The sequence below is a fragment of the Uranotaenia lowii genome, chromosome 3 (genome assembly GCF_029784155.1).
Source record: "Uranotaenia lowii strain MFRU-FL chromosome 3, ASM2978415v1, whole genome shotgun sequence".
NCBI classification, from domain to species: domain Eukaryota; kingdom Metazoa; phylum Arthropoda; class Insecta; order Diptera; family Culicidae; genus Uranotaenia; species Uranotaenia lowii.
In genome coordinates this window covers 362026113-362267132 of record NC_073693.1, presented here as the reverse complement: position 1 = coordinate 362267132, position 241020 = coordinate 362026113, and the positions used below count along the sequence as shown (strand labels likewise).

General features: G+C 34.3%; 7 protein-coding genes, 4 long non-coding RNA genes and 1 other non-coding gene across 13 annotated transcripts; 10 read left to right on the top strand and 2 right to left on the bottom strand.

Moving 5' to 3' along the window:
- Positions 1-3744: 3744 nt before the first annotated feature.
- LOC129757418 (nuclear pore complex protein Nup88-like) lies at positions 3745-13344 on the top strand. The gene is made up of 4 exons (XM_055754635.1): positions 3745-4543; positions 11580-12676; positions 12748-12996; positions 13072-13344. The coding sequence occupies exons 1-4, from the start codon at positions 4235-4237 to the stop codon at positions 13136-13138; spliced, it is 1722 nt and encodes a 573-aa protein (XP_055610610.1). The 5' UTR covers positions 3745-4234; the 3' UTR covers positions 13139-13344.
- A 1977-nt stretch (positions 13345-15321) lies between these two features.
- LOC129755859 (sarcoplasmic calcium-binding protein-like) lies at positions 15322-28780 on the top strand. Its single transcript, XM_055752549.1, has 5 exons — positions 15322-15394; positions 26308-26802; positions 27815-27991; positions 28054-28362; positions 28426-28780. Exons 2-5 carry the CDS (start codon positions 26641-26643, stop codon positions 28654-28656), a joined length of 879 nt encoding a protein of 292 aa, XP_055608524.1. The 5' UTR covers positions 15322-15394; positions 26308-26640; the 3' UTR covers positions 28657-28780.
- A 6452-nt stretch (positions 28781-35232) lies between these two features.
- LOC129750568 (uncharacterized) lies at positions 35233-36281 on the top strand. Its single transcript, XR_008738416.1, has 4 exons — positions 35233-35332; positions 35401-35528; positions 35616-35906; positions 35970-36281. It is a non-coding gene; the product is annotated as an uncharacterized LOC129750568 (long non-coding RNA).
- An 8667-nt stretch (positions 36282-44948) lies between these two features.
- On the bottom strand, positions 44949-45020 carry Trnad-guc (transfer RNA aspartic acid (anticodon GUC)). Its single transcript has one exon. It is a non-coding gene; the product is annotated as a tRNA-Asp (tRNA).
- A 138-nt stretch (positions 45021-45158) lies between these two features.
- Positions 45159-202789, bottom strand: LOC129751117 (calcitonin gene-related peptide type 1 receptor). The gene is made up of 10 exons (XM_055746425.1): positions 202511-202789; positions 166152-166329; positions 145399-145660; positions 145210-145300; positions 120506-120597; positions 97607-97733; positions 76209-76310; positions 65450-65568; positions 45864-46044; positions 45159-45682 (listed from the first exon to the last, which is right to left on the bottom strand). Exons 2-10 carry the CDS (start codon positions 166291-166293, stop codon positions 45413-45415), a joined length of 1386 nt encoding a protein of 461 aa, XP_055602400.1. The 5' UTR covers positions 166294-166329; positions 202511-202789; the 3' UTR covers positions 45159-45412.
- LOC129751120 (uncharacterized) lies at positions 48422-49210 on the top strand. The gene is made up of 3 exons (XR_008738611.1): positions 48422-48780; positions 48839-49042; positions 49111-49210. It is a non-coding gene; the product is annotated as an uncharacterized LOC129751120 (long non-coding RNA).
- LOC129751119 (uncharacterized) lies at positions 170181-170999 on the top strand. The gene is made up of 3 exons (XM_055746428.1): positions 170181-170310; positions 170398-170743; positions 170811-170999. Exons 2-3 carry the CDS (start codon positions 170585-170587, stop codon positions 170967-170969), a joined length of 318 nt encoding a protein of 105 aa, XP_055602403.1. The 5' UTR covers positions 170181-170310; positions 170398-170584; the 3' UTR covers positions 170970-170999.
- LOC129751118 (uncharacterized) lies at positions 171743-173543 on the top strand. Of its 2 annotated transcripts, none has more exons than XM_055746426.1 (4): positions 171743-172055; positions 172528-172644; positions 172915-172994; positions 173057-173543. In XM_055746426.1, exons 2-4 carry the CDS (start codon positions 172621-172623, stop codon positions 173319-173321), a joined length of 369 nt encoding a protein of 122 aa, XP_055602401.1. In that variant the 5' UTR covers positions 171743-172055; positions 172528-172620; the 3' UTR covers positions 173322-173543. The 2 variants fall into 2 exon arrangements, with proteins under 2 accessions (XP_055602401.1, XP_055602402.1); XM_055746427.1 differs by lacking the exon at positions 171743-172055 and adding an exon at positions 172361-172435.
- On the top strand, positions 188737-189280 carry LOC129751122 (uncharacterized). The gene is made up of 3 exons (XR_008738612.1): positions 188737-188877; positions 188940-189076; positions 189144-189280. It is a non-coding gene; the product is annotated as an uncharacterized LOC129751122 (long non-coding RNA).
- A 4100-nt stretch (positions 202790-206889) lies between the features above and the next one.
- Positions 206890-220955, top strand: LOC129753488 (uncharacterized). Its single transcript, XM_055749303.1, has 2 exons — positions 206890-207129; positions 219514-220955. Exons 1-2 carry the CDS (start codon positions 207081-207083, stop codon positions 219927-219929), a joined length of 465 nt encoding a protein of 154 aa, XP_055605278.1. The 5' UTR covers positions 206890-207080; the 3' UTR covers positions 219930-220955.
- A 3088-nt stretch (positions 220956-224043) lies between these two features.
- On the top strand, positions 224044-230874 carry LOC129757022 (uncharacterized). The gene is made up of 5 exons (XM_055754107.1): positions 224044-224363; positions 224432-224521; positions 228960-229028; positions 229102-229191; positions 229266-230874. Exons 2-5 carry the CDS (start codon positions 224441-224443, stop codon positions 229329-229331), a joined length of 306 nt encoding a protein of 101 aa, XP_055610082.1. The 5' UTR covers positions 224044-224363; positions 224432-224440; the 3' UTR covers positions 229332-230874.
- An 8051-nt stretch (positions 230875-238925) lies between these two features.
- Positions 238926-239302, top strand: LOC129751754 (uncharacterized). The gene is made up of 3 exons (XR_008738787.1): positions 238926-238983; positions 239055-239144; positions 239215-239302. It is a non-coding gene; the product is annotated as an uncharacterized LOC129751754 (long non-coding RNA).
- The last annotated feature ends 1718 nt before the right edge of the window (positions 239303-241020 follow it).

Below are 241020 nucleotides of genomic sequence, written 5' to 3'. Positions count from 1 at the left end.
TACTGGAAAGAGGGAGGGGTCTCAAATAATCATTGCAATATTTTTTGTATCCCTTCCCGTGCCAAATTTGGTTCCAATTTCTTGATTAGTTTTCGAGTTATATGAAAAATTGTAAGGTCGCCCCCCTCCCCCTTCCTATCACCCCACTGAGAGGAGGGAGGGGTACCTAATATTCATAGAAATATTTCTCGTACCCAAATACCACCCCATGCCAATTTTGATACCATTTGCTTGATGGGTGCTCGAGTTATGCAAAAAATTGTCTTTTGTTTGGGAGGCCCCTTCCTCCCTTATTGAGAGAAGGAGGGGTCTGAAACCATAATAGGAACCTTCCCCTGCCTCCAAGACCCCCACCTGCCAAGTTTCACGCAAATCGGTTCAGTAGTTTCCGAATCTATAGGGAACAGACAGACAGACAGAAATTCATTTTTATATATATATATATATATGTATATATATATATATATATATATATATATATATATATATATATATATATGTATATATATATATATATATATATATATATATATATATATATATATATATATATATATATATATATATATATATATATATATATATATATATATATATATATATATATATATATATATATATATATATATATATATATATATATATATAATATATATATATATTATATATATATATATATTATATATATATATATATATATATATATATATATATATATATATATATATATATATATATATATATATATATATATATATATATATATATATATATATATATATATATATATATATATATATATATATATATATATATATATATATATATATATATATATATATATATATATATATATATATATATATATATATATATATATATATATATATATATATATATATATATATATATATATATATATATATATATATATATAGATTGCAAAAAAATTTCATGCAATTATTAAAAGCTCTAGCAAGTCTGCCATTTTTAAATACTTTTCAATGGATTCAGATTTTTTATTTTGAAATGGTTATAATTTTTTTCATGAAATTCTTAGCTACTTTTCATGTTCGCAAAAAATGAAGCTTAAGAATTGTCAAAACTAAAATTAAAAACCGACTTCATTTCAAGCTTATTTGAATTTTCTGTATGATTTAATGTGCAAAAATTTCTTTTTCCATACAAATTTCCATACAAAATAGAAATTCGTTGCGCTTACTCAGGAATCAAGCAACTCAGCTCAGATTTAACACGGATGCTTGATGACCCAAAAGTCATGGAAAAAACATAAGGGAGCAAAATGTCATTTTTTGCAGCGGTCTAATGTACATACTTTAGTATGCTAAGGACCTTGCTACGAGCAGACATGTTATAGGATTCAAACGCTGGAATTCGTTTGAAATTGGGTTTTTTTATAAGTTTTGCCGGCCATTAGAAATCATCTGTCTCATTGCCTACGGTATACAGCTTACGAGCTCTGGAACTAGCAAAAAATGTTATTTGAGGTTAGGTTTGAAAGACTCATAACAAGGTGAAACTTTCAGCTTATTGGAGAATTTTTTTTGAAAAATTTCAGCAATTTACACTTAGTTTCGTCGCTTATTCAAAATTGAAAATTGTGAAAATGGATATATTCCAATGCTTGATTTGAACTTTGTGGACAATCTGACAGTGTTTGCATACTTTTGATTCTTTGATTATTCAACGGTTTTGTCAACTATCAATTTGATAATGATGTATTTTAAAGGAAACTGTGCAATTTTTTTTTCTTTTTCTCTTGCATCGCAAACATCTAAAAAATACGTAAATTTTAAATTTTATAGACATAGGTCGGATACAGGGTCGGTACAAACCGGGAAAACTGGGAATAAACGGGAATTGTGTGGTTACAGAATCATAAGTTGTGAAATTTAAAAACTACTCGTTTCTCTCGTCAATTGATTTTGTGTTTAAAACTCAATTTTCACCGGAACCCAGATATCAAAATTGTGTTATTATCATAACTATCCAGTGATAGTATTCAAGAATTAAAACAAGGCAGAAATTGAAAAACTGAATCTACAAATCAGCTTTATGCATGGCACGGTTTTTTATACAGCATAATAACAACAAATTCGACATCTCTTAAAATTTGAGGGAACGATTTTCTGTCAAACAGCTCTGTTTGGGAAAAAAATCATCCGGGAACTGTATTTTAGGTTGATTTTTTAAATTTAATTTTCTCGATACATAGTTTATCATCATGGTCATAATTGATCCAGAGAACTTCAAATTACAGTTTTTAAACCTTGAATATGTTACGAAAACTATGAATGTCTACAAAAATTGCGAATGAACTGATTTTTACCTGATTCGTAAAAAAAAATTAATGAATATTTCAGTTAAAATTTACTTGAAATGCCCTTGAAATAAGACTTTATGTGACCACTGTAAAGCTTTTATTAGAGCCTTTTAATGAAAGTGTTTTAAGACACAAAGCTTAAAATATTTATTCAACATTGCATGGTACCTCCTTTTAAAAATATTTGTGTTTTGAGTAAAATACTTCAAAAAATATCATTGTATTTGAATTTTTTAAAGAGGTTTTGTTTCAACAAACATACAAAATAATTAAATTATTGCATGAGAATTGATTGGTTTTACTCCTTTTTTTCTTTTGTTGGATAATACAAGGTAAGTGAATTCACATTTTTCCGTGGTGCCAAAGGTTTAAGAGCTAATTTCAACTTATTTGAGGGCGTTAAGTCTAAAACTGCTTTTTTTTCTAAAAGTTACAATTTTTAAGATTCAAAGATTAACTTAAAAAAAGGTTAAAATCTTTTTAAAATCTATTATCAAAAAATAGAAAATTTCTATGATACTCGAAAGAAGTGAGAAATCGAAAGTTTTGTACCCATTCCGAAGACTGCGACTTTTGAGAAAACCGGGGTTTTTTTTTAGTTTCTCATTTGTTTCTCTGAAACTCTAATGGTTAGTTAATATCTTAATTCTCGATCAAATGGAGGATAATAACAAGATTTGAAATCTGTTTTTGATTTTCAAGAGGGTTGACGGTTCATTCGTTATCAATGATTGATTTTACTCGAAACTTAATAATTTTTTAATTTAAAAACGCAATATCATCAGAGCTAAAGGTTTTAGATAAAATCTTACAAATACTTCGAATTCAAAACGGCATAATTTTTTAAAATAAATATTCGAAACAAAGGCACTTTGCTAATGCCCTAATAATTTCTAGTTCCGTTCCTTTACAGATTTGAAAACATCTTCATTGAAATCAAATCTACATATTTCTGCATAACAAAGCTATAATAAGTGTAGAAAAAATGTGTCAATGGAAATAACTTGATTCACCTCTAAAGTTTGCAGAACAGCTGAATTCTGAACCAATCTCAGTGTTCAAAGCTTCTTAAAACTGATGTTATTTCGATTCCCAATCCCGATCCCAATATTAGAACATTTCCGCGGTGAAAATCGGGGCAGTCAAAATTCAAAAAAATATAAGAGGTTTTGAACACTAAGACCAGTTCAAAATCCTTCCCATCGATTTCACCATGTTACAAAACCAACTTATGTCGCTTTTTTGAGTTGTTGACGAAATATGATTTTTAATTTTAATTTTCACCTGAGGTGTACCGCGACCACCCCGCACCCTTTTTTCACATTTTTGGTCCTCAACGCCAATTGCTACGTCTAAAAAAAAGTAAACTTATGCTTGATTTATCCGTTAAACAATTCAGAATAAACTGTAGAAGAAAATTTTCTTGATTTTCAATCATTCATGTTTTAACAAGCAAAAAACATAGTGGTACTATTCTTATTTCGCTCACTGTATCAGAACTAAACTTTATTTCTGATTTTTAAATGGAGATAATCACTGTAAAATTAATGAAAATAATTTTCAAAATGTGTCTGCCGGTATTTCAAATATCACTTAGGTAAGAGGTTTTCTTCCCTTAGAGAAAGCCTCGAATGATTCAACAGGACACCAGTCGGCACCGGATTAGAGGATAAGCTCTAATCAGAATCAGCTCAGCCTCCGACTTGATTCAACATCCCACCAAATATTCCTACTCTTATAGTGGGCCTAGCAGCACAAAACCCCGAAACATGATCTCTTAACCACCGTGCCTAACACTTTCTCTTCACTTTTATCGTTTCGCCCAACCAAACAACCAGCGTCTACGATGTGGACTCGCTCCGTCACGTTTGGCGCGTAGGACCTTCGCCGATGCTTATTAGCAACACCAGTGGTGGCGTGGCCGGAAGTGGCCCCAAAACGACAACGACAAAGGCCAACGTCAGCAGCGGAAGCCTAGCGGATGGTGGAGAAAACTCGGTAACGGCAACCCCTTCGTCAGCCAAACTGGTGGTGGACTATCTCGGCAGCCTCGGTGACACGGCCGTTGATTTTGACATTGCACCGCCACGTGTGGTCGCCAATTGTGGCAGTGACGTTCGTGGAAGGACAAGCATCAGCAGCAGCAGCAACAGATACGTGTCCGGCAGCAAAAGATTGGGTGGCACCTCCAATGAACAGGTAAAAGAACTTTTATGCTATACCTATGCTCTACTAGACTAGATAGAGAGACTCGGACCAAGTAAAGGATCTGCGGACAGAAAACGGTGCATTTTATGTTTGCTTAGCTTAGTAGGCGTTTTGTGTGCCGGATTTAGGGCTAGAGACATGGCCAGGCTGCCTGCATTCCATCCATGGCATGCTACTTTCCAATGACCGGCGATTGTTTGGCAAGTGTCACTTTTCTAATGAGTTTTGAAAATCTCCGTATCATCACTTATTCTTTCGAGTTTTCACTTGAAGCATGACGTACTCCTTTTAAATTGCATAATTTAAAGGGTGCTTTCAGAAGTTAAATTTTTAGATTCTGGTTTAAGATTCTGATTTTAGATATCCTACAATCCAAATTCAGTTTTCCTTTTTAACAAGTATTACGGTCTTTATTGGCAAATGTTATGTCCATTTTGTAAGAATATTTCAAGATTTGAACAAACATAGTTAACCTTCCAAAGTCGTTCGGGTCAATATGACCCGAAGCGCACATTCAAATCATCATAACTCTTCGAGAAAAAATCGCAAAAATTTGATTTTAAAAACCTCCCTGGGGAATCACGAAATACACATTTTGTAGTACCAGGCAACTTCCTGTGACAACCGGAAGTGCTCCCTCAAAAAAATCCGTAATTAGGCTGTTCGGGTCTATATGACCCGAGAGTTTGCGCAAGTTCCCCTGGCCGCAAATATTGACCGATTTCGATGAATTTTAATTCATTGTATAGATAATTTATTCTAGTTTCTCAATATTGAAAAATAAAGTCGAAATATTTTACGAAATCACCAGCAGCTGGTTCCGAATGAAAAAAGTCCCGAAAAAGAGCTCTTTTTAGAATGCCTATAACTTGAGACAGGTTCCAAATATTGCGCTGATTTTATAATATTTGGAATTGTCAAGAATAAATCTATCCATGGATGTATAAATTTTTGGTGGTCCAAAGGAAGTTTTGGCCGCTATCCCGGAACTTCCGGTAGAAAAAATTCTTACTTCAAAAAAGTCACCCAATTTTGGCTTTGCATTGCTGTATCTCGGTTACCAATGGATCGATTCTCTAAATTCAAATTTTAGTTTTTTTTCGTAAACTTTATTATTATTTTCGTAGAACATAGTTGGTTCCTCAAAAATCTCAGTTGTTCAGTATATGGTAATGAAACTCACATCTTTTTTGTTATTTTTCAAACTCCCCCTCGTGTCGGTGGGCTTACGCGATTTTGTTAGCGTGATTTCTCGAAAATTTGAACTCAAATTGGTCACTTTTTATATACCTAGAGATTCATTAGAATCTTCTCTTTCGATTGACATACATTTTGTGTGGTGTTTTGAAAATTTGTAGCAACGTTTTTCGAATTTACTGAAAGCTGCCAGATTTCAACCAGTTTGGCCCACATTTTCAGCAGGTTGGTGTACAAATCTCGCACCCCTCACGTAGCCGCGGGAGAAACAAATCCTGTAGCTCTCTTTTTGTCGCTCACCAAATCTACCACCCAACCCTGCAGCAGAAGGAACTGCCGTCTCGCCGCGTGGTTTGTTGATTGATTGTGCTGATGCTGATAACGAAATGAATGCTTTATTGTTATAGGAATTGCTTGAATCTTTTTTGATATAATATTTTAATAGATGGGTAACATTTCTAAAGTTCACGTCCATGATTTCAGATTCAGATTACAGATTTCAGATTGCAGATTTAAGATTTCAGATTCAGATATCAGATTTAAATTTCAAGATTCGATTTCAGATTCAGATTTCAGATTCAGATACAGATCTCAGATTCAGATTTCAGATTTCAGATTCAGATTTCAGATTCAGATTTCAGATTCAGATTTCAGATTCAGATTTCAGATTTAGATTTCAGATTTCAGATTCAGATTTCAGATTCAGATTTCAGATTCAGATTTCAGATTCAGATTTCAGATTCAGATTTCAGATTCAGATTTCAGATTCAGATTTCAGATTCAGATTTCAGATTCAGATTTCAGATTCAGATTTCAGATTCAGATTTCAGATTCAGATTTCAGATTCAGATTTCAGATTCAGATTTCAGATTCAGATTTCAGATTCAGATTTCAGATTCAGATTTCAGATTCAGATTTCAGATTCAGATTTCAGATTTCAGATTCATATTTCGATTTCAGATTTCAGATTCAGAATTCAGATTTCGATTTCGGATTCAGATTCAATTTCAAATTTTAGATTCCAATTTCAGATTCCGATTCAAATTCCGATTTCTGATTAAAGTTTCTGATTAAAATTTCAGAATATTTGTTACTTGAATCATAGATTTTGTGTCTCCTGCAGTAGACACTGCTTGAAATAAAAGAAAAGAATCATGATAACATTCAAAACAAATGTATCACTGAAGAATTCTAAATTCAGAAAATTCAGAAAAGAATCATGATAACATTCAAAACAAATGTATCACTGAAGAATTCTAATGATAAAATATCTGAAAAGATTCAAGAAGCTTATTCCAATTTGGAAAAATAATCTTTCTCTATTTTAAAATTAAAACATTTACTACGCAAAGAGGCATCAGCATCAGCACAATCAATCAACAAACCACGCGGCGAGACGGCAGTTCCTCCTGCTGCTGGCTTGGGTGGTAGATTTGGTGAGCGACAAAAAGAGAGCTACAGGATTTGTTTCTCCCGCGGCTACGTGAGGGGTGCGAGATTTGTACACCAACCTGCTGAAAACGTGGACCAAAGTGGTTGAAATCTGGCAGCTTTCAGTAAATTCGAAAAACGTTGCTACAAATTTTCAAAACACCACACAAAATGTATGTCAATCGAAAGAGGAGATTCTAATGAATCTCTAGGTATATAAAAAGTGACCAATTTGAGTTCAAATTTTCGAGAAATCACGCTAACAAAATGGCGTAAACCCACCGACACGAGGGGGAGTTTGAAAAATGACAGAAAAGATGTGAGTTTCATTACCATATACTGAACAACTGAGATTTTTGAGGAACCAACTATGTTCTACAAAAATAATAATAAAGTTTACGAAAAAAAACTAAAATTTGAATTTAGAGAATCGATCCATTGGTAACCGAGATACAGCAATGCAAAGCCAAAATTGGATGACTTTTTTGAAGTAAGAATTTTTTCTACCGGAAGTTCCGGGATAGCGGCCAAAACTTCCTTTGGACCACCAAAAATTTATACATCCATGGATAGATTTATTCTTGACAATTCCAAATATTATAAAATCAGCGCAATATTTGGAACCTGTCTCAAGTTATAGGCATTCTAAAAAGAGCTCTTTTTCGGGACTTTTTTCATTCGAAATCAGCTATTGGTGATTTCGTAAAATATTTCGACTTTATTTTTCAATATTGAGAAACTAGAATAAATTATCTATACAATGAATTAAAATTCATCGAAATCGGTCAATACTTGCGGCCAGGAGAACGTACGTAAACTGCAGGTCAAATTTATCAAAAATAGATTTTTACGGAAATTTTGCGAACGGCTTTGGAAGGTTAATTAAATCGATTGGGGGTCAATTTTGATTTCCATGATATATTTATGCTTAGGGGCCGTCCATAAATGATGTCACGCGTTAGGGGGGGAGAGGGGGTTTCGATTTTTGTGACAATTTGTGACATGGGGGGAGGGGGGGTCAGTTTGAATGTGACATCACATATTGTTACAAAAAAAAGGCAAAACAATAACAAATAATTTTATCCTAAATTCAATAAGATTATACTACGTAAACTTTATGAGCATAAGAAAGTTTACAAGAACACTTAAATTGTGGCAAAACGTGACGAGGAATGCTTGGCTATTCTCAAAGGCTTATTAAAAGTTGAAACCTTTTTTTCAATTCTTCGAATAAAACTGATGAATTTAAAATTAAGATACATTTTTAATCAAATTTCTAAAGAGTTCAAAATTTTATCCCAGGGGGAGGGGGGGTTGATGAAAACGTGACGTAATACAAAAAGGGGGGGTGACGGAAGTTGTGACAATATGTGACAAGGGGGGGAGAGGGGGTCAATTTTTTTCCAAATTTTGCGTGACATCATTTATGGACGGACCCTTATTGATGTTTGTCATTTGCGGTTCTTTCTTTAATGAATGGATATCAAATTTTTTGCAAGAAAATCTGAAAAAAAATGCAAATTGACAAAAAGTTCTAGGGGCAGCTACCTTTGAAAATTCATCAAAAATTCCGTGTCTGTGACAGTCTAAAAATGCTAAAAAGTGGAAAATTACGTCAACTTTCCAATCCTCATTTCATTTTGACGAAAAGTATGGTTTTTACAACACTTTTTCCATTTTTTTGTTTGTCCTTTGCGGTTCTTTCTTCAATGAATGGAAATAAAATATTTTAAATAAAATCAGGAAAAATTGAAAAATTGACAAAAAGTCAAAAAAATTGCTTTTTGTGAAAATTTATAAAAAAAATCTGTGTTTCGTTTTTTGACAATCTAAAAATTTCTTAAATGTGCCAAATTACGTCAACTTCCCAATCCTCCTTTCAAAATTTATCTGATGTGACTTAAATTTTTTTGACGGTTCATTGATTGAAAAGCACGGTTTTAACCAATTTTTTACCTTATTTGTGGACATGATCTTAAAAAAAATCTTTTCAAAAAATTTCAAATTTCAAAAAAATACATCCTTATATGCAACGTATAGCTTCTAACTTCATCTTTCTTGGACACTAATACATATTTTTAAGAATTCCGTAGCTGATCTACAGTCTTTTTTTCGAAGCATGTTTTTTCGGATTTTTTTGCTTAGACTTTATATAACGGAAAATTGAAGTGTTGTAGGTGAATTATGTCTGAGACACATATTTGAGTTACATTACGAGGTTTTCAAATCGGTTGGGTAATAAGAGAGTATATTAGTTTTAGTCAGGAGTGTCAAATTGACACTTCAAGGAATGTATCGGGTAAAAATTTCGGGGGCGGATGAGAGTTAACAGATTCAAATTTCAAATTCAGTTATCAGAATCATTTTGAAGATTCAGATTTACGCTGTAGATTTAGATTTCAGATTTCATTTTCAAATTTTAGATTAATTTTGGATTCCAAAAAAGACAAAAAAGACAAAAAAGACAAAAAAGACAAAAAAGACAAAAAAGACAAAAAAGACAAAAAAGACAAAAAAGACAAAAAAGACAAAAAAGACAAAAAAGACAAAAAAGACAAAAAAGACAAAAAAGACAAAAAAGACAAAAAAGACAAAAAAGACAAAAAAGACAAAAAAGACAAAAAAGACAAAAAAGACAAAAAAGACAAAAAAGACAAAAAAGACAAAAAAGACAAAAAAGACAAAAAAGACAAAAAAGACAAAAAAGACAAAAAAGACAAAAAAGACAAAAAAGACAAAAAAGACAAAAAAGACAAAAAAGACAAAAAAGACAAAAAAGACAAAAAAGACAAAAAAGACAAAAAAGACAAAAAAGACAAAAAAGACAAAAAAGACAAAAAAGACAAAAAAGACAAAAAAGACAAAAAAGACAAAAAAGACAAAAAAGACAAAAAAGACAAAAAAGACAAAAAAGACAAAAAAGACAAAAAAGACAAAAAAGACAAAAAAGACAAAAAAGACAAAAAAGACAAAAAAGACAAAAAAGACAAAAAAGACAAAAAAGACAAAAAAGACAAAAAAGACAAAAAAGACAAAAAAGACAAAAAAGACAAAAAAGACAAAAAAGACAAAAAAGACAAAAAAGACAAAAAAGACAAAAAAGACAAAAAAGACAAAAAAGACAAAAAAGACAAAAAAGACAAAAAAGACAAAAAAGACAAAAAAGACAAAAAAGACAAAAAAGACAAAAAAGACAAAAAAGACAAAAAAGACAAAAAAGACAAAAAAGACAAAAAAGACAAAAAAGACAAAAAAGACAAAAAAGACAAAAAAGTCAAAAAAGACAAAAAAGACAAAAAAGACAAAAAAGACAAAAAAGACAAAAAAGACAGAAAAGACAGAAAAGACAAAAAAGACAAAAAAGACAGAAAAGACAAAAAAGACAAAAAAGAATAAAATACAAAAAAGACAAAAAAGACAAAAAAGACAAAAAAGAAAAAAATACAAAATTGGCAAAATTGATGAAAATGACAAAAGAGCAAAACAGACCTAATTGACTTAAATAACAAAAACTGACAAATCTAACAAAATTGACATTATTGAAAAAAATCACAAATTTTACTAATTTCATTGAATGGACAAAATAAATAAACTTGAGAAAATGTATAGAAAAGACAGAATAGACTAAAAATACAAAAAAAAAACTAAATTGATAAAATTGACAAAAATGACGTAAATGGCAAAAATGACAAATTGTCAAAATTGACAAAATTGACAAATTAAAAAAAAATGACAAATTTGTCATAAAAGACAAAAAAGACAAAAAAAAAACAAAAAATAAAATCGATAACCTTGACAAAATTGACAAAAATTAACAAAGTTGACAAAAACGACAAAATGGACAAAATTTTTAAAATTGACAAAAATCACAGAAAGACACAAAAGAAAAAATTGACCAAATTTACAAAGTTGAAAGAATTGACAAAACAGATAAAATTAAGAAAATTGACAAAATTTTGAAAATTGACAAAATTTAGAAAATTGACAAAATTTTAATTATTGACAATATAAATAAAATTGACAAAAATTACAGAAAAGACAAAAAAGACTACAAAATAAAAAAGACCAAATTAAAAAAATTGATAAAATAAACAAAATTGAGAAAATTGACAAAAATTACAAATGTAATAGAGCAGACAAGATTAAGAAAATTGACAAAACTGACATAAATGACAAATGTGAAAAAATAAGACAAAAAGAAAAACACCAATTTGACAAAATTGACTAAATTGACAAAATCAACAAGATTGACAATATTAACGAATTTGACCAAATTGACAAAAATCACAAAAAAGACTCAATTGTCAAAAGTTTAGATTTCCGATTCAGATTCAAATTCCCGCTTCAAATTTCAGATTCCGGATCAAATTTCATGTTTTTAATCATTTTTTAATTACAGCAAAAAGTCGAATGGCCCATCGTGATCCTCCGGGGTGACGGAAACGTGTACATTCTATGCGCCGGAATTGATTCGGACAGGCCCAAACTGCAAGGACCACTTTCAATCTTGCCACAAGTGAATGACAACTATGGATTGGATTCCTGTTCCCTGGTCGTTGTTCCGTCGCTTCCCCCCACGATTATCATTGCAGAAAGCAACGGAAAGACCCACCACGCGCTGATGTTGGAGGTTCAAGATCCCGAAGAACGTTCCTTCACGGAACTGGATTCAAGTTTGGTGATTTACCCATGTGAGTGGTACTTGCAAGTGCTGGAAACGGTTGAACTCGAGCTTGGACTGACTGGAGTTGACGAAACACGATCCTACTCCTGTCCTATTCATTTGAAGAAGGATCTTCTGAATGAATCTCGTTATTTTGCCTACCACAATGCGGGTTTACATGCAATAACGCTGGACTTCACCAGACAACTGTCCCAGTTTGTTGAAAGCCTGGAAGATACTACCGATAAGTATCCACTTTTTAACACGCATAGCAATGCTGAGTACGTTGTCTGTACCAAGGCATTCCAAAGTAAGAATTCGAACCCCATTCTAGGGTTTGCCCTTTTACAGTCCCCTTCGGGACATGTGCTTCAGCTGGCCTCCGGTCAGGTTGTGAGCTTAGATCTTATTGCCGATCACAGCATGATTCGCGACATCAAAGTACAAACGTCTGCGAAGTCCTCTAATGGAACAGACTCGCCTTTGAGAAATTTACTAAAAGACTCCTTCCAGGATCGCATCCAATCGATCCTGAAGTCCGGTACAACGCAGCCCATTCTTAAGCTGGACAAATCAACCGAACCTTCCGCCCAAGAGTCGTTCGAACTGCTGACACAAGCCACTCGTATGCTTCGAGAGCATTACTTTGTAAAACATGAAAAAGCCCGTCAGGAGATCGCCCGACGAGTTCATGTACTGAAGCTTCTCAAAGAACAACAGCTCGATGAAATCAGTCAACTTCAGTTGGAGAAACAGGAAATCCGAGAGAAGGCGGAACGTTTGGCCGAGAACTACGAGGATATCTGCGATAAACAGAGCGCGCTCTTTAAAAGGTAACAATTGACTTACATAGTTTAGTAAACAAAAAAAGACTTACTGATTATTATTTCCAATCCACCAACAGAGCTCAAGAAGTGGTTCGCCTTGCCACCCTTCGACTACCGAAGGGATCCTTCTCAGAAAAAACCTACGCCGAGATGATCGACAACATCTCCCGAGCCACCAAGAAGCTGCAGAAGAATGTGGACCTGGCCAAGCAAAAGATCACCACCCAGCAGGTACAGATCGAACAGAAACAAAAGTCGGAAAACGAACGGATCGTTTCGCTGCCCAGCAAACAGGAGGAAATCATCAAACACATCATCAGCGAGATGTGAGTTTTTTTTCTCTTTTTTAACTCTAAGGAATTCTGTCACTATTTTGTAAACCTCTACGTCTTTATTTTCAGGTACGTTCAAATCGAGGGACATGTAAACGACATAAAGAAAGCCAACAACATTCTCAATTTGGCTTGAGAACTATAAAAAGTGTCACACGTGTTTCGAAACACGTGCTCATCATAACTAACGAAAAGAATCATTTTCTCCTTTTACGTCCCATTCAAGACTTTGAAAGCTACCTTTGTTGTCAATATTTGTTAACTGACAATCTAAATATGATGAAAAAAACCTTTCTTTGTCAGTTTTCGAACTTATCACAACTCATATGTCTCAATAAATGTTAATCGAAAATAAAAAATTATTCTCATCTAGTGCCGAACATTATCCATGACTAGTGCTGCCACCTGCATGTGCCAATTTAAAAGATTTGAAAGAAATCTTGCAACCGCAACAGAAAGCTTGGCGTGAAAAATTTCGATGAATTGCATGTGTGAAATATTTCGCCTGCCGTGGGGTTGCATGCAAGCGTTGGGTGCAATATTGAGCTTCGAAGCTTCTCGCAGTTTGCGAAAACCACTTGTTGAGTTTCTTGTTTCATGTTTCCTACTAAATCGTTTGGTTAAATTGTTAAATTACCATGAAATAAATTGAGTATTTTACAGACTTTTAAAGAATATACCCTTCTGAAAGGACTGATTTTGACAGTTCTAATTTTACTATTATTTGTCCCTTCATAACTTTTCTTTTAAATCAGTTGGATTGTTTTTTATTTAAATCCAAACGTATTCGGACTTAATCGATCATTCTTTTAGATCAAATTTTAATTCTGATACTAGTTGTTATTCAAAATTCTAAATTATAAGACAAAGATTAGGGAAATATCCCTACTCCCTACACCAAGAGAATATTAATCTCTTTCAATGGGGTAAAACAGTATTGTCACAGCAGGTAAAATGCAACGAATGGTTCAAGCAGTCGATAATATTTGTAGGCCTACGTTTTCCAACGCACGTAGTTTCCATTCCAAAAACAAAACATCAATTAACGATACGCTATTATGAAATTCTAATTAGCGGAAGAAGTGGAAGGTGAAAATACGGAAGACGACGTTTTCTATCCAAGAGTTGCTTGTGTCTCATTGTCGTGATCGTGTTATCGAAAATTACTAGACCGACTCTCTTGCTCGAATATCCGAAGCAAAAAATGATGGCAATTTAAAAGGCTTGTGTGAAATTTATCGTAAAAATTATAATTCAATTTAAGATTTTGTGGGATCCAAGATTCGATTTGGAATTGCTAAACCATGTCTGGCAACTAAGCCAGAATATTCTTCGATTTCTCATTTTTTTATATATCTCTTCATTTTATACATTTCTCAACCTTCTTGATTTGTTTTATTTTCCGAATTCTTTCAATTGTGTTTAAATTCTAGCTTTTTAATTTTTCTATAGATTTTTCTCTTTCCTTATTTTCATGATTGAATCGCTTTTTTCTTTTTTTTTCAATGTTTTAAAATTCTTGATTATCAAAATTCTCTGATAGTTTACTGTTTTTTTTTAATTCTCTTGATATCTAATTTTTTATTTCGGGAACAAAGAGATGAAATGTGATGAAAAGTTTTCAAAATAAAATTACCCCTTCCTAATTTTTAACATCGTTCACCAAATTCTAATCTTCTATACTTCTATAATCTTTAAATTCTTAAAAATTCTTTCTCAAAAAATATAAAAATTTACTGATATAACCGATATAATAGTTTCATAAAACTTCTATATTCCTATAGAAATTTTCATTTCTTTTTGTTTTTCCTTTCCTGAATTTTATTTATTTTTTTTTATTATTATTTTGATTTCCTTATACTCACTTATTTTGCAAATTTATTTTTTTTAATTTTCTTAATTTTTTTTCAATTTTTGACATGATTTTTTATTTATTTATTTAATTCTTAAGAGTTTTTGAAAATCTGTTTTACCTTTCATTATTATTCCTTTTTATACATCTTTTCGTTTTCATAAACTTTTCAAGTTTTCTAACTTCCTTAATTTTCTAGAATAACAGAAAATTAAGATAATACTTGTGTGGGACGCCAATGGACGTATGAATGTGTAAGCACATTCTCTCAGGGTAGGCATAAGAATCTCCCTCATTAGTATGCGTACGAGCTACAATGCAAGCGTCAGTCAGCATCGGATCGGATCAGCAACCGGTGGGTGATTTCGTGTGGCAAACGAAGTTGCACATTTGGCGACCGAAACAGGACCGTAATTGATTTTTTTTGTTCCTGCACCTGCATTGCTTTCAACTCAAACAAATATCTCTACGGAAATCACCCACCGGAGTGCTAAAGTGAACAAAAGAGAATCAAGTGATTTTGTCGTAAGAAAGTAGTGTGTTAGTGTGAAAATTTAGTGAGCAGTGTTGCCAAATCTACAGTTTGGTGAATTTTTGTGACATTGGAAATACTAAGCCAGAGACCTTGAGTTGAGGATAATAAAAAAAAACTGCTTGTCTGTAGGACCCCAGTGACTTTGGGAAGGTTGCGAGTTGGGAGGACCGCAACAAGGAAAAAACATGCGTGTTGGGAGGACCGCAATATAAAAGAAATTTGCGAGTTGGGAGGACCGCAAATCAGAAAAGGCTGCGTGTTGGGAGGACCGCAGTATGGAAAAGTCTGCGTGTTGGGAGGACCGCACTGTTAATAAAAAGTTTGCGAGTTGGGAGGACCGCAATGAAAATAAGATTATTGCGAGTTGGGAGGACCGCAATGAAAATTAGATAATTGCGAGTTGGGAGGACCGCAATGCAAAATTAGATAATTGCGAGTTGGGAGGACCGCAATAGAGAAAATTGTGCGTGTTGACCCCAATGGAAAAAGTTTATGTTGGGAAGAACGCAAAAAAAAATTAGTTGAGACCAATTCAAATTGAAATCGAAATCGTCGTGATGAGATTAGATCGCATTGTAGGGAACGCAAAAAGATTGCCAACAATGGAAAAAGCTTTTAAAAGGATGCTATTGCTATGCGACTCAGACGCTACATTGTTTTTAACAAATGGAAAATACAGGGAAAATATCATTTGCCGGATTTTAGGCCACAACTAGAAGGACAAAGCCAAAAAGAGACAAATATGACAAAAGATTGGTCTTGCATGGAGTCAAAAATAGAACATCGTGAGAAACTTTGCCAATCAGGAAATGGAAGGTACAGCAAAAATCGGGGAGGTCTATATATTGAACAGTGAATAGTGTTAGGCACAAGGTAGCCTTGGAACACGTTAGAATCAACAGAACTGCAGAAAAGTTACATCGTAGAGTAATATAGAAGTTACATGGAATGGAAAAGTATCAAGAACATATACGTTACACCAAGACAATCAAGATTACTTTTTTGAGAACAACTTGTTTTGAAAAACTTCCTAGAAATGAAATGTGATCCATTTGGTTGAAATTAACGAACTTCAAAAAAAGGATACCCTATAGAAAAAACTGTGATGAAAATGATGGGTAAGGAAAAGATGTAGACTCTTTTAACTGTAGCAAAGATGAAATTGGTGTGACAACTCACTGAAAAAAAAGAAATCAAAATGAGTAAGGTAAAAACGCTTAACGAAATTGAATAGATTGAAAAACTGAAGCAAGTGGATATGGAATATAAATAATGATATGAAATAGTGATTGAAATTGAGAAATAAGTCTAACATGGGCAGCAAAAAAAAAAGCTTTTCGGCAATCAATTGCTGTAGAAAATTTAAAGATAAAAGAAAAATGATTAAACTGCTGTGATGAGGATGAATCTAATGGGGTAAAATGAAGAATTAGTGCAAAAATATAAACGGAACATTGCCTGGAAGTTCAGATTGGAGTATGTGGGATATTGAATAGATCTATGTTTGGTAAACATAAATCCTCCGGTATTTCGAACTTTTTTTTTAAAAAGCTAACAAAGTTTCTAGGAGTGGAATACAACACCGCTTTTGTGGAGATTTTTATGGATTCATTATACGCAAATTGGTTGAATGGGTTCTTATTTAAGTACATTTATACAAATTAGACGAGCATGGTGCAAAAAAAACTGAAGGCATGCATATTTGGGTAATTTTCTCAGACGACTATCTAGTGAAACGTTTGCATTACTGTGTAGGATTGACCATTTCTCTGAACGATTGAAAAGCATTGGTGAACACCTTTACTTCTATTATTCTGAGTTGATTTAAATGGTCGTCAGACTATGAAATACTATTACAGAATTTTTTCCATTTGATTCTTTTGAAGCATAATAAAAAAAAATAATAATAAAAAAACTACAAGCATGACAGAAAAGTAAACAATTATTTAAAAAAGGCATGATTCGTTAAAAAACTAAACAACTGACCATCCTGAGTTGTCACTTCTTATGAGGCGACAAATTGACTGAGAGAAATGAAATGGTTACATCTAACATCTGCTCTGTGAGATTTATAATGTGTAACCGTGAGCAATTTGACGCTCCCTGTATGAGTTGCCTTCTGCAAATACTAAGAAAATATACGTATTTAAAAAAAAATTCTTCAGGTCATTCTTTGGAATTTTTATACTGAGTCCATCATTTTTTTTCTTGGTACAAAATTCATCGCAGACGAAAAATATTATTTCGAATAAAATGGCAGCTCTTCTTTCTGTGGTGGCGCGCAATCAAGAGTGAGCCCATCTTGAATACAAACACCTCTTCAAAATATTTTAATGCCCACCTCGGTGAGCAGAAAGCGAGGCAACTCAAGAGAGAAGAAAAGGTTGGAAAATAATGGCTATACATGGGCGCCGTGCTCGTCGTAGTTCAGAAAACACCGCGCTGAGTGTGTAATGTTCAGGCATGGGCATAATTCGCTTATGCAGGACTATCAGCCACATGCAGGACTATCTTTAATGAGAACAGAATAAAATTGAACAAAACATTTCGATTTTTTTTTTCTTCTTTTTTTCTGAGAAGAAGGGACATGTGTGGGACGCCAATGGACGTATGAATGTGTAAGCACATTCTCTCAGGGTAGGCATAAGAATCTCCCTCATTAGTATGCGTACGAGCTACAATGCAAGCGTCAGTCAGCATCGGATCGGATCAGCAACCGGTGGGTGATTTCGTGTGGCAAACGAAGTTGCACAATACTGATACGAACGTGAAAATTATAATAACATGAAAATCATTAACCCTTCATTTCATGATTTTTTATTTTGCTTTAAAAATAATTTTAATCAGTTGGAAATGATGTGTACATTAAGAAAAAATAAATAAAATAAAATACGATTTTTCACTTTTTCATACATTAATTGTTGCAAATTTGTTACTTTATGAAACCAAGGGTTAAATTACTTTTCATTGGTAATGTTATTTTTAATTTCTTTTGATTTTCTTGGAATTCCGAATTACTGTGACTTTTTCATTTATAACATTGGATCTATTTAAATAAATCTCACAAACCTTTGAATCTATAGAGTTCTTATTTGATTATTTCAATAACTTTCTTTTATTTTGATTTTAAAATTTACTTATTTCATCGATTTTTCTTTCTCAATTCATTTCAAATCTTTTACGATCTAAATTTTGATTTTTTTTTTTGTTTAAGGTTCCATATTTGATTTTTTTTTAATTTTGTAAATTTTGCCTTATTTTTTTCATTGTTATTGATTTTGTTGATTTTCTTAAATTTTCTTGAATTTTAGAGTCGTCATTAGTTTTAAATCATGATTTAATAGATATTGTAGATTTTCCATCGTCTGTTATTTTTCTCAATATTATGATTTTCTTGATTCTTTTGGAAATTGTTTTCTAAGATTTGTTTGATTTCAAAATGCTGAAAAACTTTACTTTACTTGTTTTTTTTTTGTTTTTCTATTTTTTTTAAATTTTAATTAAATTAAAACCTCAATTTCCTTAATTTTCTTTTAAATTTCCTTAATTTAAAATTTTCCTAACTTGTGTCTTGTTTTTTTTATCATTAGTTTGTTTTTATTTTCAATCTCGGAAGTTTGTTTTTGCGTTACTGTTCTTAATTCATTTAATTTAATTTTATCGTTACTGATTTGTTTTTTAAAACTTGGTATTAATTCTTAATTCCTGATTTTTTTCGGAAATGCAATAGATAGCTTGACTCTAGTGATTTTTTTTTTATTTTCTCTTTTAGAAATGGTTTTTTGTTCTCCTTGATTAATAGATTATTAGTAATTAGTCTTTTCGTTTTTTTTTTCAAAGGAATTAGTGTTTTTTTGGAGATTCTTCATGGTTGAAACCATAGAGAATTTCGTAATTGTTTTTCCATTCTCTTGCGAATTTTTTTTATTTTAATGTTTTTTTGTCATTTTTTTTTGTTTTTCAGTTGTTTTTCATTTTGATAGTATTTTTTTTTTATTTTCTAGATTATGTGTTTTTTTTATTTTGTTATTTTGCCGTTTACTGAAATTTCTTGATATGTTTATTTAATTTTTTTTTAAATTTCGTGATTTTCTTTATGTTTTTTTATACTCAAAAATTTTTTTTCGAATTTTCTTTATTGAGTCAATTTTTTTGTTCTGTTTTTTTTCACTAGTGATTTTTTTTTTCAAATTTATCAATTGGTAAATTTGTATTGATTGTTTTGGTTTTCTAGATCTTTTTAGATTTATTTAATATTTTCCATATTTTATCCTTTGGTTTTCCATTATATTAAATTTGGTCAATTTTGTTTACAACCTTGATTTAATATTTTTTTTAATTTTTCGGATGGTTTTTTTTTTGTTTGTTTTCAATTTTCTAGCCTAAAATTACTTATTGATTTTTTTAAATCATCTGATTTTAATCTTTTTACGTCCTTATGATTTTTATTTTCAATTTACGTGATTTTCTAGGATTATGGTTTATTTTCTGGACTTCTTGATTTTAATATTACTTCAAAATAGTTGTTAAATTTGGAATTTTTCAAATAAGTTTATTTTTGTTTCCCAGCTAAAATTTTTGTAGTTACAGTATGCAAAAAAAGTATATCCACCCACCTAACAAATTTACAATTGTAATATTTTTCTGGTGAAATCAAGTTGCTTTCATGAATGTTTCTCCACAATTTATCATTTTATGTATATTTATTATATCGCCATTGAAAATACGGCGTTTATATCTTTTCTCCGGGTTTTATGTGATAAATTATTAAAAAGGGTAAAAAAACGCAAAAAAAAGTTTATCCACCCTCAAGTGAATACTACGATTTAAGTGTGTTTAAAAAAGTTTTAGTGTGTAGCCTGCAGCTTTCTTGAATGTAAACATTGTGTCTAGCTGTCATTTAACGCTCTTGAAGTTTTCGTTTCGTGTTTCGTGTTCAAAATTGGAAGTAATTGGTTGCAAAATGCCCAAAAAAGCAAAATTTCAGATCAGCATCCGAAATTTGATTGTTGAACATCACAAAACCGGCAAAAGCTAACGTAATATTGCCGATATTGTCCAGCTTAATAAAGATACGGTTGCTAGGATTGTTCAGGGGTACAAACAGCGTGGTTCAATCTGACCAGCTAAGCGATCGAAGCGAAGAAGGCAGAGCTGGACCGGGGACTATCAGCTCCGAAAATTGCGAAACAGATTGAAAGCGAATTTTCCATTCAACTGACATCACAATCCGTGCGAAATCGTCTTCATAAGAAAGGTCTTAAGGGCAGAGTAGCGCTTAAGAAGTCATGGTTGTCCGCAGAAAATATCAAAAAAAAGCTTGAAGTGGGCTCTGGACCACATTTCATGGACCAGTGATGACTGGAATAAGGTGATGTGGTCAGATGAATCGAAAGTAATGCTATTTGGGTCTGATGGTATCACAAGAAAATGGCGGCGAACCGGTGAAAGTTTGAAAAAGGAGTATTTGAAAAAGGAGTGTTTTTCAGCCAAATGAGCGTAACTTTGATTTTCATTTGCAGATAGAGTTATGGTTAAATTTACTGGTAATTCTCGGATAATGTTTGCTTTATTCTGATGAAAAAAGCGGAGTTTAGTTTGTTATTTAAGCGATAGAAGTCCCAGAACAGTAAAAGGCTTTAAAAAAAAAAAACAAATTAAAAAAAGAGATATAAAAAAACGGAAAAAAAAAAGAACAAAGAATGAATAAAAGAAAATAAAAAAGAGAAAATATAAAAAAAGTCTTGAACAAAAGTAAAATCCGTATGGTGAGAAAAAAATTTATTTTGGAAATTCTTTATTTGAAACGGCTCATACCTTTAGGCTTTAAGGAGCCAAATTCGTTTTGTTGATAACAATTGTGTGCTTATATTTTTTTTTTTTTTTTGTTTCGATTAGTCGTTTTAACATCTTCATGTCATTCGCGACTTATATCAACGATGCAGTTGGCGGACAGTCATTGAAAAACTTGTCCGGTACAACTGTGTTCGATTTTTACTCTTGGGCTCGAACTCACGGACATCTGCTCGTGAAGCAATTGACTTGCCAACTGAGCTATATCACAAGCCAAGTGTGCTTATATCTAGTTCACTTTTGTGAAGGAAAAAGAGGACAGAAAGGGAAATGTGAAAGTAAAAGAATTATATACGATGATCAAAAGTTTCAAGAATCAATTGAAAAGAGAGAGAAAAGATAATAAAGATGATAAATAACGAAAAGAAAAAATCCGGTGTTGAGATATAAAGAAAAAAAACTTTGAGAAAGAAGGGTAATATATGATGAAAGATATTATACAGAAAAATTCATAAGAGAAAAAGATTACAGATTGTTTGTTTGTTGTTGAATTATAGATACTTTAAACTAAAAGTTCATTAATCTCTTCGATTACAGATTAATGAGAAACAGAGAAGTGAGAAGCGATTACGATAATAAATGAAATACAAGACAGAAAAATTCGACACTAGAATTAAAAAAAAAAGCTAAGAAATAAGGGTTAGTTTCATAAAGTTTTTGCATAGAACAAAAGAGATGAGCGAAGAAGAAAAAGAAAAGAGAAATGTAAAATATGGAAAAGAAAACTGGATAACTGAACATGACCCAAAAACAGAGAGAAAAGAATTAAAAAATATGGAAAAGGAGAAGAAAAATTGGCCGTAATCAAAGGAGAATGAAGGATGAATTAGAAATAGAAATTAGATCAGGAAATTGGACAAGAGATTTAGAAAAAAAATATAAGAGTTAAAAGCAAAAACAAACGTTAAGAAGAAGAACACACAACAAAAACAATAGAGGAAGCATAATAAGAATGAAAGAAACTTGAATAAAATTTAATGGAGAGAAGACCGAAGTGAGATTAAGGAGGAAGGATACAATATAGTTGAGATGTCAGAGCGAATTGATCAAATTAATATAAAAAAAACTGTTTAAGAAAAATGCATGGAGATACAGAGGGAAGGAAAATTTACTGAACAGAAACAAAACGATACGAGCGAAAACATCTGGAAAAGAAAAAAAAACTTTAAAAGTGAAGAAAAGAACGAAAGCTAAATAAATGAAAGAATTTTAACGGAATGGGAATAAGATTTAAAACAGCATTTAACGAAGGGAGATTAAAAAAAAAGCAGGAGATAGATGGAAAAGATAAGCGATATTAGAGAAATGTAACAATAAAAAAAAAACTGGAAAGAACAAAACCATTATATAAGAAAAACTGAGAATGGAAATTAAATAAAAGAAGAGAAAATGAAAGCAAAAGAAAAAAAAAATATTGAATTTGCTAAGAAATGCAATTGTGAATTAGGATTATCTTTATTCAATGCACTGAATTTTTCGTTCATCCGATAAAAGAGTGACATGGAATTCATGTTAATTATCCCGTTGGAGTGTATTGGAACAGTGGTGTGGAATCAAGAATGCCTTTATCACGACGAGCCATGGTACTCTCGGTAAAGTTTGTGGAAGAAGGAGTGAATGGATGTCGGATGAAACTTAGAGGATGGTCGATGATCGGAGAAAGGCGAAAGTCGGAATTGAGCAGGCATGTACCGGGTCAGCCAAAGCAGCCGCCCGCTTACGATATGCGGAGCTGGAAAAGGCAGTTAAACGAGCTTGTAGACGAGACAAGAGAGCCTGGACAAACTCCCTAGCCGAAGAGGGAGAAAGAGCCGCCGCCAATGGAGATATCCGATTACTTTATGACATTTCTCGCCGCCTCAGTGGTGCAAGGACTAATGCAAGAATGCCGCTAAAAGACCGAGCAGGTCAGTTATTGACCGATCGAACAGATCAGCTCAAACGATGGACTGAGCACTTCGAACAACTCTTCCGAGTCACGAATAGCGATGGCCAACAGAATCTGCAGCTCGAAGCGCCAACAGTAAGTCGCATAAATGGCGTCAACTCGGAAGCGCCTTCGCTGGCTGAAATAGAAGCGGCAATCAAAAACATGAAATCCAACAAAGCACCTGGGATCGATTGCATCCCTGCTGAAATGCTGAAAGCCGACCCTGCCCTATCAGCACAAATGTTGCACCGTCTTTTCGCTGACATCTGGGATACTGCAACATTCCCGGCCGACTGGATGCAGGGTATCCTCGTAAAGGTCCCGAAGAAAGGAGACCTGACAGAGTGCGGTAACTGGCGAGGCATAACGTTGATCTGTACAACCCTCAAAGTACTCTGCAAAGTGATTCTGAACAGGATCCAGGAGAAAATAGACGCCACACTCCGACGGCAACAAGCTGGATTCCGATCTCGGCGATCATGTGTGGACCACATCACAACGCTCCGAATCATACTGGAACAAATCAACGAATTCCAGGACTCTCTTCTGCTGGTGTTCGTTGATTTCGAAAAAGCATTTGACCGACTTAACCATGAAAACATCTGGGCGGCTCTAAGGCGACGAGGGGTCCCAGAGAAACTAGTCCATCTCATCGAAGCACAGTATGAGGCATTTTCGTGCAAGGTCTTGCACGACGGTGTCTTGTCCGAACCAATCCCGGTAACTGCTGGAGTGAGACAAGGATGTATTCTATCACCGCTACTTTTTCTAATCGTAATGGATGAGATTCTGATTGGATCGATTGACTGTGCACCGAACCGAGGATTGCCGTGGAATCCTTCAACAATGGAGCAACTGAACGACCTTGACCTGGCTGACGATATTGTTTTGCTCGCCCAAACACAACCAGATATGCAGAGCAAACTCGACGACCTCACCGAAAGTTCCAAGGCAGCAGGTCTCAAAGTCAATGTCGGAAAGACCAAGTCGATGGAGATCAACACAGGAGATCCCTCCTGTTTCCTGGTAGCTGGGCAACAAGTTGAGAAAGTGGAGTGCTTCCAGTATCTTGGTAGCCAGATTACGCCTGATGGTGGTACCAGAAAAGACATCGAAACACGGATCAGAAAGGCCCGATTTGCGTTTGCGAATCTCCGAAACATCTGGCGGTCACGCCAGATCTCTCTACGAACAAAAATCCGAATCTTCAACTCAAACGTCAAATCCGTATTGCTGTACGGGTGCGAAACTTGGTGCACATATGCGGTAACGACGCGAAAACTGCAAGTATTTGTAAACCGCTGCCTGCGGAATATCATCCGCGCTTGGTGGCCTGGCAACTGGATCTCGAATGAGGAACTACATCGCCGGTGTCATCAAAAGGCGCTAGAAATCGAGATTCGGGAACGTAAGTGGAGATGGATTGGGCACACGCTGCGAAGAGATGAAAACGAGATTTGCAGAGAGGCGCTAGATTGGAATCCAGAAGGTCATCGAAGAAGAGGCAGACCCAGAAATTCGTGGCGGCGAAGTCTAGCCGCTGAAATCCGAACTGTCGACGAGAATCTTGACTGGGACCAGGTGAAGACGCTGGCTCCGGATCGTCAACAGTGGAGGTCTTTTACCACGGCCCTATGCACCGGAGGATCGGCGCGGGATCATTAAGTAAGTAAGTAAGTGTATTATTGACAAACTATTAAGAGAGAGTATTTGATAGCGCATCTCATTTGTTTAAACACGATTCGGATAAAAAAGGAGTAGTGATGCAACCAACAAGTAGGGAAATATTTCGATGAATTTTTGAGTACAATTTTTAGCAGTTTTTTCTTCATATTTTTGATAAATATTGTCGAAGAGTAGAGACGGGTAGTAATGTAGTGATTATAGGCTGATATGCGAATTTTAGAATAACTTGTGAATTTGTCTGGAGAACTCTTAATTAGCACATTCCGCTGATTAAGCTTATGTGTATTGTGATGCTTTAATTTATTGATGATGAATAACCTTGAACAGATGTAATGCTGTCAGATGGGTTAACTATATCGAATGGTGATTTAAAAGAGTTTAGCGTGTATGTTGAAAAAAGCTGTGATTCATTTGACGAATTTTTCGGAAATAAGACGCGTATGACCTTGTTATCAAAATTGAAAAAAGGAAATAGTGAGAAGATTACAAGAAGTTTATAAAAAAAAAATACGACACATACCACAATCCGGTAGATGAATGAAATGTCCCCTTGAATGAATTTATGCTGCAACCGCTCCCTTACCAAACATACCTACTTATATGCGCAGTTTGTTATAGAAGAACAAAATACCACGACGCCACCAAATGCCGGTCAGTGAGTTGTGGAAGAAGAACATAACAGAAGAAACGGGCGTCGCGATTCACAACATTCTAATGATGTTTGTGAACTGGGGTTTCGGTTAAAATTGTACGCCGTTTTTTTTTTGGCGCTTGCCAAAATTGTTCAGCAGAACTATAAACCGGATGGTTCTTGGTTTATAGTTTTTTTTTGTTGTGAAGCGATTCGACACTATTATAAAGGCATTAGAATTCGTACAACACAACGAAGCCAAACTTTATTTGCCATTCAAATACAGCTGCTTTTTGCAAAGCTATTTGGACACATGTTGTAAACACATTCCAAACGGGTTGAATCCCTAGAAATGTAGCTATTTTAAAGCCGTTTTAAAACAATTCTTTTCCCTTTCCAAATTCAAATTCTGAATAATGAGTAAGACATTTTGATTCGAAATGGGATTGCATGGTTTAATTCAAGTTTAAGAACCTACGCGTACGCCTGACATTTAGATCTTATCACATCCATTAGGAAAGTTGAAATCAACAAGTGTATAATGGAGAAACCTCAAAAAACAAAAATCTCCCTCAAACGATCGTAGGAATAGAGAAATACAAAAAACATCCGGATGGATAAGCGGCGAAACCGCTTGCTTTTTTTTGTATCGAATCAAAATAAGAACAGCAGCATCGCGACGCGCTATCATGTAAGGGGGGTGGGACAGCGCAGGGATTGGCCGCGTTGAGCTGTATGCGTGTTGCGCAAGAGAACAACATAACACAACGGCATGTTTTCAGTATTCGTCGTCTATCTAAAATCTATCGCCAAACTAGGAACACCAAACCAAACAAGACCCACAAAAAACGCTGCTTCTGCTGTTGGATCCTTGTCTCTCTCTCGCGACGCCGCTGCTGGCTGGGCCAAAAAGTTTCCAACTAAGACGCATTTCCAGTTCGAACGCGAATCGAAACGCATCGAAGGGGAACCCTGGAATTTGTGTGATACGGTTAAAGAACAGTTGGTTATTAATTATTCTAATACCTTAAGACAGCTGAGAAAGTGCTGGAATCGAGAAAACACGTGTTTGGGTGAAAGAAAAACTGAGCAGAAACTGAATTTACTTCGCAAGCTTCGCAAAAACGTCAAACGACTAACGACAATCCAAGATGGCATTTGCTGTGCTGCGAAATTGTGTGCGATTTTCCACACCTTCTTCATCTTCGATGGGCAAACGTTTGCTGGTGGAACGAAACTTGACCTCGCTTGCTACGATCAACTCGGTTCCTCATCAACGACAGGGAGAAACGTCACCATTACACGTGGTAAAAGTAAGTATGGCCCCTCTTGCTTTGATAATTTAGAACACCCAGATCGTTGCCACGATAACAGAAAACCATTTGTTCCAAGGAGAAAGTTCTTCAGATTCAAGTTCTCTTCCTAAGCTGTGAAACCAGTTTTTAATTTTGTTTTTTTTCCCCTTCTAAGTTTCAAACCTCTAATGTTGAAGTTGAACTCAACTCGATCGAGTGTATCAATCTGTGTGTTAGCCATATCCCAAATTAAAAAAAATGAACGATCGACACAATAACAAAGCAGAGAACATGGACAATGAAGATCATAAAAGCAATCTCGACTAGCTGGTTGTTCATAAAGTTGCTCGGTTAGTCAATGGATGCAAAATCATTCGATTAGAATTCGGAGCATTGATTTTCGCTTATTTGGGAAATTCTGCAAGTTTGACATTTAATTTCACAATTCAATTAAAAAATTTCTTTTGATTTATTAATCGACAAATGCAAAATCAAGAACAATGAATCAAGAATCAAGAATCAAGAATCAAGAATCAAGAATCAAGAATCAAGAATCAAGAATCAAGAATCAAGAATCAAGAATCAAGAATCAAGAATCAAGAATCAAGAATCAAGAATCAAGAATCAAGAATCAAGAATCAAGAATCAAGAATCAAGAATCAAGAATCAAGAATCAAGAATCAAGAATCAAGAATCAAGAATCAAGAATCAAGAATCAAGAATCAAGAATCAAGAATCATGAATCAAGAATCAAGAATCAAGAATCAATAATCAATAATCAAGAATCGAGAAGCACAAGTCAAAATATTTAGCAGACTTTTAATCGTCCTTGTAATGTCAGGAAAGATTACAATTTTTCTATTTCTATTTTCCAAAAACGTGCTTTTTCCTTTTTTCAAAGCGTTGTATCTCTGAAACTTGCCAAAATCCTTAATTACACGGAGTATATTAAAGAATTCCGCTGTGAAATCATCAAATCTCCTTTTGACGGTCGTCTTGCAACGTTGAATAACCTATTTCTTCATTCCAGTGCCAGAAAGCATCAATCGCGGCCAACACTCGACCAAGTTTCCTATCAACAAACGTCAGACAATATTCGAAGAAAAGCAATCGCCCGGAACGGGCCTACGAAAGTGACTCGGATTCTGATTCAGATGACGAACGCAGCCCTCGGGTTGAGCGGAAGATCAAGCAACGGCGTGAAAGGGTATAAACTTTGCCGTTATTGTTGTCATTGGTTTAGAATTCATAATTTTGTGTTTGTTTTAGGGAACCAGTGAATTCTGGCGCCGGAAGATGCGCACCCTGCACGGCCTGCTGGACGTCAACAACGACGGAGTGATTTCGTACGACGACTTTCGGCTGTTGACCGAAAAGTTCGGTTCGTTAGGCCATCTGGATGATCGCGCAAAGGACGAATTCAGGGAAATCATGAAAAGCACCTGGACGGAACAGTGGGGAGAAATCACGCCGTACAATTTGATTACGGTGGAGCAGTATCTGGCCGATATGCACCATGTGGTCAACGATAAGGATTTGCGCTGGAAGGTGCACCGATTTTTGCCTTATCTTTACAGGGTATGATTGCAGGATTATTTGCCTTATATTGAACCCTAAATAACATCCATTTATTGTTTTTAGGCCGTCGACAAGGATCATTCGGGGGCGATTTCTCTGAATGAATTCAAACTATTTTTCCGTTGTCTCGGTTTGACCGAGGAAAATGCCGCCGTTTCGTTTGCAGTCATCGATAAGAATGGTGACGGTCAGATTACGCTGGACGAGTTCATCAAACTGGGGCGGGATTTCCTTCTGACCGAAAATGAGGCTAACGCTTCGAGACTGTTCTGGGGCCCGTTGGTTGATCATTGAAATTTTGAATACACAATGACTTTTTTTTTCTCCAAAATCACAGCTAGAGTTAAGCAAAACATAGCAACTTCCATCATTACCTCAAAAACTAATACATTGTGATAAATCGCTTGATGACATTTTAATGAGCAAATAAAAGTTTCTTTATATTTGTAATTTAATTGTAACTACCTACATATTTTTATTCATCACACCACAAGTTTCAATACGAATTTTTGAAGTTGAAAAAAATATTTTAAACAATAAAAATTTCTTATTCTACAGTCGTTCAAAATATTCGGCAAACTCCCAATTCTTGGGACAATCTCGAAACCGAACGCAAACATTCGAGCGATTCTTTGCATAACCCACTAAACACTGACATCGATTGATGGCTTTCATGGCACACAGCTGTCCATAAGTGCCACAAGACTTCCCACATGGTCGTCCGATTCTTCGGAAGGTTTCATTCTTAGGACACTGAGTTACTCTGGCAGCTGGAAAGGAAAATAACTTGTTAAATAATTGGCTGAAAAAAAAAATCAACGGAAACGCCAACGTTGTTTGGTGGTTTCCGGAAGCAGCAAACGGATTCCAACTGTGTAGATCCAGAGCATCTGACCAACGCAAAGGTAAATGCAAACGGAAAGTAGCACACAATTCACAAGTAAACTTTTGGGGAACATATTGTCGCCTAGCCGGACAACGACAACTGATTTTGATTGTGGGTAACCCACAAACCAACAATCAAAATTAGTTGTCGTTCTTCAGCTTGGCGCTAATGTTTTCCCCAAAAGTTGGATTGTAATGTGTAGGCCTCGGCCTTACCTTGACAACATTGGGGGTGGGGGTCGAATGAAATTACGGATAAACTATTAATTCGACATTAATGCGAAAAATCTGCAGCACATGTTGCCATACAACTGTGAACTGACTGACGGATTCAAAAAAAAGTTGCATGCAATGAAATATTTCATGCATACAAGTTCTGAGCAGCAAATGTTTTGGAGTTTGTGCTGCCACCTGGTTTTTCGTTATATTACTACAAACGAACTACCAGAACAAGAAAAGATACTAACAGAATTGAAGATTCAATTTTTAATTTTATCGTAATTCCAAATCTTTTATCTATTTTATATATATGATTATAACAAGTTAACATTTGTAGTAAGCAAAATAGTTTTTTTTTATGTTTTTGTCCGAGGACTTGTTTTTAAAGGTAGCAAGCTTTCATTCTTCCCAATGCTGGAGTACTTTCACAATACTTTTGTAATTCCAGAGAATGATGCTAACACTGTAGGTACATGAATTTATTTTCAAACTTCCAGCTGAATCCAATATCAACAGCACCGTGTTGTGGTAACCTTCCCTTTTCTAACCATTTCCTCCAAATTCCAACTTACCAATCTCACACGATACAACACCATCCCTGCCCTGAATCAATTCAACATTTCGCCGCCAACAAACGTACCAATAGCCTATTGGATAGCGTTGGTGACTTATAAGATGAAGGTTTTGGAATCGATTCTCTATTCCAATTTAGGGAAGAATGGTTGGATGGTTTGTTGGCGGCGAAATGTTGAATTGATTCAGGGCAGGGATGGTGTTGTATCGTGTGAGATTGGTAAGTTGGAATTTGGAGGAAATGATTAGAAAAGGGAAGGTTTACCACACGTGTGACGGATTTTTTCAGTACGAGTCGTTAAAATATATAATGAGGCTTATCGAGTGCTGGAAAAATCGAATTTTGCAACGTGTTTCATTCAACAAGAAGCGCATTTCAACAAATATTTAACAACATGTGGGAGAATATGCCAACGACTAAAAATTTATGATCAAATAGGTTGTGGAATGAACTTTTCGAAAAGTAGTACCGTAAACTGGGGAAACATTGATCACACTTTTATATAATTTTCGAATATTTTAGAAGGGGTTGCTTTTTTGAAACATTTTTTTTAAATTCTTACTGAGGCGAGGAGTATAAAACATGATCATTGGTAGCAGAAGTGAGACAAGGATGTATCTTATCACCGCTACTTTTTCTCATCGTAATGGATGAGATTCTGACTGGATCAAAGTCAATGTCGGAAAGACCAAGTCGATGGAGATCAACACAGGAAATCCCTCCAGTTTCATGGTAGCTGGGCAACAAGTTGAAAAAGTGGAGTGCTTCCAGTATCTTGGTAGCCAGATAACGCCTGATGGTGGTACCAGGAAAGACATCGAAACCCGGATCAGAAAGGCCCGATTTGCGTTTGCGAGTCTCCGAAACATCTGGCGGTAACTTTTTTTTTTTTTTTTTTTATTTGCCAGATCTCTCTACGAACAAAAATCCGAATCTTCAACTCAAACTTCAAATCCGTATTGCTGTACGGGTGCGAAACTTGGTGCACATATGCGGTGACGACGCGAAAACTGCAAGTTTTTGTGAATCGCTGTCTGCAGAACATCATCCGCGCTTAGTGGCCTGACAACTGGATCTCGAATGAGGAACTACATCGCCGGTGTCATCAAAGGGCGCTAGAAATCGAGATTCGGGAACGTAATTGGAGATGGATTGGGCACACGCTGCGGAAAGATGAAAACGAGATTTGCAGAGAGGCGCTTGATTGGAATCCAGAAGGTCATCGAAGAAGAGGCAGACCCAGAAACTCGTGGCGGTTTAAGCCTAGCCGCTGAAATCCGAACTGTCGACGAGAATCTTGACTGGGACCAGGTGAAGACGCTTTTACCACGGCCCTATGCACCGGTGGATCGGCGCGGGATCATTAATAATAATAATAATTGATAGCAGAATATTCAAACGACATTAGTGGCTATAACTAAATGTTTGTGACAAAACCAATTTTCATGTTTCAGTGAAGTTGTGACTATAATACCTCAACATCTTCAAAATTATGGTTTTGAGTTTTAGAGAAGGCTTAAAACATCAATAACAGTATTTTTTTTTTGTTTGGACTCAATTGAATTTTTCAACGCTTTCTTTCAAAAACAAATATACTTAAAAGATGGACAATGTTGCTGCATACATTTAGGGGCAAAAATTATAAATTCTCAATGTTTTTTGGCCTCAAAAAAAAATGAAATTTTACCATCATGCAATTCCCTAAGTCCTTCCACTGTTACCTAATTTGTTCATTTTTTTTTTAATGAAACATAACCATTTGATAGGGTTTTTAGCCATTTGTTCTATACAAGCTTTCCCATAGAAAAAATGTCCGTTTTTTTTTCTAAATATCCATAAAATTATCATATAATGACCATAAAAATAGCTCTCAAACTAAACTTATACAAAGGAAAAAACTTGAACTTTCTCATAAAACAACCCATTTGCTTCTAAATGCTATCATTTTATCAGGAGAGGTGTTGTTTTGGAGTCTTCGAAAAAAACAGATATTTAAAACTTTAAAACTACATTTAAAGTAATATAAAAAAATCTCCAACAATAAACCATATTTGGCCTATATGAAACTTAATTCATAGGTTTTCAAACGTAGAAAACAGTTTTCAGACATTTTAACTTAAGACTTACCCAAGCAACATAAAGTCTCGTTAGAAAGGTTCAACACAGATTAATCATAATAATCAATCTGTTAAAATTTGTTTTATTCAGCCCAAAATTGAAGTTTTTATTGAAACTTTGAATTTCCATAACAGATTTGAACGGCCTTCTATTTGAACGGCCTAATCGTTTAATCAGCAATAACAAAAAAACTCTCCTCTCCTCTCTTACTTTCTTCTCGGAATCCATCTTTATTCATCCCACCACCTCAATTCATCTTACTGAATTGCTTTGTTTTTTACTTTTTTCGATACATGCCGACACACACGCCGGTTCTGCTACACATTGGTTTGATTTGTTTACTCAAGAAATTGAACAACCTAATGAAAAAAATTAATCCTGATTTGAACCGCGACCCTTCGAGATGATAGCCAAAAACGCTGCCACGAGGTCACACCTAAGTATTGCCTTACCAGCAGCCAAAATTCGAAGTGGTATAAGATTTCCTAGAATACCTGCAAGGGCAGCCAGCAGCGAAGACGCATGTTAATTATTACTCAGAAACAATACGAAACGGCATATAAATCAATCATCTGAAACAGATTATTTATCAAAAATAACTTTAAGTACGGACCTTCTGAACTCTTTCGAGTTGAATCTCAAATTTACCCTGTCACACAGAGAAAAAAATCTAAATTCAATGGATTTATTCATAATATCCTATTTTTTTTTTGATAGGTGGTGTATCGGGAAAGTTGTCCATAAACAAGATGAAAATGTGTTTGGTTATTCATAATCATTGCAAATTTGTTTTACAGTGAAAAAAATTGTAAACAAAAATTCCTAAGAAAAAATACATATATCTATTTCAATAAATCGTCCTTGTGGGAGATTTACAAATTGACAAATGTTATCCCTCTTCAGGTTATCTTAAATTTTAAAGAACACGTTACCAATACTACAAAATTTAAATTCGGTTTTATTTTACTAATTATGCCTTTGCTATTGAACAGGGTGGCCAGCGAACCGGGAAAACCGGGAAAATCGTGGAAAAACAGGGAATTGAAAATAACAACGGGAAAACCGTGAAATAACCGGGAATTCGACATCAAAACCGGGAAAAAACCTTATGCAATGCTTATCACTTTTCTATATAAAACCTTCATATAGAAAAGGTTGAATTTAATCAAAAGTAAATTTTTATTAAAAATTTGACAAAGACGTAAATAGTATTTATTTGAGGAAAATACAAAATGGGAAGTGTTTATGCGTGTTTCCATTCTTCAATGTTCACTTTTCCACCAAATGTTGAAAATTAAACCCAGACCCGAGCAGACTTTGATGCCAAAAACTATAGCAAATTGATACTAAAATGAGGTGTGAACAGCAAAATGAGAGCACCATTTGCTGTCGAATTTTAGATGATAGCAAAATAAGGCATAATTAAGGTTTCCAAAATACTGGATTGCTTGCAACCTGAGAACAAAATAAGGTATCAACAGCAAACTGGAAGCAAATTGTGATGTAGCATTTATTTTGAAAGCAAAACAAGGCATCGTTCAGGCACTGTAAATCATATGAAATTTTCGAAAAAAATACATTTGAAATCAAAATTAAAAATGAAAGCAAACTGAGACCAAATTGAGCTTTTGATACCGCAATGATAGCATAGTTGGGTGTTGTTTTCCATCATGGAAAGATTACGTTTGACGCATAAGTACAACCACAAACAAATGCAAAATTGGGCATAATTGAGCTAGTATTTTTTCGGAAGTGAAAACTAAAAAGAGTTTTAACCAAAATGATATTTTTTTTGGTATTTTTATTGAAAAAGTCAACGCACATAAACATGAAATAAACATGACAAAAATGGCTTCTTCAAAAATAAAAAGATACAAAAACTTTAATTATCACGTTATCAAAATGTTGACACAGCTAAAATTTTATAAAAAGTGGTTAACATGTAGAAAACAATATATTTTAAACTGAAGGGTGCATTTCAAGTCAGTACGCATCAGGAAAACTATAACTATCAATTAATATTTTGTAAATGTCATGACGATTTTAATATACTCACTTAATATTCCAGCACCGATTGTAAAACGCAAAATGCAGAAAATAAAAATCTCTACTGTCGGTGATCCGAAGAAAAATCAAATTGTTAACAATGCTTGTTAACGATTTCAAAACTTTTTTTTGTTTCTAGGAAAAGTTATCAAAACGCAAATGCAGTCATGTTCACAATTTCAATTTGTTTCTAAACTTGAAATCAAGAAGAGAATTTTCTAGGTAGTTAAATAACGAGGCATTTTCTAAATTGTTTTTTTTGTGTGAAGCTTGCCTTCGTGAATTAAAAAAAAAAACTTTTTTTGTTTGTAAACGTTATTGGGCATCTATTTGAAAAAAAAAAATCAATTGTTGCATTTGTCGTGCTCACTATCAGAAAAACTCATCTTCATTTATTTTTCACAGCTTATAATTGAAGCACCCAAGTTTATTTTCCAGTAATACCTATTATAGTCACATCCGTCTTTCCTGAAACTCGTTTACTGAATTATCTTTTTTGAGATCATTCTGGAAACAAGTTTCAGGAAAGACAGTTGTGACTATAGGTATTAGTGGAAAATAAACTTGGGTGCTTCAATTGTAAGCTGTGAAAAATAAGTGAAGTGAGTGGTTCTTATAATGAACACGACAGCATTATCCATAACATCAATTTTCGGACGCCCCGTTAGAAATTACTTGATTGGTGGAACTATGCTATTTTTTTGTATGCAAAAACACTTAGTTTAATTGAAACATTCATACTGACAATACAAAAAGATCGCGTTATTCATTACATTAGTGCAGCTTGTCACAAATTATCTCGTGTTATTTTTAATAAGTTCAATTTCAATGAAAACAAATCATTTTAGTCTATTTTTATTTCCACTCCAATCGAAAATGCAATTGCATTATGCCGTAGAGAAGTAGTGGGTATACGGCAGCAGTTACCGAACCATTTTCTGTTTGTTTTTCTTCCGGAATGAACCTGTCGTTTTGTCAAATATTTGTGTTTGTTATCTTTCGTTTTTGGAGGGACGGTTCCGATAACCGATAAATCTCAGAGTGAAAGTGGTGTCGATCTTGAGGGCAACCTTTAGGATTGCGGTCTCGCGACAGCACGAGCTAGCAGATGTTGAAGAACAGGAAATCGTAAGTTTGGTTTATTTAGATTTTAAAATTTTATGTTATTTTTTTTTTCAAATTTCAATGACTGGAAGTGGAAACCAGCACAAAAATACACCTCCCAAGGCTTCGCCGCCAGTTCATCGTGGGCCCAATCGGAGTAGATTCTAGACTATTATGAAGGCACCAATGGTGGTCACTACTATCAGTCGAAACATGTACGGTCGGTATTATCCAAAATGTCCCCATCCTCCTCCTCTGTGAATTAGGCATTTCAGCAGCAACTAATTAGGTTTCCGAACTTTTCCAGGATCGATCCAGGAATTTTCGATTGTCTACGGTCGGACTACCCGTAACACAGGGACGACTGTTTTCTGACTTATAGCACCCGTCAGTCAGTCAGCTGCTGTTTCGTGTGTCGGTGGAGGTGGTTTTGTTATCTGTTCCCGGGCTGTTTCAAATCACCTGCGTGGGAATTTCCAGTAAGAATCAAGTATGTCAACCGGTGATACCTTTCTGTGGTAAAGTGCTCAATACACAGAAGCGTGCGGGCGGAACCACGACCAATCATGAAGATTACGTCGATGCATCTTGTCCGGAGGTAAGAGGAACTTTGAAGTTAATGAATTAGGTTAAATTTGAATCATAACTTTTTGTTTTCTAGGTTTCGGTGGTACGGTGCGAAATAAAAAGAAAAGATTAGATGCAAAGACGGGGCAGGTGATCTGCAAAAAGCGCTTAAGTAATCTGAGGAACCGGAGCTGGTGGGAGTGCCGGTGGTGCTGCTTTGGTTGCCGTTAATAATAGATAGATGATAGAGAAACAGTCAAAATCCTACTGGGGCGGTTTTTATCTCTATAATTCCAACTTTGTGCTGGTTATGATGGAATCCTACACTGGTTTCGCTCTCATCAACGACTCTCAAAGAATTCGTGCCCAACATGCCATTAACCGGGAACCAAGCCCTATGTGTGATGTTTTAGGTAAGTTTTTTTCACCTTATTTAGTTTTCCACGTGAAAAAGAAAATATTTAGAATATGTTTATCTATTTTTTAAACCCGTTACCCGGATGGTGACATTTACCGGATTTTATGGTTTAAATTTTTAGGCAAGAGTTAAATTGACTCATGCTTCGTTGACAAAAGTTCAAAAATTCTATGAGCACTGACTCCTCGCGCTAGGCATTTGAACTCGGGAAATGTTTGTTTTAGATGGTTTCTTCCATAATGTTGTATTTTTAGTATTGTTTGTGAATATCTTAACGCAAATAATAATTTTATCTATAAATAATTTTATCGATATCACAACATTAAATTTTGTAACTCAACACACAGATTTTTTACGCCTTTGTGTAGACAACTAAAATACGTGATTATAGATTCTAACAAATAATATTCTTATGTGATTATCAAACTCTGTTCTTAAAGTAATGCTTTGCTTCCTTAGTATAACTTTAGGCGTTTAGTTAGACGAAAGTGTACCGGAAGAGAATTGTGTTGCGACTTGAAAATAATAACAAGAAATTTTACTTTTTACTGAAAAATTTTAAAATCATAAAAAAAATTTTTTGTTGAATTTTTTAGTAAGCTTTCTTATTTATATTTATTCAAAACAAAAAAATCAATACTCGAGCATACGTTTACGACCAAATTATAGAAAAATTTGCTATCATGCCTTGAGAGTGAAATTTGCTTTACATAGTGTGGTACACAGCAAAAGTGAAAGCAAAGTTTACGTGCTTGATTAGCAACGTGATGCCAAATTTTGCTTAATCTGAGATTTCATGGGTTCACCTTATTTTTCGAAAGATTCGAGAGCATAATAACTTCAAATTTTGCTATCACTAAAAATATGTGATGCCTTATATTGGCATTATTGTGCTCTCCAAGCTCTCGGAAAACGAGGTGTAACTAGGGTCTCAATTTTAGCAAAATTTGGTATCACTTTGCTAACCAAGTATGGAAATTTTTGCTCTCATTTTTGCTGTGTACCACCTTATGTCAAGCAAAATGAGAGCAAATTTAACTCTCAGAGCCTGATAGCAAAATTTGCTATAATTTTGCCATAAAAGTCTGCTCGGGGAATTGTTTGAACTTATAATTTTAGAATCCAAATTTTGGATTCAGAATTGATATAGAAAAATATAATTGAAAATTCATGCTCAGTATGATATTTCAAATTTAGATTCTTTGAGTTCGCTCTCAGTTGCGAAGTAGTTCGGACGTGGTATCAGCTTGCTCTGCATTTCGGAATTGTGAAAACAAAGGCTTCGTCCAGGGATAGTTAACCCGAAAGCAAAACCCGAGCAGACTTTTATGGCAAAATTATAGCAAATTTTGCTATCACGCCCTGAGAGCCTAATGTGCTCTCATTTTGCTTGACATAAGGTGGTACACAGCAAAAATGAGAGCACAAATTTTCATACTTGGTTAGCAAAATGATGCCTAATTTTGCTAAAACTGAGACCTTAAATACACCTCGTTTTTTGAGAGCTTGGAGAGCACAACCATGCCAATATAAGGCATCGAAAAAATTTCATCTACAGCATTATTTGGTATCAATATGCTCTCAAAGTTTATGTAAAACGAGGTATCGTTTAAGCCTCAGAACAAGCAAAATTTGGCAGAACATAACTATTCGAGTATGGAAATTTTGCTCTTATTTTAACTGAGTACCACGTTATGCCAAGCAAAATGAGAGAAAATTTAACACTCGAGGCGTGATAGCCAAATTTTCTTTAGTTTTGCCGTAAAAGTCTGCATGGTTTATGAATAAGCAACTAAGGCAGTAAAAATGTCTATGTATTATGAAATCGCCTTCAGTTATGCAATCGAAAGTAGGTAGGTTCCAATATTCATACCTGCAATTTTTTATCAAAGGGATGTTCATTATACATAAGCGTATTCCGCACATCGTAAACGCCTCAATGTATGCAGTGAAACATGAAACACCACTTAATCTTAGTTTTTGTAGCAATCATTAAAGTGAGAAAATACTAAAGTTTTTTGTTATGTTATTCGAAGATTTTTGTGATACATATCAGCATTAATCAACAAAAAGTTAAAGTTGCAATAAGCTATACTGAAACAAGTTTGTAAGATTTTGGTTATTATTGGACTCCCAATATGTAAATGAAAAATCTTAAGAATATCAGAAATATATTTAAAACTTTGCAATTTAAAAATTGATCTAATACGCTACTGGGAGCTTCTTCAGCCGAACAATGTAAAAATTTAATTTCAGATCCATCTCAGCTTTGAAATGTTGCATGGTGATAATTTCAATACGCTCAATAAATTTCAGATTTCGACAAATCCGAAAATCATTAAAGAAAACGCTGCTCAATTTAAAGTCTTGTACTCACCTTTCAATTTTTTTTTGAAGACATCCAGATTTTACCGTTAGGTAGCATTCAGCTGTTTGGAAGTCATCGGCAAATCGTCCGTCTCGTATTGGATGTTCAGAATTTCAGTCCAGATGTGAATTTTTCTCCGGTGAACCACGCATTGTAACATTTCAAGTAGGCAGCTTGCATACTTGAAGTTGATGGCCAAACGGCGAAGAGAGATTGCTCCATCGGTTCCTGATAATAAGTATGATTTCGGTTGTATTCATTGTGAGAAATACGTGGCCAATTTGTCCGGACATCTGAAGACCCGTCCAATTTGTTTTTTTTTATTTGGCTACAGAAAATCTAGTCCATCCTAAAATAACAGATTTCGTCAACAATGATGTTGATTTGAAAAATTGAACTTACCAGCGAACCATAGGCTGGCAGCAGTTGCCGTCGGTTGTGGACGTTCCGAAATAAATTGGACACTGAGGCGGCTATCAATGAAGATGCGTTTTTAACCAGCAAAATAATTATTAACAGCGCAAAACAAAACATTCGACTGCAAAAAAAAACACTAATGACATTCCACTAGACAACACTTTAACAAAAATTCACTCAACTGCGGGTTGCACACCACACGGTTACAAATTGAACCTCAAAAAATAAATAAGTGAGAAATCAACAAAGTTTTATTTTCGCAGTAAATACTTTTCCTTCTTCTTCTTTCTTTCTTGGAGCCTCTTCTCTAGGTTGTTGAACTAGTGAACAGTAAATACGCTTACGCATCACAAAATATATCAAAAAATCAGAACACATACACGCTTTCGATTTGAAACTCAAAATTTAGTTTGATAAGAAATAAAAACAAAGTTTGTTTAATCAAGTTGAAATTAGTGTTATTTGTACTCTTGCAATAAAAAAGAATCGATTTTTTCTTTGGGGGGGGGGGGGCCTGGGGGGGGGCAGAATTGAACCTATAACCTCGGAAATGAGCTTGCGCTCACTGTGGCTTAATTTCTTTCATATTGAATTTCAGGGCCCTGTGTTAAATGCAAGTTCATTGCTTAGTTCCCTCAAAATAAGAACAGCAGATACAAAACGCTGCAATATTTCGTTGGGTCATGGCATCATACAAAAATGTATGCAGCCTAAAATGTTAGAAATAATCATTCCCAAACAGTTACAACCGGTTCCAAAAGTATATTAGCTCAATTTTATGTTTTGCATTAATAATGAAACATTCTCTCTCGAACACAGCAATTTTGAGTTCGACTACTGATCTTAGTTTTGAGTAGAAACAGTTTGAGTTCATCCGAACTCAATTTTGCATATTGCATATTCAAAATTGAGTTCGGATGAACTCAAACTGTTTCTACTCAAAACTAAGATCAGTAGTCGAACTCAAAATTGCTGTGTTCGAGAGAGAATGTTTCATTATTAATGCAAAACATAAAATTGAGCAGAAAAACTCAAAATTGAGGAACGCCACTGAACTATCATTTCGTTTTGAGCCATTCGTATCTTGTTCTGAGTTTAAAAACGGGTCCGTGTAGTTTCCTAGAATCGGTGCTAGTACCTCCAAATACAAGAAATAAAAATTATCAAAATATTAATCGAACGTGAAAAATTATATTTCTTTAAACATAATTTATTCAAGGTAAGCAAAATAAAAAAAAAAGTTGTATCCTTTTTTTCTTCTATCGTTGAAGCATTTTACGTCGATCGATCATCAAGTGAAAAATCTCCGAATGGAGTGAGGTTAGTTATGGAAATTCTTCGACAAATTATTGTTTCATTGCTGGCATTCAAAAGTTAAATGTTTTCATATAATATTCATTAGAACATTTAGTTCTTGGAAAAATGATGAGTAATATTTAACCTTTCATTCCTGAGTATCTCAAGAACATGTGTGTTAATTTAGTTAATGAATAGATAAGCGGAATGTTAACTTCAGAAGACAAAGCTTAACGAACAGATACGTTTTCAGTTCGATTTAATTTTCAACACCTATTAAAATGCAATCTACCATCATACGAAATTGATTATTAAATCATGCTATCATTTTGATCTCACTTTTCTGCTCTACCGTAATGAAGGAAACCTCTGCTTTCATTTTGGTATCAATGCCTCAATGAAACCTAATTTTGTCCTCAGAAAAATTGCGACATTAAATTATGCTATCATTTTGGCATTGATAGCTCATTTTGGTTAGTGTTTGCTATCGATTCAGGCATCACAATCTGCTCGGGAATGGAACCCAAACGAGAGAAGACCATCAAACTGCGTTTCGGAAATCAGACTCGGAATCCTACCAATAGTGAAGTTTTTGATTTCTTCCGAAAAAAGGAATGGAGTTGTGATCTTCTCGACGCGATGTATCGTGAAGATTTCAGTCTTTATGTGAAATTCCAAACGGAAAGTTTTAAGAAAATGGTGCTGGCGAAGCTTGGTGATAAGTTTATTTTTGAATATGCAGACGGCAGTCAAATTAATGTCACGGTTTCTGAAGCTAGTGGTTTATTGAAGTACATTAGAATTTTTGGACTTCCTCCCGAAGTAGAGGACAAGCAAATCTCGACAGTTTTATCAAAGTATGGAAAAATTGAACAAATGGTGCGCGAACGTTATTCTGTGGACTCAGGGTATCCCATTTTGAGTGGTGTCAGGGGAATTTACATGGAGGTGGAATCAGAAGTTCCTGCTCAACTACAGATAAACCATATCAAGGCAAGAATTTATTACGAAGGTATTCGCAATAAATGTTTCGTGTGTGGGGCCTTAGATCATATCAAGGTCAATTGCCCGAGGAAAAGAAACCTGACCGACAGTTTGCTGTGTAACAGAGATAGAAATTTGCCAGCATCGTGGCAAGCGGTATTAACCATGCAATCGACTCAAACAATACTAAAATATCACTCTCTAAACGGCCGGTGGAATCGACTCCAATTAGTATAGAGGATACACGGAGCATTCAAAGAGCTGCTGACGTTGGAACAGACGAAAAAGTGGGTGCTTCAGAGAACAATGGTGATCTTCGTGTTCTTTCGGGTGTTGAAGATCACATTCCTACAACAGACTGCAATCTGAATATGACGGATATGGACGAACGGATGGAAAATGCGAGCGAAGGGTGGCGTGAGGTGGAGAAAAAGGAAAAGTCGAAAAAAAGCGACAGAAAAGCTTTGAAAGATGGCAGTGACGATACTTCAGGCAGCGAGACGGTGGAACGGAAACATATGATAGTTCCAGCTAGAGGCGAGGATTCTTTACGAGCGCAAGCTAGGTTTACAAGGTTACGCCGAACAAGAAGTGCCTCATGCGAGTCAACTAGAAGAAAGAAATAAAACACTGTTGTGCCGTGAAACTACTCGGTGCACTTATCTTGGATAAGTTCATTAGAGTTTGTTAAGCGCACATTATGGATCGTGGGTTGTTTTCTAGGGTTAATCAGTTTTTATACATAGTTCCATAACGAGTGATTTAAATGAAGATAATTTGAAGAAAATGTAAATTAGGTTTAGTTTTATCTTTAAATAAATAAATAAATAAAAAAAAAAAAAAAAAAAGAATTAAGAAGGTCGAATTTAGTTCTCTGTGTTAAGATTTCATGCATTTAGGAGTTGGACTGAAAATGCAGATGAATTTCAAAAAGATTCTGGTATAAGTTTGAGGTTTCAAGTTTCGGAATCGGACTTAAAATTAAATTTCAAAATGTAAAAATATAACTAAACTTGAGATTCAAAACTCATTATCTGGATTAAACAAACTCATTTTGGAACAGAAATAAAACGAAAAACTAAGAAACTTGTAACCTAAATAAATCCATAGTTTATCAACCAGTACCCCGTACTAAGACTTCAGAAATTATTATTCAAATAACACTCAAAAATCATAAATCCAGATTCAAAATAGAAAAAACAGAATTTCAATACAAAGCTGTTATTTCAGAATTTGTGTTCAACTTGTCAAGTCCGAGTTCAAAAGTATAATACATTTGCAGCACAAATTAAGCTTGTTTGTTTACCTTAATATACTGACTTTTCTGAATTATTTAAAATTTTTAAAATTGTTTTAAATTTGGTTCATTATGGCGATTTTTATAAATTTCATTTTTTTGAGATTTTAGAGATTTATGAACCCCTTTTCAAATGCACCTTTTTAACTTTATAACTTCCCAAGTGAAATCATATAAAAGCTTGAAATTTTACCAGGTTTTGAATTAAAATATAATAAACTTCTACATGATTAATCTATAAAAAGTATCACCTGTATCTTCAAATATTAGTCAAAACATATCATTTTCCAGCCCTTTTGATGCTGCAGCTTTCATTTCAAGACACCATTATGGATTGTTCATTCCTTTGAGAGTTTTGAAGAAAACAATGACAATCAATCTCTGATGTTGCGTCCGATTTTAACAAATCGAACTTGATTTTTCGAAGAATTCATAAATTTTTATTTAATTGATTAATAATTTTCACGAAAAAAAACTAACCTTAAATGTCTCGGAAAATATATTTTCCTCACCATAAATTTAATTGTTTAAGAAACCTTTGAACCCCAAAATTGTTTTATTGACAAAAAGAAGTTCCGGTTCTGATTAGTTGAACAAACTTTGAAATCTCCCATAGAATTTGAGATCTTGAACGTCAACTTAGATTTACAACATGATATCATAAGATTTCAAATAATGCAATGCGGTACTTGAACATTCCAAGATGACGTCCAAAAAATTTAAATTATAAAAATAAAGAATTTTCCGTTAACAAACAGTTGTCAAAATTGGAAAAAGTTTATGATAAAGACTAAGGCGTTTTTCATTTTTGACTTACTTTCACTTACAAATACAAAATGTCTTATTTGTTCGGTCAATAAATCTTGAAAAAGGTATTAAACGGTTTATTCTAAAATCGTGAAAACCAGGAAATCTCACAAGAAAAAACCAGAAAAAAACCAGGAATTTTAAAATTTTCCATTCCCGCTGGCCACCCTGTATTGAAGTTAAGCAAAAAAAAACATATTTTAAATTCTTACGTACCACAATTTCGAGTTTTTGAATAACAACCAAATGTTGTAAAATTATGATGGATATTCGTTGTTTTGAAACATAAATTTTCTTCACGAATAGTTGCAGAAACTTTTAGAGATGTAATTTTGATTTTGATGCTCATGTGGATCGGAAAGTTTTCCTGAGGTCCTCCAAACTCCCCAAAATTAAAGATAGAAGCCGCTCGCAAGTTCACAACGCTAAAAAAAATTGGAGACGTCTTAAAAAACCAATGGTATGAAATAACAAAAAACAATCGGAAAAGGCTGCCCAATATTTGATGGAAAGTACAAATAACACAAAGCAACAAAATTTACATTTTTCTAAGGTGAAATGACTGTAAAGGCTAATTTCCACTAATATTGGAGCGCTGATTCCAATGCAATTAGTTTTTTTTTCTATCAGATCTTGTTTGCGAGCTAAGTCTTAAATATAGGTAAAAATTCACTAAATAAATTTGTGCACTTTTTTGGAAATTGCACCACCTGCAGTGCTCCCAGGTATCAACATCCTCCCCCGCGAAACACAGGTCGAAACAGATGGAGATCCTTTGTTACAACGACGTGGTAAGACGTCCAAAACGGCCTACTTGGACACTGCTTGACGACTAAGGTCGTCTGAATAATCACTTTCCTAACTCGACCATCTGAGCCCAATATGACCTCTAAGACCTTACCTCGAACCCAACCATTTCGTCTACCCTCGTTTACGACTACTACTTAGTCTCCTGTTGCAACCGGTTTAACTTCTTCAAACCATTTCGTACGTTTCGTGATAGTCGGGAGGTATTCTCGGATCTATCGGCGCCAAAATCCATCCAGCTGGTTTTGAATAAGATTCCAGGTTCGGTTCGATGTTCTGCCCAAGTCGATGAAGTTCATCGGCGGTTGTTTGACCCCTGTAGAGCTACCCAAAAGAAAATGGTTTGGTGTCAGCGCTTCATTCTCCTCAGACTCCAGCGGCAAATAAGTAAGCAAGTTAACAATTCCTTCGGCGACAGCGATTAGGGTGTACAAGGCTTCATCGTCGAGCTTTCTCCAATCTTGAATACTGTCCTCGAAAACTGTCTTAACTGATCGTACCATGCGTTCCCAGCAACCCCCCATATGAGGGGTTCCGGGAGGTATGAAGACCCATTTCGTGGAGGTATTGGTAAACGTGGCGGCCATATCTTCGCGAAACTTGTGAATTTGTTGCTCCGCTCCACGGAAGTTAGTTCCGTTGTCGGAATGGATCTCGATAGGAGCTCCTCGTCGTCTGGCTCCCCGACGGGGAATCGAACCCCGGTCTCCAGCGTGACAGGCGGGGATACTGACCACTATACTATCGAGGAATAAAAAAAAATGTCAAAAATGTCAAAAATGACAAAAATGACAAATGAGTTACAGAAATTTCTCACTCAGAAAATATTAGACTCGTATGACTAGTAATGCATTTATTTCTAGAATCTCTGAGACTCAAGTAACTTCGTTTACATTTCCATCTCACATTAGGACCGATACGTATCTTGGAAAACCTTAACGGATCTGTTCGATCCCTCCACACTTCTTATAGTCTATGATTTGATCAACATTCATTAAATATTCCACATTTTTTAAGATCGAACATCGAAATATTAACCACTCTATTCCCTCCCAACGTATTTTAAACTCCTCCCTCGACGACGCACTCCCCGATGACCTCGTGGCTTCCGGTGGTTCTGGTGCCGCGTCGAAAGCCCAGCAGTCATACGACCATGTCGCGGCTTTGCGTAGCCGGTTGACCACCGTTGTAGCTTTCGTGGAACGGATGATGTACCAGCTCCGGGAAGAATCGGCTCAGCTGGCAGCGGATCGCAAAGATCACATCGTGATTGGCGAAGCAGAACAAGCAGGAAACGCAGGCGCCCTGTAGGCTGATCAGGACGGCCGACACCACCTGATAGGGGCGTTCCAGCTCGCAACCCTTATCCGGACGGAACGGGAGCAGGATGTGCTGCAGCCCGAAGAGAGGTATCTGAGAATAGTATGGGAAAAAATGACTTAGAAATTGCAACTTCGTGCTGAGATTCGATCTGCAGGAGTGATTACTTCACATAAAATGCAAAAAATATACTTTTCTGGACATCATATTGAAAGTTGAATATTTTGCAATCGTTGTACTGTCGAATAGGTATACAAAATATTTTCAATCTTACCAGTATAAGCGTCGCCCGGGTGGCCTTCTTCAACCCCAGTGGAGCCGGATTGGGCGAGGTTGAGCTCAGCTTGGTCAGCAGCACCCGGACCACATTGACCAGAAACACCACCGAGGCGACCAACGAGAGGCTCACCGGAACCGTCAGCAACCACATGGCTTGGCTTTCCTCCATCCAGCAGCTGAAATCAAGGTAGGGAAATATTAAATAACAATTTAAAAAAAAAATGTTAAAAATCAGATTAATTGCCCGCTTCACCGGTTTTCCCTTGGTTCGCTTTGTGTTGGACGCTTGAGCTACTTCATTTCAATAATCTGTTTCAGAGTACAACGCTGATGCTGATGGAATGCAATCACCACGCCATCAGGACCAGCCAAGGACGACCGGGAATGATAATGGGTTGAAGAAGCATTTCAGGATCAGGTGCAAAATGAGGGTGTCAGAGCGCAACTAATACCTGTCTGATACCGTTGCTGCCTGGCAAAACCACATCGACCTAGGATGGTTCATTTCAAAGAAAAGAACCACAACTTGTTTCAGACAACATCATATTGTCTTCCGGAAGAAAAGTTCAATAAAAACCTTATAATCCAAATAAAAATACCCAATCCCTGAACCATTCTAATAATGTTGATTCCATGTTTCACCGTAGGTAAGTTGCACTCATTGTCGTAAACGAGTTAACACGATTGTAGTAACCGTTCTTCAGTTCAACACACTTTTTCTCAATTTCACTTTATCCTAAAAACCTTTTTTAAACATTTCCAAATCACTACGAAATCTTTCAAAATTTGATATTACCTTTCGCTTTGAAATTCGAATCTAGAATGACAACCACAACATGCTTATCAACAGATCTCAAATTTAAGTTCACTCTTGGTCACTCAAGAACTCATGACTCGTCTCTCAGTAAACACTCTTAAACTGGCATAATCATATATAGTTTTAACTTGACTCATTTTAGCACTGTTCAAAATAACATAGTAAAGTATTGACATCTGAACCGATAAACCGGAGCATTTTACAAAGACATTATCAAGGACTTATCTAACAGTTGTTCTAATAAAAACTAAGTAAATTGAATGGTCAACCAACATGAATACTAATCATCTGGATATATCTACTACATTCGCTTCCTCCTCCACTCTAATAATGAGCTGAATCATTAATATATTATTTGTTTTTTTTTTTTCACCTTCATGCTGATTTCTCACGATTTGTTATTTTCAAACTTACTTACAAACATTTTTCTTTCTATATAAAAAAAAGTGATTGAATTTTCTAATCTGTTTTCCACATAAATTTCAGTACAAGATGTAAAATAAGTTAAAGTTTACAAAAAATTAAACATTGATAGAGACATACATTTTGATTGCCGTGGCATATTATGTTCTAGCTCTCTTTAGAATAACTTGATAATAGATTTTGCATTATTCTAATAAAACTATTACCATTCAATAAACCACAGGACAGCTTAGCGAATATTTTTATTCATTGAGTGTTCCGCGCACTTTTCGCCTCTTCACTGTGAATGTCGGAGAACCTTGTGTTTCTAAGAACCTTGGCTCCGTTATTTTCAACTACTGTTTTTCTGCCATCACTGCCATCTAAAGTCACTCACTGTTGACAATTTGATTGCTCGTTTTACTTTTACTTTTTTTTTGTGTTATTGTTACGAACTGGCAAGGACGGGAGCGATTGGAGGAGCAATTACGGGAATAGCTTTTCAGGGCACTGTCCGCCAGAAACAAAAAACACTAAGGCCTAGTTGGCAAGCATTTGCAGATGTAAGTCCTTATTAAATGTTTTCGAAACACAAACTTATTGTTTTCTACTTCCACAACACCAGTTAACAGTGCCACTATCAACGAAAGATGACAATCTTCGGTATACACGGGCCCTGCTTGTCTACTTATGGACGCCAGAAACCCGCAAACTCCAGAACTATACATCAACCAAAGTGTGGACGTTCCTTTTCCGTGCCAGTCAATCCCAAGAGGAAGACAAATTTGTTGCAGATCACCCGGTTGACCTGTTACTAGACATGGACAGTGCAGAAGGAATAATATGCAACTCATTAAACCTCGCGTGTGCTCAACAGAAAACCTTGAGAAATTCAAGTAATAATAGAAATAAGTTAAGTCCTTCAACATAGTGTTCCAACTCCGCCCTTCTTAGATACAATAAAACTTGTCAACCAATATAATGACAAATCTTTTGGGAACGTTATATCTTTAAATAATTTAGAGAAACACTAAACAAACACAACGAGTTGCCCTATTTGGTAATGGCTAGTGCAAATTCCTGTAAATGTTCAGATATCGTTAGAGTTAGACTAAGTTCAAGCCGCTAACGAATTGTAAATTAAACGAAAATCAGAATGACAGCCATCACAAATGACATTGCCGAACAAATAAACCTTTCAATCCGAATTTGAAGATCCTTACTTTTAAGGACAATTAATGCTACACGCGAAAAATGAAAAAATAATACTTAGTAACAAGAATATTACTTAACTCCTGGTTATAGAAGCTACACACTAAGATTGCATTTATCCTGCTCGGGACCATGATTCTCTGTATCACAGGAAAGCTGCTCAATTCATACGAAACTCGAGTGGGAACTCACCCGAATCTCGGGACGCTTCATATCTCCTGAAATTCGCGATGAAATGTCTACGAACGCCCAGGAACTCGAACAAGTGTCCTGTATTACGTAGGATCGTATCAGCTGTCAACCGTTTTCTGTCGCGCTTTTTATTTTTCATCCTTTTTCATCTTGTGCTGTTGAGTAAGATACCGCGTGTGTGGTAGAAATATTCAAGCGGTGACGACAAAGTCCAGAAGAAAACTTCAAGGAACGGTCATGTTCGTTTTTGTCAATCTTTCATCATCGAATCCAGAGCATCGAAAGCTCAGTAAGTTTTCTACATATGTATGTTATCCGTATCGAAATAATAATTTTCATTTTCGTAGAAGAAATGCATATGAAGTGCGGCCACAAAAACAGCGGGAGTTGCCGAAGGCTTTTTTGTTCCAGAGGATCCACTGGTGGTGTTCGAAGTCGAACAAAAAGGACATAATTGGCCTTTGCTGCATTCGTTGTTCCAGTACTTTATCAGGTTGCTTGTCCAGAAACCCCAAATGACCTACAAGAACTGAATCAAAAGGCTGAAGGAGGTAATTTTTTAAATAATTCATATGTGCATGAAACTAAATTGACTAACTAAATTGTTTTTATTTTTCAGACAAAATGCTTAAACGAACACCCAGGCTCAATTGATATTACTATTATTATTAATCAATATTACAATTAATCCATTTCTCTTCGAACCATGAATAAAGGTGGAAAGAAGATAATGTTATAATTTGAAAAAAAAATGGTGTTTTTAATTTTCTGCATAACAAATACCTAAGTTCTATGTAAATCTCGTGAGGGAGCATTCTCGAGGCTACAGGAGAATTTTGAAACTTCCTGTAAACCACAGGAGGAAACTGTTTCGTACCTACAGGTGCATTTGACAGTTGTTTTCCTGAGCACTTCTTCTGTCCCGAGATTTTTCCTGTAATTTCAGCTGTTGAAAATACAGGACAATATCGTTCCGACCACAGGAGAAAAGATTAAGTGTGAGAACAAATGATGCAAGTAAAATCGGAAATTACTTTCAGAAAAGCCAGAATGATATTTTTAAATATCGGACAGTGCACTTGTTTTGTAGCTAAGCATTTTTGTTTAAGTTTTTTTTTTTTGGTCTAATAAACCTGTATTATTGGCGCTATGTAACAAAGAGACTGTGTTCCAACACACCATTTTGAAGGTAAACTATGAAACTTAATAATTCAATAAGTTCAAATCTATTACCGTTTTGTTCACATGATATTTTATATAGTGCTATGCATGAAATTTCGTTTATTTTTATTTTTTTTTTTAAAGAAATCAAACTTGTTTAATGAGTTGGTCCTTTGATTCTAAAATATGTAATTTCTGACGAAATGTTGTTTTATTTCCGTAGTATTCCATCTTACGGCATAATTGACGAACACTAAATGAATTGTACTGAATCTATTTCGGGCCATGAAAATTTTAATTCCCTATGTATTTGAGGTAAGGTGTCTTCTTTTTTCTTTTTCAAACGATAGTTCATAAATTTTATAAACGGAAAATCTAAAAAGTTTTGCTAAACTTAGCTTGCTTGCCTACCCACAATTACCTTCAATTATTGAATTCAAAATGCTGTAGCTTTAATTTTAATATAATCGATGTTCCTTTTATATCCTTGGGTGTCTCTATTTCTTTAAAATAAGTTCTTTAAATAGAAAGTTTGACCTGTATTCCAATTTGAATTGAATTGGATTGTTGTAAATTGTCTCTCATTGTTGTGCAACTTTTGGCTTTATTACAATTTAAGGTTTTTTATTTTTTTAAGTCGTACTAGGTACTTTTTTCCACTAAATGAGTTGTACGTGTGCTTTTTTGAGCTTATGTTATTCCATTTTACTTGCAATCGAAGTGACTTTGTCAGTCAAAATCATGGCTTTATCCGAACAATTTTATTAATTAATTTAACACAGTAATATAAAATATTGGGGTTAAATTTTATCGATTTCTATCCGTCGTAAAATTCCCATTCCAAACATTATTCCCATTTTGTGAATGCCGCACAAAGTAAACGACGCTAGGCTTTTTGCAAGCCGTGTTTTGGTCAATTGTTATATTGTTAGCTCTAACACAACATTTTTGGATTTGATCTAAAACAAGCCGAATTTTATCGATCATTATATTCACATTCCAAAAAATAATTATTTATCTCAAAATACCTAAAATGTGTGTCAGTCGCAATCATAACAGTTTGCAACCGATTTTTTTTAATTATGCTCGTTACAGTAACCTTTTCCATTGATTCAAAGTTTAAATTCGTATTTGTAGGAGATAGAGCTATTTTATTTTTTAGGTGAAAATCGTGATGTTTTCAAAGTTTGATAAGTTTACAAAAAAAAACCTGGTCATGTCATCACACTAAAAGGGACTTGAACTCTCAATAGTAATCTTGTTTTGATCGTCATATTCATTACTAAATGTTACCCATATAGTTTGCGACCTCTTGCACATACTTAACGGGATTTGACTTTTATAGTGACCTCACCATCTTGTTTCGATCATCATGTGTATATTCCAGACATTATTTAAGATTCCTAATTTTAACCTCATTTAGTTTGCGACCTCTCGCACAAACTAAACGGGACTTGCCCTCTTGCAAGCCATCTTTTGATGAATCGTTTTATTGTGACCTCTCGAACAACTTAATTGGACTTGACATCTCGCAAGCCATCAAGTTTATCGTCATATTTATATGTCAAACATTTTTCAAAATTTTTTTTAGTTTCCTCTCATTTAGTTTGCGACCTCTCGCACAAACTGAAAGGGACTTGACCTCTCAACAACTTTATTGGACTTGACCTCTCGCAAGCCATCTTGTTTATCGTCATATTTATATTTCAAACATTTTTCAAGATTTCTTAATTTGATCTCATTTAGTTTGCGACCTCTCGCACAAACTAAACGGGACTTGACCTCTCGCAAGCCGTCATTTGATGAATTGTTACATTGTGACCTCTCGCACAACTTTATTTGACTTGACCTCTCGCGAGCCATCTTGTTTATCGTCATATTTATATTTCAAACATTTTTCAAGATTTCCTAATTTCATCTCATTTCGTTTGCGACCTCTCGCACAAACTAAACGGGACTTGACCTCTCGCAAGCCGTCATTTGATGAATTGTTACATTGTGACCTCTCGCACAACTTCATTTGACTTGACCTCTCGCAAGCCATTTTGTTTATCGTCATATTTATATTTTAAACATTTTTCAAGATTTCTTAATTTCATCTCATTTAGTTTGCGACCTCTCGCACAAACTAAACGGGACTTGACCTCTCGCAAGCCGTCTTTTGATGAATTGTTACATTGTGACCTCTCGCACAACATTATTCGACTTGACCTCTCGCAAGCCATGTTTTTTTATCGTCATATTTACATTTCAAACATTTTTCAAGATTTCTTAATTTCATCTCATTTAGTTTGCGACCTCTCGCACAAACTAAACGGGACTTGACCTCTCGCAAGCCATCTTTTGATGAATTGTTACATTGTGACCTCTCGCACAATTTTATTGGACTTGACCTCTCGCAAGCCATCTTGTTTATCGTCATATTTATATTTCAAACATTTTTCAAAATTTCTTAATTTCATCTCATTTAGTTTGCGACCTCTCGCACAAACTAAACGGGACTTGACCTCTCGCAAGCCGTCTTTTGATGAATTGTTACATTGTGACCTCTCGCACAACATTATTCGACTTGACCTCTCGCAAGCCATGTTTTTTATCGTCATATTTACATTTCAAACATTTTTCAAGATTTCTTAATTTCATCTCATTTAGTTTGCGACCTCTCGCACAAACTAAACGGGACTTGACCTCTCGCAAGCCATCTTTTGATGAATTGTTACATTGTGACCTCTCGCACAACTTTATTGGACTCGCAAGCCATCTTGTTTCGATCGTCATATTTATATTCCAAACATTATTAAAGATTGCTTAAATTCATCTCATTTAGTTTGCGACCTCTCGCACAAACTAAACGGGGCTTGGACTCTCGCAAGCCGTCTTTTGATGAATTGTTACATTGTGACCTCTCGCACCATTATCGCACTTGACCTCTCGCAAGCCATTTTGTTTCGATCAGCATATTTATATTCCAAACCATTTTCAAGATTACTAAATTCTGTCTTTCGCAAGCCATTTTTAATATTCATATTCGAATTATTATTCAAGACTTCTTAATTTCATCTCCTTTGCATCAAACGGGACTTGACCTCTCGCAAGCCGTCTTTTGATGAATCGTTTCATTGTGTTCTCTTTTTGACCACAACTTATTTGGACTTGACCTCTTGTTTCGTTCGTGATATTCATATTTCAAACTATATTCAACATTTCTAAATCATATTGTTTAGTCCGCACAAACTAAACGGTTTTTTTTACCCTTTTGTTTACAATCCAAATTTTGTGAATTGATCCCACAATACTTGTGCCAAAACTTTACCAGTTCAAGTGAATATTCTGATTTTTTTTTTATTTGGCTTAAAACAATTATCAAATTTGTTTTGGAAAAAGTTCGATGTTTAATAAATCTTTCAATTTATTAATAATCACAATTGCCTCTTAACAAAACCAGTTAAAATAATCATCCTTTTTTTTTACATCTCCTTAATTTTTTTAATTTTTTTCAATTTTCTATAAGTTTAGATCACCGCAACAAATTTCCTCCAACAACTAGATTTCCAAGTAAATGTTACAACTAAGCACGTAATAGTATTATAAATCAGTTTTCTATACGTCGCATCGCTTATATTCCAATACCATTATTCAAAAAATGATTCATGTCTTGTTTTAAATTCAAACCGCCAGGATAGAATCAGGATTTAGCCCGATTAAATAGTTGTTTATTTGTCAACACGTCGAAGTATTTATGGCAACAAAGTATTCAATGCTCTTGTGGCGGTTCATTTTATTTACTAATATGGAACAATGAAATGACAGTTACGAAGTGTCCGAACTTTAATATTTCATTTTTTTTAAACTGTCATCAGATCACTAAACTTTTATATCAGGTTATTTCAGTTTTAATAGTTTCAATGGATTTATCCATTCAAGACGATGAAAAATCTAGACATATGGCACCACTGCTAGTGAGTTACAGCTTAGATACGATATTCACGATTATTTTTGATACGACGCCATTTTAGAACATTTAAATTCAAATCAATATTATCAAGTATACTCACGATATAGGAGCGTAACTGCGCCATTGTAGTAACCGTTCTTCAGTTCAACACACTTTTTCTCAATTTCACTTTATCCTAAAAACCTTTTTTAAACATTTCCAAATCACTACGAAATCTTTCAAAATTTGATATTACCTTTCGCTTTGAAATTCGAATCTAGAATGACAACCACAACATGCTTATCAACAGATCTCAAATTTAAGTTCACTCTTGGTCACTCAAGAACTCATGACTCGTCTCTCAGTAAACACTCTTAAACTGGCATAATCATATATAGTTTTAACTTGACTCATTTTAGCACTGTTCAAAATAACATAGTAAAGTATTGACATCTGAACCGATAAACCGGAGCATTTTACAAAGACATTATCAAGGACTTATCTAACAGTTGTTCTAATAAAAACTAAGTAAATTGAATGGTCAACCAACATGAATACTAATCATCTGGATATATCTACTACAACGATTATATGTTGGAGTTGGAAGAAGGATTTCCCGTCCGCAGAAGAAGAAGCAGGAAATTCCTGGAAGCCTGGAACGGTCCAAACGAGCCCTCAGGGAGACTGACAGGCAGGAGCTTAAGAAAAATGTCCCCGGTCTGTTCATCCGTCTTCTTCTCAGTCATTAGGTTCAGAGATTTTAAGACGTTTTGGGAAACTGGTTTTCGAATGATTTCCTCTCATAATGGCGAAAACAACAAAAATTAGAAAACAAGCTAAAATTTTTGTAACCTCAAAATAATAAATTCAAAATTGTGAAGCTTCGTCTGTTCAAAATTTAAAAAGGTTCGGATAAAAATTTCATCCAAAATCTATGGTTTTCATAAATGCGGGCGTTAAAATCTTACACAGTCCTGCAATTTTTCACGTTATGCCACCAAGCTAATAAATTATTTAAATTGTATTTGAAACAGTGGATCTGATTTGCTTTCCATTTTAAGTATTGAGATCAATCTTGTATTATATCTGATCTTATCGTGACGTTTTTACAGCATGTTTGTGTCGCTCTTGTGTTTCGTAAATTTTCAGTAGTTTTGGTTTATTTTTTTTCATGACATTTGGTGAAACGTTTTCTGATATTTCTTATGTCACATTTCAATATATGAAACTTTATCATGGACTATTTGAAACCTTTAAGCCATTTTGTGTGACTGTTTGGTGATATATTTTAGGTACTTTCTATGTTTTTCGTGTGAAATTTTTATTACTTGTTTATTGCTGCATTCGAAGGGTTTAACTGATTTTTTATGATCTCTTAAAGTTTTCTGCATATTTTCTTTTTAATGAAAATTATTGTATTTCAAACAATTTTTGAGTTATTTTCTAAAGACCTCAAAATATTCAAATGAAATTTGTAAATTGTTCTGAATTTTGTAAATGCTTTATTATTTCTTTCCGCTAAAATTTCGCATTTTGAAATTTGTATTACTTTTAGGTTTTGAAATTTTCGAAAAAGTTTACAGTTAAATTTTAAACAGTAAACATTTATTCCAAACAAAAAAAAACAAAAATGAAAAAAATGAAAAAAAAAATGACAAAAATGACAAAAATGACAAAAATGACAAAAATGACAAAAATGACAAAAATGACAAAAATGACAAAAATGACAAAAATGACAAAAATGACAAAAATGACAAAAATGACAAAAATGACAAAAATGACAAAAATGACAAAAATGACAAAAATGACAAAAATGACAAAAATGACAAAAATGACAAAAATGACAAAAATGACAAAAATGACAAAAATGACAAAAATGACAAAAATGACAAAAATGACAAAAATGACAAAAATGACAAAAATGACAAAAATGACAAAAATGACAAAAATGACAAAAATGACAAAAATGACAAAAATGACAAAAATGACAAAAATGACAAAAATGACAAAAATGACAAAAATGACAAAAATGACAAAAATGACAAAAATGACAAAAATGACAAAAATGACAAAAATGACAAAAATGACAAAAATGACAAAAATGACAAAAATGACAAAAATGACAAAAATGACAAAAATGACAAAAATGACAAAAATGACAAAAATGACAAAAATGACAAAAATGACAAAAATGACAAAAATGACAAAAATGACAAAAAATGACAAAAAATGACAAAAATGACAAAAATGACAAAAATGACAAAAAAGACAAAAATGACAAAAATGACAAAAATGACAAAAATGACAAAAATGACAAAAATGACAAAAATGACAAAAATGACAAAAATGACAAAAATGACAAAAATGACAAAAATGACAAAAATGACAAAAATGACAAAAATGACAAAAATGACAAAAATGACAAAAATGACAAAAATGACAAAAATGACAAAAATGACAAAAATGACAAAAATGACAAAAATGACAAAAATGACAAAAATGACAAAAATGACAAAAATGACAAAAATGACAAAAATGACAAAAATGACAAAAATGACAAAAATGACAAAAATGACAAAAATGACAAAAATGACAAAAATGACAAAAATGACAAAAATGACAAAAATGACAAAAATGACAAAAATGACAAAAATGACAAAAATGACAAAAATGACAAAAATGACAAAAATGACAAATGTGACAAACATGACACAAATGACAAAAATGACACAAATGACAAAAATGACAAAAATGACAAAAATGACAAAAATGACAAAAATGACAAAAATGACAAAAATGACAAAAATGACAAAAATGACAAAAATGACAAAAATGACAAAAATGACAAAAATGACAAAAATGACAAAAATGACAAAAATGACAAAAATGACAAAAATGACAAAAATGACAAAAATGACAAAAATGACAAAAATGACAAAAATGACAAAAATGACAAAAATGACAAAAATGACAAAAATGACAAAAATGACAAAAATGACAAAAATGACAAAAATGACAAAAATGACAAAAATGACAAAAATGACAAAAATGACAAAATGACAAAAATGACAAAAATGACAAAAATGACAAAAATGACAAAAATGACAAAAATGACAAAAATGACAAAAATGACAAAAATGACAAAAATGACAAAAATGACAAAAATGACAAAAATGACAAAAATGACAAAAATGACAAAAATGACAAAAATGACAAAAATGACAAAAATGACAAAAATGACAAAAATGACAAAAATGACAAAAATGACAAAAATGACAAAAATGACAAAAATGACAAAAATGACAAAAATGACAAAAATGACAAAAATGACAAAAATGACAAAAATGACAAAAATGACAAAAATGACAAAAATGACAAAAATGACAAAAATGACAAAAATGACAAAAATGACAAAAATGACAAAAATGACAAAAATGACAAAAATGACAAAAATGACAAAAATGACAAAAATGACAAAAATGACAAAAATGACAAAAATGACAAGAATGACAAAAATGACAAAAATGACAAAAATGACAAAAACGACAAAAATCTCAAAAACCTCAAAATTGACAAAATTCAAAAATGATTTTTTTTTTTGTCATGAAATTTTCATGACAAAAATCACAAAAACGAAAATTTTGGCAATTTTGGTAAATTTGGTGATTTTGATCAATTTGATCAATTTGATAATTTTGTCATTTTTGTCATTTTTGTCATTTTTGTCATTTTTGTCATTTTTGTCATTTTTGTCATTTTTGTCATTTTTGTCATTTTTGTCATTTTTGTCATTTTTGTCATTTTTGTCATTTTTGTCATTTTTGTCATTTTTGTCATTTTTGTCATTTTTGTCATTTTTGTCATTTTTGTCATTTTTGTCATTTTTGTCATTTTTGTCATTTTTGTCATTTTTGTCATTTTTGTCATTTTTGTCATTTTTGTCATTTTTGTCATTTTTGTCATTTTTGTCATTTTTGTCATTTTTGTCATTTTTGTCATTTTTGTCATTTTTGTCATTTTTGTCATTTTTGTCATTTTTGTCATTTTTGTCATTTTTGTCATTTTTGTCATTTTTGTCATTTTTGTCATTTTTGTCATTTTTGTAATTTTTGTCATTTTTGTCATTTTTGTCATTTTTGTCATTTTTGTCATTTTTGTCATTTTTGTCATTTTTGTCATTTTTGTCATTTTTGTCATTTTTGTCATTTTTGTCATTTTTGTCATTTTTGTCATTTTTGTCATTTTTGTCATTTTTGTCATTTTTGTCATTTTTGTCATTTTTGTCGCTTTTTTCATTTTTGTCATTTTTGTCATTTTTATCATTTTTGTCATTTTTGTCATTTTTATCATTTTTGTCATTTTTATCATTTTTGTCCCTTTTGTAATTTTTGTCATTTTTAACATTTTTGTCATTTTTGTCATTTTTGTCATTTTTTGTCATTTTTTGTCATTTTTGTCATTTTTGTCATTTTTGTCATTTTTGTCATTTTTGTCATTTTTGTCATTTTTGTCATTTTTGTCATTTTTGTCATTTTTGTCATTTTTGTCATTTTTGTCATTTTTGTCATTTTTGTCATTTTTGTCATTTTTGTCATTTTTGTCATTTTTGTCATTTTTGTCATTTTTGTCATTTTTGTCATTTTTGTCATTTTTGTCATTTTTGTCATTTTTGTCATTTTTGTCATTTTTGTCATTTTTGTCATTTTTGTCATTTTTGTCATTTTTGTCATTTTTGTCATTTTTGTCATTTTTGTCATTTTTGTCATTTTTGTCATTTTTGTCATTTTTGTCATTTTTGTCATTTTTGTCATTTTTGTCATTTTTGTCATTTTTGTCATTTTTGTCATTTTTGTCATTTTTGTCATTTTTGTCATTTTTGTCATTTTTGTCATTTTTGTCATTTTTGTCATTTTTGTCATTTTTGTCATTTTTGTCATTTTTGTCATTTTTGTCATTTTTGTCATTTTTGTCATTTTTGTCATTTTTGTCATTTTTGTCATTTTTGTCATTTTTGTCATTTTTGTCATTTTTGTCATTTTTGTCATTTTTGTCATTTTTGTCATTTTTGTCATTTTTGTCATTTTTGTCATTTTTGTCATTTTTGTCATTTTTGTCATTTTTGTCATTTTTGTCATTTTTGTCATTTTTGTCATTTTTGTCATTTTTGTCATTTTTGTCATTTTTGTCATTTTTGTCATTTTTGTCATTTTTGTCATTTTTGTCATTTTTGTCATTTTTGTCATTTTTGTCATTTTTGTCATTTTTGTCATTTTTGTCATTTTTGTCATTTTTGTCATTTTTGTCATTTTTGTCATTTTTGTCATTTTTGTCATTTTTGTCATTTTTGTCATTTTTGTCATTTTTGTCATTTTTGTCATTTTTGTCATTTTTGTCATTTTTGTCATTTTTGTCATTTTTGTCATTTTTGTCATTTTTGTCATTTTTGTCATTTTTGTCATTTTTGTCATTTTTGTCATTTTTGTCATTTTTGTCATTTTTGTCATTTTTGTCATTTTTGTCATTTTTGTCATTTTTGTCATTTTTGTCATTTTTGTCATTTTTGTCATTTTTGTCATTTTTGTCATTTTTGTCATTTTTGTCATTTTTGTCATTTTTGTCATTTTTGTCATTTTTGTCATTTTTGTCATTTTTGTCATTTTTGTCATTTTTGTCATTTTTGTCATTTTTGTCATTTTTGTCATTTTGTCATTTTTGTCATTTTTGTCATTTTTGTCATTTTTATCATTTTTGTCATTTTTGTCATTTTTGTCATTTTTGTCATTTTTGTCATTTTTGTCATTTTTGTCATTTTTGTCATTTTTGTCATTTTTGTCATTTTTGTCATTTTTGTCATTTTTGTCATTTTTGTCATTTTTGTCATTTTTGTCATTTTTGTCATTTTTGTCATTTTTGTCATTTTTGTCATTTTTGTCATTTTTGTCATTTTTGTCATTTTTGTAATTTTTGTAATTTTTGTAATTTTTGTCATTTTTGTAATTTTTGTCATTTTTGTCATTTTTGTCATTTTGGTAATTTTTGTCGCTTTTTTCATTTTTGTCATTTTTGTCATTTTTATCATTTTTGTCATTTTTGTCATTTTTATCATTTTTGTCATTTTTGTCATTTTTGTCATTTTTGTCATTTTTGTCATTTTTGTCATTTTTGTCATTTTTGTCATTTTTGTCATTTTTGACATTTTTGTCATTTTTGTCATTTTTGTCATTTTTGTCATTTTTTGTCATTTTTGTCATTTTTGTCATTTTTTGTCATTTTTGTCATTTTTGTCATTTTTGTCATTTTTGTCATTTTTGTCATTTTTGTCATTTTTGTCATTTTTGTCATTTTTGTCATTTTTGTCATTTTTGTCATTTTTGTCATTTTTGTCATTTTTGTCATTTTTGTCATTTTTGTCATTTTTGTCATTTTTGTCATTTTTGTCATTTTTGTCATTTTTGTCATTTTTGTCATTTTTGTCATTTTTGTCATTTTTGTCATTTTTGTCATTTTTGTCATTTTTGTCATTTTTGTCATTTTTGTCATTTTTGTCATTTTTGTCATTTTTGTCATTTTTGTCATTTTTGTCATTTTTGTCATTTTTGTCATTTTTGTCATTTTTGTCATTTTTGTCATTTTTGTCATTTTTGTCATTTTTGTCATTTTTGTCATTTTTGTCATTTTTGTCATTTTTGTCATTTTTGTCATTTTTGTCATTTTTGTCATTTTTGTCATTTTTGTCATTTTTGTCATTTTTGTCATTTTTGTCATTTTTGTCATTTTTGTCATTTTTGTCATTTTTGTCATTTTTGTCATTTTTGTCATTTTTGTCATTTTTGTCATTTTTGTCATTTTTGTCATTTTTGTCATTTTTGTCATTTTTGTCATTTTTGTCATTTTTGTCATTTTTGTCATTTTTTTCATTTTTGTCATTTTTGTCATTTTTGTAATTTTTGTCAATTTTGTCATTTTTGTCATTTTTGTCATTTTTGTCATTTTTGTCATTTTTGTCATTTTTGTCATTTTTGTCATTTTTGTCATTTTTGTCATTTTTGTCATTTTTGTCATTTTTGTCATTTTTGTCATTTTTGTCATTTTTGTCATTTTTGTCATTTTTGTTATTTTTGTCATTTTTGTCTTTTTTGTAATTTTTGTAATTTTTGTAATTTTTGTAATTTTTGTAATTTTTGTAATTTTTGTAATTTTTGTAATTTTTGTAATTTTTGTAATTTTTGTAATTTTTGTAATTTTTGTAATTTTTGTAATTTTTGTAACTTTTGTAATTTTTGTCATTTTTGTAATTTTTGTAATTTTTGTAATTTTTGTAATTTTTGTAATTTTTGGAATTTTTGTTATTTTTTGGAATTTTTGTTATTTTTTGTCATTTTTGTCATTTTTGTCATTTTTGTCATTTTTGTCATTTTTGTCATTTTTGTCATTTTTGTCATTTTTGTCATTTTTGTCATTTTTGTCATTTTTGTCATTTTTGTCATTTTTGTCATTTTTGTCATTTTTGTCATTTTTGTCATTTTTGTCATTTTTGTCATTTTTGTCATTTTTGTCATTTTTGTCATTTTTGTCATTTTTGTCATTTTTGTCATTTTTGTCATTTTTGTCATTTTTGTCATTTTTGTCATTTTTGTCATTTTTGTCATTTTTGTCATTTTTGTCATTTTGGTCATTTTTGTCATTTTTGTCATTTTTGTCATTTTTGTCATTTTTGTCATTTTTGTCATTTTTGTCATTTTTGTCATTTTTGTCATTTTTGTCATTTTTGTCATTTTTGTCATTTTTGTCATTTTTGTCATTTTTGTCATTTTTGTCATTTTTGTCATTTTTGTCATTTTTGTCATTTTTGTCATTTTTGTCATTTTTGTCATTTTTGTCATTTTTGTCATTTTTGTCATTTTTGTCATTTTTGTCATTTTTGTCATTTTTGTCATTTTTGTCATTTTTGTCATTTTTGTCATTTTTGTCATTTTTGTCATTTCTGTCATTTTTGTCATTTTTGTCATTTTTGTCATTTTTGTCATTTTTGTCATTTTTGTCATTTTTGTCATTTTTGTCATTTTTGTCATTTTTGTCATTTTTGTAATTTTTGTAATTTTTGTAATTTTTGTCATTTTTGTAATTTTTGTCATTTTTGTCATTTTTGTCATTTTTGTCATTTTGGTCATTTTTGTCGCTTTTTTCATTTTTGTCATTTTTGTCATTTTTATCATTTTTGTCATTTTTGTCATTTTTATCATTTTTGTCATTTTTGTCATTTTTGTCATTTTTGTCATTTTTGTCATTTTTGTCATTTTTGTCATTTTTGTCATTTTTGTCATTTTTGACATTTTTGTCATTTTTGTCATTTTTGTCATTTTTGTCATTTTTTGTCATTTTTGTCATTTTTGTCATTTTTTGTCATTTTTGTCATTTTTGTCATTTTTGTCATTTTTGTCATTTTTGTCATTTTTGTCATTTTTGTCATTTTTGTCATTTTTGTCATTTTTGTCATTTTTGTCATTTTTGTCATTTTTGTCATTTTTGTCATTTTTGTCATTTTTGTCATTTTTGTCATTTTTGTCATTTTTGTCATTTTTGTCATTTTTGTCATTTTTGTCATTTTTGTCATTTTTGTCATTTTTGTCATTTTTGTCATTTTTGTCATTTTTGTCATTTTTGTCATTTTTGTCATTTTTGTCATTTTTGTCATTTTTGTCATTTTTGTCATTTTTGTCATTTTTGTCATTTTTGTCATTTTTGTCATTTTTGTCATTTTTGTCATTTTTGTCATTTTTGTCATTTTTGTCATTTTTGTCATTTTTGTCATTTTTGTCATTTTTGTCATTTTTGTCATTTTTGTCATTTTTGTCATTTTTGTCATTTTTGTCATTTTTGTCATTTTTGTCATTTTTGTCATTTTTGTCATTTTTGTCATTTTTGTCATTTTTGTCATTTTTGTCATTTTTGTCATTTTTGTCATTTTTGTCATTTTTGTCATTTTTGTCATTTTTGTCATTTTTGTCATTTTTTTCATTTTTGTCATTTTTGTCATTTTTGTAATTTTTGTCAATTTTGTCATTTTTGTCATTTTTGTCATTTTTGTCATTTTTGTCATTTTTGTCATTTTTGTCATTTTTGTCATTTTTGTCATTTTTGTCATTTTTGTCATTTTTGTCATTTTTGTCATTTTTGTCATTTTTGTCATTTTTGTCATTTTTGTCATTTTTGTTATTTTTGTCATTTTTGTCTTTTTTGTAATTTTTGTAATTTTTGTAATTTTTGTAATTTTTGTAATTTTTGTAATTTTTGTAATTTTTGTAATTTTTGTAATTTTTGTAATTTTTGTAATTTTTGTAATTTTTGTAATTTTTGTAATTTTTGTAACTTTTGTAATTTTTGTCATTTTTGTAATTTTTGTAATTTTTGTAATTTTTGTAATTTTTGTAATTTTTGGAATTTTTGTTATTTTTTGGAATTTTTGTTATTTTTTGTCATTTTTGTCATTTTTGTCATTTTTGTCATTTTTGTCATTTTTGTCATTTTTGTCATTTTTGTCATTTTTGTCATTTTTGTCATTTTTGTCATTTTTGTCATTTTTGTCATTTTTGTCATTTTTGTCATTTTTGTCATTTTTGTCATTTTTGTCATTTTTGTCATTTTTGTCATTTTTGTCATTTTTGTCATTTTTGTCATTTTTGTCATTTTTGTCATTTTTGTCATTTTTGTCATTTTTGTCATTTTTGTCATTTTTGTCATTTTTGTCATTTTTGTCATTTTTGTCATTTTTGTCATTTTTGTCATTTTTGTCATTTTTGTCATTTTTGTCATTTTTGTCATTTTTGTCATTTTGGTCATTTTTGTCATTTTTGTCATTTTTGTCATTTTTGTCATTTTTGTCATTTTTGTCATTTTTGTCATTTTTGTCATTTTTGTCATTTTTGTCATTTTTGTCATTTTTGTCATTTTTGTCATTTTTGTCATTTTTGTCATTTTTGTCATTTTTGTCATTTTTGTCATTTTTGTCATTTTTGTCATTTTTGTCATTTTTGTCATTTTTGTCATTTTTGTCATTTTTGTCATTTTTGTCATTTTTGTCATTTTTGTCATTTTTGTCATTTTTGTCATTTTTGTCATTTCTGTCATTTTTGTCATTTTTGTCATTTTTGTCATTTTTGTCATTTTTGTCATTTTTGTCATTTTTGTCATTTTTGTCATTTTTGTCATTTTTGTCATTTTTGTCATTTTTGTCATTTTTGTCATTTTTGTCATTTTTGTCATTTTTGTCATTTTTGTCATTTTTGTCATTTTTGTCATTTTTGTCGTTTTTGTGATTTGCCTTTTTTTACAAAATCCTTAATTTCTTAGTGTTGATTTTTTCGGCTTTTTTTGTTTCATTTTATATTTATTAATTTTTTTGTTTGTGACATTTTAATTTGTTGCTCATTATTTGCTTCCTAATTTTCGAAATGTTCTCTTATTCTCTTGAATATTTTCATTGTTTACACTTTTCATAAGTTTTGGAAATATTTGTAATATATTTTTCGAATTTTGACAGATTATCTTTTTATTGTATTTTTGTCATTTTTTAGGCACAGGCTGTAAATTTGCAGCAAACCTTTGAAAAATCTTTTTTAAGGAGATGGATCGTAGCAAGCTTATGAAAACACATCAAACCTAGTCAATAATCGATAAATTTTCTTTTATTGATTGATGCATTTAAGATGCAGGGCCTACTCGGTAAGAAGTGATACTTTGGAAACCTAGTTCAATACATCTGCAGCCGAATTCCGGTACTTGAAGAAAATCACGAAAAATCTCTTCTAGAAAAGAAATTCTAAAATTGTCGTTCTCTTCATAAAAATGTCTTTTCTTCTTGGCTGATTCCGAAAAAGTAAAGAGAAAGAAAAAAAAAAAACAAATGTAAGAGAAGAAAAAAGTATAGTTCACCTATTCACCGCTAGACGTCTTTGACGTTTGTTGTCGATGAGACTTTTCAAAATGACTTATTGTTGGCACCGTCTTTCTCCCATGTTAGTTTGTTGCCCGATATTGAGCATGGTAATTTGATAAAAATTATATTTTTAGTACTGAAAACTATTTATAACAGCAATATTAAATATTGCTAGATAAAATACTTCAAATCTTGCTCGCAACCGTGCATGCAAATAAATATAAAAAAAACATATCGTTGAGTGTTGAAGGTATAATTGGACATTTTGAAAATGAAGATAGAAAGTTACGTGTTTGTAAACAATCAAATCTTTCGGAGGGCTCAAAATAGTTACATGTGTACAGTCAAGAGCTGCAATCACTCCGGGGATATTAAATAGCTGGAAGAACTTTTGCTTAATAAGAGCTAGTTCTGCATCTTTTGTTGGAAAAAACGACAAATTTCTCCCAGCATTCTTCAAAATACGATGACATGTCGGTTGTGAAACTACCAGTAGGTTGTCTTGTCCATTATTTTCAAGTTTTAATAGGTATTAACGTTTGATTCAATAAAATCCTCACTGAAAAGAAATGTCTTTTCAAATTTCCGAAGCAAAAATGCCGAAGAAATTAAAAATCTCGTTTTCTATTTCAAACGTCAAAAAATGTCTTCTTTGAATTGACCGGAATGTCAATCTAAGAAAATTTTGCAACGAAAAAAATACGAAGAAATTGAAAATAGTATTTTCTTTTTTTAACGTCAAAAAATGTCTTCTTTAAATTCACCGGAATTGCAAGATAAGAAAATTTTAAAAATGTCTTCAATAATTTCTTTTCTTTCACGACATTTTTTGCCCGGAATTCGGTTTACAATTTCAATTGGCTTAAGGCTAGACACGACACAATGTTGTAAATGGACAGGACAGCAGGAATAAGAAAAAAAACTTACTGCTCCACATCGTTGGTGTAGTTGCTCCGGATCGCTGCATAGGTTGCGACGAACAGAACCGGAAGTATCCAACCGATGGTGACAAACCATCGCATCGCAATGGCATCCTTGATGAAGACCTACGATTGGGAATAACAGAACGATACAAAACGAAAACGGACGAATAAATGTCGGGCATTTGGTAGCAAAGAAACATCAACTATATTGAATGAATGACTGAACGAATGTAAGTGACAAAAGAATTGACAGAATATAAAACCCACCCTCCCCTGTTTATCATTGAACAAAGCAGAAGGATAGACACAATTTATCCTGCAGTTTTTTTTTCTTGATGCATTTTATCTCAAATGCTGCTGAAATAAACTGCCAATCATATTTAAATAAATTGTTCATTTGGGTGATTCCCTTCTTGGGAAAAAAATAATAAACAATGATGTAATAAACCATTATTTCTTCACAATTTCATGTTTTAGACAATAATTGAAATTTCTTGTTCGTGTACATCTTAGCTCATTCCTTCCATCCTTGGTGTTGTTAAAATATCATTCATCGTCATCGCTGTGAGCTCACGGGAGGCAAATTGATTGACAGTCTTCGTACTTCCAGCAGCATATTTTTCTTCTCCACAGTACAGCCCAGCCAAGCCAAGCCATAGGTTTACATGGGAAAATGCTAATTTTATCGTGGTTTTGACGAATCAGGCTCATTTGCCGGAGATCGGTTCGAAGAAATTTTCTCCAGCATTTCAGGGGAATGTTTGAAACGACAACAGAAACTGTTAACTTTAACTGGCTTTCGAAGAATTTTAAGAGAAACGAACACATTTTTTAGAGCAGTGAGCTCTACTTTAAAGAATTTAAAATCGAATTATATTATGAGTTCCAAATTTGTTGACTAGAAACTATCACAAATTCTTTAATCAGTTATCGTCTGTTTTCGAATACTTTAGAGTTTTAATTAAAAAATCATTTTCTGGCAAATTTTACTAAAAGAGGAAAATTTCCATTCGTCTTCGCCATATTCCATTTCAATTTGCTTAGAAATCAGAATATCTTGAAGGTCAAGTTGAATTTAAAGTTTAATACTGCTGTTTAAAAAACTTGTATTTTCCTAATTATATTTTGTTTGATCTTATCCCCCTAATATCGCTTTTTTCCGTATAGCTGATCACAAAACTGAGAACTGGTAATTGTTCAGTCCGAATAAGAATCGGTTGTCAATCAAGGAAGATTTTCTACACAGTTCCACAGCCATCAATCAACCAGTACATCGTCTCTTTCTGTGTATCTTTTTCACAGGGCGAATTTGTCGATATTAGTACCGGAAAATAGCGTTTGTCGTGCGCCCTTCTCAAAAATCGATTCTGTTCTCCAATGGGTTAAGGTTAGGGCAGAGGCCTCTTGCTAAAGTGGTGTTCGTGTAGAACTCTCAATATATCCTAATAGGGCGAATTTTAAATTTTACACAGCGTTTCACATTGATACTCTAGAATCTTTCACACCATCTCGGCCGATTTTAGGCTTTACAATCTGTAAAAACGTTGATAACTTAAGATTAACATTTAACACCCAGTACCGAAATGGGGATCGAACCCATGCCATCAGTGGACTAGCGATTACCGTTATACCACGCTGCCCGCTCGGCCACAGAGATGTACACACATATTTAGGACCACGAAAAAATCAACGTAAGGAAACACCGAAGTTCGGCATTCTATGTTTAAGAATTTACTGAACCAAACTGTATAATAGACCGTTGCAAATTTATAAAATTATATTTTTTATTTTAAAATGGTTATCAATGTATTCACGAATAGCTTCTTCTCAAGTATTTATTAGGCAAAAAAATGAAAAACAGCTTTATTTGAAGCCTATTTGAAATTCCTGGAAGATTTAATATGCAAAAAAATCTTCTTCCATACAATTTTCCATATAAAATTCAAGAATCAAATAATTCATCTCAAATTTTACACTGATGCTTGGTGACTCAAAAGGCAGAAGTAGGCGTTGATAAATTCGTAACGCACGTGTTTTTTTCCTGCCATCGTGAAATTTGTTAAAAATTTTAATTATTTCATGCGAAAATTCAATATAAGCTTCGAAAACATAGCATATTCACAGTTGAAGATAATCTAAAGTTTTGGAAAAATTAACGGCTCCGAAGAAAATGTGATAAAAATGATTCAAATCAGTACTTGGTTATTGTTTGCTATAGTGTGGAGAAGAAGAATTACAAGTAATTGGTAAGTTTTCAAACTTGATCTAAAAACCAGGATTGCGGGAAAATAAAATGTTCCCTCACGGTGTATCTGTTTAAAGTGGTGTAAAGTGCTGTCAATCATTGAGATTTCAATCGGAAAATTCTATCATCATATTATCGGAAGTGGCTTCCATTTGTTGTGCATATTGTGCTGGAAATTGCTGCTGTGATATTGGGGTTCTAAAGTGATGTGCTTCTGTAAAAATAGTTTTTGGGAAACAAAATATAAAGTACGGTTGATGAAAAGTGATTTAATGTTGTGTTTGCCCGCGTTTGTTTATCGGTTGCCAACGGGAGCTCATGGCATGCTGGGATTTTTTTCGGCGATCATTTTTTGTTGCTCTATTTATTCATGTTTTTTGTTCTTTTTAATTTTCAAGAGCGATTAAAGGCGCTTTATCCTTGGCCGACGAATAGAAATAATGGAACACAGAATTCTAAAACAGTAGAGTATATAAAGGATTAAAAAGACTGACTATAAAGGATTGAAATTATTAGTATTTAAATAATACACACTGATTCTATGTCTTGTTTTACGATTTCTGGGTACAAAATAACTCATTTCCAGCCGCTGAAAGAAGGATGATACTCCCACTATCATCAAGAAGCACTTTTTAGCGTGCTTCCAACACATGGCCCTTCGTTTTGTTATTCTTCGGGATTCATACTTAAGTTCTGGCTGTGGAAGTACGATTAGTGATTAGTGATTAGCATGGCCGTAGGAACGGGGGGGGGGGGGGGGTTTGGGGGTTAAACCTCCCCCATGAAGGTCCAAAAATGCCAAGAGAAGTTTTTTGTCTGAACATTATATTTGAAATTTCTTATCATTTTTTTGATGAACAACTTAAATGATTAATGAGTAACATTAGTGTAATAATCTCGACTCCAAAACCACAAAATCTCATTCCAGGACCACAATTCTACATCAGTTTTTCAAAAAATTTCTCACTTGTTGATATGTAGTAATTCAGTCCCAAATATTGAATCCCAATGAAGTTAGACTAAGCTTACCAGATTGTCCGGATTCTGACCAGAATTTCTCACTCAATTTGCAAAATCAAACGAAAATTAAAATTATGTATCTTGCGTCCAAATAATTTGTTTTAAACAAATTTTGCCAAAACAAACATAAACGATTTTTTTGAAAATATGATTCTGAAACGACTGGTGTGTTTCTATTAAACAAAAACAGTTTTCCACGTATTTTTTTTTATTTCAATGGAATAATTCTGTAATTCGCATTCATATTGGCCAGATTTTTGGGACAATTCTGAAACAATATGTCCTCATTTCGCAAGGGTTTGAAATAAAATTGCCTGGATTTTCCCAGACCAGATGCATGCGGAAAAATATTTAGTAAGCTATTGTTCTTGATTTTCAGTTTGCATCATCTTTGTTAAAGAATCCTGCTTCGAACCTTGGTGATGCATTTCAATCTAAAATATGATGAATTTTTAAGATTCGAAACTCATAATTTCGGAATATGAAAAGAAAATATAATAAATTTCAAAACATTTTTTAGATTTGGATCTGAATTTTTTTTTCCTTAATTTTTATGCAAAGTCGAAACATAAGAAAGTTCAGATTTGAAAAATGTGAAACAATTTCATCATTCAAAATGTTGTTTAAATTTACAAGTTCAATTACGAATAAATAATTGAAAAAAAAATCATTGTGAAAACCATAAATTTAGAATCAAATGAAAGATTTCTGGTTAAGAGTTCTGATACAAATTTCGCCTTTTGGTTTCAAATTCTTAGGATTTCTTATCTGGAATTTCGATTAAGGATTTGATTTTGGGTTCAAAATGCAGAATTCAGACTAGGAAATAAATCCCAGGTTTGTACCCAGATTTAGCTCAAATTTAAGTTTTTTATCAATATCAAAATATCAATGTATAAATTACATTAAGTACCTATTCAAACTGGAGGAGATCGCAGTTTCATAACTTTGAATCTTGGTTTAAAAATAATAAAAATTCAATCAAAGTTAGTTAGGAAACACAAACCGGATGAAAATCACACATAAAAAATAAGATGTAGATTCATTTCAAAGAATGTGTATTTTCAAAAATCTAGATTTAAATTTTCACAAGATCACAGGATGATAATTATGAAATATAAAAAAAATTAATGATGATTTTTGAACTTGTTTTTTATTCTTAGGTAAAATTTCAGCTGGTAATTTTATTTAACACAAGCTGACCCGGTGTGCTTTGCTACACCTTTCAAAATCAAATGATATTTTCAGAAATTATAAAAAAATTATTGTTTTTTTTTTGGGATTATTTTAAATTAAATTATGACATTATTAATAAGCAACCACTATAAAATGAGAGCTGCAGCTGGAGTTTCAAAATGCAACACAAAGATTACCATAAATTATATTCTGAATCTTGATCTATAAATTTGTTTTAAAGATCTGATAATTTTCATCTGTTTTCTTAAGATTCGCCCTAAAAAAGAAGGGTCCCAAATTAATCGTTCGCAAACAATCTAACTTATAAAATATGGTTGTTTTTGCTTGATATGCTCTGGATTTATGCAAAAAAACTGATTAGAGAGCCCCTCCCTGTCCTTCTCTTGACCCACTGCTGAATGGAGTTCGTGATCTTTAATAATCATACCCATTTTTTTTTTTTTCGTTCCCAAAAATCCTCTCATATCAAATATAGTTCCATTGGTTGATAAGTTTTTAAGCTTTACAACAAAATTTATATGGAGCCTCCCCCTTTCTTCCCCTCTCAACACTGTAAAGCATAAGGGTCTATAACAATCGTTGAAACATATCTCGTAACCAAGTACCTTTCCATGCCATATTTGTTTCCATTTGTTGGCTTCGTAAGCATTAATTGAGAACATATGCTAACAAAACTGTATTGGGCTAGCCTCCCTCCTCCCATGTACCTTCTCACTGAAAGGAGGATGATATGTCAAATAATCATAGAGTCATACCCAAATGATTTTCCATGTTAAGTTTTGTTCATTTCCCGGATTTCGTAAAATAAAGGTTAAATGTAAGCTTCATTCTTTCCTTCCTATATTCCCAATTCCGTTCTCTCCTTTCAATTGAGGGGTGATAACTTAATATTTATAAAAGTATTTTTCGTACTCAAATACTTTTTGATGCCAAATTTGGTTTCATTTGCTCGATTAATTCTCGAGTTATGCAAAAAAATGGAAACCCCCCTTTCTCCCTTTATATTTTCCGTTAAAAAGATGGAGCTTCAATTTATAATAGAAACATTTCTTGTATCCAAATACACTCACATGTCAAATACGGTTCAATTTGCTCGATCAGCTCTCCAGTTATACTAAAATTGTAAGGGAGACCTTTCCTCCCCCTTTTCATCACCCTCTTTGAAGGATTGAGGGATACGAAATATTCATAGAAGCATTTCTCGAACCCAAATATCGTTCCGTGCCAAATTTGGTTCCATTTGCTGTTGTAGTTCTTGAGTTATGCAATAAAAATGGTATGAAACTTCCCTCCCTCTTTCCTTTCTCCCCGCTGGAAGAAGGAAGGGGTCTTAAACAATCATTAGAACATCTCACGTTCCTAAATACCCGCCCATGCCAAGTTTGGTTCCATTTGTTTAATTACTTTTTTAGTTATGTTAAAAAAATTAAAAGAGGCCCCCCCCCTTTATAACTCCCTACTGGAAACAGAGAGGGGTCTCAAATAATCATTGAAATATTTTTCGTATCCAAATACCCTCCCATGCCAAATTTGGTTCCATTTGTTTTATTAGTTTTTGAACTATGTAAAAAAACATGAAAGAGGCCCCTCTTCTCTTCTACTGGAAAGAGGGAGGGATCTCAAATGATCATATAAATATTTTTTGTATCCAAATACCCTCCCATGCCAAATTTGGTTCCATTTGCTTTATTAGTTTTTGAACTATGTAAAAAAATATGAAAGAGGCCCCTCCCCCTTTCTACTGGAAAGAGGGAGGGGTCTCAAATAATCATTGAAATATTTTTTGTGTCCAAATACCTTCCCATGCCAAATTTGGATCCAATATCTTGATTAGTTTTCGAGTTATATGAAAAATTGTTAGGTAGCCCCCCTCCCCCCTTTCTATCACGCCACTTAAAGGAGGGAGGGGTACCAAATATTCATAGAAATATTCCTCGTTCCCGAATACCACCCCATGCCAAATTGGATACCATTTGCTTGATTGGTTCTCGAGTTATGCAAAAAATTGTCTTTTGTTTGGGAGGCCCCTCCCCCCCTTCATGAGAGAGGGAGGGGTCTCAGACCACAATAGGAACCTTCCCCTGCCTCCAATACCCCCACCATCCAAGTTTCACGTGAATCGGTTCAGTAGGTTCCGAGTCTATAGGGAACAGACAGACAGACAGACAGACAGACAGACAGAAATTCATTTTTATATATATAGACTAGCTGACCCGGTGTGCTTTGCTACACCTTTCAAAATCAAATGATATTTTCAAAAATTATTCAAATTTTTATTGTTTTGTTGGCATTATCTTAAATCAAATTATAACATAATTTTTAAACAACCGCTATAAAATGAGAGCTGCAGCTGGAGTTTCGAATTGCAACAAAAAGATAACTTAAACAAATATTCTAAATCTTGCTCTATAAATTTGTGTTAAAGATCTGATAATTTGAATCTGTCTGGAGGGTCTCCAATTAATCGTACGCAAACAGTCTAACTTGTAAAAAACGGTTGCTTAGATTTTTCTTGATATGTTCTGGATTTATGCTGAAAAACTGATAAGGGAGCCCCTCCCCTGTCCTTACCTTCACCCCTTGCTGAATGGAGGTCGTGATTTTTAATAGTCATACCTATTTTTTTCGTTCCCAAAAATCCTCTTATATCAAATATAGTTCCATTGGTTGATAAGTTTTTAAGCTTTACAACAAAATTTATATGGAGCCTCCTCCTTTATTCCCCTCTCTACACGGTAAAGCGTAATGATCTATAACAATCGTAGAAACATATCTCGTAACCAAATACCTTTCCATGCCATATTTGTTTCCATTTGTTGGCTTCGTTAGCATAAATTGAGAACTTATGCTAACACTATTGTATTGGGCTCACCTCCCTCCTCCTATGTAACTACTCACTGAAAGGAGGATGGTGGGCCAAATAATCATAGATACATACCAAAATGATTTTCCATGTTAAGTTTTGTGCATTTCTCGGATTTTGTAAAAAAAAAGTTAAATGTAAGCCTCCTCTTCCCTTCCTATATTCCCAATTCTATCATCCTATTTCTCGAAAGGAATTGTTTCACACCGAAAAAAGTATTTTTCGTACTCAAATACTTTTTGATGCAAAATTTGGTTTCATTTGCTCGATAAATTCTCGAGCTATGCAAAAAAAAATATATGGAAGCTCCCCTTTCCCTCTTTATATCTTTCCGCTGAAAAAAGGTGGGGCTTCAATTTATGATAGAAACATTTCTCGTATCCAAATACCCTCATATGCCAAATATGGTTCAATTTGCTCAATCAACTCTCCAGTTATGCTGAAAATTGTAAGAGAGACATTTCCTCCCCCTTTTCAACCACCTCTTTGAAAGAGTGAGAGAAAATATTCATAGAAGCATTTCGCGTACCCAAATATCGTTCCATGCCAAATTTGATTCCATTTGCTGTTGTAGTCTTTGAGTTATGCTGTAAAAATTGTATGAAATTCCTCTCCCTCTCAAACAATCATTAAAACATGGCACGTTCCCAAATACCAGCCCATGCCAAATTTGGTTCCATTTGCTTTATTAGTTTTTGAGTTATGTCAAAAAAATATGAAAAAGGCCCCCTCCCCCTTTCTACTGGAAATACGGAGGGGTCTTAAATAATCATTGAAATAGTTTTCGTATCCAAATTCCTTCCCGTGCCAAATTTGGTTCCAATATCTTGATTAGTTTTCGAGTTATATGAAAAATTGTAAGGTAGCCCCCCTCCCCCCTTCCTGTCACCCCACTGAGAGGAGGGAGGGGTACATAATATTCATAGAAATATTCCTCGAACCCAAATACCACCCCATGCCAATTTTGATTCCGTTTGCTTGATTAGTGCTCGAGTTATGCAAAAAATTGTCTAATGTTTGAGAGGCCCCTCCCTCCCTTATTGAGAGAGGGAGGGGTCTCAAACCATAATAGGAACCTTCCCCTGCCTCCAATACCCCCACCCGCCAAGTTTCACGCAAACCGGTTCAGTAGTTTCCGAGTCTATAGGGAACAGACAGACAGAAATTCATTTTTATATATATAGATAGATTATTTACATATATTGCAGATTCTTCAATCTTCGAAATCAATGGTTTTAAATTAAATCTTTATTTCTAATCGAGTTTACAAAAGTAAAAAATAAACCTTATTTTAACAGTTAACCTATTTTTTTACTTTTATTGCTGAATATCTGATACATTCTCACCCATGCTTAAAATTGTTATTCTTGTGGTTCAAAAGAATTGTCTCCCTCATGTAATGAGTAAAAAAGTTTTTTTTTCTTAATGGAGCGTTCAAAATCCTTTTTTTTTCTTTCGATTATGATAGTAGTTCTTACATCATTGCGCTATTCGCGACTTTCCTCAACAATGCAGTTGGCACACCAATCACTTATCTGGAACAACTGTGTACGATGTTTACTCTTTGGCTCAAACTCACTGACATCAGCTCAGAAGGCAACTGATTTACCAACTGAGCTAAATCACAAGTACCTATATTTTTTAAAGCTTCATGAAAAAATGGCATCTCCTAGGACTTATTCTAAAAATTAAATAACTTTTCATGAAAAATAACTTTAACTTGAGTCACTCACAACATATACTATTTTCACGTGTGTATGCAATGTTCAAGCAAAAATGTTATAGGAAAAAAATTGTTATCAAACACCCCCCCCCCCCCCCCCCCCCCCTGGAGGCGATTCTTCCTACGGCCCTGGTGATTAGTGATGCTTGATGACTCAAAAGGCATCGATTTGGTAGTACACCACAGATATCTTTATTTGGCCCGCAACGTGTAAGAGACTCAAAATGCAACCTTTCATGTATGAATTAGAAATTTTTGATCAAGCCAATTTCCTTAATATCAATGTTTTAGTTCTATTTAAAAATATGTGCATTTGTGTGGGTTCTAAAATCTCGATAATGAGTTCAAAGTTCCTTGCATTGCGTGTGTGCAATGACTGAGTGAGAGCCTGCACAGTAGACTGAGTCGATTTGGGGTCATTTTTTAATTTCTCAAACCCTGGGGTCTTAAATGTTTTGTTTTGGTCCAAAACTCATCCATGATTTTTTGTAGAATTTTTAAGTTACGTTTACATGAGTAAATTTGAACTTTTAGGTTTGTATGGGAAAATTGAATATTTTGTACTGAAAAATCAACATCATTTTTGTTTCGTCTGTGGAACCGAACCAGCTGATGAAGAAGTCATGCAATACTTCGCTAGGCACCCTACAGTGATGTCAATTGAATTTATCGTTTATCAATGCGAAAAGATATATCCCCATTCAACACCTAATAACTTTTTTGTCTAATGAAATACGAAGTTACGGTCTTCGACAAAGTTGTTCAGCGTAAAATTTCCTCAGGGAATTTGATAAATTGGCACAAAAACCATCAGCTGGTTCGGTTCCACAGAAGAAACAAAAATGATGTTGATTTTTCAGTACAAAATATTAAATTTTCCCATACAAACCTAAAAGTTCAAATTTACTCATGCAAACGTAACTCGAAAATTCTACAAAAAATCATGGATGAGTTTTGGACCGAAACGAAGCTTTTTAGACCCCAGGGTTTGAGAAATTCAAAAATGACCCCAAATCGACTCAGTCTACTGCACAGCCCACATATTTCCTTCGCAGAAAGGAAAATTCATTTCCATCTATCACCACAATCCATAACCATTCTTGCCGTCGTCGATTGTAGGCGGAAATCTAAACTCGGCTAGTGGCCTCTCCCATCCGGCTTTTGGCTTGGCTCCGTACTTGGGTTTGGTGGCTGGCTGGCACATCTAAATTTCGTTATCAAGAAGTTGCAACAGGTGACAAACGACGACACGGTAGGTTAACCAGCAGAGCTGAGCCTTGCGACGACGACGACGACTTTCCGGTTTTCAATGTCGACCCAAGTAGGTATGTTGGCGGATATCTGTCGTCCGTCAGTTTGTCCGTGTGTATATGTTGTGGTGTGCAGCTGATAAGGAAGTGACCTCTTTTTTTTCATCAAATAACCAAACCACCCACAGTGCTGAAATAATGGTGCAGGGAAAAATTTGCCTGTGTATACATTTTATAGCAAAAAAACCACATCCGGTCAGCTTGGGGATTTTTTCTTCTATAAATTGTATTTAGTTTAACAGTCAGCTGCAATATTTATCGGAAATCCTCAATCGGTGAAATTATATTTCCCGGCAATTAGTTTAAAATTCTTATCGCCTTATCGTTCCTACTTAACATGGGATAGTATCCAAAGCGCAGTAAAGGCAAACGGTATTAGTTAGTCATCACCATAGGAATACTTACAATTACCAGCACCAGATGTAGGTGGAGCCCTTCGCAAAACATCCAGAAATAGTTGACCAGCATCAGGTAATGGAGCAGGATGTGCAATCCAATGCACCAGTCCTGCAAGAAGAAACCGAAGAGCACAAGAACAAGAAGAGAACGTATTGTAAACAGAGTATCGGCTAATTGGAAAGTTTTGCATGCACACAATCAATCGACAACAGCAAAATTGTTTGGAAATGGTTAGGTTGAAGGTATAATACAAGATAGACTAAATGCTGCTTCCTCGATTCGCTCGGAATCGCTTAAGTCGCATCCATCGTTCGATCGATCTGTGTTGATGAGGGTAAGCCCTTGCAAACATTATAATTTCCCTGAGTGGTTAAATGATATTAAGTCTGGCAAGGCTGCTCAGCCTGTTTAGTTAAGGGAATTGCAATGTATTAAGATCGTTGTTTTCTCTTCTTAAATGCTTTTGATGTAACTGTTGTTATATAAGGCCCTCCTACCCCTTTTTTTGTTATTCATGTTGTTCTGTAGGTTTGAATTATTTTGCCAACCAATTCTGCGGGCATTCTTGTCATGTACCAAATTTTTAAATTATACAAATTCCTTAAAAAATGGATCAATTTCTGCTGTCAATAGTATCCCCCTGAGTTAAGGAACTGAAAATTACGTTTCCAGACATTCATACCTGTCGTATTTTGCCTTCAATAAACCGCATAACACAGGTTCTATGTTGTCGACTCACTTTCAGTACGTTCACTCTATTACTCAGGTACACGCTAACTTTTGGCTACCCCTTAAAGGCGTAAAATTGACCCGTTATTGAGAACCTTCGTGATCTGTCAAATAACGGGTCAATATATCGGATCAAAATTACCCTTTATTTTGAAAAGCTTGAGTCCAGCCATTAAGGGTAGTCTTGGAACTTTTTGAGCTTTTGAATTTAATTTGCTCTGGTGAAAATTTACCTCTGCAAGGGGAACTGAACTGGATGAGGAGGATTCGGTAAGTTTTTTTTTCAACGAATTTGTTCTCAATCATTAAATAATAATAAATATAAAAATGTTTTCCAACAGATTGTCCCGGAGCCAGTTCAAGGAAAACTACGGAAACTATGTGGGAGCTGCGGACATGTGGAAGATTAAAAGTCTCTTCCAATCTTTGGCTGGTTGTAAGGTGAGTTCATTTAAAACAATTAAATTAATAGTAAAACCAAATAATATAAAATTCATATGAATTTCAGAATTCGATTCCGTCGTCACGATGAAGGTCCAACTTTGTGTGTCCCCACAAGCAGCCAAATTTGGACAATGAAAAATACGCAAAAGATTTTTTAAAATTTACTTAATTGGAAAATAAATAATTTTATCATCTAATTGTATATTTTGTTTTGATTTTCTCGCACGAAACATGATTGGCTCTGTCACTTGAAACTGCTCACATCCCTCAATCGAGCTCTTTCCAAATAAGGGGTAGTTTTGACCCGCTACAAGCGTTATCATGCTGAGTACCCTTTAAAGGGTAAAGGGACTTAATCCCGAAAAAGGAGTTCTCCCAGTCTTATTGAATAACGGGTCAAAAGTATTCGTTAAGGGGTAGCCAAAAGTTAGCGTGTACCAAGCAAGGTTGCCGAAAAAAATTCTGTGTTTTTAAGAAAAAAAATTCTGACTTTCTGTGATTTTACCCAAAAATTCTGTGATGGTGTTCTGTGATGCTATTTCCTTTGATTTCATTGAAATGTCATGATAAATTTTGTCTTTTTTACATTAAAGTTGAGTAAAATCAATTAAAATTACCAATCTTATCAAACTTTACTGAATGACAAAGTAAAAATCTAAATTTTGTATTGGCCAAAAAAAATATAATTTTGGAAATCCTTTCAAAACTCAAAAATTCTGTGAAATCTGTGAATTTTTTTAAATTCTGTGTTCTGTGACACAGATTCTGTGATGAAAATTTGCTCAAAATTCTGTAATATTATAGATTTTTCTGTGATATCGGCAACCTTGGTACCAAGTTGCCTTACACGCTCATTCAGGATACCACATCCTCCCCTTGCAACGATTGGTTTTGAGCTTAACTATTTGTTTATTCCACGATATTCCGGATGATTTATTATCATAACATTAACTTTTGTGAAAATGGCTTGTCTGATGAATGTCTCCTAATATTAATCAGTATGGTATAACTCGAATCCTTAAACCTATAAACCATCCAAAGTCTCATCTGTGGCATTTCCAATTACTTATTTTTTTACTGATCGAAAACACAAATCTTATTAGCAGCTGAACGGGACATTCCTATACTTCTTGAATCTCTAACATTCATTGAATTACTTAGCGAACTTCAATAATATTTATTATCCTGCAGTCCTCCCTTTGCTAAAAACGAAAACAAGATTCGCTTTGAAGATTTTTCCCTATGATGGGTTTATGTAATCGGTGTCCAACAATCTCATGCATCATTTTAACTAAGCTTTTTCAATTCAATTTAAAGATCATGTATCCTCGAGAAATGATAAACAGATTTAACTATTTTAGTTGTCATGCAAATGTTCAGACCGTTTTACGATATTCTAGTTTTTCATATGTATACATCAGTGTTGATATATGCATAACACTTTAAGTCAAAATTTGAAACAACAACATATTTATAAAACAACTTGATTTCAAAGTCTGTAAAATAAAAAATTGACCTTCGTCTCAAAATCATGATAACTAGCGACTTAATAGAACGGATTCTTCATCTCAAAACCATGAATTTTTTATTTCCTTTTCTCGTACTCGTACTCGAACTTTCTTCATATTTTAGGCCACTCTAAATAAAACATTGCTTGCAGCTTATAGGTCGGAAAAGAAAACACTCTTCGTTTTGTTTTTATTTCAACTGTACCAAGAATTACACAGTTTATAGATTCTGGTAGCCGTAATAACGCGTACCATAATAAATCCTTCTTTAAAGTCTTAACAAAAATTTTCAGATCGGAGCTTATAAATTTTGGTATCGATCAAATTTTGTTTGTTTGAAAATTGAGAACATCGCTCTTGATTATTATTTTTTTAATTCGAACTTTTTGCATAATCACTTTTTGAATTCTTCGAAATGAAACGATTTTTTTAACATGCTCAACTATCTTAGTTTCTATGAAACGATGATTTTTATTTGATGAACCATCACCTTATCTCATCATCAACCATCACCTTTTTTCTCAACATAACTGCTAAATTGTCGTCATACATATTGCAGTTATAATATCTTTTTCTAGATACATTTAAACATGAAAGTATTTTGAAAATATCTGTAAAAAAATAACATTTACAAAAAAAAAAGAATTTTATACAACTTCCGATAGATCATGGTGCTTCCATTTTCATGCATATACATTTATTTCAGTGTCGATTTGTCGGTTGGAGGTGGATTTTGATATTGCCAAACGTTCAACAGAAGTCACTCACGCAATGAAACTGTCTGCATCCAACACCGTCGTAGTATGGAAGGCAAGGTTGCCGGCTTTAATATTTTTCGATCTATTTATTATCAATTTCTTTTGTTTACCTTCACTTTCAGTTTTTTCTCTATAAATTCATTTAATTATTTTGATTATTAATGACTCTTATTGAATCTTCACAGTTCACAATTTACAATACATTTTGTTTTTCATTCATCAATACAGTTTGATTCCATATAGTACGCCATGGGCTTAACTCGACTGTACAGAACTTTCGCCATAAGCTGAATACGACTGAAAGTTATTTTCTTCTTTTTCTGTTCTTTTCAGTACGCCATGGGCTTAACCCGACTGTACTTCTCTTTCGCCATGAGCCTAACTCGACTGAAAGATTTCTTTTTTTATCACGCCATGGGCCTTACCCAGACTGTTAATTGCTTTTGCCTTGAGCTTGACTCGGCTAAAAGACTGTCTTATCCTAGATACGTCATTGGCCGAACCAGACTGTACTGGATTTTTTTTTATCCTCCTGTGTTTCTGTACCGCTTAGCCGTGAAAGAAAATACTATTTCTGGTTGCACTGGCTCTCTCTAAATACTCACCAACACACACAAGAAAAAAAAAATGCTAAGCATTCTTCTTGTAGGAAATTAAATTGCGCTCACCAAAAATTGATATGCATATCACTAAATTTCTTACTTTTTGCCTTCCAGCTAGTTCAAATTAACTGGCTAGGATCGCCAATGTCGTATTTTGCCTTCAATAAACCGCATAACACACAGGTTCTATGTTGTCGACTCACTTTCAGTACGTTCACTCTATTACTCAGGTACCAAGTTGCCTTACACGCTCATTCAGGATACCACAATACCTAGCTGATATACATTTCTTATTTCACATTGATTATTTTAAAGTGATTTATCTCATTGAAAAATAGAGTTATTGCTTTCGTATCTGTGAGAATTAAAAGCAATAAAACATTTCATCAAAATATTTTCCAAACAAATGATTGATAACAGTATGATGAAATTTTATGAATATTTTTTAATTTTCGTTTCGTTTAAAAAAACTTTGATTATGAGACTGTTGTGAGTAAGTAGGTGAGTAAGTAAGTTTACAATATTCTTCTAATAGTTAAGTTTAAAATATTAACTTACATATTTTTAGATTTCATTTTTATTATATAGATTTTTTTACATGGGCTCTAAAACATTTTGACTCTTTTTTAATTGCTTAGAAAACAGAGGCAACAGGAAAGCATGATTGAACCATAAGGTTTTTCACTAGTCAAAAGTGTCTCCTCATCTCACCTCTCCCCCCACTTCTCTAACAATATTATTTGCTAGGATACAGAGGTGGCCTCGGCCTCAAGGCTCAAAATTGTTATTTAATCCCTTTCTACCTTTTCCAACCTATCAATCAACTACAAGGATTTAGCCGGCACAGTTATTGATATTCAAAGAAAAAGTTTTGAGCATTGTTAATGTGTTGCCAATCCCCAGGCTCCCTTCTGAACAAAATTGATTGCCGCGGTCAATCATAGGCTAGCAACCATTGGCGATGTGAGATTGTTGATACTGAGCCATACCAGCCATCATGGGACTCCTTAGGCGTGTCAGGTGCTGCCATCTGCCATTTCGAGGCTTTTTAAGGGTTAAAGCCAGGTCCGCTACACTTTATTCTCGATCGCCAGCACTTCCTTGACTTTAATATTTAAGCGACGAACCTCGACAATCTTGTCTAAAAACTTTTCCATAGTTGCAACTTCCGTCGGGCTGCGAGATGTTCAGTTCCGGTTTTCGTTCCTGTGTGATCTTTCTTCTCCGGACATTTTCTGCTAAATTTTAAACCATTTGATAATGTGTCGTCCAATGCATATATTGAAGCTTGAAAACATTTTTAGCTTTTTCACTGTCACAACACAAAAAAATCGTAAAATTTTGGAACCATCTGTCACACGTCCTTATTCCCAAATCGCTACCTACTTTGATGATTTCGTTTTCGCAAGGTACCTACCTTAGGAGGTTTGGAATGTGAGACCTGAGATCTGAGATAATGGACCTGAGACTTAAGGGGGGGGTAGGGTCTAACACTTTGAAAAAATCGATTTTTTTATTTTTTTATTTTCTTATTGTAAAACATTTCAAGAATGTTGTGTCAAATTTTCAAGTCAATTGAAGCAAAACTGTAGAAATTATGGGCCTTTATCTCCTCCTATCTAGTTCTGCAAGAAAGCAAGAGCAGAAACTTCAAACGCGTTTTTCTCGAAAGCACATTTCTAAAGTCCGTGGACATCGTCATTTGAAAACTACTTATCCGATTCTTTTCAAATTTGGAACATGTTTTCTACATATAAAATACCAGACCTCAACGTTTTTCTTTTTTCTTTTTTTTACTTTGGGGAGATGTTACAGATAAAAAATGGCGGATTTTTTTGTGAAAAATCGTAGTTTTTACTTCAAACAGCCACAAAAATTTCATAAAATATTTTTAAAGTTAAATAAAAACGTTGGGGTCCAGAAAAAGATCTATTAAAAATATTTTGCTCTGATTTTTTTACTTCAGAAGATTCTGTGCTGAGATACAGTGTCCACCGCAAATCCTGTTTTCTAAAAGGCATCCTCGAAAGTGCTCCATCACCGGCTCATTTTTCAATATTTTTCTACGAAAAAATTACTAAATTTTCTTTTAACAATGCTTTGTATAATGCAAAAAATTTGAATACATTTGTTTGAACGATAGCTCTAGAAAAAAATCGTGAAAATGGTGTTTTTTTTATACCCGTTAGACCCTACCCCCCCCCCTTAAGGCATGAGATTTGAGACATAAGACATGAGACTTGACTCGTGAGACCTGAAACCTTAAACATGAAATTTGAGGCATAAAGCATTAGACCAGAGGCTTGAGTCATGAGATTGCAGAACTGAGAAATGAGACATGAAAAATAGGACTTTCGACTCTGGACAAAAGACCTGACACTTGAGACCTGAGACTTGAGACATGAGACCTGAGACCTGAGACCTGAGACATGAGACATGAGACATGAGACATGAGACATGAGACATGAGACATGAGACATGAGACATGAGACATGAGACATGAGACATGAGACATGAGACATGAGACATGAGACATGAGACATGAGACATGAGACATGAGACATGAGACATGAGACATGAGACATGAGACATGAGACATGAGACTTGAGACATGAGACATGAGACATGAGACATGAGACATGAGACATGAGACATGAGACATGAGACATGAGACACGAGACATGAGACATGAGACATGAGACATGAGACATGAGGCATGAGACATGAGACATGAGACCTGAGACATGAGACATGAGACATGAGCCATGAGACATGAGACATGAGACATGAGACATGAGACATGAGACATGAGACATGAGACATGAGACATGAGACATGAGACATGAGACATGAGACATGAGACATGAGACATGAGACATGAGACATGAGACATGAGACATGAGACATGAGACATGAGACATGAGACATGAGACATGAGACATGAGACATGAGACATGAGACATGAGACATGAGACTTCACTTCTCACGTCTTATTTCGTGAGAAGTGAAAAGTGTGACGTAAGAAATGAGACGTGAGAAGTTTGAAATGAGACATGACAAGTGAGCTGTGATAAATAAGACAGGAGAAATGGTTTCTCGAGTGGAAGGTCCATGAAAAACGTACGAAACCGTCCACAACAAACGATATATTCATGAAATGGGTTCTTTACATAAGAAACAATGATCAAAACTAAAATGAAACTTGAACAATATCATTCAATATTCAGGAAAGCTATGTGTTTTATCAATATCGACATCTTTTAAAAACAATGGAATACTCGAAGCTTCTCTAAGAAAAGCTATATTGATTACATTATACTGATTTTTAAAAAGTATTTTTTTTAAATAAACCTATTAAAAGTGCTATCGATTATAAAATCAAAACTACTGAACCAATTTTCATAAATTATACCATTTTTATCATCAGATGGTTCCAATAAATTGAATTTTGATTTTTATGGTCTTCAGAAAACAACTTTAAAGCCAAAAAGTTCTTAAAAATGTTTTGCTTAAGAGTCAACTCATTTTGTTGAAGACATATTCAAAAACTTTAGATTTATATGAATTCAGATAGATTGAGAGTTTATATTTGAAAAAATAAAAGTGCTTGGTTTCAGAGATCACAGCTGGTGATTCGAAAAGTTCATTAATTCGTTTAATGATTGTATAACTATATTTTTATGAGGATCAAGGAATTTTGATGGAAAAAATTACGTTCTTTTCAATTACTTTCATTTCTAATCAAAAGTAATAAATGTATTCTGAAGAGGCTGATAGGGAGATCAATTCTAGTACTGAATCATAGAATTTCAACATATTGAGGGCCAAATCTGAGGTATATCGACTTTTACTTGACGCTTTTTGTTACCCTGAGCACAACTACTGTGTAATGTTAAATTTAATTTTTAAATAATATCATTAGAAATCAGATAAAACGACCCTATAATTAGTTCACGAATTTGAAATCTACACATTCAATCCATTTTATGTTAGAATACAGTTCAGCGAATTTCTGAAATCACTCGTTGTATGTTTTTCGTGGCATTTAGTGTGATAAAATTATCACAAAAAAAAATTCAGTTAGTTTCAATTGGTTTTCGCGTTTTTATAGATTAAATAATTCATCAGCCCAGTTTTATAAATATAAAATCATTATTCAGTAAGAAAAAAGTGAATTTCAAGAAAAAAAATCAAGATATTCCAGTTTTTGTTGTATTTTCATTCATGAAATATGACATCGGAAGCCAAAAACCTGCCAAAATTTAGCTGGCATAGTGAAATTTCATTATTTCATCAAGGATGGTCACGGTTTTTGTTCAAAAACGCCATCTTTACGGCTCAATTTTCAGACACCAAAAAATTATAATTCTTTTTTTCTTCATAAATATGTATATAGTGAACATGTTGAAGATACCATTTTTAAGTTGAATAATAAAAGCACTGGACACGGACTGTTCTAAATAAATGCAACATTTTCTTTTATGAATTACTTTAGATTACTTAGATGAAAACAGATTTTCATTCCAGCTAGATAGGGGAGAATGAGGATACTTGATCCCTGAGGATACTTGATTCTTTAGCTATATCTCGAAATCGAATTGTCTTACATATTTGTAATGTTCTAGAAAAATGTGACAAATAGAATAAAACAAAAATGCTGTTATCTCAGCAAGTTTTAAAAATTTATTTTTTTGAGTTATTGAACTTTGTTTGAAAAATTTATCAAAATGTGATTTGAGGATCTCTTACTATCATTTTAAAATGTTTCCCACATGAATAAATTATGATAAAAATATTGATTTCAATCTGTCAATTGTTAGAGTATAACATGAACTTAGTGATGCCATATTTTAAAAGCAATAGTAAACACACATTTATTTAAGAAAAAGTTTTCCAAAATGTATGTTATGGGTTTAATTGAACCCTAGAGTCCAAACAGTTATTTTTGTCTGAATTGATCGTGATAATTGATTATCATAAAATTACTTCTATTTCTTTAATAACTTATGTTTATCCAATAATAATCTGTTAAAAAGGACTCAAAATACTGTTTAACACTAGAAGGACCGGCAAATTGAATATACCTATTCGGACCGTGACCAGTCAATATGACTGGTAAAGGGGAAATTTTTTCTATCATAATATTTTTAACTTTTTTCTTTTGAAATTATTTTGTTATTTATTTGATATCATTTTTGTTATAAAATGGAAATATTTTTTCACCATGGGTGCACGGAATCACCTCATTTTGGCATAGTTGACGAATGCGTGTATGTCATAAAATGAATATTTCAAAAAATTACCAAAAAATTAAAACACATTATTAATCTAATTATAAAATCATGTTGGACGGCTATTGATATTGACCATGGGTGCACGGTTTCACTTTAATTTTGTTTTAGTACATATTTTCTAGCATCCATCGCTCTGAAGTTTTTCAACACATTGCCTATAAATTATACCTGATATTGTAGGTTTTGAAGCATATTTTTTCTATAAGTAGAGCAATTTACCATGGGTGCACGGATTCACCGCTATTCATCCAAAATCATTTTTTTTGCATGCTAAAGGTAAAGAATAAAGACTTTTAGAGATTCAAATAAAAATTTGTGTTATTTACATGGTTTTGCACTATGAGTGCACGGATTCACCGCGTTTTAATCAAATATTGGACTTTTTGCAAATTTTTAAAAAGCATTTTTTTAAATCTTAACTAAACTAAAGTCGAAACCATGTCTTTCATGTTCAGACATAATGATTTAAATAACGATTTTTATTTAAAGTTCCGTTTTTTCATTCCTGGAAAAGAATTATTTCAATTTTAACTTGAAATAATATATTTATTTATTTTTTATTACAAAACAGGTTTTTGCAATCGTACATTTATCTGATAAGATCTGATCAACATCCAAGAAATTGGAAAACGGTTACCATGGACCGAGTGAGTTTTAGGGATTATATGCATCAAGTTATGTCGTGCGACGGAAAACAGTGAAAATGAAAATAATGAATCAATATTGTCAAATGTACACGTTGATTTGTTTTTCCTTAAAAGCTTTTAAATTGACAAATATTGAATTTAAAATACCTATCATGTCTAAATCAAAAATATTCTGTGTTCTGAAGAAAGTTGAAAACTATTTCACTCTATATAATTTACAACGGTGAATTTGCAGCCATTCCGTGCACCCATTTTCAAATATCCGCATCCGATGTGGTCTATCAGATAGGCTGGCGCGAGTCTGGTCTAGGTATGCCAGGCGTACTGGGTTCGATTCCTTGTATCGGCAAGAAAATTCTTGGGTTCAAACCCCATAAGTTGCCGACAGGTAAGATGTGTTTCCTCTTATAATAAGAATGTTTAATCAGTTGCCAGCTGGCCAGGTATATACACGGGTGCAGGAATACCTGTAAATGAACTTGCATTGGAAATTTGTCGAGCCTAATAATCTAAGAATGCTAGTGAATACAGACTTGGGCAGAAACTGCGGTGAATCCGTGCACCCATGGTGGATAACCAACATATAAGAATATATGTTGAAATATCATTTTAATTATTTAGTTTCATAGCTGACGTCTTCAAATTTGAATAAATAAGTACTCAATTCATAATAATTTTACTCATTCTAGTTTAGTATAAAACATATTTATCACCTAAAACTACTCGATTACTCGAATGAACATGTATTAAATCTAACATAACTTTTACAAATCTTGATGAAATTTCGCCAAATTTTGACAGAAAGTTCGATTATAGTTGAGCAACAAAACAGACCAAAAAAATTGGGAGTCAAGTGCTTGAAGCGCCACACAGCGGCCAATCCGATAACTTTTTCATCAAATCTTCACGACTTCGCATCGAAAATCAATAATTTCCTAACGAATCACACACTTCTGCCCACCATAAATTAACTAGGACTCATTGTCTTGAATGTAGCTTGCAAATGAAACCAAAAGCAAGCGAAAAAATTTTATCTTGTTTGAGTTATAGGGTTGTGAATTTTACCAGTCATTTTGAGTGTCCATGGCGAAATTTTTCTCGCTTACTAAAAGAGCTAGTGAAATAATAAATACACAGTTTTGTAGAGATTCAAAATTCATGAAAAGTCGTATTTTTTGCGAATTTTTAAAGCAAAGTATACAAAAGATATTCAACAAACAAAGTGTCCAACCAGTCATTTTGACTGGTGCGGTCTTTCTAGTGTTAAATCTTGAAACAAAAAAAATGCGCCTTAAACTATGCAATGACACAAGGGTAGTGGAAAAACATTGAGAATTCTCTTTGTCTGATAAATACAAACTGTTGAATAAGAACTAATATTGCAAAAAGTCAACGGACCTTTTATCTTTGAATTTTGCTAGATTTTTGCTCAGGGTCGGGGCACCCTGAATAAAGGATCAAGTCTCTTTAACTTAAAAAATATCACAATTTTTTTCGTCTCACGAAAATGCTTCTAGTTCACCTACGGGTTCATGTATCGTTCTAACTGTTGGAGCATATAAAATTCAAATTACACTATGTCAGAAAACGTGAAAGACGACGAGTTGCAAAATTTTCCTAAAAAAATATGATGCAAATAAGAAAAGGTCGATCCCTAGAGTGCCCCAAATTTGTATGGGAAATATAAAATCTGTGAAATGTTATACGCTGCTGGCTAAAATTGATTCTGGGCCTAGTACAAGATCTCATGCCAAATTTGGACTAGATTGGACCACGGGAAGAGGTCGCTCAACGAGCCTGAAGTTTGTATGGGATTTTGAGACATTTTGTTCGAGAGGAACATGAAAAACCAGTTTTTCGTCAATAACTTTTGTCTCCTTCAACCGATTTCTTTCAAAAACGAGTTTGCTTAAAGCCTAAATTATGACAAATATTTCATTTGAGAATTTTATTTCAATTAAAGTTAAGATAAAAAAGTTATTAAGCTTAAAAAATTGGCTAACTTTTATAAGGGTGATATTCATCACTGTTTTAATGAGGCGACTAAATTTCCGACCAAGACACTCAATGTGAAATGCATGCCGTTTCGTCAAATAAAGACCGATTTGAACCATTGTTGTTGTGCTCGATTGCAAGTTTTGATGTTTTTCTAATGATTGAGTTTGGATGATATTCACTTGATAGTTCGGAAAGAAGTATGGGCTGAAAATATGCTTGACAATTTAAAAGAAAAATTGCATAACCACGGGGGCTTAGGAACATGACTGGACGATTTTTGATACCTGGGCTAACTTTTTTACGGTGGTATTCATTACTGTTAATGAGGCGTCAATATGTTCGATTGCCCCGACTCATTGACAGTGATGAATATCATACTTTATGAAAACCCGTTTTTGAAAGAATCCGGCCAACGGGAACCAAAGTAATTGATGAAAAACAGGTTTTTCATGTTTCTTCCGAGCAAAATGTCTCGAAATCCCATACAAACTTCAAGCTAGTTGAGCGACCCCTTCCCGTGATCCGATCTGGCCCAAATTTGGCATGAGATCTTGTACTAAGACTAGAATCAATTTTAGACTGCAGCGCATAACATTTCACAGTTTTTTAATTTGCATACACATTTGTGGCAGTCTATTGTACATATTTCCGCCTTTGGGCGGGGTTTATGTTTCATCTTTTCTATCTAACTCATGATAATTTTTTTTTTCTCAAAAAATCTATTCAGAATGGTTGTTACTCTCAGACTCAACCGCCAACAATTTTTTTAGATCGAAAAACACATGGACAAACGCTTTATGATGCCAATTTTTCGAAAAGAGGTCCTTTTACATTTTTCTCACGTTTTTATTATATTACCTGTAGCTTTCTTTTTATAGAGAATGAGGGTGAATCTTTTTATTGGCATCACAAATAGTCCAGTCATGTTCCTAAGCCCCCGTGGTTATGCAATTTATTTTAAATTGTCAAGCATTTTTCCGCCCTTACTTCTTTCCGAACTATCAAGTGAATATCATCCAAACTCAATCATTAGAAAAACATCAAAAATTGCAATCGAGCACAACAACAATGGTTCAAATCGGTCTTTATTTGATGAAACGGCATGCATTTCACATTGAGTGTCCTTGTCGGAAATTTAGTCGCCTCATTAAAACAGTGATGAATATCACCCTGATAAAAGTTAGCCAATTTTTGAAGCTTAATAACTTTTTTATCTTAACTTTAATTGAAATAAAATTTTCGAAAGAAATATTTGTCATAATTTAGGCTTTAAGAAAACTCGTTTTTGAAAGAAACCGGTCGAAGGAGACAAAAGTTATTGACGAAAAATTGGTTTTTCATGTTCCTCTCGAACAAAATGTCTCAAAATCCCATACAAACTTCAGGCTCGTTAAGCGACCTCTTCTACTCTTGTACTAGCCCTAGCATCAATTTAAGCCTGCAGCGTATAACTTTTTCAAAAGTCGGGTCATTTGTGGCAGTCTAGTGATCCCCTTTTCTTATTTCCATCATAATTTTTGAGGATCTTTTTAGTATCCCCATTTGATGACAATTTGTTGAGTGGTTATTAAGCTATAAATAATATAGATGTGGGGTTTAACAAACGGTTGGGACAAATAACAACTTAATAATCCAAAATTTAATTTATTTTATTTTATTTGTTAAACAGTTTTTGGTAGCATCTGGCATCGTGATTTCACACGAAAATTTTCTAGAGCTCGTTTTTGGTCTGTAGGTAATTAAGTTCATGCTCAAATTGGAAGATATTTAAAATTCATCCCATGTTAACGCAAAGAAAAACCAAAGCATAAAAAAATTATCTAGTTCAACTACAAAGTTCAAGCCACTACAGTTGGTTTATGCGTTTTCTCTCTTTGTTTGTTGCTATCTGTTGTCTGTTCTTTTTCTGCCTGAATAAACCGGCAGAGGTGAGCTTTTGGAAGTGCTGGCTTGAACAAAACGAGCAATTTGTTCACTTGACACCTTTTGCAAATGCATAGGACCTGAACTATTTGCAAACTAAGAGAGAGCGTTAGGTGGTTACTCATATTTCCCTGGAGAAATTTATGAAACAGTAATAGCAAACGTGAAGGCCTTCCCTGGCACACCGAGCTCGTTCCAAGTCTCTGTCCCACGAGGCGAGAATAAATCTTCAGTGGGAACGGGTCCCACCGGAATGTAACTTAATGGTAGCAGAAAAAGTAACTTTAAGAAAGTGAAAAAATACAAATACCTACTAGAGAATTTTAGAATTTTTGGTTATGAAAGTGTTTTTGCCTGCCGTTGAATATTTAAATTATGTAGGAAAAGAAGGTCTACCTGGGCTAAGATAGAGAGCACAAGTTCAAAGAATAGACCGACAAGAAGCTCAGTCAAGGGAAAACATACTTTTTGTCGGAATAATCATTGAATAATTAATGTTAGCTTTCCTAGCCACCGCACCGTCACACCTTAAAGAAATGGGTGATGAAAATGGTTTGGTCAGGTTTTGTCGTGGTTTGCTCTCTACCAGTTTCACAGGCAATGGAATGCGTTGTGTTGTTTGCTGATAGGACGAATGTTCCGGTACGAAAGGCTTGCGTTTCCAGTCGATTTGACGGAAGCTATCACGTCAGGTTTCTGTCGACAGAAAATCGATGACAGCAACAGTTACGCTTCCCATCGGACATGGACGAGCAATAACGGTGGAGAATGAATCAAATTTGAAGACAATTATCATCCATCAAAAATTTCCAAATGAATGAAGGCGTAAGGGGATTCTTCTACGATAAATCGTGATCTTGAAGTAACAAACGAGAATGAATCTTCGAACCCGTTGAACCTAGTTTGAAAAGGAAATATGTTTTATGTCTTATTCACTAATCTTCTAAGAGCTACTTTACATAGAATAAATTTAAACGTAAAATATATAATATACCTACAAGACAGCCCCAAATTTGTATGGAAAATTTAAAACCTGTAAAATGTTATGCGCTGCAGGCTAAAATTGATTCTAGGCCTAGTAAAAGATCTCATGCCAAATTTGGGCCAGATCGGATCACGGGAAAGGGTCACTCAACGAGCCTGGAGTTTGTATGGGATTTTGAGACATTTTGTTCGGGAGGAACATGAAAATCCAGTTATTCATGAATAACTTTGGTCATCTTCGGCCGATTTCTTTTAAAAACGGTTATTATTAAAGCCTAAACTATGACAAATATTTCATCCCAAGACTGCATTTCTATAAGAGTTAAGGTAAAAAAAATTATTTGGCTTGAAAAATAGACTAACTTTTTTAAGAGTGGTATTCATCAATGTTAATTAGGCGTCATTATGTTCGATCGCCCCGACCCATCACAGTGATGAATACCACCCTTAAAATAGTGAGTCTATTTCAAGGCTTCAACCCTTATAACTTATTTTTGTTAACTCGAATCAAAATACAGTGTTGGGATGAAGTATTTGTCATAGTTTAGGATTTATGAAAAACCGTATTCAAAAGAAATCGGCCGTATTCAACCAAAGCTATTGATGAAAAACTGGTTTTTCATTTCCATCCGAAATTTGTTGTTCGTTGTTTTTTGTTTATGTTTTTTTGTAGTCACGGGCTCGCAAGGCCCGCAGCTAACCCCACCTCTTCCCGTGATCCAATCTGGCCCAAATTTGGCATGAGATCTTGTACTAGGCCTAGCCTGCAGTTCATAACTTTTTCAAGAGTTGGGTCATTTGGGGCACTCTAATACCTACACTGTAAATTTTTGACTCGATTTCCAGCAAAAAAAAACTGCTAGAACGTACAGCAATCCAAATTTTTTGCTGGAAACCAGTAATCGGGTTTCGAATTGCTGGATTTTTCAGCATTCGGTTGTGTTCTTGTCATTTTTGCTTAAAAATCAGCAATCGTTTTTCAAATTGCTGGACCTTCCAGCACTTGATCTAGTATGCTGGGAAATCAGCAATCGAGTTGTCAAATTGGAGTCTGTTTGTTTCCGTACGTTGAAGCAAGGTGAGACTCTATTTTACGAATTTTGGTTAGATTAATATAATTATTTTATTTTCCTCTATATTCTAGCTACCAGATATCCAGATTTTTACAGGTGGCGGATGATCAACACTTGGCACAGAGCTGCCTTTCCAGTGCCGGTGTTGGAATATCGAAAAAAAATATCGTGTTTCTCTGAATAAATATATCCCTTATTGAAAAATGGGAGAAAATAATTGTTTTTATTGCTTATTATATGCAGTATTCAAAATTTAATTTTGGATTGAAAAATAAATTTGATACTAAATACAGCCGGTTGAAAGAAATAGCTGGTTTCCAGCAATCTGGATTGCTGATTTTCCAGCAATTTGAATTGCTGGAAACCAGCATTAACGTTTGCTGTTTTTTCCAGCAATTTTAATTGTTGGAAATTTTGTTGGAAAGTCAGCGGGACAAATACCAGCAAAATTATGCTAATTTCCAGCAAAAAAATTTGCTGTGTACTCATACAGAAAGAAAAGATGCTAAATAAGTAAATATTTAAACTTCATTCTTAGTAAATGAGAATCGCCTTATATATCTATCAATAGGATGAAACACAAGCGTTTTAAAGAGGGATGGCTCATCTCTGTGGATATCTCCTGGACGTTGTTGACGGCATACCACTCCATAATCTTTTTTTCTCGTAATCCTAGCCATCCTAGCATTTCTGTGTATTAATTTTTTGGTTGACGATCGCGATACAAAATGATCAATTTTGAGTAAAAGATGCCTAACGATTTTTCATAATTCAACTACAGGGTGAAAATAAAGTTTCCGCACTTTTTTAAAAATACTCCTAAACGGTTACCCTGCTTACTTTTTAATCAAACCGAACAACCTGAACAACTATACCTAGACATTCTATGGAACCTAGGCAACAACATAAAAAAATACGACCTCAATACATTCCTTTAGTCAGTTGCACATGCCTTCGACTCATCTTGAAGCTAAGCGCCAATGTGATTTAGCGGATAGGCTGGCGTGAGTCTGGTTTCGGTATGCCCGGCGTACTTGGTTCGATTCCCGGCAATAAAACTTTCGGGTTCGGATCCCATAAGTGGCCGATAGGTAAGATGTGTTTCCTCATATAACTGACTATATAATAAGAATGTTCAATCAGTTGCCAGCTGGCCAGGTATATACACGCATGCCGGAATACCTGTAAGTAAACTAGCTCAACTGATTGATTCTTTCTTCCAAAATATACCTACATCAACACACGCAACACATTCACTCCATAAAAGTTCATACAAAGCCATGGGTTCCGGGTATGCGCTGCATTCCCAAACGTGTGCCTGAAAAGTTCGAATTTTGCTGAACAAAGGTTCCAAAGAGAATTGGTACCGAATTTTCTCGAATGCGAGCATAAAAGTTACAAAACATTCCTCAAATAGCCTTTTTGCACACCCCAAGCAACCAGAAGTCCCTTAAAAAGGTTCCATAGAAGCTTAATCATCTCTCGTTGGTGTCTGAAGAGAATGCTAATCAGCCAAAAATTTAAGTTCTTAAAGCTACTTTCAAGTTCTTTTAGGTGGCTGTAGAGAACGCTATTCAGCTTCTAAGAGAATGTCAAGAAACTTCTACGCGCCAAAAAAAATCCGATTGACAGATTGCTCTGATAACCAGATGTCAGATTGCTAGGTTGCCGGTCTATCATGGTCTATCTCATTGGTTTACAAATTACAAAAGCTGCTTACGCCTAGAGAATTGAACCGCTGCTCTCTAGGTTGCAATGAAACTCACCAGCCTCTCGACCAATCCAGCAATAGTTCATTGCCACTTGTAAGCGTCAGGTAACACTTCCTTCGAGGTTTCCGAGATTTGTCGCGAGTAGAAGTAGGTTGAAACTATATCGCAGTGACTGTGACTATGTGCAAAGTTTGTCCCTAAAAAAAGCCTTCATTGCGCCGACAGCGCCACAAGCCTCCGCACACATCAAGCTTCAGCACTCCACAATCAGAGGGCCAACCGTAGTAGCCGAGGCTATTGGTAACCAAGCCGAACGACAGCGACGCCCGACGCAAATACGAGCGCGAAGAGAGCAACGACCTGACTGCTCGGGTCAAGGCCGGTTAAAGGCGGCTTCCTGGTGAATTTTACGGTGACACGGATGGACATTCCATTATGAAGATCCTTCATAATCTCCCGGTAAATGTTCAGGAACGACAAAACTTTTCGTCGTGTTCGTTGGTTGCTGTTCCGGGTCGAAGTGAACTCGCTAAGTGTTTTCAGTCCAACAGTTTTAGTTCATAAGGTGGAACTCAGATTTGATCCCTCGCCGAAGGAAAATAAAAAGGGATCAATTTTGAGTTCGCAGTTCGAACTCCGTTTTGATCCATCGCAAGGAGGAAAAAAGGGTACTTAACTTTAAGTTCATAGAATCGAACTATGTTTTGAACCTCGGTCGTACTTAATTTTGAGTTAAAATAAAGGAGCGTGTAAGTTTTTGCTGCTGGCTGCTGACTGCCCGTGCAGGCATTCTAGGAAAGTTTATTACCTCTTCGAATTTTAGCTGCTGATAAGGCAACATCTATTCGGAGCCTCGTTACAGTGTTTTTGGCTATCATGTCGAAGGGTCGCGGTTCAAATCTGGTATCACTGGACTAATTTTTTTCATAAGATTGTTTGATTGCTTGAGTAAGCTAATAAAACAGATGTTAAGCAGAAGTGGCGTGCATGCCGGCATGTATCGAACATAGTTAAAAACAAATTAATTGAATTGAGGTGAAGAGAGAAATAAAGATGGATGCCGAGAAATCTGCAGAGCCATATGGTCTGGTGGTGACCAAAGTAAGAGAGGAGAAGAGAGTTTTTTTTTGTTTTTGCTGATTAAACGATTACTTGTGAGCTGAACAGAAGGCTGATCAAAACTTTAATAAAACTTCAAAGTTTCAATAAGAACTTAAATTTTGGGCTGAAAAAAACGAATTTCAGCACATTGATTTTGCTGATTAAGCTGTGTTTGACCTTTTTAACGAGACTTTTAGTAGCTCGGGTTGTTCATTTTTCGAACCTAATAATCTAAAGAATGCATTTGAGCACATACTTAGGCAGAAACTGCGGTGAATCCGGGCAGCCATGGTGGATAACCAACATACATACATATATCTCTGGTAACTCATCTTGAAGTTGAGAGTTTTGCCTACAAGATGGATTACATGGGATGTTTTTAAAGGTATAGATCGGTGTTTGACAGGCTAGTACTCTTGTCCCTAAAGTCCCAAAAGCGAAAAAAACTACTTTTTTTCCAGATGAGAATGATTGAAGCTGTAAATCCCAGGGGGATGGCATCCTTATTCTTTGTCATTGAATTTGACAACCATCAAAATTACGAGCCCACAATTTTGTGGGCCCATAACACACCTGACATTTGGCTGTCAAGGAACTGGACTAAATCTAGCGTAACATTTCAAAAGGGCGAAACTGCCAAATGTAAACAAATCGAGTTGACGGTCATTCCGGATGCACGCGGTTGCACTTTACCTATCAAACGCGGTTTTATCTTAAAATTACTTAAAACTTTCAAAAAATTGATAAAATTCAATTGGGCGAAACTTCCTGTTGATGCATTTTCGTTAGAACGTGAAGTTACGCCTATTCAAAATGGAGTGAATTTTTCTATTCGTGTAGAGCCAAAAGGCATAACTGAGTTGACCGTGTGTGACAAAACGGCCTAATTAGTTTTTGCGTGTAGGACGAATGGGCGCAACTTCAAAACCAAAACAAAAACGACCGATCAATTGGGCGAAACTTGCAGGCGTAACTGAAATCGAAAACAATAATAGGGCGAAACTCGAAAATCTCTGAAATAACGTGAAAAAAGTTAAAATTCTTGATAACCATCGAATAATAAGAGAATATAATGCACATTTTTTGATTTTGTTGAACAAAAAGTGGTAGATTTTATAAATAGGATTTGAATAGGTGTTCCGAATTTTCAAACGCGTTTTTCTCGTTTCGAGCTAACTGCTAGTTTCGCCCTTTTTAAATGTTACGCTAGAAATGTCAAATTCTAGAGAGTTAGGCTGATGTCATGCTGAAGCAACTAGCGACGCAACGCAATCACGCGACAAACCAGCTCTCATTTGATCTCCATGGAAAAAGCGCATACCTGTCATACTGGTCGCTTTGTAAAGCGCGACAAATCTGATGCCAGTGTGTTTTGTAGCGCGACTGGTAGGAAATCCAATGGGAATATTGTTTTTTCTCGATTTGAAGCAGTGATTCCGAGTTTTAAGCACAATAGTACGAAGATCTGTCCGAACTTGTGATAATAAACTAAAAAATATCTTAATCGGTGAGAAAATTTTCATGAATTCTTAGTTCCGGCAAAAAAACAAGGAATTTTGTCGGTTCAAATTTCGGCATTCTTGCAATCCGGGTCGTGATTTGATGAGTTTTTGATGGCTCCCGAAAGAAAGGAAACGATTCAAAGCATTATCAGATGTAGAGAAGTGATGATTTGTAGGGAATTTCAAAGCGACAGGTCGCGCCAGCATGACATACCAATGCGATGCAACGCTTTCTTATTGGAACGTTGCGTTGTGTTGCGTTGCTAGTTGCTTCAGTATGACATCAGCCTTATGGTTGATTGTACGAACACAAACACAACAATCATACTGGTTCCTCATTGGATGAAATTTTGACTTTTTGATGCAGTTTAAAAATTTTCTTCGAGGTTTTTTTTCAAAAATGATTCAAACGTGAAAACAATCAGACGTGAAAAATAATAAATTTAAGAAGTTGTGCATGACTTAACTGTGGAAGCAAATCTGAGCAATGCAGTCTTGCGGTTAATTAAAAAATCTCCGGTGACGAGAATTGATTACTTTTATAAGCACGCACTGCCAACGTTTGCATATATACTAGCTCTAGAAATCTTTCTAATGAACACCAATCCAATCAAAAGTTGAATGTCGTTCTCCAGAGGCTCACCACAATCCATCGACTTCGCATGCCTTCCTTCAAGCTCGATAGGCTGCACTGCAACAGTAGAATTGATTAACCGGTTGCACTTCCGTCAGGAAGAACAACAAAGACGCAAAAAACTAAAACAGCTGAGAGCTACTCATGGAAAATCCTTCATTTTGAAGTGAAACTTTAAACGGTATCAGGTATTTTTTTTCCGGTCAATCACTGTGAATATGTTGCTCAAACATGTTGAAAACTGATTTAACTTTTTTTATTGATTGTAACAGTCAATCTAAAAATTAACCTCACGTTTAGAATGTTGCACATATACCTTGACTTGATGGCCTCACAATGTATCATTACAGGTCATTTGAAGCCTAAAATCAACACACAAATTTACCGAAGCTAGTTCGATCCCCGAAACTGACCCAGTGCGACCAGCAAGAGGGGTAATTTGGCCTGGTCCCAACGGAAAAACAACAAAACCACAAACTACAGTAAAGCACTCACCTCGTTTCGGTTGGTCACATCCGGATCTTCGATGACAAGCTTGTACCAACAGAGCCAGCAGATGCAGCTCAGGGCCAGCGAGATGAACAGGTTGATGTGGATGCGGATGCGAGTGCATTTCAGGGTCCTTTTGACATGGGGAAAATTCCACGGTTTCCCCCAGATTGCGGCAACGCAGGAAATTAGCAGCAAACAACGAGAACAGAGATGGAGGGATAAAAAAACAGGCAAGTGTTAAAAAGGCTGCAACAACGCCCCCACAAAACAACAAATATTGGTTCAAGCTATGGCAAATAATTCGCAACGGGCGTGTTGTTGCACATTTCGTGACGAGTATTTGCGTTACTAGAACGGTTCAGTGAGATTTTTTTTCTTCGAAAAAGTGAACTTTTCATGATATATTTTTTGGGTAAAAAAAATACTTGGAATCGCTTCGTAAAATGTTTGCAAAACAAAAAATAATGAATCACTCTCAATAGCCATGGGTGGAAGTATAAATGCAAATGCACTACACGTGAAATTGAGCTCGGAAACTATGTATGGATGTGAAACCGTTTTGTTCCATATCTTTCCTGCAGAATGTAAGCAAACAAACGAACGAACGAGGAAACCAAACACAACAACGTTGCACAAATTTGAAAACTTCGTTTAAGGATGGAGGAAAACCAAGACACATCAGCAGACCTAAAACCCCACACACTCACTACTATTTGTGGTAATTTGAGATCCAAGGATTGAATATAAGTTATTTTAAGAAGCAAACTTTCGAATTAAAGCTTCCTAAATTGCTTAGGAATTCCAACAATATCGACGAATAGAATGCATCCTCTTGAAGGTTTTTATTCCTCTTAAGAGCAACAGTCTCGATGTTATTTCCCAAAACAGTGTTCCCCCACAATGGACGTCTGCTTCGAGAGGCTCAAGTAGTTTTGATGTACCTACGGCTGCGAATGTTTTTATTATGCAAAAGTGTCCTGTCCAGACAACCTTTCTGCATAAATATTATGATGTATGGAGCTTGTAAATGTGTTCATCTTTCGTGTAAAGGGGCAAGAAAAGGATCTCTTTGACGGCATCCAAGAAACATGACATTTTGTTATGTATTCTCATCCCGAGAAGGAATCATTTATTGAGCTTCGTCCATCTCAGATGGTCAGCAACGTTTAAGCTTAAAAATAGTTTAACTTTTTCTGACTTGAATCTGAAGAACAGATCATTGAACATTTAATCGAATATTTTTCGAATACGTTTCCCAGAGTTTTTATAATGATGGTATATTTTTCACTTTTATTTATATTAGCTTAGCTTAGCTAGATCGACTACTCACATCCATCTTGAATCATCGGGCCCGATATGAAAGATGACTGGATGAAGAAATTATAAGTTTTGTACTCTGTACTCTGCGAATCGAGGATGGGTCATTCGGCCGAAAGTCATGAGGCCGAATGCGTTATTTGGCCGACGATTATCCAGCCGAATGCTGTTAGGCCGAAAGGATGTTCGGCCGAATGGTCATTATGCCGAAAGGTCATAAGGCCGAATGGTCATTTGGCCGAATGGTCGTAAGACCGAAATATCGCTAGGCCGAATGGTCGTAAGGCCGAATGTACGTAAAGCAGAATGTACGTAAGGCCGAATAGATGCTAGGCCGAAACGTCGTAAGGCCGAATGGTCGTTGGGCCGAATGGCCATAAGGCTGAATGCTCATCATGAATGGTTGCTAGGTCAATAAGAAATCTTTTACACTTGTCTGCATGCTAGGCCGAATGATCCTTAGACCGAATGGCTGTTAGGCCGAATTGAAATTTTGTTTTTTTTCCCAGGAACGGGTCATCCCAGAAGGGGCTGCCCAACAACACCCAGTCCCTGGTCTAAAGCCACGGGGACTATTGGGTTTGGGCGCTCAAGGCCTCTGTTCCTGGGTCTCAGAGCGTTTGTTAGGCTGGGGGAGTTTTCGGATGGGTGGATTCCTAACAACAAGAGTTACTTTTTGTTTGGTGTTTATGGTGTTTCGAATTCACGATGTCGGAAGTAAAGCACACAGGGCTCGGGCTGGTAGCGGGGCAATCGGCCTACTCGGTCGAACGTTGGAATCGCCACGGGCCGGGCGATGCCTGGATGGGATGGGAGCGGTGCGGGATCACGAACCACACTCACGGCACGGTTGGTCGCTTCGATCTCTGTCCATGGTTATGCAGACCAACCAAGTGCTTATGGCAAAGCGCTTACCTCGATCTTCGGCTGCCTAGGTTCTGTCTCTCTCGGCTGGGATGGGACCAGACTGACCAAGTCCCACCCACACAAGGCTGGTCGTCGTTGGTCTGGTTCGCGCTGCTGGTTGGCGCACACCTCGCACCACCAAATTTATTGAGTCACGCACACAAGAATGGACGCGGCTCAATCGCGTTGGCGGCTGGCACACAAAAGATGATAAATCCCACCAACAAATACGCTGATTGGATTTTCGTTTGGTCGGTGTTGCTTGGGCTGGCAAACCTCGGATTTCGGTTGCGATTCACCACGGTACCACTCACTGCACGGTTTATCGTTTGGACCGTTTTGAATGATCGTCCATACAGTTTGCAGAGCGCTTGCTGGATACGTCCGTTCACTTTCGCCGCCGGAAACCAAGAGGCTTGGTTCAGCGTTTTGACTCGCCAAGTTGATTCGGCGTCTCGACGTTGCGCTGCTGATTTGCGTTCTTCCAGAACGCGTGGTTGTGGTCGTTGCATCAGTACAACGCATGTGCTTTTTCGGTTTCGCCTACTTTTCGCTGACCACCACGTATTTGAATTCAAACCGAACGTTGATCTTTCTAAGCTTAACAATTTCCTACCCTAGCTCCAACCCATCAAAAAAAATTATATTGTAAAACAAAAACAATGTTACCGAGTTGGTAACAGAATGGACGATAGGCTGTATGTTTATAAGGCCGAATGGTCTTTTGGTCAAATGGTTATTAGACTGAATGGTCGTAAAGCCGAATGGACGATAGGCCGAATGGTCGCAAAGACGAATGGTCGAATCCGGCATTGCATCCGTTCGGCCTGATGACCATTCGGCCTGATTACTATTCATCCTAACGACCATTCGGCCTAACTACTGATCGGCCTAACATGCAAGGAAGCGATAATATGTCTTATAGGCTTAGCATAAATTCGGCCCAATGACCATTCAACCTAACAACCATTCGGCCTAGTGGCTATTCGGCCTAACAATCTTTTAGCATCCGTTCGGCCTTACGTCCATTCGCCCTTACGACCATTTGACCCGACGACCATTCGGCCTTACGACCATTCGACCTAGTGACCATTCGGCCTAATGACCATTTGGCCGAACAACCATTCGGCCTAATGAGCATTAAACCTAATGACCATTCAGCCTATCGTCCATTCGGCCTGATGACCATTCGGCCAAACATCCATTCGATTAAAAAACATTTGGCCAAATATACTTCGGCCTAATGTCCCATTCGGCCTATTGTCCTATTCGGCCGAAAATCTGTCGGCCTTTTAACCCATTCGGCCTAGCGACCTTCGGCCTAACATCTTTCGGCCTATCGGCCTTCGGCCGAATGTTCGGGCCCCCATGTCTAAATTTGACAATTGATATAAAATATACCCATAATAATTTGTTTAAAATTTGATAATATAAAATTTTCAGTTACGAAAAAACACGTCTGTCACGTTCAACCAACGCCTACTTATCCTGAAAAAGTTGAAATAAAAAAAATGAATTGAACCATTGTAGAAAACTAGTCCAAATAGAACGATTTATTTATTTTATTTTTCAACAGAAATGTAGAGACTGTTATCACATATAAAAACTATGTTATTGTTTTCAACATGTATGATTAAAAAATTTATGAAACAACTTCCCGCATTTGATCTGAAACATTAAGATTCAACTTGTGCACTGTTTATGATTTAATCATAATACCCAGTACCGTTTATAATTGTATAGAAATTGGAAGCAACGCACTGTCATTTCGACTTTAAACTTCCGTATTTTTATACTCTAGTTATATTTTTTTTTTCAATTTATCTACATAAACTATCACAAATTTGCGTTTTTTAAAGATTGTGTCGAAAATCGGCCTTTTTAGACTTAAGCCATTCAAACTGAAATATCTCAAAAACTATGCAACGCCTTTTATTGAAAATTTGCGGAGTAATTGTGGAAATATAATGCTAACATATCTAAAGTTTTTGTAAAGTTCTATTAAAGGAGTCAAAAGTTACACGAGGTACAATTTTTCAGAGACGAATCTAAAAATACAATTTCTTATAATTTTGGACGAATGTTTCCAAATTAAAATTATATTTTATTTTATGAAGGATTAATCACCGTAATTTGTATTTGTAGATTTAATTTATCGGCCTAGCGGTGAAAAGTGATATCCTTTTTAGTAGGGACATCAAAAGATTATGGAAATTTTTTTTATATAGGTGGATAGAAGGTTAGATGAAATGAAAGATGTTGAAAATGAGTGGGTAGAACTTATTTAGAAGGATATCATCACATATCAAATTTTTGTTCCTCACGGGCCTACTACTATGAAGCGCACTGCAAGTTTTCCCTTGTAGGGCGGACCACGCTTGGCCTACTAATGTGTGGTGGTAGATGCAACTCTATCTGTATCTACCGCTTCATAGTAGTAGGCCCGTGAGGAACAAAAATTTGATATGTGATGATATGCTTCTAAATAAATTCTACTCGCTCATTTTCAACATCTTTCATTTTCGTCTAACCTTCTATCCACCTATATAAAAACTTCATAATCTTTAGATGTCCCTACTAAAAAAAAGGATATCACTTTTCACCGCTCGGCCGATAAATTAAATCTACAAATTATATTTTATATTCAACAACCGTTATATCTGTTCAAGTTAAAAACTCAGAATAATATCGTGAAAATCTGATTTCAAAACACAACTGAGTTATTCAATCCAATCCATTTTTGCTTTGTTATTGCTTTTGTTAGACATTTGTTGACTGATTTGTTGATGGAAAGGATATTGTTCTCAAGAACCGTCCAAAGTTCTTTAGAAATAGTATTTTAGGTTAATGCCTGAAATATTGTACCTCGCGTTAATTTCGATTCCGTCGATAGAACTTCTCAAAATTTTTTGACTTCAACTATCACTATGTAAAATTTAAATGAAAGGCGTAAGTTAGTTTCTGAGATATTTCAGTTTGAATTGCAAAAGTTCAAAAAGCCCGATTTTTGAAGAATTACTGTACCTAAGCCCACACATACTTAAGACAGCTCAAATTTTGTGAAATAAATATCATCAGAGTAAAAAGTTACGGAAGTTCATAGTCGAAGTAATAGTGTGCGTGCTTCCTATTTCTATACAATTATGAACGGTACTGTACATAAATGAATATTGATTACTTTAAAGTTTTGAACATTTGAATAAGGTGTCGTAACCGAAGGTCACACATTTCCGATCTATGGTTTTATAACTTTTATTTTGAATCCAACTTTCACGGAGTGCTTTGAACGACCATAACCTTGTAAGTACAATCTTTTTCAAACTGAGGTCCCAGACCAACGAGAGCTGCTGCAGACCAAATTTTATTGTTTTTCTCTGTTTCGCTCATTTAACAATTGTATATTCTTCTCTCTCTCTCTCTCAATCATTTTATTGATATGTACCTATTGTTCTCTTTTCGTAACTTGTGTATCGATAGTCGATTTACACTGATATTAATTTTCAGATATATTTAATCATTTACATAACATCTATATTTCCCATTTTATACATTTTTTTCATCTTTCTTTACTACATAATGGAAAATTGAAAAGGGATTTATTTTATACACAATTGTTAATGCATAATATTTAGAATTTACAATTCGAATTTATGAAATATCGATGGGTTTAAAACATTCCAAATCATTCTATCAAAATTAAGAAATGTTTTTTTTTGCGTGGCACACATATTTATGCAAAATTTTTCGCATTGAAAACATTGTAGTATTTATGTTCAATTCCCTACACAGAAGTTTTGATTCACTGATTATAGAAAAATCTCGAGAATACTTAGCTGTTACGTTTTTCGAAGACTAAAGAACATGAATGGATGGCTCCGAAGGTTCATCTCCGATCAGTATGATTGGCGGACAGCATTCCAGAAAGAAAGGAAATGGATCAGGTTTTCAGATTTGATGAGCTACAACCTCTTGGAACACGTCGCGAACTTCCAATAACTTCTTCATAATTGATGGATTTCATAAATAAAATAAACTTGTGAAATAAGGGTTTGAGAGCAATTTAATTTTTCTCCGCAGAAATAGAAAACACCTCCGCCATCGCCTGTCAAAGCTTACCGAGTCTGGTGTATTTCTCACAGTTATAGGTACATATTTAATAATCATATTATTTCCAAAAATAGAATATATGGTCGGGATTCGACCAAAGCATCATCTTTTTTTCGAGGCTCTTCTCTCACCAATAGAATTGGATCTGAGAGAACTTTCTTTTCTTTTTTTTTTTTGGAATCACTCATGAAAGTGCATAACGATATTGCGTATAGCTTAGACAAAAAAGGAATTGCTTTACTTTTGATGATAGATTTTGGCAAAAGCGTTTGATCGTGTTTTACAAACTGTATTTATTTAAAAATTGATTTCCAAATATAATTTTTACAGTTCAGCTGTAAAAGTGGTGCAATCTTACTTAAAAAGACAATCTCAATCTGTTTTCTTCAATGGGTGCAACTCTGAGTTTGTATCAATCGAATCGGGTGTTCCTCATGGATCTATCCTAGGGCCATTGTTCTTTTAGCTCTTCATTAACGATCTCCTTTCCGTCTTAGAACATTTCTCTATTCATCATTTTGCAGATGATGTGCAAATTTGTCTTTGCTCTAAACGCAATTCAAATATGAATGATTTCTTTGATAAAATAAATTACGACCTTGCAAAGCTGATTCAATCGTCTTATGCAAACGTTCTCCCAATCAATACATCAAAATCTAAAGCCTTGTTTTTTGGTAAGCAATTATCTACTTCAGTTTACCCGCAACTTATCCATAATAAAAGCGTTATTTAGTTTGTAGATTACGCCGAAAACCTTGGTGTTATTTTTAATAGAGATCTAACCTGGCATCGACATGTTAATGCTAAAGGCGGCAAGATTTCTGGTGCAATAAAAATATTAAACCTAACAACTAAACATTTAGATTCAGCTACGAAATTAAAACTTTTCAAGATTTATGTTTATTCTTTGTTGAACGAAGCCCTCAACTCTTGTGTGTGATTTATCTTCAAAATGTCACGTTATTTTCGAGTTTCCCATCTTCAAAAAGTTCTCATTGGTTGATTACTCGACAAAGTTCTATAAATACTGATCATGCATGGTGATGCATCGAATTCTCAGCACTGGAAAGCCAGATTATTTGAATTCTTTGCTCACTCCGCTAAAAAATTCTCGAACTGGAAACATATTCATCCCTCCGCATAGCTCCTCTTGTTAAATATTGCAGATCTTTTTTTTGTAAGAGGCATTGAAAATATGAATACTCTCCCTACTAATTTAAAACTAATCAACAAGAAATCAGAGTTTAAAAGAAGTTCGCTAGAAGAATATATGGAGTAAAACGACACGATTTATATCAGAATTGCTAAAATGGAACAAATTGAATATTTGGTAAAAAAAAACAAACTAACATTCACCACATTGTAACATTTTAATAGATTTTAACCTTACGTTACATACATAAAACAAAATTATAATTAGAATAATAAATTCAGTTTCTGCTGTTCGTAGCTTCATATCAAAGCAATTTTGGTGAAAATCTTGGCCACCCGTGCTCTAGATGTTAATGTGTTTTTTTTTTATTCTAATTCTAGTTACATAAAATTATGTGATTGAAAAGACGTTTTGATCCAGAATTGAAGAGATTCTTTTGCAACTTTTTTTTAAATTTAAATATCCGGGTAAAACAAGGTGATCTGGCTTGTATGATTTGAATTTACAATGAGTTTTTTTTTAAAAAAGCCTTTAATTTCGAAAAAAAACTAAGATTAATCCAATTTCCAAAGTAAAAGTGAAAGATTAAAATTTTGCGAATCAAATAAGATTTATGCAAACTCGATCCTAGTTAAAGATTTAACTGCCAAACTGTAATATTAATAATGTTGAACAATACGCCAAAACATATGGAATTCTCTGCAGTTTCTATATAAGAAAATACATGCTATTACTTTTCATTAAAAATCAATTCCTGTGGATGGTTTTTTATAAATAAGTTTTACAAAGACAAAACTTTCAAAATGAACTCAAATATTACTTAATTTTTGTCTTTTTCAGCTGGACTGTGCAAACGAACTGACTTTGGTTAAATTTTAAAACCTATCTAATAATCAGAATTATAAGCCTGCGGTCTCTTGCAATACTCCTTTAAGAACTGAATCTGAATTTTGAACAATACATGCTTTTGAATCTAAATTTTGAACTGGAATTCAAAATTCAAATTTTTATGTGTTTCGGAATTTCAATACTTTTTTTCTGAATTGTACATTAAAACGGTTTCTAAATTTAGGAAATTTAGCCAGTATTTGAAATCAGTCTCAGAGCCCTCAACCATGAATCCATAATTATAATTCGGATGTTTTGGATTTCGATTACTATTCATTATTTCAATAATGTATTTCTAATTAGACTGGAAAATCTTCATTTCATATTTTTTTCATTTTTCATATCTGAAATCTGAAAATCTCTGAAATGAGTTAAATCTCATTTAAAATTTAGTATTCAAAAACGAATTACTATCAATAAGTGAGAAAATTTTGAAAAACTGTAGATTAATTCTGAACCCGGGATTGGTTTTCGAGGTTTTGGCATCAGTTCTGAGTCAAGACTGTAACCACCGAAAATACTTGATCCATCATCAAAATATCCCAAGCAACCAAAAGTCTCATTAAAAAGGTCGAACACAGCTTAATCAGCATAATCAATGTGCTGAAGTTCCTTTTATTCAGCCCAAAATTTAAGTTCTTATTGAAACTTTGAAGTTCCATTACAGATTTGAACGGCCTTCTATTCAGCCCATAAGTAAACGTTTAATCAGCGAAAACAAAAAAATAATTTTCCTCTCCTTTGGTCACCACCAGCCCATGTGGAGGTGCTGCCGGTTTCTCGACATCCATCTTTATTCCTCCCATCACCTCCCTCAATACTTAATTGCTTTATTTTTAACTTTGTTCGATACATGCCAGCACGCACGCCAGTTCTGCTGCACAATTATTTGATTCGCTTACCCAAGCAATCACAACCTAATGGAAAAAATTAGTCCTGGTACTAGATTCGAACCCGATCCTCCGAGGTGATAGCCGAACACGCTGCCACGACGCCATGCCTAGATGTTGCCTTACCGGCAGCTAAAATTCGAAGTGGTTATCCCGAGCAGACTTTGATGCCCAAATTGATAGCAAATTGAAAGCATCATATGATGTCAATAGCAAATTGATAGTATCTTTTGCTATTAAATTTTATACGAGAGCAAAATAAGGCATAATTGAGGTCTCATTTATTTTGATTTTACAGCAAGATAAGACCACATTTAAGTATCAAGAGCAAATAGCGAGCAAAATTTGGTATAGACTTTAACTTGAGAGCAAAACTAGGCATCATGGAGGTGTCCTTTTTTTTTCTTATAAAATGCAAACCCGAGACCAAACTTTGAATATGCTTTGAATGTTGCTGTTAAACTAAACCAATGGCAAAGTTAGGCATCATTGGGACATCCCTAATTTTGACCAAATAAAAATTTTAATCAAAATTAAAGCATAACTTTGTAAGAATATATTAATTTACTCCTCATTAAAAACAAAAATTGATAGCAAAAGTAGGCATCGATGAGCTGTCCATATTTGTTTAAATAATGTTAATATGAATCAATTCCCGAGCATACTTGATGCCTGAATCGATAGCAAACAGCAACTAATATGTGCTACCAATGCCAAAACGATAGCATAATGAAGTACCGCATTTTGCCCGTTGGCAAAATTAGGTTTCATTGTAGAAATATGATGCCAAAACGGTATTGAGACAAAAATGAAAGCACTATTAGGTTTTGTTTTCTCCAAGATAAGAAAACGAGGTACCATTAAGGTCTCATTTATTACGATAGAGCAGAAAAGTGGAATCAAAATGTTGCATGATTTGGTATTCGATTTTCTGTGATGAAAAATCAGATGTATATAGGTTTTTAAAATTATATCGAACTGAACTCAAATAGCAAATTTTTTCGTTACCGGCACATTGCGCGCATTCTAAGTGTAAATTTTTTAGTGAGGCCAAGAAGGCCCTCTCCCCACTCGGCACAAAAAACTTGTAAAACAAAAAAAAACTTATTCGAAACTACCACTAAATAAAAAAACGTATTAATGTTAACGTATCTTACGTTATGTTATGTATTTTCCTTTTCGAAGTATACCGAATAAAAATAAAAAAATTAAGTAGGATCCTAATTTTTAATAAATAATGAACTTTAGTAAAATAAGAGTTCTTAACTGAGACTCAAATGAGGAGTTCAAAGTGAAGATTGTTGTCTGAAAATATCGTAACTTAACTCAAGGTATTGCTCGTGTAACTTGGTAAAACATTTATGTACATTGAAACCAAGATTTTCAATATGATGTAGAAAAGTTAAATTTTTTTTTCTGATTTACAATTTACGGCGGTTTACATCGGTTCAAAATTTATGCAGTTGTGTTGAAAAAATAAAATGTAATGATTTTTTGCTTTGGCTTTGTTTTTTTTTTATTGAAATAACGAACAATTTATTTTTAAAACGCTTTGACAAATTTCACTTTTCTTTATTCTTCAATTTAAAATCTTTACATCCCAACTAAAAACTTTAGCCAAGCTTGAACATAATCAATAATTCCAAATATGACCCGATTTACACATAACTTGAACAGTGTGTGTTTGAAAAAAAAAGTATTATATTTTGTTTTTCATCCTTCACATTACTTAGAAAAATAAATATTTCATCGAAATTATTATTTTTTTGTTAGCATTGTCAAGCAATAGCGAGTTATCATTAAAACATTTGAAAAAAAAAACATTAAACGAATGAACCATTAGACATGTATTTGAAGTTACCGATCCAAGTGTAAAGAAAATATTTACTATAGAAGAAGAGGAACGTCGGTCGAAGAAAATTTATTGAAAGTTGCCGTGTTGTTTACATTTTAGTACACGCTCGATTTTGTTTAACCATTTATGGTTCTTAAATAACCATTTTATGGCTTTTGCCTGGAAACCGCCAATATGGTTATTTTTCAACAATTTTTCGAAGAGGAATTTTAACCATTTTAGAAGTTCTAGAGCATTAACCAAAAAACGGTTGAAAAAATTGAAGTTTTTTCATCGCCATTTTGAAATAAGATTCAATGGCGCAAGCCGAAGACATTCCGAGTTTCTTTTTTTCATGCAAGAAGTTTAATAAAATTAATTTGTGCTTGTGAATCGGGAACGCGTAGATATTAAAAGGTAATTAGCTTATCTTAAATTTGGTTCCGTTAAAAATCCCAACCAAACAAAATAAACATTAAATTTCAGTGCACCGAATCCGCTCCGGTTCCAATGGCATCAAGCTCAGATGGAGGAATCACTACCGGAACAAGCTCACCTTCTAATCCCGATCAAAAGGATCGAGATGATCAAAGAATGTTCAGCCTCTGTTGATACAGAAGGAGCTGCTGACTGTTGCTACTATGGATGTGGTTGAAGCCGGTCTGATTGCCTGGGGAACATTACCCACCAGCCGGGCTGGAATTGCGGTCGATATATAGGGTCTGAGCGCCAGCTGCTTCAGCAAAGGAATTGGTAATTCTTTTCTGACGTTTTTTTGTATTTCTTTTAATATACCTATTTGATTTCATTTTAGCCATTCGGAATTCCAACGTTAAAAAGATTCCGGAATTGGAAAAATAAGCTGCGGGCTAGTGTAATTGGTACTTACATTCAGATAGGGCTATGGCCTATAATGATGAACAAATGTTACTAAGAGAATTCTACATCCGTCCAGTTCCGGTACTGCCCCGATTCTTCGTTAGATCCCGTTTCCGGTGACGATCGACTTCATAACAGCTAGCAAGTGATCTCATATATTAGAACATACAGTCAAAATTATGTATTAAAACCATGTTTGCATTAAATCAGAATTTGTATCTGGTGAAAATATATATTCCAGGATCCTTGAATATCGTGTTTTTTAATCTCAGATGCAAGAAAAACAAAAAAACATTTTTGCAGCTTGGTTTCCAAAGTTCAAATTTGCTTAAAAATAACCATTTTTTACTTCTCCGCTCTTTCTGGTTAAGGTTGAAAAATAACCATATTTCTACTTCTCCCCGAAAAGTCATTTTATGGGTTCTCATGGAGAACTCATAAAATGGCATTTCCCGGGAAAAGGTCAAAAATGGTTATTTTTGATTCTTAAATGGTTCAAGAAGTTCTAGCGTGTATTCGCTTAATCGGTTCCAATTTGCAACTTATCGGTTAACTATCAGTGTCCCTTAAGAAGTGAGTATAGTTTATGAGCCTGTTGTTAAGAACAAATTGATCAAAATCAGGTAGGGTAAATGTACCCGAACTTGGCCCCTAAGGCATGGTTGACTATATTTCCCATGATTGTAGTCTTCCTGTAATATGTACCTTCAAAAGTCCTTAGACAAATATGATTGCTTACTAGCCTGAAATGTAGTAAAAATGTATCCTAGCTTTAAAGCGGTGGATAATTTGAGATAAACCTGATCAAACTTTTGATTGAAATGCTCCTTATTGTGGCCCCCGTTCCGAATTGTGGCCCTTTATGAGTTCCTTAAATTAGCCGCCTCTAGAAGAAATTTGCCTCACTAATACAACAACAGCCCCCACGAATTCGTTGATAATATCCTGGAAGGAAGCACAACAATGTTCATTGTTGTTTTCAAAAAGTCGAAAGTACGAAATGTCAACCAATTTTTAGAATTGATATTTGCGTGCAGAATTATAATCTTACGTAAAAAAGTTTCACTTGTTTGTTTCACTTTTTGGTGTGTTTAAAATTTCTATTATCAGAATGACAATCTAGAACAGTGGTTTTCAAAGTGGTCCCTACCGCCCCCTTGGGGGCGTTGAGAGCCTCCAGGGGGGCGGTGAGCTCAATGTTGAAATTTGGGGGGCGTTGGAAGGGCTCAGGGGGGCGGTGAAGTCGTAACTCACATTTTCAGAAATCACAAAAAATGAAATTACGATGCAAAAAATGAAATTACGTTACAAAACTATACATCAGGTTGAAGACCTAAGTATCTATGATTTCACAGAGCTGCAAGCAAATTTATGTTCCAGTATCCCATTAATTATTTTTAAATGTAACTAATATTTATTTTTTTAATTATCCCTGATTATGTTTACGCTCTTCATGTTGATCTTGTGTTTAAGATACTAAAACAAGAATAATTTTAGATGGCAATGCTTGATAATCTTTAAACTGTATTGTCTCAAAAAACCTGCTAAACAGAAAATACCTTCGAAAAAATCTGTATAAAAAGGCGTCATCTGTGGTTTAGTGATAGATTTTTTTTAAAAGAAAATATGTAAGAATTATTTAAGATTAGAGAATTTTTATTTTAAGTTCTTATTTGTTCATATCTGTTTCAATCGATTTAAAAAATCAATTGTGCCATTCGCCATCGATAAACTTTGAATCTGCTCGGTTAACACTCACATTGCCTGGATTTCGTTATTAGAATATAATTGAAGCTTTAACCCAGCTAACATAAAATCGTAATAGAAATGATAATCCAAATCGAATATTAAGACATTTTCAATAACCATCGTAAACAAGCTGGTATTGAGTGATTTTCTATCATTCATTTACGAGAAGCTTTGCCCAAAAAAAGTTGAATCGGATAGCAGTTTAGTCAATTCGTAAATATGTCTCCAAAAAGTTGAGAATACGCTAATTCGACATTTACGATTTGAGTAAACTGATTTACGATAAATGGGCGGTCCTTCCTTCTTTCTCCCTTTGACCGGTTCGTGAACAGAAAATCTCACATATAGAGCTATGGCGCGAATCTTTTCAACTAATGAGTTGGCATAGTGGTAAGATACCGGACAGACATCTCGGAGGCTGGAGTTCAAATCTCGGTCCGGGAAATATTTTTTTTCGTTTTACTCAATTACTTCAAATCGTATATTCTGCATTTTGTGGGGAAATCGAATCGTTAAAATCTTTGTCATTGTAGATATATCGCCTCCACTTTTATAGCTATATGCTATTTTGGTAAGTTTAATACAATCTTTTCATCTGGTATATTCGTTTGATTAATTCTGTTGTTCCTGCGATATACCCTCTTAAATGTTTGCTGGGAAGACCCGTGAATGCTGCATAACTATTAACAGGATTCAAATTCAGATTAAGATCAAGAAGTAATACTATTCTTACGTTATTTTACCTTGTCAGTATTTAATTTGTATTCAAGAATGCAATTTAGTCTTCAACATTAATGCAAATTAATGGTAAATAGAAAATTTTATTTACCAAAATTTAAGAAAGGTATATGATTTGATATCAAAACAAACTAATAAATCAGTTTAAGTAAGTGTCCTGGAATCTTTACATAGAATTAAGTTTTTACTGGAGGTTTGAAGCAATATGAGGCCTTTGGAGCCAAAAGGGTATAAGTGCATAAAAGTTTATTTAAAAAAAAAACACACTTTAAAGTTGTTATATTTGGTCATTTTCCATATAGGGGAGAGTGGGGATACTTGATCCCCTTTTCTTATTTTCACCATATCATTCTGGAAAAATTTAGCAACTCGCCGTCTTTGACATTTTCTGACAGCTTGTAACTTCAAGTTTCTATGCTCCAAAAATTAGAACGATACTTGAACCCGTTGATGAGCTAGAAGCATTTTCGTGGGAGTAAAAAAATTGCGATTTTTCTGAAGTTAGGGGAGACTTGATCCCCTATTGAAGGAGACTTGATTTTTTATTCAGGAAGCCCTAATCCTTGTATAAAAATCAAACAAAACCCCAAGATAGAATGTTAATTGACTATTTTGGTCATGTTTGTTCTCATTTCACAATTTATAGCAGACATAAGAAGAAAATTCTATAACTTTGTTTCAACGCTCATAACATTGCATACTTAAAGGCGCTATTTTTTATAATTAAGAGAAAATTAATTATTTTTGCTCTTTTCTTCAGACAATTGTTTGATAAATATTAGTTTTTGGATAAATATTAGTAATTTCGTAATCAGGAATCATAACGATCAATTCGGAAGAAGAATATGCCGTTTGGAAGGGGGATCAATTGTACCCAACTCTAGGGGATCAATTGTACCCATAATCAACATTTTAGAAAACTTTTTCTGAAAAAAGTTGAGAGTTTTCCATTGCTTTGAAAATATGGCATTATGAAGTTCGTTTTACGCTCGAACGATTGATACATTGGAACAAATATGTTTTTCATGATTTTCCCATGTAAGGAACATTTTAAAGTGATGAAAAAAGATCTTCAAGTTACATTTTGTGAAATTTTTCAAACAAAGTTCAACTACTCAAACAATTATTTTGTTAAAATTTTCTAAACTACAAGCATTGTTATTTTGCTCATTTTGGCACATTTTTCTAGAACATTTGATCTTTGTAAGACATTCCAGTTTCGAGATATAGCTAAGGAATCAAGTATCCCCAGGGATCAAGTATCCTCATTCTCCCCTACTTTTTCAAAAAATTGCATTATTCTTTCGAACAAAATGTAAATGATATTCTCAAAATATGAAGAAATATAGTTTGAAATATAAAAACTCGTTTGACATTATTAAATCAAAATCGACCATTTTTACACTTATAATACCCCCTATTCCTTTGGTTCTGAGGGCCTCACATAAATTTGAATGAGTTTTGAGTTAAACCTTACAACAAAATCAAGCCAAAAGCCAAGCCAAAATGGTTGTTCAACGATCCAGATTTTAATTTTTTTTAAATAGATTTACTGAAAATTGGCCCTGGGGGGCGTTGAGCTCAAAAAATTTGCAAAAGGGGGCGGTGAGTGAAAAAAGTTTGAAAACCACTGATCTAGAACAAATAGGTTCCACAATATTGCATTGGTTAACATAAATTAACCAAGCAAACAAATCGTTTGTTCAATTTTTTAAAATGAAATCATGATGGATCTGTTCCCATTGAAGTTAACATACGATAGTGAATGTTCATGTTTTTTTTTATTCCATTCCCATAAAAGGAGGAGAGACATTTTAAAAACCATTATGACCGAGGCAAGGAGCAAGCTTAAGCTAAAACTCAAGTAAGCGAACGATTCTTTGAATCATACCTACATATTTAAAATGTCGCCCTTAGGAATTTTCTAGCAATCGTTTGAGTACACCCGGATAGCAAAACAAGACAAACTATCGCTCACTCCAGCCAGCCTGATAGAAATAGATTGCATCTCACTCGTTCGTTTGGGGACTATAGCCAATGGAACCGAACAACAAATTTACAAGCTGGGTGAAATTCAAGCTGCATCCCACTCGCACTCATGCAAAATCATCATCCAAACTCGGCAGCGCTTCCTTCGCATATTCCTTTCCTAAGGAAAACAAACGTCGTCACCTCTGCTGATGCACAGTGATCCATAATATAAAACAAACTTGGTCAAAATATTACTTTTGATTCACATGAAATTGAAAACAATAAAATTTAGCTCTTATTAGCATAATTTTTCAACATTGTAATGCAATTACTTTTTTTAATCAACATAATATTTAGAATGTCATAATTTGAACTTTGTAACCATTCCTTTCAAAGCGACACATATACAGCAAATGTTTATCTCCAGCACAAATAAAATGAAATCAAAATACGTTGAACCTTATTTCCAATTGTAGATGTTTTTTTGGGTATGGATAAAGTTACTTCAACGTTGAGATCCAAGATATCGATTCGGATCCGAATCCTGTTGATTTCGTGCTCAGAAGTTGAGAGGAAAAGAAATTTACCAAAAAAAAGGCAGCTAAACTTTTAGTATTATAATTCCAAGTAAGATGCCAAATACGCTTGAGAGATAAATGAATTGATTATAGTCCAAAATACATTTATGGTATTTTTAAGTTATTTCAATCATTCTTTTTACTTTCGACCGGTTTTAAATTTCCAGACCACTGTGCACTAACGGCCGACGATTCGGCTGCCGGCTGCCGGCTACCATCTGCCTGCTGATTTCGTTCTCACACATACATACAAACCTCAATTAGTGGAATTTCATGCCAAGATTAGGCGAAAAAAATGTTTATATTTTCTTCAATTTTAGATCAAATATGTACGTTGTTTGGAGTAGGTTATAATTTTATATTTTTTGCCACGTTTTGCTGTAACCAACGGTATTTTTTAGTGATTTTTCATAGGGAAGTGTGTTTTTAAAATCGATCCGAAGGTGGCAGATGCACTAGCAAGGTAGGTTCATTTCAGATTTTTTCCGAAAATCGTAATTTTACTTCCAGTTCGTCATGTGAAAAAAAATTATTACGCAGTAATTTGGATTCAATTGCGGACAAATGTTATGCAGAATGTAGACAAATGCGATTTTCTTTTATGTTTGATTTATTTTATATTTTTAGGTATATGTTTGACATATAAATTTCCAAAATGCATTTTGGCATGCCAAGATAAGGAGCATGCCAAGTTAAGGCTCACTTTCCCTAATCCTTCAAAACAATCCCATTCTCAAAACTTTCTTCTTCCAACTTATCGTTCTAGATGGGTCTCTATACGCATTGCTTTCCATTGATTATGTTCAGATGGAACTCGGGGCGTAACGAAGACGGGACGATTCTGTACGGTGGACGTGATCACCAGAAGCATTAGTGTGTATGTGCTCCAGTAGCTGTAGCAGCTTCCAACGAATAAGAACGGAGCAATGGTTTGGGCTGCACCCAATGCTGAAGCACAAACCACCAGCGGAAGATGGGTCCACACAGATAAACTTAAAACATCCTCCGTAGTCTCTAGTGAAGACCGTTCTACGGAATCCAACACCTAGAAGATGTCCGAATCTTGTTTGTAGGGGTTATGTAGAAGCTGCGCCATCTAATTGGTACTGGATTCTCGTCGAAGTCGCTGGAAATCATGAGAGTGAACGATATCTTCAAGTTGACTGTCCGACGAAAACTCCCGGCTTATTCAATTCAAAAGCGGTTAACGATTGCGGCTTGGGAGATTACGACGGTCGCCCTGTTCTTGCTTCCGGGAGAAATAACGAATCACACAAGTGACAAGTACATCAATGCATCAACTTTTAATATAATGGTTCATTTCAATAGACACAATCCAGAGTTGAGCAATGTAAGTACAGCTTTTTTTTCTCTTCTATTTTTCGATCCAGAAGTAATATGAAACGTCCTAGTGAGTGGTTGTAAACGTCAACCAAGACTCTTCTCTAGACATATCTCAAGTATCCCGAACAAAGTGAGAGGCCTACTCGCAGCAATCAATATTTTGTACTCGATGGCCTGTTCAGATAATTTTTTTAATTTAAACCATGCATTAACTATTCAATAGTTAAAATTAATTGAAGTAATTTCAATAGTTTAAAAAGATTTCCTCAAAACCGTTAAAACAAACCAACGATGAGTTCATACATTCATCATAAACATAAAATAATGTATAAAAAGGCGATTTTCCTTATGCATTGTCGTTCATACCTCATTGATAAACGCCTTTATGTATGCAAATAAATTGTAATAATGATTTTGGTTAAAATTGATAATTCACAAATAGAAACTTTTTATTTTCATTGAGATGTTCTTATTAAATTTATTCCATTGACAAATTTGAAGTTAAATTTTCAACGGTTAACGGTTTATTGTACTGAGAATTTTTTTTTATTTGACTTTACTACATTAAATTATCAAACATTTAAATAATTCTTATATGGTTTCCCTTCAATTTTTTTACATAATTCGAAAAGTTCGGTTGAAAACTCTGCGTTTCGACTCTGCTTCTTGAATTCAATTTCAATGAAGATATCTGATCTGAGATTGGTTTTCTTTTTTTCATTTTTATTTTTGAAACTGCAAATAAGATCAATATTATTTTAGAAAAAAAGATTTTCATAGTTGCTCTTTTGATTCAATGATTATATACACAAAGACGTTACAGTATAAGACAATGTTTAGGCAATATTCCTTTCATTTTAGTTTGTATAAAAAGGCAATAAATATGAACAACGGAAAATATACGCATATAAATATTGAATTCGGTAACACTTGCATACATTAAGGCGATTTTCATTATAGATCGGTACCTCACGTTCTAACAACTAAGCTCTTAATGTTTTTTGATTAAATTTTTAGAATTCGGGTTATAAAATCTTCAGGCTTCAAATTTTGCTATCATGCTTTGCTAGCAATGTTTGGTATAATATAATTTTGCCCAAATAAAGGTGGTACATTAAAAAAATTTGTTCTCCGTTAAGGCATACACGAGTACCACAATAATGTCAATTTTTGTTCAAAGTAAGCATAATGATGTCTCGTTTGGCATGCATTAAGAAGCAAAATTTGAAAGCCCAAAGATGCCAAATTTTGGCATTAATGGATACCAGAAAGTGCTATCATTATGCCATCACAACTCTTCATAACATTGCAAACTCAAGAACCTATCGTGTTGATTTAAACGCCTGTATGTAGACACACATGCATTTAATAAACTTGGTGGTTTTTGCTTAGATAATCTGTTTCTCACGCGTTGTCTGCACAAAGGCGCATTATTGTTGGCAAATTCTGTTTTTTATACCAAAATTTAAGATTATTATTTATACGTTCAGGCGGTTAGTCAACAAAAGAAATTTTTCTTGTGAATTAACGATACTAACTTGAATTATAATTTTTATTGCTAAACTATGACAACTATCACGCCTGGAAAGTCAAATTTGCTCTTATTTTGCTTGACATAATGTGGTACACAGCAAAAATGAGAGCAAAGGTCTTCATTCTTAGCAAAGTGATATGCATAATTTTGCTTTTTCGATACCTCGTTTTTTTATTCTTTGAGAGCATATTGGTGCCAAATTTTGCTGTCAAAGAAATACTATTGATGCATTGAATAAGCATCATTTTGCTCTCCAAGCTCTCGGAAAATGAGGTGTAGTTAAGGTCTCAGTTTTAGCAAAATTTGGTATCCCTTTGCTAACCAAGTATGAAAATTTGTGCTCTCATTTTTGCTGTGTACCACCTTATGTCAAGCAAAATGAGAGCAAATTTGGCTCTCAGGGCGTGATAGCAAAATTTGCTATAATTTTGCCATAAAAGTCTGCTCGGGATAAGCTTCCTAGAATACCCGCAAGGGCAGCCAGCGGCCAGCAGCAAAGACGCATGTTGATTATTATTAAGAAACATTACGAAACGGCGTATAAATCATCCGTTAAAATAATATCGCGTTTAAAAAAATGGAATTCCATGCTTATAACTTTTAACCATAAAATTATACAAATTCTTGAGTTAATCTTGATATTTAATTAATGAATTGCTTCAAGGGGCTTTCAATGTGTGATAAATGCGTGGTAAGTAAATACAGTTGGACGAAATTTTATATAGTCAAGTATTTACTCTTTTCAAAAACAATCATTTGCGAGTTAGCTTAAAGTTGTTCTGAGTTGAAGTTTCAATATAAATTATACATTTCAACAATTTCCAAGCTCCAAAAAATGATTTATTTATTATATGCCCTTTTGTGATGTTCGTTCACATTACATATTCATGAAATGGCGAACATGTCTCAAAAAAGGCTATTTGAGGAACTTTTTGGAACTTCGAGTCCATAGAAGGCTTCTGGAGACCCAATTTGTAACTTTTATTCTGAATGATCCGATTGACATGTCACAGAAAAGCTATTTGAGAACTTCTTGGAACTTGAAGTTCACAGAAGGCTATTTGAGGAACTTCTTGGAATTTGAAGTCCACAGAAGGCTATTTGAGACCTAATTTGTAACTTTTATACTGTGTGGATGCGGTTGACATGTCACAAAATAGCTATTTGAGGAACTTTTTGGAACTTCAATTCCATAGAAGGCTATTTGAGGAACCTTTTGTAACTTTCATGCTCAAATTCGAGAAAATTCGGTACCAATTCCCTTTGAAACCTTTGTTCAGCGAAATTCGAACTTTGGAGGAACGAGTTTAAGTAGATATGAGACTTTTGGTTGCTTGGGATGATTAAGAATTACAAATTTTGTGTGTAGAATAGTATACTTCGTTTGTTTTTGGTGGACCCTTACGAGGGAGGTTTAACCACCAACCAACCCCACCCCCGTTCCGACGACCATGCTACCGCTTATATCTGAAAGAGGATTAAACTCACTCGAAAACAATTATCACAAACCAGTTGGTGGCTCCAGAGACTCTTACACTGACGAATCATTTCAATACGCTCAATTTATTAGTTTTATTATGGGTTTTAGGTTATGGCTTCAGAGACTTAGTTTATATTTTCTCAGTGATTTTAAACCATTTTGGTTTATTCATCTGTTAATTTTGCACTACGCGACATGGATTGCAGGACTGATGAGCTTGATAAATCTTCGTCTGACTCAACTATTTTGAACTGTCCAATTATCAACAAGTTAAGGGGGGGTAGGGTCTAACGGGTAAAAAAAACACCATTTTCATGATTTTTTTCTAGAGCTATCGTTCAAACAAATGTATTCAAATTTTTTGCATTATACAAAGCATTGTTAAAAGAACATTTAGTAATTTTTTCGTAGAAAAATATTGAAAAATGAGCCGGTGACGGAGCACTTTCGAGGATGCCTTTTAGAAAACAGGATTTGCGGTGGACACTGTATCTCAGCACAGAATCATCTGAAATCAAAAAATCAGAGCAAAATATTTTTAAATAGATTATTCAAATTAAATTTTTTTTTATGAAATTTTTGTAGCTGTTTGAAGTAAAAAAAGCGGATTTTTCACGAAAAAATCCGCCGTTTTTTATCTGTAAAATCTCCCAAAAATAAAAAAAAAAATAAAAACGTTGGGGTCTGGTATTTTATATGTAGAAAATATGTTCCAAATTTGAAAAGAATCGGATAAGTAGTTTTCAAATGATGATGTCCACGGACTTTAAAAATGTGCTTTCGAGAAAAACGCGTTTGAAGTTTCTGCTCTTGCTTTCTTGCAGTATTAGATAGGAGGAGATAAAGGCCTATAATTTCTACAGTTTTGCTTCAATTGACTTGAAAATTTGACACAACATTCTTGAAATGTTTTACAATAAGAATATAAAAAAATAAAAAAAAAACGATTTTTTTAACGACCCTACACCCCCCCCCCCTCCCCTCAATGAATACGAAAGCCAAGAGAGAGTACCTTAGTTTTTAGGGGTTCAAAATCTTGAATCCTCATTCATTCCTTGAACTGAGGGTCTCATGCAAATATCTAGTGTTTTGGAAATGGCTCACGACACTAAAACTCATTGAGAGTTTTTGCCGCATTTGTTATTGCAAAATTGTTGAATTAATATATCTATCTGTTAACCTTTAGTAGGTTTCATAATTCAAAATTTCACCATTCCAATGAAACATCCACTCTCACTGCAGAAAGTGAATTACCTTGACCCTATGTTCAGCCTAGAGAATTTGAAAAGTTTGTAAATAAATTAAATCCTAGAGGCCACATTTTTCGAAGCATGTTTACATTAATAATCCGTAATTTATTAGTTCGGTAGCTTACGTCTACCAAGCAGCAGACACCAGTGTCCTATCCGTTGAGTTACTGGAAAGTGTCTGCCCATCCCATCTCTTAAAACACATCCACCGGAAGTGCGGAAAACAAACCGCTTTACTTAGCTTTTGCTCCCCTACCTTCTTTCTTACGTACCTACATACTTACCTAAAGCTAAAGAAGACAGACAGCGACACGATGAGCGTGATCAATGAAATGGTGTAACCCCCGATGTACAGATCGTTTACCAAACGCCGGAACTGGGATGAAGAGAGAGAAATAAGGCGAATAGGAAGAAAGAAAGCAAAAAGAAAAACGCGTTAGAAGAACATTCAAGAATTAAAACGATTTTACAACGTCCCCCACCTCAATATTTGCAAGTGAAAGAGAGAAAGCAGAAAAAAGTCACCGTTAGATGACATGAAATATAGTATTTGATACCACACCGGGGTGAAATGCCGGTCCGGGTGTCGCTGCGGATTGAGGAGGAAATTCAACCGACAGCAAGCTTCCGGAAGTTAAGATTGGCGGAAGTAATTGCAGCCGACAGTTGATGGATGACCGTGCTATTTTCGGAACAAGCGGTTTGTAATTCTTTGCAATCGCATCAGCAGCAGCGAAAAAAACCGGTAGAATTCAACATATGCTAGCTGGGAGTTGAAAAATTATTTCCAGCGAATTGGGAGAATGAAGTCGTTGTGCGACAGAAAATTGGAATCTGCTGAGCATTGCTTGATTGTTTGAAAAGTTCTCTTCGATATATTTGTCTTAATAAATTGGAAAAGGCAATGTCCATGAGAAAGAATTAGTTTAGGACAGAGATTCCAAACTTTTAAGATAGCGATTTGAACCAATTTTCTTAATGAGGTCAAGCAAGATATCAGAAGACAATAATATAATTAGTTCGATATTTTTGGGGCTTTTTTGTTCTTATTTTCGAAAGTTTGTGAGACATTTTCATATTATTCATAAGCGAATCTTACAAAACTTACAAAATAGGAAGCAAAAAGCTCATAAAGTCTACAGAAGTGATAGAAGTGTTACAAATCATCAAAATTATATAAATTTATGCAACCAGCTTAATTCATGTATAAAAAGTTCTTTTGAAAAATACAATCAGAAAATTGAAAAAGAAATTAAACAAAACCCAAAAGCGTTCTTTGGCTATACTAAAAAGCAGATGAAGAATTCAAACTTCCCTACTCAATTGACACTTGACGGAAGCATTGGAAATAATCCACTGGAAATTTCTAACTTATTTGCAACATTTTTTCAAGAAGTGTACACTTCTTTCACTGAGGCTGACCGAGATAGGGAATACTTTTCAATCATTCCAGATTTAGCGTGTGACATTCAGGTCAATGAAATTGATTACAATAATGTTTCCGAAGGACTTAGAAAACTTGATGCTTCCAAAGGAGCAGGGCCTGATGGACTTCCCCCATGTTTTCTTAAAAACTTGGCGGCCGAATTGACAGAGCCTCTTCTGATTCTTTTTAATATGTCATTAAATTATAGAAAAGTACCCAAATTTTGGAAAAAATCTTTTTTAATTCCGATTTTCAAGTCCGGAAAAAAATCAGATGTACGAAATTATAGAGGAATAGCTATTTTGTCTTGCATCCCAAAACTTTTTGAATCAATAACAAATGACAAAATTTATCAACAAGTAAAAAATATTATAACGAGTAAACAACATGGTTTCTTCAAAGGGCGCTCTACAGCATCAAATCTTCTCGAATTCGTTACATACGTTATCGATTCTATGAGCAAAGGCTTTCATGTTGAGGCTATTTATACCGACTTTAGCAAAGCCTTTGATCGCATTGACATACCCCTTTTAATCTTCAAATTAAAAAAAAATGGCTTTCATCCAAATCTTCTCTCCTGGTTACAATCATATTTAACTGATCGAACACAAATCGTTCGTTTCCAAAACGAATTATCTAAATCTGTAGCTGTGACCTCTGGTGTGCCTCAGGGGTCTCATTTAGGACCTCTCCTTTTCATACTGTTCGTTAACGACATTTCCTTTATTCTAAAACGGATTGAATACCTAATATACGCCGACGATATTAAACTATTTCTGAAAATAAAAACAACCGAAGATGTTGAAACATTTCAAAACGAAATCAATGTTTTCTTTGAATGGTGCAACAAAAGTTTACTTCAATTGAATGTTAAAAAATGCAACTCTATATCATTTAGCAGAAAGCAAAGTTACCCCATCATTGAAACAAAATTAGGCAATCAACCAGTACAAAAATGCAAAATTGTAAGGGATCTTGGCGTCATACTGGATTCAAAACTCACGTTTGTAGAACATCAGAACAATATCATCAATAAAGCAAATTGCATGCTAGGATTTGTAAAACGTTTCAGCAAACACTTTCAAGACCCATACACCATAAAATCACTTTATATATCCTATGTTCGTTCGATACTGGAGTATTGTAGCATCATATGGAATCCTTATTCAAATATTCACGAGCAACGTCTCGAATCAGTTCAAAAACAATTTTTGTTATATGCGCTACGTAAAATAAATTGGACCACTTTTCCTCTGCCATCGTATGAATCTCGTTGTAAGCTTATTGATATAGAACCTCTCAGTAAACGCAGAGAATTTTCCCAAATTGCATTTGTAAATGATGTTGTTACACAAAGAATAGACAGTCCTGAATTACTTTCAAAACTAAATTTTTACGCACCCTCCCGTCCATTAAGAAATAAACATTTGTTCTACATTAAACTTTACGACAAAGACTATGCAAAACATCAACCTATTAATCAAATGATGTACAAATACAATTTACAAAGTGAAATTATAGACGTAGCGATGAACAAAACACAATTAAAAAAGGCATTCAAAAACAACTTCATAGAACAACAAAATAGCTTACATTAGTTTTAAGTAGTTTTAAGTATTGTAGTCTACATAGTTTGACTTAATAAATAAATAAATAAATAAATAAATCAATGCAATTGAAAAAGTCACACAAATGCTATGTGTGTCTTTTTAGTATCACTTCATTGTATTTTTTATGTCTTTTGCGTCATTGTTGTGTCAATTTAGAATAATTTTGTGTGGTTACACTCATATTTGCGTCGTTTTTTGTGTAATTTGACAGTTTTGTGTCATTTTGTGTCAATTTTGTTTGTCATTTTTGTGTCGCTTTTCTTAATTTTGTTTAAATTTTTGTCATTTTTGGGCCATTTTTGTGTCATTCCTGTGTCATTTTGGTGTCTTTTTTGTGCCATTTTTAAATCATTTATGTGTAATTTTTGTGTCATTTTTATGTCATTTTTGTGTCATTTTTGTACCATTTCTGGGCCAGTTTTGTGCCAATTTTTGTGTCATTTTTGTCATTTTTGTGTCATTTTAGTACATTTCTATGTTATTTCTGTGTCATTTTTCATTTTTGTATCATTTTTTTTTTTTTTTTTTTTTGTTTCGATTATAGTCGTTTTATCATTTTTATGGCATTCGCGACTTTATCAACGTTGCAGTTGGCGGATCGTTATTGAAAAACTCATCCGGTACAACTGTGTTCGATGTTTACTCTTGGGCTCGAACTCGCGGACATCGGCTCAGGAGACAACAGACTTGCCAACTGAGCTATATCACAAGCCCTTTTGTATCATTTGAATGTCATTTTTGCGTCTTTTTTGTGTCATTTTCGTGTCATTTTTGTCATTTTTGTGTCATTTTTTGTGAATTTTTGTGTTTTGTATCAATTTTGTAAAATTGTTCATTTTTGTCATTTTTGTCATTTTTGTCATTTTTGTCATTTTTGTCATTTTTGTCATTTTTGTCATTTTTGTCATTTTTGTCATTTTTGTCATTTTTGTCATTTTTGTCATTTTTGTCATTTTTGTCATTTTTGTCATTTTTGTCATTTTTGTCATTTTTGTCATTTTTGTCATTTTTGTCATTTTTGTCATTTTTGTCATTTTTGTCATTTTTGTCATTTTTGTCATTTTTGTCATTTTTGTCATTTTTGTCATTTTTGTCATTTTTGTCATTTTTGTCATTTTTGTCATTTTTGTCATTTTTGTCATTTTTGTCATTTTTGTCATTTTTGTCATTTTTGTCATTTTTGTCATTTTTGTCATTTTTGTCATTTTTGTCATTTTTGTCATTTTTGTCATTTTTGTCATATTTGTCATATTTGTCATTTTTGTCATTTTTGTCATTTTTGTCATTTTTGTCATTTTTGTCATTTTTGTCATTTTTGTCATTTTTGTCATTTTTGTCATTTTTGTCATTTTTGTCATTTTTGTCATTTTTGTCATTTTTGTCATTTTTGTCATTTTTGTCATTTTTGTCATTTTTGTCATTTTTGTCATTTTTGTCATTTTTGTCATTTTTGTCATTTTTGTCATTTTTGTCATTTTTGTCATTTTTGTCATTTTTGTCATTTTTGTCATTTTTGTCATTTTTGTCATTTTTGTCATTTTTGTCATTTTTGTCATTTTTGTCATTTTTGTCATTTTTGTCATTTTTGTCATTTTTGTCATTTTTGTCATTTTTGTCATTTTTGTCATTTTTGTCATTTTTGTCATTTTTGTCATTTTTGTCATTTTTGTCATTTTTGTCATTTTTGTCATTTTTGTCATTTTTGTCATTTTTGTCATTTTTGTCATTTTTGTCATTTTTGTCATTTTTGTCATTTTTGTCATTTTTGTCATTTTTGTCATTTTTGTCATTTTTGTCATTTTTGTCATTTTTGTCATTTTTGTCATTTTTGTCATTTTTGTCATTTTTGTCATTTTTGTCATTTTTGTCATTTTTGTCATTTTTGTCATTTTTGTCATTTTTGTCATTTTTGTCATTTTTGTCATTTTTGTCATTTTTGTCATTTTTGTCATTTTTGTCATTTTTGTCATTTTTGTCATTTTTGTCATTTTTGTCATTTTTGTCATTTTTGTCATTTTTGTCATTTTTGTCATTTTTGTCATTTTTGTCATTTTTGTCATTTTTGTCATTTTTGTCATTTTTGTCATTTTTGTCATTTTTGTCATTTTTGTCATTTTTGTCATTTTTGTCATTTTTGTCATTTTTGTCATTTTTGTCATTTTTGTCATTTTTGTCATTTTTGTCATTTTTGTCATTTTTGTCATTTTTGTCATTTTTGTCATTTTTGTCATTTTTGTCATTTTTGTCATTTTTGTCATTTTTGTCATTTTTGTCATTTTGTCATTTTTGTCATTTTTGTCATTTTTGTCATTTGTGTCATTTTTGTCATTTTTGTCATTTTTGTCATTTTTGTCATTTTTGTCATTTTTGTCATTTTTGTCATTTTTGTCATTTTTGTCATTTTTGTCATTTTTGTCATTTTTGTCATTTTTGTCATTTTTGTCATTTTTGTCATTTTTGTCATTTTTGTCATTTTTGTCATTTTTGTCATTTTTGTCATTTTTGTCATTTTTGTCATTTTTGTCATTTTTGTCATTTTTGTCATTTTTGTCATTTTTGTCATTTTTGTCATTTTTGTCATTTTTGTCATTTTTGTCATTTTTGTCATTTTTGTCATTTTTGTCATTTTTGTCATTTTTGTCATTTTTGTCATTTTTGTCATTTTTGTCATTTTTGTCATTTTTGTCATTTTTGTCATTTTTGTCATTTTTGTCATTTTTGTCATTTTTGTCATTTTTGTCATTTTTGTCATTTTTGTCATTTTTGTCATTTTTGTCATTTTTGTCATTTTTGTCATTTTTGTCATTTTTGTCATTTTTGTCATTTTTGTCATTTTTGTCATTTTTGTCATTTTTGTCATTTTTGTCATTTTTGTCATTTTTGTCATTTTTGTCATTTTTGTCATTTTTGTCATTTTTGTCATTTTTGTCATTTTTGTCATTTTTGTCATTTTTGTCATTTTTGTCATTTTTGTCATTTTTGTCATTTTTGTCATTTTTGTCATTTTTGTCATTTTTGTCATTTTTGTCATTTTTGTCATTTTTGTCATTTTTGTCATTTTTGTCATTTTTGTCATTTTTGTCATTTTTGTCATTTTTGTCATTTTTGTCATTTTTGTCATTTTTGTCATTTTTGTCATTTTTGTCATTTTTGTCATTTTTGTCATTTTTGTCATTTTTGTCATTTTTGTCATTTTTGTCATTTTTGTCATTTTTGTCATTTTTGTCATTTTTGTCATTTTTGTCATTTTTGTCATTTTTGTCATTTTTGTCATTTTTGTCATTTTTGTCATTTTTGTCATTGTCATTTTTGTCATTTTTGTCATTTTGTCATTTTTGTCATTTTTGTCATTTTTGTCATTTTTGTCATTTTTGTCATTTTTGTCTATTTTTGTCATTTTTGTCATTTTTGTCATTTTTGTCATTTTTGTCATTTTTGTCATTTTTGTCATTTTTGTCATTTTTGTCATTTTTGTCATTTTTGTCATTTTTTGTCATTTTTGTCATTTTTGTCATTTTTGTCATTTTTGTCATTTTTGTCATTTTTGTCATTTTTGTCATTTTTGTCATTTTTGTCATTTTTGTCATTTTTGTCATTTTGTCATTTTTGTCATTTTTGTCATTTTTTGTCATTTTTGTCATTTTTGTCATTTTTGTCATTTTTGTCATTTTTGTCATTTTTGTCATTTTTGTCATTTTTGTCATTTTTGTCATTTTTGTCATTTTGTCATTTTTGTCATTTTTGTCATTTTTGTCATTTTTGTCATTTTTGTCATTTTTGTCATTTTTGTCATTTTTGTCATTTTTGTCATTTTTGTCATTTTTGTCATTTTTGTCATTTTTGTCATTTTTGTCATTTTTGTCATTTTTGTCATTTTTGTCATTTTGTCATTTTGTCATTTTGTCATTTTTGTCATTTTTTTCATTTTTGTCATTTTTGTCATTTTTGTCATTTTTGTCATTTTTGTCATTTTTGTCATTTTTGTCATTTTTGTCATTTTTGTCCATTTTTGTCATTTTTGTCATTTTTGTCATTTTTGTCATTTTTGTCATTTTTGTCATTTTTGTCATTTTTGTCATTTTTGTCATTTTTGTCATTTTTGTCATTTTTGTCATTTTTGTCATTTTTGTCATTTTTTGTCATTTTTGTCATTTTTGTCATTTTTGTCATTTTTGTCATTTTGTCATTTTTGTCATTTTTGTCATTTTTGTCATTTTTGTCATTTTTGTCATTTTTGTCATTTTTGTCATTTTTGTCATTTTTGTCATTTTTGTCATTTTTGTCATTTTTGTCATTTTTGTCATTTTTGTCATTTTTGTCATTTTTGTCATTTTTGTCATTTTGTCATTTTTGTCATTTTTGTCATTTTTGTCATTTTTGTCATTTTTGTCATTTTTGTCATTTTTGTCATTTTTGTCATTTTTGTCATTTTTGTCATTTTGTCATTTATATCATTTTTGACAATTTTGGCAGTTTCGACAATTTTGACAATTTTGACAATTGAGACAGTTTTGACAATTTTGACAATTTTGACAATTGGGGACAGTTTTGACAATTTTGACAATTTTGACAATTTTAACAGTTTTGAAAATTTTTACAATTTTGACAATTTTGACAATTTTGACATTTTTTGACAATTTTGACATTTTTTGACAATTTTTGACAATTTTGACAATTTTGACAATTTTGACACTTTTGACAATTTTGACAATTTTGACAATTTTGACAATTTTGACAATTTTGACAATTTTGACAATTTTGACAATTTTGACAATTTTGACAATTTTGACAATTTTGACAATTTTGACAATTTTGACAATTTTGACAATTTTGACAATTTTGACAATTTTGACAATTTTGACAATTTTGACAATTTTGACAATTTTGACAATTTTGACAATTTTGACAATTTTGACAATTTTGACAATTTTGACAATTTTGACAATTTTGACAATTTTTGACAATTTTGACAATTTTGACAATTTTTGACAATTTTGACAATTTTAGACAATTTTGACAATTTTGACAATTTTGACAATTTTGACAATTTTGACAATTTTGACAATTTTGACAATTTTGACAATTTTTGACAATTTTGACAATTTTGACAATTTTGACAATTTTGACAATTTTGACAATTTTGACATTTTGACAATTTTGACAATTTTGACAATTTTGACAATTTTGACAATTTTGACAATTTTGACAATTTTGACAATTTTGACAATTTTTACTTTCTTTTAACCTGCGTAATCGAAAAAAATGTGCTTTTATGCATCCAAATAGTCTGAAATTCACTCTCTTAAAATTGTTTTATGTTCAATAAAAGGTTAATCAAGCTCTTCCTTTTTTGTTTCGATTATCATTCGAATGTGTGACGAAGTTTATCGATCTGAAATAATTCAATAAACCCGGACGAACAACCTGAGAGCTCGTTCTGTATGTTCTCGTTCAATCAATTTAACATAATGTGTCAACTTAATACACCGTTGACGCTGACAAGGTCTTCGCCTCGTGTTTCCCCCCTTTTCCAGGGCAGACGGCTGCATTTCCCATGATAACTATTCACAGGTACGCCACAATCAACTCGCACCAGAGGAACTACGCACATGGCGACCGTTAAACCGAAATTGGTGGGCGGGGAAAAATAGTCACACAACGATGTCACCCGCTGCCAGGCAAGGTCATTTTAGGTGGTTGTTTTTTTTTCTCATTTTTTTAAACAAATTTAATCAAAATTGTTTTAGACTAATTGAATTCAACATTTACTTCAATTAGCATTGTTTGGAAATGACATGTGAATACTTATACTTCAAACAATTATTGCTTTTGCTAAATGTGTGAACATGGGGGTTACACTCAAAACTACTCCCTTCCACTCCATCGAGGATAATTAATTGGTTCATGTTTGCGTGTGTGGTTGATAGACGACCTACTTGTATCAGCTTGCTCAACTTCGCCTTTCTGACACTCACTCGGAAACACCTGTAAATGTGCAACAATTTCAATGATCATTTTGTGTCTGTCTATCGATAAAATCTACATGCCTTTTCTGCTTCTGTCCGACAACATCCTACACAGATCAAGTCATTGTCGTAAGGTTGATTCAAAGTTTTTTCTAGTGGAAATTAAAAACTTTTAATATGGAATACTTATGCTAAAAGTTACGAATGTCCACACTAAAGAATTTAGCTTTCTTGATCACAATTTTTTTTTCAATATTCATATTTTCTTACTGAATTTTTTATTGTTGTGATAGTGTCAACTTTTGAGCCTTCCTAATACAACTTGTTAATCCTGTTGCTGATAGACACTTACAGCCTACCAGCAATTTACCCGACGAGTGTTGGGGTTAGAATCTCATTAATTTTTAATCAGGCATTAGTTATAATCAGAACACCAACACAACGCTGGAGTATTTTCGAACAGCAAAGTTGAGCATTACCAAGGTTTGTCGTCAAATATTTCAGCTTTCCGACTCGAAATGTAAATATTCTCTCTGAAGGAATGCTGAAAATGATTTTTGATTGTAACATTCAATCAGCCAGGGTATGGTAATTGTAGTTCCAAGCATAGCCCAGTCAACTCACCCAGCTGGAAAAAAATGCATTGACAGTCTACCGGTACAACAAGTTAAGCGTTTCTTCATTTACGTTTTGATAGCGACATTTTCAATCGAGTATGGCCTTATGGAAAAATCGAATTTAGGGTGGTTCATCAATTTTCCAACACCAGGTAATTCTTTCCCTCCAGAAAGAACCACCCTAATAATCTTGATCCGGATTCAAGAGCAATTTTCTGGAACTGCTGGTTGGAGTAAAAAGCGCGGAAAATCACCCACCACAAAGAGGGGGTAACTACACGTTTTTTCACACTTGATTTGGCTTGTCGCGCCCCTTTTCTTTAGGAATCATAAATTCTTATTTGTGGAATACATTTTATGTACATTTGTGATAACCTGCCTGTGTGATTGTGGAGGACGAAAAAAAGCGTTCCTGTATTTTGACACAAATTTGGCGTTTCGAATAGGGAAAAGAATGTATGCAAACGCACTTTAATCTGATATAATTTAAGTGTGATCTTTAAAGAAGCAAGTTTAAACCCCTACTTTTTTTTATTCAGGGCTAAAAATAAAAACAATACCAAGAATGCACAAAAAATTAGAAAATGCATTTTCTTACTCTTGGCCATCACACAAACTCAAAACATAATATAAATCAAAATTATTAGAACCATTTTTGTGGAAAGTCATTGATAAATGATTCAAAACTATGTTCCTTATTCAGAACCAAGCTCTGGCAATCTAGATTACAAATTTGAAAACAATATTTACGAAACACCACCAAACGAATGTGATTTAAAATTTCGAATCAAACCGGAATGTTGAGTTTAAAAATGAGTGCATTTAAAAAAAACACATAAAGTTTAACACTAGACTAAAAAAAAAATAATTCGAATCTATATCAGATGAGGTCAGCAAATAACTGAGGTTAAAATTGTTCAGCAAAATTTTAATAACACAAGGCAACAAAATTCAAATTTTTTCGTAGTGCACAGAATTGTTTTGTCTAAGTTTTAGAGATATCTTTTGAAAATAGGTAAAATTAAATTAATTTGTACACTGTTTTGGCAAAACGGTAGAACATTGGAAATTTTATGGCAGCATAAATTGTTAACTCAATGTTAAACTTTTCCGGAGACGGCGAGTAAACATGACTTCTATGAAAAAGTGATTGAAGTTTTTTTTTTTTAAATTTTTCCCAAATCTGCAAAAAACAGAATTTTGACAAAATGGATTTAAACTAAATTGAAGCTTAGATATTTCTTAAAGCATTAGTCAAATTGTGTTACTTACTTACTTACTTAATGATCCCGCGCCGATCCACCGGTGCATAGGGCCGTGGTAAAAGACCTCCACTGTTGACGATCCGGAGCCAGCGTCTTCACCTGGCCCCAGTCAAGATTCTCGTCGACAGTTCGGATTTCAGCGGCTAGGCTTCGCCGCCACGAGTTTCTGGGCCTGCCTCTTCTTCGATGACCTTCTGGATTCCAGTCAAGCGCCTCTCTGCAAATCTCGTTTTCATCTTTTCGCAGCGTGTGCCCAATCCATCTCCACTTACGTTCCCGAATCTCGATTTCTAGCGCCCTTTGATGACACCGGCGATGTAGTTCCTCATTCGAGATCCAGTTGCCAGGCCACCAAGCGCGGATGATGTTCCGCAGGCAGCGGTTTACAAATACTTGCAGTTTTCGCGTCGTCACCGCATATGTGCACCAAGTTTCGCACCCGTACAGCAATACGGATTTGACGTTTGAGTTGAAGATTCGGATTTTTGTTCGTAGAGAGATCTGGCGTGACCGCCAGATGTTTCGGAGACTCGCAAACGCAAATCGGGCCTTTCTGATCCGGGTCAAATTGTGTTGGAGGCTTTAAAAAAGTTGTTAAACGAGTTAAATTTTTTTATATGAAATACACTAGTTATTTTCCTATAAATTAATATTTTTTTTTTCAATTGGAGAATTTATATTTTTGAAAGCATTGCATCTCTGAAACAAGAATATCAAATATGAATCCTTGATTCAATGATGGATAATAAATTGATCTCAAGTCAGCTTTAAGTTTTCATGTAGGTTCATGAGCTTACCAGACGTTTTAATAAATTTTACTCAAAACTAAACAATTTAAAAATTTTCTAATCATCTTAATAAACATTTCTTTTCAAAAATTTAGAAAGATATTTAATCAATTTTGAAATATGAACACTCGATTAAAAAAATCCATTCTGAAGTTAACGGATTTTTTTCAAAATACATATTATTGATAATTAAAGTTAAAATCTATATTGAAAAAAGAAAATCAGCTTGATAATTTTTTGCAGGTTTTAAAGGCAGTCAGTTGAATAATTAGGTTCCGGAAAGGACAAAAGGTAGAAACTATGTTTTACTTATTGAAAATTAGGATTCATACGCTGGAGGAAGATTATGTGTTCTGATCACAAAAATTCAGAATAAAAAAATAAAGTTTTTTTTAACATTTAATAACAATTTTTTAAATATTAAAACGCGGAATCATTTAAAAAAAATTGTAGAATTTAATTGACATCTTAAGAGAACAGTATTTTAGTGAGTGGTTTGGTGGATTTTGGCTTCCTGAACTCCAATCTTTCGTCAGATTTTGTCTATCAACTCCTGTTTTGTGGATATGTAATTTAATTTAAAAATGAATCAGTTTTGATTGATTCTGAATTTGTTAAATTGAGTGAAGTACCGTATACTGGGGGAACATTGATCATTTTTTAAATTCATTTTCGAACATTTTTTAAGAGGTTGTAACACTTAAAAGATTTGAAATACTAACTGAGGTAAGGAGTTTAAAGCATGATCATTCATAGCAGAATATTCAAACGATATTAGTGGCTATTGCTAAATGTTAGTTACAAACAGATTTCATGTTTCGGGGAAACTTTGATCACTATGGTTTTTACGTATCTCAACATTTTCAAAATTATTGTTTTGATGCCATTTAGCACAGAAGGCTAACAACATCAATATCAGGATTCTTTTGTTTAAACTCAATTGGATTTTTCAACGTTTTCTTTCAAATACAGTTATACTCAAAATATGGAGAATGTTGCTGTATACATTTAGGGGCAAAAATTATAAACATTTCTCATTATTTTTTGGCCTTAAAAACAAATTAAATTTTACCTTCACGCAATTTCCTAGGTCCTCCAACTGTTCCCATGTTCTTTTGTTCTTCAAACTTAATCATTTGATAGGGTTTTCAGCCATTTGTTCGATACAGGCATTCTCATAGATAATGTCCGTTTGTTTTGAATATCAAAAAATATCATAGAATTTATGGTCATTCTAACACTAAAGCTATACCTATACAGAGGAATAATGTTAAACTGTCACATAAAACAAACCATTTGCTTCTAATTTCCATCATTTTAGTAATATAAGTAATCTCCAACTACAAACCGAATTAAGTATATTTGAAACTCAATTTATGGATTTCCAGACATAGAAAACAGTTTTCAAATATTCTCCAGACTCCAGACTTAGTTAACCTTCCAAAGCCGTTCGCAAAATTTCCGTACAAATCAATTTCAGATAAATTTGACCTGTCGTTTACGTACGTTCTCCTGGCCGTAAATATTGACCGATTTCGATGTATTTTAATTCATTGTATAGATAATTTATTCTAGTTTTGTAATATCGAAAAAATTAGTCGAAATATTTTACGAGATCACCAGTAGCTGATTCCGAATGAAAAAAGTCCCGAAAAAGAGCTCTTTTTAGAATGCTTATAACTTGTGACAGATTGAAAATATTGCTCTGATTTTATAATATTTGGAATTGTTAAGAATAAATCTATCCATGGATGTAAAAGTTTTTGGTGGTCCAAAGGAAGTTTTGGCCGCTATCCCGGAACTTCCGGTAGAAAAAATTCTTACTTCAAAAAAGTCACCCAATTTTGGCTTTGCATTGCTGTATCTCGCTTACCAATGAAGCGATTCTCTGAATTCAAATTTTAGTTTTTTTTCGTTAACTTTATTATTATTTTCGTAGAACACAGTTGGTTCCTCAAAAAACTCCGTTGTTCAGTATGTTGTAATGAAAATCACATCTTTTTTGTCATTTTTCAAACTCCCCCTCATGTCGGTGGGTTTACGGGATTTTGTTAGCGTGATTTTTCTAAAATTTGAACTCAAATTGGTCACTTTTTATATACCTAAAGATTCATTAGAATCTCCTCTTTCGATGGACATACTTTTTGTGTGGTGTTTTGAAAATTTGTAGCAACGTTTTTCGAATTTACTGAAAGCTGCCAGATTTCAACCAGTTTGGCCAACGTTTTCAGCAGGTTGGTGTACAAATCTCGCACCCCTCAAGTAGCCGCGGGAGAAACAAATCCTCAGTTCGGTTTCAACCGTCGAGCTAGAAAGACGTTTTCAGAGCAACCGTTGTATTAAACTTTTTTTACTCTAGTCTCGCGAGTGAACTATAGTTTTGCTGAGTGGTAGTTCAAAAACGGACTTTAAAAGGTGGTCAGAAAAATGGGAGATGATTCTGGTGGGCAGGGTTCAACACGCAGGAGTGCGTCCAATGAGAAAGAGCAAATAAAACGCAGCTCTTTCGTTCTCGGTTCACGGGCACATTTGATTGCTCGAAATTCTCTCGAGAAATTTGCGACCAAAACGCAGATTGAAAATTTTTGAGCAGAGCGAATTCGCGCGCGCCTATTCGAGAGCGCGAGCGGTTCGGAAACTGCGTTTGCGTTTTTCTGCCGCGTGCGTGTAGGAACACCGAGCATCTACCGAGAGGACACGGCGGCTCACCGGACGGCGCGCGCGGCTCTCTTTAGCACACGGTGTGTTCGCCGTGTTTTCGTTATTAAGGGCCGACGGAATAATCTGTGCGAATAATTAAATCAATAGATATGGTAAAACAGATAGAAACAAGCAATAGCCTTGGGAGGAGGGTTATAACAATCCATGTTAGAAGTTTTAAAATACATACTAGTAATAGTAACTAGCACTAGTAAAATTTCGCAAAATTCGCCAAATCAAACAGCATAACATAAGGATTGTTAAAATGCATGTTAAAAATATTCTAGCCACTAGTAATAGTTACCAGCACTAGTAACTATGAAAAATTTACCATGAAATAGTAAAATTTCGCGAAAAACGCCAAATCAAAAAGCCTTACACAAGGATTGTTAAAATGAAAGTAAAAAATATTCTCGCCACTAGTAATAGTTACCAGCACTAGTAACTATGAAAACTTTACCATGAAATAGTAAAATTTCGCAAAAAACGACAAATCAAAGAGCTTTACACAAGGATTGTTAAAATGAATGTTAAAAATATTCTAGCCGCAAAAAATAGTTACCAGCACTAGTAACTATGAAAAATTTACCATGAAATAGTAAAATTTCGCGAAAAACGCCAAATAAAAGAGCTTTACACAAGGATTATTAAAATGAATGTTAAAAATATTCTAGCCGCAAAAAATAGTTACCAGCACTAGTAACTATGAAAAATTTACCATGAAATAGTAAAATTTCGCGAAAAACGCCAAATAAAAGAGCTTTACACAAGGATTGTTAAAATGAATGTTAAAAATATTCTAGCCGCAAAAAATAGTTAACAGCACTAGTAACTATGAAAAATTTACCATGAAATAGTAAAATTTCGCGAAAAACGCCAAATCAAAAAGCCTTACACAAGGATTGTTAAAATGAATGTTAAAAATATTCTCGCCACTAGTAATAGTTACCAGCACAAGTAACTATGAAAAATTTACCATGCAATAGTAAAATTTCGCGAAAAACGCCAAATAAAAGAGCTTTACACAAGGATTGTTAAAATGAATGTTAAAAATATTCTAGCCGCAACAAATAGTTACCAGCACTAGTAACTATGAAAAATTTACCATGAAATAGTGAAATTTCGCGAAAAACGCCAAATCAAAAAGCCTTACACAAGGATTGTTAAAATGAATGTTAAAAATATTCTCGCCACTAGTAATAGTTACCAGCACTAGTAACTATGAAAAATTTACCATGAAATAGTAAAATTTCGCGAAAAACGCCAAATAAAAGAGCTTTACACAAGGATTGTTAAAATGAATAATAAAAATATTCTAGCCGCAAAAAATAGTTACCAGCACTAGTAACTATGAAAAATTTACCATGCAATATTAAAATTCGCGAAAAACGTCAAATCAAAGAGCTTTACACAAGGATTGTTAAAATGAATGTTGAAAATATTCTTGCCACTAGTAATAGTTACCAGCACTAGTAACTATGAACAATTTACCATGCAATAGTAAAATTTCGTGAAATTCGCCAAATCAAGCAGCCTTAAATAAGAATTGTTAAAACGCATGTTAAAAATAATCTAGCCACTAGTAATAGTTACCAGCACTAGTAACTATGAAAAATTTACCATACAATAGTAAAATATCGCCAAATTCGCCAAATCAAAAAGCTGAACATAAGGATTGTTTAAATGGATGTTAAAAATATTCTAGCCACAGGTAATAGTTACCAGCACTAGTAACTATGAAAAAATACCATGCAAAAGTAAAATTTCGCAAAAAACGCCAAATGAAAGAGCCTTTCACAAGGATTTTTAAAACGAATATTGAATATATGCTAGCCACTAGTAATAGTTACCAGCACTAGTAACTATGAAAAATTCACCATACAATATTAAAATTTCGCGTTTTTTGCGAAATTTTATTTAGCAATTTTTCGTAGTTACTAGTGCTGATAATTTTAACTAGTTGCTAGGATATTCCAACATTCATTTCGACATTCTACGCATAAGGCTCTTTGATTTGGCATTTTTCGCGAAATTTTACTATTTCATGGTAAATTTTTCATAGTTACTAGTGATGGTAACTATTACTAGTTGCGAGAATATTTTTAACATTCATTTTATCAATCCTTGTGTAAACCTCTTTGATTTGGCGTTTTTCGCGAAATTTTACTATTGCATGGTAAATTTTTCATAGTTACTAGTGCTGGTAACTATTACTAGCGGCTAGAATATTTTCAACATTCATTTTAACAATCCTTGTGAAAAGCTCTTCCGTTAGGCATTTTTTTGCGAAATTTTACTATTGCATGGTAAATTTTTCATAGTTACTAGTGCTGGTAACTATTACTAGTGTCTAGAACATTTTTGACATTCATTTTAACAATCCTTGTGTGAAGTTTTTTGATTTGGCGTTTTTCGCGAAATTTTAATATTGCCCGGTAAATTTTTCATAGTTACTAGTGCTGGTAACTATTACTAGTGGCTAGAATATTTTTAACATTCATTTTAACAATCCTTGTGTTAAGCTCTTTGATTTGGCGTTTTTTGCGAAATTTCACTATTGCATGGTAAATTTTTCATAGTTACTAGTGCTGGTAACTATTACTAGCGGCTAGAATATTTTCAACATTCATTTTAACAATCCTTGTGAAAAGCTCTTTCATTAGGCATTTTTTGCGAAATTTTACTATTGCATGGTAAATATTTCATAGTTACTAGTGCTGGTAACTATTACTAGTGTCTAGAACATTTTTAACATTCATTTTAACAATCCTTGTGTTAAGCTCTTTGATTTGGCGTTTTTTGCGAAATTTCACTATTGCATGGTAAATTTTTCATAGTTACTAGTGCTGGTAACTATTACTAGTGGCTAGAACATTTTTAACATTCATTTTAACAATCCTGATTTAAAGCTCTTTGATTTGGCGTTTTTCGCGAAATTTTTATAGTTCATGGTAAATTTTTCATAGTTACTAGTGCTGGTAACTATGACTAGTGGCTAGAATAATTTTAACATTCACTTTAACAATCCTTGCGAAAAGCTCTTTCATTAGGCATTTTTTGCGAAATTTTACTATTGCATGGTAAATTTTTCATAGTTACTAGTGCTGGTAACTATTACTAGCGGCTAGAATATTTTCAACATTCATTTTAACAATCCTTGTGAAAAGCTCTTTCATTAGGCATTTTTTGCGAAATTTTACTGTTGCATGGTATTTTTTCATAGTTACTAGTGCTGGTAACTATGACTAGTGGCTAGAAAAATTTTTAACATTCATTTTAACAATCCTTGTGTAAAGCTCTTTGATTTGGCGTTTTTCGCGAAATTTTACTATTGAATGGTAAATTTTTCATAGTTACTAGTGCTGGTACCTGTTACTAATGGGTAACGTTAACCTCCTTAATTAATTCTTATAACCCTCCGCCAAATCCCATCGCGCTTACATATATTTTAACTATCCTGTTGATAAAATCATACACACAGATTTCTCAATCGGCACTGCAAACAGAAACACGAACGAAACACAAGCCCCTCACTCGAGCCCGTGCGCGCCGCCCGGTGACGAAAAGAGGGCCGCCTCGGACCATTCGGAGAGCCGCCGCGCGCTGCATTGTGAGCCGCTGCGTCCTGTTCTTTGAGCCAAAAGAGAGGCCTCACCCGCCGCTCGATTAGGACGCGCGAGAGCTAGCCGTGCCTGTTTGACTCGGCCGCTCGCGCAGATTTCGGATAGTGCATCTCGTCGACGAGAACGAGGGGAAAAGATTGAGCGAGCGTGTTTTTGTTTCGAGCGAGAGCGCGTCAACGGCCAGAACGCAAACGAAGAAGTGTTTCGCTCGAGAGGAATGGTTTGCGTGTGCCGCGCGCGTCTAAAAGAGTGCGTTTTGTTGAACCCTGCTGGTGGGGGCCCATCCTTCGGGACAGGTTCCCGATTTTGGGCGTTAGTAGACGATACGGACTCTGAGCAATTTTCCAACGTCGCGTGGAAAAGAAAACGTGGAAACAAACGGCCTATAACTCGTGATATAGCAAGCGAACACGTGTTCATGAAGAACCAGAAATTCGACCCAAAAGACAATGGCGGACGATTTCTCATTGTTACCCGAACGGATAAGAACAAGGATATGGCAGAGTTGAATCCTTTCTGGATAAAGAAGTGCATAGACAACATTTCCAATGGCATCCAGATTTCGCGGTTCAAGCAAGGTACTTTGTTGCTGAAAACTATTAACCGACAACAAGCTGAGAAAGTTCTCAAAACAACAGCGTTTTGTGAAGGTGTCAATGTGAAAATAACAGAGCATGAATCGATGAATATTAGCAAAGGAACCATTTTCTGTCCCGACTTAAAGAAAATGAAGGACGAAGAAATTTTAGAGTGGCTGACTGAATCCAAAGTGAAAGAAGTGAAAAGAATACAACGTAAAAACAAAAATGGTGAATTAGAAGAAACTGGGTCATTTATCTTGTCGTTTGATCTAAGTTATCTTTCCCGTTCTATTGACTGTGGATTCTACAACTGTGCAGTTCGAATGTATGTACCAAATCCCATGCGGTGTACAGTGTGTCTACGTTTTGGACACAAAAAAGATAACTGTAAGAGCAACAGGATTTGCGCAACTTGCGCAAATCTTTTCCATGACAAAGCCCTATGCCAACATCCCACCACGTGCGTTAACTGCCGAGGACAGCATAATGCTCTTTCTCGAACATGTCCGATTTACCAAGATGAAGTTGAGATACAGACTATCAGGGTAACTGATCGAGTGTCGATTCGTGAAGCGAGAAACAAGCGACGCCAACAGATTCCCCTCTCAGCACTCACAGCACCGTTCCAACGAAGCTTCGCAGCAGTAGTAAGCAACTCTCCACGACGAGAAGAGAGAACGAACATCGATGAGAGCCAAAGTCGACCGGAAACACCAAAAGAACAACACGTGATTGATCGAGTAACTCAACCGCACAATGGAATAAAAGGTAACTCAACCAACGAAGATGGACGTCAGCATCCGGTAGTATACCATTCTCCCAGAGAGAATGTCCCACCCAGAGCTGGAAATGCTCTGATACCACCCAGTTTCGTAGAGGACGAGAACAAAATGATGAGTGAATCTCCCGAACCAGGACCAAGTCGTTTAGATCAAGGTAGTTCACAGCAAACAAGTAATGATCAGGAAACCGAACGAAGAAAGAACGATGATATGAGCATTAGTGAAAGTTTGATGACTGTTGCTGAAGCTTTAAAAACTTCAATATTAATAAAAGAATTTGAAAATTGATTTTGTAAATTATGAAAACAAAATACTAGGTATCAATTAACTGTTAGAGTACTAAAAGAACAAACAAAAAAAAATTACAAAAAAATAGTTTTTATCAAATTGGCGAAAAAGACTTCATTTTGGATTTAAAAAAAAATCAATAGATTAGTTTAGTGTCTATAGATTTATTTAAATTACTTTACTACTGTAATATGTAATATTTATTTAAAGAATAAAATATGGTGCAGATAGCCTGATTTGAGCTGAGCACCTTAACTCAAAAAAAAAAAAAGAAACAAATCCTTTAGCTCTCTTTTTGTCGCTCACCAAATCTACCACCCAACCCAGCAGCAGGAGGAACTGCCGTCTCGTCGCGTGTTTTTTCTTCGGGTTTTGATGGCTAGGGCAAATTTGCCCAACTCGCCAGCCGCGTTGTTTGTTGATTGATTGTGCTCATGCTGATACCTCTTTGCGTAGTAAATGTTTTGATTTAAAAATAGAAAAAGATGATTTCTCCAAATTGAAATAAACCTCTTGAATCTTTTTAGATATTTTATCATTAGAATTCTTCAGTGATACCCACATTTGTTTTGAATGTTATCATGGTTCTTTTCTTTTATTTCAAGCAGTGTCTACTGCAAGAGAAACAAAATCTATGATTTAAGTAACAAATATTCTGAAATTTTATTCAGAAACTTTAATCAGAAATAAGAATCTGGATCTGAAGTCTGAATCTGAAATCTGAATCTGAAATCTGAATCTGAAATCTGAATCTGAAATCTGAATCTGAAATCTGAATCTGAAATCTGAATCTGAAATCTGAATCTGAAATCTGAATCTGAAATCTGAATCTGAAATCTGAATCTGAAATCTGAATCTGAAATCTGAATCTGAAATCTGAATCTGAAATCTGAATCTGAAATCTGAATCTGAAATCTGAATCTGAAATCGTAATCTGAAATCTGAATATGAATTCTGAAATCTGAAATCTGAATCTGAATCTGAAATCTGGATCTAAAATCTAAAATCTGAAATCTAAAATCTGAAATCTGAAATCTGGAATCTGAAATCTGAAATCTGAAATCTGAATCTGAATCTGGAATCATGGATGTGAACTTTAGAAATGTTGCCCATCCATTAAAATATTTATAATATAAAATATTAAAAAAGATTCAAGCAATACCTACATAATAAAACATTCATTTCGTTATCACCATCAGTACAATCAATCAACAAACCACGCGACGAGACGGCAGTTCCTCCTGCTGCTGGGTTGGGTGGTAGATTTGGTGAGCGACAAAAAGAAAGCTAAAGGATTTGTTTCTCCCGCGGCTACTTGAGGGGTGCGAGATTTGTACACCAACCTGCTGAAAACGTTGGCCAAACTGGTTGAAATCTGGCAGCTTTCAGTAAATTCGAAAAACGTTGCTACAAATTTTCAAAACACCACACAAAAAGTATGTCCATCGAAAGAGGAGATTCTAATGAATCTTTAGGTATATAAAAAGTGACCAATTTGAGTTCAAATTTTAGAAAAATCACGCTAACAAAATCCCGTAAACCCACCGACATGAGGGGGAGTTTGAAAAATGACAAAAAAGATGTGATTTTCATTACAACATACTGAACAACGGAGTTTTTTGAGGAACCAACTGTGTTCTACGAAAATAATAATAAAGTTAACGAAAAAAAACTAAAATTTGAATTCAGAGAATCGCTTCATTGGTAAGCGAGATACAGCAATGCAAAGCCAAAATTGGGTGACTTTTTTGAAGTAAGAATTTTTTCTACCAAAAGTTCCGGGATAGCGGCCAAAACTTCCTTTGGACCACCAAAAACTTTTACATCCATGGATAGATTTATTCTTAACAATTCCAAATATTATAAAATCATAGCAATATTTTCAATCTGTCACAAGTTATAAGCATTCTAAAAAGAGCTTTTTTTCGGGACTTTTTTCATTCGGAATCAGCTACTGGTGATCTCGTGAAATATTTCGACTAATTTTTTTTATATTGAGAAACTAGAATAAATTATCTATACAATGAATTAAAATACATCGAATTCGGTCAATATTTGCAGCCAGGGGAACCTACGCAAACTCTCGGGTCATATAGACCCGAACAGCCTAATTACGGATTTTTTTGAGGGAGCACTTCCGGTGGTCACAGGAAGTTGCCTGGTACTACAGATTGTGTATTTCGTGATTCCCCAGGGAGGTTTTTAAAATTAATTTTTTGCGATTTTTTCTCGAAGAGTTATGATGATTTGAATGTGCGCTTCGGGTCATATTGACCCGAACGACTTTGGAAGGTTAATGTTGATAATCTGCAAAAAATTTATGTTGATCAAAGTTACTCCGGTGATCAAAGTTCCCCCAGTTTACGGTATATATTCAATATAGGAATCATATTTTGATGATAATGATTAATGATCTAACAAAAATAAACTCTCCAGTTTTTCAAAATTCGGAAAGATATTGTTAGAAGTATTCCTGATCGTACTGAAAAAGAGTTTAATTTTATTTAACAAATTTGATGAAGACTGCATTTGATTTTATTTTTGCTTTAAAAAATTATCTTAAATGCAGTTTGGTCTAAAACTTTTATAAAAATTCTTTAGAATTCTCGAGTGATACAGAATGGAACTAACAAACAAAATGAAAACCTCTATCGCTTTTTTTGCAAATAACTTGGGGTCTTAGGGGAAGTTGATAATTGATTAAGAACCTTTATTTTAAAATTTGTTGTAATGATCTAAAGTTTTGTCAATAAAAGAAAAAAAAAAACCCAATTCAGGGCATCCGGAGTAACCGAAAGATGCTCTTAAACTATTTTATTAGGTTTATAACGTTGAAGTTTTTGGACTCAAAAATCTGATTCTGTATTAATGATAAGAGAATAGCGCCTTAAGGTATGCAATGACTATTGGGTTAAAGTTAAAAATTGTGAATTATCTTTTTCTGACACTTATAAATTGTGAATTGAGAACTGATATAGCCCATAATAGTCAATGGAACTTTAATCCTTTGATTTCGATTGCCAGGGTTGGTCCGGATATTTAATACAAAATCCGGGACCCAGTTGCCCGGATTTTGCCAGTATTTATTTACTTTCTATGCCAATTAAAAAAAAACAAAATGTGCAGTGATTTTTTTCAATAATGCGTCGTTTAGGACGTTTTGATCTTTCTGAGCAATTTTTGTAAAATTTATCATGAAAGCTTTTCAATAGTCTAAAATACGATTTAAAATCTACTGATGAGCTTTGATGAAATTTTTTTTCGAATTTTGCTGAGTAATCCCTGGGTGTTGACAAAATCTTTGTGTAATATTTTTTAGTTTAAACTTTTGTAGGATAGATATGAGATAATGGAAAATATAAAATCAAATAATTTATGTTTGAAGAAATGAACGTAATTTAATCACATAGAGTTTCTCAACACGCACTAATAATTGACGGACAAGTGAACAACATGCGGAATCTGAGAAAATCTGGCTACTTTGATTGGAAAAAATGTTCATTGCGTTCATTGTGGCGCGGTAACTTTTACCTTTAAATAGAACGGCACTTGTGCTAATCGGGTCATTCTTAAATCGAATTTTGTGAAGCAAACATCAAGCGGAGTAAACGACCTCGAGAAGACGGCCTTCGGAACAAGGAAAACCCTCAGATTACGGCAACTTTGTTTCCAAATCCCTGCTGAATCTTACATTTTTGCACATGAATCAACTCAAAGACAATACAAATGGTTATAATTTTCATTATTTTTAAAACTATTATACTTTCTTATAAAATGTTAATAGTTCTTTTGGTTTATGTCCTAGTTGAATTTAATCTTGTTCTGTGAAACCTTCCAACCAGGACCGAGGACTTTTTAGCTCTGTGTTATGATTGATAGTGTTTGTCTGCTTGAAGAAAAATAAGCAATACGCAACTCATGGCACGTACGGAGTGCTTTTTCTATAGCTTTTATGATGCATTGCAGTGGAATGCAGTGCACGTGTACATGACAATGAATCAAAAGAATGAAAATTCCAAAACAAAGTATGACCATCGATATGCTTACTGAAGAATCGAAATTTTAGCAAAACAAAATTTTTGTAAACTAATTGTTAAAAGCTCAAGATTTATTTCCGGATACAAATTTACCTATTGATTATATTTAATGGGGCTTTGCTCCTTCCCTGTTTGTTGATCTTTCACCGGGGGGACACAACAATCAAGAAGGTTTGTTTGGTTCCGATTTTCCTTTCTTTAATAGAGTGAGTTCACCGGAAGTTGAACTAACTCACTAGCATCGACTACACAAAAGTTCTACCGTAAGTGAACTATCAACAATTGGATCATTCGCCATTGCAAAAGCTTCGCTGTAAGACTTTCTATTGGCTGCATCGATTGCGGATGGAAACATGTATGAACAAGCTCATAAAACATTCCTTTCAACAATATCGGAAGCATGATGTCGGTTCTGTTTTCGTTAGACGTATATAGATTGTAACAAAATGCTGCCGGGACACAGAAAGTAGGTACCTTCCCACTTATTGATGTTTGCTGCAGTTGCCTGGAAATTTGAGAGGAAATAAGGAAGTGCGGGATGTGTACTTAGTATCAAGCACAATCAGTCAAAATGTCTAAAGATGTATATTTTGAATAGGTGTACTCGTGTACTCACAGGAAAAAGGAACAAATTTGAAATTTCAGGAAGATCGGTTATTGCAAAATCAGAATTTGAGTTTAAATTTAGGGTTCAAAGTTTAGAATGCGTTCTTGCATACGTTCGTTTGCTCAAAGCTGACAAAAATGACAAAAATGACAAAAATGACAAAAATGACAAAAATGACAAAAATGACAAAAATGACAAAAATGACAAAAATGACAAAAATGACAAAAATGACAAAAATGACAAAAATGACAAAAATGACAAAAATGACAAAAATGACAAAAATGACAAAAATGACAAAAATGACAAAAATGACAAAAATGACAAAAATGACAAAAATGACAAAAATGACAAAAGCGATTGAAATGACAAACTAAAACTTATCTGTTATTTTTGATATTTTTATTCCTGGATTTTGTAGCTTTTGTTACTTTGTTATTGTTTGTTAATTTTATTATTTTTTTAATTTCTAATATATTCATTATTGTATATTCCTCTCTATTTCGAAACGAACTCGAAGATATTGGCTAATGTGAATTTACGAATAATTATCCTCCTAAACAGATTAAACTCATTTCCAAGCTATTTTTGGTGATTTAATAAGGTTTTCCACAAACTGCCGAACTTTCTAATTACAATTAATTGCGCAAACCGCGATTACCGAATGAGAGCTAATTCCATTCCAACACCCATAAACATACCTCTAAATCGTCCCAATCGACGCAGGTAGTGTAGTTGGACCAGTGCCGTTCGGATTCCGGATGAACGAACCAGGAACCATTGGGAAGACATCTGTAGGGTACAAAATTACATACATATAATCAAATAACGCGCCAAACCTTAAGTTAGCGTTTGGAATTATCAATTAAAACCGGCAAACAGATGCTTACGTTCGATAAGCCAACCTGCTGGGGTCAAAGCCTACGATAAAATCGGGACAGTAGTTTTCGGCCACCGATCCGGCCGGAGTGGCCGCCCAGCAGGACCATCCATCGAAAACGCGGGGACAGACGAGGGAGCCGCCGGAAGCCGGAGATGCCGCCAGAAGGGGTTCGGTTACTCCGAAAACAGATGATGCCACCACGGGTACCGGCTCGTTTGAATTGCCACCTTCGTCGTTGTTGATGTTGTTATGCGAGTTAGATGTTGGTGCTGAAATGGGAGAGCACTCAGTCAGTGGTCATCGGTGAGTGGCATTCCAGGAAATGGGATATGTCTCCTGAATGCTGAATGTAAATGAGAGATCGACCTGTGCGATTAGAATATTGTATTGAAAATGACCAGCGGAAGCTGGATGCTCGGAACCAATCTATTTCGGATACTTATTGCCAACTGCCGATGCTTCGAACAGAATTTTCGAGGAATATTTCAAAATGGATACTATATAAATTGAATTAAAAGATAACTAAAATAATTCCTGGATAAATACGAAATTATGGAAATTTGTTTAGTATCAAAATCGAAACTTCAAATATTACATCAAAATTTTATAAGTAGACTCAAGCTAAGGAGCTTTGCTTGAATTTCCTGTTTAATTACGATCAAGAAACCAGCTGACCAATTAAAACGGCCTCTGACTTTTCGATTATGCCGCCTCCAATCGAATGACCTTACGTAGTATCTTTTTCCATAACCGCCTCCTGGAGATCACTGTACCAAACGCAATCACATATCGACCACGTTTTGATAGACAGCCGGCACTTCTCGGACATTATCGACGTCAGATCCTGTTGAGGAGCCAACATCGGGTCAGACCACTGTCTGGTGATGGTGAAGATGCGCTCAAAACTCTCCGTAGTGAAGAACATATGAAACCGACGCTTACTGCTAGTTAAATATCGCACGATTGAAGCAACCTGAGGTCGCAGCAGACTACGCGCAATCGCTCGAAACAGCGCTGAAGGGAAAATGGCGTGCTCGACAAAGCCTCTCTCGATGGCTGTTGGGATTCCAACAGTAATCGGGCATGTGGAACGAACTCGACGGACTCAGGTTGTGGACCCAGCCAGCTACATAGTAACGGTTGGTTGCTTAGAACAAGTTCACTGGTGTTGGGAGAAATTTCGACACTTTTAGCACATTTCGAAAACTTGACCATGCGAAAACAATTCAAGATCTGTGGTCTTCAAGAGTTTTTACACCACGTGTTTTATTCTCGCATGCTGTGATGCAAAAATAGAAATATTTCTATCACATACGGCTTGAATAGAAACAGTGATGTAAATAAATACAACGCCCAAAGATCTTGAATACATTTTTGCATGGTAAAATTTTCAAAATGTGCTTCAAGTGTCAAAATTTCTACCACTTTCCTCCAACACGAGTGAACTTGCTCTTAGCAGAATAACAAAATTGTAAAATTTTCTCAAGAAAATGGAAAATTTGAGAAACATAAAGACCGGAAACAGTTCTGTGGCCCTTTCCATACGGGAAATTCTACGAGGTTTGGAGCACTACAGTTCTTGGGCTTTCGCGACCAAGATAATCCTTATTAAGGAACGGATCTGGTGCGCAGTGAAAGCGAGAAACGATGAAGATCCAGCGACGAGGTTTCCGAGCAAGCATTGGCCACGATATGTCTAAGCGTCAACCCAAGTATCTACGGATTGGTCAGAGATGCGAAGACGGCGAAGTAAGCATGGGACAATCTTCGAAGCACGTACGAGGACTATGGTTCAACCAGAAAAATCGGACTTTTTCGAAAGTTAACGGCAATCCGATTAATTGGCGTGGAGCGTGAAGAAGAGATGATATGCATATCGACGCAGGAATATGCTCAAAAGTTTGCTGATGAAGGAACTACCAAAACGCTACGAACCTATGATTCTTGGAGTGGAATCATCTGGCATCAAGCTGACAGCGGACATTATTAAAGCCAAGAATCTTCAAGATGTAAAGGTGTGCGAATCACAGTCTGGCTCAAGTTAAGAAGCATTTTATTCGAACCCCAAAGCGCAGGAGAAGCGCGGTTAGAAATCGTCGATAAAATGTTACCGTTGCAATAAATTTGGCCATTACGCATCCGAATGTAAGCAGCAGGGTGGGAGGGAAGAATCCACGAAACCGGGGCGAGACGAAAATAAAGTGAACATGCAGCATTTTTCGTTGCGTACAATACAGTGGAGCGTGTACCAGACTGGAAGAGTTTCCTGGTGTGGCAAAAGGAGCAGTCAGATTAGACGCCGATTGCGATGGTAAGAAATGTGAAGCAATGTTTTGTATGTTCCAGATTTGGCGAACAACCTTATGTCCGTGAGCAAGATCTGTTCAAACAGGTACCAAGTAGTATTCAATAAAGAGTCATGCAAAGTATTGAGTCCAGAAAAGGAGACACTATCAAGATCACATGAAAATCATAAAAGCTACGAGCATTTTAAAAATAATGCATGCAATTTTGATTTACAAACTTGGTATATTTGAGAAAGTTGTTCAAATTGTTGAGACACACAATTTTGTGGAACATGTCAAATACATATTTCAACTAAGAAAGGAGATATACTACAATATATCCAAAATAATGCCTTTTTTCAGTAACTCATAACCTTAAGTGTTCAGCCGAGTTCGTATAATTTTTTAAATGGGTTTTATTGGTAAAGTTATTGCCTTTCCATTGATATATAAAAAATAAACAAAACATCTATCCAAAACTGAAGTTAAGTTTATATATCAATGGAAAGCCAATAACCTGACCAACAAAACTCACTCAAAAAATTAAACAAACTCGGCCGAACTCTTGAGGTTATAACTCACTGAAGAATGGCATTATTTTGGATACTTTGTAGTATATCTCCTTTCTTAGTTGAAATATGTATATCACATGCTCCACAAAATTGTGTGTCCCAACAATTTGAACAACTTTCTTAAATATATTAAGTTTGAAAATCATATACTAAAAAAGGTATTAAATATTGAAATTTTCTTGAATAACTAGATTCTCTTGCAACTAATTTCAATTGTCCAAAATTTACATAAATCGTTTTCTCACCTAGTTTTGTACGTTCTTGAAAAAATTGTTTACACATATTTATCAGCTGACAACTTTGCAATGTGACATTCCTTCACAAAATTGCATCCTAGATTTTTAGCCGCATCTATACAAGACTGCAAAATATTTTGGTGGAAAAATATATTAAAGACTGGTAGAAGTGATCCAAACCGAATCAAGAAACAGACATATTTTGGACCGATTGAAGACCTTGGCGAAAACTTTTATCATACGATAATACGTTTTCTGCTGTCCTTTTTTAGATAAAACCCGTGTCCATTTTCTAGCCATTTTTTGACCCGCTGCCATTAGAATTATGAACGGATGAACGGTCAAACATTTTGGTTTAGAAATTAAATAAGATTATTCTTTAAGTTATCCAATTTTCTTTATTTTCAGTAATTACATGGCTTTTGTCTGACCTATACACGGTCATAATCATAATTTGATCCAGAGCACTATTGAGTTGACCTTGTCTCGAATTTAACAGTTGCACGATATTCAGTACTTGATGCTGAAAAAGTATGAAAATTTAAAAAAACACTGTTTTTGGCACACATTCATTTTTACTTACAACTTCTTCGGTGTAAATTTAAACCCCTTGTTTAACCTAGAAAAGAAGATTTTTTCAAAAAAAAAAAAATATCACAATTGAATACTTCAATTACCTTGAAATCTCACTCGAAGCGAAGTTCCATGAATTTTTGTTGTTAATTACATAATTAATAAAAATAAAAACTCAAAATTACTCGTATTTTTTTAAAAAGGCTCGTAACTTTCATGGTTTTCATGCGATCTTGATAGTGTCTTAACCTTCCAAAGCCGTTCGCTAAAAATCCGTTTCGGGGAAATTTGAACTGTGGTTTGATTTCGTTCTCCTGGATGCAAATGTTAACCGATTTTGATGATATTATATTCATTGTCTAGGTAATTTATTCTAACTACTCAACATTTCAAAAAAAAGTTGATAAGTATTACCAGATTATCAGAAACTGGTCCAGAAAGTAAAAAGTCCGAAAAATCAATTTTATTTTTAAAACACTCATAACTTTTGACAGCTTTTCTGTATTTAACTGTTTTATTAATGTTTGAAATCGTCAAGAATCCATCTATCCGACAATGTATAGATATGTTGGGATCCAATGAAAGTGCTGACCGCTATGACTAATCTTACGGTAGAAAAAAATCTTACTTAAAAAATACGACATCCAATTTTGGCTTTGCATAGCTGTATTTCATTTCCCAATAAACCGATTTTCAAAACTCAAATTTTAATTTTTTGACGTTGATTTGATCATTATTTTCATAGAACATACTTGGTCTGTCAAAATTACCAGTTCATCAGTATATTGGAATGATGATAAAGATGTTTGAAATGTGCGCTTCGGGTCATATTGACCCGAACGGCTTTGGAGGGTTAAACAAAGTTTCTCATATTAATAAAATCTACAACTTTTGTCAAGACATCAAGGCTCTAAACTAATTATTTAAATTTTTTTTTATTTCCCTCCCAGTTGGGAAAATCATTTTTTTCTTTCAAGAATTTGATAGATCATTAAAAAATATGGAAAGTTGTGAAGACATCAAATGTCTACGTTCACCGTTAGTCCGCAAATAATTTTGATCGCTTTTTAGGTGCATTTACCCCTTTGTGAGCCGGTTAGGTCATTTGTCCGTTGGTAACATGCAGCGTTTAACCGAAATGGCAACATGAATCAATTACAACAGTAGCACCCAAATTAAGTGTTTTCCGTATGTCAAAGGAAAACACTGTCGCAAATCATTCAAATCAGAAGGTGGGGAGCAAACTGCGTATTGAAATTGATTCATACGGATTTGTGTGGCCCCATAGAGACGAAAGACCTACCACGACGGGTCGATTACACGGAAACATATTCCCCAAGTTGTCCGTTACGCTACCGTTAATTCGTTACATGATGGCTACTGCTGCATCAAATGGATGCAGTAACAGCGTTCCTGCAGCGTTCCCATCGACGAGAAAGAGATCTACATGGGGCAACCCGAAGGTTTTGTAGATCAGACTCATCCGAATCAATCCTGTCGACTGAAGAAGGCGTTATACGGCTTGAAGCAGGCAAGTCGTGTATGGAACCAGAAGCTGGATGAGCAACTGCGAAAAGCTGGTCTGAACCGATCTAGATACGACACTTGCGTCTACTTCAAAAAAGTTAATAACCGATTTTGATTGTAGACGTGTATGTGGAGGACTTGTTAATATTTTCGAACAACCAGCAACGAATAGATGTATTGAAGAGGACTGTGGAAAGCTAATTCCAGATGAAAGATTTGGGCCTGGCGATCAAGGTCCTAGGATTCCGAGTCACCAGAACCAAGGACGAGGTGATGCTAGATCAAGAGCATTACATAAATGATCTTCTTAACCGATTTGGTGTTGTTGTTTGTAATACTGCGTCTTCCCCTGCCGATTTCAACCAGAAGCTTACGGAAGAGATGTGCCTACAAAAGCGAAAAAGAGCGGAACGCCATGAGCAACGTACCTTTCCGGGAACTAGTAGGACTTCTTCAGTTTTTGATACAAGGTACTCGACCCGACATCGCCCATGCTTTTATTTAGTCACTTTAGTAGTAAGTAATCCAGGAAAAGCACTTGGACGGCTGCAAAACGTAACCTGAGATACCTGAAGCACACGAAAGAAATGAAACTGACATATTCGAAAAAAGCTGTTCGAAAGTTCCTAGGTTACAGCCATGTAGACTGGGCAAATGATCCTGATTCATGATTCAAGACGTTATATCACCAAATTCGTTTTCCTTCAATCCATGGAACACATGGAGCTGTAGAAAACAAACCACGGTGACGTTGTTAACGCCCGAAGCGGAATACATGGCGGTTTCCACTACTACGCAGGAAGCGATCTGGTGGAAGGGAATGCGGAAAGAGCTGTTGGGAGATACAGACCCGGTGACAATCTACTGCGATAGCGGTACTTTTGTTATCGCAGTAGATTGTCTACCTTGCCGAAAATGAATCGATATACATACATAGTTTGGGAGGAATTGAGCTTTTGGTGATTTCTAAGGGCACATCTCTTCGCCGTCTTCACTCGATGCAGTTCTTTACCAGCGATTCCGCAAATTCTCGGATATCGTGCATTTTGAAACCTGGCGGTCGATAACGTAATTAGATCGGTTGTCCTCTACGGGCACGAGACATGGATATTGCTCAAGGAGGACCTGCGTACACTCGGAGTATTCGAGCGGCGAATGTTAATAACCATCTTTGTTGGTGTGCAGGATAATCGAGTGTAGAGGCATTCGATCTATTATTAAAGAATAGCGTTAATGTATTAGTAAAGCAGAAAAGTGTTCGTCAAACACCGGTACAAAATGGTACTGGTTCGGGTACATATTAGTACTCTAGTAGCAGTGTTCGGCACAATAACGCTAATCCGCTATTCGCTAGTTAGTCCGCTAAGTTTTCGTTAGCGATTTAATTTTGCCACTATGTTTTGATTGGTTTAGCGATTTAAAAAGTTCCGCTATTTTTTGGTTCCGCTAATTGAAGACCGCTAACTCCCATATATTTGTATCAAGCTCTCGAATTATTATTGATAGGATAAACTTGCTTTTATTAATCAAGTTAAGGTGACATTTTACATAACTTTGATTGCTTAGTTGGATTCATTGGAGGATCGCGTACTCGAGTTAGAGAAAAGATGAATTTAGTGTTATTTTTCTCTTTTTAGCAACATTTACAGAAGAAGATAATACCTTTAAACAATACAAAACTATTTTAAACATCTTTTCATCAGCATTTGCTTTCAAGTGGCTGAGATATTTACTTTTCACAATGCAGTTTTTTAGAGATTTGCAGATCACTTCATATAAAAATAAGATGAAATCACCATTGAAGCCTTCGTTTTAAGTTCAAATAGAAATTGTAGAAATGTTTGACGTTTGACAATGCTCCTGCAAGTTTGAAAAAGGAGAAAACAAGTTGAAGATATTTAATGAAGATAGTATAAAATAATGCCAAAAACAACAAAATGGAATGCATTGTACAAAATATTGTTTGCATCAAAATTGCATACTATCTACACAAAACCGATAAATCGAGTAAATTTTTAAAGAAAATTTAAATTAATAAAAAAGATATACCTATAGCTCCCATCTTCCACATTCTGTTCTTTTGCTCTTGTAATGGTTCGAAAATTCGTTTGTTTTTATTTGTAGAATTCAGAGATTTGTTAAAATTTCTATCTTTGATAGTTTTGGTTTTGCTCATATAATATATGAAAATTCGACCAATTTATCTAATTATATACTTGAAATTTTATTTTTTTCCCCTTGGACAGTCGTAAAAATCGAAGGGGGGAAGAGCGTGACTAACGAAGAATTTGATATTTGTTCCGGCCTTAATGATGGTCAGCAGTTAGCGATTAGCGTTTTAAGCTTAAAGCGATAACTTTTTCAACACATTTAGCGTATTTAATTAGCGATCGCTAACTTCCTATGAGTTAGCGATTTAATTAGCGGCGCTAATTTTTCAGTTAGCGATGCCGAACACTGTCTAGTAGTCTTAATGAGATAAAAAAAACGAAGAGATAAGCTTTATAAACAGTTTTTAAGAACTAAATGCGAAAGAAGTTGGCGTAATTATAAAGTTGTAAAAAATGAATACTCGCGAAAAATCAAAGAAACGAAAAACCAACCTATTCAAGAAGAGCTAGAGAGAAACAAAACTAATAGAAAGTTATTATGGAAGTCGATAAAACGATTAATGAATCAAAGTGTAGATAAATCTGACTCAATCTCGTTTGGCGTTCTCAGATGAATGTGAAATTGAAGACAAGTTTAATGACTTCTTTATCGATAGTGTCATGTAAATTCATGACAGTATTCCAGCAAACTCTAATGGCTGCTTGAATCAGATAACTTATAACGGCGGAGATTTTCGTACTTTTGAACCATTAAATAGCCAAGAGTTCTTTGAAGAAGTGAACAGTATGAAACCAACGGCGGGTATTGAAAATGTTTCCCAAAGAATTTTTAAAGATTATTTAACAGTACTAGCGAGTCCGATAGGAGATGCTATAAACACAAATCTTCAAACAGTAATAGTACCTGATACGTGTTCAACTGTAGTTCCAATTGAAAAACACAAAAATTCACGAGAGGAAACGTTATTCCGCCCTATAAATATGTTGGAAATCCAAGAAAAAATTCTAGAATTAGCAGTAAAAAAACAGGTTTTAAACTTTATTGAGTCGCAAGAAATACTTATTGCAGAGCAGTCTGGATTCAGAACAGAATCTGCTGTGTATTTAATACTTCGAAACTGGAAGATCAATATTGAAAATGGTAGCTACATAATTGCTATGATTCTGGATTTTAAGAGAGCATTTGAAACGATTGGTCGGTTATTGCTGATAGATGTACTAGTGAGAGTTGGTATCAATGATACGGTTCTTAACCGGTTTAAAAGTTATTTGGATAACAGAATGCAAAGAACAAAATTTGGTTCATCTTACTCGCGATACAGAGAAAATAAGTTAGGTGTCCCACAAGGAAGTGTCTTGGGTCCATTGTTATTTATACTGTACATCAATGACATGAAACAATGCTTACAGTACGGTCGTCTTAAGATATTTGCGGATGATTCAGTCTCCTACTGGAGTGGAAATGAGCTTGTTATTCAAAAAGCAAATGCTGATTTGAAAAATATTGCAGATTTCCTAAAACAGAGAAAATTGTGTCTGAATCTCAATAAAACCAACAGGATGATCTTTGCAACCGCAAAATCGGAGAGTGTTCAAACTTGATTACATAAAACTACGATTTGAAACAAGGACTAATCCTAAAAAGGATCATACAATAGTGATGAAGATCTGGCGGAACATCAGATAGAAATTTGTACGGTAATGGACATACGCGGGAGTAAGACGAACAAGTCGTACAGCTAAGTAACCAATACATATATTATCCTAAGGACAAACTGTCCCTTCTTCTTCAAAAGATGCGTATGGGGTGGAGGATGGACCAAATTGGGCCTGTGGGACCATCACTAAAAAATAAAATAAAAATAAAATAAAATAAAGGATATCGTTTTAATGCTTTGGTTTTTTAATATTCAAAAACTTGAATCCTTCTTGAATTAAAAGTAGATTCGGTAAGAGAGTAAGCTTATAGCAGCTATCGTCTGGCAATAAATTTGAATTACACGTCCGGATAGCTAACAATATGGTACTTTTTCCGTGTAAACTTCCATTCTAGCATCTGCGAGAGATCAAAAGACCATCTACAGATAATTAAGAAAGATTCTTCTTGCTTAACAATTTCCATTCCGATGGGGTCGTTCGTTTTGCAGTCAGCACAGTACACATTCCAACTGATCCGAATCGAATAACTTAGAATGGAAGGAAAGTGTGACATCATTCATTCCACGCACAGTCATTTGTTTTGACAAAAACAAATCTATTTCAACAGACAAGCATATGACCAGTGTTAAACACCAGCCTAAGTTTAACATTTTAAAAATAAAATAACAAATTGTTTTCGAATGATTGAGCGGTGTGTCGAGTTCATCAAGTAGGAACGTATTTGATAATGTTCACAGAAAGTCGAAAGTAACGACTTTGCCTGCAGGGGGCTGATTGTGATGTTGTATAGCACCCACAAGTGTTGCTCCATCGGGAGAGTGAAAATTCCCGCGTTACACAATTGAAAAAAATTATCAAAATTTTCAAAGGCTGTTTGTAAGAATTAACTTAAAATTGAAAAGCGTATGACTTCAGGCGTTTGACAATATTAAAGGTAAATCATTTGAATGGTGTAAAATATTGTAAACTAAAATTGAGTAATCATCTGACAATTCCAAATTTGTATGAAACAATTTTAAATGTTTTCCTCTGTGCACCTCGCATACGACAAATGAATAAATGAGGATCTATTTAAAGTTTTGCGAGCGAAAAAGTAGGGGAGAACTGTACAAGACGCACCAGTTAAGCATAATCGCTATTTACAGCGATACCCATCATCTATGAACCAAATTGAAAAATCACGACGATTTAGTGATCACATTTACATCTTATCAAAAAGAAATAATATGTTAAAAACACGATTTTGGTAACATTTTTGTGAAAATCTTAAACAGCCAGAAAACAAGTCACGGGGTAGAACGCCAAAACTTGTGGACAGAACGCACCATACCGGATGGGTGGTGAGTATAGTAATTCAAACATCAATTTTTTTTATTACTTATTCATCTTATTTTTGCAAATTAACCATACTTTGGCAAAAAATCATTTATTATTGCTTAATTTAACGAAAATTTTGCTGTTCAAAATTCACTTTTTTATATCCTTATAGGTAAAACGCCTTCAGGTAGGCAACGAAATTCAATTTCTTGACTGATATCGCGGCAAACATGGCGGCAGATAATTTTTTCGAGTCAAATATTGGTGCACCTTTTTAACTCGAACAAGGACGAAATTTGTTATAACTATGCATTCTTATCGTAATTTGGGAGTCAGCAAATAAAAAGAAAGGCATTTTGTTTCGACATTCGGTTTTTCTCAAAAGTTAACAGCATTCAAAATTTGAGCCTAAAACACGTGGTTTTGCAGGCATTCTGCCCCAATTTTGATATAATTAATTTTAGTAAAAATTTGTGGGAAGTTAGTGAAATATGATAAAATACTAATAGTCATTCGAAAGTGAATACGAGTGTTATAACGAAAAGCTGCAGTTGGATCAGATAGCGCAGACTGGTTTACCATAAAACCTTATATGTCAACCATAAAAAGTAACAAGTTTTAGGCAGAGTCTATTAATCCTTCTGTTTCTAAGAATTAAATTCGTTTTTGTGAACTTTTCATCTAAAAAATAATGAAAAAGCTCATTTCCTACAATAAAAATGAAGAAAAACACCATTCGGAGGCAAAGGTTATTGTATTTTTGAGAAAAAATGGCATAAGCCATTTTACCTCGCTGGTGCGTCTTGTACAGTTCTCCCCTACACATTTGAGTCACGTAAGATTACAACAAATGGATGAGGCAAAACTTTTACATGAGCTGCTGTAGCTAATTCGGTGCCATGCATATGCTGGTGAGTAGCGCCAAATTGCGGTGAAAATTCAATTTTCGCTGAGCTAGGAATGGAATTTCCAATTTGTTGCTGAAGCCGTTTTTCTTATTTGAAATACTTTTGACATTAATTCGAGTCAGGTTCCAGCTCTTAGGACAAATGGACTTCATTTCCAGTTCTGAAAATTATCAGGCTAATAAATGGTTCGACGGTTATTTTATTCTAGATGAACTCGCCCAGTCGCAGGGAAAAAAAACACACACACAAGAAGGGAGAAATTTTCTTAGTTAAACTCATATCAGTCAATCCTTTTGCTTGCACATGGTAAATAAAAACGCCTGGAAGTATGTTCCAAACGAAGATACTTGAATCAGATTAAAAACTCGGAGTAAAATAAAATCAATATTTATTTTTGAAATGTTGATGATCAAACTGAATTACGAAATTTAAATTAAGGATTTATTAAATAAAAATCGTTTTAAAGGTGGCTAATCGTTCAAAATATGATAATATTAATTGTCAGATTTATATAAATTTTTGTTTACAAGTTTTTCCCACTGAAATAGTTATTTTTTTCCGTTTCTTAACCCAGTCGACTGTTAAGTTTCTCCCCTGGATGGATGGAAGCAGTTCAAACTTTATCCTTTTCTTTCCGCACATCTCTGGAGGAAAAAGCTACGGAAAAAGATAAACTTTCGAAATTGAATCATCCACATTCCGTTAGTCATACAACCATTACCACCAGACCCCGAGAACATTTTCTTCACAATCATCTCTCGACGAATGGCGAACATTTTTCCGGGAGCTGAATTTTGAAGGAATAATGTGTTGTGTTTATATACTTCCGGGACTTATCCTCGGGATGATTCTGTCAGCGGGTACATTTTTCATGGAACGAACGCCATCCCATTCTCGTTCTCTTAGTTCGAAGTCACTTCTAGTCAGTTTTCTCCTGATATCAGTGATAGAGAAGTTTTTCTATTGGAGTTGAGATGGTTTTTTTCGACGTTCTAATGCAGTTGCCTACATTCGGGAGCAATAGATTTGTTTATTTTATGTGAGATTCGGAAGAAAAGCTTTCAAGCAGTTCTTTCTCAAAAGACGAAACCAAGAAAAAAATGTGTTCAATATATTGGGATATTTTAATCCTTTTCAAGAACATAAATTTTAACACCTGTTATTCGCACACATTTATCAAACAGTTTGCCAAATTATCAGCAAATTACAACCACGAATTTCAGAGTTCACCGGAACAAAAATAATGGAAAGATCCATTTTTCATTCTATTTGTTCTGCCCGTGTCACTCGATTATTTTATCACTTTAGCAATTGTTTTTGTTCAATTCCGGCGTTCCGGTTTATTCGTAGGATGTTGGTGATGATTTCTTGCTGCTGCTTGCTATTGAATTCCAACCCGGTTGTCGTGGTTCTGTTCCCACAAACAAGATAACAGATTTTTTTTTTGCTTTCTCTAAGTTCGTTCAGGCTTCGATGCCCCACATCTTGTGCTTTTCCACTCTCTGTGTTAAGATAATTATAACCACCAACAACAGAAGATGCGTTTTTGTTGGGAGAAAACCTCTGCACCTTCAGGAGGTTTTAATTGTTTTCATTCCATCTTTGGGTTGAGCTAACTGAGACTTCTTTGCTGGTGGGAAATTGTCAGCTCGCTTGGTGTTTACCGGATCCAAGCTCATTTCCCTTTGGTTCCGGGACAAACCCAGCCAGCCACCGGATGTCGGCATCTGGTTGACGACAGTAAGAAAATTTACATTGTCATTTTCTCGCAGCAAACATTCGAATGGCAGCTTGTTTTTGCCCTTTCCACGAATGGAGTTGGGAAGCTGTTTTTTTTTAAGTTATTATTTGAATAAACTTATCATCTCTTTCCGGGAATCCCGCATTGCATTCAAAACATTTATTTTTCTTTTTTTTCGCATTTTCTCAGTGTCAATTCTGATTTTTTTTTTGCAACCGAAATCATCAAACTCAAAAGTTGATATGTGTCTTATTTTACAGGAAAAACTCTACATGTTGAATAAGTTATTGAACGTTATGGGTTATAGATAATATTTACATCAAAAGTATTTTACCGCGGCTTGTTATTATATTTTAAAGAGACGATACTGTGGAGTCCCGGATTTAGTCTTTATGAAAAGTTGAAAAAAATCATGCGGATATATCGAATAGTTTGCAAAACATTTGCATTTATTTTTGTAAATTACTTGGGCCTAGTTTTTATTCATTTTGACAAAGTTGGAACAAGAATAATATGATATCTAATTCCCTTGAATAATCTGGCCTTCGAACTGTTTTACGTATAAAAGCGAGCTCGATACACACTGCCATTCATTGACATTTAATTGCTAAATCGCTATGGATGGACACAAGCCTGAATCGATTTTGGGTCAATTTTTTTTTAATTTCCCAGGATCTGAATGAGGATCAAAGTTAGGTTCAGGAGTTGGGTTCAAATTCTGGGTTGGAATAAGATTTAGGATCAGTTTAAGGCTCTGAATAATGATGAAGATTAGAATCAGGATCAGAATGGAAAGCTGCATATGGATTTAGATCTGGATATGGATTCAGATTACGATCAAGATCAAGGTCACTTTCACGATCTTCTTCAGGGGACGGACAAAATAAAAATCTTGACCAAAATCAGGATTGGAATTTAAATTTAGGCCAGGACCATCCTCTGAATCTGAATCTCAATCTTGTTCACTACAGTGTGGTAGGTAGTGCTCGAAATATATGCGACAGAAAAGAAATAATATGTCAAATTAATTTCTGCTTGTTTATTGCAGAAAGTCGCAGCTAAACCGTTTACAGATTTTTTTTATTTAGTGTAAACGGTTAAGCCGCGACTTTCTGCAATAAACAAAAAGAAATTAATTTGACATATTATTCCTTTTCTGTAGCAAGTATTCGGAGCACTACCTGCCACGTTTACATATTCATTTCGTAGCATTTACGTGAAAATCATTTGGATAAAAATTATGTAGTTTTTCACGTAGCCGCTACGTGGAGATTATTTTGGGTGTAGATATAGATATAGCCCTGGAAATCTTTTTTCACGTTGAAGTGACTTCTCCCAAGTTTATATGTTTCTACTCAAATGCATGCTTTTTAAATAAACTACATCTGTTGAACGCCCAAAACCTAATAAATGATACATTCACCATAATATTGGGAAAATTACGAATGCCTGTTGCATTCCAGCTATTTCTTAACGAAGTGAACCGATAGAATGACCATTTTCGTACGCTCCTATCCAGCTTTGTTAGTCATAGATGGAAGAACGCCCAAATAAATTGGCCAACATAAAAGAAGGGTATCTTCTAGAAGCTCATTTGCATAATTTTTCTGGAAAGCTGGGCCAGTCGCCTCCGATGGGTGGTTTATAAAAATGTATAACTTCCAATGCAACGGCAGAAAATTGGTACGATGTTTATGAATGAATCATGAATCGACTAAAACATCAACAGTTTTGAGGCATAGATTTTTGAAAAAAATAAATGATGATTCAATGTTTGATAATTTAAATTTTACGGCAAAGTAATTTAAATTTATGGCGTTTTCATAAATTAATTACCAAAAATCGTAAAATGGCTGTTGTTATCAGGAAAAATGTAACAATCTCGTTTCTTCACCAGCCATCTTTTGTTCACTGCATTTTCAATTTGACCCTTTTTCGTTGTTAAAACAAAGCGTATAGGGGAAACAAGGGGTTTTCGACGAAATTTCCCGATCTTCGCACGCACGCAACATTTAACGCGAATGGTGGAAAAATTGCGAAATGAAACATGTCAATCAGGGGAAACATTTTTGCCATCGTTTACATCGAACTTGAGGAACGTGTCATTCTCCAGGTCGGCCAAAACAGTCGCAGGGGATTAAACGTGCGAGCCTTTTGCTGTTACAACACAGGAAATTTTTACCTTCGGACACGTGACATGTGTGAATGTGTGTTTTTTTTTCGTTTTTTGCTGGTTTTTTGCAATCTGATGAGAAATCAATTATTTGATGTTTTTCTGAGTATTGAAATATAGCACTGAACGACAGAAACGGAACAATTGTTACGATAATAGTGTCAGCCCCAATTAATGAATTCAATTACATTCTACGCTTTTGAATACCGAGGCTGATTTCAAAGTGCTGCAAAAACAGATCAGAGGTTATGAGGTTGAAGGGTATTTACCTGTGTCGAATAGTTCTTGAACTTCAAAGTTCGGTTGAAGTTGGAAACCGTCAAAGCACAGACTAATACAGACATGACTCTCCATATAATTTTTTTTCCAATTTTTCGCAAAATTTCACTTAAGTGATTGCACTGCCATCTGGTATCGACATTTCCCCAAACGATTGTAAACTTCCAAAATTGTCGAAGTAGCCATGGAATATATTGATCAGGTAAAAAATAAACAAACAAAAACTCGCGGAGAAAAATCCTCAAAATCGTACGATATTTGAAACATTATCGTGATCGTCGCCGAGATTGCCAGTGAACTCATTCGGTAAAAGCGGAACATCCCCGGAATTATGCAGGAGGCATTATGGAATTTCAAAATTATAATTTTTTTACATTTCCACTGCTCGAATTTTTATTTTTGCAGGTAAATATCTCTAGTTGGAGCAGATGATATTCTTGACGAAACGCCTGGATGCGACGAAAGAAGCACGGTAGCACCCACCCACGACTGTTCGATTTCATCCCTTCCTGCTAGAATGGCCTTTAGTTCAGCGCGCACCTGTAAGTTTGGTAAAGGTCGGCCCAAGGACTATAAAAATCGCTCACTCCTCGAAACGCACACGAAAATGCTTCGCCGCCGGCTCGCTATTCGTTTGTGTTCAATACAATCACGAACAGCAACAAAAACGATTCTACGACGGCGGTTTCTATGCTGCTCGTATTGAAAAACATTCATGAGCGAGTCTGAGAAACGGGATCACGAGAGACTTGAATTTGCTTCATGAGGATTTTTATACCGAGCTTGCTGTCTGTTTAGGGAAGGAAGTACGCCAGCTCAGAAGAAAAAAGTAGGAAGAAAAAAAGAAAAAGGAATCTTTTGGCTCGTCCTTCTCAGAGACAAACCGTCCGTACCTACCGTCCGGGCACCGATCGTTTAAAGATTGGCTTGGCCTACACAAGTGCACACTGTTGCTGTTGATGTTATTGATGTTCCTTCAAGCTCGTAGCTTCAAAAAGTGACGCACATTCTTTCGTAGGAAGCAATAATAACAGCACTAGCAAGAAGCAAAGCAATTCTTTTGGCTCGGCATTTTTGCCTGAAAAGAATAATAACATCACCAAATTGGATTGGATGTGCCGGCCGTATGCACACTGTTCTTCTTATTTTCCATTCTTTTTAACCAACGCGTGTTTACAGCCAACACGGCTTGGCGTCATCTTTGTTGCTGTTCGTGTTTGTTCAAGCTCAAGCTTTGCAAAGGGACGAACATTTTTCCACGGGAAAGAATAATACCATTACTAACACGGCTCATGAGCGGGTTGGTAAAAAGTTTCATGAATCGGCTCGCTGCAACGCAATCGTCGGGTTAATGCTAGATTTTGTGTGCGGAGAAGGAAGCAAGGCAAAAAGGAATCAGGAGCCTTTGTCGTGTTTTCGTTTTGGTCGGGCTTGATTCGTGAGAACAGGAGATTCTCGCTCACACCTCATTCGCGTTCCAGGGCATTTTTATGAGCAAAAATCGGAGCGATGCAGGCTCAGTCGCTCGTTTGAATGAGTTTTTCAATCCTTGGGTCGGCCTAATATATCAAGCCAAGCGTAGGGGAACATGCCCTATTATGCGCCACCTAAGCGAATCGCTGATTTTCTGTGTATTCCACGTACAAATTGTGTTAAAAATGGGTGTAATCGTTGAAGAAAAGTGTTTTCTACAAATGCCTATGATTTTTCATTACTCAAATTGCTAAAGTTTCTTCAAAAACATGATTTTTAAAAACCATATTCAAAGCCACAGAACAAAACTGTGTTGCGAATACGCGCCGCTGTGTATTCAATACGCGCCTAGCAGCCGAACACACCCGAGAGCAGCCGAAGACCGAAAACACACCAATACTTATAAACACTTTGACTGAAAAGAAAATCAAAATGAACTAATATAAATTTAACAAAAAATGAAAAATAGATTTTTTAAGCTGAATTAATGCTCAAAATATGGTTTTAGACTTTTCGTTCATTTGCAATGAACATTGGCCTTTTTGAAAAATTAATGGATTTTTCAGCCTACTGCGATTGGCGCGTTATAACGAGCGCATGGGCCGTGATAGAACATACCCATGAAAAGCATACCTTAGCGTGTTCAGTATGATTTTTCAGCATAAAATTATATTTTTGATTCTCCTCTATTGATGTGTCAGAAAATATTGTCTTATTCGTTTTTCTCTGTTTGGTGACGCCTTATTAAAAGTGTTTTAAAATTTAGATCGAAATAAAGAAAAACCTAAATTGTGAAATTATCACGACACAGGGGCATTTTAAGGAAAAATTCATACTTGCCATGACCAATAACAGCATTGAAAACAAATTGGTAATATTTTGCAGGCTTAAAATGTTTCAGATTCTTCAAAACAAGGGTGGCGCGTATTAGCCACATGGGGCGTTATATGAACTTTTCCCCTATAGTGCGGAACCATGTACACAATGCTGAACGGTCGATTTTTTAAGGTTCACACTGGATTCCGGTTTCGACGATGAGCGGTTGAAACCAACTACGCGTTATCACTGGCAGCACGCGTATCGGAGGATTCGTTGATGTGCTGACCAAACTGCTTAGGCCCACGCGTGATGCATCACGAACATAAGGCAGATCGAGCGGTCACGTTTGAGGCTGGAACACCAAAGCTGATCAATCCAACACAGGCTAGATCGGTGATGCAGATTTAGATTGATCAACATACACCTCCAAAAGTTGAATGAATTTGTTAAAACATTTAGAATTGTATTGATTTTAATGTTTATCTTACACATATTCGATGTTATTTCAATTAGATCTATTGAACTGTAATTAGAATATCAATATTTGAGAAAAATCTTAATTTATAAGTAAGAATCGATTTCATTTTCGATTGATTCATTTATTTTATCAAATAATGCATTTGGATTTAGGTATTTCCATTAATGAAAATATTTTTTTTAGATTTATTTTAATTCGTAAGATTTCAGAATGCCATTATTTGTTGGGAATCAAATGTCGGGCCATGAATGAACGCATTTTTTTTTATTCTTCTACCTTGAATCCATTCTCCTATCCTTGAAAAAGCAGATATTCCTGTTTTGTTTTGTATAGAAGCCTCATTTACCTTCTCCCTTTAGCATAGGAAGGATTTAAAGACATTTCTCGCTACATTTCTAGTAGGTTTCAGTGGCAAATGTGGCAATCATCGACAGCATTCAGTCAAACCGGATGGAGACGGTTGCGGAAGAAATGATTCCAGTGACTGCCGGAAGCATTTTTGGCAGTGTTTGAAATGAGTGAGCTGAAAGGAAATGTTTTTTGAGTTAAACCTTTTTATCAATCAGGAAAAAATACTTAAAGCAAAACATCAATTTGTTGCACTACATTGGTTGAACACTCGTTGCTCCGATTGTTTTCGGCAGGATGTTTGCCACACCAATATTCCTCGCGTTTCATTTTTTCGTTTAGACCCAATAAACAAAAACAATTATTCCATGGCAACTTGCATTCCAATGTTGAAAATTTGACCAAAATCAAATCGCCAGCTTCGATGATGTTAGTTTATTTTTAGCGATCGACGCGCCTCTGGTGCCGACATTGCCCATAACATTTGCGAAAAACTGAAAAAGAGTGTCCAGTCTGTATTAGTCTGTGGTCAAAGTTGGATAATTTTAAAAAGGCAGATTCGTGGCTTTAAACATCAATTACTTAAATCAAACAATCTTTTTTGACGGTCGCCATGTGATGAAAAGCAATACCGTTACCGCATTCAAGAAAGCTGTGAAAATTAAAAGATTTACAGTCTCGTCCAGAGAAGAATGAAATCAAGCAGAGCAGCGCACAAACTTTCATTTTTGACTGACAGTCATTTCTCTCACAGTTAATATTTTTCCACAAAATTATCATACAAGCTAGTTAAACTTATGAACTCTTCAATGATTGAGTTTTGAACATTCTGCGTGCTTTCAGAAGTGAGATACAGCTTATTTAGTAAAAGTAGGTAAAATTGAGATTATTTAAAAAAAAATAAACAATATCTGGCTACATTTTATCAAAATCGATCAATGCGATTAAAAATTATATCGATATGAATATGAGGTTCATTTTGGGGTAGCAGGCGATTTCATCCCAATAGACGCCTATATGTCATACAGGAGGCATATTTTAACACATAGGTATATAGAGAATGTTGATTTTTAATAAATTTTGACGAAAATCTCAATACAAATATAAAGTCGATTGCGCCAACTCATGCTTCAACCAATTGAACTGGAATTTTCAGAAAGTCGTTTTTTCACCTAATTGTACCAATCTTTGTATAAAGGGCGAACACGAAATTATCGCGACACCGAAAATGTCATGCCATTTTTCTTATAATGTTTAGAATCTTACCAAAATTTTAGGGTAGTTTTATACATATATTTACTTCAAAAATCAAAAGAAAAGTTAATCGATGGAGCTTTGAGTGTAAAATTGAACGCATCTTCGCTTGATGCCCTGCATCAAAGTCTTTAAAGTGTCATCCGGTACCAGGTTCTGAGTTTGTTTTTCCATTTTCTTGGCCTCATACCACTCCAGGACACTTTTAGAATAGTGGCACGATGCCAAATTTGGCCAAAATAGCGGAGCTTCGTCGTGCTGCTACAAGAAAGGCAAAAGGCGCTGCTCGAAACACTCAGATTTGTAGATCTCGCCATTTACTGTACCATTTGTCACGAAAGGCTCTCCGTTAGAGCAGATGACCTGCCAAACGAGATATTTGGAGGCGAACTTCGACATTTTCCTCTTCTTAAATTTGTCGTCCACATCGAACTTGCTCTTGCCGGTGAAAAAATTCAACCCCGGACTTTGCTTAAAATCGGCTTTTATATACGTTTCGTCATCCATGACACAGCAGCTTTATTTTGTCAGCAACAGCCGTCGATTGTTGCCGCTCATCGCGATTTGGGAAGTTCTCTACCTTGTATCTATGTAGTCCAGCTCTCTTCTTTGCATTCTGGACGTAGCTTTGCGACATGCCGATCTTTTAAGCCTAATCACGGCTTGAGATGTTGGGATTTGCTTTAATCATCCACTTCACCTTTCCCTCCGTCTTTTTGTTCTCCGGCCCCAGTTTTTTTCCAGCTACTTTGCCGTGGTCCAACGTCAACTGCTCCAGAAGCCGCTTCAATACAATTCCAGGTGTTTGGAAAGAATTTATTCTCTGGACTCGCGTTGATTCACCTCCATTTTCGTTGAATCGAAAAACACGACTTCGAGTTTGACAGCATGTAAACATACACATCAATGAGAAAGTGTGCAAAATTTGGTTGACTTTACCCAATGGTAAAAAGTTATGCCCTGTTGAATGTGGCGCAATAACCTTTTCAAACTCCTTTTAAAATTACCTGCATCCGTAGAGAGATTTCGAAAACGATCTTTGAAGCACTCATAGAATAGGTGCCTCATCAGTTCATCCGGAGTCATGGAGTTCGATATTTTGTACTGAATACCATCCTGGCTAGTGGTTTGATCGTCCAGGATTGCCATCGTTATTGTTGCTGCTGTAAATTCTCTAGAGAATATCTGAAAATTGAAAAAAAAACAAAAATAAGACCGATTATTAAATGCAAATTGTACTGTTTTTCTTAAACTAGGAACTATAAAAAAAACACTCGTTCCATATCTGATATCCAATTTTCAATCATAGTAAGCCAAATGGAACAAAAGAATGTCATGTTGGTTTAATTAACAGATGTTCGCAGATTAACTGTAAATGGTTCCGTTAAATTGATTGAGTTTAGTAAACCATATTGAAAAAAATCATTACGAAGAATCAAACTATGTCACTATCAAACTGATGATCTAATTAAGATATCTACATATGTCAATTCAATTCCCTCCGGGATACAACGTTTGAAAAAAAAAACCAATTTCGATATCGATCACCGGAAAGCGTCGCCGTTTTGTTGAGTGTTTCGCATGAACGCTTAGCATGTTTGCTTATGTGTAGCAAAATAGCAACACTCGTTAGGCAGCACGGTGACACCAACAAGCTCGCGTGCACAACATTTGTAGCGATTTGCTCGAGTGATACTTGTAATAAATAAATAGGAGAAGATTCTTTTGCACGATTCCAATCTACACACACCCCATGTTGGTATCGATGTACTCAGTTTGATGGAATTATGGAACTTTCCTCTTCATTCGTTCCACTCCATGTTTAGCAGTGACACGTTAATAATATTATTGATTTGCATCCGTTCGGTTTGATTTTTATGTTTTTTTTTCTTCGCTCTGTTCGGGTGCACTTTGGCGTAAAAAGGAGCAGGATGATTCATTTGTTGGATCTCCTACACAGAAAAAAAAATGTAATGTTACATTGCACGGAATTTTGAGTTTTTGGAATCTAAAACAAAAATTGCTTGGAAAGACATGTAAAAAACATAAACAAATATTCACAGTTTAAAAAACCCATGTAACATTACGTGTAAGAGCATGGGTAGAAAAGAATCGGGTGTTTTCATGTAATTATAAAGCTTGTTCATGTAAATCTCCGTTCACATTCTGTTTCATTGTGTAATGTAAATCTACACAGTTAAACAAATGTATTGCTACATTACACGTGAATTTACATTTTTCTGCATCTTTTCAGAATTTCCAGAAAAATCATGTAATATTCCATGATTCATACCGGACATATGGTGAAACAAATATCATCACACATAATAACAAGTAAATTTATATGCAATTTAGCATAATCCGATTTTACAGGTCATTGCATGTCCATTCACTTGTAAATCCTTAAGTCATTCGACATTTCGTCCATTTGTAATTGAATCAAGTGGTGAAAAAGTTTCCTTAGTGATTGTGGATAGAAAAGTTGTTAAAAAGTGCACTGTGTGCCTTCTATTTTAAAGATATGTTATGGAATGGTAAATGCGTGTTTAGTCTAGGGGAAATAAGACAATTTTTCCATTGTTATCGGCCCTAATTCGTCGCAGTCCCAAACTCAGCGCATTTTTGTTCATCGTTTTCGTTCGCAATCCTTCAGTTCCGACTGTGCAGACTAGTCCAACGTTCGGAAGCAGTTCCGGCGGACCAAAATACCGCCCCCAGCCAGGGGAACTACGTGCGGCTTTACTGACCCATTCGCTCGCCCGTACTCGCTCGACTGACAGTGAGTTGAGTAAAGTAGCGCGTAGTTCCCCCAGCTGGGGCGGCTCTGTAGCCCGCCAGAACTGCTTCCGTACGTTGGAATAGTCTGCACACCAAAGAAACAGGTTAGTTTTGGAAAGATCCGGTTATTACCTACACCAAGAATATGAAAGTTAAATATAAAAAAAGTGAAAGAAAGTGTCACAAAAGATTCACGACTGTAAATTGTGTAAATTCATTGTAAGGTAAACATTTAAAAAATCCTTAACTGTGCAGAACTATGATCGTTCACGGTGTTTATTAAGATTATGAATGTCAGTCAGTTCATCAGCATTAGTATGAATTATAAAAAGGAATTGTTTGGAAACGTTAGAGGAGCTCAATCCAAGCTGATTTGTACAGTGAGCAGAATATTAAAAAAAGGTAATGAATATTTTTGTTCACAGATAGAAATATCTACCTACTTTTTTGAGAATTTATGAACCTGTTGTTGTGAGGAAAACCAAATTTTGGCTCGATAACTAGCTACTATCAGTAGAAACTGATAGTAGCTAGTTGTTATTATAAAATTAAAAAGAATCCATACCTGTATCATTTCTGTTTTGGTTTTTCTTCTTCAGTTCTGCATCGTTTTTTTATCCTGTGTTAGATTATATTTACATATTTTAATTTATAAACACATTAAACAACCGATTCAAAACTCACCACTCTTTAATGTGCGACCTGACCAATTCATTCTCCATGGTTTTGCGAAAACCGCAATATTAAAAAAAAAACTCGTAAATACATTTTAGTTCAACAAAATTAAAACAAATTGAAAAATTGAAATGAATTCTAAAAAGGACGAATGCGTTACAGGTTGGGTCGTAGGGTTGAAGTCAAATGTAGGGAGAGGTCAGGATAGCTAGATAATAGGTATAACACAACGTTGCCTGTATACGTATTAGCATGCAGCATATGGAATATTCCACAGAAATGTATGTAAGATTTCAAAAATAAGAGTGTCTTGATAAAAACTGCTTTTCAAAATATAGTAAAAGTTATACGGTGTTCATAAAAGCATTTTGATGTTTTGAGCGCTTATGCGGATTGAGCATTTTGTGCATGTGCGTTAAAATTCTGCGACAAATCATACGCTCATTTACACAACTGAAATTGAAAAAACTGTTTTCCGAAAATCAAATTTTCTTTATTATTAGATTTAAAAAAAAAAACTGTCGCGTGGTTGGAATATTGAAAGCTTTTGAATATGATTCGACAAACCGTCACACAAATTATTTCAAAGAATGCTACTGATTACTTTAATATTCAAATAATAAGAAATTTTCATCTAAAATATTTTTTGTGATTCATTCATTCTGTTTGTTCTCTAATTTTTTTTTTAAATTTGAGTGGAACATGGGCCATCAATTTTTATTAATATTTGAGAGTCCTAAGTCACTCAGATTATTTTATAAACACCTTCAAGTACAATAAAACTTGAATTGTTACTTGGGATTGAAATGTTTCCCCTTACTATTATATAGAAATCCATAGACATTTTTAATAGTTAGGTGGAAATTTGAATTTTTTTTCATTCCTGGACACAAGAAACAGTTACTGAATGCGTAGCCATTCATTTACTGTTTGTTCAGGCTTCTCGATCATAAACAGTTGTATGGCAGACCTAAGTCTTCTATATAATTTGCTTCTGACCTACTTTTTGTGCAAGGTTTTTAGATACCAGGAATGCCAGGTAGTATTGTCAAAAATCAGGTACCATGAACAAAAAAAAAATATTAATTTTTCAAATAAAGGCGAAATAAACATAGTGTAGACGCCCTAATTAATGCAACAGAGGGAGAAAAATATTACCTGGCCTGCAGTTTAGGGGCCGTTCAAATATTACGTAACACAATTTTCGGTCGTTTTCATCCCCCTCACCCCACTACGTAACACGTTCTTATCAGATTTTCTATCAAAAATTCACAAACCGTAACAAACTGCTAAACCCCCCTTAACGCGTTACGTAATATTTGAATGGTCCCTTATATGAAAAAACACCATTCAAAAATCACGTGAACCTAAGATTTTTTATCGATAAAACTATATTTTTACAGACATATTCGATATTCTGATGATTATGCTATAAATTCAATAACAGTTTATATATATATTTAAAAAAAATCATGGCAATTCAGTACATTTTAAGACCGTCTCTCGAAAATCAGGACAAATCCTGATTTATCAGGACACCTGGCAACTCTGTTAGAAACACTTTTTTCTAATCGTTTCTAACCAGGGCTTTTAAATCTAGGGGTGGAACAACTTTGACACAAAGTAGGCGCGGTGAAGAAGTGGGCACGGAAGGCAAAATTTTGACAGCCTATTACATTGTTTACGTTTTTTGTCAAAGAAAAGCAATGAGAAGTATGACCGAAACAGTCGTGCTTTGGTGGTGGTGTTTTATATGACGTCACCATCAACTTGAATTTAAATCTTTTGTTTTTGTTTTAGAGTGGCAAACAACAGTGGCTGTTTTTCAATCTCCTCGTGCAAAAGCCGTGAAGCCGTGAAGTAGTACGGCTGGACGGATCGAACTAGCAGAACAAAAGGGTAAAGGGTTGGGAAAAACCTTTATCGCAGCGGTTGTGATGTACAATCTAATCTATACCGGTGGTATCCAACCGGGAAGGTTATCTTCATGGCACCGACTAGACCGCTGGTAAATCAGCAGATCGAAGCATGCTACAAGATCATGGGTATTCCCAAGGAAGATACCGCCGAAATGACGGGGAAACAGCTGAGGAAGAACCGCTCCGAGCTGTGGCAAACTAAACGGGTGTTCTATGTTACACCACAGGTGATGACGATTTTTTTCCTTTAAATTTTAACATATCTGATAATTTTACGTAATTTGTTTTTTCCAGGTCATCTTAGCGGATATCAATTCTCCGGAACAAAACTTCCCCACCGATAGTATCAAACTGGTAGTGATCGATGAGGCCCACAAAGCTAAAGGTCGATACGCTTACACCGAGGTAAGGACCGAGTGGAGGATGTGGCCGAGGTTCTACGAAATCTGCTAATATCACACATCGAAGTTCGATGGGAAAATTCCACTGGATGGTCTCTAATATATCGGACCCAAATATCTCGAGTTATTCCTGAAGAATCTGAAATTACAATGAATGATGTCAATTTAAATCAAGCAAAATTTACAACAGGGCAATTTCTTTACCAGGAATTTTGACGTTGTTCAGTCGCTGAATTCGTTCGAAAACACGCTGCAGAGATCGCGGCTTCAGTGGACCGATTCCGCGCACAAGGATTAGCAGACAACCGTGATGATAGTGATGCTGCTCGTAGTCTGGATGCGCCATTATCGGGTCACCTGGTCCTTGCGATAACATGTAACTTACAGACGATCTCATTTAGTGGCCAATTTTCTTCATTCGGTCCAGTTCGTTTTTGCTCCCTGCTTCGATAACCTTTTATACTTCAAACGGAGAACTTTCTCCCCCAATCTCGGGAAAGGAATTTTCTTGCCAGCAGGTCTACACTGATTTGACACATCATCTTTTGTCGTCGACTCTTTTTTATGGTTATTTTTCGCGATACGCCTCCCTTTTCTTCGTGCGTGCCACACACAGCTACCGTGATACCTGTGCGCTTGATGCACTTTGATCCGTTCTTGTTTTGTAAACAATGTCACAGCATGGCTGAGTGGGCTCTTTGACATTTTACACCACCCTAATCTAATAACCCTGGTTTCTAACCACCTTGATTTTTCTATTTTTCGGCTCTGCCAGAGATGCCAGGAGATTTCGCGAAGATAAATTGAAGGATGTCAACGAGAGTTTATTAAACCTTTTATAATATTGTTATAAACACTTATCTATAATTCATTATTTTCTTTATTCACTGCTTATAAAAAAAATTGCTTATTTATCATAAATTAAAACCAAAATAATAATTGGACCCACTTTGAATTTTTTAAGCATGCAATAAACACATTTTCAGATTTGAGAACAACATGCAAATTGGGAAATCAGTAAAGCTGGCAATCAGAAAGGTGCGCTGAAAATCTGGACACGATCAATCACCGTTCTTAATTTTTGGTTGCGTTTACTCAACTATTATTGGTTTACAAATGGTCGCAAACTCAATTAAAGGTATCACTTACCAATCATTCCGTTTTGTTTTGAATGAATTTTTAGTAATGAATTGGAAAGAGAGGCATCACCGTTCGTTTTAAGTATATTTTCAAATCTTTATTTCGTTGAAAAGATAAACGTGACTACAATTGCAAAAAAATCGATGATAACAAAACATATTTTAAATCAAATTGATTGCTTTCTTCAAACAGGAGGTCAAACTTCTCAAGTTTGGATATTCGTAATTTTCAGTGATGTTTACTTTTTCGATGAGATTGTTTATACAAAATTTTGTTGAGTTCAGTGCCAAGATATTTTGTTATCATTTAAAAACTATTTTAAATTGGTTGGTTTTGTTACCAATTCTTACCAAAGAAAATAGTAAAAAGAAGAAAAATGTAGGTATTTTAATAGAAATTTTGATTTTCGAGTATGATTTTTTTAAATAATGAAGCGGAATGACCGGCTATACATCAAATTTTATTTTCAGATTTATGCTTCATAGGACATCAGTAACCCGGATTCTGAGAAGATATTGGTTCACATTGCCGCTTTAACAAGGGTTTGAAAAAAATGCACAACGATGATTGTCGAAGAGGGAAATGAGGTAAGTGTCATCGATCGAGACTAAGTAGATCAGTAAAGAATTGTAATCGTATTTATAGAGAACCTCAAGTGAGTTGATAAAAAATATTCAATAATTTTTGTTGCATACCTAATATTTTAGTGTCTCTCAAGATGTGTTTGTCTTTTATTCAACATTAAAAGTTTGTTTTTAAATACCGTATCATGCTTATACTTATTTCCTAGTGTTCCCTACTGAATTCACTCACAGATTTGAAATTGTGTTCAATTTATAATTAAATTCATTTTATAGATGCAACAAATTGTGGACGATTCTCTAGATATCGAACTGACCGCCGGAGAACAACTCACAGGAACGATGCTGAAACCACGGTAAGATAACAATTTTTTCATCAAGACGCTCACGTTTCAGTATAGTGTTATTTTTCTTTTAGACTGCCTGCAGAATCGAATGATGAGGACATCACATCACCATTAGTTTTAGAAGAAGTTATTCTAAACTGTTTGTTAATAGCCAGCTTTCCGATTGAGCTCGGAGGTGTTATTTTAAGATCCGGATATGAAGCAAATCGTCAAGCTACCATGAATTTTTCATGTTGCAGAAGAAAACGGATTTTGCAGAAAGAAATGTTTTCTGCGAAACGAAGTTTTTTAGGCTTAGTGATGCTGCTGGCTGCATCAGGCCGCGGTTATCAATAATTGAATTTGGTCGGGAGTTTGCTTGCGTTCTCGTTTCGGTGTTCAATAGTTTGATGAAAGCAGTTTTCATGGATGCATGGATTTTAATATGTAAATTGATATAAGTAAAGAAAAAGATTCTCTTAGCCACAGGTTAATGGAAAAATCAGTATTAGGCTCAAGTTGCTGTGTTTTGTGTTTGAGTGAGAGTTTTGCACCTTTTTTGCTTTCGTGAAGGCATTTTATGGTTAATAAAGCTCTTAAAATTGACAAATACTAATGTTTTTTTAATTTAATGAGAATTCTAATTCCCCCAAACATTTTGTTGTACATGTAAAGCTACTGTAAACAATATTGTTGGACTCAAACGAAAATTTACATGCGATGACAAGGGTAGAAAGTTATTGGGTTTTTGCGTGTGGTAATACTGCTGATTTGAAGGTAATTTACATGAAATGAACTGTTTCATCACTCGTAAATACCCGACTCCCTTCTACCCATGTTATTGCATGTAAATCTACGTGTATTTTTGTGGAGCTTGTGGCATCTTTGTGGGGTTCGACATGTAAATCTACTATAAATAATAACATTGGACCCGAATGAAAAATTACATGTAATAACATGGGTAGTAGGAAGGCCAGTTTTTAGTGTGACAATACTGCTTATGGAAAGAAAATTTACAAGGATTCAAATGTATTATCACACGTAAGTGCCCGATTCCCTTCTACCCATGCTATAACACGTAAATCTACGCGGATTTTTCTAAGTGTGTACAACATTGCGCTTCCCGGAAGTGGAATGAAAGTAAGACATGTGACAGAGTTGATTGGTTGGAAGATAAAAAAAAAACGGAAAAAGGTTCTTTAACGAATGGAAGCATCTCGAGGTCTTCCTTCGATTGGAAGAGAGGCAATTGTTTAAAATGTTCGGAAGTGCAATTCAATATACTACAAAAGAAACAAATAACTGTTCGAAAAAATCTCACAAACAAAAATCATTCAACTTGAGCCTTTGCTACAAGTTCTACATGCTTCTTCAAGCACGCTTGTTTTAAAATAACCATTTATGGATAAAAAATAACCATTTTTTGGGTTTTAATGAAAAACTCCGAGTATGATTTTTTTAAAGAATTCTTTCATTGATTTTCAACCATTTTGGTAGTTCTCGAGTGAAAACTGGTAGAAAAATTTGGAGTTTCATCGCCATTTTGAAAGTGATTGGTTCTGCAGCCGGGGCTGCGTTTTATTGCCATCATTGGTTACGAGTACACCGATGATTAAATAGCCTAAAGCAACAGCTGTGGAGGCGTTACTCAAGCTACCTGTGCTCGATCGGCTTGCTGTTGATGTGATCCAGTCATCCTGTATGGACATCGCTTCCAAGAACGCTAGCGAAATGATTGACAAACCAGAACCAGACACACCATCATGAGCTGATTGAATAAAAAAAAACAGAACAGAAGTAACAACAGAAGTAAAGTTGTAAGTAAAGCTTATTTTTGTATTGGAAAAAGCTTCAAAAAAAACTAAGAGAAAATTTATAGTGGAAAGCGTTGATTTATATTTACGGCTCAAAAAAAGCTAATCAAAAACTTTGAGAAGATAGCCTGAAATCGTAAAAATGAAGCGTGTTGAGGGAAATACTTAAGGAGCAATGGAAAAATTAAAATGTTGGTAAGTTGAGATGACAACTCCATTTTTTTTAGAAAACAATTGAATCAGGCAAGCTAATGGGTGTCCAGGACACCAAAGCAATTAGGTTAATAGAAATTGAGAGCAATTATAATTCAAATTTTTGAAAAAAAAGTCCTTCAATTGCGTTGAGGGTACAATCCAAAATCGTAAAATTGAAGCACTAAAAGAAGCACCTTCCTAAGAATCTTCGGTTGTTCTGAAAAAATATTTGAAACGCAAATCACTTCTCATAATTTCTTCAGTCAAATTTACATCTTCACTTAATGTTTTTCTTTGATTTTTTCAAATCTAACGTTGCATTGGCTCTCCTTATTCTTAAAATAATCAGTTTTGAAGATGTTTTCTGTGAGGTTCTAGATGAAGTTGAAATCTCAATCCTACTACTGTTCTTGTTTTAGATCTAGAACTAGATCTAGTTCTTGTTTTAGATCTAGTTCCAATTCTAGATCTTATTCTTCTTCTAGTTCTAGTTCTAGTTCTAGTTCTTATTCTAGTTCTACATAACTCAAGTTCTAGTTCTAGATGCAGTTCTCGTTCTAATTCTAGATCTAGTTCAAGTCCAACCTCTAGTTCTAGTTATTGTACTAGTTCTGGTTCTAGCTCTACTTCTAGATCTAGTTCAAGTTGTAATTCTAATTCTAGTTCTAGTTCTTATTTTAGTTCTAGATCTATTTCTAGTTGTAGTTCTAATTCTAGTTTAAATTCAGTTCTAGCTCTTGCTCTTATTCTAGTTCTAGCTCTACATAATTCTAGTTCTAGTTCTAGCTCTAGTTTTCGTTTTGATTCTAGTTCTAGATGTAGTTCTAGTTCTAAATAGTTATAATTCTAATTCAAGTTCTAGCTCTAGTTCAAGTTCTCGTTCTAATTCTAGTTCGAAGTCAAGTTCTAGTTCTTAGTTCTAACTCTAGTTCTAGCTCTAGTTCAAGTTATAGTTCCAGCTCTAGCTCTAGCTCTACCTCCAGTTCTAGTTCTAGTTCTAGTTCTTATTATAGTTCTAGATGCAGTTCTCGTTATAATTCTAGATCTAGTTGAAGTTCAACCTCTAGTTCTAGTTATTGTTCTAGTTCTGATTCCAGCTCTACTTCTAGATCTAGTTCAAGTTGTAGTTCCAATTCTACTTCTAGTTCTTATTTTAGTTCTTGTTGTAGCTCTAGTTCTCGTTCTAATTCTAGTTCTACTTCTAGATCTAGTTATGGTTCTAGTTATAGTTCTAATTCTAGATCTAGTTCTAACTTTAGTTCTTGTTCTAGCTCTAGTTCATGTTCTAATTCTAGTTCTAGATCTATTTCTAGTTGTAGTTCTAATTCTAGTTTAAATTCATTTCTACCTCTTGTTCTTATTCTAGTTCTAGCTCTACATAATTCTAGTTCAAGTTCTAGCTCTAGTTTTCGTTTTTATTCTAGTTCTAGATGAAGTTCTAGTTGTAGTTCTAGTTGTTGTTCTAGTTGTAGTTCTAGTTGTAGTTCTAATTGTAGTTCTAGTTGTAGTTCTAGTTGTAGTTCTAGTTGTAGTTCTAGTTGTAGTTCTAGTTGTACACACTTAATCTTTTCTCCTGTGATCGGGACGATTCTGTCCTGTATTTTCAACAGCTGAAATTACAGGACGATTTCAGGACAGCAAAACAGCTCAGGAAAACAACTGTCAAACGCATCTGTAGGTTCGAAACAATATTCTCCTGTAATTTGCAGGGAGCTCGAAACGGGTTTCTCCTGTGATTTGCAGTTAACTCTATCCTACCCAATCTTCTTATTCTTTTTTATTATTAAAATTATTCCCAATCTATGCAAAAAAAAGAACACAATTGTTTCATATTAAATATATTTTCCAATGTTTAAGGAAATGTCTTTTTTTCCAGAGTGGACACATTTTCACAATTTTCACTTTAACACTATACACATCACACAAACGAAGCAGTTCCTCATCATTCCTTCTGTAAATAAATGGCGCTTCGGGGCCATACCATTAAGCCTGAGACGAGATGAATTGGCCAAACACGAACCAAACCGGGGCAGGGAAATCTTGTGCCCGAATCAGCCTAGTCGTAGTCCATCTCAAGTTTTGTCGGATCCTGATTCCTCCAAGCCACGGACTCTGGAGCTGTAATATGAAGTACAAGATGAGACAAAATTAGGGTGTGAATAAAATTTTAAAAAATATATTTGGAAATTTCAGTCCAACGCAAAAGCAATCTTACCGGAATCGTTATAGGGGACAGCTTGTAAACTCCAGCCAAATGTCATGTCCTCTTGTTTCCTTTAGGGATTCAGCTTCAATCACAACTTATGGTTCACAAGATCTTCTCGTGAGCGGCTACCGAGCATCAACAACAGTGAAAAAAAAATGACAGTTGATGATTTTGGATCGAACAGAACGCAACACGCGCAAAACACATGGTAAAAAAGAGACAAAAAATCTCGGTGTTTTTTTAAGGCAGGAGAGCAAAGGAAGAAAACATTTGACAGCAATCAATCTACAGTGATTCGGGAAAACACTGTTCTGAATTCACGGGGATGCTTCAAGTCCCTGTGCTTTCGTAGCAAGTTTGTATCGGATTTCAGGAGAGATGAAGCGTCCCAAGATTCGGGAGAGTTTCTATTCGAATTTCGTTTGATTTGAGCAGTTTTCCTGTGATACAGAGAATCACGGTCCCGAGCGAGATAAATCCAATCTTAGTGTGTAGTTCTAGTTGTAGTTCTAGTTGTAGTTCTAGTTGTAGTTCTAGTTGTAGTTCTAGTTGTAGTTCTAGTTGTAGTTCTAGTTCTAAATAGTTATAATTCTAATTCAAGTCCTAGCTCTAGTTCTAGTTTTCGTTCTAATTCTAGTTCTAAGTCAAGTTCTAGTTCCTAGTTCTAACTCAAGTTCTAGCTCTAGCTCTAGTTCAAGTTCTCGTTCCAGCTCTAGCTCTAGTTCTTGCTCTAGTTCTAGTTCTAGTTCTTGTTCTAGTTACAATTCTAGTTCTAGTTCTAATTCTATTTCTAGTTCTAGTTCTAGTTCTTGTTCTAGTTCTAGTTCTAGTTCTAATTCTAGTTCTACATAATTCAAGTTCTAGTTCTAAATGCAGTTCTCGTTCTAATTCTAGATCTAGTTCAAGTTCAACCTCTAGTTCTAGTTATCGTTCTAGTTCTGATTCCAGATCTACTTCTAGATCTAGTTCAAGTTGTAGTTCCAATTATAGTTCTAGTTCTTATTTTAGTTCTAGTTTTAGCTCTAGTTCTCGTTCTAATTCTAGCTATACTTCTAGATCTAGTTCTGGTTCTAGTTATAGTTCTAATTCTAGTTCTAGTTCTAACTTTAGTTCTTGTTCTAGCTCTAGTTCATGTTCTAATTCTAGTTCTAGATCTATTTCTAGTTGTAGTTCTAATTCTAATTCTAATTCAAATTCGGTTCTAGCTCTTGTTCTTATTCTAGTTCTAGTTCTACATAAATCTAGTTCTCGTTCTAGCTCTAGTTTTCGTTTTTATTCTAGTTCTAGATGTAGTTCTAGTTGTAGTTCTAGTTGTAGTTCTAGTTGTAGTTCTAGTTCTAAATAGTTATAATTCTAATTCAAGTTCTAGCTCTAGTTCTGGTGCTCGTTCTAATTCTAGTTCTAAGTCAAGTTCTAGTTTCTAGTTCTAACTCTAGTTCGAGTTCTAGTTCGAGTTCTAGTTCTAGCTCTAGTTCTAGTTCTAATTCTAGCTTTAGGTCTAGTTCTAGTTCTAGTTCTAGCTTTAGTTCTAGCTCTAGTTCTAGTTCTAGTTCTAGTTCTTGTTCTAGTTCTAGTTCTAGTTCTAGTTCTAGTTCTAGTTCTAGTTCTATTTCTAGTTCTAGTTCTAATTCTAGTTCTAGTTCTTGTTCTAGTTCTAGTTCTAGTTATAGTCTCAGATCTTGTTCCTGTTTGTTAAATTCCGCTTTTTTCAAAGAGAAACTTCAAATAATATCGACTGAAGAAACGGCGAAAAATGCTAGTGCCTACTAAGGTACGAAATAATAATCACAGTCGACTTCATAATAACCAACTGCATAAATTAACAGGTTTACCATCGCCTGCCTGCTTGGATTGTTTATAAAGGAAGCAAATGAAAATCCCCCACCTAAGATAGCAACCAGCTGCAGTTGCATTAGGGATATTTCCACAATTACCACCAGCTGCGAATGTAATCCCCAGCATTTTCGATCACAGATTGCAGACTGAACAGATACTGTTAATTAAGGAAATTCATCAAAACTTTGTGAAATGTTAGATTCTTCCGATAGAAATTTTCTGTTATATATATTGCTGCTGTGAGAAAAAAATCGCCACACTCGAACCAAAAAAAAAATGTTATCCTTAACCAAACCTTCACCGAAAGATGAAGGAAAATCATAACGGAAAAGGGGCCAAATTCAATCTCACATTCCGGCGGACGGAGCCCATTGATATAAATAGGGGAACTGGGGGTATAATGCCCAGTGTGGGCAAAACGCCCCACTGCGATATCTAGCTAGATATACACTTATTTTAAGAATTCGGTACGCTATTCCCTTCTAATTAACAGTAGAAACCTTTTGTACAAAAAATTAGCATCAAATATGCGATAAATCCTTGCAAAAATCCAAAAATACTTTTCAAGCCATATTCCTTGCAATTTGTGCCTTGACTTTCGTAAGGAATTACAGCATCTATCGACAAAATAATTACCTGACATCTGTTACAATGATGAACATTGGTCTTGAAAATCATCACAAAACGAAAAATTTCCTTATTCAATTATTTTTTCTGTTATTTTGAACGAGTTTTAATAAACATGTCTAGGTGGGGCAAAACGCGCCATGTCCGTTTATCTTTAAGCATGTTTCATATTTGTTTAAATTTATATGCAATTTCATCACAACAATTTTAAAGATGTTTATAAGTTTTATTGGAAAACATAACTTGAATATAAACGTATATATTTAAAATTCCTAAATTTAATACAGATTTAATTAACTTTTCACAAGTATTTCAGTATATCTGGCAGCACTGCGCGTAGCAATACATTTTTCTACCAGTAAAGTAGAATAGAAGTGTTTTTACCTGGCAAACACTTTCGGAGGCACTTGGATCAATAAACACTTATTAAACGTTAAACGGCGCGATTGGGTACACACATATGCGCATTATGCCCCTACTGAATTTGAAATCCAGTTTTCAACCTACTCTTTAAACTTCATTAAATTTGTGGTCTTTTTGACCTTCCAGTTATTCTAACTAACAGATTTAGACAAAAAATAAACCAAACTTCCAAACAGAATCGAAAATTAAAGTTAATCTTTTCAAATGCATTCTAAAACAAGGCTTTCTTCTTAACGTGGGCATTATGCCCCCTCTTCCCCTACATCTTCCGGACGGTCGAACGAACTGACTGACCTTCGCCGAACACCGCTTCGCAAAATTTATGAAGTATAATCCCGACTCTCCCGACACGACTAGAGAAGAAGGGGTTGGAATCCTCAACTCGAATGCGGCCGCGGATTCCAGAATTTCCGACAATCAGGAACAGCAGCATCATCCCTTGACCTGAACGGAACTCGCTTTCCGGTATGTTGGAAAGGAACGATTCAGTATCGATAGAAAAAAAATGCTCGAATAAATTTTCCAATGGACGCAACTGTCTTAATATGAAATATAGAGACTATTTATGATAAGAAGTGAATCGAACCTTGAAAGAAAAAATGTGGAAAAAAATTGGAACATAATAAAAACTTTTACGGTTTCAACCACTTGAATCCATTTGAACATTGCGTTAACCATCAGGAGCAAAAAAAACCCTTCATGCTGCAAATATGTTATCCTTTCGCATTAAACCTCTCGCAGTTGGGAGATCCTTTTTGCTGAAGTGGTTTCCCACCACTCGCTCAGTTTGTGGTTTTAGTGGGTTCAATTTTTGCGGTGAGTACCTACTTCCATGCCACGTCGTCGTGCTTTATGAATATCGACGTGCTATTATTGGAACGTGTCGTTCCCAGAAGGATGCTAGCCAATATCGAATCAATGCAACAGTTTGCTTTTTGGTTATGGTTTATTGCCCGAACTTTAAGATGTTGATCTGAAAACATTGGAAGGATCTTATGCGATTTGCATTTGGTTGCTAAGGTTTTTAATATTTTTTTTCGTTTGAAAACAGATGCAAGCTTCTCAAAATAATTGTTATGAAATTACTCATCGGATGTTTGGAGTATTAGGTAGATTCTTAAATCAAACTCAAGTGCAGTTAATTAATTTCCACAAAGAAGCAGATAATTAAATACCAACATTCTGAACACTCTGGAATGGGGAATCTAACTTATCAGCTCAGGAGTAATAAATGATTGCCATAGGCATTTGATCAACTTCAGGCTTAAGCCACTGACCGGGCTTCTGTCTTGAAAGCCTGTCTTGTGTTTTTTTTCTCTCTCTCTGTTTGGTTTTGTTTTTCGAACATCAATCAATGGTCAAGCTTTTGGACGATTTCCCCACCTTGATTAGGTTGTTTGTTTTATTTTCCATGTTCTGATTCTTTCAAGTTTTTGACGCGTTCGGAATGAATAAAAGATGGAAATTTTCTCGCATTTTCGTATTTCTTCCACTTCCAAGACGCCTAATGGTGGCGGATTCACCCTAGCGTGAATTCCTGGAAGGAAAGCGGAAAAACGATTGAAGAGCAAAATCAGGCACACTTTTTCAGATAGATCTGGACGACAAAAGATGAGGGATTAATGAACCGAAAGCTGTGTTCTTCTTCAGATGTCCTAAGAATTTCCTTCTCCGAACAAACTTTCTCTACCCATCAATTCCCAGTTACGACACTTTCAAAACCCAAACCCTAAGTCTGACCGTGTCGTCGTTGTTTCACCAATTCTACACCTACCCCCACGATTCGATTTCTGTCTCCAGCTTCCGGCTGATGGAGGGAAATAATTATCACTGATTGGATTTTTGCCCATCAAAGCGACGGCGGGTCCTCGAGAATCGGTCCCGAGCGCTTTAAGTCAAGTGGTTCGCTCTCTGGTTGCCGACCGTATTTTAATTAAGCTCGTTTGTGTCCTCGCGCTTTTTGTCACCCGCTAAGGAGCTTAACTTTTCCAGCAGCCTTTCCACCTACTCGCCTGTTTTGGCTACTAGTGTATTTGGACACCAGCTGTTCCGGTGAAGAAGAAACGGAAGCAGAAAAAAGTAACTCGTGTATCGCTATTTGAGCAGACTGTTGCTAAATGCACTTCCGTTGTATGGCTATCGAGTGTTTAAACTCCAATTTCCTTAATCAATATTGTACCACTGTCATGGCAGAAGAATTTTGTCAAAACGTGACTTTAATTTGCAATTTTAAGCATTGATGCAGTTTTTTTACATTTCTATTGACATTTTTGAAAGAAGTTCTATTATTGTAGGTACTTTTTGTATTATTTTGGTTTCAATTTTGTGGTGTTTTAAAGTAATATTCTATTTCTCTTCAAGACATTTTGGAGTCATTTTTGTCATTTTGTGTAATTTTTGTGTCATTTTTGTATCATTTTTGTGTAATTTTTGTGTAATTTTTGTGTCATTTTTGTGGCATTTTTGTGTCATTCTTGAGTCATTTTTGTGTCATTTTTTTGTCATTTTTGTGTCATTTTTGTGTCATTTTTGTGTCATTTTTGTGTCATTTTTGTGTCATTTTTATGTCATTTTTGTGTCATTTTGGTGTCATTTTTGTGTCATTCTTGTGTCATTTTTGTGTCATTTTTGTGTTATTTTTATGTCATTTTTTGTCATTCTTGAATCATTTTTGTGTAATTTAGGTGTCATTTTGGTGTCATTTTGGTGTCATTTTGGTGTCATTTTGGTATCATTTTTGTATCATTTTGGTGTTATTTGGTATCATTTTGGTGTCATTTTTGTGTTATTTTTGTGTTATATTTGTGTCATTTTTGTATCATTTTTGTATAATTTTTGTATCATTTTTGTGTCATTTTTGTGTCATTTTTGTGTCATTTTTGTGTCATTTTTGTGTCATTTTAGTGTCATTTTTGTGTCATTTTAGTGTCATTTTTGTGTCATTTTTGTGTCATTTTTGTGTCATTTTTGTGTCATTTTTGTGTCATTTTTGTGTCATTTTTGTGTCATTTTTGTGTCATTTTTGTGTCATTTTTGTGTCATTTTTGTGTCATTTTTGTGTCATTTTTGTGTCATTTTTGTGTCATTTTTGTGTCATTTTTGTGTCATTTTTGTGTCATTTTTGTGTTATTTTTGTGTCATTTTTGTGTCATTTTTGTGTCATTTTTGTGAAATTTTTGTGTCATTTTTGTGTCATTTTTGTGTCATTTTTGTGTCATTTTTGTGTCATTTTTGTGTCATTTTTGTGTCATTTTGGTGTCATTTTTGGTGTCATTTTTGTGTCATTTTTGTGTCATTTTTGTGTCATTTTTGTGTCATTTTTGTGTCATTTTTGTGTCATTTTTGTGTCATTTTTGTGTCATTTTTGTGTCATTTTTGTGTCATTTTTGTGTCATTTTTGTGTCATTTTTGTGTCATTTTTGTCATTTTTGTCATTTTTGTCATTTTTGTCATTTTTGTCATTTTTGTCATTTTTGTCATATTTTTGTCATTTTTGTCATTTTTGTCATTTTTGTCATTTTTGTCATTTTTGTCATTTTTGTCATTTTTGTCATTTTTGTCATTTTTGTCATTTTTGTCATTTTTGTCATTTTTGTCATTTTTGTCATTTTTGTCATTTTTGTCATTTTTGTCATTTTTGTCATTTTTGTCATTTTTGTCATTTTTGTCATTTTTGTCATTTTTGTCATTTTTGTCATTTTTGTCATTTTTGTCATTTTTGTCATTTTTGTCATTTTTGTCATTTTTGTCATTTTTGTCATTTTTGTCATTTTTGTCATTTTTGTCATTTTTGTCATTTTTGTCATTTTTGTCATTTTTGTCATTTTTGTCATTTTTGTCATTTTTGTCATTTTTGTCATTTTTGTCATTTTTGTCATTTTTGTCATTTTTGTCATTTTTGTCATTTTTGTCATTTTTGTCATTTTTGTCATTTTTGTCATTTTTGTCATTTTTGTCATTTTTGTCATTTTTGTCATTTTTGTCATTTTTGTCATTTTTGTCATTTTTGTCATTTTTGTCATTTTTGTCATTTTTGTCATTTTTGTCATTTTTGTCATTTTTGTCATTTTTGTCATTTTTGTCATTTTTGTCATTTTTGTCATTTTTGTCATTTTTGTCATTTTTGTCATTTTTGTCATTTTTGTCATTTTTGTCATTTTTGTCATTTTTGTCATTTTTGTCATTTTTGTCATTTTTGTCATTTTTGTCATTTTTGTCATTTTTGTCATTTTTGTCATTTTTGTCATTTTTGTCATTTTTGTCATTTTTGTCATTTTTGTCATTTTTGTCATTTTTGTCATTTTTGTCATTTTTGTCATTTTTGTCATTTTTGTCATTTTTGTCATTTTTGTCATTTTTGTCATTTTTGTCATTTTTGTCATTTTTGTCATTTTTGTCATTTTTGTCATTTTTGTCATTTTTGTCATTTTTGTCATTTTTGTCATTTTTGTCATTTTTGTCATTTTTGTCATTTTTGTCATTTTTGTCATTTTTGTCATTTTTGTCATTTTTGTCATTTTTGTCATTTTTGTCATTTTTGTCATTTTTGTCATTTTTGTCATTTTTGTCATTTTTGTCATTTTTGTCATTTTTGTCATTTTTGTCATTTTTGTCATTTTTGTCATTTTTGTCATTTTTGTCATTTTTGTCATTTTTGTCATTTTTGTCATTTTTGTCATTTTTGTCATTTTTGTCATTTTTGTCATTTTTGTCATTTTTGTCATTTTTGTCATTTTTGTCATTTTTGTCATTTTTGTCATTTTTGTCATTTTTGTCATTTTTGTCATTTTTGTCATTTTTGTCATTTTTGTCATTTTTGTCATTTTTGTCATTTTTGTCATTTTTGTCATTTTTGTCATTTTTGTCATTTTTGTCATTTTTGTCATTTTTGTCATTTTTGTCATTTTTGTCATTTTTGTCATTTTTGTCATTTTTGTCATTTTTGTCATTTTTGTCATTTTTGTCATTTTTGTCATTTTTGTCATTTTTGTCATTTTTGTCATTTTTGTCATTTTTGTCATTTTTGTCATTTTTGTCATTTTTGTCATTTTTGTCATTTTTGTCATTTTTGTCATTTTTGTCATTTTTGTCATTTTTGTCATTTTTGTCATTTTTGTCATTTTTGTCATTTTTGTCATTTTTGTCATTTTTGTCATTTTTGTCATTTTTGTCATTTTTGTCATTTTTGTCATTTTTGTCATTTTTGTCATTTTTGTCATTTTTGTCATTTTTGTCATTTTTGTCATTTTTGTCATTTTTGTCTTTTTTGTCATTTTTGTTATTTTTGTCATTTTTGTCATTTTTGTCATTTTTGTCATTTTTGTCATTTTTGTCATTTTTGTCATTTTTGTCATTTTTGTCAAACTTTTGTCAGACTTTTGTCAGACTTTTTCAGACTTTTGTTAGACTTTTGTCAGACTTTTGTTAGACTTTTGTCTGATTTTTGTCAGTCTTTTGTCAGACTTTTGTCAGACTTTTGTCAGACTTTTCATCAAACTTCGTAAGACTTTTGTTAGTCTTTTGTCAATATTTTGTCAAAACTTCGTCTTAATTTTGTCAGACTTTTGTTAAACTTTCGTTTGGCTTTGACATACTGTTTTATCATACTTTTGTCAGTTTGGTCAGACTTTTCAAAAAAAAAAATCCATACTTTTGTCAGTCATTTTTAAGACTTTTGTCACGCTTTTGTTTGTCTTTTGTCAGACTTTTGTCAGACTTTTGTCAAACTTTTGTCAAACTTTTGTCAAACTTTTGTAAAATTTTAGTCCAATTTTTGTCCAACTTTTGTCAAACTTTTGTCAAACTTATGTCAAGCTTTTGTCAGACTTTTGTCAGAGATTTGTCAGACTTTTGTATGACTTTTGTCAGGCTTGACTTTTGTATGACTTTTGTCAGGCTTTTGTCAGAATCTTGCCAATATTTCATCAGACTTTTGTTAGACTTTTGTTACACTTTGAAATTTTTTTGTCGGACTGGTCATCTTATTTTTTTTCCGTTTTGGTCACATTATTGAAATTTTTTTATCAGACTTTAATAAGCCTTTGTCAGGCTTTTGTTAGACTTTTATCTTACTTTTGTCAGACTTTTTTCAGATTTTGGTCAAAATTTTTTTCAGATTTTTGTCAGACCTTTTTCAGACTTTTGTCAGACTTTTGTCAGATTTTTGTCAGACTTTTGGTCTGACTTTTTTCAGATTTTTTTTTCAGACATTTTTCAGATTTTTGTCGGACTTTTGTCCGATTTTTGTCAGATTGATGTCAGATTTTTGTTAGATTTGTGTCAGACTGTTGTCAGACTTTTGTGTGACTTTAGTCAGACTTTAGAAAAGTCTGACAAAAATTTGACAAAAGTCTGACAAGAATCTCATAAAAGTCTGACAAAAATCTGAAAAAAGTCTAACGAAATCCTGACAAAAGGCTGATAATAGTTAGACTTTTGTCAGATTTTCGTTAGACTTTTGTCAGACTTTTGTCAGACTTTGGTCAGACTTTTTTCAGATATTTTTCAGACTTTTTTCAGATATTTCAGACTTTTATCAAACTTTCATCAGACTTTCATCAGGTTTCTGTCAGACTTTTGTCATACTTTTGTCAGACTTCTGTGACACTTTTGTCTGACTTTTGTCAGTTTTTTGTCAGACTTTTTCGAACTTTTGTCGGACTTTTGTCAGACTTTTGACAGGCTTGTGTCAAAGTTTTCTTTTACTTTTGTTAGACTTTTATCAGACTTTTGTCATACTTTTTCAGCCATTTGTCAAATTTTGTTCGACTTTTGTTAGGCTTTCGTTAAATTTTTGTAAGACATTTTTAGACTTTTGTCATTCTTTTTTCGATCTTTGTCAGACTTTTTGCAGACTTTTGTTAAACTTTTGTTGGACGTTTCTCGGAGTTTTATCAGAGTTGTGCTAGACTTTTTTCAGGCTTTTGTCATTCTTTTATCATTTTTGTGGTAGTTGATGATTATCAACATTTGTCGAACTTTTGTCTGACGTGTGTTAAACTTTTGTAAGACATTTTCAGACTTTAGTCGACTGTTGTCAGACTTTTTTTTGCGGACTTTTGTTAAACTTTTGTTACTTTTTTCCAAATTTTGTCAAACTTTTCTTTTTTCCTATTTTATCTGAGTTTTGTCAGACTTCTGTCCGACTTTGGTCAGGTTTATTTCAGTAATGTGTATAAGTTTTGTCAACCTTTTTCAGACTTTTGTTAGACTTTTTTCAGACTTTTGTCAGACGTTTTCAAACTTTTGTCAGACTTTTTCAAACTATTGTCAGAGTTTTGTTAGGCTTTTGTAAGATCTTCATGAGAATTTTTTTAGTGGATTGTCAGACATTTTAGACTTTCGTTAGGCTCTTGATCGCTTCTTATTCTTATTTTATTCGACTTTTTCAGCTTCAGCTTGATTTGTTTCTGTTTAGCTTGAATTTATTTTGTAGTTGTTCGAATTTCGTTTAGCTTTTTCCAACTTTTGTTTTACTTTTTTCTGGCTCTTATGATTTTTGTCGAAATTTAATACATCATTGTAAGGACATGATGTTATTATCTCACCAGTGTTAGTTTTACTCCGTTTTTCACCAACAATTTTGATTAAAACAAAACCCACTTCAGTGGATTTTCACAAATCCCGTAGAGCCATCATAAATGGTCTTGTTTACAAACAAACTTTCAGGGACCGCGCTGACAGTGCAGTGTGGCCGGAGAGTAAGCGAAAGAAACACAAAACTAGTTACCCTTTCGGTATCTATCATACCCGGGAGCGGTAATTCCCTGGGTCCCATGTCAACAACTTGTGGATGGCTTATAGTGTTCCACCCAAGATGGATCGATTAGTTTTTTTTTTGCCTCAGCTCTCTCATTCATCGCTGCTGAAGGTCATTGTCGCTTCCTTCCAACATTTCTACTGTTGGTGCTAAGCTGACTCGCTCATATACGGGTTGAAAGTGTTAACTTATTATGTGTCAACAATGGATGGTCCACGTGGTCATTTAACGATCCTTATATCCCTTGCTTTCGGAAAAAATGTATGAAGAAAAAAATGAATGAACACCCATCCAAGCTACCGTTGGATGACAAGGACTCCTTTTAATGGTAGCAACTGACTGTGTCCATAGGAACGTCATCATCATCATCAACACTAGGTACTAACAACATAACCCCCTGGACAGCAGCGCCTACTACTATACTTTGTCGCTGTCGTTTTTGGTGATGTTTCATTTTTATGCTGGTCAGTGGAACGCTACCTACTACATATTATCTGCTGCTGGCTAGCTGTACATACTAGCTTTGGTCATCAGATTATGAGGAAAAAAGAGACTCTACCCATTAGGTTTACTCACGTGTGGACAGCCGAGCATCATGTCACGAATTGTATCGTGGAAGCATAGGGTATGAGTAACTGTAAAACTACACATAATTTTGCTGATGGCAGTCGTTTTGATGAGATAACCTCTTCAGGCGACTTTACAATGGAATAAAGTTTCAAGATCAGCTGCTAAAACTTTTTTAAGTTAAATTACATGAAAAAAGAATTCACAGTCTTCAAACAAGCCGTATGTGATAGAAATCGAACTATTTTTTACATCACAGCATGCGAAAATTGAATGTTTTAAACAAAACTTGACGGCCGCAGATCTTGGAAATGTTTTGCATACGAAAAAAAACCTGAACCTAAACAATTTGTGTTTATGATTCAAGAAAACTATCTTATTAAGTAGTTTAAAGTTTAATTTGAAAATCGTCGTCGGGGGTCGTTTGAATAATGATTGTCGGTCTGTCGTCGTGAGAAGAATAGTGAAAAAACTGGGAATAAAAAGGTAAAATTTAAATTGAGAATAGCCTTTTGAAAGTGATTTGGCCAAAATAACTCTATTTACAGACGAAAGCATCCAAGCAAGAATACCCGAGGCTGACCTTCAAAATGAAAATCTTATTAGGATGCTAGCAGCCCCACCTGTCTGCTAAGAGAAGGAGACACACTTTCCGGACTCAATCAACTCGAAATGTCGTGGAGAGGTTGGTTGTGTCTTCCAAGAATTCTTCTGCCGACTTCGTTTGCATTCACAACAAACCTTATCCGCAGCAATATAGGACCTCACTCGGTCGGCGGCAGGTAAGCAGCAGTTTCCGGTGCGCGGGCAACCACCGGAATCAAATGGATATTGTTTCAATCCAATCCAATCGAATCGTCTTGGCATTGGGCTCGAGTCCGGTTTTATCCTCCCCATTCATCGATGATGCTGTCCGTCTTCTTGTGCTGACTTCCGGTCAGATTTTCGATTAGAAGGCCAACATGCATACAGATGGGATACTTATATGGGGAAAGTTCAGATCAGAACAGTAGTGACATACGGCTGAGGTAATTTCAAGCTTGGAATGATGTTTATTTGAGTATCGAACGCTCGAAAGAGCACATGCTAACGATTTATTGAATTTTCAAAGCCATTAAAAACAAATCACAGAAAATGCACAACAATGAATCATTTTGTTTAATCAATCTCATTTATGACAAAAATGACAAAAATGACAAAAATGACAAAAATGACAAAAATGACAAAAATGACAAAAATGACAAAAATGACAAAAATGACAAAAATGACAAAAATGACAAAAATGACAAAAATGACAAAAATGACAAAAATGACAAAAATGACAAAAATGACAAAAATGACAAAAATGACAAAAATGACAAAAATGACAAAAATGACAAAAATGACAAAAATGACAAAAATGACAAAAATGACAAAAATGACAAAAATGACAAAAATGACAAAAATGACAAAAATGACAAAAATGACAAAAATGACAAAAATGACAAAAATGACAAAAATGACAAAAATGACAAAAATGACAAAAATGACAAAAATGACAAAAATGACAAAAATGACAAAAATGACAAAAATGACAAAAATGACAAAAATGACAAAAATGACAAAAATGACAAAAATGACAAAAATGACAAAAATGACAAAAATGACAAAAATGACAAAAATGACAAAAATGACAAAAATGACAAAAATGACGAAAATGACGAAAATGACGAAAATGACGAAAATGACAAAAATGATAAAAATGCCAAATCAGATTTAAAATTAATGATTTTTAGCAAAAAAAAAGCTGAATGATGAATGATGAATACAAGGTACAGTGCAAATCTGAAAATGCACAGATAGTACAGCCACTCTTTCTCTCAAAAGCAATTTGAACGTTGCCCTTGATAGTAGCTTTCTAGATTATCGGAATGGTTCAAGATTGAACATTTAACACGTGTTGGTATTTTTTCAAGAATTTTATTTTGAACATGTTTTATGTTGCCTAATTTAAGGCGTTTAATATGATGGTCGATTTTTCTCAAAAGTAAAATTTTTCATCACCTAAAAATTTACAGATTTACTACTATGTTATTTTTTTATTTATGTTTTTGACCAAAAATTAAACAAGTTTATTCGAAACATTCTATCAAATGCGTCATTCAAGAAATTGAATCCATCCTGAGTTATATTTTCCGTTAGATTTACAATGCAGTCCTCTTTTATGTCATTTGCACCACCCTCTCCAGCAGCAGTGCAAGCAATTTGCGGGTCAAACGGAGTGGGTTTAAAGGGCGGCTTTCGATGCTAGCTGTGTAAGGTGTCGTCAGTCTATTCGTGAGCGAGCTGCTAGCGAAACTATGACAGGGATTTTCCATTTCGGTGTGACGTTAAGTCGTTCTTCTTTTTTTGCCTCAATTTTCGTTCAAAGTACCTAGTTGTAAGTGAGTACCTCTCTTGTGTCGTTATTTTAATCCGGAATGTTTCTTCCGGGATGCTTGAAAGAGTGGATGAACTGCTAGTTGCTCTTTTTTTTTTCTTGCAGCAGCAGCTGCTAATGTTCGGAACAAAAAGCCAGTGACACTGTACTACTATTTCACAAATTATTTCCACTTGAAGAGAGGCATGTGAAATTCCTCCCGGCAATTAGGCGTGGAATTCTTTCGGTGATTATAGATTTTTCACCTACTCTCGCGTTCTTGAGATGTAAGTTTATTAAATGCATTTATTGAGAACGAAAGAAGATATGGTAAATGGAATGCTGTAATTTGTTTAAAGCTTTACCAAAATGGTGGCTCCAGAGAGTAAATTTAGCCTAATTTAACAACAAGTTAATTAAAAGGGTTCGACGCATCATAAACATAATTTAAATATTTTTGAAAAAATGAGACCTGATTTTAGATAACATTGCATATTTGTTATGCATTTGTTAATGTTATGTTCCATCATTAAAAAATTGTGTTATAAAAAGTGAAACTACTGCCAAATTTTGTCAACCTTATGCTTAAAATTCTCAATTTTCTTCAACTTTCAAATACTTATGGTTTCATAAGTGTTTATTTTGCTTAATTGCCAAAGTAGTGGCTCCAGAGAGTGATTTTGACCTGAAATTTGTACTGGATTGTGAAATCAAGCACACACAAGCTCATTCAAGAATTTTATGACTTGGTTTCAGATTTCAAATTGAGATTTTCCCATTTGACGAAGGCTTATTAACGATTCAAAAGACTTTCTATTATAATAAAGTTTGTTTTTCTCATTGTTCGTTGAAAAGATTATTCCTTTTCAACAACAACAAAAGGGTTGAACACTTGCTTATCTTAATGAGTTGAACCTACTGGCCTTCTTCATCGATTTGCTTTATGATTGAGGGTAAAAATTAATCCTTAATAATCGATGATCCTTTCCGAGAAGGTCGATGCAGTAGGAAAGTTGTTTTTATTACTTTACGTATGGAAGCCGCGTGCAGTGAAGCTTTTCCCTGTTTCGGTTGAGATTTCGAGCTAAGAATGAAGTTTCTTTTTCGATACATAATCAAAGTGTTTTTTGTTTGATTCGAGCATGATTGTAGGAAAACGTTCCAATAAAATTCATGGTAGAAAATCAATATTTGTTTGACTGATAGCAGGGAGGAAAAGTTTAACGATGAAAACGATTTTGACACAACTCTTGGTCAAGGTTTTGAAATCAGTTGTAAAAAAACAGATTGAAATAAACAGTAATGCTGCGTAACACAAGGATCAATTTAGCGTACAGGATTATGAGTTTTCTATTCGTTTTTTTATACAAGGTAAAAACAGTCCAAATCGTCGTCAGCCATGCCTTTAGGATGATCATCGTTGGGATAAGGTACCCTTGTACATCAAAAATGTAAAATTGATGAATCAAATCAACCATGTGAGGTCTTGAGAGCGAAAGTATTTAAACAGTTGCATTCAAAAAAGAATGGAAGATTTAATTTTCTTTTTTTTACGGATGATTGTTTGAAAAATGTCGTAATCAACAGCGCAAAATACGAAAAACAGAGTTTCAGAAACGACCTGCAAAAAAAATTGATATACGAATTTGATACATAGAAACTTGAAGCAAGAATTATATTCGTTCTTTCGTTAGAATCTCTTCCTTATTGAATATTTCCTATTTCTAATCAAAGCAGGAGGAAGTTTCTATCAATTGACTATATTAAAGAGGCATCCGTATAAAATAGAATGAATTCGCTTATGGGACAATAATGAACCTAATTTTTCCATTTTTGATTGCTTCTACCGATTTGACGAAACTAAATCGAACATTTTTACATTTTTTTTACCAAATTTTAAGTATTTGAAATTATGATCATGAAAATTGGCAAAAATGCAGCGAATTTTGTGAAGCAATCTCGGATTTCCATTTTTTTTTTGAGAATAGCTTTATTTATTTTATAGTCTTTTTCACAATATTTAAATTTTGTGAAGTGTTAGTTGGATAGTTGAACTAGATTTTGTGACAGACAGAAATGGCAGCTGGTCAAAGTTGGAAGCGAGTGCACTGCTTCAAGCGATTTCATTATTTATTGAACGCAACTGTATATGTGCTTAAAGGCTTCGATCAGGAAAACACGCTGTGAAGTGTTTATGCACAATTGACATAATCTTCAAATTGTTCTATTATTTTGGAACAAAATGTTTGAAGGTTTTTTGTTTTAAGATTGCACCAAAAAGGTGTAGTAAAAAAGGTGAAAAATCGTATTAAATTTTTTAGATTTAGATAAATTTTTGAAACACTTAGAGCCAATTTTTGATATCTTTCCCAATTTTTATAAACTGTAGGATTTAACTTTTTTAGATGCATCATCAACCTTGGAATATTATTCCTCAATTGAATTAAATGCGCACTTTAAACAAATTTAGAATCAGATTTTAGATTTGTGACTTCATCAGTTTTCAATGATTGATTTCACTCGAAACTGATACATTTAAATCGTATAAACTCCATATCACTAAAACGCAAGGTAAATGGCAAAATTTGACAAAAGATTCGAGTTCATGACGCTTTAATCTGCCAAATCAATCATTCAATCATAGGCACCATAATGCTGATCCTTTATATTATCAACTTTTTTAATGGCATAACGAGTTCATTAAAAAAAACTCCTTCTAAAATATTAAAAAAGCTAATCTATTAAATCTTCGTGTTTTTTTTTTAATTTTCAAATAAATTTACCAAACTTTAAATTTAAATTTCATGAAATATTTTTCATAAGTTTGTCTTTGTTTTTCAAATCTAATTTTTTTTGTTTAAAAAACATAATCTTCTGCTTTTCAAACTAAATTTTTAATAAGAAAAACATATTTTCCACCTTCTGTCCTTTTCAGGACCAAATATTCTAATTGATAGCGACAAATTATTCCGATCTTGAAATTTTAAACCTTAAAACCCTCGATTGAAATATTATAAAAGTTTCTCTTTTTTTTATTATATTATATCGTGTTTTTCAACCGATCATGATTTTTAATTTATCTTATCTCTTGTTGATTTAATTCGAAAAGGCAACTTTAAATTTCAATTTTAATGAGAAATGTTAACTTAATTTGTATTATCTTTGTGCATTCAATATTTACAAAAAAAAACTTGGAATTAGATATTTTAATTTTTATTTTATCAGTTTCTTATTGATCATTTCACAATCTGTAAATTGTCATAGTAATTGAACATGTTAAATATAAATATATAAAGCTATTATTTTGTCTTTCAGAACATTTTTAGCAGTTGATTTTGATAACTGGCGAATTTTAGTAAAGAAAAGGGTTTTATTTTTGACTTTGATCACTGACAGTCTTGAAATAAAATTAAATATTTCTTCTTTTTATCAAATAAAATTCAATAATCAACTATTGAATAAATTATCCTAGGTTAAAAATGTTCTTTTTCCTAATCGAGTATTCACATTTAAAATCAAAATAATTTTTTCCACAATTCAAGATACTACAGTGGTCTAGCCTGCATAGAACTTATTTTCTGGCAAATTTCTAGTTCAGAATAAGGAACATCATTTTGAATGATTTTTCAATGACTTACCAGAAATAGTATTGATTTGAAACATTTATTCTGATTTGTTTTGAAAATGTGGATTCAGTTTACTTGTATTTTTTTATTTTTTGAGTTTATGTTCTATAAGTACCCCCCCCCTCCCCCCATGGACGGTACCTTCTGCGCATCCCTACTAAACAAAAATTAAAATTAAAAATCAAATAAAACTACTCTCTGGAGCCACCAAAAAATGAGAACAAATTCGCAAAAAAAAATAAAAATATTTATGGTGATTGACTTCTTTCAAATTAATGTAAATTTTAAATCAACTATACAGGCTTTTGCAATGCTAACAGCAGTAATGCTTGTCAGAAAGAAGAAAACTCAAACACAAGCCTGTATCAAGGTTGCCTAAACAAATTAGGCTGGAACAAATATGAATTCCTTCTTTTGTCACCCCCCCAAATTTCCAAAAACCCGAAGGAGGAAATAAATAAAGTTTGAAGTATTTTATGTAAATTTCGTAAAAAAAATCAAGTATCAGAAAGATTACAAGATGAAAAAACTTAATTTTGGAAGATTAGAGTTATTTCACCGTTTGTATTTTTGATGTTATTGAGTTTTTTATTAAAAAAAAAATACTTGATATGTAGGTTTTGTGCAATGATATAGTTTGTAATTTTGTTGCATATAAGATTTCGAACTGGTGTGAGAAATTTAAAATAAATATTGGCATAAGAATATACATTTAAAAAACGAACGCATTTCCAAATTCTGTGATCTGTGACATAGATTCTGTGAGAAAAATTTGCTCAAAAGTTTTTCTGAGATTTCGACAACCTTGGCCTGTAGGAGTTGTCTACATCCAAAGAAGAAGTGGCAAGGCCGTGTGAATGGGGCAGAGGGAGGGTTTAGGGGTATAATAATAAATACTTTTAGCGCTTCTTTTGATTACTCTGGATGCTATAAGCTATTGTTTTTTAAATATTTTTTTAAAATAAGATAAAATTATTTATGAAATTCATGACTTTTTGACAAAACTTTAAAACATTAAATAAAATTCATCCATTTTTTCAACATTTTTCAGTAATATCAGAAGTACTAATGATATCTTTCTAAATTTAAAAAAAATGGAAAATTAAAGCATCATCAAAGTTTTATTTCTAAATTGAATGAAGTATTATTAAAAAAAATTGGAATTTTTTCTTCAAAACTGATTCAATTTAAAACTTTTTAACTTCATATCAACAAACAGGAGTTGATAGATAAAATCTGACGAATGTTATGAGTTCATGGCGCCTAATTGTAGTAAATCTAAATTGTTAATAAGAAAAACATAGTTTGTATCTTTTGTCCTTTCCAGAAACAAATATTTCAACTAACTGTGAAAAATGTGAATAGCTTAAAATAGCTCAAGCTTTTGAACTATTAAACCTGCGCTTGATAATTTTATTTTATTTTAGTATCAATTATGTGCTTTGAGAAAATTCTGTTAAGGTCTAAACGTAAATTTCTTATCGAGAGTTCACATTTCTAATCATGATTAAATATATTTTTAAATTCAAGATCAACCCTTAATTGGTAAATGTAGAAAAAAAATATAAAATAAGCTGATTATAACTTTAAAAATTGATTAGTTTTTTGTAAAATTGATCAAAGTGTCTGGTAAACTAATGAACTTACATGAAAACTTGAGTTATGTTATGATATTGCTTTCCGGTGGAAAAAAAAGCCAATATGGCTTTGGAAGTGCAGCTTCTGCTCATTGTTTACTTTGATTTGGCCAACCGGTGGAAAAAGACGGAATTGGCTCCGAAAGTGCAAATCTATAAAGTTGCTGTCACTGGTTGTTTGTTTTTGTTTGGCTTTCCGGTGGAAAAAACGGAATTGGGTAAAGAAGCGCAGATTTTTAACGCTGCTGCTGCTGATTGTTTGTTATGATTAGGCCTTCCGGTGGATAAAGACGAAATAGCTTTGGAAGACTGTTGGAGACTGTTGCTGCTGTTTGTTTGTTTTGGTTTGGCTTTCCGATGGAAAAATACGGAATTGGCTTAGAAAGTGCAAATTTTTAAGGCTTCTTCTGCTGATTGTTTTCTTTAATTTGGCCTTCCGGTGGAAAAAGACGGAATTGGCTTAGAAAGTACAGATTTTTAAGGCTGCTGTTGCTGATTGTCTGATTTGATTTGGCCTTCTTGTGGGAAAAGACAGACTCGGTTAGGCGCAGATTTTTAAGGCTGCTGCTTCTATTTTTTTATTTTGATTTGGATTTTAAAGGCTACTGCTGCAGAATTGGCCTTCTGGTTGGGAAGGCTGTTTCTTATAAGAATAATGGCCACTATTAAATTATTTCAGCTCTCGTGAACAGAGACAGAGTGACAAGAAAAGCACAATTTGAGAAAGCTGTTGCTAAGAATGTTCGGATTGTTCCGGCAAAAACAGAGTAAAAAAAAGCACAAATTGTATACATTTTTCGTAAAAGTTGAAAGTTCGCACTTGCTCTAGTTTACTTTCTTAATTGAAAATTCTTCCGGAAAATGCATATCCACACTTTTTGTTATTGAAAAGTAGATTATTTTATTAATAACTTCAACTTACGTTTGCAAAAAATCAAAAAGTTCATTCGCCCTTTAAAAACTTTAATCCTTTCTAATCTATTTCAAAGAACAAACTCTCGTTCAGTTAATGTGTCCAGCGTTCTAGGCGTATCGGATTATACGAAATTGAATGTAAAGCTTCCCAATTCCTTATTTTCAAACGTCCGCAAAGTGTCATTATTTCATATTTATCATTACCAAATTCATATTTTTTGGAAAACAATTTACTACTTAAATTAACACGAATTAAAAATGGTTTTAATATTTGAAATCGTTTATATGGTTTTGATTCGATCGTAAAATCAATCCGTGTCACATCTAGGCGTCATTTATTACCATGTGCTGTGTACAAATAAGCAAGAAAAAAAACAAGTAGGCTGCATATCGCTTCCACGTGCATAAGAAATATAGGTACTTGGTTGAGAAATAGGCGCCTTATTCTTAAATTTTTCCAGCGATCAATGAACAGTATGCTTTGGTTAATAGGGGAACATGCCCTATTATGCGCCACCTAAGCGAATCGCTGATTTTCTATGTATTCCACGTACAAATTGTGTTAAAAATGGGTGTAATCGTTGAAGAAAAGTGTTTTCTACAAATGCCTATGATTTTTTATTACTCAAATTGCTATAGTTGCTTCAAAAACTTGATTTTTAAAAACCATATTCAAAGCCATAGAACAAAACTGTGTTGCAAATACGCTCCGCTGTGTATTCAATACGCGCCTAGCAGCCGAACGCACCTGAAAGCAGCGAAAACACACCAATACTTACAGACACTTTGACTGAAAAGAAAATCAAAATGGACTAATCAAAATTTCAAAAAAATTGAAAAGTAGATTTTTTAGGCTGAATTCACGCTCAAAATATGGTTTTTAACTTTTTTTTCATGTTCAATGAAAATTGGCCTTTTTGAAAAATTAATGCTATTTTAAGCCTACTACGATTGGCGCGTTATAACGAGCGCATGGGCCGTGATAGAACATACCCATAAAAAGCATACCTTAGCGAGTTCAGTATGATTTTTTAGCATAAAATCATAGTTTAGATTCTTCTCTATCGATGTGTCAGAAAATATTGTCTTATTCGTTTTTTTTCTGCTTGGTGACACCTTATTGAAAGTGTTTTAAAATTTAGATCGAGTCGAAGAAAAAACTAAATTGTGAAATCATCACGACACAGGGGCATTATAAGGAAAGATTCATACTTGCCATGACTAATCATAGAATTTAAAACAAATTGGTAATATTTTGCAGGCTTAAAATGTTTCAGATTCTTCAAAACAAGAGTGGCGCGTATTAGCCACATGGGGCGTTACATGAACTTTTCCCCTATTATCTTGCAACGACGTTTGCTTGCTAGCGACGCCTCGCCTATTGAGACGAAAAACAAACATCTCGAAGAAAAGAAAATCTCTAAAAATGGATGCCTGACTTTTCAATTTCAGATTTTGGCAAAACAAATATTATATGTTTTATTCGATCAGCAAAATGTCAACCTGAGTCACATCTAGGCGTCATTCATAATCATGTGCTGTAGAAATGAGCTAGGAATCAAGAACAATAAAAAATCACATCGAGGCTTCATATCGCCACACTTGCATTGAAAATATGCTTGGTTGAGAAATATGCGCCAAAATATTCTCACTGATCAGTATGCTATGACATGGTTACTATCTTCTAACGACGTCTGCTCGCGACGCCTCGACCTTGGAGACGAAAAACAAACCGCCCAAAGGAAAAAAAAATCTCGAAAAAATGGATGCCATGACTTTAATTTCATTCAAAAAACTACAAATTAAATTATTACGGACAATTGATGCGACTTTGTGTTGTTTTTATTCGATACTAGCTGATCCCATACGAACTCCGTTTCGCTTTCAACTTGGAATATGTCATGAACAGTTTGAATTAAAGTCGATTGCTAAGCATTTTCCAGATGCACTTCTGAATTCATTGTTAAGTAATAATTGCAAAAATATTGGTCGATCACTTTGTCTGTCGTCTGCTACTAAATTTGAAATCAGAAATCCTTTGACCGTGCCAAAAAACCACGTGTATAAATTTCGACTCGATCATTGCCTAACAACGCAATTATTGCCAAAAAGCTAAACCCCTTTCGGAGGCTCTTATACAATCTTTGATGACTGAAATCGATTGCCCTACCCTAAAAACTCCCGTGTGCAAATTTTCAAAGCAATCCATTGTATAATAACGTCAATATTGGTAAAAACAGTAAAAAACTTATTTATATGAACGACCCCTTTCGTCGACCCCTGGCAAAGCATTTGACATCTGAAATCGGTTGCTCGTCCCTGAAAACTAACGTGTGCAAATGTTCATCCCAATCCGATGTACAATAACGACGATATGGCAAAATACTGAAAGTTTTATATGGATGACCCCCTTTGCAGGCCCCTTACACTGAATTTAATACCTGAAATCCATTGCTCATCCCTCAAAACTCTCGTGTACCAAATTTCGTCTGAATCCGATGTATAATAACGACAATATCGCATCAACAGTGAATAGTTAACATGGACGACCCCTTTGGCCGACCCCTGATTTTAGTTCGGATAAGTGAAATCAGTTGTTTGTCCCTAATAAATCCTATGTGCAAATTTTCATCCCAATCCGATGTATAATAACGTCAATATCGCAAAAACAGCGAACAGTTAATATCGACGACCCCTTTGGCTGTCCCCTTACAAAAAAATTGACACCTGAAATCGATTGCTCGTCTTCCAACACACTCATGTGCAAATTTTCAACACAATCCGACGAAAAATAACGTCAATATCACGAAAACAATATTTGTCTTGTATGGACGACCCCCTTCAGATGAAAACATTTTTCATCCTTCCTGGTCCTAATGAGTATCCATGCCAAATTTCAGCTCTCTAGCTCTTAAGACGGCTGAGTCTATAGAGGACAAACAAACAAACAAACATACAGAAATTGCTTTTTATATATATAGATAAACCGATTCGCATGGCTACAGAATATTCTAAAAATAATTTCATTCGAATCGTTTGGGTCATTTCGGAGGAGTAGTACTACAAACACCGATACAAGAGAATTTTATATAATAGATAAAATAAAAGTTCTATTCGGCAACACTGAAGATAAACAAAATAAAATAAATGTCTATGGAAACGTTTTTTTATTTTGGCAACACTAGGCACAACAAACAAAACAAAGTCAGTCATTGATATATTCTTGTGAGAGAAAGATATGTCTGAGTGAATTCGTGCTTTTATCAAAATAATCGAGAGTAGTTTTCGAAAGCCTAAAAAAACAATTTCAAACCAGCTATTATATTTGAATGATAAAAATTTTTCAGATTTTTTTCTAATTGCTTTTTGAAGAATAATTCTTGAATTTTTATTAAACTTCTCCGACTAGCCCAAATTTTCCCGGCCCGATTACATGCGGAAAAGTTCTATTCACCTAACTGTAGGGGTTTTCAAATAGCGAAATCATCAACAAATTTTTATTATAAAACGCTAACTCTTTCGAAACTCTTCCCAAACAACCTGATGACTTATTATCTATTCTATTCTATTCTATTTTGTTTATTTAAAGAGGATTTTAACCAATATGGTCATTCGTTCTCTTAAGAGACTTCTTATCATCACATCACATTTCACAGAGTTTCATTTGTAATGATCCAGGCAATAAGTTAACGTTAACGGATGAAAAAGCACACGATACTTTTGAACATCCTAAAATCTTTTTTTCAAATTCCAATATCATGCCTGGTATTAACTCAGCGTATTTATCAGCTTTAGTTTGGCATATTTCTGGCTTTTGATTCAAGCTGATGAAAAAAAATACACTGAAGAGTTTGCGCAGATTTTAAAGTCCAATGAAGATACTTTTTATTGCCTCCGAAATAGCGAACTATTATTGGCTTCAAATTCTGATGAGGGAAAATTTCGAAGAATTTAAAGTATTGATATTGCAATATTGCAATTTTATAAAAAGTTATAATAAAATATTATGATCTTTCTCAGTTTTTGAAGAATAAGGTCTCCTTTAATAACACTGAAGTTAATCAAAGATCCGCGGGCCAGAAATTGGCGTTCGCGGTCTAAATGTGGCCGCAACCCACGGTTTGGTCACCATCATCAAAATCAGTCAAAATATGGTGAAATATTTTAATTTTGCTTAGCTGAAACAAAGATTTTATTAAACGTTTTAAATGAACAAATAAAGAAGAAATAAAAAACGCTGTAAACAGTCTTAGGAAAAGATACTTAAATTGGGATTTATGTTTTCATCAGTCAAAATTATGAATCATTAAAATAGTTTAAATAGATGGAGTAAAAGAATTAAATACAAAAATGTTGAATAGAAACAGAACAAAAAATTATGAAATTCCAATCTAGCAATTTTTAACTTGAATGAATAATAATAATTAAAGCACTGACAAGTATCTCTTCCTTAAAAAAATCTGCTTAAAATAACAGTAACTTCAATGTTGCAACTATAAAAAAAAGGTTAATTTGGAATCAAAAGAAGTTAAAGATAATGTATAAGAAGTAGGTTTGATTGGCCTAGCTGCAATCTATTTTTCTAAAATTTTATTTCACATATGGACAATGAAGTCTGAACCTCTGCATTTAGAACATATTTATGATAGGGATTTCTGAATTCTATTTCCGTCAAAGTATACTCTCGATGTTTGGATATTTTCAAGATGATGTTGCTGTTTTCCTCGAGCGAACATCATCACGCCTGTTGATTCCAAACATAAATTATTTCCTTTCTTCAATTAGACAGACATCTGAATGGGACGCTTCACCCGATATGTGTAGGAACGAAGAAGCATCTCTTTTACAGATTATGTGCTCGAAGAAATTTGCGAGAAAGGAAAAAATGTCAATCCAAACAAGCTCAAGCTGTAAAATTCTCAGCTTTCCATCAACAAATCACAAATCCGGTAAGCAAACATCACATCACATCACAATCCATCAGCCGGAAGGCAAAGGCAAAGTATCAATCACAGCAGCCTCTGCGCAACAATCACTGTTGACTGGCTTAGAAAATGGAAGGAAAAAAATCAGAATGAATCTCAACAGGCTTCGAAATTTGAAACGCACAATTTCCGATCTTCTCGGCCCTTCAGCTGCTGTGATGAGCTTTCAATAGAACTGAGAATAGGTTGCTGAGATTGAAACATACCCACTATGAAGACTCATCGAGCGTGAAAGAGGAAAATGCTTCGATAAATTAGTGTTGTTTGATTTAATCCTTTTGTTTGAACTAGTCTGAGATAAAGAGTAAGTTTTTCAACTAAAATAGTTTCATTATTCGTGCCTAGTCTGTTTCGAAGTATTCGAGGTGGTTGTCAGAAAACTTCAGAAATGATTGACCACGCAAGGCAAGGCGAGGTACCGGCAAAATGATAAATGCAGTTCGAAACCTCCTACTATGCATATTCAAACACTGTACTGCCCTGTGGTTTTTAACTTTTGTGGAAAGTTTCTTTGCAATTTGCGATGCAGTGAAGTAAAAAAATGGGTTTAATATTTACCTAGTACAAATATTTAATCCGTTCAGCTAATGATCCTTCTACGTTTGAAATTTTGACTTCAACCGCATCCTTGGGAACTCATTACCGCACAAAATTCATTGGTTCTCGAACAGAAAAAATATTCAAAATTTAAATCCGGCTTCTAATGGCTTCTAATAACTGTAACTACTCTACTTGGAACACTTTTTAAAAACTAAAGTTAACACTAGAGAGTACAACGATTTGCTCAACCATTCTTTGGTCACGGGAACTTTCGAAATCATCAACCCGATCCGTCCGACGGACAACGCGCTACTGAACTGAAGTGTTTCAGCGAATTCCACAGCTGCGAGGTGTGGAATGTTCGCAGCATCCATCCCTTAACCGAAGTATAAATTGCCCGACACACATACTTCGCAATCCACCCTCCTGAATGGACCACCCACCCACCTAAATTCTCTCTCGAAGGAGCTTTTCCAGACACAGGTAAACTTACCGTGTGCGTTTCAAATCGCCCGGAAAAGCGCGCCAACTTTCAAAACTGACAGCAGTTGAGAGATGGAAAATAATCAACTGGTGATGTGAGAGAATATTGCTCTCACGATGTGGGAAGCTGGATGCTTGGAAAATGAATCTCCAATTTATTAGCATATGCAGCCAGAATCTGAGCAGGAAACTGACCGAATTCTATCAATTGTTTGGCAAATCTGATTTGTATTCGAATATTTGATTCTGAAAACATAAGCAAAACAAACATAAAAGAAAACGACTCAGAGGAGCGAAGATATTTCTCTGTTTATAAAATATTTTCATGAAAAACCTCTCAGACGGAAAACTCAAAACCAAGAAACCTAATAAGAATCACGAAAAAATCATATCGTAAAATGAATTTTTGGCGAATAATGATAATTAGTAGGTGATACAACTGTCAAACAATTAAAAAGTTTGAAATCGAAAAGAGCCTTGAAAGATAAGGAAAAATGTAAACAAGAAAAGAAAAATAAAAAAGGAAAAATTCTTCAATTGACAAAATTGACAAAATTGACAAAATTGACAAAATTGACAAAATTGACAAAATTGACAAAATTGACAAAATTGACAAAATTGACAAAATTGACAAAATTGACAAAATTGACAAAATTGACAAAATTGACAAAATTGACAAAATTGACAAAATTGACAAAATTGACAAAATTGACAAAATTGACAAAATTGACAAAATTGACAAAATTGACAAAATTGACAAAATTGACAAAATTGACAAAATTGACAAAATTGACAAAATTGACAAAATTGACAAAATTGACAAAATTGACAAAATTGACAAAATTGACAAAATTGACAAAATTGACAAAATTGACAAAATTGACAAAATTGACAAAATTGACAAAATTGACAAAATTGACAAAATTGACAAAATTGACAAAATTGACAAAATTGACAAAATTGACAAAATTGACAAAATTGACAAAATTGACAAAATTGACAAAATTGACAAAATTGACAAAATTGACAAAATTGACAAAATTGACAAAATTGACAAAATTGACAAAATTGACAAAATTGACAAAATTGACAAAATTGACAAAATTGACAAAATTGACAAAATTGACAAAATTGACAAAATTGACAAAATTGACAAAATTGACAAAATTGACAAAATTGACAAAATTGACAAAATTGACAAAATTGACAAAATTGACAAAATTGACAAAATTGACAAAATTGACAAAATTGACAAAATTGACAAAATTGACAAAATTGACAAAATTGACAAAATTGACAAAATTGACAAAATTGACAAAATTGACAAAATTGACAAAATTGACAAAATTGACAAATTGACAAAATTGAAAATTGAAAATTGAAAATTGAAAATTGAAAATTGAAAATTGAAAATTGAAAATTGAAAATTGAAAATTGAAAATTGAAAATTGAAAATTGAAAATTGAAAATTGAAAATTGAAAATTGAAAATTGAAAATTGAAAATTGAAAATTGAAAATTGAAAATTGAAAATTGAAAATTGAAAATTGAAAATTGAAAATTGAAAATTGAAAATTGAAAATTGAAAATTGAAAATTGAAAATTGAAAATTGAAAATTGAAAATTGAAAATTGAAAATTGAAAATTGAAAATTGAAAATTGAAAATTGAAAATTGAAAATTGAAAATTGAAAATTGAAAATTGAAAATTGAAAATTGAAAATTGAAAATTGAAAATTGAAAATTGAAAATTGAAAATTGAAAATTGAAAATTGAAAATTGAAAATTGAAAATTGAAAATTGAAAATTGAAAATTGAAAATTGAAAATTGAAAATTGAAAATTGAAAATTGAAAATTGAAAATTGAAAATTGAAAATTGAAAATTAAAAATTAAAAATTGAAAATTGAAAATTGAAAATTGAAAATTGAAAATTGAAAATTGAAAATTGAAAATTGAAAATTGAAAATTGAAAATTGAAAATTGAAAATTGAAAATTGAAAATTGAAAATTGAAAATTGAAAATTGAAAATTGAAAATTGAAAATTGAAAATTGAAAATTGAAAATTGAAAATTGAAAATTGAAAATTGAAAATTGAAAATTGAAAATTGAAAATTGAAAATTGAAAATTGAAAATTGAAAATTGAAAATTGAAAATTGAAAATCGAAAATCGAAAATCGAAAATCGAAAATCGAAATTCGAAAATCGAAAATCGAAAATCGAAAATCGAAAATCGAAAATCGAAAATCGAAAATCGAAAATCGAAAATCGAAAATCGAAAATCGAAAATCGAAAATCGAAAATCGAAAATCGAAAATCGAAAATCGAAAATCGAAAATCGAAAATCGAAAATCGAAAATCGAAAATCGAAAATCGAAAATCGAAAATCGAAAATCGAAAATCGAAAATCGAAAATTCGAAAATCGTAAATCGAAAATCGAAAATCGAAAATCGAAAATCGAAAATCGAAAATCGAAAATCGAAAATCGAAAATCGGAAATCGAAAATCGAAAATCGAAAATCGAAAATCGAAAATCGAAAATCGAAAATCGAAAATCGAAAATCGAAAATCGAAAATCGAAAATCGAAAATCGAAAATCGAAAATCGAAAATCGAAAATCGAAAATCGAAAATCGAAAATCGAAAATCGGAAATCGGAAATCGAAAATCGGCAATTTAAAATCGAAAATTTGGAAATCGAAAATCAAAAATAAATGAACAAACCAAAAAAAATTGGATAAACGATTAAAATTCTTAACTAACAATTAGTGTGTCCAAATAACAGAAGACATCTGTTTGTCTATGATCTCACTTTATGAACTGAAGAGGTGAAATGGAAAAATTAATTACGCAGCGTAAACAAATGAATGGTCACCGAATTCTAGAGAGGGTTTCAATTTTTAACGATTCCAATTGAGCGCGTGTGTGTAACAACGCCGATATGATCTTAAAATCTAACCGCAAAAGGAAAAGCGCAAACATGCAAACGTTCACCATCTCCCCCCTGGAATAAAACGTCTTGAATTGGAACATTTCTGGAATGACCCCTCCGGGAGACGAAAGTCTAGACAAATGTCTGATTGACTTGCCAAACGTCAAGAGGGTGTGTTTTTACGACCGCGATTCTTACAAGAATGAGCCGTTTAAGAAAATTGAACCATTTCGTTTGAGATTTCAATCTGTTTGAAGTACATTTTGCTACCTAATCGTTGTTCAACATAATGTGAACAGCTTTCGCGGTGTTAAATTAAAAGAAAACAATAAATAAAAACTTCTTATCAACAACAAAGCAAAAAAAGGTGTAATTAACTTCGAGTAAATTGATAGGTTGATCGCGTACATAAAGAACGTAATTTGCTTCCCAAACGTAAACGGTGGGGAGGGGGGTTTCACCCCAACTATGACGAAGGTCTGTTTTTTTTTTTTGCTCTGTGCCGGGTGCATAACGATAAAACGATATTAAAATCGTTACATCATGCTCGGTGCCGCTTTAACCATAATGAGGGGTCAAAAAGAAAAACAACCAAGCACGCAAACCGGGCGGAATGAATTGCATGAACGCGTCCGAATTATGCGCGAAACGACGGAGAAAATTTCTCCGGCGTCGAGGACGACGACGCCTCAAGGTTCATGGAGAGTAGAAGCCGAATAGAAACAGTGTGATATTTTGGTGGTGAAAACTTTTTGAAATCTAGTAGGCTAAATTAAAAACAACGTGCGTTAAAACTTCGTTCTATCACCTTCAAATTCTAATCGAAAATTATTTAAATAGTTTATTATTAACTTATTTTAATACAATCCCATAGTGCGACGCCGTCGTTCGGCAGTGGGCTGAGGCGTCGGCTCGGCTGTGCTTCGCGCTTCCATGCATATTACGTTTTTTGATGAACCGCCCGACGTTGGCTCGCATTCGTAGTCCAGCAGCCGTCGTCGGTACGCGTCCTTTTAGTGCTCGTCGTCAGCGTCGCTGTCTCAGCAGTGCCAACGGATAATTTTGGAAAGGCAATCAAATACAAACTAAATTGCAAACCTCATAGCACTGTCACCGGGGGTTTTCGGTTTTTATTTTGACGTGCGAAAGAAAAACGTGTTGCAAGTCAAGCAAGATGAAACTGTACTTGGTTGGAGTTTTGCTAGCCGCAATTGGCATCCAAGGTGAGTGTCTGCCGACCGAGTTGAGCCGATCCGAATTTATGGGCAAGCCTTGCAAGAGTTAGTAGCTTAGCTAAACGGCAAGTGCTTGAGTCATTTGGCATAGGCATAGGCATCATAAGATATTGCCTCATCACAGAACCTTGCTTGCAGCCTAAGCTGAAAGTGATGTTTGCCGGGCTAGCGATGAGATCATCATCCCAATTACAATGCTCGCATCTCTCTGAGACAGTAAATCATGTTCGGAGAGGATGGGAGAACATTTTGATCTTAATCTTGAAGTCTAAACAAGGTGTTTGTGAACGATGATCTGAACATGAGTTTCTAGTGGTTCCTGACGATTTCGGTGTAATATTGTGGGAGGTGACTAATCAAGGTGGCTCCAAGGTGCGGTTGCTTTTCGTGATATTAAAAAGGAACGTTATCTTTATGACCATAATTAAGGATATCCAGTTGGTACGTTAAGGTGCTCCCATTCAGGAACTCTCTGGATAGTGTTGGATAGCCTTTATTTTGTGAAATAACATGCTGCGCGATAAAAGACATTAAAAAGCCAGCACAGTTATCGGAAGGGAAGGACAACCGTACATCAATGATATCATCAGTTTGAGAGGAAAATTTGATTTAAGATAAATTGAGTAATAACTCTAAAGTTCTGATTCGGTTTTATATAGCAAACTAGCTGACCCGGTGTGCTTTGCTACACCTTCCAAAAATTTTTGAAACTTGTGGTACCTAGTTATTTAACTTGTTATTTATTTGCACAAAATTTTAAGTTCAATTTCAAAATCATTGAAATGTTCCTTCAAAATTAATTTTCAACTTTTTTTTATTTTGAATAACTAATTTATTTTTTTTTAAATCCGTGTTTTAATCCTTTTTATGACTCTGGATTTCTTTGTTTTATAAGTTTATAACTTATCCCAAGATTTTTTTTTATATAAATATGAAACTATCTTAAACTATTATATAAACATTTGAAGTAACAAAATAACATCATGGGACATTTATTTTACCTATTCGTTCTTGAATTATCATACAAATTATCCCCATTTCTATATCCCAAATTGAAGGAAGGTGGGTCTCATAACATCAGAAAAACATTTCTTGTATACAAATACGATCCCACGTCACATATGGCTCAATTTTCGATAAGTTCTCGAGTTATTCAAAAAATGCGTGACCCTTTCTCCACTGTATATCTCCCCTCTGGCAAGTGAAGAGGTTCTCAAACCATCGAAGAAACATTGCTCGTACACAAATTTGCTCCCATGATAATTTAATTCTATTTTCTCGAAAAGTTATCGAAATATTAAACAAATTGTATCAATGCCATCTTTCCCTCAATATCGTTCCACTGATTTATGGTAGTGATGCTGAACTATCGAAAAAAAAAATCTTGTGCTTGAATACCCTCTCATGCCAAATTTGGTTTCGTTTGATTTATTAGTTGTCGAGTTATGCTATGAAATTTGTATCGGAGCCGTTCTTCCTACCTATCCCCTACCTGAAAGAAGGGGATCAAGATTGAACATTCCGTGTATTCAAATACACTCCTATGCCAAATTCTTCGCCAGTTGCTAAATTGAATGATTGTTCCCATGTCATACTTGGTTCTATTCGTTAGATAAATTTTTGGTTTATGCAAAACAATCATACATATATGAGCTTCCGTCTTCCCTAACCGCATTCTCAATTGAAGGAGAAAGAAGTCTCTAAAAGCCAATAACCATTTTACGTATCCAAATGCTTTCCCATGCCAAAGTTGTTTCCATTTGCTTGATTAGTTATCGAGTAATACGAAAAATTGTAAAGGAGCCCCCCACCCCCTCTCTTTCATATCACCCCACTGGAAGGAGGCAGTAGTACCAAATATTCACAGAAACCTTCCCTGTGCTCAAATACCCTCTCAAGCCAAATTTCGTTCCGTATGCTTAGTAAATTCCCGAGGGATGTGAAAATTATATGGGTGGACCCTCCTCCCTTAAGATTTTTGGATCTGAAGGACGAAGGTTTCTCAAAATATCATAGAAAAATTTATTGTAATCAAATACCTTCCCACGCCAAATTGGGTGCCATTTACTTGATTATTCATCCAGTTATGCTGAAAATTGTAACGGAGCACCCTTCCCACTTTCTATATCCTCACTGGAAGGAGGGAGGCGTACAAAATATTCATAGAACTATTTATCGTACCCATATACCCTTCCTAGCCAAATTTGGTTTCATTTGCTCGAATAGTTTTCAAGCTACGCAATAAAAAAGTGGTTAAAAGGCCCCCCCCCCTTCTTCCTGTATCTCCAATGGAAGGAGGGAGGGGTTTGAAATAATCATAGAATCATTTTTCGTATTCCACTACCCACCCATGCCAAATTTTGTTCCATTAGCTTGATTAGCTCTCCAGATATGTAAAAAATTGTAAGGTAGGCACCCTCCCCCCTTTCCATCTCCCCACTGTAAGGAGGGAGGGGTACCAAATATTCTTAGAAACATTCCTTGTACCCCAGTAGCCACCCATGCCAAATTTGTTATTATTTACTTGATTGGTTCTCGAGTTATGCAAAAAAATGTCTTTTGTTTTTGAGGCCCCTCCCCCCCCTTCATGAGAGAGGGAGGGGTCTCAAACCATAATAGGAACCTTCCCCTGCCTCCAATACCCCCACCTACCAAGTTTCACGAAAATCGGTTCAGTAGTTTCCGAGTCTATAGGGAACAGACAGACAGACAGACAGACAGACAGACAGACAGACAGACAGAAATTCATTTTTATATATATAGATTGCAAATGCCAAATGTTAAATTTGGATAGAATTTATCAGTTTTTTAGAACAAAAATGTTGATTTGCAATTATGATCGTTCTGACCATTTTTAAGTTCGCCCCTGATGGTTTATATTTTTAAATTTAAGTTGATATATACAAAACGATGATAGTTATAACCGGATGCGTGCACTAAAGAAACTAGCTGTCCGGAAATTGAGAAGAGTTCAGAGAGGATTTGATTTGGCTGGATAGTCAATTGTTTGTTTCAAATTAAGTATCCACTCAAGAAAAAAATTACAATAAATAACTTGAACGGTTGCATTGAACTAGTATTGATGGATATTCAGGAAAAGATCGATCTCCAAGGTCGATTCACAAATCGCGGGATCTTTAAAAATACACGAAGATACCAATGGATAAAACTGCTTCTGAACGCCTTTATATTGAAATCTGCAGTCACGATGTCCACGAATCTAACTTCAATTGTCCAGGAGAAACACTATTCACACCAATTGATGCACTAGCAATCGCACAAGCCCGTTCCAAACTCTTCCGGTGAACCGTACAGGAACAAATTTTCAAACAATTAATCAAAAAAAAATCTATCAAGTAAAAACAACCAACTAAGAGAAAATTTCCCCAGACCTGAAAAAAAACGTTCGTTGCCATCCAGACAACGCCTACCTGGAATCAAATTCTAATTCATCTGATTTTTCATTATTTTGGAAACATAGATTAAATTTTGAAACTAAACAATCTTTCTGCTAAATATTTCATTTTTTGCACACAAAAAAAATCGGAAACGAAACAATACTAAATTGCGTAATTTTCCGGTTCTCCAGTGTCATGGGTTCGATTCCCATCTCAGTACTGGGTGTTAAATGTTTATCGGTCTGTAAAGCCTAAATAGGCTAAGACGGTGTACACGGTGTACAATATAATAAGGTGATATCTTCCCGATAATGTCGTCATTGCTTTCTATCTAGTGATCCTCGGTGTATGCAGCATTATCTTACGCGCGCAAAACTTTTTGCTTGGCACGCTATTCGAAGATAGTAATGACGTCACTTGTATACATTCAAACAGGTTGTTTACTCGTGTTAGTAGCCTACCTTGTCTATTTATACCGTGACGGTGTATATCTTTTTTTAAATAGGGAACATCCATAAATGACGTAGCATTTGAGGGGGAGGGGGGGTGTTTAACTTTGTGTGACGATGTGTGACGAGAGGGGGGGTAGGGGTTCAAGTAAAGCTACGTAGCTTTGATTAAATATCGAAAAAAAAATCAAAATTGAGCAAAATTATGCCTAATTCAATCCAGTCTGGACATGTAGCTTTTGACTCCTACTGCCCGACTGTTTTCAAGCGTATCAAGAAGCGTACATGCAAGAAATGCAATTTATATTTTGCTTCAAATGTTCTCCAAAAGGAGCATAGCAAAATCCACAAGGCCCCAGCCTCGGATAGAAAGATTCGTCCAAAGCGCATTGTAGGCAAAAGAGGACAAGAAGTGCTGGTCATCACTCCGGAGGACGATAAAGAGTGAGTGGAGGCAGCTGACATCGCAGATGCAGTTATTCCAGCCGAACAGACGATGGAGGAAAGCTGCCCAACGATTTCATTGAAATCCCAAATGGAGATAATTTGGACCGACGCAACTGATTGAATATTTACTAGCTATCCTGTTTGTTGAAAGGTAGCTTGATTTTTTTTTGACTGATTGATATGCTTTTTTGAACTTCCATTTATAACTTCTTTCCCTTTTTTTGTTATTTTTTGTATTATTCTAAATTAAATATCGATTTTTAAAAGTTGGTTGGGGGGGGGGGGTTTATTAAAGCTACGTTATTATCTAGGGGGGGTCTATGACTTTGTGACGAAATGCTACGAGGGGGGAGGGGGGTGGTATAAAAATTCGAAAAAATGCTACGTCATTTATGGACGTTCCCATACTTCATTTTCAAAAGGAAATGCGCAAAACAAAACACGTGTTCACACAATATTTTTTCAATACACAAGATACATAATTAAAAATTAACCAGACGGTACGATTTTCCAAACTTTGTAAGAAGATTTAGTAAATAATACAATCAATGCAATCAGGTTAAAATAGCATTATACTTATGTTTTTCCAGAATTTGAAAATTGATTCTTTAAATTTGCTATTTTTAAATGAATATTTAACAACTTTTCTACGAACTATTTGAACAATTTCTGCTCATCTAAACTTCCGATTCGATGGCAAATTATGCCAATAGAACTGCCATCTGGTCCATAAAGCTTCACCCGAAATGCAAATGGCGTTCCAATGAGGTACAATCATGCGGAAAAAAATCGATTTATGTTCGGCTCCATTTTTTCGGCATGATACTGAATTTGGCTTATGTTGATATTCGATTATGCATATTAAGGTAGGGTTGCCATCCGTCACGCAAAAGCGGAACATGTCCCGCGCCGTCCCGCTTATTAGTCAAAATGTCCCGTTTTTTTTTTAAATAAAAAATTAAGTTTCCTGAATTTGATATTGTTGAAAACGCAGGTTTCAGTGGTGGAATAAAGTTATTCTTTATTCGTTTTGTTCGTCAAGTCCTTAAATAACTACCTACTTATAACATAAGCGATAGCTAATTACATTATTCACTGAAGTGATATCCTCACTTATTAGTTTTCTCATTTTCGTGTGATATTCTGAGCAAACCACTCAGAATATCTGGTAACACGGGTGAGTTACCACGAACCTAAATTGAGTTGTTTGGCTTCACAGTGTGATGATGTAAACATTTGTACCGTGTTTACCATCATCAGCTCTATTGTTTCAATTGCGAATTGACTCAAAGCATGCGGAACCAAAACAAACTGTTTTGGTTTCGCCGATGGGTTGGCAGATTTCCTCTGTTGAAAACCGTAAGTCTCAACAGATATGTTATATTACATATGAATTTAAAATGTTACATCCAAAATGGGTTTGTTTTGACGAACTCATGTCAGTTTATCAATTCTGAAAACTTTGTGCTCCAAAATATTGCCTTTTAATTTGTAAGCCTGAATTTTATTGAAAATATTTCTGTGTTATAACATTGATGATAGATTTTAAGTTAAACTCCATTTAATCATGTATCACGCCATTTGGCTTTTGCTGTTTTCCAATTTTCGAAACTGTTAGAAATTAGCAAATTAGTTTTCCAAAGCATATTCATTATTCAAAATATTTTGTTTTTTAATATGGCTTATATATAATTCTATATTACTTTTTAGAACCCAACCTAGACTTAAAAAGGGGGAAGTCTAAAAATGTGTCGAAATGCTCCTCGATTACAACTTTCTATTTTAGCTAAGTGTACGTAATCGCGGTTTCTCTGTTGTCATGGGTTCACGGAAAATAATAAAAAGGTAAAATTTACCGAGTTAGGCCGATGACATAGTGAGTGCGATGCGATGCGAACCGGCGAATGCGATTCAATGCGGTGAACCACATTCGATGAAAATGTATGTGAATCGCTTAAACCTGACATACTCAACGCGGCGAAGCATATGTCAATTTGTTCCGCCGCACGAGTTCGCGTAGGCTGCGTCCGTAAATTTTCCGCCAATTCGCATCGCATCGCACTCACTATGTCATCGGCCTTAGCAAAGGTGAACGCTCGTGAAAGCCAAAAAGGTAACTTCTACCTCTTCGAGATGAAACTCACCTCACAGCGAGGTAAAATTTACCTGAATCGAGGTTGGAAAAAAGGTACAATTCACCGAGAAAAAAGGTGAATCCAAAAAAGGTAAATCTTACCTCGTAGCGAGGTGAAGTTCACCTGAATTGAGCTCAATAAAAAAGTATAATTCACCTAGAAAAAAAGGTATATCCAAATAAGGTAAAACTTACCTCGTAGCGAGGTGAAATTGACCTGGATTGAGCTAAACAAAACGGTACAGTTCATCTCGAACAAAAGTAACTATTTGCCGAATCCGTTTATTGAGGTTAACCTAGGGTTACCATACGTACTCTTTTAAGAGTACATGTAGAGGAGAGTGGGGTATCGTGGGCCATGGGAAAACGTGGGCCACTTTTAATATCTCAGCTGTGTGTTGAGATAAAAATCTCAAACCAACTGTCATCGTCGTCGCTTTGCGTGAGCATATATTCCTATATGTTGTTGGCTGAAATACGCATCATATGCTTCTTTTATTTATCCAGCTAAAAAAAGTTAGAAAAATTTACTTACATAATTAAAAAAATATCCGCTAATTTCATCGATGGGAAACCTAAAGTGCATAACAAAAATATGCTTATACGCTTATAATCTAAGTTTTGTCATGATCTTTCACATGGAAAACGAATTTTTGATGAAACATCAATAAGTCACACAAACGCAACCAATTTGCAAATCATAGCTTGTGGGGAATCGTGGGCCACACATCTTGAATCACCTATATTATACACATTCAGAACTTAAAATATTTTTCACTTATCTGTAAAGTTTTCTTATGCCAAATGAAGAGTTATGAAAAATATTTTGTCCATCGTATATAAGAAATTTTGAGAAAACGTTCACGAGCCAGGTTTTGGAATCTATGCGATCATACACAGCTCTCTTTTTCATTTCATCATCTGAAATTGCTTTAAAATAACGAAATGAATTATGAAATCACAGTTTTGGGTCAACTCATAAACTTTGCATGTTATTTGGTCAATTTGGATTTGGTGGCCCACGATTCCCCACCATTTTTTCAAAATCCAAAAAATATTGCTTTTTTTCAAACAGTCAGAATTTGGGGAAAATAACTTATTAAAAATTTTAAAAAAATACCTTATGATACCTTGAAAATGTAGAAAACCATACCATTTTTTATTTTCATTTTATCTTTTATAATAAAGAAGTTATGGAACAACGAAAAAAAGTGGCCCGTGATTCCCCACTCTCCCATACTCTTTTTCGATCGAAATATGAGCGTACTCTTCTTTTTGAGAAATTTTACCAAATGTACTCTTTTTTTTGTTGCAAGACATTTGATAAGAAAAACCAACGAATTCCTTCCATTTTATGAAGTTGTTTCACAACTTATACAAAAATAACGAAAGGAATACAGCTTACAACAAATTACTTTATCTAACATTTTTTTAAATAAACATGCATTTTTAGCCGTTATAAACAATGAGCAATTATATGGACTTTTTGGATAAATTATCTCAATGTACTCTTTTTGGTGTCATGGAATATGGTAACCCTAGGTTAACCTGTTTTGTCGTTCAGAAGGGAAGTTATGTTTCGTGCCAATATGAGAAAATAGGAACAGAATGGTAAGTTTTTTCTTAGATATCATTTAGTTGTGCTGGTTCTCGTCATACTACTATGCTTTTGTTTCAGATCGGCCCATCTTCGAGGTATATTTCACGTCATCCTCCAGATATCATTCCGGAAAAGCTGGTAAAATTTACCTTTTTGCCAGGTGAATTGAAAAAAGGTAATATTTACCTTTTTGCTAGGTGAATGAAAAAAAGGTAAAATTTACCTCAAAAGAAGGGTGGAAAAAAATCACCTCGCAAAAAGGTAAATTTTACCTTTTTATTATTTTCCGTGTTCGATTTCCATCTCAGTACAGACCCCGTTCGTTTTTGGCAACATTCGATTTTGGCAACATTCGATTTTGGCAACATTCGATTTTGGCAACATCCGATTTTGGCACATGTGCCAAAATCGAACGGTTTTTAGAAGCGACATTCCTTTTTAGTTTTCTCAATAACAGGACCAATATAATTGAAACAAACACCATAAATTCGTTTTTATGTTCTGAAATGGTGATAAAATACAAAAAGAAAAACAAATTTTTTAAAAAAATTATAAAGTACACCGAAAAAAAAATCATGGTAACCGTTACCATATCCGAGGGTAAATTTAAAAATAAAAACAGATGGTTTTTTTTTGAGTACGTTTTTGTTTATCTTGAACAACAGATTGGTTAAAATTACCATGTGAACGTGTTATGGTGCGTTATGGTAGAATGACGGTCAATTTTACTATGCCATGGTATTTAAGACAAAATTATGGTAATTTATCCATGCATTCAATGAAATCATTTAAATTTTTAAAATGCTGGTTTATTTATGCATCACTGTTACTATTCCCGTTATTTTTTTTCACATATAATATATGCCAAAACCTAACTAGATGAAGGTTCCTTTGACATTTTGGTTCCGGTGTTCCGCGGTTGTCCCAAGTTTTATTTTGGTCTTCTCAAATCGCTCCGTGCCCAAAAAATATAAAAAAAGTTAAATATTGTGCAGAAATACTAATAAAATTTACTTACTCTTGAACATTTTATAAACTGTTGAAATTAGCGGCCGTTGATGACTCTGCTTGCACTCCAGATTGTAATGGCCTTCTGCGGATAAATAAAATATAATATCTTTTGTGACATATCCCACACCAAAACACTTTACCTTAAAGATCGCGGCACATAGCACAAAATCAATATTGTTTCCAATGTTTCAACAATAAATTAAAATTCAAAGCCATTTCAATGGCAAGGAGACAACAAAGTGCAAGATGACACAACTAATTGAATGTATTTTGGCTATTGATAACCATGGTAAAATGTACCACAGTATTGTCACGATAACCAAAATTATACATTCGAATGCACAAAACGTTCCGCATGGTAAAATTAAAACTCTTTTTATGTAGGTTTACCACATTTTCTTTTGGCTCGCATGGTAGCATTAACCAAAAGATTGTCAAAATAACGAAAACTTCATATTTATCAACAAATTTTGCGCATGGTAAAATTAAACCTCTTTTTTCATTAAGGTTTACCATATTTTTTCTGCCCTGCATGGTAAACTTAACCAAAAAGTCGTCAAAATAACTAAAACTTTATTTATATCGACAATATTAACGTATGGTAAAATTAAACATTTTTATTCATTTTGGCATACCATGATTTTTCTTTCAGTGTACTCAAAAATGACAAAAAGATGAATAATTGAAAAAATTAAAAAACAAATACAAACAAAAGACTAAAAATGACAAAAAACAACAAAAAAATGATGCAAAATGACAAAAACAGCAAATATGACAAAAACAACCAAGATTTTAAATAAAACAAGAGTAGTGCAAAATGCATCAAAACATGAGAAAAAATGATAAAAAAATTACTAAAAATTGTCGGAAATTGCCTAAAAATAACATTAACGATAATAAAAATAGTTATTATGTAAAAATGAAAGAAAAAAATTTAAGAAAAAATACCGTTCGATTTTGGCAACATTCGATTTTGGCAACACAAAATGTTCGGGCATGTTGCCAAAATCGAACGGGGTCTGTACTGGGTGTTAAATATTAATCAGTCTGTAAAGCCTAAATAGGGTAAGACGGTGTATGTTTTTTAAATACTCCATTTTCGAAAGAAAATGCGCACAACAAAGTAAAAAACGAATTAAACAATCTTTTCCAATACTCAAGATCAGGGGTGATGGATGTCACAAATGTCGTTCGACAGTCACACTGAAAAAAAAAAAAGTCGCTGTCATCGGAACGGACGGTCATGTAGCTGTCATGTCTTTGTTCCTTTTTGCGAATGTCGTTCCAAAAGAATGTTACTCTAAAAAAAGTCGAATGACATTCGGAAAGAATGTCACAACTTGCCTTAAGATCGGGACAGTTATGGAAAAAAGGTCATGACCGTCCAAGGAATGTCGGCCATAGCTAGAATGACATTCTTTTTTGGAAATGTTACGGCGACGCGACATCGACTTTTTTAATGTCACAAAATCTCAATCGTAACATTCATTGAAATGTTAAAAAATTGACTGTCGCGACCGCTTTTGAAGCAGACGAAAATAAACCATCGGATTTTGATCTATTAGACTAGTAGATGATTCGGATATTAATCAGCTTCCGTGTCTTCGGGGCGATTAAACGTGAAATTTAAACAAATTAATAAGGCACAAGTACCGCTAGAAATTAGTTTAGCTTTGATTTAGACTTGTAACCCCTCTAGTGAAAGGGTTTTCCTTGTAGGTGACGAAAAAAAGTGTCGCGAGTTCGCTAGTACAAGCTACTAGAGTTAGTACTGACAGAAATTAGGTAAGCTCGATTTCAACTTGCGACCTGATTATTAAAAAGGTAGAAATTGATAAGAATTTGTTTTAGCAGTTACTTGATTCAAGCTTGTACAACGTAGTACAAATAAAAGTTCAAAATCTGACATCGTTCAAACCTTTTCACTAGACGGGTAGCTAGTCGAAATCGGAGATAAACTAATTTCTCGCAGTACTAACACTAGTAGATTGTACTAGCGAATTCGCGACACTTTTTTTCGTCACTTACAAGTCAAACCCTTTGACTAGAGGGGTCGCAAGTCGAAATCGGAACTTAACTAATTTCTCGCGGTACTTGTGCCGTTAATCATCACTAATTTGTTTTAATTTCGCGTTTAATCTTCCCTAAGACACGGCAACTAATTGATATAAGCGGTTTGGACATCAATGAACTTCATAACTGTCGAAAAAAAGATCTTTTGACATTTTTTTCAATGACATTCACACCTACTAAAATCCATAAATTTCATTGCGACATTCGTAGAACCAACCGAACCAATGACATTCGCTAGGCAGAAATGCTATTGAAGAAAAAAATGACATGACATTTTGGTTGGCGAATGTCATTGCAACACTCATGACTTTTTTTTTTCATTTGCGTAACATTTTTTGGATGACTGTCAATGTCATCGAAATCTCGGAAAAATGTGATGCGACTGTTACGAGTTTGAGTTTAATTTCAATGACATTCTCAAGCCTGTTCAAGATATGTATATCATACAAAATTAACCCGACAGTGCGATTTTCCAAACTTTATAACTAGACTTTGTAAAAAAGACAATCAAAGCAATCAAGGTTAAAATAGCGTGACTTGTGTATTTCTAAAAATTGAAAAATATATCTTAAAATTCACGATTTTTAAATTAAAAATAATTTTTCTACGAACTATTTTAATAAAGAACTAAATTTTAAAGTTGATTCTAGTTTCTGCTCATCTCAACTTCAGAGTCGATGCAAATCATGTCAATAGAACTGCAAGCCATCTGGTCCATCGAGCTTCACCCGAAAGTACATTTTTTGTTAATTAAAAGCTAAACTAAATGTTGACCTTATGGGTTACAGAATATCATGTCATTCCAAGTTCGCATTTCTTGACCGAAACCGTCCAATACGCTTTAATTAAACCCGAAAAATCGAAAATATTTACATTCAGTCTGTTATAAGAGCGTAGTCACAACTACTTGCGATTGGTAAAGTATAGTGGTGTAATTTTTCCAACCAACACAGAGGGCATTTTTTTCATGCTTCGTGAAAGTAAATCAGCTGACTAATATTTTCAATACATTTCTGCAATTTTCCATAATTTAAACCACGTACGCTTCGCGCTTTAAAACAGTTTTTTTTGTGTTCGCAGACGTAGATAGGTTCTAGGAAAAGGAACTTTCGATTTCTTGGGCAATGTTTGTAAAGTGATCAATCTAGTTGTCGGGGATTTGGTCTCTGTAAAACATTTATCCATGTTCCAAATAAATTCTATTATGTATTTGAAACCCAGTAGGCTAACCACATTCCTCTTTCTGTCTACTATTTGCAGCAACCTTCGCCTTAAAATGCATGCAGGGCGTCGAAGTCATGAAGAACGGCGAACAGGTGAAGGATTCGGACAAGAACAAAACTCCGGAAATCACCGAATGTAATGCCGCTTCGGCACTGGCATCGACCGGATTCCTGATTGCGATTAAGCCCAGCACCATCAGCTTCCCGTCCGGCAACTACAACTGCTACCATCTGAAGTACACCGAGAAGGACAGCGACTCCTCGACCATCATCAAGGGCTGTATCTACAAATCGATCCAGGTCTGCGATGGGAAATTCACCACCGACAAAGTCAGCGAACAATTCTGCAGCCAGTGCGAGGCAGACGGTTGCAATGCTGCGGGACGGTTTGGAATCGACCTGAAGCTGCTGGGACTTACATTTGCCGCATTAGTGGCGTATCTGCTGAAGTAAACGGGGCATCCTCGTCGTCGTCACACCATCTTCAACTTCATCTCGTCGTGTACACTAGTTAGTTGCCTTTTCGTGAGTGTGCGTGCCGCTTTTTTGTCGCCATTTGTTCAGCGCCGAAGAAAAACAGAAACCCGATTGTGAGCAGACGGGACGCTCATAAAACTCCGGCTTCTCCGATGTGTGATATTAGGAAAGTTTTTTTTTCTCCCCTGTTGACGTTATAAGATTTTTTTCGTACCTACTATCCGCAGAAAAGTTCGCATCAGCACCGAAACCAAACACGAAGGCAAGCGCATAAGAAGATAAAAGTTTTATGTTTATGGAAAATCAATACGGAATACAACGGCTTCCATGCAGCAACAACACCATCGATAGAGTCTTTTGGAGAGGAAGAAGCCAGACAGTTTAATTTATGATACAAAAATAAAAGAACGAAACCGCGTGTGAAGCCAACTTAATTACGATAAAAAAATCTCATCGGCTGATTGCCTGCGAGGCCTACTTCTAGTAGACGTAGACATTGAAACCTGTCAATTTCTTTATTTGATTAATCCCTTAGTTTGCAGCCTACTGCAATTACACACCGTCGATGTCTATCTCCAGAAAATATCGCATACATAAAATAGGAAAACATAAACTCAGGTCAAAAAATGCCTCCATGGTGTAAACCTTTTACCATACATCAAGGACCAAAAAACCAAAGCCTTTCAAACCTAAAAAATACGTTTTCCGGTTTACTCATCCAAAATTCATGCTAACGATGGGGCTTCTAGAGCGCCTCGAACATACAATAGAATAGTAAAGTGCGAGTTACATTAATCAACCATTTATTACCCAACATCCCTTTCAATCCAGAATAAAATAAAAAAATTCCAACCAAACGAACGAGTGTCACTTTGGCGAAATACCTAGTTTGTGCTAGGTTACTTTTGTAGAGGAAGTCCATAAAAAGAAGAAACGCCGATTTTATAGGTCAACAACAAATAAGAAATAAATGGCCCTCCGGGTCTCATACAATCAGACAAACAGTCAAACGGCAGAGGGAAAGAAAAACATCCGAACATCGTCAATATTTTGCGCGGATGACACTCCTTTTGCGGCGACGGAATGACGAATAAATTTTATGGTGAATCATGTATTAGGGCTTGTCATTGGGAGTTTTTGGGTGGTCCTCTTTTTTATGACTGGAGAAATTGAGTTTAAGGAAGTGACAAAACGGAAAAGAACCTCGGATGTTCACGCGGTCAAAATACCATCGCTAAATAATCGAATACAAAGGTTAGAACACACTGAGGCCATCTCAAGCAAATGAAGTCTATTGAGCTGTGGCGTGACACCAAGAATCAGTCGTTATGCCATGATGCTTGTTCTCTCCTCCTTTATTTGTGGGTGCGTTGTGATTTAATAGTTACGAAGATGATGTCATCATGTCCCATTCAATTTGGCTGGTTGTCGTTTTTCTTCTGTCGGGAACATAGAATTGACGATGTCGTGACCATTCTATTTTAGATGCAGTATAACCACGGTTAAGCTAGGGTTGCCATCCGTCCCGCAAAAGCGGGACATGTCCCGCTTTTTTGTTCAATGTCCCGCTGTCCCGCTTTTTCCTCAAAATGTCCCGCTTTTTTTCTTGGAAATCTTTTACAATGTTGACTGACAAACACTGTAGAAAATTCAACTTTAATTTGGATTCTGAGATGAAAAGCAAATCTTTCAAATACGTCTTTTTCTTAAAATAAGCAGCATTTTTCATAGTTTATATAAGACATTACTGAATAACTCTAAGCTCTTAGCATTAAAATAAGATTCTGATTCAGTTAAGTGTTTTTGGAGCACGTTCAACTAATGTATGAAGAAAATTCTGTTTATGTTGCTTCCAAATAATTATAGATTATAGAATTCTAGAGATTGATTTTTTCACCTGAATCTCAGTTAAATTGCCTTATAATATACACCACCGTTTTCGACTCAATTGTCGAAAGTATATGGAAAAAAAGTTTTTCTTATGTTTTTAAAAAATTAAACAAATTACCAAAGAAACTAATTTTAAAAACAAATTACACAAGGTTTTTTTTACGCGGTATCAAATATCGTTCACATGTTCGACTTGAAATATTTTCTCTCAAATAACGTGTTAATTCGCGAGAACAGTGGAAAATAGCGGTGCATATGGCGAAAACCCATGTAAATAAAAGTTATGTATTACTATATGAGCAAATCAATCAATGTTAAAAAACCTTAGTGTATTTTTTAAACAACTTTAGCTGATGGTAAACGTATAAGTTTGGCTACAAAATTAAGCTTTTTAAGGTTTTCTTAAATGTCCCGCTTTTTTTGGCTGTGTCCCGCTTTTTTTCTGAAAGTATCTGGCAAGCCTAGGTTAAGCGATAGTAAGAGAGTGTTTCATTTATTTATGCATAAATGAAACAAAAATTGTATGGTTTTTCATAATTTATGTTATTGAGTCGATTTGGGGTCGTTTTCGAGCTTCTCCGTGAGATCCAAAAGCTTCGTTTTAAATTTACGTATTTTTTTCATTTTTGCCATTTTTGTCATTTTTGTCATTTTTGTGTTTTTTGACTTTTTTTTCAAAATTTATGATTTTTTCAAAGCTATAAAGAAAAATTTTCGATCCTCATTATGGTTTAAAAGTTTTAAATTGAAATTTCTTTAAAAGAAGATATACCGAATCCTGCTTGGATCGATAAACCCAACACGATCAGTTCTGCTTGTTTCTTCTATCCCTTGAAAAATTGATTCATCCAGAAATCTGCAATACAATAAAGATAAGGAAACTCAATCGTAACCTACAGCAGCGAGTGATCTGCTGACTTCATTGTTTACTTTGCGATTCAATGTTATCAACCGAATTCAAGCTGAATAAGCTTTCGGCCCAGATCGGTCTAAATAGACTCAAGAGAGGAATTGAGTGATTGCGAAATGTTTGCTGGATCCTGCCGAATCTGACTCACAGTTTTTTTTTGTGATAGATTTGTTCACTTACTCAAGTTAGTGAACGTTAAAAACCATAATAATAATAATTCCTTGTTTTCAAATCAAAACGAAATTTATTAACATGACAAAGTAAGCCATGCTTCAAATGTTCGTAATGCCCGCTAAAGTGGCGTCTGCTTCGATTTGACGTTATTAAAGACTTTCTACTATACTTTACGTCTCACAAATTACCCATTGGGATATGTTATTTTCCTGTCTTGTTAAAATTGTTCCTGTCAGAAGACACTTGGAACCTGGACACAATTAGAATTCTTCAACAACGAAAAACCAAACATTTCATTGTATCAAGTTACATTCGAAGGACCGCAGTATGAACCGAAAAAGTCCTTCGACAGCTTTGGGTCGCACCTTCTATCGCTTTATGTTAGTCCTGCGAGTGTTCGGTATTTTTCCATATCGACTGAATGCCTCGAACCTGTATCTGGGTCAATCCGATGGAGCCCTGGCCTACACGGTCCTATTTCTGGTTCAACACGTGCTGCTGATGGGAATTTTCCTCTGGTTGCTGTGGATTCGTATGACCAGGAACCCTATCAACAATGCCCCTCTGACGGCACTGACTTTTCTTTCGGTTTATCTGGGGGTTGCCGCCGTCCTTTTGGTGACTCTTATTAGGGAACGACGCATCAGGTACTTGTTCAATGATTGGATCGGTTTGTGGGTTCGCCTTAACGATGGAATCCCGGCTAATGGCGACCTCAAAATACTTCGACGATTTTTGACAAAAGCCATTCTGTTAGATGGAGTTTGTTGTATAATAGGTCTGTTCATGCGCGTAGGCTTCAACGATTTAGGTGTTTTCGTGGATGGAACCTTCAATTTTTACATTTTATACCTCAATGCTACTTGGAATAATTTATATATTGGAGTATTTTACGCTGGAGCTCATTGCTATTGGATGATAAACTACAGAATTCGAAAAATTCATCACCGGATCTGGAAGTACGAACTTGAGCGTCGTCATCATGAGATTATAAGTCTGCACCAAAAACATCTCTTCTACAAATCTCTTTCACGAGAGTTGCGTCAGCTGTCTGCTGATCACCAGCTGCTGAACAAGTTGGTCATGATGCTGGTTGAATTTCACGACATTCCAATATTGTTAATCTCTTTGAAGTTCTACGTAACGATCATCATCGGTATCTACTGGGCTTTCTTATCAACGGTCAATATTGTCGAAAACCGTCCAAATGCCTCGATAAAAACCACTATTTTTCTCTGGAACCTTGCCCTGTTCTATGCCATTCAGATCTACTACTTCATTGCGAGTGCATCACTATTAAGCAGAAGAGTAATTTTTCATTCTTTAATCAACGTTAATAATATAATAACTTAAGTTCTACTTTGCAGGCAGACAAGACTGGAGCGATTCTAGATGATTTTTCCACAGACTTTACCGCAAGCTCGTATGAGTTAAGGGTTAGTTGCATTTAATTAAATTAAATATGACCTTTAATCATATCTTCTTTTATGGAATGCCACTCAAGATTAAAACCATGAGCTTGGAACTTCTTCACCGCAGCAATAAACTGGAAAACTTTGGATTTTACACTATCGAATATGCTCTCATGTTTTCAGTAAGTAAACTTAATACTTGTTTGTTACTCCATTATGATTTGAGTTTTCCGTATCGTGTTATAACAAAACTCCTTCAAAGATCCTCAACTATAAGGCTATGATCATTTAGTATCCGGGCAGTTACAAACGTGTGTATTTTAAAAACTATTCATTTGATCGAAAAACTTTCTATGGAGGAAATGAAGGTGCTGATATGACATTTAATATAAAAATATAAAAAAAAAATATATTTATCAATGATTTCAAGAAATACTCTATTTTTTTCATAAAATCTCATTTTTATCTTTGCACACTTTTTTCAGTCATGTATTGATTTATTTTTTTTTTACCACAGAAGCAAGACCTTTGCAAAATCATGATATTTTACACAAACTCAACTGGAAAAAGCAATTGGAATCGTGTTGGAACCTTTTCATGAGTATGCATCTCGAAGAATTTGATCTCTGAAATCCGGTTTTAACATAATTTTTTTTGTCCATCAGAACACATCTGTCATATTGCGTAAAACCCGGATGCACAGATTGCGATCTTTGGAACTTATCATTATTAGTTATTTAATTGGTGTCTACTTGACAGGCAACACTTTTTGTCCGCACGGAAATGGATTTTTTTGCATTATTTAAGGAGTCTGCATTCAGTTATCCCCAAAAACCATAATTTTTTTACCATATTTAAGATCTAGGGTTCAACTACGACGCTTGGTTTGAACTTCGTGAGCATCCTAGAGTGGCTCTTTATACTTCTCAACCATTTGGTCTGAAAAAAAAATCAGAAAAAATCAACAGTTCATGAGCTTTCAAGTCAACAATGAAGAATTTTCGAGGCGCAAAATGCGTAAAAGGAGCAAATTTGTGCAAAATTATTTTAACCATGTCTTTTTGCATCGTAAATATCTCAAACACACGTTAACTTAAAAATCTAAATAAAAATAGGCAAGATAGTCCTTTTCATAACCAACACAACGCTACTAAAGTTTTGCAAATCCGAGCTCTATTAACGTAGATATCACCGAAATAAAGTGCCCGGATACTAAATGATCATAGCCTTACAAGAACATCACTAGTAAAGTTTTAAAAATCTGAATTAATGATTGAGCTAGATTCGATGAAAAGTTGGACCTAAAATACTACCCTAGGGAATACGTACTTGGTTAAATAAGATCTCTTCTTTTCATAGTCTGCACAACAAAGAGCAACTCGTATCTCTTTATAGATTTATATTAACTTTTTTTCATTTACAGATTGCTGCATCGATTATGTACAACTTAATAACCGCTGTTCAGTTCGAGCTTATGCATTACTAGTCAGGAAAATATACAAAAACACTTTAGTAAGAATATCGGGCGGATGAAGAATAAAATAATTCCTTTTCACTCCACTGAAAACACCTTCTTTAAGTGATGTGTTCTTTCATCTGTTAACTTCTTTGTTTACATCTAAAGTTGTCTCAACGATGGTTTTAAAAATTAATGAAAACCCAGAGATAGGGTAAAAACCTGAGTTTTTAACGAAATGACAAAAATGACAATAATAACAAAAGTTACAATAATTACAAAAATAACAAAAACTACAAAAATAACAAAATTACAAAAATGACAAATATGACAAAAAAAAAGAAAAATGACCAATATCGCAAATATTTAAATAAAATACATAAATGATATTTATGACAAAAAAGTGTAAATAAAGGGTGATACGGTCAAAACTTGGTCAATATCAACTTGACGTATTTCTTTCAATTTTGCATTTAAAAAAAACTGAACACCCCTCATTTTGAAGGTGTGTGTGTAGAATGTTGCTCCAATTTTTATTTTGGAATTCACTCTTCAGTTATCAAAATGCCGTCCAAGGAAGAAGAGCAGCGTATCAAAATTTTGCTCGCGCATCGCGAAAATCCGAGCTACCCGCACGCAAAGCTGGCAAAATCGCTAAAAGTTGCCAACCGTTACAAATGTAATTAAAGTGTTTGGGGAACGTTTGTCGACAGCCAGGAAGTCTGGATCGGGGGGAAATCGAAAACCAGAAGCCGCTGAGGCGACAAAGAGAGTTGCCGGTAGTTTCAAGTGAAACCCTAACATCTCTCTCCGAGATGCCGCAAATAAGCTGGGTGTATCGTCTACAACCGTGCATCGAGCCAAAAAACGAGTGACTCCAAATCTCGATGATAAACAAAATACGACGGCCAAAGCGCGATCCCGGAGGCTGTACACGACGATCCTGACGAAGTTTGACTGCGTGGTAATGGACGGCGAAACCTACGTCGAAGCCGACTACAAGTAGCTTCCGGGACAGTAGTTTTATACGGCAAAAGGAAGGGGAAAGGTAGCAGATATTTTCAAGCACATGAAACTGTCAAAGTTCGCGAAGAAATATCTGGTTTGACAAGCCATCTGTACCTGTGGCTTGAAAAGCAGCATTTTCATAGCTTCCGGGACTGTCAACCAAGAAATTTACGTGAAAGAGTGTTTGAATAAACGTCTGCTGCCTTTCCTGAAGAAACACGGTTGTTCCGTACTGTTTTGGCCGGATTTGGTATCTTACCATTACAGTAAAAAGGCCATGGAGTGGTACGCCGCCAACAACGTGCAGGTGGTTCCCAACGCTATTGTCAAGCGAAACCTAAAGAAGACCAAAAAACTGCTAAGGACGAGCAGCAGTTCAGCAGGCAGCGGCTTTCTGCGGCAAAGAAGGTGGACAAGGTGGCTGTACAAAGTCTGATGGCAGGGGTCAAGCGTAAGGCCCGGCAATTCGGATTTGGAAAAGCGGAAGCCTAACTGAATATTTTTCCTGAATTTTATACTAATTAAACTTGAAAAAGAAATTTAATTTGATTTTTAAAATAAACGATTTCACCGACTTACACGACTTTTCCCTTGACCAAATTTTGACCGTATCACCCTTTAACACAACTGTCAAAAATTTCCAAATTTGATAAATTTTTTCAATTAAAAAACCTCGGTTTTTATTGATATTTAATGGACAGGAAAGTTTAATATAAAACTATTTGTTTGAATTGGAGTTACAGATTTGCTTCAATACTTCATTTCAAATGAATAAAACTTCTTCGAGGTGCTTCATTTTAGATCAAGAAGCAGAGGTGGAATGTAAACTTCCGCATAATACCATCAATTTCATCGTATGCTGTGTCTGCTTTCGATTGAGATGCTTGACGCATTTTGTTCCGTTTTTCAGATACTGTCAACGGAATACAATCCATGAAGCTTCTTGTCTACTGGAACAAAGTGAAACTATAGAAGTGTACGAATTATTTAGCCATAAATATATTTATTCACTTAGCAAGCCATGCTTCGTAGATTTAGAATCTCGTGACAGCCAGTGCCTTCTTCGATTTTCTCTAGTTCAAATGTAAGCTAGGATTTTCTGCTTTGAAATATGGACGGACGAAACGCTTCAACGCCGCTGGGTCGCACCTTCTATCGTTTTATGTTGGTTCTACGGCTTTCAGGTATTTTACCGTATCGTTTCAACGCATCGAACCAGCATCTCAGTCAATCCGATGGGGCACTGATCTACACGGTGCTATTTCTAATTCAACATTTGCTTCTGGTTGCGTACTTTCAGTGGGTTCTAGTGCTCCGTATAAGTAACAACCCAGTCAACAATGTACTGCTGATGGCATCGACCTTCCTGTCAATGTATCTTGGCATTGTAGCACCCATTTTGGTAACCCTATTCCGGGAACGACGCATCAGGCATTTGTTAAATTCATGGATCGATTTGTGGGTTCGCCTGCACGATGGAATCACTGCATATGGCGACCGTAAAATAATTCAACGATTCTTAGCGAAAGCTATTTTCCTAGATGGCATTTGTATTTTAATTTCCTTATGTACCCGAACAAGAACAAACGATTTCGGTGTTTCCATCGATGGAATCTTCCATGGTTACATTTTATTTCTCAATGCCACATGGAACAATTTCTATGTCGGAGTCTTTTATGCCGGAGCTCACAGCTGTAGGACGATAAACTATAGGATTCGGAGAATACATTTTCTAATACGACAGTACGAGCGTGAGTGTCACCGCAATGGGAACAAAAGCTCAAACCGAAAGGAATGCTTTTTTAAATCCCTCACCCGAGAGTTGCATCAGCTGTCCAGTGATCATGAACTCTTGAACAACTTGGTCATGCAGTTGGTTGAACTTCACGAAATTCCAATCATCTTGATCTCTTTTATGTTCTACGTGACAATTATCATGGGTCTCTACTGGGCAGTTCTTTCTACAATGGGTATCGTTAATAATATTCCGGGAGCTATGGTGAAAACCAGTATTTTTCTATTGAATCTTGCCATATTCTACGCTATTCAAAATTACTTTTTCATCGCAAGTGCTTCACTTTTTACCAAAAGAGTAATTCGAATAAAAGTGTGGGTTACCAAGATCAACTGATACATAACTTGTTTACATTTCGCAGGCTAACAAGACTGGCGCCATTTTGGATGATTTTACTGCTGACTTCACCGAAAGTTCGTATGAACTAAAAGTGAGAAACTTTCTGAAGATTTGAGCTGATTGATCATTCTTGATCTCATTTACTTCTTCTTATATCGTAACAGGTTGAAACCATGAGCTTGGAATTACTTCACAGGAGTAATGAAGTGGAAAACTACGGTTTCTACACATTTGAATATTCGTTACTGATAACGGTGAGTAGAAGACACTTCGCAAACCCATCCCAGTAATATTACATAAAAATAGAAAATTTTTGCTCCATTTCCAGATTGGTGCATCGATTATGAACAATTTAATAACAGCTATTCAGTTTGAGGCTATGAACTACTGGTGATGAGCAGCTTGCTCAACATTGACCTCAGAGTCTGTATCGGCAAGAAATAAATCACGGTCAAAAATCAAAGAACTTCACTTCACTTTGAATTGGACCATTAATTAATACTTTATTTGAAGGAAAACTTTAGACCACAAACTTTATTACTATTCACTTTTAATTGAGCGTTGCTAGGTGACCGGTTTGTTTGACAGTTGGTAGAGAAGAGAAAAAGAATCGAAAAATGCTCTACCATTGTAGGCGGGAAAACTGATTTTTCATGACAGGAGATAAAATTACTTTAGAAGAAACGGATTCTAAACTTAACTCTAAAATGTTGTACACTTATTCAAAATGTCCGTTACAAAGACCTTAAGGATATGTTAACAGTTTTCATATATTTTATTTAAAAGAAATCAGCTTACATTCACAGAAATTCCCCTTCAGACTAACACTCGTTTTCTTTAAATTAAAAAAAAATGTCTACCCTCATGTCGTTGGTAGAAGATATGAAAATGAACATTTGTTTCCTACACCATCAACAACGTCTTTTCGATGTCAATTATTTAATTTATTCACCCAATCGCTACTCCAAAATCTTTATGATTTTTTACATAATTTCTCTTAATGTACCAGATAAAGCTTAAACTTGAAAAATACCATACAACGGAAATGTTAACAACGTCTACGTCAGAATCAGAAATGGAAAATAAAAAAGGAAAAAATAACCGTAGTGAAAACATCATAAAGGAAAAAATAGAAAAATAGAAAGAATAAAACGAATAAAACGAATCTTCACTGTAATTTAGAAAAAAAATAAATTGGTTAAGTTGAGGTATACAAATAGAGGACATAAATTTTAAATGAAGACAGGCGAAAAACGTTAATTAGAACTGTTGAATGTCCATAGAGTAAAAAACTCGAAAAGTCACAAAGTTGAATCACAGTAGGATTGTTCGATCTTCTGAAAAAGATCGATTCAGCTGGTTGGTCTAGGATCAATCCACCTAAAAAATCGAAGCAAAAGAGATGTAATAAGTCAAATGTGATTAAAAAATGAACGCTGTAGTTTTCTAGTAAAATTTTTTATTGTAGTCTCAAAAGTCTTCTTCCGAGTGTCGGCTATGAAACTAGAAAATTTCAATAAGAAGTTAAATCTTGAGCAGAGTTAAATGTTATGGAAGGTATTAATGTTTAATTCAAGGATGAGCTAGCTTTCAAGTGACCTTTTATGGAAATTTCGATTTATTAAGCATTTAAAAAAACTGGGTTTCCTCAAGAGTAAAGATAGAGATAAAAATGCTATCTAAGGACTGTATTCATGAAAACTCTCAGAAAGTCTTATTGAGAGACCCCAAAACAGCTGGAAATCAACTGTGCGATTAAAATTCATGTGGTAAATCGTTCTAAAAGTCCTAGAGAATCTTACAGTGAGCTAAAGTTTGAATTAAAAGTAAGAATGATTGATTCCATAAAGGTATGGGAAGTGAGAGATTTACCAGAACGCCATACGAAACTTTCAATTGAAGAAGTGGTAAAAATGGTCAAATTTTCTATCTGATTCGCTCAACAAACCAAAAAAACGAGCATGCCATGATTTGTTGGCAACGGATGCGTTTTGTTTTTTCTCCGTCGTTCAAAATAAAGTTTTTGATTTTTAAATGTTGAAGCCATTGAAATGCAAGAATATCACTTATTGTTAAGTATGATCGAGTGCGAGAGTTTCAGTCTCATACGGCGTGATAAATAATTCGATCAACGTTCCCCTTATGAGCTCTATAAAGCTGAAACCAGCCCAGAGCTGACGGGAACGCGGAAACCATCATCAAACGATTCTAAAATGTGGTCCATTGGAAAACATTACATAAGTGTAGGTATGACATTTAAGTGTTTTTTAGAACTGTGTATGGTTAATCCCGAAGAAAGAAAAACTTCTAGGTGGGCAATGCTGCGTTTGGAAGTAAATCGGTGATAGCAGGGCACATTTAGCTTAAGGGGGGAGTAGGGTCTAACACTTTCAAAAAATCGATTTTTTTATTTTTTTTTTTTTTATTTTCTTATTGTAATCTGTAGATTATAGGCCTTTATGTCCTCTTATCTAATACTGCAAGAGAGAGAGCAGAAACTTCAAACGCGTTTTTCTCGAAAGCACTTTTTAAAGTCCGTGGACATCGTCATTGGGGTCCAGAAAAACATCTATTAAAAATATTTTGCTCTGATTTTATGACTTCAGATGATTCTTTGCTGAGATACAGTGTCCACCGCAAATCCTGTTTTCTAAAAGGCATCCTCGAAAGTGCTCTGTCACCGGCTCATTTTTCAATATTTTTCTACGAAAAAATTACTAAATGTTCTTTTAACAATGCTTTGTATAATGCTAAAAATTTAAATACATGTGTTTGAACGATAGCTCTAAAAAAATTCGTGAAAATTGTGTTTTTTTTACCCGTTAGACCCTACTCCCCCCTTAATGTATTTATTAGTGCCTTTCATACGAAGCGATCATTTCGAAACTATACATTATATATTACTAGCTGATCCCATACGAACTCCGTTTCGCCTTCAACTTGGAATATATCATGAGCAGTTTGTATGAAAGTTAATTGCCAAGCATTTTCCAGAAGCATTTCCAAATTCATTAATAAGCAATAATTGCAAAATATTTGACGAACACTTTTTATGTCGTGTGCAACTAAATTTGAAAACAGGAATCAAATGGCCGTGCCAAAAACCCCCGTGTATGAATTTTCGTCTCGATGTGATACAAACTCACTTAATTATTGCAAAAACAATAGTAACAGTTATTGCAAAAACAAATTTAAAAGTTATTGCAAAAACAAATTTAAAAGTTAATATTGTAGACCCCCTTTCTAGTCTTTCGATACAAATATTGAAATCAGACATTAATGGACCGTCTTAACCCTCGTGTATAAATTTTTACATGATCGTTGCATAACAACGCAATTATTTCCAAATAATCAAATCCCTCTCAGTGACCTCTTTTACAATCTCTGATGTCTGAAATCAATTGTCCTTCCCTCCAAACTCTCATATGCAAATTTTCTATCCAATTCATTGCATAATAACGTAAATATCATAAAAAAGTAGAAAATTAATTAATATTGATGACCTCTTTCGTCGACTCCTGGGATAAAATTTGATACCTGAAATCGATTGCCCGTCCCTCAAAAGTCTCGTGTATAAATTTTCATCTGAATCCGATGTATAATAACGTTAATATTGTAAAAACAGTGAAGTTTATATGGACGACCCCTTTGAACGACCCCTGACTCAAATTTTTATAAGTGAATCAATTGTTCGTCTCTAATAAGTCCTATGTTCAAATTTTCATACAAATCCGATGTATAATAACGTCAATATCACTAAAAATTTAAAAAGTTATATGGACGACCCCTTTTGGCGGCCCCTTACACTGCATTTGATAACTGAATTTGATTGCTTGTCACTCAAAACTATCGTGAATCAATTTTCATCTCAGTCCAATGTATAATAACGCCAATATCGCAAAAAAACATTTGACAGTTAATATGGACGACCCCTTTTGCCGACCCCTGTCCCTAAATTTGATATCGGAATTCGATTGCTCGTTCCTCAAAACAGTCATATGCAAATTATCATCAAAATCCGATGTATAATGACGCTAATATCGCAAAAATATTAAATAGTTTATATGGACGACACCTTTCGCTGACCCCTTATACAAAATTTGACACTTGAAATCGATTTCTCGTATTTCAAAACACTCATATGCAAATTTTCAACACAATCCGACGAAAAAAAACGTCAATATCGCGAAAACAATATTTGTCTAGTATGGACGACCCCCTTTAGAAGGGGTCATCCGAAAATCAGAAAACATTTTTCATCTTTCCTGGTGCTAAAGAACATCCATGCCAAATTTCAGATCTCTAGCTCTTAAGACGGCTGAGTCTATAGAGGACAAACAAACAAACAAACAAACAAACAAACAAACAAACAAACATACAGAAATTGCTTTTTATATATATATAGATGTTCTTATGTTGAAATTTAAATGCATTCAATGAAATTTAATGTGTAATTTATATTATAAGAATGAAATTTTTGAAAAATAAAAAGCCTTTCGAGCTCTAACAGACCTCGAAAGGTTTTATGTTCTACTCATGTTTCCTGTTTCTCTTTTAATTTTCAAGAGCGAGTAAAGACGCTTTATCCTTGGTCGATGACCAGAAATGATTGTACACTGAAACCCAAAATAGTTCAACGAAGAAATATAAAACTTGAGAATTTCGAAACAATTTTGGCACAGTAAAACAACCAAATCTATCATTCGGGCTCTGAGCGTAAAACCGAACGGTCGAGTCTTTTTCAGCTCCGCGTTAGTAAACCGAATTGTGCCTTTGTGCAAGTTTTTTTTTTCTAAGAAACGACTTTGAGAATTTAAATCACATCATAGTGTAGGAGTAGTGTTAAGCATCATATGAGGATACAAGTGATGTGTAAATGAGAGTGAAATTAAAAAGAAAAGTATTAGGCAAATTGAGGGAACGCATTTCCCACCAGGCCCAAATTCGGACGACTGAAACAACATCGTTTCGTGTAATGCAAATAATAGAATTGTTAGACTTATCAACGTTTGAAAAAAATTGGTATGGATTTTTTAAATTGGCGAGCACGCAATCGCGAAATAGAGTATTCATTAGCATGGTCAAACAATGTGTTCGAATATAACTACATGCAGCTTATGAAAGCGTCAAACTTAAAACGCAATTTAAATCAGAAGGATATTTCACAATTATGTGAAATATCCTCCTGGTTCAAATTGCGTTTTCAGTTTGACGCTTTTTACCGTTATACATTATATCGTTCATTGAATTACCGAAACTTTTTTTCAGGAATATCTTAGGTCAGTTAAGAATAATATAGAAATTCATCAGCACTTATCAACAACTTTCATCCACATTAACATTGTATGTTTAATATTGAATCTTAAAGTCACATGGCCGATATGCTGTTTTGTTTGTTTCATACTCCTAGTTGTAGTAGTGGTTGTTGTTGTTGTTGTTGTCTTGTTTTCATAACATTATATGAATATTTATTTTATTTGACTTAGACCAAACCCACCGGGCGTTGCTATTTCGGCCGGTATATTAGATGTTTTGATTGGTTGCGATTTTATCTACTTACTGATTTTTGCACCCATTGTTGCCATCCAGGTTGGTATTTGTGTTTGTTTGTTTTCTCATAGCGACGACCGACTGCGTTGCTACCAGGTTGCTAAATTAAGGGGGGGGTAGGGTCTAACACTTTCAAAAAATCGATTTTTTTATTATTTTATTTTATTATTGTAAAACATTTCAAGAATGTTGTGTCAAATTTTCAAGTCAATTGAAGCAAAACTGTAGAAATTATAGGCCTTTATGTCCTCCTATCTAATACTGTAAGAAAGCAAGAGCAGAAACTTCAAACGCGTTTTTCTCGAAAGCACATTTTTAAAGTCCGTGGACATCGTCATTTGAAAACTACTTATCCGATTCTTTTCAAATTTGGAACATATTTTCTACGTATAAAATACCAGACCCCAACGTTTTTCTTTTTTTGTTTTTTTACTTTGGGGAGATTTTACAGATAAAAAATGGCGGATTTTTTCGTGAAAAATCGTAGTTTTTACTTCAAACAGTCACAAAAATTTCATAAAAAATTTTTAAGATTAAATAAAAACGTTGGGGTCCAGAAAAACATCTATTAAAAATATTTTGCTCTGATTTTTTGACTTCGGATGATTCTATGCTGAGATACAGTGTCCACGGCAAATCCTGTTTTCTAAATCTTCATCCTCGAAAGTGCTCCGTCACCGGCTCATTTTTCAATATTTTTCTACGAAAAAATTACTTAATGTTCTTTTAACAATGCTTTGTATAATGCAAAAAATTTGAATACATTTGTTTGAACGATAGCTCTAGAAAAAAAATCGTGGAAATGGTGTTTTTTTTTACCCGTTAGACCCTACCCCCCCCCTTAATGCATCCTGTAACAACCTACTGCTCGAATGCTATTTCTCGAATCAAGTTAGCGACTGTTGGTGCGATGATGGGTTGATAGATGTTGCTGAATGTACTCGATTCGAGGTTTAGCAACCATTGGTGGGCATGGGCTTATTGTATTTCGGGGTATGGGGGGATCCATCCGGGTATCCAATTGAAAAGATTCTTGAGGAGAGCATTGGGCTACCTCACCAGCACGGGATCGTGGAATGAAGACGGGTTCGTCTCCACACCCAGTTAAGCGCTTCGCGTTGTAATGGCTTGACTCAGACGCTCGATAAGCTTGATATGTTCTTTCGATGGAGACATCTCTATCCTTTCCCTTTTGAGATATGTATTTTGAGCTTATCAAGTTGATGAGTCTTGAACAAATTACAAAGTAGAAGTTGCTCGCTGCTACTGGCTGCGGGTTGCTACCTGGGTGGTAGATATACATACATACATACATGCTGTCCGGACATTTGCTTTCTAGTAGGATACATATGCATTAACAGACCTTAAAGTGGATTGTTCTATGTATTTTCAAGAGTAACGTTCCACTGGCCCAGAGGTATCGACGCGACAAAAATTTGTATTTAAATTTCGAGACACAGACTAGGCAGCCAGAAGATCTAAAGTCGAAGAGCAGATTCACGTTTTAGGTCTTCGGATAAACGATTTCGTTACTAAGCAGACGGTTGCGATGTCTTCATGTGAAGTAAAGGGTTATACGGTCAAAATTTGGTCAAGGGAAAATGCGTGTAAATCGGTGAAATCGTTTATTTAAAAAATCTAATTTAATTTCTTTTTCAAGTTTAATTAGTATAAAATTCAAAAAAAATATTCAGTTAGGCTTCCGCTTTTCCAAACCTCTGCCATCAGATTTTATACAGCCACTTTGTCCACCTTCTTCGCCGCAGAAAGCCAGTTTGCCTTGAACTGCTGCTCGTCCTTAGCAGTTTTTTTGTCTTCTTTAGGTCCCGCTTGATAATAGCCCAGTATTTCTCAATTGGGCGGAGCTCTGGCGTGTTGGGAGGGTTCTTGTCCTTGGGAACCACCTGCACGTTGTTGGCGGCGTACCACTCCATGGCCTTTTTACCGTAATGGCAAGATGCCAAATCCGGCCAAAACAGTACGGAACAACCGTGTTTCTTCAGGAAAGGCAGTAGACGTTTATTTAAACACTCTTTCACGTAAATTTCTTGGTTGACAGTCCCGGAAGCTATGAAAATGCTGCTTTTCAAGCCACAGGTACAGATGGCTTGCCAAACCAGATATTTCTTCGCGAACTTTGACAGTTTCATGTGCTTGAAAATATCTACTACCTTTCCCCTTCCTTTTGCCGTATAAAACTCCTATCCCGGAAGCTGCTTGTAGTCGGTTTTGACGTAGGTTTCGTCGTCCATTACCACGCAGTCAAACTTCGTCAGCATTGTCATGTACAGCCTCCGGGATCGCGCTTTGGCCGTCGTATTTTGTTTATCATCGCGATTTGGAGTCACTACCTTCTTGTAAGTCGATAGTCCGGGTCGTTTTTTGGCTCGATGCACGGTTGAAGACGATACACCCAGCTTATTTGCGGCATTTCGGAGAGAGAGGTTAGAGTTTCGCTTGAAACTACCGGCAACTCTCTTTGTCGTCTCAGCGGCTTCCGGTTTTCGATTTCTCCCCAATCCAGACTTCCTGGCTGTCGACAAACGTTCCCCAAACACTTTAATTACATTTGTAACGGTTGATTTGGCAACTTTTAGCGATTTTGCCAGCTTTGCGTGTCAGTAACTCAGATTTTCGCGATGCGCGAGCAAAATTTTGATACGCTGCTCTTCTTTCTTGGACGGCGTTTTGACAACTGAAGAGTGAATTCCAAAATAAAAATAGGAGCAACATTTTACACACGCACCTTCAAAATGAGGGGTGTTCAGGTTTTTTAAATGCAAAGTTGAAAGAAATACGTCAAGTTGATATTGACCAAATTTTGACCGTATCACCCTTTAGAAATATGCCTGAATCAGGGTACACGTGGCCCCCGCTCCTCATACCCGTCTTCGATTGGAAAGCTTAACACGTGGTTTTTGTTCCAATATTTGAGGCTGTCAACGGATTCCGTATCGGTTCAACATAAAGGACCACCATCTCACGTCCATGTCACGACCGACACCAGAAGGCACTAAGCAAAGATAATCACAGGACTGTCAACGGCAAGTGACCGAACTCGCCTGACACTGACTGGTCAAATCTACTGTCCCGGTAAGTATTCATTGTCTTAACAATGGTATTAGTGTCACTCAATATTTTTATGTGAAAACTCAGTAGAGAAGAAGATCACCTCAATCAACAACTGCACTCATGAGATTTCGGTTGAACTTTTTGTATACTAAGCTTGATCAATTTTGCACCAGTATTACAAATTTACAAAGTGAACGAAAAGTTTTATCAAGAACATATTCAGATTTACAAAGTAAGCCATGCTACTCAAATCTTGAATATCGCAAAAGCGGTGACTACTTCGATTTGGCGCTGTTCATTCCTATTGCCAACATGAACCAACGAAGCCCTTCTACGCCCATGGGTCGAACATTCTACCGATTTATGGTGGTTCTAAGAATGTGCGGAATGCTTCCATATCGCTTTAATGCTTCGAACCTTCATCTCGGTCAATCCGATGGGGCACTGATCTACACGGTGGTTTTTCTGGCGCAACATTCGCTTCTGGTTGCGTATTTTATCTGGACTCTAGTGCTCCGTATAAGTAAAAATCCGGTCAACAATGTACCGCTGACGGCAATGACGTTTTTTTCGATGTATCTTGCAATTGCTGCAGCCATATTGGTAGCTCTATTCCGGGAACGACGCATCAGGCATTTGTTCAATTGTTGGGTCGGTTTGTGGGTTCGCCTAAACGATGGAATTCCGGCAAAAAGTGATCGTAAATTACTTAAACGATTTCTGGCAAAAGCTATTTTCCTGGATAGCATTTGTATAATAATATCTTTGTGTAGTCGGACAAGAACCAACGATTTCGGAGTTTTCATTGATGGAATTTACCATGGTTATATTTTATTCCTTAATGCAACATGGAACAATTTCTATGTTGGAGTATTTTACGCCGGAGCTCATAGCTACTGGATGATAAACTATAGAATTAAGAGAATGCATCTCCGGATTCAGGAGTACGAGCGTAAGTGTCGCCTCAATAGGGCCATAAGCGTGCAGCAACAGAAACACTTCTATGAATCCCTCACCAGAGAGTTGCATCAGCTGTCCAGTGATCATGAAATCTTGAATAACTTGGTCATGCAGTTGGTAGAACTTCACGAAATTCCAATCATCTTGATCTCTTTTATGTTCTACGTGACAATTGTCATGGGCCTCTACTGGACTGTTCTTGCTTTCGTTCTGATCGTTCAAACAATGTTGGGAGCCATGGTGAAAATGCTTATTTTTCTGTTGAACCTTGCCATATTCTACGCTATTCAAAATTACTTTTTCATTGCGAGTGCATCGCTCTTCACCAAAAGAGTAATTCGAATCATAGTGCCTGTTACCAAGACCATCTTAAAACTATCTTTCAAACTTTACAGGCTAACAAAACTGGCGCTATTCTGGATGATTTTTCAACAGACTTCACCAGTGACTCGTATGAATTGAAAGTGAGAAACGTCAAGAATATGTGGGCTAATTTTAATACTCTTTTTATTAACTTCTCCGAATATTTATACAGGTTGCAACTATGAGCTTGGAATTACTTCACAGGGGCAATAAAGTGGAGAACTACGGTTTCTATACCATTGAATACTCATTGCTGTTTACGGTTAGTGCGAATTGTAGGAGTAATTTGCATATTCTTGAAATTTACATCAGTTATTTTGCTTCATTTACAGATGGGTGCATCGATTATGTACAACTTAATAACGGCTGTTCAGTTCGAGGCCATGAACAACTATTGGTAAAATAAAAGGATGTGACACGGTGATATGTATTCAACTACTACATGGATTAGCGATTTTTCTTTTACATGATTGATTCATTAACAGAAAACTTCACAAGCTTTAAACGCAACAAATAAAAAAAAATGGGAAAGTCCTTCTTACTTACTTCTTACCCGCGTCGATTTTTTGGCGCATAGGGCCGTGGTAAAAGACTTCCAAAGTTGACGATCCGGAGCCAGCGTCTTCACTTGATCCCAGTCAAGATTTTCGTCGACAGTTCGGATTCCGGCGGCTAGGCTTCGCCGCCACGAGTTTCTAGGTCTGCCTCTCCTTCGATGTCCCTCTGGATTCCATTCAAGCGTCTCTCTGCAAATCTCGTTTTCATCCTTTCGCAGCGTGTGCCCAATCCATCTACACTTACGTTCCCGAATCTCGATTTCTAGCGCCCTTAGATGACAACGACGATGTAGTTTCTCATTTGAGATCCAGTTGCCAGGCCACCAAGCAGGCCATGTGCACCAAGTGTCACACCCGTACAACAATATGGATTCCACGTTTGAGTTGAAGAATCGAATTTTCGTTCGTAGAGAGATATGGCGTGACCGCCAGATGTTCCGGAGACTCTCAAACGCAAATCGGGCCTTTCTGAACCGGGTTCCGATGTCTTTCCTGGTACCACCATCAGGCGTAATCTGGCTTCCAAGATACTAGAAGCACTCCACTTTCTCAACCTGCTGTCCAGCTACCACGAAATTGGAACGATTTTCTGTGTTGATCTCCATCGATTTTGTCTTTCCAACATTGATTTTGAGACCTGCTGCCTTGAAGCTTTCGATGAGGTCGTCGAGTTTGCTCTGCATGTCTTGTTGTATTTGGGTGAGCAAAACAATAGCGTCTGCCAGGTCAAGGTCGTTCAGTTGCGTCATTGTTGAAGGATTCCACGGCAATCCTCGGTTTGGTCTACAGTCAATCCAGCGGTGACAAATTACATTTTTGTCTCACTCCAGCAGTTACTGGGATTGGTTCGGACAAGACACCTTCGTGCAAGACTTTGCACGAAAATGCCTCGTACTGTGCTTCGATGAGATGGACTAGTTTTTCTGGGACCCCTCGTCGTCTTAGAGCAGCCCAGATGTTTTCGTGGTTCAGTCGGTCAAATGCTTTTTCGAATTAACGAACACCAGCAGAAGAGAGTCCTGGAATTCGTTGATTTGTTCTAGTATTATTCGTAGCGTTGTGATGTGGTCCACACATGATCGTCCGGATCGGAATCCAGCTTGTTGCCATCGAAGTGTAGCGTCGATTTTCTCCTGGATCCTGTTTAGGATCATGAAGAAGAAGGTTTGATCACAGTGCAGCTGGCGGGATTGGTGTGCAAATTCCTCATTGATTCCGGCGCACAAGTCAACACGGTTACAGAAACAATTTATGAAAACATTCAGGCAAACGATGACTTCAAAACCAACTTGTTGAATGTCCAAAATGAGACGGATAGACCCCTAAAAGCTTATGCTACCTCAGGGGTAATTCAAGTTTTGGCAGTGTTCGAAGAACCACTCTACATATCAGACGATCGTCCTGTATACGTCGAAAAGTTCTACGTTGTGAAAGAATGCAAATCATTACTTAGCAGATCTACAGCACTGCGATACAATGTTTTGCTTCTAGGCTTAAAAGTTCCGATAGTTCGTAATCCTCAACAACTTTTGGCAATCGACACACAATCAAAATTTCCTAAATTTAACATCCCCCCGATAA

Bases quoted from the DNA above. Each gene is read 5' to 3' on its own strand.
- LOC129757418 (XM_055754635.1), top strand. From the start codon at position 4,235: ATGCTTATTAGCAACACCAGTGGTGGCGTGGCCGGAAGTGGCCCCAAA. The intron at 4,544-11,579 runs GTAAAAGAACTT...TTTTAATTACAG, and splicing joins GTGGCACCTCCAATGAACAG to CAAAAAGTCGAATGGCCCAT. The intron at 12,677-12,747 runs GTAACAATTGAC...ATCCACCAACAG, and splicing joins CAGAGCGCGCTCTTTAAAAG to AGCTCAAGAAGTGGTTCGCC.
- LOC129755859 (XM_055752549.1), top strand. From the start codon at position 26,641: ATGGCATTTGCTGTGCTGCGAAATTGTGTGCGATTTTCCACACCTTCT. The intron at 27,992-28,053 runs GTATAAACTTTG...TGTTTGTTTTAG, and splicing joins TCAAGCAACGGCGTGAAAGG to GGAACCAGTGAATTCTGGCG. The intron at 28,363-28,425 runs GTATGATTGCAG...TATTGTTTTTAG, and splicing joins TTTTGCCTTATCTTTACAGG to GCCGTCGACAAGGATCATTC.
- LOC129751117 (XM_055746425.1), bottom strand. From the start codon at position 166,293: ATGGCAATCCTGGACGATCAAACCACTAGCCAGGATGGTATTCAGTAC. The intron at 97,734-120,505 runs GTAAGTATGTAG...CCATGTCAAAAG, and splicing joins TCTGTCTTCTTTAGCTTTAG to GACCCTGAAATGCACTCGCA. The intron at 76,311-97,606 runs GTGAGTGCTTTA...TTCTTCTTGCAG, and splicing joins ATGTGACCAACCGAAACGAG to GACTGGTGCATTGGATTGCA.
- LOC129751119 (XM_055746428.1), top strand. From the start codon at position 170,585: ATGGCACCGACTAGACCGCTGGTAAATCAGCAGATCGAAGCATGCTAC. The intron at 170,744-170,810 runs GTGATGACGATT...TGTTTTTTCCAG, and splicing joins TGTTCTATGTTACACCACAG to GTCATCTTAGCGGATATCAA.
- LOC129751118 (XM_055746426.1), top strand. From the start codon at position 172,621: ATGATTGTCGAAGAGGGAAATGAG. The intron at 172,645-172,914 runs GTAAGTGTCATC...TTCATTTTATAG, and splicing joins TTGTCGAAGAGGGAAATGAG to ATGCAACAAATTGTGGACGA. The intron at 172,995-173,056 runs GTAAGATAACAA...TTTTTCTTTTAG, and splicing joins GGAACGATGCTGAAACCACG to ACTGCCTGCAGAATCGAATG.
- LOC129753488 (XM_055749303.1), top strand. From the start codon at position 207,081: ATGAAACTGTACTTGGTTGGAGTTTTGCTAGCCGCAATTGGCATCCAA. The intron at 207,130-219,513 runs GTGAGTGTCTGC...TACTATTTGCAG, and splicing joins AGCCGCAATTGGCATCCAAG to CAACCTTCGCCTTAAAATGC.
- LOC129757022 (XM_055754107.1), top strand. From the start codon at position 224,441: ATGAGCTTGGAACTTCTTCACCGCAGCAATAAACTGGAAAACTTTGGA. The intron at 229,029-229,101 runs GTGAGAAACTTT...ATATCGTAACAG, and splicing joins AAAGTTCGTATGAACTAAAA to GTTGAAACCATGAGCTTGGA. The intron at 229,192-229,265 runs GTGAGTAGAAGA...CTCCATTTCCAG, and splicing joins AATATTCGTTACTGATAACG to ATTGGTGCATCGATTATGAA.